Source organism: Xyrauchen texanus, chromosome 39, assembly GCF_025860055.1.
Source record: "Xyrauchen texanus isolate HMW12.3.18 chromosome 39, RBS_HiC_50CHRs, whole genome shotgun sequence".
Lineage (NCBI taxonomy): Eukaryota > Metazoa > Chordata > Actinopteri > Cypriniformes > Catostomidae > Xyrauchen > Xyrauchen texanus.
In genome coordinates this window covers 13,324,223-13,568,015 of record NC_068314.1, presented here as the reverse complement: position 1 = coordinate 13,568,015, position 243,793 = coordinate 13,324,223, and the positions used below count along the sequence as shown (strand labels likewise).

Genomic DNA, 243,793 nt, shown 5'->3' with positions numbered 1-243,793 from the left:
ATAGAGATTTAAACACTAGAGTCATAAGGATTACATTTATGCTGCCTTTATGTCCTTTTTGGAGCTTCAAAATGTTGGTACCCATTCATGTGCATTGTGAGGACCTATAAATCGTAAATATTCTTCTAAAAATCCCTGTGTTCAGGAGAAGAAAGAAAGTCTTATACATCTGGGATGGCATGATGGTGAGTAAATGGTGAAAGAATTTTCTTTTTGGGTGAACTATCCCTTTAAAATTCTGTACTCATCAATGTTGTTACTTACTGTAGTCAGGACACTTAATTGACAGAAATTCCAAATGGAAAGGTGGCACAGATACAAACACTCAATATATATATATATATATATATATATATATATATATATATATATATATATATATATATATATATATATATATATATACGTTTTTGTTGAAAGATGGTAAAACTTTTTTTTTGCCTGACACAACAGCTGGAGTAAAAAGGTAGTCTGTGCTGTACAGTTAACAGCTAATTTGGCAGAGATTTCAGTGGCTCTTCCGCATTGCTCCATGTGTTCCAAAGGTGTTCCAAGTGGGAGGAGAAATAGGGTGGTTGTGTCTTAAAACATATGAAGCTGCCTAACTAGACAGCATTTGGGGGTATTTTTAGAAACCTTAATCAACCGTTAATTTTCAATAATTTAGAGAATGTTCAGTCTTTAGTATCATCTTTGGGAATCAAAGGGGCGTGTAGCATTTGAAAATCAATTTTATGTAAGAAAGGACCGTTTCTGGCATCTTTAATATAAAATGTAGACTCGAACGAATTATCCTAAAATCTTTAGAATCTTTATTAACCATAATAAACATGTTAAACACTGGGATTCATTGACGCATTCGAGCTGACGGTGCGATTGCGACATCCAATAATTCTGTCTAGCTAGGGAGCTCACTAGGCTTTGAGCCACGGCCAAAAGGTCTACGTGCCCAGCGCATCCATGCGCTTTATAGAGCTCAAGCACTGACTCCTGCATCTGAAACCAGTCCATATCACCCCAAACCTGTTGAACACAGCTGCTGAAGAGGGATAAAGTCAGCACACGCGGACTGCTGGAAAAACTCTGCAAACCACACAGAGAAGAGCAGAATTTGTGTTGATATCAGCAGGAAACATCATCTTTGGCGTCATTTGAAACCTTCAAGAGACCTCCACAGGTCAGTGCAGTTCAAGACCACCTCTAGTGAGCAGCAGGTGAATCCTCCTTAGCTATACACAACGTTTAGTGGTAACGTATGCTATATTTATGTTGCACTGGCGGTTCAATGTTAAAAACCCATCATTTACTCCAGGTAAGTGTGACACGCAGATTTAACGTTCTTATACGAGCCTTTAAATATCACTCTACATGAATTAGTTGCGTAAAGTTTACGTCTGAGTTCAGCTTATGTGTGATTTTATGTGTGGAATGCGTTAAGCTTGTGCGTTAAATAGACGCGTGTCACAGATTTGAACAATCAGTAACAAGCAAATGTCGTGTTCTGTGGCTGAGATTTACGAGTTATGAGTTATGTCACTTCTATAGGTCAAATCTGTCAGACTATAACTATAACAGATACATATTATTATCGGGTAAATAATAAGATGTTTGGCTGTTACACTGCAGACTTCAAGCAGTTTTTACAGAGCACATGTGTATGCAAATTACAGTACATGCTAATGACTGCTGCTTGTGGAATATGGATTTGGCATTCAGTGATTTCCAATGTTAAACACAACTTTAACTTCAATGTCAGTATTGTCAGCACATAGGAGTTTAACTAATTTTTAAGTGTTCTTAAAAGGCAACTATGAATATTTGGACTTAATTGAGATAATCCATTGCTTTCAGACAAAAAATAAATAAATAAAATAACTGTGTGTGTATGTATATATATATATATATATATATATATATATATATATATATATATATATATATATATATATATATACATACTGTATATATAATCCAACTGTGACAGTGTCATCTTGCAGTTATTAAAGAGAGTTAAACACTTAATCATACTCTCTCACTTGCAATTGACATAGTGGTTGTAATCTGGGATGTAAAACAGGCTTTTTTTTATATTGATTTGATTGTTGAGATTGCACAATATGAATTTCAATTAATTTATAATCTGCCAAGATGTACGTCGTAGCATGTGACTACGTTTTATCACACTTTAAACATAAATAAAAGTTGTCACCTGTTGGCGGATGTAGCCGTTATGTCATGTATGATCATAACAACAATGGTATTAACCATAAAAAAAAGAAATGATCTTTGCCAATGTAAGCATTGTTTAATTAAGGAACTAAAGTCAGATTCTTGTGACAGTCACAAATAGCAGCTAATGCAAAATGTCTGACCTTCGGTTATTTAAGGAAATGATAGAACCTTATGACATTGGTGATGCATTACACAAATTGTGAAATTAATGTGAAGATGTCATGACATATTTAATTCTGCTTTACCAACATTTATTCAAAGGGCAGATTTGTAATTTGTTCAGCTTAGATTTATGATGCCCCGTTCTTTTGTGCTGTGAGTAATCATACAGGTACGAGGAGTGAAAAACAGAAACTAGAAATTGAAATATAATTTGCAATCAGATTGATCAAAGTTATGCTTGTAATTGTGTGTGTTGTTATGATGTATGCGCCTTCATGTTGGAGATGTATGTTGGGACCATACTTTGTGTGCACTTACGTTTGCATATTTACATGTTATACAATGGCCCCAAAATTATGGGCTCTTATGTCGTACTTAAATTGTATGCATGTCATTGCATTTCATCAGATAACAAAATATTAAACCAGGTGCCATCTACAAACATCATTAAAGCTTTTCTTAGAACTATCTTGACTTTTCTGAGCCATTTTGCAATTTAAACAAAATGGTCCCAATTTGATTAGTAGTGGATGTATAAAGTCAGTTATTTTCAAGTTCACACAGCTGTCCTTACATTATGGAAATGTTCCACTATTGTTTTACAACGAGAAATTATCCAGATACTTTTTTTTACATTTTGAACAGTATATAATTTTTTTTATTTACATATTTTTGTGAAATGTTTTTCTTAAAAAGCATGTATGTGCTGTTCCAATTGCTTAGATATTTTATTAAGTGATGCAAAGATTTTCATGCATTTTTAATGTGGCTTAAGTGTCCAAAAGTTTTGAGGCTGACGTTTTAAAACTCATAGAATATATTTAGAGTGTGGATCAAATCTAGCCATTTGGAATGAGGCTGTCTTACCTGTTATATAACTGACATACAACGTGATTGACTTTGCTCTGTTGTCATAAATGTAAGGTAAGGTGAGGAAATAGCAGCAAAACTGTGTTTGTAGTGATCTTAATGGTAAAAATCTTGTCACATTGTGCTGTGAAAGGCTGCTGACAAATTATCACACTTTGCTCAATTAGTTCTGGTGCACTGACAAATAATGATACCAAAAGTGAGTTCTGTAGCTCATGAACAGGACTGAACAAGTGTAATCAAGATTTTTCAATATATAGAATGCTGACTGAGTAACATGTGTTTTTTAGACATGTGTTTGTCTGCATTTTTTTTTTGCATGCATATTTACAGGAGTGGTTACGCCATTTGGTTTCAACACTAGGATGATGGATTGCATCTCTTTTGAAAAGGCCCAGTTGCACATAAGTGTTTTATCTTCACATGTCCATACACCGATTCCATGATTAAATAGAAGCTTTTTGTTCATTAGAGGCCATAGGCCACACCTTATCCACAGACTCCTCCTGAGTTTTGCAATTCAATGGACTGAAACTTCAGTTCCAAGAACTAGTTTTGGCACTATTGCATGTGTGGCGTGTACATCTGTGGGTTGTATACTGCGTGCACATGCGGATGCTTTACCTCAATTGTTTATTTGGGTTGATTTACAGATTTTTGTTTTCAAATCTGGTGCATATAAATTAAATTATTTATATTTAACCTAACATTATAGGAAGGTTCTGGGTTCAAAACAAGTTTAGCTCAGTGGACAGCATTTGTGGCATAATGTTTATTACCACAAAAATATGATTTGACTCGTTCCTCATTTTCTTTAAAAATAGCAAAAATCGAGGTTACAGTGTGGCACTTACAGTGTAAGTGAATGGGGACAATGAAAGGGAATGTGGCCAATTTTTGGAGGGTTTAAACTCAGAAATGTGATGCTTATAATTTTATAAAAGCTCTTGCATTAATTCTTCTGTTAAAACTCATGGATTATTGGAGCTGTAAAGTTGTTTAAAATTTCGTTTTTACAGTCGTTTTAGGGTTTGTTAACAGCACATCATTATGGTAACAAATATGTAAAATTTGCTATACCTTTACACAGAAAAGGTTATTGTAAAGCAGTTCAGTGGAAAGGAGGAGGCAAGAACCGGCTTGACGACATAAATAATATTTTAATGATTAACTTAAACCAAAGACAAACACACACACACACACACACATGACGGACATGTCCGTAAACTATCTCTCTCTCGTCGCACCACCGTCTGCCATCGGCCTTTATCCGTCTCGGAGGCTTAATTAGCCTGATAAGGGACCAGGTGTGTATAATCACAACCCAGCCCCGCCCTCCGCCCTGCCACATTCCTCCCTCGTTCTCTCAGGCTGGGGAGCCCCCGGCCTAATATACACCCCCCCCACCCCTCTTTCCCTGGGGGAGGGCGTGCTTTAAGCCCGGTCTGCCGGCAGGTCATCCCCATCTTCCTGGATGAGGGAGGGGACAAAGGAAGGGAAACAGAAATAATTAAAATGGGGGGTAGTTCCTGTAACAGTGTAGTACCCCCCCAAAATAACACTGTAAAATTTAAACGAGAGGGAAAATGCCAACGCAGAGCGGCAGTGAGAGAGAGAGAGAGAGATGAAAAGAAAAAACCTACTCGCAGGTTCTCCGATACACCGTCGCATGGTCCTCGTTCACTTCTCCACGGATGACAGCCGTTTCTCCCCGGGCGGACCGGAGTCAGACTCAGGAACCCCGGCGGTCAGAACGCACCTCCGCGTTCTCGGTGACTCGTGAGGACACTCCTCCGCCCCTGGCAGCGGCTACCGCTCCAGGCGGTCGGGGAGACACTTCCCTCCTCCCCTTGCGGACGACGGTCATCCTTCGACCCCTCCGCGTTTCTGGGGGATGGCAGGGCTCTCCTCCGGCACCTGGCAGCAGCTCCATCGCTCCAGGCGTTCAGGGAGTCCAGTCCCCACTCAGCGGCCACGGCACTCCCCTGGGTGGACGGCAGTGTCGAGGACGCACCATCGTCTGCCATCGGCCTTTATACCTCTCGGAGGCTTAATTAGCCTGATAAGGGACCGGGTGTGTATAATCACAACCCGGCCCCGCCCTCCGCCCTGCCACAGTTATTAAGTGATTTTATTACACTAAAATCATGTTTACACGCATATACTTTGTCTTGTGGCTATACTTTTGAAACAGTGAGTAACATTAAAAAATTGGCTCCCATTGTCACGGTCCTGTCACCTTGTCAGGTTGGGTTTCTGTCTGGCGGTACCGTGGCATTATCTCCCCCTATCTGTCTCGTGTTTCATTCATATTCTTTGTGTGAGCACACGGGTCAGGTTGTTAGTGACCGCCGTGCACGTGTTACCGCCGTGCACTCTCCAGTGATGTCACGGTCCTGTCACGTTGTCAGGTTGGGTTTTTGTCTGACGAGGACTGTGGCATCATCGTTCTCTGTTTGTTGTGTTCCAAGCTTGTTGATGTTTTCTCCCCCATGTGTTTCGGGTACCGCTGGCATGCGGAATCAGCGTTTCCTTGGGAACCCTTGTTGTTTGATGTTGAGTACTAACCTCACGCTCTCTTCCTAGTTGGTGCTGTCTTGTGTATCTGTTGGTTGCCCGCGTATCGGGTGTGTGGTTGCCTTCCAGTTTTGCTGCGTGTCAGCTAGTCTTCCACTGAGGATACCTCGTCTCTGCCCGCGTGTCGGGAGTTACATTGCCCTACCCTGCCGGCCGTTGTTCTGCACTTCATTAAGCTTCTACGAATCTATTCCTGACTTCCACAATGCACACGCTCATCCTATGTACACACAGCCGGTGCCGGGATCTTTGACATTCCACAACTCAGTGGCTGCTCATATTTGTTGTTAATAAATCCTTTGAAATGTTCCTCTGCTCTTGGGTCTGTTTGTCTCACTATTGCTAATTACACCCATTCACTTCCATTGTAAGTGCATCACTGTAACCCAGAATTTTGCTTCTTTTTTTTTTAAGAAAAGAAGTAACGAGTCAAAATTAATATTTGTGATAATCAACATTATGGAACAAATGCTGCTGATTGAGCTTAACTTGTAAAGGAACATTCCTTTAAGGCGTATTTAACAATGCTTGATTTTTTTTTGGTCCCACTTCATATTAGGTGTCCTTTACTACTATTGTCTAACATTTATATACATACAAAACAATCTATTAATTATGTAACTACAGTACATTTTGTTTTGCAAAATCTTTACAAGATGTACATTTGTTGCTACTGAAGTTGAGGTACAGGTGGGTTTAGGAGCAGGGGCTGGGTCAGAGTTTAGGGTACGGTTTTGGGTAGGGTTGGATATGAAGTGGGTACTTTATTTCAGCAATATCAGTATTGTTTGCATGTAGGCAGGATTATTTAGCAAGCATTTTTAACCAATCAAACATAAGCATGTTATACAAGATATGAATACTGATATATCAAGTACATGGAAAATGACACTGGAATTGTAAATGCATTTGAACATCCAAAGACAATGTACATTGCAACTAAAACATAAAGACTATATATAGACAGTAAACATACAGACAACATGTATATAGACTAAATATTGATATTATTATTCTCTGAACAAAAACGCATTAAAATCTTGCATCGGTCAAATAAAGCAAGAGTTGTTAGGTTCATATTATGTGACGTTAACATATTTGTATCTCAGCTTTACTCATAAATACATTGGACCTTATTCATGGAACATGGGCAGAACATACTTTTTTTTTTTAAAAAGATTTACATAGAAAAGTTTTTGTAAATCATTTTTGTATTAAAGTAATTTAAAAAATGGTTTTACGAATGATGCATAAATGAATAATTACATATAAAACAAAGTGACAATATGTGTAGGTACATTCGGCTTGTGTTTTAAGAGGAATGAAGCCAAATTTGAGTGTATATTCTTATCTCTTGCCATTATGGTGTATAATTATAACTGTGACATAATGTAACAACATCCATAAACAAGTGTACGAAATAAAACCGATCACTTATGGTGAAGTCCAGAAGCCCCCATGGTTTCAGAGGTGATATCAAGGGTTCTAATTCATACTTAAGTTCCAATGTCAAAAATGACACTAAACATTCTGATTTTTGGGAACCTTTCCAAATATCTTTCACATTAGCAACATTAGTGCATGGTTTTAGTCATAATGTGACCACAACTAACCTTTCCCCTCTTTCCTGTCAAGATCGAGGAATAGGGAAGACCCTTCCTCTCATTTCACGGGTTTTGTAGCTATAGTGAATTGCGGAGGCCTTGACAGAGAGCATGTTCCTTCCTTATCCGTTTAGGAAGCTCCACAAGCCCTCTGGAGAGTCATCCACTATTAACCCATTCCTATTAAAAGTAATTAGGAGAAAGTTCATGTCCTTAGATGTTGTGCAAGTTGAAAGTCTCAAGAAGCTTCACAATTCAGCATTCAGTTTGCTTAAGTCCCTCGTGAGTGTTTGGGTTGGATATCAGAACTTATTTTCCGTCCAGAGCTCAGTCAAATGTTGAAACTGTTACTAGATTTATCTCCATTTGAATTTGAGATTTTGAATCCACTGAATTGGATTGTAGTTTGTGGCTGTTGGTGTGTGTCTATCAGTGCTTAATATTACAAATTATACATATTTGAAGTCCTCTTTTTATCATAAAATTCCACTCTTGTCATGGCAAAAAAAAATGCAATGATTACAGTAATCAATCCACACTTATTTTCAGATTTGACACTTTTTTTTTAAAGGGATAGTTCACATAAAAATGAAAATTCCATTATTATACTCACCCTTGTGTCATTCCATCCAAATCCATATGCTATTATGTTTTCAGTGGAACACCAAAGTATTTTTGAAGAATGTTTATCCATCTCTTTCCATAAAGCAAAGTTTGTAGTAACCAGGGGCTCTCTCAAGCTCCAAAAAGTTCAAAATAACACAGTAAATGTTGAGCAATGACTTGTGTGCTGTGTTGAAGTATTCAGAAGCCATACAACAGGTTTGTGTGAGGAGCAGACCAAAAGTTTGTTGTTATTTAAAAAAAAAAAATCATGAATTATATGATATTATGCTTTCATTCTGGAGCCCTGGCATCAAAATTGTAATTTTTTATATTTTCCACCAGGTGGGCCATTTTTCTCATGTTTAGCCTATGGAGCAAATACATGCTTTTTTCCTATTTTCTGTTTGCTGTATTATCGAGCACTGCAGGCCATTCGAAATAAATGATGCAGCTAAAATTGTGTGGGTGTGTTGGTATGGATGTCAAGGTGTGTTTTGTACATGCAATATATCCCCATAAGGATAGTAAAACCTGACATTTTTGACATTGTGGGGAAAGTTGTCAGTCCCCATGAGGAAATCATACTAAATTATGTTTTCTGAAAATGTGAGTTTTCTGAGAGGGTTAGGTTTAGAGGTATGGTCAGGGTTAGGAGATAGAATATATAGTTTGTACAGTATAAAATCCATTATGTCTATGGAAGGTCCCTGTATATCATGTAAACCCAACGTGTATGTGTGTGTGTGTGTGTGTGTGTGTGTGTGTGTGTGTGTGTGTGTGTGTGTGTGTGTGTGTGTGCGTTTATGTGATTTATGAGGACAATTTTTTAAGTTACAAACTGGTAATTACAATGTTATTATGCTATTATTGTGGTTTATGAGGACATTTCTAGTGTCCCCATAATTTAAATCACTTAAAAATCATACTAAACAATGTTTTATTGAAAATGTAAAAATGCAGAAAGTTTTCTGTGAGGGTTAAGGTGAGAGGATAGTATCTATAGTTTGTACAGGTTAAAAGTAATTATGTCTATGGAAAGTCCTCATAATGATAGGTAGACCAACAAGATAGACCTGTGTGTGTGTGTGTGTGTGTGTGTGTGTGTGTGTGTGTGTGTGTGTGTGTGTGTGTGTGTGTGTGTGTGTGTGTGTGTTAAAATCCTGAAAATGTATGAATATTTGGTAGTTATGATCAGCACTGATGTTTGTTAAAAATCTAAATCATTGAAAGTGGAAAATAATATTAATATATAAAATATTTTTTGCCGTGGACGTTTCTATCCTCTAAGGTCCTAAGTGTGAGGTTTGTTTTGTTTTTTTTAATCTGATACCACGCACACAAAAATAATGCATCAAACTCAATGTTGTTGCTCATCATTGACATATCCCAGACTGTGATAATCCAAAAAAAATAAATAAATAAATAAATATATATATATATATATATATATATATATATATATATATATATATATATATATATATATATCCCCTTAGCATTTAGTGTATGGAAAATAATTCTTTGTGTGTGTTGGGGTTCATAAAAAACAACAGTGGCATTATATAAACAAACTGAAAGGGTTAAAATCCTGAAAATGAATGAAGTTATGATCAGCACTGATGTTGGTTAAAACAGTAATTAATTGAAAGTGGAAAATAATATTAATATATAATATTATTATGGCAGTTTTTTGACGTGGACATTTTTGTCATCACCTCTGAGTAACTTTTTTTTAGATGCACAAGAGTTAAATTTCTATCTGTTCCTCACACAAAGCTATTTGGCTTCAGAAAATACGAGTCACACGGTTATTTAAATTTTTTGACCCTTTTGGAGCTTGACAAATGTCACTGAACTGTCATGTGGCAAGAGCAGTGTAAAAGATTCTTCAAAAATGTCTACATTTGTGTTCTTTGGAAAATGAGGGGGAGTCAATAATGACCGAATTGACATATTTGGTTGAACTGTTCCTTAAGACAACTGAAAGCATATCATGTATGTTCTATTAAAAGGCTAATTTTAGTTCTGCCTCTTCATGTCCATTTACTAGAAGAACATTTCCATATCTGATGCTGTTCTATGAAGAGAAGTGGAACCAGCAAAGTTTTGAGTTAGCATGAAGCAACAGGAAGTCATCTGGCTAGCCTTACACCTCATAGCAGGACCACATGATAGTTAGCTGTCTGCACTTTTGCTGAGGCTGTGAAGTGTCAAAACTGGCCAAAAGAGAGAAAAAAAATCTTCCAGTTCCTGATAAACTTAATATAACCACAGAAATAGCCACTCACTTGCTCATTCGCTTAAGTCAAAAGTTCAGTGCATACAGTTCAGTTTATTAACCTAAATCAACAAGGATTTAACATCAAGAACAACACTGAGGGTGAGCTATAGTTTTTTTGGCAATTTTTGTTGAAAATGTTTTTTAATCTCATGGCGTAGGTGCAAAGTTTATGTTCCTTTTAATAACAGTGAATTGAAACTTGACATATGGTCAGGTCTTTACCAAAGTGTTGTGAAAGTGAAATAATATCGTAATTAAATGACATGATAATATGTCGAGTAGCCATTCTAGTTCAATGGTGAGTTATGGGAATGCGATATGAAATGTCAAGCAGTTTCAGCACTATCTTGCAGTATGACATTATATGCTCTTAACATACATTGTCTCTATACATACAATAGAGAAGGCAAAAAGTTTATCAAAATTGGTGAAAAGCTTAAAAAAAAGTTTAACCTAAAATTTTCATGTTGATTATTGAAATAATGATAAAATCTTGTGCTTAATTGTGTATTAGTCTTTAAGTCTTTGAGTGTGCATTTAAGCATCATAAATGCTAATAAGTATCCCTGTAATTTATTGCTTTCTTTTCTTATGCATGCAGTGCAAACACTCAGATCAAAAGATGTGTGAAGAATTTCCCCAATGAGCTCATTTTTGTCTTTACATTTTTTTTAAAAATAAATCAGGGTCCACTCGTGCCACGGTTGAGGGATCTGTGTAAGCCTACCTAAAAATGTGGTCAAAAAACGTGTATGCCGTTACACCTCCATCAAAGTGGCACATGCATGCATCGCAAAATCAGTACCAGCCGAGTAGGCGTCCAGACATATTTATTGTCTGGGCAAAGACTCATAATGAGAGGGCAGGGTTCAGACATCAGTATGGAGGTAATCGTAACTGAGCTGAGATATTCTGCTCACCATGACAAAGCTTTGAGGTCACAGTTGGTACTCCCCCTCCTCAGAATCAAAGCCGCCCCCACACAATCTCCTCCATCCTTATACCTGAGGAAAGTGTTGCATTAAGTGACGGTTGTAAACTTAATAAGGTGAAGCTCTGTGTATAGCTTAAAAGAATAGTTCAACCGCAAAGTAAATTCTGTTATTGTTTACTCACCCTGGTTTCATTCTAAACATATGTGCTGTTATTTTTTTCTTTTCCATGAAACATAAAATGAGAAGTTTTGAAGAACATTTATTCAGCTCATCAGCTGTCAAGCTCCTAAAATGACAAGAAAACACCATGAAGGCACCATACAAGGTACCTACAGGCATGGAAAACTATTATAATTTTTTTCATTATAATTTCCAGGTCTGGAAAGGTCATGAAAATGAAATAACGTTTTTAAAAATGTATGCAAATGAATCATGTCCCCATGTAACAAGGAGATCAGGACACCTTGCATTGAAACACAGCTGGACAGACTGCCATTCTAAATGCAGCGATATCGAGACGTGTTTTTCTAACTTGACACAGCAGCCTAAATATGCTGCGTTTATGGCTCAAATAAATGTGACACAAAGAGGCTCGAAAAGCATCCGTTTGATGCATGCGCACATTGATGTATCCTTAGATAAGCCCTTATAATAAATCTATCTGTGACAGATCGATGAATGCAATTGCAAAATGGATTGCTGTGGACGATAGGCTAGTGATACACTCATGTTTAATATGGAAATAAATGATATATTGCCTTAAGCCAGCTTTTATATATTCTTATCACTGATTTACTTGTATATCACAATAATGTAATGCATTTTAATTATCTGAATTAATGTGTTTATAATATATATTATATTATTAAAACAAGTTTTTAAATATATTACTAAATGATTTAATAATTTAATATAAAATTATTGTTATTTGAAGGCCTTTCTCAGCAAATATTTATATATGCGATTAAATGTGATTCATTTGATTAATTAATCTGCATATCATGTTATTAATTGAATTACAAGTTTTGACAGCCATAATAAATATATTTTCTAGTTATTCTCAATTTTATAGCTATAGAGATTCTTCTGAAGTCATACTGGAGCTTTGTGTGGAAAATAAGTGTTATTCAGTGAAAATCTTTCCCTTTTTCTTCTCTCATTTTTGCTGAATAACATCTTTAATTTTGGTCCTCACACAAAGCTATAGTGTGGTGCTTTTTGGAGCTTCATAATTCATTGTAACAGAGCAGCAAAAAGATTGTTAAAAAGTCTCCTTTTGTGTCCCACAAAGAAACAACACACAGGTTTGGAACATTATGAGGGTGAGAAAATAATGACAGAATGATTATTTTTGGCTGATTTCTGTGTGCCATTTTATCCATTCTAATCAAAGTTGTATAATGTTTTATTTTTGCTTAGGCTGTGCATGTGACACGTACCTAGGTTGAGTGCTGAAACTCTATAGAAAAATATCTATCAGCATGAAAGAAGAGTTAGGGTTACACCTTTTTATCAGATTTTGAAGCTTTACCATTCGCAAAATTGCCATTGGGAAGTTACAAGGAAACAGAAGTCATTTCTCGCTGTGGTTTTGTCTGTCTGTCAATCTGTGAGTAACGTGCAGATGCCAGTGAATGTTGTTAAGCAGGTTCTGCTTGTGGGCTTTCTCTGTTTTTCCATTACAGTACATGAATCCAGGGACGGATTATGACTTGCAAAGGCCCTGGGGCAATTATCTCCAAAGGCCCCCCTCCACCCAAAAGTTGTTGAGCGGGGGCGGTTGGGGTGGTAGGGTGTTCTTTGTTCATGCCCAAAAGAGTTTTCGAACAGGGGATCACCAAACTAGATCGCACAACCTTAAAGCCCAGGGGCCCCCCCTGGGCACTGGCCCCATTGGCCCGGTCGGTAATCCGTCCCCGCATGCTTCTATAATGTGTATAACTAGCATGCGTCCCCGAAGGAGAAATATAAAATATTAACAAACTGATTGGTAAACTTTCATATTTTAATGAATTTACTTCAGAAAATGGTTTATACTTGAAGAAGCCACTATTATTTGTGATCTTTAAAAAACGTTTCAACACTCCTTTCGTTTCAAAAGTTTTGTACATTTCGAAAGATTTCTTAAAGGAATATTCCGGGTTCAATACAAGTTAAGCTCAACTGACAGCATTTGTAGCATAATGTTGATTACCACAAAAATGAATTTTGACTCGTCCCTCCTCTTTAAAAAAAAGCTCAAATCTGGGTTATAGTGAGGCACTTACAATGGAAGTAATGTGGACAATTTTTAATGTTTCAGTGCTCACTGTTTCAAAAGTATTGCCACAAGACTTATAAAATCACTTATTAACCTTTTCTGTGTAAAGTTATACCCAATTTTACAACTTCTTTGTCATGACAATGTAATGTCAACAAACCCTAAAACAACTTATTTAAACAACTTTACAGCTCAAATAATACAAGAGTTTTAACAGAAGAATTAATGCAACTGCTTTTATAAAACTAAGCTTCACATTTCTGTTTAAACCCTCCACAAATTGACCACATTCACTTTAATTTGCTCCATTCACTTCCATTGTAAGTGCCTCTCTGTAAAACAGATATTAGCTTTTTTTAAAGGAGGGAATTCAAATAAAGTCAAAATTTATTTTAGTGATAATCAATATTATGCCACAAATGCTATTAATTGAGCTTAACCTTTATTGGACCCGGAACATTCCTTTATATGTTGAGATGTGGGGATTGCATTTTTAATTTTAGGTTCCAATGTTGTGAATTTTGTGTTAAAATGTGTTCCTGACATGACAAGTCTACTCATAATTACACATGCAATATGACATTATATGGATAGAATAAGCTATGTGGAATTTTGTAAATTAAAAAAGCAAAAATGTGGTTAAATAGTGAAAATAAACTATATATTGCAGAAGTTTGCATGCCCCTTTTGTTTCAGGCCTATAAGTTTTCATCCTGTTTCATCCCCTTTGCATCCAAGTTTGCATCCCCTTTGTTCTTGTGTTGCCTTCTTGAGCATCAATGAATATTTGCACCTTTTGTAATAGTTGTGTATGTGTCCATCAATTGTCATAATTGTCAAAAGCTGGATGTCTATATCATTTAGCCACTGCAAACCAAAGAATGTAAAGCGTTTTTCTTAAGAAAACTGGGGAGCTTCACACCTCAGGCCAAAGCAGGGACTCATGAACAATTATTACACAAACAGTCTTTAATCATAGAGAAAGCAGCACACCATATTAAAGGGTTTTCTCTCATGCAGTCTGTCTCATGACCGCACACAGGGGATCAACAGTCCGTGAAGAGTTTCACTTAATAATGCATCAGATTTCAGTTTGTTTCTCACCAAAACCTTGTCGTATTTCTTAAGACCAATCATAAGTCGCGTACAATAATTTGTTCGACTTCTGAATTATACTTTTGTGTTCTTTTGAAGCTTGAAGAAGTGGTCACCATAAACTGCCATTGTTTGATTGTATGCCATTGTTTCACTGAGCACAATTTATTTTCACAATTTCTACCTTTGTGCTAAGAAAAAGAAAGAAGATTACAGAATTTTCAGTTTTGGTGAACTAATCCTTTTAGAACTACGGGAATGTAAACTTTTGAACCGGATCATTTGTTTAAATTCAGTTACCATTTTGTCTTGTGGAACATATGTGAGTATCTGTTGTCAAATAGCTTCTTCAAGGTAGTACTAAATACATTTTTATGATGCATCTAATTTTTTAAAAACAATAACACGTATCAGGGTTTTAGGTGCACAAGCAGTGTGTAGAACTGCCCCACGTTTTCTGCAAATGAACAGTCATGTCTGTGTTAAATGGCCCTAATATTAGCAGTGGGCTTTACCAATGTTTTCAGATGTAGCATTGACAGTCGTCATGAGATGTAACTTCTCAGCGAGTGCTAATGTTGTACTGTGTTGACTAGTTATTTTCCCAAACCAGTCGGCAGATAGAGACAAAAAAATCTCAGTATATATTATTTCTATAGATAGGGATAGTTTAAGATAAAACTAAAATAAATGTAAAGGACAAATTGAAAATGAGGTAGAAATAAAAAACAAAATTAAAATTCGAAACAATAATAACGCAGCTTTCACTTTCTTTTGTCTATGTTTGAGTTGAGAGGAAATGCAATAAATAATTGAAATGTCAACAGAACTCTACAAGAATTGTGTTCATACACGTAAAGCATATGCTTTTATTCTGAAACCACCTTGATGTTTGTTCAGCAGAAAACTAATCATAAAATAAAGAGGTGTTTTTGTTACATTTATATTGACTATTGTTTTTTCTTAGTTGTGAAAGTTAAAATAGGCTTAAAATATTGATGTTGAGTTTAAGGTTACAATTTCAGATTCATGAAAATTCAGACTCTGTCTTGAGTCCGACTCAGCCCCATTTGGACTCGGACTTGATTGTTTGAAGACTCAGACTTGACTTGGACTTGACTAAGGTGAACTCGAACCCAACACTATTCCTTTCTTGATACATTTACCAGTCAAATGTTTGGACACGCTCGACTGAGTTATGTTTCTCATGATTTTAAAAAGCATTTTGATCTAAAGGCATATGCTTAAATGCTTGAAATTAGTTTTGTAGAGTAGACAAATATAAATTACAAAGCAAAAATGGGTTTTTAATGGATGAACAGATCAGTGTGCAGAGCTGTAATCTAGACAAATGACAGCTTCTTGAAGCAAAAATATAGAAGATAAGAGTTTTGATTTGTTTGACGTTTGTGCACTACATCATTCTCAACCTTCCAATTTTGTTGTTTTGATGACTTCACTATAATTCTAAAATCTGCATAAATAGTAATAATACAGATTGTGATGGTGTTCAAACTTTTGACTGCTAGTGTAGGTACATACATGTATTAGGTACAAGAGTTTCTGATTTATGTGAAATATTTTGGCCTCACATTTTGGTTCTGACTTGGCGTTTAAGAGACGTTCTTAAGAAATATCAGTGGAAAACATCATGGTCCTGTTGCAATAGTGTCCCTGTGGAAAGGATTTCACATAACAGACTGTGCACCTCCTTTGCTTGACTTTCTCATCAACAGTGAAGTTTTCAACAGCAGATCTGTGCAATCGTCCCTCTGTTTGTGGGCACCGCACTATAACATTTCAATCTAACACTGGTTTTGGAGTGAAATTTCCATTTAGTCACTGCTTTAATTCACCAAGGAAATTCATCACTTTGGAACCTGTTAACGCTAGACCGTTGGGGTCCATCAGTTGATATTTTTGCAAGAATCACTTGCAAGCAAACCACCAACATTCTTATCCAGTTTGAATGCATTAATAATACAATAATAATAAGTGATGCTAAAAAATACTTCTGCATACACTTAAGGGTAAGAGATTTTACCTAACCCCAACCCCTAAGTGTTGTTCAGATTTGGCACGCAACTCATACCGCACCATTTGTACTACGGACACGCATGACACCTCAAATCATGGTGCTTATTGAGTAGAAGTGTGATATTACTTTTCTATCAATCAGACTTGCTAAAACAAATCCCACAGGCTTACATTTAAGGAGGGCCATAGAGACCAGAATATCATAGAGATTTAATGGGGGTCAAATTCTGTGATATATTTTATGTGGTTTAATTCACGTACAGTATATTATTGTCACAGACTCACATGTGGTGCCCTGATGGTGTTTTGTGTTTGTTTGAGTAACACTGTCTCTACATGTTTATTCATTATTGCATCTTGCAGGGCCACTCTTGATGAACTTTAAGTCATCATGGACCCTTTTGTAGTTGCTACGGTGATTAACAATACATTTTATAGTGAAAAGCTGATTTTATAGTAGATTATGACTTGCTATCCCATAAAACCTGAAACATGGTCACTATATTTTTTGCGGTAAATTTCTGGCAACCACAAAAACGAATATTTTACCGTAAATTTAACAGACTTTTAATTTATTTATATTTTTTACAGTGTAGCAATGGCTTAGCAACCACTTACAACACAAGCATTCACCACTCGAATACATACAAATCTAGTTTAAAATACATTTTGGTAATTATTAGGACCTCAGTAATTTTGCTTTTGTTGGAAACAGATTCATGCAGGGCAAGTCAGCCTTTCAGTATCTTTGTTTGCAGTCATTGTTGTCTATCTCAAATTCCACATTCACTGCAAGCTCAGACTTGATTGGACGACGCAAATCTAAACAACTGTCCATTAAGGGCTGGTCCACGTGGTAAGTGTTGTCTTTTGTTCAGATACAGGGCATTAACTTTGACAATTTGTCATGTTTTGTAATGTTCTATTCGCACGTCAGGTTGGCGCATACAGTTTCGTCCAATGAAACATTAGATGCGTTGAGAGCACCATTGTCCCCAACAGTTTAGCAGAATTATGTAACAAAAGAATCTACAAGTGCTGGCTGGTGATAAGCTGCACATACCTTGGGCTTCAGTGGGGATTTGTCATTACAAATTATTATCAGTATAACAATTTGATTGAAAAGTCTAAAATGAACATGCATGTGGATTGGTGGTGGCGTAGTGGGCTAAAGCACTGAACTGGTAATCAGACGGTCACTGGTTCGATCCCCACAGCCACCACCATTGTGTCCTTAAGCAAGGCATTTAACTCCAGGTTGCTCCAGGGGGATTATCCCTGTAATAAGGGCCCTGTAAGTCGCTTTGGATAAAAGCGTCTGCCAAATGCATGCATGAATGTAAATGTAACAAAAATTTAGATATGTCCCCCTTTGCTTTAAAGGGACAGTTCACCAAAAATGTACAAAAAGTCCATAATTTACTCTTCTTTTTGTTTTTCCACACCTGTATGACATTCTTTCCTCCATGGGACACAAAAGGAGATGATAGGCATAATGTCAACATCCTTCAATATTTCTCCTTTTGTGTTCCACCGAAAGAAAGTAAACGAATTTGGAACAACATGAGGTGTGAAAAATTCATTTTTGAGTAAACTATTCCTTTTTTGACAGCTTGCACTCGAGCTGGAATGGATGTTTGTGCGAAAGCTGATGATGCATGTTGTCCAGCATGAATTGATAATGTATTTCAAAGTGCATCTTGTGTGCTTACATTTAATGTCATAGCATTTCTTTGTAAGTAAATGTTTCAAAATCCTAAAACTTTCAGTATATTTCAAGGTTAAAATGTAATAATTTTGAATTCAAGATGTGGACCCTATTGTACATAAACACTGCTAATCAAAATCATTCATATGTAGAAATCAATACTACGGTGTACAATACAACTCTGAAATTTGTTTATTTAGGTTTGACCTTGTATTTCGATGGGCTTGTGGTTTCAACCAAAACTTGAGTCTAGGTTTTCAACCACTTGACTCATAGGAGTAGGAGTTTTTCTCACTAAACAAAATTTCTGACAATGCTACAATATCATTCGCCAACTAGAGCAAATGTCCAAGATGTTTACCACATTTCAAAATGGGCATGTTATGAACGGAAACTTTATCTTTACTAAGAATAGACACTTCTACAAATCACTATACCTAGAAAAGCTGTTCGCCCTACTAACAAAAGACAATTGGTTGTGAGGGTAAGTGTTGTGGCGTTTGCTCTCTATTTAGATACCAATCAGAGGGGAAGAACTCAGCCAGTGACTTTAGGGATCTGGAAAACCTGTTGGTATTTTTGGAAAGTCACTGGGAACCATTCCACTATCACTAAAATACAGTGAGGTGCAAAAGAGTCTACTATAGATAATACAACCTGGGGCCAGTCCCATAAACAAAATTAAACCAATCTTAAGTTTTTTATGCAACTGACTGAAAAAGTTAAGACTATTGTTAAGACAAAATTTTAGATGACATACATGACCATTAACTTTTTAGTTTGTCTGACTAACTAAAGAAACACCAGAGAAAACCTGTTGCATAAAACAAGCTCACAGCTGTCTTTAGTAGTTTCATTAGTTGCATTGTGGCAAAATTAAGACAATGAACATCTTTAAAAAAAAAAAAAAGAATGGCTGACAGTGTGTGCTCAAAATAGTTTGAAAATATTTCCTATTAAAAAAAATACAATGCTTCAAATTCGATTCTAATGAACAAATTTATTGATTTTAAACCAAATAATAAAAAAAGAACACAAGGAATTTTGGCGAAGTCTTCTACAAAGTCTCAACTTATGCCCCTTTTAGCCAGAGATTATTTGGCATAAACAGGTTACTTCTATTAAAATGAATGGGGGAAATTGGAATGATCAATGGATGTAGAAAAGGAAGTCCTGCCTTACAGGTAAACGATGATAGATATCAGATACAGACATTGCCTGCCAACCAACTCAAGAAAAGGCATGCTGCTATACAAGCTGGAAAATTTGTGGGTTTTTGTGTGTGTAATCTGTGGCAAAGAAGCACAATTTATGATACCATTGTTGTCAGATTTTACTGTTGATTTGAAAAATGTGGTTTGATCGTAATCTTGGCGAACCATTTAGAGATTTCGGTCTTTCCCCATTCAAATAGATAGGAACTGTTCTTTTAATCCACTTGTAACCATAGAAAATAAAGTTCCAAAGATAGCCACGAGGAGAACTGACTTGTTAAAAAGACTAATCCACAGGGTCCCTATGCAGTGTTCACTGCTCCCTACTCACTGACCACGGGATATCGGGTAAAGTTCACTTCACTTGACAAAATTTGTTCATTTGGAATACCCTGAAACGTCATCGAACAGACAGCGCTTGAGTCGCGCTGATCACAGGGTTCAAGTAAAATGACTCAATATACTCGTGTAAATACATATAAATGTACAATAAATAACTTTACATCCACATATATAAATATATATAATACATCTATGTGTATACTTATAAAAATACAGAATATAAGAATATACACATTTTCATGACATTGGATGTAACAGTCGCATCTTGTGCGCTTTGCACTCGAGCACAACCGCACAGAAAGCACACCTGAGGTAAATTAAGCTTAATTAAAATGACAGCGTATTAAACTCCTTTCGTTTTAATTTTATTTTAGCGTTTATTTTAGACAAACTGCATCAGCACTCTGTTGGTTCGCATTGCCTGGTGATTAAATTTGCCTCTCCACTTCCTGTGAAGTGATCTATCGATGTACACTTATTTCCTGTGCTGTATGAAGTGCCATTTGGTTTTAAATGAGTCAAATCTATGTTTTTATGCAACCGGCCCCTGGTCTGATTTTTGCCAACTGACTTTATTGCCAACTAAGTTTTACGTGCCGCGTTCTACATTTTGTCGAAGTTTCCTGAAAAATGAGTACAATGGCTGATTTTGTCTTTATAAACACTTCACTCTACATACTACTGTATGTATTATGTCAACACACTTTTACACTAACGCATCATATGAGAAACGTCACATTTTATCACTTGTATTACAAACCAGTCTACTTTTACACACTTATTACAGCATGATTAGCCTGCTCTGTAGCTCACTTGATAGATTGTTGGTCTTTAGACTCGGAGACTGAGATTTTAAGCCCAGTCAAAGATGCTTGAAACAAAAATGCTGTAGAAGCGACATAAAATTACGTGGTTGTTTCAGAATATGTTGAATTTGCATTTTAAAACACTATCGGTTAGGTTTAGGTGTTGGTTACGGGTTAGGATGTACGTTTTATGTCTACTGTACCTCTCATTTGCTTTTAGGTCAGTAGTGGTTAGGTTTAGGCTAAAGTTTCAGGTTGGGGTTAGGTTAGGGTTTGGGTTAGGTTAGGTATACATATAGTCTACATATAATTAGGAAGGTATGTTTTACTCATTAAATCCTCCATCTTAAATTCACCTTAAAACCTTGTCTGATTACGACACCTATACACTGGGCATTGGCACCCCCTGTTGGACATTTCATTGGGAAACTGCTGCAAAACGTGTAATGCAGAATGGAATTTTGTTTCTGCAAAAATTTTGCCATGGTCACGTAATTATCACGAGATCAGACTGTGATAATGGGAAAAATGCAGTCTCTGAATTGCATTTGTCATTGATCAACACAGGATCCCGAACCTGGGTCTCCCACACTGCTGACACAACACGCTTCTGGTTGCGCCACAATAAACTATAAATATGTAGGTCGGATTTCCTTGGTTCTATTGAAGCACACAAGATGATCTTTGGAACATTCTCAAATCATGTTGGATAACACGGATCATCAGGTTTTGTTTATGCCATCTTGAGGATTTAAAGTTAGGAAAGCAAAAGGGGAACAAACCAAGTACGGAGAAAATCTCCAAACATGAGGGTGAACAAAGGATGAACCTTTAACAATGATGAATAATACTGAGAATCAAGTAGTTTTCAAAATTGTGTCTGTGTGGTTGAAATAGCAGTTTTACACAATCAGCGTCCTTGATTATATCTAGTAATCTGGGTCGATATAGTGGAGGCAGATGCAATCAGCTGTTTGTGAGGCCATCGATGGGTCAACTGAGTTTATTATCAACTACAATCTGTGGCACTGGCACTCTGGATTTGTGTTCGCTATTTAGCACATCTGCCTCTCTGAAAATGTTACTAAAGAGCATACAGGTACAAGTTCAAATAAGGCATTTGGAGATCTCTCTGGTTTTATAATAATGATTTGAATGTTTTGAAGCGTTCTCTAAACCATCGCCTCTACTAACAGGGGACTGTTCAGTTGTAATACATTTACATTTATTCATTTGGCAGAGCATGATCCATGTTATCAACATGATTTGAGAATGTTCCAAAGAGCATATTGTGTGCTTCAATAGAACCAAGGAAATCCGACCTACATATTTATCGTTTATTGTGGCGCAACCAGAAGTGTGTTGCGTCAGCGGTGTCCAATGGATTGGCCCATTTCTATACTGCATAGAAAGTCTCAAAAATGTCTCTATAGCTAACTAAATTAATAAATCCAAATATATGATGTAATATTATTATGCCTTATGAAAGGTACATGTTTGACAGTTTTACAGTTTAATTTGACAGTACAAGCCTTGTGAAACTACAAGGATCTTCTCAGAAAGAGAATTTAATGCTGATATTTCTACAAAAACCCCAGTTATCCACTGTTTTCTATTAGGGCTGCCAATCAGTTACAATTTGAATCGAAGTAATGACATGATATAACGATTATTAATCGAATTAATCACAATTAAGTAGGCCCACAAATAAAGAAGATCCAATTTGTAATAATCAACATAAATATAATAATGATAATAATTCATATAATTCAAAGACATTACATTATTGTGGCAGACAAGTAAAGCATTGATTAGATAATACAAAAAGTTGCTTCAGAAGTCAGTATATTGTTTGCTTTATATCCATATCATTGAACATTATATGGATATATATCACTATCCTACCATCCACAGAGATCATTTAAAATTGTATTCATGTTTTTGTGCATCTTTGGATGCATCGCATGTCTCTTGATTTTAGTGTCTTTAGCCATAAACGGAAAGCTTTTAGGATGCTGCGTCAACTTAAATGTTGTTCGAAACTTTCTCGAGACGAGACCCCTGCACTCTGCTCCATCCAGCTGTCTTTGATCAGCTGTCGGTTTGCTGTCTGTACAGCTGCTTAATTCTTGTACACTTGGACCTGTGCTTACTGCCCCCTACTGACTGAGCAGCAAACTGATTTTATTTCTTTAGATTCGCAAAAACATGGAAGTTGCACTTCAAACTTGAATTGCTCCATTGGTAGGAAAATTCCTTATTACGGTGGCATGATTACTTGCATTATTGTTTTAACACATTATTTTATATACAATTAATCACATTCAATTAACATGTTAAATCGACATCCTTAGGGTTGACATTTTAAGATTGTCCAATATGGACAAACATAACACAACATATGTTAAAGTGTTAAAAAAGATGCCTCATGAAATGATGATGATGTAGTTTGTTTCGATATATGGAATCGTTATTTAAAGATATTTAATATCCATATATTTAGTTTAGTTTTTACCCAAAGATATTGGAAACACAGGGGTGAGGGCAAACAAAAATACATTGTCATGAAGAGAGAAAAAAAATATATATATATAAATAATAAAAAAAAAACCATAAAATAAAGTTACCATCATTTTATAGATTTATTAGAAAAAAAAAAAGACGTCTTCATTAACACACAAAAAGTTGACATCAGCTGTTCATTGTTTTGTACACATGTACAGTAAATGCTGGATACAAATAGCACCTGTTTTGTAAAATGATCTACATATAATCATGTAGTAATATGGCAAATGTTGTATTTCTATAGACAGGAAAATGCAAGATAGGAGAAAAATAGCTCATACGGTTTTTTTTTCACACTTCACGTTTGATGGTATCAGCTTCTGATGGTAGCAATGCTCATGAGCAGTTTTTATTTCAGTCCCCTTTTTCAAATAACCAGTGTATATAGCCCAGTCTAACATGTTTATTTTGGTGTAATGCTCACACTTTGAAACACTTTAAACTCAGCACGAGTCGGAGAGTGTTATTTACATCAGTAGTAAGGCATGTCTTCTTGTTGACTTGATAAGTGAGGTGTTAATACATAAAAAACTGTAAATCTGAACCCTTTGGCCTGATTTTATTTCTTTAGACTCTCAAGAATGTCACTTTGAAATGCAGAAACTATGTGTGATTTGCTATTTGTATGTTTTCTGTTATGAAATTCTAGGGTTTACAGTTTTTGCATATAGTTGATGTATTACATGTCAATGAGGATTTCTTTATTTTTATTTATGGTTCAAGTTTACTTGATCACCTTTTAATCACCTTTTGCAAATTTTACATAAATGGTCCTGCAGTCTGACAAATGCTATTTTTAAAAGTACAAATATTCCATGTAGTGTCTAAATAAATGAGGTCTTTAGTGCATACAAATGCATAATATTTATAAAAAAAACTTTTTTGTGGACATGAGAACTTTTCAATAGTTCATATGTTCAATATGTTCATATGTTCAATATATCTCCTCGACTATCCTGGTGAACTTCTATCGCTGTGCAATAGAAAGCATCCTGACCAACTGTGCTACAGTGTGGTATGGGAGCTGTTCTGTTGCAGAACGCAAGGCACTGCAGCGGGTGGTGAAAACCGCCCAGCGCATCACTGGGACTCAACTACCTGCCATCGAGCACATCCAGAGGAAACGCTGTCTGCACCGAGCTCGCAGCATCCTTAAGGACTCCTCTCACCCAGCCCACAGACTGTTTTCTCTCCTGCCCTCTGGCAGGCGTTTCAGGTGCCTCCAGACCAGGACCAGCAGACTAAAGAACAGCTTTTTCCCCAGAGCTGTCTCTTTACTGAACTCTAACCCTCACTGATCCCACTCCCCTCATATACTGATAAACTCTCCTCTCCCTCCTCATACCTCATACACTTTGTTATTTGCACTGCTATAATGTTCATTTGCACTGCTGACTATATTATAGTAACAACTGTTTACATATGCATCTTGCACTACTTATCTGACTGGAATATCATTTGCACTGCCGACTGTTTATTTACAGTACCAATTGTTTACATATACATTTGCAAAACCGTACTTTAACTGTAATATGCAATTACTTTCCACTGCACTTTTACTCGGATAGTTTTTGTCCAATTTAATTTGTACTAATAGTATTTATTGCACTTCTGGTTAGACCCAAACTGCATTTCGTTGCCTTGTACCCGTACTTGTGTAATGACAATAAAGTTGAATCTAATCTAATCTAATCTAATCTAATCTAATCTAATATGTTGATATCCCTCACAAACATTTCTCAAAGCAACCAAGTTGAAAATTATCTCATCATTTAATCACCCTCATGCCATCCCAGATGTCTAAGACTTTCTTTCTTCTGCAGAACACAAACAAAGATTTTTAGAAGAATATCTCAGCTCTGTAGCTCCATACAGTGCAAATTAATGGTTACCAAAACATTTAGCTCCAAAAGCAGATAAAGTCATCATAAAAGTAATCCATACGACTCCTGTGTCATCAGAAGTGCTATGATACAGTATGTGTTGGAAAGAATCAGTTCAATAAAAAAAATTGTTTTTATAAGAATATCAAGATTTGCATTCTCCATGCAAATAGCCACCTACTGGGCAGGGAGGATAATTTGTAGTAAAAAATGACTTTTTTATCTGTTTCTCACCCTCAATTATGATATCACTTCAGAAGATTTAGATTTAACCACTGAAGACTTCTGAATCATTTTTATGCTGCCTTTTTATGGTATTGTTTTTTGTACCCATTCACTTGCATTGTTTGGACCTACAGAGCTGAGATATTCTTCTAAAAATCTTAGTTTGTGTTCAGCAGATGAAAGAAAGTCATACCACTTTGGGATGGCTTGAGGGTGAGCAAATGATGAGAACATTTTCATTTTTGCATGAACTATCCCTTTAAGCTGTTACTTCTTCCTGACCTGACCTAAATGACTTTTGTTGTGTGTAAACAGTTTGATTCTATCATTATGAAGGGATAGTTCATACAAAAATGCAAAATATATCCCCCATTTACTCACCTTCATGTTATTCCATACCCATATTTCTTTCTTTCATGGAGCAAAAAAGGAGGTGTTATGCAGAATGATAGCCTTAATAACATTCACATTCATTGTTTGGGGGAAGAAGAAAAAAATGAAAAGAAAGTGAATGGGGGCCGACACTGTCAGTTTAAAACATTGTTCCTAACATCTCCTTTTGTGTCCAGTAGAAGAAAGAAAGTCATACATTTGGAACATCATGAGTGAGAAATCATTTCGAGAATGATCTGGAAAATTCACTTGTTGTTGTTGTTGTTGTTGTTGTTGTTGTTGTTGTTGATGTTATCATTGGAACATAGAATTGCCTTTGGCCTTATTGTGCAGTTTTGTCCCTTCTTTTGGCAGATATGGTGGACACACAGACGTTTGCCTGGCCCGTGGGGTTTGGTCTGAGTGCTCTGGAACTGCAGGAACTTGACGATAGCTCACACTCACTGGACATGAAGCCCTTCTCCACACTGGGTTACACCAATATATCTGGGATTGAGTATGAGCCGAGCCCACCACAGAACGAGATGCCACACATGATGGATCTAACACACATGTACAGCTACAGAACACAAGAGAACTACAGGGTACAAGAGAGCATCTACAGGGCTCATGAGAGCAACTACAGAGGGCAGGAAGGCAACTACAGAGGGCAGGAAGGCAACTATAGAGGGCAGGAAGGCAACTATAGAGGGCAAGAGGGCAACTATAGAATCCATGAATGCAACTACAGAGGGCAAGATAGCAGCTACTCCGAAGAGAGCATCTACAGAGCACAAGAATCCCAAAGTATGATACAGTCTTATGTTCAGTGTTTGTGTATCAAAGTTTGAAGGACATTTTTGTTTATTTGTGTACAATATACAATTTAGTACTGTTTTGGGTCGCCACTTGATGTCTATTCTGGGTTCTGCAGTAAAGCCAGTTGAGAATCACTGATTTAAAGGAGCTTTATCAGACAAATATTCATATGGTAAAAATGTACATAATGTCTTTCCAGTAACAGAGTTTTCATGTAATTAATCAGTAGTTTTTAGTATAATATTTAGATTAAACAAATATAGTAGTTGTATTTTCTGTTGTGTTTTGATTGAATTCTTATTCTAAGCCTGCTTTATTCGGTCTGTTTTCAGATTCAATCAAACTTGAACCCGAGTCTCCTCCACAGTTTGCAGAGAACAGCCTGTCATTTTCCAAACCTAATGAAGACCCATCCACCTCCGTGTTAAATATTGAGTGTCGCGTGTGTGGGGACAAGGCCTCTGGCTTTCATTACGGTGTTCATGCCTGTGAGGGCTGCAAGGTACAGTTAGAAACTCAGTGTTTTCACACACCTGGTGCCTGAAACCCATTTCTGTTTCTGTTCATTTAGACCCTGTTTGGTATTAGAATGAAAATATGTCTCTCTCTGTAACAAATAAATAAATACATTTTGATGGATCATGCTCTTGAAACAATTAATAATATCAGCAAATTGATTTTGGAGCAACTCAGTATGTCTACTTTAACAGTGATGTGGCACAAATGCATCCAATCAGAACATGTCTGAATGAATGAAAGGATAGTTCACCCAAAAATGAAAATGCTCTCATCATTTACTCACCCTCATGCCATCCCAGGTGTGCAGGACTTTCTGTCTTTTGCTGAACACAAATGAAGATTTTTTGGACAACAATCTCAGCTCTGTTGGTCCATTCAAAACAAGTGAATGGTGACCAGAACTTTGAAGGTCCAAAAACAATAAATGCAGCATAAAAGTAATCCATACGACTCCAGTGGTTAAATCCATGTCTTCAGAAGTGATATGATAGGTGTGGGTTAGAAGCAGAGAAATATTGAAGTTCATTTTTATTGTCAATCTCCACTTTCACTTTCACAGTCTTCTTTTGTTTTTGGTGATTCGTATTGTTTGTGCATTTTGCCAGCTACTGGCCAGGGAGGAGAATGTAGAGTAAAAAAGGATATAAATATTGATCTGTGTTTTTACCCACACCTATCATATCACTTCTGAAGATATGGATTAAACCACTGGAGTCGTATGGATTACTTTTATGCTGCCCTTATGTGCTTTTTGGAGTTTTAAAGCTCTGATAACCATTCAGTTGCAGATAGAAAGAAAAACGTACACATCTGGGTTGGCACGAGGGCGTGTAAATGATAAGAATTTTTTTTTTGGGTGAACTATCCCTTTAACATGTTATGTGGAGCGGGATTATGGATAGTTCACTGTGAGTGGGGCTGCCCAGCGTGGAACAACAGAAATAGAAACCACCGAAACAATCAGAAAAATGTCCTCTCCCTTTTTCATGTCGCAGTCACGGCTGGTTGTGACCAAAAGTCAGATTTACATGAAAGAGATAACTTTTATTGTTTGTCAGTTTATTGTGCTGCACTTACGTAGGAGTGGTAGAGATGTGTAGAGTAAAAAAAATAAGTGTTGAATTAATTACAAGATGGGCTGATTCATTAATCAGAATAATTGCATATAATGTGAGCTTTGCATTTAGGTGGTACTTCAAACTGGAATAGCTACGGTGGTAGAAAAAAAAATCCTATTACAGAATTGTGTTGTTTTTAGAATTAATTGAACTAAATTAAAGCAGTAAATTGGCTGCCCTAACTGGCATTTGACATTTTTATCCAAACAAAGCAGTATTACAAAGGACACTCCTTTTGGAGCAACCTGAGATTTAGTGTCTTAATCAAGGGCAGAATGGTGATAGCTTGTGGATCACACCATGCAGGGTTCAAACTCACCCACCTTTGCTTTCCAGCTCAGATCTTTAGCCATCACGCCACACCACCCACACAGGCAACAGCGTGTTTGATACCTAAGAGCTTTGAACATTTGTATACGTTGATGCCCTGAACAACCTAAGGTCTTCCAGTCATTCTGATAAATTTAGAACATTGAACCTCTAATTCATTCTCAGACACGCAGATGAGGTCAGAAATTGCCCTACCATGCCTGAAGCGCCTAAAACTGTCTCACACTTCAACCACGAAACCCTCGGCAAGTTTCCACTGTGGCAGAAATATGTATGGGCAGAAAGATATGTCTGAATAAGAATAATCATGTGAGTGGGTGACCCAGACATCTCAGGTGCACATAACTCCCACATACTCAACAGATATGAGGTTTTGATGGTACATCTTAAAGAAACTTGAAATGAGACGTACATATTTATGAATAGAATACTCCATATCTTTCAAAACAGAGAACGATGTACGTTGATCACTCATGATAAAGCATTGATGCAAAGAATTTGTAACAGGATTATCCTTTAAAATATGCAAACTTGTGGTTTACCACATCCCTGGTCGATATGCAGCATTCTTTGAAAAAAGGACTTCACTAGAACTTTTTTATCTGTAGGCAAATTGTCTGAAAAACACAGTTCGGAACATGTTACATTTGGAAAGTTCCTTTAATACTGTACTTTAACTAAAAATGGAACAACCACATTAGGTTTTGTAAGAGTAATTGGCTAAATGCAGGTCTTGTTCCACGAGCCCTTCACTTAACAATGTGAAGAATGCTTAAAAATGGGTTCAGCCAATTTATTGTTTGATAATACAAAGCCACGCTTTTGCACCTTCTATTTATATCATTGGCTTCTGATGTTTCTAAATTTAAAATCAAGAGGTAGCGTAAAAGTATGAAAAACATCCTCTTTTTAAAGGCTTTTTCCTGTGTGCATGTTTCTCACATCTGTATGAATTTTGTACTTACTAAAAATACTGCACGTAGCTGGCCTGTGACTATGCCAGTATGTGAAAATATACCAGAAATAGATTTGGTCAATGTCTTTTTACACCTTGTATTGTTTCCACTTTAAACACTCTTTAACGGAAGCGCTTAGAATCTGCCCTGATGGATATCTTTTGGGTTATGTGTATTATTATCATTTAGAAGCATACTAGTTTATGTTTGTCAGGGTATAATCACATAAATCTTTACAATATTTACGCTGGTGAATTATTAATTAGTTATTATTAATAACTTCATGTCAAATCGAAGGAAACCAAGAATTGTTTTCTGGCCAAAGTCCAAAGCAAGCAGTGCTTCTCTGTCTTAATGATATATTATTAAGATAAAGGTTGCTTATCATGAGACCTCAGGTTATCTTTGGGTGCATAATGACTCAAGTGGCATGTTGTAAGTAATTTCTAAAAGGGACTGTGGTTTGCTTGTCGGATTAAAGCATAATCTTTTAGGCCCAGATTTACACTGAGGTAGATTAGAGAGTACCTTTTGTTTTGTTTATTACTATGTTATGCATTTTACAATATCTATATTCCTTGCAAGGCAAGCAGTTCCAAAATGTATTTGTTATTCTAAGGAGCTATTTATTCAAATGACTTTTGTCCAAACTAATGTAGATTGATTCATTATGAATACAGTATATATATATATATGCATACTGTGTATATATACATAGATTTTTTTTGGTTAAAGACATTTCTGAGTTGCTAGTGACACAAAACAATTGAAAAAAAAAAAGACTATTTTCAAACCGGTTTCCTGAACTATCCTGTTATGTATACCTTGTCTTGTCTCACTGTTGCCCTTTGTTTGTCATTTTTGTCACTTTTGGAGTTCCTTAGTTTCACTTTTGTCACCCTTGTAGCTCCATAGTCTCCTTCTTAGCTTTCATGTTCTCTGTTCACTGTTTTCACCTGCCCTCGTTAGTTTGCCATTGGTTTCTGTTTATTGCCCTGTCATCTTGTTTGAGTTCTGTTTGTTCATTGGCTCCCGTTTTCCCATGTCCATGTATTTTAACCCGGTTGTTTTCGTTCTGTTACGAATGAGGCAGCGAAGGCAGACGAGGAGAGCGGATCTACATGCAGCTTAACTTTATTTTAACAAACAAACAAATAAACACAAAGGAAAAACCCACAATGGGAAAACAGGAAACTTAAACACGATGAAACAAAACTGAGAACTCGGGCAGGGAACACATACCATGCTAACAACATTCAACGATTGACAGAGGTGAGTGAAAACAACCGGGTTAAAATACATGGACATGGGAAAACGGGAGCCAATGAACAAACAGAACTCAAACAAGATGACAGGGCAATAAACAGAAACCAATGGCAAACTAACGAGGGCAGGTGAAAACAGTGAACAGAGAACACGAAAGCTAAGAAGGAGACTATGGAGCTACAAGGGTGACAAAAGTGAAAACTAAGGAACTCCAAAAGTGACAAAAATGACAAACAAAGGGCAACAGTGAGACAAGACAAGGTATACATAACATATCCCCCCATCTGCCTTTGGGCAATCAAAAATACAGTCCCTGCCCAAACTCATGGAATTCTCAAACAAACAGCACAATGTCATCACAGAACCACAATGTTTACACTTTTGGGATAAATCAACCTTACCTACCAATTTTGTAGCCTATCCACATTGAGCTTGGATAAGAGAAAGATTTTTACCATAGAAAAAGTACACACTTCACCTTTAGGCGAATAATTCACCCAAAACTGAAAATTCTCAAATTCTCTCATCTTTTACTCCAGTATCGCCTCTCCCTATACGCATATTACTCAGTCTGCATAGGGCACCAACTCTCTAGGGGGGACACCATTTTACACTTGGTGACACCAGAAACTCCACCAGGTATCATTCCTCTCACATTATACCTTAGTGAATGACCCGATAGCAATCATGGAACACCGACAACTGTCTCGCATCTCGCACCACGTCAGATTATGGCCTCGCACTGCAAACACCTACCCCCCACCCTGTCGGCCAACAATCGTGGAAGAGCATCAATTAGGCCAGCTCTGACCCTCCTCTCATGCTATATAGAAGAATATCTCAGCTCTGTAGGTCCATACAATGCAAGTGAAGTGATATGGTAGGGACGGGTGAGAAACAGATCAATATTTAAGTCCCTTTTTACTATTAATCTTCACCTTTGACCAGCCCCGACCAGTAGGAAGTGATATGCACGAAGAATTCGAATCGCCAAAGAACAAAAGAAGAAGAATGTGTAAATGAAAGTGAAAGAGGAGATTTATAGTAAAATAATTAATTAAATATTTGTCTGTTTCTCATACACACCTAACATATCACTTCAGAAGAACATATCACTTCAGAAGAGTCTTATGGATTACTTTTATGTGCTTTTTGGAGCTTTCAAGATTTGTTTGCATTGTATGGACCTACAGAGCTGAGATATTCTTCTGAAAAATCTTCGTTTGTGTTCTGCAGAAGAAAGAAAGTAATACATATCTGGGATGGCCTGAGGGTGAGCAAATAATGAGAGAATTTTCACTTTTTGGTGAACTATCCCTTTAAGGACCCTTTTCTACCAGATTTTTGTTGGTGTAGTCAGATTGATTCAGTCTTTCAGTTTAAAAATTATATTTTTGTCTTGAGTAAAACCATATGTGGCAGTTTAGATATTAGCACACAAATATTTTATGTTAACTTACAAAGTTTAGAGGATCACCTAAAAAAAGACAGTGTTGTACTATAAGTGTTGAATTGACTGTTATAGGGGCTGTTATGAGTTCAGACAGCTGGTTTATAGAAACTTGTATTGTGATTGTTGACAATGAGCTCAATAGATCAGATACTTTTTTAAAGAATTCTTACAAGGCATCAGGAAAAAGCCTATTCCCCTTCCTTCCTAACAACATTCCTCTTTTTTTTATTTTGGCAGGGATTCTTCCGTAGAACCATTCGGTTGAAGCTCGTCTATGACCACTGCGACCTGCACTGCCGTATCCACAAGAAGAGTCGCAACAAGTGCCAGTACTGCCGTTTTCAGAAGTGCCTGATGGTTGGCATGTCGCACAATGGTGAGGTGCCACTGCACACAGAGCAGCCTGAAAATGAGCTCATGAGAAATGCCCAAGAGTTTCACAGAACTGGTTTCTGTTTGAACCACTCGAGACAAACTCTTCTAAACGCTACGCCTCCTGAGGCAAATGCGCTTAGCCTCGTATGCCTTGTTGTTTCCTTTGTGTGGTCTCTTGCTGCAACATTTGTGGCATTTCTGTCAGAAAGTGCACAGATCATTTGTATGCGTGTGTTCATGAGTGTGTGTGTTCATGAGTGTGTGTGTGTGCACGTGTGTGTGTGTGTGTGCACGTGTGTGTGTGTGTGTGTGCGCGTGTGTGCGCGCGTGTATGTGTGTCTGTGTGCGTCTGTGTGTGTGTGTGTGTGTGTGTGTGTGTGTGTGTGTGTGTGTGTGTGTGTGTGTGTGTGTGTGTGTGTGTGTGTGTGTGTGTGTGTGTGTGCTGCCTCAGGGTTTAAAGCAACTTCCCTCACCGAGTGACACCTTACTTGCAACCCTGCAACCACATAAGTCCTGGTTAAAACACCTTTGCGTGGAACACCACATTTCAATACTTTAATCTCAAGATCACAGTTACAAACTATACATGGGCAGTTAATAAATAAAAATACTTTTTGTGTGACAATAGCAGTTTAAAAGTTATCAGAAATGTTAGTCAAAAAGATTGACAAAGTAAAACAGGTTTCCCGTAAAAAACAAAAACAATCATGCATGTTTGTACTCTATATACCGTATATACATATAAAAAGTCATATGTATAAATATTATATAGACTGTATATATGTATAAAGTGTATATATATATATATATATATATATATATATATATATATATATATATATATATGAATATCATGTATATAATTATTTTATCAACAAAGATTTTAGGATAAAACAAGTATATTTATTTTAGATGCTGTGACTGGTCACCATTTCTTTTAAGTTGATTACCATTTAATCACACTTTTCCCTTACTGGTTCATTTGAAATGGTCCTGTGACATGACTTGAATTATTAAAAGTACAAATATTTCATGCAGTCTCTCAATAAGAGTTCATAAAACTGCATGTGTAATGATTAGCAAAATTCTGTTTAAAATAATTTTAGACAGAATTTAAAGGAATAGTTCACCCAGCTATAAATTCTGTCATTATTAACTCACCCATGTCACCTCATGTTGTTTCAAACCCATATGACTTTCATTCTTTTGCGGAACACAAAAGGAGATATTTCAATGAATATTGTGTTCACTGCTTTCCTGACAATCGCTGTGATAGTTGATAGTTACTCATTTTACAGCTTGAAAAAGCACCCAAATGTGTCAAAAGTAGTCCATGCGACTTGTGCGTCTTCTGAAGAAATAGGTCAGCGATCACTTTGTATGATAAACAGTCTTCAAGCCATTGTTCACTCACAAATGAAATCAAATAATGGATCAACTCCTGTATGCAGAGCATGAATCAAACATGGCGACCACATCAATAACATCAAACCTCATTGGTTCAACCATCAGAATGGGATAAAAAAATACGATCTCAGTGATTTAGACTGTGGCATTAGTGTTGGTGCCAGACAGGCTGGTTTGAGTATTTCTGTACCTGCTGATTTCCTAGGATTTTCATGCTTGTCTGGCCATTCTCATCTGTCCTTTGTCATTAACAAGTCTTTTTCACCCACAGACCTGCCACTCACTGAATGATTTTAGTTTTTTGCTCCATTCTTATCATATACTCTAGAGACTGTTGTGTGTGAAAATCCCAGGAGATCAGCAGTTACAGAAATACTCAAACCAGCCCGTCTGGCACCAACAATCATGCCAGAGTCTAAATCACTGAGATCACATTTTTTCCCCATACTGATGGTTGATTTAAACATTAACTGTAGCTCCTGACCCGTATCTGCATTATTTTATACATTGCACTGCTGCCACACAATTGGCTGATTAGATAGTCACATGATTAAGTAGGTGTACAGGTCTTCCTAATAAAGTGCTCGTATATAAAATAAAATCATTTTTTTTCCCAGTTAATTTACACAGTAAACGGACACTCTAGACACTCTAGCTGTCAAGCTCTTGGATTACTCTGTTTAAGAGAGGTTGAGACTGTTGAAGTTGCCTGCAGGTGTTTGCGTCATGCAGTGGGGTCAGTTTAGTTTATCGTTATCGGCTTGAAGGCTTCCAATTGGTTTGCTCTGTTTTTCCTCCTCCCCCTTCTCTCTCTCTTGCTCTCTCTCTCTCTCGCTCTCTCTCTGTCTTCACGCACATTGTAGTGGTTGGTTGAAATCTGGCTGGGATTTGTCTCCCTGTCTCTTTTATCAATGATTCATGAAAGCGTGGACTGACTGTCACAAACATGCTGTGTCACTCACACGGGCTTCTGGCCAAGCCGTACAGCAGGATAAAGGTGGTGAGGCATGCGCTGGTTTACCAAAGGTGTGATAGTTATGTACACGTCGTATCAATTTAAATCATTTTGAATTATGTTGGGGCACATCCATGAAAGACAATGTTTACTTCCTACCATTAAGAATATTAGATAACGTCTCACATTCTGGTTAGAAACTTTAGACATCACATTTACAAACCCTTTCCAACCCCCAAAGTCAAATAATGATATCAGACAAGGGAAAACCTTGATCAAAGGTTTCCAAAAAGACTTCATGACTACGCATAAACACGTAGAATTAAAGGGTTAGTTCACCCAAAAATTTAAATTCTGTCATTATTTACTCTCCCTCATATTGTTCCAAACCCTGCATTACTTTTTTTCTGTTCTGGGGCTGTCAAGCTCCAAAATGACAAGAAAGCACCACAGATATTCCCTGAAAATCTTCCCCTTCACTTTAGCTCTAAAATATGCTGCCATTAAATGACATTTGGTCATGAGATATGAGAACTATTGCCGTTCACGCACATCTTTTGCAATTCTGTTATAAAGCATAAGTGGAGGTGAAGATTTTCAGTGAATAATGACTTAAATTTCTGTCTGCTCCTCACACAAAACTATGGACTAAGCGAAAGGACTACTTGTATGATACTTTAAATTACTTTAATGGTTATTTTGCAGCTCTTTTCCATTCATTATATGGAAAAGAGCGGCTGGAATATTCTTTATAAAAATCACCTTTTGAATTCCAAAGAACAAGGGAAGTTTGATGCAACAAGGTGAGTACATTTTGGGTAAACTATTCCTTTAATATTGCCTTTTAAATTTTGAAATGAAATGTCTTCTGGGTGGTTTTCATATTTCCTGTCTAACTGGCCTGAAAACCTGCCCATGGTTTATCAGAAGACACACAAAACAAATACATTTCAGCAATAATTGAAATCTTTCAGAGTTCATATTCAGGGTCACATTATATCTTAATGCGTTAGAGGGTTAGATGGGTTTACAGTTGGGTATGTCCTTGTTTCTGTTGCCTTTGATCATTTCGGCCGACCTAGATTCAACTGAAATAGTTATGAGTTTCACAAAATTGAGATTACAATGCACATATTAATTAGATGGTTGTGGTAGCATTAGAAGCTGTATAAACAACACAGACATGTGAAGGCATCATCAACACATCATCCATGCTGCAAAAATACAATGAGTATATTTCATCAAGATCAACGTCAAATTTATATAATACATTTTCAAACATTTGATTGAAGTGTGTAATTTCTGTGCTACTAGCAGCACCAAATGAAATGGCAATTTTGTTTATTTAAAAATATATTTATTTATTTATTTATATGTTTGTGCATTTTTTATTTAAAAAAAATTAATACTTCATTAAATACTTACTTTAAAAATACTTTTGGGGCAATTACTGTCTTACTTATAGTTGACTCTGCATGCACATTAAACTGGAGGAAGTATTTTAACATGCAAATTACATGCTTTACCTTTAAATCTTAGGCTGTCCCATTCTTTAGGTAATGCTTACATATAGAACCAGGGAGTGTCAGTGTGTATCTGTGTAGTGACAGAGTAGTGTAAAGAAATATGTCAAGATTACTGGAGGTGCGGCTATTACAATCTGATGCAATGCAGCACTGAAAACTTCATTGTGTCATATGTATTCCAAGTAAAACTTTTAGCTTTACTATGAAAATACTGAAATTTGATTAGATTTAAAACAAAATAAAACATAACTCGCATAATACTAAAATGGATAGATCACCCTAATATCATCCCAGATGTGTATGAATTTCTTTCTTCTGCAGAACACAAATTAAGATTTTTAAAAGAATATCTCAGTTCTGTAGGTCCATACAATGCAGGTGAATGGTGACCTAAACTTCAAAGCTCCAAACGACTCCTGTGGATAAATCCATTTCTTCTGAACCAATGTAATATGTGTGGATGAGAATTTTTTTTTTACTATAAACCTCCGCTTTAACTTTCACTTCCACATTCTTCTTCTTTTTGTTTTTTAGAGATTTGCATTCGTTGTGTATTTCACCACCTACTAGTAGTGGGCTGATTAAGGTGAAGATTTATTGTAAATAAGAACTTATATAATGATCTGTTTCTTGCACACACCCATTATATTGCTTCAAAATATATGGATTTAACCACTGGAGTCATATGGATTACTTTTAAGCTGTCTATATGGGATTTTTGGAGGTTCAAAGTTCTGGCCACCCTTCACATGCATTGTATGAACCTACAGAGCTTAGATATTCTTCTAAAAATCTTCATTTGTGTTCTGCAGAAGAAAGAAAGTCATACACATCAGGGATAGCATGAGGGTGAGTAAATCATGAGAGAATTTTCATTTTTGGGTGAACTATCCCTTTGAAATGTTCCTTTTCCAAATGATCATAATGACCTGTGCTAACATACCAAAACACTAAAAACAAACTCCCTGTCTTTGACTCCCACTCATATCCCTACAGACCCAAAATGTTAGCAAAGACTGTAAACATGTTGGTTCTGGGACTTGGGATGGGTTTAACTGTCTATTTGTTTGTTTTTTTTCCCAGCCATTCGCTTTGGTCGGATGCCCCAGGCCGAGAAAGAAAAGCTCTTGGCAGAGTTCACCACTGACATAGATCACATGCACCCAGAGTCGGCCGATCTCAGGACCCTGGCCCGGCATCTGTACGAATCCTATCTGAAGTACTTCCCCCTGACTAAAGCCAAGGCCAGGGCCATACTCTCAGGAAAGACCAGTGACAATGCAGTGAGTATGCTTTTTTCATTGCTTGTGACTATAGCCACCAGTGAAATTAAACTGGTGCATTTTCTCCCTTAATTCAGATCAGTTATATATGGCATATATGAAAATGGCAACCATGCTTGTATCCACACCAAAACAATTAGATGGCCTGATTACACTTTGATACTTTTTGCTTGTGGTGAGAATTCAATCTGACCCATTGCACCAAAGAACCAAACAATATTCCTATGATAAACATGACCATACCTCATGGACCTTTGGAGATGAAATCTGTGGGTCAGCATATGCATATCACTGTAATTCATAATCAAGATGCAACTCTTCCTCTGAAAATGTTTTTAATGACTCTTTTTAGAAACAGGTGCATGGCAATATTGTTTTCCAAATTTTAACTTGAGCCCTACGGTACATAAACATTGCAAACATTCTTACCAATGAGGTGACAGTATGCAAATCGAGCCAAAGAGATCATTTAACATCGTAACAATTTTGCACCTGTTTTGAAACAAACCAAAAACAGTTCTGACATAGTGCACCCAAAAATTATAATTCTCTCATCATTTACTCACCCTTATGTTGTCTCAAACTTGTATGACTTCTTTCTTCCACATAACACAAGTGAAGATATTTTGATGGAGATATGATGTGAATATATTCATAAATTGCCAGTCACTCATGTCCAAACTTTAAAGCTTCAAAAACGCACACACAGAGCATATTTACATGCTTAAAGCACAAGGAAGTGTAATCGAGTTTCAAATCATGAATCTTTGTTTTGTTGTGTGTGTGTGAAACAAATCACAATACTTTGTGTTCCTCACACAAAGCTATCAAATGGATTAGAAGACTGTCAATGTAGTTTAGACTATGAAAAATAAATCTCTTTTTGAATCTCATGTTCTGTGAGATACATGTTCTGTACACCTTAAACACATGCAGAAATTCAAGACCAACATAGATACCACTGTAGTTGTCTAGACATAACATGAAGAACAGCACACTTGAATTCAAGCATAGCCAAGGTTGAAATTCAGGTTTGCAACGTTAACCTGTCACGTGACTAGGCACATGGATAATCTGACCCCATGCCTTCATCATATCTTGTGATTTATAGCTTTGTTACTGAGGATAAGAATCATAAAACCATAAATTACATTTTAGTTTAACATGTAGATTGTTTAAAGGAACATGCTTGTAAAGAAAGCCTTGAATATTTATTTATTGTTGTATATGCTCCTAAAAGTACTTGGACACTTCAGCAACGCTTAGAAATGTATGAAAGTCTTTATTATTTAGCTAAATGTCAAACCAATTGGATTTTTTTCAAATAATTATTTTCAAGCAAACTGATTCACAAAAAGAAGTTTGCTACAGTAGCTTTAAAATGATAAAACATGCACTTTATAAAATGAGGACTAGAGTTGTGACCGTTTGTGGTTTTCAAACATTAGGGGAACATGTGCAAGTTTATGTAAAAGTGAATCTAATGTAATGACATTGATACATTTTTAAGTGTTACTTTAAGGTGTTTTTATTCATGTTGTCTTAGACTTACACTGACAACTAGTGGTGTGGATGCAGCATCTTTCAAATGCAATAGTTTTCAGTTACTGATGTCATTGTAGAAATTCACTATTCACAGTCTGCCAGGATTCATTTCATCCTTGAGAGAAGGTGTCCAATAGCAGGGCGGTTACTGAGATTAAGCATGTAGTAGTATTTGGCTGGTCATGTGATTCAGACATGGCAGCCCCCATGAGGGAACCTTCTCCATGTCAAATAAAACAGCTTTTATAAGGTTACTGATATCACTAGAGTCCTAATCTCATGTGAGTGGTCATGAGTTTATACATATACTTAGAAGTAAAACTTTTCAAATGAGGAAAAAATTACTGAGTGAACCTTTAAGTGTCTAAAAGTGCTCAAATAATTTTTGTGTTTAATTCAACATATAGCACACAACTCAAGTCATAAAACGACTGCATCACATATCTTCAACAAGAGATATGACCAAGGCTGTTAGGTGCTTGTTTTGACTAACACAGGCGATAATATGAGTGGAGTGATACCAAACAGCTGCTCTTTCCAGAGGGGGGAAATATTTATAAAGGCACTGGCTGCAGAAAGACAATCCTATAAAAATAATATTTTTAAAAAAATCAGAGCTATAACTCCATATCTATTCCTTCCTTCCTAATTCATGTTTTATTTGTTCAATATACAAGGCATGTTCTCTCAACTCAAAGGAATCTCAGAGATCATGTTTTCTATTCTAATACAAGAGTAAACATTCAGAGGAATTAGAAAAGAATCCAAGACCTCAGTTTTAACAGCAAAATTCTTGGTTCGGTTGTTTTGTTTACATTGATAAACCCATTTTGCAGCAATGGAATTGCTCCGACTGGAGATATTTCTGAGTAAGGCAAATTTGTTAACACAGATATGAATATTAGGCCAATGATTCGCAAGTGTGTGTGTGGTCCTGTTGTACATACTTAAGGGGATAGTTCACCCAAAAATGTAAATTCTCTCATCATTAACTCACCCTCATGCCATACCAGATGTGCATGATTCATTGTTCTGCTGAACACAAATAAAGATTTTCAGAAGAATATCTCAGCTCTGTTGGCCCTCACAATTGGAAACTCTAAAATGCACATAAAGGCAACATAAAAGTAATCCATACGACTCCAGTGGATAAACCATATCTTCAGAAGCAATATGATAGGTCTCGGTGATAAACAGATCGATATTTAAGTTCTTTATTACTATAAATTGTCCTCCTCTACCATTAGGGGGAATGTGAATCGCCAGAAACAAAAGAAGAATGTGAAAGTGGAGATTTATAGCAAAAAGGGACTTAAATATTGATCTGATTCCCACCCACACCTATCATATCTTTTCTGAAGATATGGATTTAACTGGAGTCGAATGGATTACTTTTATGCTGCCTTTATGTGCTTTTGGAGCTTCAAAATTTTGGGACCCATTGTGAGAACCAACAGAGCTGTGATATTCTTCTAAAAATGTTTGTTGTGTTCAGCAGAAGAAAGTCACACATCTGGGATGGCATGAGGGTAAGTAAATGATGAGACCTTTTTCATTTTTGGATGAACTATTCCTTTAGCGTGCATTCTTGCATTCATTTCAAATATCTGTGCCAATAAACTGGATGTGTTAATATTATTATTCAGGTTGCTAGCTATGAACATGTTGACTTTAAATTGTCCAGCAAGATTATTTCCAAAAGGGTGCTCCAACATGACAATAGTTGACCTGAAACAGAATACTAACCATAGAAGAAGAGTTTATGTTAATGCCTGCTCTAGCGCCCCTTGTGGCAACACTGAGAATGCAACGTGTACTTCCGTTACACTATACATTTTAGTTAGACACATTTTGGAATGCAACGACGTATGAAACCGAGCTTGTGCAGTGAAAAGCATTTATGATCACGTTTTTGCGTTGAGTATGTTCTGGGCCTAAATCTCTGCCATGAAACCAGTTGAGAAAACCTGAGAGGACCACATTCAAACAATCCAAATAAATGTATTGATATACAGAATATTTAGAAAAGCACTACTTTTTAGGTCATTCTCATAATGTTTACAGTCATTTCTTTTCCAGTAATCTCAATCTTAGTGACAACAAGTTACGTTTTCTGATCTTATTTTGAGTTGGTGTCACTTCTTGTTTCACAGCCTTTCGTTATTCACGACATGAAGTCTCTGATGGAAGGAGAGCAGATGATTAACTGCAGACAGATGCCCGTACAGGACGACCGAAGGGCCGACATGGGCATCATGCACGAGGTGGAGCTTCGTTTCTTCCACAGCTGCCAATCGCGATCGGCCGAAGCCGTCAGTGAAGTCACTGAATTTGCAAAGAGCATCCCCGGCTTCGTGAACCTGGACTTGAACGACCAAGTGACGCTTTTGAAGTACGGTGTTATTGAAGTTCTCATCATCATGATGGCACCTCTCATGAACAAAGATGGCACGCTCATCGCATACGGCCAGATCTTCATGACTCGTGAGTTCCTCAAGAGCTTGCGCAAGCCCTTCTGTGAAATGATGGAGCCCAAGTTTGAGTTCTCTGTCAAATTCAACATATTGGAGTTGGATGACAGTGACATGGCGCTGTTCCTGGCTGTTATCATCTTGAGTGGAGGTAGGTCTTGCTTCAAGACAAGATTTCATGACATTTCTTCCGTTAAAAAGCAAAAAACTAGGACTACAATTTACAGAAATCCATTGATTTACCTGTGCATCAACCTCGGTCATATTGCTAAACATAGGCGTATGTTCAATTATATGAAATTAAAACAAACAATATATTAACTTAATTGTAATATATTTTCAATGCTTTATCTGTCAAAATAATGTAATGTCTTTAAATGACATTAATTTGGTGGCTTTTCTCAACCTTAATTTTTTTTCCCCTCACTGATATTTTCAGTCGGTGTATATGATCTTTTTCATTATCATATTGGAAGGGTAAAAAATGACAACATCAACCTAATTCATATTTTTACTGCAAATGCAACCACAATTTCAGTGACTCATACGGTATAATGGGCTCATCATGTGATTTGAGGTTTTGTCATACCTCCTCTTCTATTTAAACAAAAAAAGTGGGTTTATATTTGACTCATTCTGAGCATTGATCTGACTTTATCATTATGATTGTTTTATTCACACTTCACAGTAGGGTTTGAAAGCACAAATACAGTTATTTTAATGGTCACCAATTCATCAAGACCATTTAATAAAATCTCATACTTGAACCTTGGTGATTCAAAATCATGAAGTAATGCGAAAATTACCATTAATTAATATCAAATATTATTATATATGAAGTGGGTACCTTGGATCATTGGTAAATCATATCATATTTCACACCAAAATCAAAAGAAATTAAATATATTTTTCCCAAATTCTTAATGCAAACGTTCCATAAAAAATTGCATTTTCATTACAGAGTGAAAAAACTAAAATGAAATCAGTAATTCTATATTCTTTTAATTTTCAGTTACAATTGCAATACATATTTGTTGTATTCAATTGAAAGTGTCTATATATATATATATATATATATATATATATAGATATATGTCCATACAGGATGATTGTAATTACTGTATTAAAGTAATTTTCAGAGATTTTTTTTCAACATTACAGTTAAGACTAGTATTATTAACATCAGTATAAATTAAATCCAGCACAACAATTACAATGATGTATACTCAAAAAAAACTGAAACATATTCCAATCCTAAACCCATCTTCCCCCGGCAGATCGACCAGGACTATTGAACGTCAAGCCCATTGAAGACCTACAGGAGACTGTTCTTCATTCTCTGGAGCTCCAGCTGAAGACGAACCATCCAGACTCTCTCCAGCTGTTCGCCAAAGTTCTACAGAAGATGACTGATCTACGACAGCTGGTGACTAACCAAGTTCAGTTGATCCAGCTACTGAAAGAGACCGAGGTTGACTGGTGCTTACACCCACTTCTGCAAGAAATAATGAGAGACTTGTACTAGTTTGTGGTTTGCTGATTTTGAGTTTTGGTGTACTGCTTGTAAGTAGGGGTGATGTTTTTGCACTGTTTGAAACCTCTGCCAACAGAGAAACTGGAACAGAGTGTTACTTGTTCAGCAGTGACCGCTTTGTGATTCGTTTCTGTCTTACAAACAAAAAGTGTCATTTGGTGCTCATTGCATGGACCCTGGTTAAAGAGGGCCGAACCACTGTGAATCTGTTTTTACCAGGTGAAATAAATCTGCACTTGTTTTTTTTTTTGCAGTCCTAGTCAGTACTGATAAATCCATGGACATAAAAGTGACACTCCATTTTTAATAAAACAAATCAAACATGTTAGAAATTTTCAGCCATTATCAGCAAGTGCCACCTGCAGTATATGTCCGCAGGGTTTTTCATGTAGGACTGCAATAAAAGTTTCTTGTTTTTGTCAGAGAACTGAAAACCTTAACAAACTAAAAACATTCTGCCACTACTTTTGAATGTACCAAAGAACTGATTTTTAGACTATGCACACCTTGTATGAAAGGTAAATTCAAATTTATAGATACGCAGCGCCTTCACACTTATATATGTCACAACTAAGTATTCACGCTTTCTTTTAGATTTTTTATTTTATTTTACATTGAACAAATACATTTTTTTTTCTCTCTCAGTTTGAATATGTTGTCTTTTACATTTATGAGGTTTGGACATTTATTATGTAGATAAAGTAAGCTACTTTTTTTAATTCTTCTTTATTGTTCATAGTCAGGAATTAAAATTTATTTTCCAAATCATTCCAGAGCCTTAATTTCTGACTTTAATTCTTCAAAAATGTATGTAAATATATATATATAAAAAAAAAAAAAAATTACAAATATTTTAAAAGATCTTTTGTGCATTTTAAATGGTTTGTAAACCGTTGAATTTCAATTGTATTTGAATATGTAAATAAATATTTTCAAACAATTTTTCTTGGTTCACTAAATTAACATTGTTAATTGTACTTTTGATTGACATATTACATGCTCAAGTTATTGCATGTTTTTAATAGAAACCTGCATGCCGGCACTGTTTCTTTTAATTAATGATAAAAAAAAATTTGAGTGGGCATGGTGCGTGTCACGCAAAGCTGTTTGCAGCCATTACATCATCCTTTTCTTGCATGTCTCACAGAACACACCCTATTATGATTGCAAAATGTGAACTTAATTACACCCAGCAGTAGATGCATATCTCCTGTGACAAAATATAATTTCCAGCTGCTTAACAGGAATATTCCTTCTTTTTGATAGTTACGTTTGAGTTAATTGTGTCTCTATGTAAAAAAAAAGAAAAAAGGAAAGTACATTAATTATAAAGATAGTGTTCTATTTTATGGCTTTTTTCAGGGAGGTCATGGAAGAGGGAAGTTGAAAACTGGCAAATGCTATCCATCAGATTTTGTCTTTCTTTTTTTTTTACGTTTCCACTGCTGATAGATGTCTCCAAAATCTCTTTCGCAATCGTCTTTGGGCTTTAAAAAAAAAAAAAAAACGTCAGAACAAAAGTGAGTGACTTTAAAAAATGACTTATTAATTTCTCACCTTCACACCATTCCAAACCCAGATGACTTTTTTTTTCTTCCAAGAAACTCAAAATCAGAATTTTGGAAGAATGTTTACACAGCTCTTTTACAATACATATAATGACAGATCATTGTGACTACTGACTACCACATCTGTCATCTCATGAAAGGTGAAAAACACCATCGCCCTGACTTACTAAAGGTTTGCGTGCATAAAACAAGAGCAAACTTGAAAGCACATTAAGAAAAGCTCAAGAGTCTACCAGCGTAGTATTCTATAAGGATTGTTTCTTTAAGATAACACGTCTCTTGGCATATTTCGCGTGTTTCCCCGAAATTGAATATTCAATTTAGAGGCGGGCCTCCAAACGCGCATAATAAAGGGCGGTGTCAATGCGAATGAATCAAATTGGACCCGTGAAGTGATTTTTTAATGTGATCACGTGGCTTGTTGTAGCGCGTTGCCACGGAGACATAGCAAGTGTGGAGACTTCACGCTATCCACCGCGGCATCCACGCTCAACACGAGGAGGTTACCCCATGTGACTCTACCCTCAACCGGGCCTATTTGGTTGCTTAGGAGACCTGGCTGGAGTCACTCAGCACTCCCTGGATTCGAACTAGCAAACTCCAGGCGTGGTAGCCATCACCTTTACGACTGAGATATCCAGGGCGGAAAGTGATTTATTAAATCATTTCAGAAACTGAAACTGTGAGAACAAATTAATACGAATGACAGGCAGGTATTCGTTTGATTTACGCTGTGCGTCATGCTGTCACTGTACTAGAACACATGGATGACACATTGGTGTCAAATTAAATGATTTCTCATGAAAAATAAAATTATTATTTGGTTATTGATATCATGAGTGATTTTTTTTATTATGTGTTTTAATTTAGTCTTATGGCATTTTTGAAGGTTGACTGATGTGGTCACTATGAACTGTCATAGTATGGAAAAGAGATGCATGGCATTTCTTCAAAAATTCTTCTTTTGTGTTCCACAGGAAAATAACATCATATGGGTTTGGAATGACAGATTTCTTTCATTTTGGCTGAACTGTTCCTTCAGAATATAAACTAAACTAAAGCATCTACAGGATGCTACTTTTAAGTTTGAGTTCTCACAACACTCTTGTGCTACTTATTTTTCGATTATATAATTAAAGCATTATGGGAACGCTTTTTTGTACTTTTTCCTCAGGGGTATATCATAAACTTGTATTCTCTTGAGACAAGGATGGGAATGGACAGTTTCAAGTGGCTTGGCTGCTGCAAAACAAGTGCTACAACACGAATATATTCTGGAAAGTGGCCTGCTCTCTGTTTTGCTGATGAAGATTAAATGTGCTTTTGAGCTGTATCAGCATATCCTTACTTTGTTACTATCAATCCCCCAGAGACTTCATCCTGCCAAGACACTTCATGAACAATGCCAAATCATTTCAGAAAATACATTTTCCTGCTTTAAAAATCTTTGAAGGAATGCAGCCAACGAAATCATTTGGTGTCGGAAAGTAGTTGTGTGTGTTTGTAGAGTCACAAATGCAGCAGCTTGTGTGTTCGGTGTGTTTAAATATCGGAACAGAGGAATTCCAGTGCTGTATAAGGTTGATGCCTGAAGAAACACACCTGCTATAGAGAAAACAAAAGCAATGTACAAACAATATTGCCTGATTAGGATGTTTTCACAGACAGAATGAACAATTCATTTTGCTTTCTCATCACAAGTTACGAGATATCAAGTTTTTGAAAATTATAGACAATAAAATGAATAGTATATAACAGTCTGACACAACTCTCACAACATTTTATCTGTTCATTTTCAAAAATTCTGAGAGCAATTACATCCCAAGCAGTGTTGAGTAGATTACTTCTGAATTGCAGATTACAAATTACATGGCTAAAATTGCAAGTAATCTAATCTCTTAAATTATATTTATAAGTGATCTAATTTGATAGCTTTTGGATTACCTTTTGACCCAACTCTTGTTTATTTAATGTCACATGCGTTTGAGTAGGATAATCTATACCATTTTGAAAATGTTGCTTAAATGCATTTAAAGGGATAGTTCACCCCAAAATATTAATTCTCTCATCATTTACTCACCCTCATGCCATCTCAGATGTGTATGACTCTCTGTCATCAGCAGAACACAAATTAAGATTTTTAGAAGAGTATTTCAGCTCTGTAGATCCATACAATGCAAATTAATAGTGAATGGTGACCAGAACAGATCAAGATTGAAGGGAGTTATATTTTGGTTTGTTCTCACCAAAAACCAATTGGTTCACTTCAGAAGACGTTAATTAAATCATTGGAATCGTATGGATTTTCTTTTATGATGCCGTTATGTGATATTTGGACCTTCAAATTCTGGCCACCATTCACTTGCATTGAATGGACCTACACAGCTGAACTATTCTTCTAAATATCTTAATTTGAGTTCTGTTTAATAAAGAAAGTCATAGACACCTGGGTGAGGAAATGATTGGGTGAACTATTCCTTTAGTTTGTTTGTTACTGAGTGAATAAAAAACTATTCTACTTAAAGGTTCAAGACACACAAAAGCATATTTTATCTGTATATTTTGTCCAAGATGGAAGACATATTTTTTGTAAATTATTCTTTTTTAGAAGAGTTTTTTTTTTTTAACTATTGTCTTCCTGGTTGTATTTATTTATGTATTTTGCTAGATTTCAATGATGTCTGTATCTGTCATGAGAAGTCTAATCTTGCGAGTGGTGTTTTTGTCCACAAGCAGAGGACTGGTTTGCAAATGTATTTACTTTATGTAAACATACTACTGGAGTTGCATGTTTTTTCTTGTGATGCTTATAGGGATCTTGCCCCTCAATCAATGACAGACTTATATAGGTTTGAGATTAACAGGCATTTCTTATGGGAGAGTTTTTAGAAAAATGGACAGGTGTAGCAGGTCTTGTTAAACAAACATGGTCCGTACATTACCGTCCAAGAATTTTGCCATTACAGATTAATGTGTGGCAGCATATACCAGACCAGTTATATTGGTAAATAAAAAATATATATATTTTTAGAGAAGAGTACAAAAACAGCTTGTGTTAAATAGTAATGTTGTGTGTGTGGGGGCGGGTTTGGGTGGTTTACGAGGAAATTTTTTAGGTTACTAAAAAACTGGTAATTACAAGGGTATTATGCTTTAAATGTGGTTCATGAGGACATTTCTAGTGTCCCCTTAATTTAAATCACTTAAAAAAAAAAACATACTTTACAATGTTTTTTTGAAAATTTAAAACTACAGAAAGTTTTTTTGTGAGGGTTAGGTTTAGGGGTAAGTGAATAGAATCTATAGTTAACAATCGTTACGTCTATGAAGAGTCCTCATAAGGATAGCTGCACCAAACCATATGACTTTCTTCTGTGGAACATGGAGGAGATATGGAAGCAATTTTCAAAGCTTGACAACCTTCATCCCTATTCACTTTCATTGTATGGTAAAAAGCAGCCTGGACATTCTGCAAAATATATTTGTTTGTGTTCTAAGGAACAAAGAATGGCATACGGTTTTGGAGATATAATGAGGCTCAACAAATTTTGACTAAACTATTTATTTAAATGTAATAATTGGGAAACAATGCCATCTACTGGTTCTTCAAACAAAACACGGTGCCCATTAAACCATTTATAAGTGGGCATACACTATTATTATCTGTATTTATAAATGTCAGATTATGCTTAATAATACTATAACATTATTTTGCGTCCGATTGACGCGCATGTAATCACTTATAAATCAAGAAAAAACGGAACTAAAGATGATGGTTTCATAAGCAACACGGACTATTTATGCTGTGATACCGCAGCAAGAGTTGAGTGAAGCTGTTTTGCGCCCTTACTAGGCTGCGTAGTTGTCACTTCACTTTTAACATCCACTCGCTAACTCCCTTAAGCACTTCCCCTTGGTGGAATCCGGGCCGCCATTTTGGAAGTCCGTTACATTTCGTTCCGTGAGCGAAGGGAAGTTTCTGTTGACAGTTGACAGACCCTCAACCCCTCGATTTTGACCGAGGGAGCGAGTCTACTCTGATGTACGCGTCATGCAACTCCATATCCCACAGTTCAACTCGATTGTGACGTGACAGCAGATCGCGTTTCATCAACACCACGCCCACACAACTCTAATGTATGATTAAAGTGAAGTTAGGTCAATTAAGCAGTTATATTGAGATTTATCAGCATTATACTTAGCTACCTTAAACTATCTGTTTGTCACACAGTTCATTGTTATGTTACCATTTTCGTTTTAGTAAAGCTTGATTAAGCCTTCCTAACAATTAATTCTAATAAAAATTAAACAAATGAGAAATACACAAGCCTCTGAAATTACAACTATACTTTACCTGAATCTGTGGTTGCATCAATCTCCGAAAACTTTATTTTCTCAGGTGCAAAAATCACTAAATAATTCCACAAATTGACTTCAGTCTTCAATGTGCTCCACGTGATCAAGGGTTTAGGACAGGGGTCTTCAATCATTTTCAGGCCAAGGACCCATGGGTAGAGAGACGGAGCCGTGACCCCCGTTACATACTGTATAAAATGTATGCCTATAAAAACATAAATGGTAGGCTACAGTGATATTTACATTGCAAAGCCAATTAAATAATTATTAAATGCTGCCCTGCTGAAAAGACGAGCTAAAACCAGAATAAGCTGGTTGACTGGTTTTAGCTGGTCACCTAGCCTGGTGGTCAGGCTGGTTTTCAAGGGGTTTTGAACACTTTTTTAGTTGGTCAGGCTAGCCTTAGTCAGAGGCGGTGGCAGCCGATTTTGCCGGGGCTTCAGCCCCGAATGTTTTGAGTGTAGCCCCGAATGTATTTTGAATAGTTGACTGACAAATATGAAACCGGACAAAAGCCTATGTAAACCCCCGAAATCATAAGTTGCCTTATTTCATTGTGCTTTGGCTTTGCACATACTGCATACAGCCTGTAAAAATAGACATAGGCATAATCTAGCCTATAGAATAAGTTCCTTTGCTGTCGGTAGCCTATGGGCGACTACGTTTCTTCCTCTCTGTTGAATATGCAGCAGGTAGAGGAGGAGCTTGCACAGTCGTTGACATCAACTAACGTTACTTAGTGGCGAGTTAACGGCAGTTAGCAGGAAAGACAGCAAAAATTAAGCAAATGAGGCTTTGGGGATTTTTCCGAAAGAAGTCAGTGGGTAAGAATTCACATTTGTTTTTGTCTAACCTCCATGTTTAGATTGACGCAGCTTGGTAGCTCCGAGTTAACACAGTCGCCTCTCATGCCGGAAACCGCGGTTTGAGCCCCATTCGGTGCGTACTTTTCTTGTTTATCAGGTGTTGTTTTCGCTAAGGATAACAAATAAGCATTAACATAAAATGTATGTGTGACTTGTTTTGTGATATTAGTTTGTTGGAAATATACACTTTGATTTGATTAAATGGTTTTGTAGAGTGTAGCAAAGATGATCAACAGACTGAGGAGCAGCAGCTGTGCCAGAATCAGGCATGGAAACTGGTAACAATTAATAAGTCACTTTACTTTAGAGAAAGTTAAAAGTGAAATATTGTTCATCTCAATGATCCTAATGAAAGGATTTTGACAGATGAATTATTCTTATAGAGATGATGAGAATTATATACAGCTCGATGCCATAGTGTGTCAATGAACTTAGACTAAAGTCATTCATGTAATGCTTTAACTTAGGATCTTATACATCATTTTGACTATTTATGTCAAAAAATATAAATTATTTATATTCAATATTTTTTTTAACTCACTTTACTCACTATAATATAACTCTTTTGTGATGACTTCATGGTAATGTACATGAAAATTCAAGAATCATGATAGATTTTAGGGCAATCCCACTGATCTGCTGTTCCCAATACATTTTCTTCAATGGTATTGGTCCACAATTTGAAATATGCAGCACTTGATGAATTAGTTGTTTGAAGCTGATTTGCAATAAGTTATGTGCTGTATCTGTTCTTTTGCATCACAGATGATTCAGGGAGGAGAGAGGATGTTGAGGATAGTATTAGAGTGGAAGATTTAGGAACTGTAGAAACAGGCCCAGCCAGAGCAAAACTCAAAGAATACCCTCTTACCAGCTTTGGACTACAGAGAAGTGGTTGCTAGTGTGAAAATAAAATGGTCTGGGCTAAGCCCCGGATGTCCTTCAATGCTGGAAACGCCTCTGGTCTTAGTTGGTCATGCTGATCTTAGCTGGTCAGGTTGGTCTTGGCTGGTCTTAGCTAGTCTCCCAGCCTGGCCAAGCTGGTTTAAGCTGGGAGGCTAGCTGGTCTCCCAGCCTGATCAGCTAAAAAGTATTCAAACCCCTTCTGAAACCAGCTAACTGACCAGCCTGGCTAGGGTGGGTGACCAGCTAAAACCAGCTAACCACCTTAGGCTGGTTTTAGTTGGACATTTCAGAAGGGTGAATGGCATGGGTCTGCAACAGACATGAAGTAACATTTTTCATTTTCCTTGTTATTCCCTGTACCTAATCTCCAAAAAGAAAGAAAAAGACAGAGAGATTGTTCTGAAATCAAAAAGCAACTAATAATATAAGAAATTGTAGACTGTCATCTGCTCAACCGCACAGCGTGACCAATGCAATGCAGGCACATTTACTCACACAACTCTCCACTGCAGCAAAAGACCCTTAAAGAAGAGTAGTGGGCAATTGTGCAATGTAAACAATGACGTACATCCGAGTCCGTGAGACGGAGGGAAGGCTTTGTCTCATTTGGAAGGCTGTGTTCTCCGGTGGCCGCATTTCTCTGCCACATACGTCTAGTTTCATTAAAGCAAGTAGGACACTTTGAATGCAGCCTTCGAATGCGACCTTCTTTCACCGGAATTCAGAGGATGCATGAGGTGTATCCTTCGTGGGCACTCACAACCCATAATTCTTTGCTTCAACGGAAATGTCAAAAAACAAATAACCCCAATTTGCCCGTAAATATGATGTTCAAATGCAAGTAATGTTAAAACATTGTAATAGAGTTGAAGCACCTCAGTAGATGGGTGCAGAGTATATAATATGTATTATTATGTTAATATATAATTAAAATAAAGTATTAAATTTAAAGTACCCCTGTAAAATCTATTTTCTTTATAAATAGGAGGACGCTCGGTATACTGCAGCCTTCAAAGGACGCGTCCTACCTATCATGCAGACTTCGAAATGAGACACAGCCGAAGTTACTGAAGGAAAGGCCTAAAAATATGAAGTGGAATGCAACCTAAGCTGTCCTCCATGACTGAAGCTGTGTTTCGAGTGCCTAAACAGCAGGTGAAAATGTATTAATCATTTGAAGCTCCTCTTCCAGTCTCATTTAGCAGAGAGAATGGAGATGTAATTAACAGAGCAGAAATCGTCAGTCATCATATGATAGTGACAGACCCTGCTCATATACAGGCTCTATATGAGAGGGTGAGACATATATCTCACTACTTCTACATATTATCAGCTGGGCCATATTTTCCAATGGGCATTATGGACACGGGCCCAGGGGCCCAGGGGCCCATGCGCAAGTGAGGGGAAGAAAAAAAATATTATCTTTCTTTCTTTCTTTTTTTTTACATTGCTGTAAAATGTACATTACATTACATTTTACATTGAGGACAATGTCTGGTTGGGCCAAACAATATTAAAAAAGGATGCATGCAACATTATGTCTGTAGTGGCACAGGCAGTAGAGTGTGTGGTTCTTGAAAGTAGTTTTTGACGCGTTCGAATCTGCCTTTTGGCGAACTCGCCAAATATTTACATTTACATTTATGCATTTGGCAGATGCTTTTATCCAAAGCGACTTACAGTGCACTTATTACAGGGACAATCCCCCTGGAGCAACCTGGAGTTAAGTGTCTTGCTCAAGGACACATGGCTGTGGGTATCGAACCAGTGACCTTCTGATTAACAGTTATGTGCTGTAGCCCACTACACCATCGCTTAGGGGTAGGTGTAGGGAGGGCTTTATTGGCCATTTAATAATTTTAATAAATATAGTCATTTACACAATTAGTCAATTTATTATTGCTTATACTGCATTTATTAATTTATTACTGCATCATGCTAATGTACAACAATACTGAGAAAAATATATCACAGGGGGTTACTGGAGTAGTCAACACCTGTGGAGCACATATCCCAGTACAGGGCATATTAGTACAAGTAGTGGGTCTGGCTGCGAACTCCTCCGCCGAATTCGCGGAAGGACATCCAGGTTCCACGACTTTGTGAATTTGACTGGGGGTAAAAGCGCATGTTTTCGCCTCAGGGGAGGGGAAAGGAGCTATACGAAAGAGATACACCCAGCCAGCTGTTCCGTATTATCAAACTCTACCTGTTCGTACCTGAAAGAACACGGGATGAAACTGGCTCAACCTGGATATTGTAAAATCTCATGAAGGTATTGGGGGTTGTCCATCCCGCTGCTCTGCAGATGTCTGTTAGAGAGATGCCAATGTCCAGTGCCACAAGGATTCCACACTCCATGTAGAGTGTGCTCGAACAAGGGGCAGGCACGGCCTGTGTCTGGTATGCCAGTACGATGGCATCCACGATCCAGTGGGCAAGCCTCTGTTTGGAGACAGCGTTCCCATTCAGCTGTCCAACAAAGAAGACAAAGAGCTGCTCAGAGCGTCTGAAACTCTGCGTGCAATCCAAGTAGATGCGTAAAGCATGCACCGGACACAGCAACAATAAGGCTAGGTCTGCCTCCTCCCGGGGCAGTGCTTGCAGGCTCACCACCTGATCCCTAAAAGGGGTTGTGGGAACCTTGGGTACATAGCCCAGTCGGGGATTCAGGATTACGTGAGGGACTTCCTGACCGAACTCCAGGCATGTTTTGCTGACAGAGAACACTTTCAGGTCCCCGACCCTCTTGATGGAAGTGAGTGTGGTCAGGAGGGCAGTCTTTAATGAGATGGCATTTAACTTGACTGTCTCTAGGGGCTCGAACAGGGCTCTCCGAAGGCCCAGCAGGCCCACAGAGAGGTCCCATAAGGGAAAGAGGCGTGGCCTAGGTGGGTTCTGCCTCCTGGCACCTCTCAGGATCCCGATGATCAGGTCGTGCTTACCAAGGAACGTACCTTCAACTGCGTCGTGGTGCGCTGCTATAGCAGCTACATACACCTTCAGGGTGGAGGGAGACAGCCCCCTCCAGCTACTCCTGCATGAATGAAAGCAATGACCTTACTGCACATCTCTGGGGGTCTTTGCTATGGGAAGAACACCACTTAGTGAACAAACACCTCTTCAGGGAATACAGTTGCCTTGTAGAAGGAGCCCTGGCCTGGGTGATTGTATCTACCAATGGGGCGGTAGATCACTTGAGTCTTCCACGTCCCATCCAGGGAGGTTCCAGAGGTCTGGGCGTCGGTGCCAGATAGTGCCCCATCCCTGAGAGAGAAGGTCCTTCCTCAGGGGAAGTTTCCAGGGAGGTGCTGTCGCCAGGAGCGTGAGGTCCGAGAACCAAGTCTGGGTGGGCCAATACGGCGCCACAAGGGTGACTTGTTCCTCGTCCTCCCTGACCTTGCACAGGGTCTGTGCATGTATGCTAACTGGGGGAACGCATATTTTTTGTGTGTTTGTCTGTCTGTTTGTTTGTGTTGTTATTGTTTCCTGAAGGTTCATTTTGGTAAAGTAGTTGTAAAGCAGTCAATGGAAAGGAGCAGGCAAGAACCGGCTTGTCAATATAAATAATATTTTAATGATAAACTTAAAAGACAAAACACACACACATGACGGACATGTCCGTAAACTATCTCTCTCTCCCGCACAATCCTCCGCAGTCGGCCTTTATCCCTCTCGGAGGCTTGATTAGCCTGATAAGGGACCGGGTGTGTATGATCACGACCCAGCCCCGCCCTCCGCCCTGCCACAGTAGTGTTTTCTAGATCCAGTCCTGAACACCTGATCTCTCAGCAATGGAAATGTGGGTATAGACTTATATTTCAATTAGTTTAATGTGTTTTTTCCAAGTTAATCTGTTCTTGCCCTAAAAAGTAATGTGGTGCAACTGTAATATTTATTTTAAATAAGGTGCTACATTAACAGTAATAATATTTTAACTTTAATTTTACGTTAGTAGTAGTAAAGTAACAGTAAGTAGTAAATACAATTGTATTATTTTTTTAATCTGTAATTATTATTTTCATATTTATTTTTATGGGCAGTCTCTCAGGTGTTTGTGAAATTTACGGATCCATTTTTTATTTAAAACCCATAAAATTTATAGAAAAAGTATAGCTAAATGGGGCACTAAAACATTAGCGTATTTTATCAATGATTAATATTAAAGAATCAGAAATCATATTTTTTTATTTTGAATTTAACATATTACTGCCATAACTGGTTACACCACATGATGTATGATCGCACCAAATGATGAACAGACTGTATGAGGTTTAATATGAGGTTAAAAAAAGATCAGAGGACAATCCAAAACAAACAAAATAAAGCACTTATTGAAATCCCCATAAACAGAAAAAAATCAGAAAACAGATTAACTCTTTTTATGAAACATTTTTTAACTGTTAAATGGACATTGTGTATTTCAGTCAAGTATATCATTCAGTTTTTATTCATCTGAAGTATTTGATTTCATCAAATTTACTCATCATCTCATTGATTCTTGTGTCATTGATTTGCGCTCTATTTACATGAGATCTCCTTTTGTATTTCATAGAAGAAAGAAAGTCATATGTCTTTGGAATGACATGAGGACAAGTAAATAATTACAATTAAAATTTTTGGGTGAACTTTCCATTTAAGTTGAAGGTTGATCAGCTGTGAAAATAAGAGTGAGGCAATGGAGGCATTTCTAACCCCAGACGTTTGCCCAATCTGGCTGGTAAATTTTGAGAAGCGTAGACCTGTTGGGCCTTTTGAAGTTGTCATTATAAATGGAATCAGAGGATATGTAAATAATATTTCTAAGCCATACGGTCCAAAAGTTTGAAGTAAAAGAAAAGTGGAAATTTGAACACTATAAAGTTTGAGAACACACTCCATACTTAGTCCGAGAACATTTCAGAGCCTCCCCTATCTGTCAAATACATAAGGATAGAATAAAATGGCGCCATGACATGTACTTGACCTATATATGCAGTTAAAGACGAATGCTTAAAAACAGTTGTGTAGATTTAATTTCTGCTAGATAGCAAAAGCTCACTGGTTGGGCACGGGCTGCTTTCTTGATGCAGGGACTGGAGGAAGACACTGTCAGTATGCATTGCAGACGCTCACTAAATGAGCAGAGCTTGATGTTGGTGATGATGAACATGACAGAGAACCGATCAAATCTAAGGCCGAATACTTTGGTAGATAAGTGGTTGACAAACCAGAGGATGATATGTCTGATGAGGCAGAACTAGACAATAAAAAAGACAATCTGGTCCTAACTGATACTGAAAAGCCTCAACATCAAGGAAACCCTCTTTATGATCCATTAGCTGAACTTTATCCTAAAGAGCCTACGCAATTGTAACAGCACCCAAATCCCAGTGTAAAGTGCAGAAGACATGATGATTGGATCATTCACTGTGGCTGAAGGCCTGTTGAGAAATATTCGATGAGATCAAAGCTGAGCGTGCAAGATGTTGACCCATCTGAAGGTTATGAATGTGTTCTGGTGGTAGAATCTGGAGACAATGATAATGAGATCTCAGAGGAAAACACCTCCATTGTAAATAAAATTTTTCTGTTTTTAAATAAAAAAATTGAGCGGAAAGGCTAATTTAGGCAATTTAGAACAATTACTTCCCTTGGACTAGTTGATTATTGAAATTTGCACAGATTTACTGAACAAGTTGCTTAACAGAAGTCATAGACTTATGCCTTATTAAAAGAAAGTGTCAGATCTTGAGAGTTTTTTTATTGGTGGTTGAGCCTAAACAAAAAGTAAGTTTTGTGGCTTATATTTCTTGTCAGTTAGCTAAGCTTAGTGGGTCCCCCCTTGAGCATTTTGTTATTCGATGATTGGGTGTCCCCCTTTGTGTAGCACCCTTATGCGTTGTATTTGTTGCATGCCCCGTTATTGTGTCCCTGTCCCAATCCATATTTTAATAATTGAGTGGTTACAAAAATCCTATTTTATAATTGATACCTCTGACTAGTTTTACAGTACAGTTTGAGATTTTCAAAATCATTTGCATTTAGTCATTTAGACTTTTATCTGAAACAATGTGGTAATATTCAAATGAAGACACATACCAACAAACATATTTACAAAACAGAGACAGCTAAATTAACAGTTCCAAAATAAATAAATAGATTAAAATTCAAAACTTGAGCAGAAAAGGACATAACAATTTTTTAGCCCTGAAAACAGTCATGGATATTAATAAAATGTCAAGAAATCATGTAAATTTCCTTTCAATTTTTCTAGTAACTACTCAGCTCTAAAATATCTCTTCAGCTTCAACTTGCTTGCCATGAGTACAATCTTTATAAAATAATTTGTAAAAATTCTTAACCTGTGATCACGAACCTGTAGAAAGTCCCTTAATACAAATATATTAAATGAATGAATTATGTAAATGCTTATGGAAGAGCATTTGGAAGGCACTTTGATAAGACATCTACCAAGAAAAGTTTTCATTTCAGCCATAGTTTGAGTATAAACCTGTTAGTAATTCACTCTCTCCTCTATGTAAGGGTTGATCGGGCAGGTTGGTATGCAGAATCAACCCCTTTTCTATGACGGAGTACCTACAAGTGAGTTATGAAGAAGTAAGTGACTCAACAGCAGTCCAGAATAACCTGATAGTTCAAGTTCTCTGAAAGACAGGGGCCTTCAATAGGTGGTCCGCCATTTACAGTTTGATCTCAAACAAATTTTTGTAAAAATTTTAAATATGCGTTATACAGTATACTGTATACAATATTAAAGTTATAATTAAGTTTTTCCTGAAACTTTTCATGAAACAATTCAGCATTTTCTCAAAATTATAAACACAATCTCAAAACTACACACCAGATATTGTACAAACCTCAAACTTCCACGTCAAAATTAAATATTTCACTCAATTATCTTCTGTCAAAATGAAACATTTACTTCAAATGACACACAAACCCAGCAAACACATCAATTCAAAGCACGGATACAAAAACCTCCATCTACTTGGGAGAATTTTCCAGGTCAATCTCTGCATGTTTTGAAAGGGATTATGTACAGTCAGCTGGTTGTTATCGCAAAATAAACCTTGACAAGTTGATCAGGACTCCGATGTGATGAGAGGTCTTGTTTCACCCTCAAGGGGTTTATGTTGCAATAGCAACCGGCTGACTGTTTACTATCCCTCTTGCTACAAATACATTTGCTATGCATTGTAAGATGCTCCTCAGTTTTGCAGAAATGCAGCACATGTTACAGTAGAACAAGTTCTGTTGGGCTTAATGTAGACATCCATTTTGCAAATGATCAGAGCAAGTGTCATGAACGTAATACAGTAGATGCACTTTACAGTGCAGTACATGGCCTCTAAACTGTATTATTGTAATATTAAATAGAAGCCCTGTTGGTTATTTTCTTGTCTAGAGCAAGTTGCACTGCATTGATAACCATAGGTAAAGTTCAGCTAAATGTTTAATTTTCCCTCCCACATTCAACTGTATTTAAGGGATAGTTCACCCAAAAATTTAAATTCTCTCATTATTTATTCACTCTCATGCCATCCCAGATGTGACTGTTTTCTTCTTCTGCAGAACACAAATGAAGATTTTTAGAAGAATATCTCAGCTCTGTTGGTCCAAACAATGCAAGTAAATGGTGGCTTGAACTCTGGAGGTATAAATGTAATCCATAAGTCTCCAGTGGTTTAATCCATATCTTCAGAAGCAATATATGAAGTCCTTGTTTATTACAGATAATGATGTAGAATGATGGGAATGATGTAGGGGGCCTTCATCCAAAAAAGGTAGAGAACCACTGGAATAGACCAACAGAGCTGAGATATTCTTTTAAAAATTGGTGTTCTGTAGAAAAAAGAAAGTCATACTCATCTGGGATGGCATGAGGGTAAATGGAGAGTAAATGATGAGAAAATGTTCCTTTTTGGGTGGTCTATCCCTTTATGTAGAATTAAAATATAAAGTGCAAATATATGACTCTGTACATCAATAATTATGATTTGAATGGCTTTGCAGTTTAAGCATCAAGTATGTAAATGCATGAATATGGTACTAATGTTATTATTGGCCAAGCTTAATATACAACTCTAAAATGTAATACCACATGTAACAGGGAGTCCCTGCTTTGTCTCTGCTAAAAAAGGTTAGACCCCCCTGCTATATGATGTATCACTTAATAAATCCTTTCCTTCAACATATGGATATTAATGCAACTTTTCCCAGCCCCAAAAAGTCTTCCATCACCGTGGTGTTCTGCCTCTGGTCTTTATCTGTAATGTTTGAGGCCAATAGTGTAAAAAACATTTTAGTAGCACTTTTATTGTTACAGCTGGATACAGTTAAGATGTTTCATTGGGCTGTGCCAATTCAAACAAGAGTGCTGAAGCTGTGAATATGTTCAGGCTTATGGCCTCTTCCTCTGGATGTTAGTATCAACACAGCCTCCCTCTAGAAGAGCTTACTGAAACTGCCACTCCCTCTCATGAATAAATCCACAGCCCAGCATTCTCCACTAAACTACACCTTAGAGTCTAATTAAAGGGTCAGAAATAAACCTTGGAGAAATGTGTGTTTATAATAACTGATTATTTAGCATCCCAACTGGATGTTTTACCTTTATGTGACATCCCCTTGTGTAATTGATAGGGAAAGGTCTTAGAGAGCTATCATCAGCTTGAACCGAACGCAGTGTGAATAAGTACACATCCTAACATGAACTTGTTAGCAACCAAGCAAATCATTTGAGAATCAATGCAGTGTGGGCGACAATATAATTGTTTTTCTAAGAAGCTGCTTGTCTTTGTATTTCAGGCTCTCTTTCTGGTGTATACACTTGGATGCTTGTCGGTTTGTAACAGTGGGTTAAGTTAATTCCATTTTGCTGTAAGTGGCCAGAATTTCACTGTTGTCATTTGATCAAAATGTGTAATTTTGTTGTTTTTTGTTGGTAAAGTAGTGTTTTGTCAGATCTGTTACTCTAGGAGCCTCTGACGGTTGGGAGGTTTGGACGATTTTCCACTCAGTGCAGCCCAACTTCTTCAACACCTACACGGCCTATCACTATTTCCGGAGTACAAGCTGGGTGCCCAAGTCTGGAATTAAGTATGGAACAGATTTAAGAATATTATTAATTAAAATGTTTCTTGCAAAATCCACCATCTCAGATGAATAGCTTTTATTGCATCAAACTGAGAAGTTTATTATAAAAAAGTAAATGATAACATTTTCAAGGATGAGTGATTTTTACTATGCTGTAAATGTTGTGAGTGTAACAGGAGCAAGCTGGTACATGATCTAGATAGAATCTGTGCAGTATGTGTAAACCTCACTCCCCTAGCCTCATGAAGCGCACTAGCAACAGACGCTAGGGGCTGCAGTCTTTTGCCTTCTCGTTAGCGCGGCTGCCTCCAATGCCTGAGACCTCGGTTCAAATCCCACTCAGAGCGGGACTGGTTGCATAAGCACATTTCCTAAATTCCATATTTCATAAATAAAAATACAATATAAAATTATTACTTGATTCTTAAAACTATTACAAAAAATTGTTGCTTAACAATAATTTTAAACTAGGTCTGTTGTTCAGTAGAAAATATTAATCAAATCAATTACACGATGTGCTCGTTATGCTGATGAATTAATCACAATTTAATTGAATCTCAATCACAATTAATCATATATATACATTTTTGCAGAGAAAGGACCCAAATATAAAAACAGTAAATCCATATAAAGTGAAAGTGGCAGGGCGGAGGGCGGGGCCGGGTCGTGATTCTGCACAACCGGCCCTTAATCAGGCTAATCAAGCCTCCAAGAGGGATAAAGGCCGACCGGAGACAGCGGTGCGACAGAGAGAGAGTCACAGGCAGCTCTTCTGCTCGTTGAGCTTCGGGAAGGCCGGCCGCCGTTCCTGTTTGTGCAGAAGCTCTGTGATGCCTGAAGGAAATGTTACTGGTGGGGGGAACCCGCGGTGTCGTGAAAGTCATCAATCTGGTGGTACTGGAGCAGTTCGTCTCCCAACTTCCCCGAGGCATTTCTGAGTGGGTCCAGTGCCACGTCGTTGGAGGAAGCCGTCCAGCTGGTAGAGGACTACATGGCGGCGTTCCCAGGAGACGAGAACCGGCTTGACAATATAAATTATAATTTAATAAAGAGCTAAACCAAAAAGACAAACACACACACAGGTGTCGGACAGCTGCCCGTAACACTCCAATTGTATCAAAATCATTTTTTGCAGTCTGAGGGCATGATTATTTCCATAAATTTTTTTAATGCTTTTTTTTATATAATTAATCCCACTTAAGTAACGCGTTAACTCTGAGGGGCCGGCACATCCTGCTGGATTTTTTTCCTCATAACAGCGGAAACTATTTAAAATTCTCCATCATTTTTGGGCATACAGATAAGTGTTAGACATCATTAGAAACTATAAAGGGTGTACTTTTATTTGTGTACACTCACAATAACAACACAACTTTGTGACAAACATGAAACATATGTCTAAAGAAAGCTTAAAATGTATACTTTTCAATAAAACAATTCAAATTTAAAACAAATATTCTCCTGCAATGTAATCGGTATGAAACAAAGCTATGTACAGTTTCTCCTGGCTCAGCTAATTATCCCTAACGTGATCACACCCACGCGCAGAGGGCACTATTCAAATAGTAATGTGCTGAGGCGATCAATGCAAATGGTAAACCCCCCCGAGGCAAGTTTTATATATATGTATTAGGGCTGTCGTTTTAACGCGTTAATTCAGTGCAATTAGTTTTATAAAAAAATAACGCGTTAAAAAAATTTACGCAATTAATCGCATGCCCCCGGTCCATAATAAGATTCCTGAGAAATGCAAATTTGTTGTACCACCTGTTTACTCCAGAGGGCAGTAATTGAACTTTCAGCTGTGTGGCAATGCACAGTTTATACAGTGAAGAAAACACGTTACGTTCTTGCGTTCAAAACACTTGATGGAGCGTAAATTCGAACTAAGGTATCTCAAGATGTGTTCTAAATATTAAACTATATTTAACTTGACCTAAAAATTTTATGTTTATGACGCATGTCTGATGCAGGTGTACATTTACGGGTCCTTAAACAAGCCCTCATAATAAATCTCCAACTGATTGACAAATTCACTTGTGAAATGTATTTCTGTGAACTGTATGCCAATGATTGACTTATGATCAATAATATGGTAGTAAAAAATACATTGTATTCTAAAACCGCTTTTTGTATTGTCTTATCGATGATTAACTCTTCTGCCACAAGAATGTAATGCATTTAATTATCGAACATTTTATATATATATATATATATATATATATATATATATATATATATATATATATATATATATCCAGTTCTCAAAAGTCTTGTGAACAAATGTTTAGTATGTGTTATATGGCCTTATTTCAGATATTTTTTTTAATAAATATATTTTCTCAAAAATACAAACCTACATGTTGCTCACATATTATTGTAGCCCAGTTTGTGTTGAATACAGTGTTATCAGACTTTAGCCATTAATGTTTTAAGCAACTGAAAAAAGCACAAATGTCAAGGCATGTCAAAACTTCTCCAGGGCCCAAAAACACCCTCAGACCCAAGAGGGTTAAATCTAATGCCCTATTTCAAACTGAATTAAAACATTTAATATAAGTTTAACTTTTTGGCCAAAGTAACAGAAATACATTGAACTTATTGTTAGATATTATCTTGATCATTTATAAATAATAATATACAGGATATTTGAAAATTATTTCACATTTTGCCCGATTCATTGTCTATGTTGTTACACAGTAAATGTATTAACCCTTTTTCTAGCATATGTTTTTCATGAAAACTAGTACAATTGAGTAATTTTTACATAGAGGGTATTTGCAAAGGAAATCCCCACTCTCATGTTAAGACTAGATGAGCTCTAAAATGCATGAAAGAATAATGGTAAAATTGTTGCACCATTAAGTTGAACCGAAATCTGTTTTGATATAGTATAGAATCATCCAGCTATTCTCTAGACCTGAGCTCTGCAGTTTATGGCATGTCCCTCTAAAACATTTAGGCCAAACCCTGAATTAATCAATTCCAGTTGATGAGAGAGATTTTCCGAGTAGTGTCGGTAACACTTGAGGATGACAGGTGAATTATTCAGGTGAAATAAGCATTGCTTTCCTCGCCCTCCTGACCCGCTTCACCACAGTCTCATTGGCACTGCAGGGAAATTGACTCTTGGCTGTGAACTTCAGGAGTCATTGACTCTGAGTGTCTGCAGTGTTGACATGTGACTCTTGCTTCTAGGACACGATTGAGTTGCATCTTGTTTGTTGCTTTTTCAGTTATTAGATTCTTGTTTGTTATATCATTGATCTGATTCGATAGTGCTGTATCGAAAAGGACCACCGTTTTATCATGCAAGGTTTGTTCATAAGTTGAATGCTAAAAAAATTCAAATGTTAGCTAGATAAGCACTGCTTTGATGCTGTGTCAAGATGTGGTTGAGAACTTTTGGTAACTACAGCTCCGAAAAGTGTTGATGCTGTATTGTTAATGATCCATAACATTTACAAATAGTTGACCACAATTATGCCAGCATATAATATAGCCCTTTTATAAAATGGATAGTTTTAATGGCCCCTTAATGCTGATAGCATCGGTGCTTCTCTCAAATTCGATTTGCCTATTTCAGGCTTTTGAAATCTCCACAAAAATTTCAGCGAGCGAAAATCTGGTTTAAAATTGTGTAGTGTAAACTTGGCATAAGACATTGTTAGCTGACTTTTGAGCACTCTCAATAAGTATCTTTAACAACTGTGTTAAACATATAATGCATTTGTAGTTGTATTATATTTAAATCTGTAACTTTTACATTCTGGTTATGGTATTAAATGTGCACTCAGTAATTTCTTCCTCATTATGAAAGTTTTACTCCTAAAGAAGTGAATTGTAATTTTGAAACGTATGTATAGTATCATAAGCACACATATGAGATAAAGACTCCAGTCATATTAGCAACCTTATAAAAGCTGTTTTATTCTATGTGTAGAGGGTTAAATTCACATGACTGTGGAATACTACTACCACATGATTAATCTCAGTATTCGCCCTGTTATTGGACACTTTCACTCTTGGATGAAATGAATAATGGTTGACTGTGAATAGTGAATTTCTGTAATAGCAGCTGTAACTACACCACTAGGTGTCACTATAAGTGCAAGATGACACAAACAAAAACAAAAATTACAGTAACTGCACATTTAAAGCTGCTATAAGTAATTTCTGTGCCTCTAGTGCATCATCACTAAATGCAATTGCAAAAATAATGAAAAATGTCCAGGGTTCCAAGCTGTCTGCAAAGATTTCTGATTGACCGCGCAGGCCACAGTCTGATTCTTTTAGATGTTTACAGAGTCTAGGGCTGTCACACAGACAGGTGTGATTTCTCAGGACAACTAATTCAGTGATATCTGGGGGTTTTTATGTTTTTTTTATTCTTTTCAATGTTAAAAGACTTTCTTCTTTTCCATCTTAAAATAAGAGACAACTATAAGTAAGCCGTTCATAGGTTGATTCCCCTGAAAATTGTAAAAACTGTACAAACGCTTTTTGATGTAATCTTAAAAAAAAGTTCTGAAACAAATCATGGAAATTTCTGTAGTGAATATGAATTGTTCTAGTTATGTTCAGCTTTACAATATTTTGTTGATTAGAAATTGCTCTTTGTGCTTTTTTGCAATAAATAGGTCTGCCTCGCTGTCTCCTACCTACATAGGCAGTAGTCAGGGCTGGACTGGGAAGAGAAATCTGAATTTTACATGCCAACTGGCCCAAAAGTTGTTGAGCGGGGATTCACTGTCCTTTTCTGGACATTTTAGCTTATTGCGACCCACCGGCCCGCTCGGTTCTCCCGATGGTCAGTCCACTGACAAAATGTATTAACGCTATACATTTAAATATGTTTAAAACACATAAAAGTGACATGAGTAGAGATAAAATACAACTGTCCTTGTTGTGAAAACCTGAGCCCCTGAAACAAAACCATATAATGAATATACTGAAGTATTAGCTAATTTTTATAAATTACTATATTTGGAGTGCGTAATCCAGGTAGGGAATGAGGTTTTGCCCCAAGTGAAGGAGTTCAAGTACCTCGGGGTCTTGTTCACGAGTGAGGGGACAATGGAGCGGGAGGTTGGCCGGAGAATCGGGGCAGCGGGGGCGGTATTGCACTCGCTCTATCGCACCGTTGTCACGAAAAGAGAGCTTAGGCGAAAGGCAAAGCTCTCGATCTACCGGTCAATTTTTGTTTACCCTCACCTATGGTCATGAAGGTTGGGTCATGACCGAAAGAACTAGGTCGCGAGTACAAGCAGCCGAAATGGGCTTCCTCAGAAGGGTGGCGGGCTTCTCCCTTAGAGATAGGGTGAGGAGCTCAGTCATCCGTGAGGAGCTCGGAGTAGAGCCGCTGCTCCTTTGCATCGAAAGGAGTCAGTTGAGGTGGTTTGGGCATCTGGTAAGGATGCCCCTGGCCGCCTCCCTAGGGAGGTGTTTCAGGCACGTCCAGCTGGGAGGAGGCCTCGGGGAAGACCCAGGACTAGGTGGAGAGATTACATCTCCACACTGGCCTGGGAACGCCTCGGGGTCCCCCAGTCAGAGCTGGTTAATGTGGCTCGGGATAGGGAAGTTTGGGGCCCCCTGCTGGAGCAGCTGCACCCGCGACCCGACTTTGGATAAGCGGTTGAAGATGGATGGATGGACTATATTTTAAATTATTTTAAAATGCTTTAGAGACTTATTAATTTTAGAGAAATGTTTTTTTACAGAAAAAAATTAAATACAAGTTACATGTTATAACTAGCATGTAAACTAGCTCAAGTTCACTTATTCAGATGTAAATTGTTGTAGTATTTTTTTTCATAATATTTATCATTATATTTAACAGCAACTCCTCACATCATTCAACTAGCTCTCCTCTCGCTCTGCGCATGAGAGACTCAACTCGTAACTTATTTCAGTACAGGTGATGGGAGAAGAATATATCATCCTTTAATGAGCATGAATATCCATAGAACACACAAATTTAAGGTAAAATAGTTGGTTTTCTATTATAATCTATGATTATAATTATAATCAAAATGTCTACAATATCTTGCATTAATTTTTACACCAAGCTCAGCACAGTTCATAACTGGATCGGTGTGAGCATTTTTATTTTTCTATAGAAAAAGAGGGATGAGTCTAAATTATTTTCTGTGGTTATGAACAGTCACAAACACTCTCAACTGAGCTTAACTTGTATTAAACCCAAAACAATTCTTATAAGAGTATATATCTATGAGTTAATGTGGTCTCAAAGCAGTGCTAGTTGTGATGGTAATCTGATGCTGTTCTTGTAATGAGCGATAGAGAGGCAAACAGACCCAAGAGCAGAGGATCAGTTGAAACTATTTATTAACAGCAATAATGAGCAGTCACTTTTCCTCCATGGCCGTGAATGCTGGCCGCGACAGGGAAACGGCCTCTGCAGCCGTAATCACTGGCAACTGCATCTGGGGAGCAGCCTCCATGGCCGTGGGCACCAACAGAGGCTGGGGAACAGCCTCCATTGCCGTGAGCACAGGTAGTGAGGAGCAGCCTTCATGGCTGTGAGCACAGGCAGAGAGTGGGGAACAGCTTACTCGGCTGTGAGCACTGGCAGTGACAAGGGAACAGCCTCTGTGGCTGTGAAGACCAACATGTACAGGGGAACAGCCTCCGTGGCTGTAAGCACAGGCAGTGACTGAGGAACAGCTTCCATGGCTGTGTGCACTGGTAGTGACAGAGGAACAACCTCTGTGGTCACGTGCAGTGACAGGGAAACGACCCCTGTGGTCATGAGCACAGAGAGGGAAGGGGAAACGGCCTCCGTGGTCGTGAGCACTGGCAGGAACAGGTTGACAGCCCCCATGGTCATGGGCACTGTCTGGGGAAAGACCTTCATAACCGAGGACACTAGCACTGGGACAGCCAAGGCTTCAAGCGCTGGTTCTGGGGAGGTTGAGGCTTCTGGCGCTGGCTCTGGGATGGATTAGACTTTAGGCACTGGCTCTGGGACAGACAAGGCTTCAGGAACTGGCTCATTGACTGTGACAGGTTTGAACGCTGGCTCATTGACCGTGGCATGCGGTGGTTCTGGCAGCAGCAGGGAATGGCTTCCATGGCCATGGTCGTTGTCAGCGGCAGGGGAATGGCCCTCGTGGATGCTGGCAGCGGCAGGGGAATGGCCCTCATTGCCGTGGAAGCTATCAGTGACTGAGGAACAGATTCTGTGGCAGTGGATGCTGGCAGCAGCAGGGAAATGGCCTCCGTGGCAATTGTCAGCAGCAGTGAAATGGCCCCCATGGCCATGGGTGCTGGCAGCAGCAGGGGAACGACTTCCGTGGTCGTGGGTACTGGCAGCAGCAGGAGTAGGCTTGGCTCCTCCTCCACGGCCTCCAGGCAGTGATCGATTCACACTGCATCAGGGCCAGATCGAACTCTCAGCAGAGCTCTGTGGTGAATGCTAAGAACGATGTGCAACAAGGACGTTCATTGTCCCACATGGCAGTTCCCCAATCAGCGGCTTTTCCGGTGAGGAGCAGGATGACGTAAGCCCCCTTCATTCTCTCCGAAGGGAAGGCAGAGTGCTGTGACGTGAAGAACAAGGAACATTGAGCAAGGAATGCACTACAGTATTCAGCCTCACCTGAATACGGGGCAAACAGACCCAAGAGCAGAGGAACAGTTCAAAGGATTTATTAACAGCAATAATGAGTAGTCACTGGGATGAGGAACAGATTCGTAGAATTCTCAGCTGGAGCTCAGTGAGGTGCAGAACAACACCTGACATGCAAGCAATCAACAGATACACGAAACAGGACCAAATAGGCAGAGAACAATGATCAAAAACTCAGTCAACACTGAGCAACATTAAACATTCAACATCTAACTTTGTTTAACAATCCAGCAAAGGACATGACACATGAGGGGATTAATTTAGGTATGAACAAACAAGGAACATGTGTCGCTAGCTAGCTGAAAGTTGGCATGAAAGGCATGATGGCATTCTCATGAAAACAATCAGGGTTCCCATGGAAACGCTGATTCTGAGTGCCAGCGTCACCTGAAACACATGAGGAAGAAAATGTCAACCCACTTGGAACAGAACCAACAGGGAATGAAAATACCACGTTCCTCGTCACACAAAAACCCAACCTGACAAGGTGACAGGATCGTGACATCACCGTAGAACACACAGCAGTAACATGCGCACGGCAATAAACAACAATTGGACCCGTGCGCTCAAAGAACATACACGAAACACGAGACAGACAGGGGATGATGATGCCATGGTCTCGTCAGACAGAAGCCCAGCTTGACAAGTTGACAGGACTATGACAGTTCTCACTACATTCTCAAAAGTTTGAACAAAACACTCAAATGTTTATGCAGATTTGCAAACTGTTCTCACTCTTGACACTTTTGTCCCATGACTGATATACAGCAAAGTGATCAAAACTTGTTTTCATCTCCACTCATAATTTGATGTTCAGCCATTTCTCTAGCTGAGCTAGAGGGGTTTCATGACACTTTTAACTGACCAATGGAAGACAAGATGAGTGTCTGACAGTGGTGCTGGTAACCATTTATGTAATATCAATATGGGTGCAATGTTGGAGGATTATGGATGACTAATCACTCCCCTTTTGGGCTGATTTGGCACCCCCCACCCCCCCTTTGTGTTGCACCCATTTGCGTTGCAAATGTTGCATACCCCATTTTTCCAGCACTGGAGTTGCAAACCTGTTTGAGAACAATAATTTGTTTTGCAGTTCTGTTTGGTGGCACTAGTGATGCAGAATTTGCAAACTTTACGGTACATTTGCTAATTGAGTTAGTACACTTTGTGAAAAACATGAAAAATCAAAGGTTCTGTCTAATGGACTAATGGATGTGTTCTGTACAGGAACTGGTGCTTTGCTACATCATCACACCATCAGATATGACGGAACACTATCCTCTCCAGAATGTCTAAAGAGACTCACAGTACAGGTGGGACTAAAGACAGTGTTTTGAGTTTCTATTGTTTTCTGGATCTCTGATATTTGTGTTTTTGCCAGAAGTAATCCTGAGCAGATGGATCTCCTCCAGAGAACGAACTGAACATGAGGAAATGTAGACATTCACTCTGTTTGCAAGCCAATATTCCTTTTTCATTCCTGAACTGTATATTTTGAAGTGAATAGAGCATCAAAATAATGTAACGATTAATTATTCTTTAATAAAATTTATTTCATTCAACAATATCCAGACATTTTTAAATTACAGTATCTGATAAGGTCAAAAGTGAATTAAATATTACATATACATTAACTATACATGAAGTCATATAAAGAAGAGCATTGCAGTCTATAATGGTTTAACACACAAAAAGATATTCTATCAATATTCTCTTTTGAAAAAACAAAAAACAATTGCGGAAATAAAAGTCCATTAATTTAGTCCATTGAGACACAATTAAGATAACGTATAAACCTCTTCAAATGTTTTGGTGAAGAAAGAAATTCATACACACCTGGGATATCATAAGGGTTGAGTAGTTATAATTAATTATAGAATAAAAATTTGGGGTGAAATTTCCCTTTAAGGGATACTAGTAATTCTGTACCTTTAGTTCAACTGAAGCATCCAAACAGCATTCTCTGAAAGTGGGTCTAATAAAACATTGATTATAGTGAAGCAAACCCATATGTGACCCTATGCAGCTTTACAAAAGTGGCATAACATCATTCAGTCAAATACCACCTTGATCCAAGATGCATAAATCACTTAATTAAATAACAGGATGCATAAATCACTTTATTAAATAACAGGAAATCAGTGCTGTTTTGCTCTGATGTCCAGGGAAGTCACAATAAGCCCAAATTAACTGGATAAAACTGCTCCATTGTTCTTCCCTTCCATATCTTCCTCACTTGGTCCCTCTTGTGAGTTTCTCCGAGGACTGTTCACAATGTAGAAGTGGTTTTGGGAAATCTCACGACACAGCATCATGTACTTGGAAGCTCTTTTAATCCGAGGCAGCACAAATGTTTGTGTGAATTCATCTTTACTGAGGGCTCGTTTAGACTGTGCAGCCAGTACGCAGTTAATGAACATCAACGTGTAACTGTAGCAGTTATGAGTTTCCTCATTAAAGCTGAAAAAACACAGAACAGATTCAATTTAGACATACAGTGACCAAAAAGGTATTTGGACCCATGCAGCACAAAAAAAGGCTAAATGTTAATGCATTATAAAGCAAAATATAACTTTTAAGAGTCATCTTCTTTTCATCTTCTGGTTGAGGTGATATTTAGTGGATGTATGAAGTCAGTTCCCCTCAAAAACACACAGGTATAATTCATTACATTAGCTACATGTATGTTCTATTCACGTTTGACAACAGCAAAGTGTCACAATACTTTTGTTTTAATTTTGAACATTACATCTACTGTTTTACATTTTAAACCTAACAAACTTAAATATTTTGCTTGAAAAGTGGTGGTGGTGTAGTGGTCTAAACCACATAACTGGTAAACTGGTAATCAGAAGGTCACTGGTTCGATCCCCACAGCCACCACCATTGTGTCCTTGAGCAAGACATTTAACTCCAGGTTGCTACAGGGGGATTGTCCCTGTAATAAGGGCTCCGTAAGTCGCTTTGGATAAAAGCGTCTGCCAAATGCGTAAATGTAAAAGTCTGCTTGTGCTCTCTTCTTTAAAATAATTGCCACTTGGGGCCAATCTGTAAGCATCAAAATACACACTGTTTCAAAAGTATAGCCACAATATATAAACATTATGCAAGTTTAAATGATTTTAGTGTGCTGAAATCACTAACTAACCTTTTCTGTGGAAAGTTATATCCAATTTTACAACGTTGTTGTAATGACTACGTAACATTGCAAACCATAAAATCCTAAAAAGATCCGTAGTAATGACTTGGACAACTTTAAAGCTAATACAATATACGTTTAAACCAAATAATTAATATAAGTGCTTTTATACAATTCTAAAAATGTTCCTGTCCCAATACCCATACTTGTTGTCTTGGCTACTTGAGGGTGCATGCACGCGACAGGAAGTAAGTGTTCAAGACTGTCCCACTTCTAAAACATGTCAAAGCTCAGTGCACTTAACCTACTCTAGATCCACACTAGTGCGAATACCACTTCGGAGCATTTTTTTCAGGCTAAGTATATCCCAGGGTTCATCAAATTCAGGAGCTTGCGAGCAACCTGTGTATTTTCACCATGATGACATCAAGGAAAGATTTTAGCAGCATCATAATTACAAAATATTATGTATATTTATATACCTCTTTGTTATCCTTCTCGCCCAGTAATCACCTTATTTTGTTTGTTTTTGCCTAATACTGCTGAAACCACAGATAAGTTGTGTAAAGCAGTCTTTGCTTGTCTTAGATATATTACAAGCCAAAGCATTTCATTTAAATGTTTTGTATTTGTAGCTATTAATGGATCACACAGGTTTATAATAAAGAACAAAGTTTTTGTTTTTCAAACTAAATTGTATGTAGTTTATTGAGAAGCATAGTAGAAATTGCTTATATTTCATATTTTACAGCAATTATGGATATCATCATTTTACATCTACCAAAAACAATCAGTCTACAGCTGTCGCAAGTGGCACCAACATCATTAATTCGAGTGTCCCAACGTGCAATCAGAAGTCATACAAACACTTGCAGTCTTCACATCTACTTGCACACTAGTGTCCAAACACCGGAAATACGTAAGAAAAGAGGGTAAGTGAGGGCCTGTGCTTGCTACCACCCCTGGAGTTCTCAAGTCTGAATCCAGTGTGTGCTGAGTGAGTCCAGCCGGGTCTCCTAAGCAACCAAATTGGCCTGGTTGCTTGGGAGGGTGGAGTCACATGGGGTAACCTCCTCGTGATCGCTATCAGTGGGGCGGGTGGTGAGTTGTGCCGCGGTGGATGGCGTGGGACTCCACACACGCTATGGTTCTGTGGTAACACGCTCAACGAGCCACATGATAAGCAGCAACTCAACTGAGATTTGGCCACCGCCACCCAGATTGAGGCGAGTCACTACACCACCACGAGGATTTAGAGCAAATTGGGAATTGGACATTGGGGAAAATGGGGGACAAAAAAAAAAGAAAAAAAAGAAAAGTGGGTAAGTAGGTGAGACCAAAACTGCAAGTCGGGGTATTGGGACAGGGCCAATGACTGTTTACCAATGGCAAACAATAAACCTCACATTCTAAATGCCACTTCTGTATAAACATGCCCTTGTAAATGTGAGTTTAAAGTTGAACATTTTAGTATGATTAATTAATTTTAAAGTCTTTTTATATCATATGTGGTATTACATGTTTAGATGTTATAATGCTTATGTTTGTTCACCTTTGCCATAAAGGGTCCCACATCTGAGCAGAAGAGAACTTCTCCAGATACTGGTCCCATTGACTGACCAGACTGAACATGTCCGGCTGAACCAGTGGGATGCATAAACATCGTTCCCAGCCCTGATGATCTCTGTGAATTCCAGTCTTGGTGTAATTGTATACTATTCCTGTATTATAAAAGAAGATTACTTTAAAATAGAACAATTCAAATATATATTCACATGTTTTGCAGTTGACATAAAGAACAAATATTACATTAATGCATGAACTGTAGTTTGCATTTAATACATGATCAGGTGGAGTTTGCATTACACAGGGTTGGGAGGTTATACTTTTTAAATGTATTCCATTACAAATAAGGATTACTTAAATGTACCTTAATGAGAAATTTATGTAATCAGATTACTTTTTCAGTTACCTCAAGATTGCATTTGTGAATAAGTCAAGAGAAAAGCAGTATGTTCTCGATTACTTTTAATCATACCTTCTGAATGCAAACAAACCACGATTGAATAATGTTATGAGTGATGTAGTTATTATTATTATATAAGAAAAAACTGTATACATGTAGAACGAATGTAGAACAACTCTGCATTTTTAACCAAATCAGGGGAGTCCTCTAGCTGTTACAGAAAATAGTTTATTTTCTCATCAAGTGAATACAGTTAGAAAAGATGCACTGAATTATGTCTTGGTTAACATAATAAATCTGACAGGATATTCCTCAGATTCAAAAACACTATAAAGTTCAATTCTGCCATGTATTGCAGTTAGCATGTATTCTAATTGGCAGTGACCATTCATTAACTTCTTACTGCAATAGGTAGATCACAGGTTATCTTCGTCATCATCATCATCATCATCATTATTAATGCAGTGCCTCCAGTGGCTGTCCTCTGCTTGCTCATGATCCACAGTCAAACATCACCAGCTAACATTTATGGGTGAGTCTAAGTTTATGTTTAAGGAGGATTTTAATGACAAAACAATTCATAAGTAAAAATAAAATATGTTTTAAAAATAAATCTTGTTTTATAGAATAGATAAAAATAGATTTACACATTTTTAGTGTGTCTTGATTTACTTAATCCTACTTTCTATGAGTATTAAAATGTTAAATTGAACCTTTAATGGTTTGATCTAGTTTGACTCAAGAGATTTTTTTTATATATTGAAAACTGTAATCCTACTAGTTATCTCAATTTTTACCAAATGTAACTAATCTGAATACATTGAGTTTTTATGTAATGGATTACAGTTACATATTTTTGTATCTCGATTACAAGTATTCCATTACTCCCCAAGCCTGGCATTACATATCAAACTAAGTAACATTTATAATAAAGAGAGGTAGCACAAGCACACTTTTTAAGCTAAACATTTCACAAAAAGAAGTTTAAGTTTCAAATTATTAAACAATATTGTTAAAAATTAACATGGCAAAAAAAGTACTTTCTGGTTGACAAACTGTCTGATTCTCTGGTTGTTTAGAATACATTATACTGTACCATGTAACATTTACTTTGATATTACAAGAAAGTTAACCAATTACGTACAGTACGTACCATTTGTGTTAGTGATTCCTGTATGTAAATCAGACATGCCATCGAAATCTCTGCAAAAAGGAAAAATAATGTCATTTTAGATGTCACCTAAAAAGAACATTTATAAAACTTCATTATGGAAATGTTCTTCTGTGAGACCTAGCAGTACTTCTTTTACTTTGAATAAAACCCAGTCTTACTTGAGCACACTGTCTTCTGTTGGGGCAACGAGGAAAGCACATGGGACTTTATGTCCATTGGAGAAGGGATTTGGAACGCTGACAGGTGCTTCCTCCAGCCTCTTTCCACTGAAACTAACTCCACATTCAGGACATTGATCCGGAACAAAAAAACAAAAGATGTCCTTGTCACAATGGTTAAATCTGATTACACCCTTATCCATCGGGAGAGAGCAAAGAAGCAGCTGCTTGGACTAGACTTTGAGAGCCACAGCTCAGCACTAATGCCAGAGCCCAGCAGTTGTGTTTCAATAGGGTGATGTTGATTGGTCACTTGTTTGGAGCCTATCTGGTTGCAGCTAACCCTAAACCTGTGGAACAGTAGTATCTGTTTGCATGGCAACTTCATTCATGTTTGCCAGTGCTCACATGCGAACAATGCAGACGTGTGGCTCGTGTCTTGTTTTTCTCAAGACTGCTTTACCGTAAAATGAATAAATAAATGAAGCCTACTTAACCAAAAAAATTCTTAGTACCAATTACCCCAATTTAACCAATTTTGTTAACTCTACTTCTGTAAATTACAGTTGTACTGACTGACAGTAAGTTGTCAGCATAACAATGAATACTTAGTTGAGGTAACATAAGAATGTTAATGCTTCTGAAAGCCTCAACAATATTTATAGTGTTGCAAGCTTGAATTTGTTAGTTCACTTAACATTCACTAAATTGTTCAGCGAACTTTAACAACACAAATCTTACTTTAGTCATGACCAGTTTTGAATTACTCTTTAAATGGGAAAATATCTCTTAAAAAATGTGTCCTGTCTTAAAGTCATAACATCTTAAACTGTAAAGATGTTAACATTAACTGAACAAGAAACACAGACCCTCAACACTGAACATGTTAACCTCAATAACTGTGACAATCAACAAACACATCTGATCTGGTTAAAATAAGGCTAACAACTAAAACAACAAAAGCATAAAGTCACCAAACAGTAAAAGAAAAAATGAAAAGATAATTTACATGTTTGTTCAGACAACTCTTTTATGCTAGTTTGCAATGGTTGGTCTAAGATGTATGATATTCACATTGTAATGGTTCTGGAAATACCCCGTTTGTCATGCATATGATAACATGTTTCATATTATACTGAAAAATCAAACATATTTAAAAAATAAACTTGAAAACAGTCATGTGATTTTCTTTGAATTTCATTCCATTTTAATTCTACTTCCTTTTTGATACTGATTTGGCATTCATTTCTGAAAAGTGCACAAACTTGTCCCAAATATATGCTTTTCCTTTTATATTCATAGAAATATGAACCTAAAATCTTGATGTAAAAAATAAAAAATGTAATGTCCACGTTACATTGAATATCTTTCCCAAAACATGTTCCTATGAGAAGGTGTCAGGTGCTGTATTTTATAGACCTGTAATCCAAAACCAGATGGCTTTGCTTAAAACTGTTTCAAAGAACAAGTAGGTTTACAACCTGTCGTGAGTAACTAACCCACATCTGTCATGTGGGAAATGAATCCTGTTTACATCACACTACAGTGACTACATGGTTTGAACGCAACACTGCACTTAGAGCAGTATACCAATAAATGTATGAAGAACAGCAAAATAGACATTTGCATCATTTTTCACAAACAACAGTTAAAAAGGTGAATCAAGTTTAATTCAATGTGCCAGTAATGTAAAAGCAATGTTGTAATATTGCATGATAGATAAATGAGGACATTTTCTTCATTGTGGGTAAAACTGCCATTCTGTGAAGTCATCTCTGCTCAAAGACACTTTCCCATCCAGTGAGCACATATGGCTTATGGAAGTCTGAGAAAACCCATAACAATGCAATCCAAATCATGAAATCTGCATGTGAAAGATATTTGAAATATATAAATACTAATATTGTATCCATGTGTGCCTGACAATAACGAAGACTATGTGTACGGACCAAGTGCAGATTTATTACCAAACCGATGATGATACAAGGAACACCATCTACACCCCGTGAGCATGAACTAACACCTGGACTAAAATAGACAAACTAGGAACTAGGAACTAGGAACTAGGAACTAGGAACTAGGAGAACAGGACATGAGTTAGAACTAGTTACTAGAACACGAACTAGGAACAGTCAAGAACTAGGAGAACATGACATCACACACGCTAACATCAAAACTAGACAAAAGACAATGGCAAACATGAGGGCTTAAATACATGGACATGGGGAAACATAAGCCAATGAGTAAACAGAACTGTAAACAAGATAACAAGGCAATTAACTAAAACCAATGACAAACTAGAACTGATAACAAAGTAATCAAACAATGAACCAATGAATGCAAGACACATGAACACGGAGGGAAAACAGGACATCACATGACTGGGAAACCGGAACTTAACAAGAATTTCAATATAAAAGTACACTTAAACGAAAGACATCAGGGAATGTGACAAATATATTGTTCTTAAAAGACAACTGTTATATATTTATTTGGTTTCACAATAAGTATAACCAACATATAGTAATTTTAGTTTTTATAATACAAATTAAATATTCAAATATTTAAAAAGTTTTACTCATTAATAAATTCCATCCATCCATCCATCGTCAACCGCTTATCCTGTGTACAGGGTCGCGGGGGGGGGGCTGGAGCCTATCATTAATAAATTAATTAATTTAATTAATGTAATTAATGTAATTTTGAAGCATGTAGTATAAAATCATGAGCACTCACATGAGATGAGGACTCTATTCTTATCAGTAACCTGATAAACAAGGTTTTATTCTACATGGAGCAGGGGCACCCTCATGGGGGCTGCCATTTTAGAATCACATGACCAGCTGAATACTACTCTCTTAATCGCAGTAAGACTCTTGTTATTGGACACTTTCACTCTTAATGAAACCTGGCTGATTGTGAATAGTGAATTTCTAAAATGGCATCTGTAACTGAAAACTATTGATTTTGAATGATGCTGCATCCAATCCATTAGGTGTCACTGTAAGTCCAAGATGACACAAGCAAAAAGTTACTGAGTGCAGATTCGGAAGGAATGTGTATATGATTCCTTTTGGAATTTCTATAAAAATATGTTGTTTTGGAAGAACTTCTTACAATGGGAAATCGAATAGGGAGCTATAAGAATTGTAAAATAAGATCCAAAGAAAATCCAATATGAAAATCCTCATTAGACTCCTTTAAAAATTCATTCAAAATTATGATACAAATTCCAATCAAAGAGTAAGTAGTGTAATAATTTAATCCTTTTTTATTTAATTAATTTATACATTTTTAATAGGCTTGTAGATGCATATACTGTATGTTGATATGATTATTTTGGATTATGCAAAATAAATCATCCAAGACCTCAGAAAAAATTATTATGGACCTCCACAAGTCTGGTTTATCCTTGGGAGCAATTTCAAAATGCATGAAGGTACCACATTCATCTGTACAAACAATAGTACACAAGTATAAACACCATGGGACCACACAGTCATCATACTGCTCAGGATGGAGATGGATTCAGTCTCCTAGAGATGAACATAGTTTGGTGTGAAAAGTGCAGATCAATCTCAGAACAACAACAAATACCTTGTGAAGATGCTGGAGGAAACAGGTATACAAGAATCTATATCCACATAAAAACAAGTCCTATATTGACATAACCTGAAAAGCTGCTCAGCAAGAAATAAACCAATGCTCCAAAACCACCATAAAAAAACCAGACTACAGTTTGCAAGTCCACATGTTGACAAAGATCTTTTTGAATACATTTCCTCTGGTTTGATGAAACAAATGTCCATAATGAACATCATTACATTTGGAGGAAAAACGGTGAGGCTTGCAAGCCAAAGAACACCATCCCAGCCATAAGCATGGTGGTGGCATGTTGTGTGGGTGCATTGCTGCAGGACGGACTGGTGCACTTCACAAAAGAGATGGCATCATGAGGAAGGAAAATTATATGGATATATTGAAGCAACATCTCAAGACATCAGCTATGGCGTTAAAGCTTGGTCGCAAATTGGTCTTCCAAATAGACAATAACCCGAAGCATACCTCCAAATTTGTGGCACAATGGCTTAAGAACAACAAAGTCAAGGTATTGGAGTGGCCATCACAAAGTCCTGACCTCAATCTGATAGAAAATGTATGGGAAATGAAAAAGCGTGTGTGAGCAAGGAGGCCTACAAAACTGACTCAGGTATAGTTCTGTCTGGATGAATGGGACAAAATTCCATCAACTTATTGTGAGAAGCTTGTGGAAGGCTACCCAAAATGTTTGACCAAAGTTAAACAATTTAAAGGCAATGCTACCATATACTAACAAATTGTATGTAAACATCTCCACTGAGAATGTGATGAAAGAAATAAAAGCTGAAATAAATCATTCTCTTTACTATTATTCTGACATTTCACATTCTTAAAATAAAGTAGTGATCCTAACTGACCAAAGGCAGGGTATGTTTTCCCAGGAATTGTGGAAAAACTGAGTTTAAATGTATTTGGCTAAGGTGTATGTAAACTTCTGACTTCAACTGTAGGCCTATAATGATGGGAAATGTAGTTTTGTTGCAAATGCTTGTTGCTGCATAAACCAGCTAAATTAGTCTTATTTTCATTAACAGTACTAACAGTGTGTCATACATAATGCCTACAAACTAAACTGCACAGTCAAAATCTGCAAGTAAAACTGATTTTTTTTTTTTTTACCAATAACCATTTGCTTCTGCCATTATTCTTAAAGTGACATGCCACCAACTCAGAAAGTTGAGCCTCAAAGAAAATCCTGAGTTTCCCCACACGTTACAATTTTGCGTTGGCATTCATTTAACTCATATTGATCACTGTGTGACATGAGCGCATCATTAGTTCCTTAAATGGGTAATGACCGAAATCTCCAAAATGGTTGGTCAAGATTGTTATCAAAGAACATATTTAAAATCAACAGTAAAATCGGACAACAATGAAATCATAAATTGTGCTTCATACTAGTCTAGGTCTGGCTGAGTTGACTGACAGGCGATGTCTGTATCTAAAAGGTTATTGGCTCTTTTACCCGCAAGGTGGATCTTTCTTCATCCGCCATATTGGGCATTCCAATTTCAATTTCTCCCATTTATTTTAATTCCAGTGCTCCGCCTCGGTTTTCCGCACTCACGCTAGCCTGTGCTGCCCGCTTGCCCATTAGGGTCGGGTTATTTACAAAATAAGAAACTTTAATAGCAGTTGCATTAAAAATACACAGTGAAGGATTAAAATAAATTAGGTACAATTGATATTTAGACCCATTGATATTTAGACCCATAGTATCCTTCAAATTAAAGGACAATTTCCAACTCCCTTTATTTTTCATTCTAATTTTGTTTTATCTGTTATTTTAATTGTGCCTTTTATTTAGTTATTTTATTATGCTGTATTAATTTGGTTAATTTACATGTACATATTCACAGCACATTTTAAAATAAAACAAATAGCATCGGCTGAAAAGAACAGCATTAACAACAACATCACGCTGCGTCACAGCTGATTTCCGGTCAGCTATCTGTTTTTTCCATTCACTCATTTCACAAATTATTCTGAAGAAGTATATTTTGTGGTAAGCTGTTTGTGTTATTAGAGCGTGTCATTCTGTCAATTTTCATTATATAAAAGCGGCTTCATCGCCGAGGCGGATCCGACGAGTAACATCGCCGAGATCTAGTCGGGGGTATTTTTAGGGTGCACAAAATCGTGGAGACAGGAACATAAATGTAACATTCGTGTGCGGGATAAAACATGTCAACTAAGCAAGTGACCTGCAGGTAAAGAAAAACCACAAAAATGTAGTCATATAGCCATTTATGTGTCGCTGTATTAAAGTTATTCGGTATTGTCAAACATGCTATTGACATGAGACACAATGGTACAGCAGGACTGACGCATGTCTTACTGCAGATATTCTTATATTTACACATTTAGTATTTTCTTCATATATATATATATATATATATATATGTATTCAACATAGATATTTGAGCATGTAGGCAATCACTGGTTAAAATAAAATAGCTTTTCATCGTCTTTACATGGGCAATTCATATATTGTCTTTTGTGTATCAGCTTTGTTTCCCTTGTCATGTACCAGACATGTGGTTTGATGATATGTTCTGTATCTGTAGATATTTCCTCCATGGAGTTTGTAGGGAGGGTAGCAGATGCATGTTCTCTCATGATCTGACCACAAGCAAACCTTCAACTATCTGCAAATACTACCAGAGAGGAGTTTGTGCTTATGGAGACCGGTGCAGGTGAGTTGCAGTTTTAGGATTTTGAAAACAATGAAAAATAATAATGTCAAATGAATTTGGACGATTTTGTATTATTTCTAGTAGGGATGTGCACAAGTAATCAATCAATCAATTAATTGAGTACTCGTTGAACTTTAAACATCCCACTAGTAAAAACACTGCTCAAATATTGCAATTTGATTTTCCTTTGTTGGTTGAGTGGGAAAAAAATGAAACTTCTGACCTTAATCTGGCCATTACAACTCAAAGCATTGGTTGGCGCTGTGAGTGCATGAAGGAATAGTTCACCTGAAAAGCAAATTCTGTTGTTAAAAATTGTATTGCTTCAGAAAGCTTTGAATGTATGTTTCTGTGAGTGCAGATGTTTGTGATTTTTTTTTAATCAAGATTTAGTCACTTTTGCACGTTGCTATTTTTATTCATAAGAGAAACAGGTTCAAAGGTTGAAATTTTTCATTTCAATTATTCGGTTGCTTTTATTTATTTATATATATATATGTCTGGTGCACTTATATCTGTTTGAGTACTTGAAAAGCCCATCCCTAATTTGTAGGTCACTAATCAAATATAAGCTGATTTGTGACATCGATAGTGTTAAGTTTTCCTAATTTCCTTGCTTCCTTCCTTGCCAAAGATGTATTAAATGGAGAGGAAAAAAATACACAATACTAGGAGAAAAACTTAAATGCGATTCATTGGAACACTAACATCAGCCCAAGACTTAAGCAAATTATTTATTTTACTTACTGTTAAATGTTTTGGATCAACAGGGGATCATGTTACCTGGGGATTTGCACGTGCAAATAATTTTTCTTGCCTTTTAAGCTGTCAATGTGAATTGTCAATGAGTAAAAAAAAGTTGTTTTGAACATTAAAAAAAACAAAAATGTTTGTATCATTATTAACCCGCTTTGTTTAATCGATGTCTGTCAATAAATTTGACACAATTTTAAGAGTGGTTTTAACGGTTTCACAGGGTAACATCTGGTTTCCCATGTTAACGTGGGACATTGGTTTGAATGGGAACTGGCGATTACGCTTGTCAGGGCAGTAAATCTTAAGTGGAACTCTATCTTTTGCAACACTAAAGCATCATATGCTGAAATGTGTCAATAATAGGCATAAACACTTTAAGTACTTCCATATATTAAGAAAATAATAATAGTTTTATAAGTTCAAGAGAAAAATTGTTTGTGAATAATTGAAAATGAGTCTATCGGTAGCGTGATCGTAATTGTACAAATAGACCCAGGTTCAATTCCCCAGTAAACATCTGTCAATTTAATTAAATTGATATAACAATATATTTTACTTTTCAATGGTTCTGTGCATGACAATGTTGTATATTTATGATTACCCATGACACTGCTAAAAGATGATCTTTTCAGAAGTGCAATTTTGTTTTTGTGCCAAGACTGGAGAGCCAAAATGACCAGTGATAAATGATACTCTGAGAAAGTTCTAAAGAAACAATGATTTTCTTTTGTTTGGCAAAATCTTAAGATATTATCTTAAATTGTTTGACAATTAAAAAAACAAATAAGCCTGTAAGCTATATACAGCACAGTTCATAATATTCTTCTCAGTAATTCAACCATTCTCAGAAAATTCAGTATGTTATACTGTGATTACTAGCTGTCAGATTAGGTTGAAATTTTGATAGATTTGTTTAAAAAATATATAATGTGTTTTACAAAATAGTTTTCAATAGACCTAGTAAAAGTACATCATAACCTGCAGCAAAGATACAATTGCACTTGATGAGCCAGGATTTGAACCCGGGTCACTAAGTGATGTATCAGCATGACTGACCACTGAACGAATGATCCAGTTCTAACTAGCAGATTACTTTGTTCATTTTCAATGGAAGGAGAAAGTTACTCAAACTATCATGGTGTATTAAGCCATTATTCATTATATAGGGAGAAAAAAAAAAATCAACTGAAAGGATATTATTGACACACATCAGCCTATGATGCTTAAGTATTCGAACCAATGTCCCACGTCAACATGGGAAACCAGATGTTACCCTGTGAAACTGTTTCAAATACATTGAAATAATGAAACAAATCTGTTTAATAATAATACCAATTTTTTTTTTATAATGTACAAAATGCCTTTCTTTACTCTGACAATTCACATTGAACGAATCTGCTGAAAAGGCAATTATTTACATGCATGCGCACATCCCCAGTTAATCCATAACACTGGCAACGTTTCTCTGGATTAAATAAATGATATTACAAAACAAATTACATTAATAAATAAAACAATAAATGGGAAAAAGAAAATTAAAAAAATTATCAAATTCATCGAATTACCAAATTAAGTCATATATTTTTGTATTATTGCCTATGTAGACCTATGTATTATTGCCCTTTCAATTATTTAATTTATTAATTAGCCTTGCCCTTTAATTCTGTGAATGGATAAAAAGGTTGGTTGAATGACATTCTCATAATGTTCTTCACTTTTTTTTATCAAGACAATATAAGTATATCAAAACGTGGAAATTGCCTACCCACTCTCCTGTGGACGTTCTCCTTTGCCGTCATTCATTTTCAACATTTGTATTTTATTTTTTTTTTTATCAGAAATTAAATTTTTCTTTCATTTCAATAGTTTAAACACTGCTTAACACATGGCCCATAATGCAGCAATACTTTTCCGTTAACAGGGGAAAGCAATGACGCTAATAATATATATATGTATGTATGTATGTATGTATGTATATATGTATGTAAAAAAGAAAAAGGCTCCTTACTCCAGGAAAAATCATGCCACTTCGCTCCGCTCACATACTCTGGTCTGTGCGAGTATATGCACCTGCTCTCGTCATTTGCCTTTGATGTTTCTCATATGCTACAGAAAACTGTAGAGCACAATGAAAGAGAGTTGGCCATCTTTGCAGTTGCTCCAGTGCGACCTCTAACCAAAGTTTCTTGCACCGTTGGAGCATTTTATCACAGTCTTGAGCCCTGCCCAGATCCTTGGATATTTAATTAATGTAGATTTTTTTTTTTATTCAACTTTTCACTTAGTTTTATGCTGATTATATATTTATATATATGCATTTTTTTTTTATTATATTACAAAAATGATACATTTTGTAAAAATAGCTAATTTGTAAAAACTGCTAGTGAATTATTTTCACTTGTGGTCAAAGACTTGTGAACCGCACTGTATGACTGTATTGTTGACCAGAATTGTTGATTTAAAGCCTACCATGTGTTTATGTTAGATATGACCATATTAAACCTCCTGGCCGTGGCAGTGGTCCACCAACAGACCACCCTAACAGACCCAGCAGTGTAGAAGCACCAGTGCCAGGACCCGGACCTCCACCAATTACCACAAAACATGTAAAAAAACCACTCGTGTTGAGGGACAAAGGTAGGCTTGTGTTTCAAATCCAAATAGTTTTAGAAAATCCAAGGCTTTTTCTTTACCTAGTCATTTCATGTTTATTGGATAGACATACCTTGATATATGCAATGTTGCAATATAATGCAATACATACATGAAATATATGCAATATAACACATAATATATTATTAGTAATTAATAATAGTCTTATTATTATTATTAGAAAATTCTGTTTTATTAGAAAATGTATTAGAAGTAGTATATACTGCATGTATTATTTTATTACAATTCAAATAATTTTGCAGGTTGTTAGAAATATTGTTAATAGTTTTAATAAATTAATAATAATATTGATTGATTTTATTTGTATTATTATAAAGTTTACCAAATATAAAAATTATTATTTTTATTAATGTTGTTACTGATTGATCGTACCAATAGTTGCTTTTTAGAACTATTGTTATCAGCAAAAATATATGCCTATAATTGACAATAATTTTTTCATAGTTTTTTAATGTCCCTGGTGAGTCCCTGGTGTATTTTGGGCAGTTTATACTTAAAAGTACAGCTTTATGCACCATATCTTATGTTTTGTCTCTGGTTTAGCTCTGGGCTGTGATAGCAGAGGTCGGGTGTATAGTGGTGAAAGCGCAGAGGTTGGGGTGTGCTGGGACTACAGGGACAACAACGCTAGCAGCAAACCTCATACTTACCTGGATGCCATCCGCTCGGGGCTCGAGAGTTCAGCCACAGCCAGCCCTTACCCAGACATGGGTCAACAGTCTCAGCTGTGTCCTTACATGGCAGCAGGCCAGTGTCAATATGGCGACCGCTGCCCATATCTCCATGGTGATATGTGCGAAATATGTCGACTACAAGTTTTGCATCCTCATGACCCCGAACAAAGGGCAGCACATGAAAAGGTGATTGCACCTTTAGCTACGTTACACTGTTCATTGTAAAAATCACATAGATTTTTTCCAAGACAGATCTTACCGTAGCTCTGACGTTGTTAAATGATTATATACAGTATGCTTGTAGAAGCCTCAAGCTAGAGGTCTGCATGGGAATTTTTTTTTCCCATCTTGCTTCCGCAATTTTCTATCCTCTACCTCAAGGTCTGTGTATTTAATTCATACATTTCTAGTGAAGAACTACACCATCCACAATCCTGAAGAGAGACCCACCAATCAGAGTACTGCTGCCTTTAAGTGCACCTCAGAAGCAGCTCCATCTGAGTTGGGTGTTTGTTATTAGGACAAGTAATGCATAAAGTCTGAAACAAATTACAGAAGAAGCCAAACTAAAACAAATACACAATGAAGAAAGGCAAATCTCTTTCTGTTGTACCAGTAAATAAGCATATGTGAATACAATTGCAGCACTTTTACACAATCTTTATGATTTCTATCTTGCAAATTATAAATTAATTTGCATTTAACAATTTGTGAAGGGTGAGTCATAGCTTTACAATAGGTGACTGGAATATCTCTCATATATAACGAATGAAAGCTCTGAAGTTGAAATAATTTTGCTATATATATACACATGCATACAGTAGTGGCCAAATATGATGACCGCAAGGGATATTTGCACAATATTTGCTTTTAATGACCGTACAGGTTTGATTAAACCATCAAAATATGAGGAGTATGTAATATTGGGAAGAAGAAAACACTAAAGTTGATTAAGGTATTTAATTGACAAAATTATTTGGCAAACAAGTCAAACTGCAGCGTATCATGCAATATGCAAAAAATGCATAGAAAAACAAAGCTCACATGAAATAAAGCATGCATTGGCTACAATGTAATCAGTTATTAATATTTTGTTGGTCCTCCCTTGTTTTTGATTACAGCAGCCATGCTCCTGGGCATTGACTCAATAAGCTTTGCACATGTGTCTTGCGTAATGTTTTGCCAAGACTCCTTAAAATCTTCCCAGAGCTGAGCTTCATTGGAAGACCTGCATGACTTATCAAGATTCAGGTTTATAATTTCCCAATGGTTTCCAATGGGATTAAGGTCAGGGGACTGAGGAGGCCACTTGAGGACTTCAAAACGCTGGACAGCAAGGAATGCCTTTGTTGTGCATGCAGTGTGCTTGGGATCGTTATCTTCCTCCATACTCTTCAACATTGTGTTCTGCAAGATGTCCAAGTATTGTTCATCTTGCCAACAACTTTGTAGATCCAACACTTGCCACAGACATGCTTCCCCATATCATTATGTTTCCCCTGCCATGTTTAAAGGTGCCACACATACATTTTGTATATAAAACACTCCCCCATCTCCTACGAACAAACTTGAAACCGATGCCAGCATGTTGAATTTTTGACTCGTCGGACCACAGAACATAGCTCCAATCTTCCACACTCCAATTCTTATGTTCTTTGGCAAAGGCAAGATGTTTTTTTTTGCAGATGACAGAACTAATAAATGGTTTCTTTACTGCTACAAAACCTATCAATCCAGCCTCTTGTAGCCATCATCTTGCAGTGTGAGATGAAATTGGAGGTTCCTCACCATTGCACGTCTTTTCCAGAACTTTGAATGCTGTTTTGAAGTGGTCACACATTGAGGTGATTTTCATTCTCCTGTCAAAATGCTCTCTAGTCTTCCTTGGACGGCCACATCACTTTACATTGTGCATGGTTCTGGCCTCACTGTGCTTTGCAATAATTCTGCGGACAGTACGACCATTCAAGTCCAGCACGCAGGCAATATCCGAAGCTGATTGACCAGATGAGTGCAAACTTTGTATGACAGATTGGCCTAAAATGATGCCCGTTCAGTTTTGGCTTGTTTTATGACAAATAAAATAATTGAAACGTGGATGGCATACATTCGTTTTACCCTCCAAGCACAACTAAAACATGCATACAAAATCTTTAATACATTTTTAATAATATGTTTGAATAAAGGCCAAAGACCACTTTTTGCGCGCGCGTGTGTGTATAATATACACACACACACACCACATTGGCGGCAGATTTGGCTATTTTGGAAGGGAATTGGTACTTTAATTCACCAGGACAAATCTGTAAAAACAACTGATGTAAAAACAGCACCATCACTATTTCTGATCAAATCTAGACAGGCCCCATTTCCAGCAGCCATCAATCCAACACCTTATCCTTGAGTAATCATGCTAAGTTGGTACTAGAACATCACTTGCCATTATATCAAACACAGCTTAAAGTTCACATGTCCTCAGCTGACAGCTTCATTGAATTGTACCCGCTCAACGCCAGTTTCATTTACAACTGTAAAGAGAAGAATTGAAGGATGGAGGATGTGGAGGATTTTTTTTATGAGAACTCTGAAGTATTTTAAATTAGTTCTGAAAATTTGTTTCAAATTGTAATAGTAATTTTTCATGTTATTAATGTCCTGACTATACATTATGATCAGCTGAATGCCACTTTGGTGAATAAAGGTACCAATTTCTTTCCAGAAGTCCAAAATCTGTATATTATTCCAAACATTTGGCCACCAGTGTACATATTTTTATATTTCGTTTTATTCATGTCGACACACCTCTTCCAATGTCACAACTCTGATATCATCTAGAATTCCAAGTTCCACATTGGTAAATATGATTTTGCTTGGTCATTCATGTGCTTGGAACTTTTACGATTATGATGTTTCCAACTCCACTTGAATGTTGCATAACGGTTACCACCTTTAAATGGAATTAGTAAAAAAAATATCTCTGCAGCAACTGCCTACTCCATAAAGCATTTTGAATGACATTATCAAGTGAGCCTCTCTACACTCAAACTGCTTATGTATTTAGTATATATTTGAATATTTTGAAATAAACTTAAGATATTTTTTTATGCTCTGTGACTGACAGTCAATAGTTTTGCACCATTTTTTTTATTCAGTTACGTCATTCACAGTACTTCATGGAAAGAGCTGTTCATTCCCTCAGTCCTTACTAACTCTTATTGTGTCACATCTCACATGATGATAATAATGCTGTCTGGTCTCAGATGTGTATGATGGCGTTTGAGATGGATATGGAAAAAGCGTTTGCTGTGCAGCAGAGTCAGGATAAGGTGTGCAGTATCTGTATGGAGGTGGTTTATGAGAAAGTATCTCCATCTGAGCGACGGTTTGGCATCCTGTCCAGCTGTTGTCACACGTACTGCTTGAGCTGCATCCGTCAGTGGCGCTGTGTCGAGCAGTTCAAGAACCAGATCAGAAAGTAAGTCGCCTGATCCAAAAATATCTATTCGTTTTAGTTTCCAGAACATAGGCATACTGGAAAATGAAATAATGCGAGATCATTGTGTGCAGGTCTTGTCCTCAGTGTCGTGTGGTATCTGAGTTTGTCATACCCAGTATGTACTGGGTGGAAGACCAGGAAGAGAAGAACAGACTCATTGAGGAGTTCAAGTCTGGAGTCAGGTGTGTTTTACATGGTTTTCCAGTTTAGAAGCAACTATTAACCCTCAAGTTCTGTTCACGCTGGGCTAACACTTAAATGTAAAATTGTCTCTTTCCCCCGCAAAACATATAACAATTTTTTATTTTTTTATTTACACATTTTGTCTCATAACTCAACTAACTTCTTGCATAGTTATCACATTTCTTGTTATTATTATTTTATTTATGTCATTATTTATTTATTTATTTATTTCATTTTGGTGGACTCATTCATTCAATTATAATAAAATAAGTTGGGGGCATCTGCTGCTATCTGGTGAAAAAACTAAATTTGTTTAGCAATGACAAGCATAGCCTATAGATGGCCTCAGTTCTAGATATAATTCTAAGTTATGCATTTGGATTTATATTTAGACATTATACAAGAGTATTATTTCTCAAAGTTTAGGTATTTTTTTAATTTGTTTTTAATTGACGATTATTTAATAATTTTTTAACAAAAAGATAGTGTTTTTTCTTTTCTGGGAGGATATATGTTTACCCACATGTCTGAACCGCAGTAGATGCAGACATGTAGATCTGTAATTGTGTGTGTGTGTATTGTGAAATGTGTATTTGTTCTGTACTGTGGCTGTCACTGTCTCACCCATTCATTGCAATTCATTTGTGTGTGTGTGGGTGGGTTAGGGCTGCAAGGTTAATCAGAAGAAAATTTGCGATATGACCTTGTGCGATTATTAAACCGCAAAGGGCTGCGATTTAATTTAAAAAAAAAAATAGTCTGCTCGCTTCAAAGTTAATGTGCGCTGCTCTGTCCTGTCTGTATTATGTTAGTGCATTAATGCAGTGTTAGAGATAGAAACAACAAAATAAAGAAAATGTAAAGGACAGACTTTTTATTTCCTTGCTTCCTTGCAAATGTTGGAATCAAGACAACACTTCTTATACATATATTGTGCATGGCAAAACTTGCTATAATAATATTATGAAAAAGTAGATTTCATTCCATAAGTGTGAGCACCCATCTAGATTCACTTTCATTTAACTTTTGCATAATTCCAAATATGGTTGTCTGCAACATGTTAACATACAAATAAAACACCTCTTCGGGCAGGGAGATGTTAAAATGAGGAGCATGTTATACAGCTGTTGTGATTTTAAATTGGTCAAAAATGGCTGACAGAACTTGAGGGTTAAACATTCTATTGTTACCAGATTTACAAATACTCAGATAAGAAGCATCCAAATGTCTTCAGTTGACTTTAAAGAGTAGCTGCACAGCAACACCTAAATAAATAGAATATCGAAGGTTAAAATTCTGTTGGAGTCCTTCTCCTAGTGCTGTGTGTTAGCAGCCATTTATCTACCTTTTGACCTGCACTAAAACCAGTGGATGGGAGCATTAGATGTTATAATTTTATATATATATATATATATATTATGTATTTATCTTGTAAGTTGTAGAATAAAATGTATTAGGCAAAGTCTGTATTTAGGCACTGTTTACCAATTCTTTTTAACCATTTTTAATCGCCATTTAGCTTTTTTGTATTTTAGTTCAAATAGGCCTGTGGTGTAACAAATGCATTTTTAGAAAATACAAATATTCTGTGTAGCTGTTTAAAGGAATGAATCAATGCTCAATGGCTGCATTTGTGGCATAAAGTTTATTAGCACTTTTTTTTTGTAAACCAAACAATATTTGCTGTTACAGTAAGGCACTTAAAGTGGAAGTAAATGGGGCCAGTCCACAAATGTCAAAATACACACGGTTTCAAAAATATAGCCACGAGACGTTATTCATATTAACATGATTTTAGTTTGGTTATATTCAAAATTAACGCCAGCTCACCTTGTAATCTGGTACATGGCATTATATAAATAAATAAATTAAATGTTTTTTTGTCTTTTGGCTATACTTTTGAAAATGTGTGCATTTTAATGTTTTTGGACTGGCCCCATTCATAACACATCACATCAAAAGTAAATCTCTCTCATTATATTCAGTGATGCTGTCTATACTGGATCCATCCATCGCACAACCTTGCATCTACACCGAATACAAGGAAACCGATGCCTTGTTCTATTTCTGATGCATTGCATGCACTTGGCATTACAGCTCACAGCTGATTGATTTGCACAGAACGTTTGCATCTACGAATATAGTGAAAACAATCTCAGGCTGTTGCAGTGCGATGCAACATTGCGCCAGGTTTCTGTAACAGTCGTTTTGTTTTTTTTAATAGGATAGACTTTATACATTAAGCCACAAATGTGTTCGATTGAGCTTAACATTCCTTTTAATGAAGAAAAAACTGCATGTGTAATAATTATTATACAAGTATTAGAAAAATGTTGTCCCATATTGTATTCTAATGTCAAAAAGCCAGCTATTTTTTGGAAATATTCAAGAATGTAATGGAATATGTTTTGTAATGCAGTAATTGAAATCTGTATGTATCTTGCAGTAAGAAGCCGTGTAAATACTTTGATCAAGGCAGAGGCACATGCCCATTTGGAGGAAAGTGTTTTTACATGCATGCCTACGCTGATGGGGCGCGAGCAGAGCCCGACAAACCTCGCAAACAACTCAGCGCAGAAGGCAACGTTCGGGTAAACAAAGCATGCACGCTATATACATACTGTACACATGGATTATTACACAGCTCCCTGGAATACATGATTCTGATTGGTCAGTCATGGCATTCTGCGGTCAGATATTTTGTGTATAATGACATTTAAACTATAATAAAGTAATAAGCCACATTAGGCCTTGTGTTACAGTGGCTTTACTACAGGGTAAGGAGTGATATGCGAAGATGCTATGTAAAGCTGTATTCTGTGTTACCATAAGTATATGTCCTTTGGTTTTTCAGTTTCTTAACTCTGTGCATCTGTGGGACTTCATTAATGAGCGTGAGCATCGTGGAGTGCCGGGGTATGAAGATGAGGTCAATGAACTGGGTGAACTCTTCATGCAGCTCTCAGGGGCTGGAGATGAGAGCTCCACATCTGCATCACATTGATCACATGATACACTCATACACCTCGTTCATGTCTTAGGTACCTGGTCAAATATCTGGACAATAAAAAAATTATTAGCAGGCAAGTGTTTCATAATTACATTTGAAATGATTTCCTCAGAAGACATTTTATCAAGTGGTGAGTTTTTGTGCAAAAACATATACTACATCTGTATGAGATACTGTATAATGTATAGGCTGCTTTATTCTCCTCACCTGCATTGGGATGTTGCCAGATGAAACGAATTTTTTTTAATGTAATGCCTGAAAAGGAATTTATCATAACTGAGAAATCTCTGGCACATTTTAAATGCACTCAAAGTGTAATAAAGAAATATGGTTCAAGAAAATAATTGTTTCACTTAGTTCAGATAACACTAACTTTGTTACTTTTGGGCATCTTGCAATATTCCTGTGGTTAAAAAAAAAAAGAGAAAATAACTTTTGTAACCATTCATTACCAGGGATTGGCTATATCTATATTTTTAGGATCATTTGGATATAGATACTTCATTTTGGACTGATAGAAGACTTTCACTCATCTGGTTTACTCTTGAATTTGATCTGGTATGGGTCAATATATATTATGTTCTATGAATTGTAATGTTGAGTTACACTGGAAAAGGTGTAATAAATAGTGTGTGTATTGACTGAGAAGTGGTCTGTGCTGTCTTTGAATATGTAGTGCGTACTGTAACAGATGATTGTTTTGTTGCACATTACTGTGCTATTGGTTTTTACACAGCCACATGATGACAAGAATTGGTTCAAGAATGGATTGGAATTGAATTGCAATGAAATTAAATGTCTTTAAATGTTTTAAGACTCTTTCAGATACTCCTGAATGGTACTTTCATAGCTAGAGACAAATCTTAAATGCTAGTGGGTGCTTTCCACGAATAGGGTATGAAATCAGCAGTGCTACTCAACACGCGGCCCTCGAGCCATCTTTTGCGGCTCACGTTGTTTTCATCAACAATAAATATATTTAGCATTAGGCTATCAAATGTGTATGAATTGTGAGATGTCAATCTTCAAGAGTATTCTTGAGTGTATAGGGCAGATGTGGCCAAAGTTGGTCCGTGGTGACCTTTGGTTTGGCCCGTCTAGCCATAAAGCCATTTTGTTTGAACATTTTCTTCTTTTATATTTGCATTACAAAAACTATATCTTATTTGAAAAATAGACAGTATAAGTGATTGTTTTTTTTTTTAATGTATATGCGTGATTCAATGCCTTTTACATAAGTGCTGTCTGGAAAAATTCGCTCCATTGGCCATCCCAGATGCCACCCCAAAATCTGCACTGTGATTGGCCATCTCCAAAGCCGGAGGTGGGCATTCAATACCGCCAGATGGAGCGTGAACTGAAACGGTGTCAAGAAATGGCGGGTGATTGGGTGGGCTTGCTAAACGCAGTACAGTCATGTGAAATGAAATATGGCTTGAACGCGCCATATACGTTGTGCAGCATTTCATATCCGCGTGAACTGAAGCACACCCGTGAAGCGGGCTTGATAATGTCTGGTGAGGGAGCATTTCAATAAACAACGGTTCCATTCATTACAAACACTGCACAACATTATGACAAGCTCTAAGAGAATAGACCAGTACTCTCAAAAATCACTTTTCTGCCCTGCCAGCGAGACAAAAACGTCAATGCAGTAAATTAATTCTTCATATTTCATCATCTTATTCTGACTAAACCCGTTTTGGGGTGTATATAACACCTGCGTGCATCATACTGTAGGCCTAATCCGTTTGTCAAACGTGAGGATACCTCGTTTATGTGCAACTACCTAAAAACAGATAGCTATGCCAGTATTTTAATAAGCATAAGATACAAAGCCATATTTCGGCAGGTTCTTAATCACAATCATATTTTGGAGACAACGAAATTAATAGGCATCTCAATTTTTAATTTGCAGAAATGTGCTTCATAGCTTTTATTTCCTTTCATAATGTAATGTAGCCTTAATCCATCACCTCTTAAGAAAAGAAGCAGAAGTACAATTCAAGTTTTTGATATCACATCAGGAGAACAGTTTTAATGTCAAATAAAAATAAGTAGGCTAAATGCATTAATTACGCAAAAACATTTTACAGCAATTGTTTAATTAAATAATCCTATTTAATTTGGCTGTTCCAGTATAGGGTAATACTTGAGTGAAATCAAGGACAATGTGTAGCCTTGGTCTATGATAATAAATATATTTAATATTTTCTTTGTCACAAAACAAAATATCCTATTTGGTAGTATAACTTCATGCCATTGTATTTACTACCATGTGTTCAACGTGAGATGTGCTGTTCTTAAAGAGACAGTAACCATGTTTTAAGAGACGCTTCCAATTAGTCGTTTAGCAGACATTTTATTCAAAGTGACTCACAAATGAGTATTGAAATCAATGATGTGCATTGTGCAAGTATAGGGCACTTGATGATTTTAATTAAAGAGTTCTGTGTGTTTTGTAGTATTAATATATAATTTTAAAGGTGCAATGTGTAAAAATGTTCATGATATTTGCCTTTTTTTTTTTTTTACCAATGTGTGAATGTAAAAAATCCCTTCCCGGAGTTCCTAGGTTGCCTATTAAAGCCTGTAGACTGATTTTCATGCAAAGGGAGCAAGTCAGTTTTGCAGGGAAAATCCAAAGGATCCTATGGAAGCTTCTTTTCTCTCTCAACAGCGACAACAAACTGCAACACTAGGTAACATTATCTTAGAGATGGAATCCAGCAAACATCCGCCAGCACAACAACGACTCCTACACAAACTCTGAGTAAGCCAAAAAACAAAACAAAAAACCTTTATCTACAGAATCCCGTCTGGCTAAGCGGGAACGTGATCGAGGTTGAGCGAAATCTACAGTCATTGTTTTGCCAATACTCGCTCGCGTCCCTATGGAGTGTGTGCACGAGCATGAGCAACATGTAGCTGGCTGCAGTTCACTTAACGGCCACAGGTGTCATTAATAACAAGGGTTACTGAATCTTACATAATGCACCTTTAAAATAATACAGTTTGATATATGCAATGTTTACTTATGGCCCACTGCCCTCAATCAAGTTAGATTTTTGGCCCTTCATAGGACAAAGTCTGGGCACCTTTGGTATAGTGTATATACTGAAGAGGTTATAGTAAATTAAAAAAAAAGACTTAAATTTGATCTGTTTCTCACCCACACCCATCATATTGCTTAGAAGACATGGATTAAACCGCTGGAGTATTATGGATTACTTTTATGCTGAATTTATATGATTTTTGAAGGCCATTGTTCACTTGCACTGAATGGACCTACAGAGCTGAAATATTCTTTTAAAAATCGTAGTTTGTGTTCTGCAGAAGAAAGTTAGTCATAGTCATTCACATCTGGAATGGTGAATTTGAGTACAATAATTTTTCCTTTCCTTTTTTTTGTTTTTCTTCGTTTTTTTTCTCAAATTATCCCTTTAACAATGTGTGTACTAGTAATAATAATAATAATTGCAGTCAGATTATGAGGTAACTTGCCTTTTCGCCATGAAAGGGTTCAAGTGATGTCACTTCGTGGACATCAAAATTTTATATAATGATCCATATGTTGCAGGGTCAGGGTTGCTCCAAAGTCTCTTTAAAGGAAAATCAGTTCACTCAGTTGCCATCTTGGGAACATTTCTATCTTTGAATAGAAAATCTTACTTGAATGGGGAAAGACCGAAATCTCTAAAACGGTTTATCAAGATTATGATCATAGAACATTAGCAGTACAAATCTGACAACAGTGGTATGATAAATAGTGCTTCTTTTGCTTAGATCACACTAAAAAACTATTTTTTTAGACTCATCCAGCTAATGCGCATGTGCATTCTCAAGTTGATTAAGAGGCAGTGTCTATGTAAAAGTGATTGGCTCTTTTACCTGTAAGGCAGGACTTCCTTTTCTACATCCACCAATTCCAATTTCTCCCATTCATTTTACTTACAGTGCCCCATTTCAGGCTAAATAGTCTTTGGTTGCCAACAAAATGGGAGCTGAGAGACAGCTAATATTTAGGATTTATATTTAGCATTCAGTATAATAATATTTGGTGATAAAATAAATTAGTAATTAAATGTATTAGTTGAATTATATATTAATTTGCCAAGCATACACTACCAGTCAAAAGTTTTGAAACACTTGACTGAAATGTTTCTCATGATCTTAAAAATCTTTTGATCTGAAGGCGTATGCTTAAATGTTTGAAATTAGTTTTGTAGACAAAAAAATAATTGTGTCACCATATTAATTTAGTTCATTATAAAACAAAAATTTTATAAAAAAAAAAAAAAAAAGGTTTTTGAAATTGATGACTTGAACCAAATAATCAAGAAAAGCAGCCAATAAGTGCTCAACATACAGCCGTGGCCAAAAGTATTGGCAGTGACATACATTTTGTGTTTTGCAAAGTTTGCTGCTTCAGTAATAATAGATTCTTTTTTCACATGTTTCTATGGAATACTGGAAAACAACGATAAGTTTCATACGTTTTAAAGGCTTTTATTGCCAAAAACATTCAATTTAAGCAAATATTCAATATTTACAGTGTTGACCCTTGTTCTTCATAAACTCTGCAATTCGCTCTGACCTGCTGGATATCAGATTCTGGGCCAAATCCTGACTGATGGTGATCCATTCTTGCCTTATTAGTGCTCAGTGTTGATCACAATTTGTGGGCTTCCGTTTGTCCACTGGCCTTTTGAGGATTGACCACAGGTTCTCTATGGGATTAAGATCCGGGGAGTTGCCTGGCCACGGATACAAAATTTCAATGTAATGATCTCCGAGCCACTTCATTATCACTCTTGCCTTGTGACATGGTGCTCCATCATGCTGTAAAATGCACGGATCATCACAAAATTGCTCCTGGATCGTTGGGAGAAGTTGCTCTTGCAGGACGTTATGATACAGTTCTTTATTCATGGCAGTGTTTTTGGGCAGAATTGTGAGAGAGCCCACTCCCTTGGATGAAATGCAACCCCACACATGGATGGTCTCAGGATGCTTCACTGTTGGCCTGACAGGACTCATGGTAGCATTCACCATTTCTTCTCCGGACTATCGATTTTCCAGATGTCCCAAACAGTCGGAAGAGGCTTCATCAGAGAAAATATTTTTGCATCAGTCTTCTGCGGTCCAATCCTTGTATTTCCTGCAGAATTTCAGTCTGTCCTTGATGTTTTTCTTGTAGAGAAGGGACTTCTTTACTGCCCTTCTTGACACCAGGCCATTGCCCAAAAGTCTTCACCTCACTGTGCGTGCAGATGCACTCACACCAACCTGCTGCCAATATTGTGCAAGCTCTGCACTGATGCTGACACGATTCTGTTGCTGACTCCTCAGGAGGAGACGTCCTGGCGCTTGCTGGACACTCTGGGACATCCTGAAGCCTTCTTCACTTCAGTTGAACCTCTCACCTTGAAGTTCTTGATTATCTGGTAAATGGTTCTTTCAGGTGCAATATTCTTTGCAGCAATTTCCTTGCATGTGAGGCCATTTTGATGCAAAGTGATGATGGCTGCATTTCTTTAGAGGTAATCATTGCTAACAAGAACACAATGATTGGAAGCACTACTTCCCTCCTTTAATAGCAATCAGTCTTCTCTTATAATCCAATCAGAATGATAGTGATTTCACCTGAAAAGTACTCATTCAAACTTTCCCAGGTGCTGCTGATATGATTAGTGAAATTATGCTAACTGATTATTTTGTGCCAGGGGCAAAAAACAGTGAACTTTGGTGATAAAGTTCATTTCAATAATCTAGAAACAATGTGAATCAACACCACAATAACTGAAGCAGAAAACTGTGCGAAACACAAAATGTATGGCGCTGCCAATACATTTAGCCATGGCTGTAGATGGAAACTCCTTCAATACTGTTTCAAAAGCATCCCAGGATGATACCTCAAGAAGTTGGTTGAGAAAATGTCAAGAGTACATGTCTGCAAATTCTAGGCAAAGGGTGAATACTTTGAAGATGCTAAAATATAACACAGTTTAGATTTATTTAGGATTTTTTTTAGTCACATCATAATTCCCATAGTTCCATTTATGTTATTCCGTAGTTTTGATGACTTTACTATTATTCTAAAATGTGAAGAAAAAAATTATAATAAAGAATGAGTAAGTGTTTCAAAACTTTTGACCGGTAGTGTATATATCTACAACAGCACCTACAGTTTGCCAATTAACTATATTACGAACTACATTAATCTGCAGGATAATTGTTTATTTTGATGTAATATGTGAGAATGTGTGTAAATCAAGTTTTAGTTCAGATCCTCTACTCTATCCTCTACTCTAATTGGCCAAGCAGCTTTGCAAGAGAACTGAAATTAAGCATAACAGCATTGGAACACAGGAACATTTTGGTACCCTGGCAGCTAGCACAACGACCTCACAATTGGTGCCCCCTTCTGGCAGACCTCATCATTGATTGGTATGTAAATACTTTGATCTGGGTAGAGGCACAGCGACCATTGGACATTCTGACATAACTTTGTGTCCCACAGAAGTAGTAAAGTCAAACAGGTTTGGAACGACATGATGGTGAGTAAATTATGACAGAAATTACATTTTGGGTGAAATCTCCCTTTTAACTTTGGGATAAGACTAGACACAACTGATGAAGTCTTAGTTGTGTACAGAAAGTACTATTAGCTGTTTTCTGCACACTGAAGACCAGCAGACCAGAAGAGAAGTTAGCATAATTTGGGTTGGCCGGGCCAAATGTCAAGTAGATGAATTCAAATTCTTACATGTAATCTTGACTTAAATTAATACTTCACCCAAATATGAAAATTGGGTCATAATTTATTCACCCTCATGTTGTTCCAACCTACATAACTTACTTTCTTCTGTGGAACACAAAAGGACACATTCTGAATAATGTACAAGCTGCTCTTTTCCATTCAATGAAAGTGAATAGTGACCATGACAAAAAGCACCAAAAAGTAGTCCCTGACTTGCTCAATATTCTAAGTCTTATGACACCATACAATTACTTTGAGTAAAGAAAATACAGACATTTAAGTCACTACAAATCTTTGCAATACCACTTAAATCTGTCAACTTCGGCATGTACACAAATATGGTGTCAAAACACGTCACACCAGGTTTGATGTCGATCCCAAACGTCATTCTTTCTCATGTGCCTCATAACCAATCACAACATACCAAATGAGATTTGTGAGCTACAGTGGAGAACATCTTCAGTGAACATCGACTTCCTCAGTGCATTTGTATGGTTTCAGTAGACTTGGGAAAACGTACACAAGTCATATGGACTGTTCATATTTTTTTATATTATTATTTACATCATTTCCTTTGCTGTCATCTAATTTTTATTTTTGGGACAACTATTCCTTAATCACACAGAATATATTAGAACAAAGCACAAAAACATCCAGCATGTTAGGCTGGTGAAAAATTAAACATTTCAGAGTGGCTACCCGGATGCTAAATTAATCCACGAGAATCCATTCATAGATTGAATATGTTTGAGTTTGATGACAGGTGTTTCTAAAGAGTCTTTAGCTGAAATGAGTGTGCTGGCTTCACTTGAAGGCAGACGAGTGTGCTAGAGTGCAGACGTTGATGTCTTCCGTGTGCGAGGCTCTGTGTAGTGATGGCTCGGATGCGCTGCGGTTTATTTTAGGGAGGGAGTGCTGGAGAAGCTCTATTGAGGACAGAATCTATAAAAGACAACAACAGAAATAGCAATCAGTCATTAAAGGCCCATTGAGAAATTATTGAGAGTATGCAATCGCTAACACAGAAGAACACAAAGGTGAAAAGAAATAAAAAAAGAATACAGTATATATATATATATATATATATATATATATATATATATATATATATATCTTGCTATATATATATAGCAAGAGAGTGAGAGAATAAAAATAAATGAATCCTATTTATAGGATATTACGATTTTTGTATTGTGCCATTATTTTTGTGACAAGCATATTTTACCCTAAATTTACACAAAATTGGGGAAAATATTCTGATACTGAATTACTGCAATGAGAAGAAAAAAAAATATTTATATATATTTCAGTTTAAAAGTATTTATACATGATTGCATTATTTATTAAATTGCCTTTATTTTAACCAAAAAATCAAAGCAATATTTTTTTTTTATTACTATTATATTTCATTGTAACTATTACCGTAATGATAAACAAATGAAAATCACCTTTACAAATGGGAATGTGTACTGTATGTCAAGATGCATTACACAAATATATATATTTTTTTCCTGCAATGAGAATTGGGAGGGTGGGAGAGGAAAGGAATATTCCAGTTCAATACAAGTTTAGCTCAATTGACAGCATTTGTAACTTAATGTTTAACACAGAAATTAATTTCAACTCATTCTTCTTTTCTTTAAAAAACCCCCCACAAAATCTGGGTTAAAGTGAGTCACTTACAATGAAAGTCAATGGGGCCAATCTGTAATGTTTAAGTCTTTCTGTTACAAAACTATAGCCACAAGACATAAGCAATATGATTTAACATATTTGTTGCCATGACGATAAAACCGTTACCCATAAAACGACCGTAAAAATTATGATTATACTACTTTATAGAACACATTTCAACAGAAGAATTAATGTAATTCTTTTGTGCTTTTTTAAAATAAAAAAATTCACATTAAAAACCCTTAAAAATTGTGCCCATTCACTTTCATTGTAAGTTCCTCACTGTAACCTCAATGTTTGAGGGACGAGTCAAAATTATTTTAAATAATTTTTTGTGGTAATCAACATTATGCCACAAATCCTGTTGATTGAGCTAAACTTTTATTGAATAAGTAATATTCCTTTAATCTCATAAAAATAATAACTTTAATTTCTTTCCTTTGATTTTTAGGTGATATATATCTGTTGGGTGCTTCATCAGGAGCGGGTTTGGTTATTAGCAATAATTAATAATTATCAAAGATAATTATTCATTATTAAAATCAATAGACATTGATTAGAATCAACAATAACTTATCAATCCTTCAAATCAAAAATCATCAAAGATAACTATCAATTTTCAAAATCAATAGAATATTAATAAGGATTTATTTAGCCAGGGCACCACCCTGGAATCAGGGACAGTATAGCAGTCTCAATATAAGATTGTTCTCTTAAGAAAGTTGACATCCGGAGAACATCAGCATTCAAAAGGAAAACAATGAAGGCTTGAATCCAAGCACTGACATCGCCTGCCAGCCCTTGACACAGGTGCATGCAGAACAATACCAAAACACTTCTCTTTAAAGTATAACAAAGTTTATTGATGCAGTAATATCAATTAATAATAAATACATAATTGAAAAACTTCTGACTTCAAACTACAAACTAAACAGTAACATGACTAGATATGGTAACAAATAAGCCTATAATACATGAGAGGAATGTGTGTGTGTGTGTGTGTGTGTGTGTGTAAGGAGAGGCAGACAAAATGGCAGACGTGGCTCTCATGGAGAGTGTCACGTTAGGTTTCCGACCAGAGAATGTGGGTGGAGAGACTGGTTAATGGCGTCTGCCCGTTTAATGCGTGTCTCCGCTAGTAGGATAACTTAGGGACAAAACAGGGCTCTATCGCCAAGTTATCTGCCCAGAAAATGTTTGTGAGGGGGTCGTGTATGTGTGAGATTAGTACGAGAGAGAGAACATAGTGAGGCACCTAATCCGGTTTAGCGATTGTGGGAGAGAAGGTAACCGGTAGTTTTATCACTCAGATACACGGTGTATGGCTCGTAACCTGTCCGCTGCAGTCGTTGGTTCTTTAATGGATAAACTCCATTAAAGTGTGCCGCTCACCCATGATGGTGGAAATGCACAAACAGTCCAACATGGCAGGAAGCTGTTTCCTCGCTCTGTCTGTGGGCGGTACGGCGGCTGATTATTGGCAGGTTGGTGGAGATTTCACCAAAGTCAACTTTGTTGAAGAAGGAAGAGAAATCTTCTTTCTTCACTTCTGCAGGCAAATGGGTGAGACGCGGATTGCTCAGCAGTCACATTCGGATCTGTTAGCGTGCTCAGTGGTACACGGAGAAATCTCGGCTCATCCAGCGAGATGGAGATTGTATGGCCAAAGATCAGGTACATTACTTTCTTGGGCAACGAGGCTTCACCTGGGAGCAGCAGGGCTGCAACTAGAAGAGGCACATACTGTCGCTGGAAGTAAAGCTTAGAAAGATCTCCAAGGTTTTTATACTCTCGATGACTTCATGGTTCGAGGACACTTTCTGACGTGCGTTTCATCCAAGAGAAGTTGAGAGTTCGATCCTTTAGAATTTCAGTGAGCAAGGCTTGATGGGATTTGTAATCTGTTTTGGACTCCCTTTGTTAGATTTTGGTGCCGTTGTTGTGGCTATTAGGCTTCTAGTGTTCCTACAGGCTGCAGTCAGGCTTTATGACTGTATGTAGGCCTGCCTTTGTCTTTTAAGTACATGAGGCCCAACATAACCCTGACATGTTCTATATGAGATTTACCCTGAGCAAAACAGTAACAAATGCAATAGCAAGAGTTCTTTATTTCAGGAAATATGACTTGTAAGTGATGTTTACCTGTGGAAACAATGGCCTTTCATCTTTGGACTTCTGTATGCAGTCAGCGACGAGTCTCTTCATGGCATTAGGACAGCTCTTGTACAGTTTACTAAGATCTGGAGTGAGGTAGCCTCTGCCTACCATAAAGATGATCTACATGCAAAACAAAAGGAAGCAGTTTTTTATTACATAATTGAACCATCGGAAAAGTGACTTGGATTTTTACAGATTTACTAAAGAAAATGCAAGTGTTTGCCCATGCAAAAACCCCCACTACAATAGACCTTATTCACAGCAGCGCCATCTTTGATTTTTTTTATATTAACATTTTTATTGCTTCTTATATGAAATATGGAATAAACAGAACATATACACACAGAATCAATGTAACTCCCATTATATCCCCCTCCCCAAATCCACTCTGCCCCTCAGCAAATATCCCTGTGGTCAAAGCATAAATTACACCACACATATAAGCAAACAAACAAAAGAAAATATTTGAGAACATAAAAAATATAAAAATCAACATACAAAGAGAAAAGAAAGAATTCCACAAATATTATAATTTACAATTGCCACCACAATTCTGTTTGTCTCCACATGGTCCTCACTGAGAGCCCTCCAGAAAAGCCAAATACCTGTCCCATTTCTTAACATACATGTCTGTTTTGCCAAGCTGTTTATATGCCATCTTTTCAAATGCCACCACCCTACCCAATTAGCTTAACTGTTCTTGAAATGAGGGAGTGCCAGTTGACTTCTGTCCTCTAACAATAAGCTGTCTGCCAATCATTACACTAGTTTGGACCCAGCTTTTGTATATTTGTCACCTATTTTAATGACTGCCCCATCACCCAATATACATAGTCTGGGGCAGAATGAAATTTGAAAATCTAAAAGGTTAAATATCACAAACGTGTGTGATGGGTTACACACCAATGTTTCAGAAATAAAACTTTATGTGGCCTTAGTTTCAGCTTCAAACTTACAATAAAGAGTAAAACTCAATTTAGCAGGCTCAACAGAGCAGTGTTAGAGGCTATACTACCAGCAAATTTTGTTAAAAAATTGACTTTTAGCCATTGGGTTCCAATATTTAGCAGCATGGCTCCAGTGTGACTGCCAGCCATCTAAGGCTCACTGCCAAACACATTTCTGCAGCAGAGAACCACAGCTGACCAAAGCTTGAGTCACACTCAAGTACAAGCTCAAGACATATCACAAACTTTCAGTTTATTTACAGGAAAGAGCAGCTAGATTTGTAGCTAATGATCTATATTAACCTTACTGTTTTAAGCCTAGGCTCGCTCTCGCTCTCTCTCTCTCTCTCTCTCTCTCTCTCTCTCTCTCTCTATATATATATGTATATATATATATAAAATGGGGGTTTGTTTGAAATCTTTGCAAACGTAATTAACATTTTTTTTTAAAAATCACATGTACATAAGTATTCACAGCCTTTGCTCAATACTTTGTTGAAGGACCTTTGGCACCAATTACATTCTCAAGTCATTTTGAGTATGATGCTCAAATGCTTGGCACACCGATTTTTGGGCAATTTCTCCCATTCTTCTTTGCAGGACCTCTCAAGCTCCATGAGGTTGGATGGGGAGTGTCGGTGCACAGCCATTTTCAGATCTCTCCAGAGACGTTCAATCGGGTTCAAATCTGGGCTCTGGCTGGGCCACTCAAGGACATTCACAGAGTTGTCCCGTAGCCACTCCTTTGTTATCTTGGATGTGTGTTTAGGGTCGTTGTCCTGTTGGAAGATGAACCTTCGCCCCAGTCTGAGGTCCAGAGCGCTCTGGAGCAGGTTTTCATCAAGGATGTCTCTGTACATTGCTGCATTCATCTTTCCCTCGATCCTGACTAGTCTTCCAGTTCCTGCCGCTGAAGAACATCCCCACAGCATGATGCTGCCACCACCATGCTTCACTGTAGGGATAGTATTGGCCAGGCCATGAGCGGTGCCTGGTTTCCTCCAGACATGACGCTTGCCATTCAGGCCAAAGAGTTCAATATTTGTTTCATCAGACCAGAGAATTTTGTTTCTCATGGTCTGAGAGTCTTCAGGTGCCTTTTGGCAAACTCCAGGCGGGCTGTCATGTGCCTTTTACTGAGGAGTGGCTTCCGTCTGGCCACTCTACCATACAGGCCTGATTGGTGGAGTGCTGCAGAAATGTTTTTTCTTCTGGAAGGTTCTCCTCTCTCTACAGAGAAACACTGGAGCTCTGCCAGAGTGACCATCAGGTTCTTGGTCACCTCCCTGACTAAGGCTAGGCGGCTCAGTTTGGCTGGGCGGCCAGCTCTAGGAAGAGTCCTGTTGGTTCCAAACTTCTTCCATTTACGGATTATGGAGGCCACTGTGCTCATTGAGTCCTTCAATGCTGCAGAAATTTTTCTGTACCCTTCCCCAGATCTGTGTCTTGATAAAATCCTGTCTCAGATGTCTACAGACAATTCCTTGGACTTCATGGCTTGGTTTGTGCTCTGACATGCACTGTTAACTGTGGGACCTTATATAGACTGGCGTGTGCCTTTCCAAATCATGTCCAATCAACTGAATTTACCACAGGGGGACTCCAATCAATTTGTAGAAACATCTCAAGGATGATCAGTGGAAACTGGATGCACCTGTGCTCAATTTTGAGTATAATGCATAGGCTGTGAATACTTATGTACATGTGATTTTTATTTTTAATACATTTGCAAAGATTTCAAACAAACTTCTTTCATGTTGTCATTATGGGGTATTGTTTGTAGAATTTTGAGGAAAATAATTAATTAAATCCATTTTGGAATAAGGCTGTAACATAACAAAATGTGGAAAAAGTGAAGCGCTGTGAATCCTTTCCGGATGCAATGTAAGTATCTATACAAAGTGTTAATAACAAAACGTCTTACACATCTGGGATGGCATGAGTAAATGATGAGAGAATTTAAATTATTGGTTGACCTATTTGATTAATTAGAAGAAATTAGAATTCTATGAATGGTCTTAGTTTACAGACATGATGTCATGTAAAAAGAACTAAAATGGCTAAAGGCAGTTAATAGTTGTGTTTGATATGCTACCTCACTATGCAGTGTTAAATGCTGCGCTTTTTTGTTCTTAAACATTTTTCAAGAACATATAGAGGTGAATAAATCAATTAATATAATTATTGTATTTTATTATTTTAAAATTATATATAATTATATTATTTTATTAATATAATTATTATTTTTCTGTCATCAACAACAACAGTGGATCAGTTTTGATCGTTATGAGCATTGTCATAGAAATGTACATTTTCCAAGAGTCCCAGGATGTGAAGAGTTTTGAGTAAAATCTCCAAATTGTCATCATGTAATTACAGTAATTCTGATGATATGAAGGCAGCAAATTACATGCACTTGACAGATTGTGAGATTCAGCCAACAACTGAAAATATTATTCTCTGCATTGTAAAGAGCTAGCTGAATGTTTAAGGTTCATGATCATTTGACTTCTACAGAATCATGATCAAGTCTTACCTGATCTCTGTTTCCAATCATAGAATAAGGCAATTCTCCTGTCATCAGCTCATACAGGACGATACCGTAAGAGTATACATCCGACTGAAAACTGTACGGATTATTGTCCTGCATCCGGATGACTTCAGGAGCCTAAAGAAAATACATGTTTACTCACCTGCTACGTGTTTCATACAGCACTACACAAAACATTGTTTCTTACATGTAATTTTTTAGCATATATGTGGTCTCAATTAGTTCTGAGTAGAACAATATATCGCATGTACATAAGAGGTCTGAAATGTCCATATAGTTTTTTTTTAACGCACCATCCACAGAATTGACCCAGAGGGCTGCTCTACTCTACACGAGCCGCTCCACCTAGCTTTCACTGTGGCCAGACCAAAATCTCCAATCTTCACTGACAAACCTTCATGCAGAAAGATATCTGAGCATTGCATTAAGGGAAAATATGACTGCTTAAGCACAAGCACAAATTATAGTCAGGTACAGTGGTGATAGAAACAAACTATAAAAACAAATGACTGTATGCCACAACTGATCAGAAGCAAGTATTCCAGAGAGCTGTGTAAAATGTTTGTAGTCCAAAAACCTGGAAGATAATCTGCATTTTACAGATTAAATTTTACATCTGCATTTTACAGATTCATTGATTACCTTAGGAATTTTTAAGGTTTAATAAGAGTAAAACAGTCTGTGGTTAAAATTACTTGGGGACATTCACATTTTGTTCTACAACATAAATTACACATAGTCATACCTCAAACATGAGTTTTGAATCAGTTGTGCCTTCAAAGAATGTATGTTTAAATGCTTGATGAATTAAATGTAATTATAGGGACGACTGCTTTATTCAATAAGTTAAAAAGTTCCTTTAAGGGAAGTTAGGTCACCCGGGCAGCTATTTTCAGTCAAGTGTACAGGTCCTATCTACTTGAAAGGGTAGGGAAGTATACTGTATTAATGACAAATGTCTTTGAAACTAATGGAAAATAAAATGCATTGCATTAACAGTGCTTGCATTTTGGGGGGTTTGGAATTTCATATGGTTGTATATACCTGTGTATATGGCTGTGAATATTTCAATTGAAAACATTTCACATAAAATAATAAACTCAATAAATATTCACCTTACAAAATATTTAATAAAAAAAAATGTTGTCATTATTTGATAGGAAACATTCAGTCCATTATATTTAACTTTGCAAATTCTCCTTGTAGCAGCAAGAGAAGATTACACATCTTAATACTGCTTTTCCTGCAAGGCCAGGGTTTACAAAGTTGAATTTCCCACCAAATTTGAACCAATTAAATTTTATATGTGAATATGCAAAGCGAAACATAATGGACCAGATATCACCTGTCGAATAATTAAGAAGGCTTGAATAACCGCACTGCTAAGAAAAAAACACTCAACCCCACAGTAGTCGATAAATACAGACGGTCTCTCTCCTACCTTTCCTAGCTAATATTATTGAGAGGATTGTATTCAACCAGTTGACTGCTTTTCTTTCATAGAACAACCAACTGGACAGACATCAGTCTGGCTTTAAAAACACACTTGACGGAGACACTCTTGTTAGTGGCTGAAACCCTGTGACCGGCAAGAGCTAACTCAAAATAATTGGTCCACATCCTCTTTGACTTGTCTGCTGTGTTTGAAACAGTGAACCACCAGATTCCCCCCCCCCCCCCAAATGTTAATGCAGGGAACTTACACTCACCTAAAGGATTATTAGGAACACCATACTAATACTGTGTTTGACCCCCTTTCGCCTTCAGAACTGCCTTAATTCTACGTGGCATTGATTCAACAAGGTGCTGAAAGCATTCTTTAGAAATGTTGGCCCATATTGATAAGATAGCATCTTGCAGTTGATGGAGATTTGTGGGATGCACATCCAGGGCACGAAGCTCCTGTTCCACCACATCCCAAAGATGCTCTATTGGGTTGAGATCTGGTGACTGTGGGGGCCATTTTAGTACAGTGAACTCATTGTCATGTTCAAGAAACCAAATTGAAATGATTCGAGCTTTGTGACATGGTGCATTATCCTGCTGGAATTAGCCATCAGAGGATGGGTACATGGTGGCCATAAAGGGATGGACATGGTCAGAAACAATGCTCAGGTAGGCCGTGGCATTTAAACGATGCCCAATTGGCACAAAGGGGCACACTAAGTGTGCCAAGAAAACATCCCCCACACCATTACACCACCACCACCAGCCTGCACAGTGGTAACAAGGCATGATGGATCCATGTTTTCATTCTGTTTACGCCAAATTCTGACTCTACCATCTGAATGTCTCAACAGAAATCGAGACTCATCAGACCAGGCAACATTTTTCCAGTCTTCAACTGTCCAATTTTGGTGAGCTCTTGCAAATTGTAGCCTCTTTTTCCTATTTGTAGTGGAGATGAGTGGTACCCGGTGGGGTCTTCTGCTGTTGTAGCCCATCCGCCTCAAGGTTGTGCGTGTTGTGGCTTCACAAATGCTATGCTGCATACCTCGGTTGTAACGAGTGGTTATTTCAGGCAAAGTTGCTCTTCTATCAGCTTGAATCAGTCAGCCCATTCTCCTCTGACCTCTAGCATCAACAAGGCATTTTCGCCCACAGGACTGCCGCGATACTGGATATTTTTCCCTTTTCACACCATTCTTTGTAAACCCTAGAAATGGTTGTGCGTGAAAATCCCAGTAACTGAGCAGATTGTGAAATACTCAGACCGGCCCGTCTGGCACCAACAACCATGCCACGCTCAAAATTGCTTAAATCACCTTTCTTTCCCATTCTGACATTCAGTTTGGAGTTCAGGAGATTGTCTTGACCAGGACCACACCCCTAAATGCATTGAAGCAACTGCCATGTGATTGGTTGATTAGATAATTGCATTAATGAGAAATTGAACAGGTGTTCCTAATAACCCTTTAGGTGAGTGTATATCAACATACACACAGCACAAATTAAAGCTTAAATCACAAAACTGGTCCAGTGAATGCACCTAGGCATTCATCTTTATCCCTCTAATCGGCTGATTAGCCTGATTGGGGGCCGGGCCTGCACACTCATGCCCCGGCCCCACCCTCCTCCTCATCACACTCCCTCACAATCAACTCTGACCAGCAAAAAGGGGACTTATTAATACATAATTTTGGGTTCAGCCATATGCTCGAGGCAACATTTAAATAAATGTCCAAATTAAACATCCTGAGTGAAAATGCGAGATAACGGGGTGTAACTTAACTTCTCAGATTTTTTTGATAGAAAGACTTGGCGAAATAGGGGCAAGAACTTTCTGTTCAATACAAAACCAGGGAGAGGCTCTCTTAGGTGGAAGCGACCAATGAGCCAAATGTGTGAGACTGAATGCATAATAATTCAACAAAATTTTGGGTAGGCCTAGCCCACCTATGTCAATCAGCCTATGTAACTTATTGAAATGTAATCTGGGATGTTTACCATTCAAAATGAAGGACTTCACAATGCTATCTTATTTCTTATTACTGTAGCAGGTAGTTGAATTTCGGAATACAATTAATTTTAATAACATTAACCTTCCCAATCATAGATAAATGTAATGAAGCCCATCTGCCCACATCGTCAAAAACCTTTTTATTAAGGGGTCAAAATTAACTCAATAAAATTAACAAAATAAACAAGACAGGAACAAAGGAAACAACCACGAGGGGAAAAATGAAACCAAAACATCAAGGGAACACGAACAGGGAGAACAGGGAGAACAGGGAGAACAGGGAGAACAGGGAGAACAGGGAGAACAGGGAGAACAGGGAGAACAGGGAGAACAGGGCAAAGCATCTACATCGGACATCCACAAACAACGATCGACAGAGACTGAACAAACAACCAGGCTTAAATACAGAGGGGTAATGAAGATCAAATGACAAACAGGTGAAAACAATGATGAAAGCTGGCAGTGATGAGGGCCGGGAATTGTGGGAATTGTAGTTTATGGGAGGTGACAGGTGAAACACGTGGCAGACAACAGGGGATCGTGACAATACTGTCAGAGCCAAAGATTCTAATTTAGACCAATTGACTCTGTATCCTGAGAAATTAGAAAAGGAATTAATAATTCTGTGAAGCCAAGGCATAGATCTAGTGTGGTCAGAGATGAATAATAAAATACCATCTGTGTAATGCAAAAGCTTACCCCTGGAAAATCATCTTCCTTTCTTATCGTGAATGCTAATGGTTCCAGGGCAAGACAGAACAATAAGGGAGAAAGAGGGCAACTCTGCCGGGTGCCCCTATCCAGAGCAAAATAATCTGAAGTTATTCCATTTGTTTGAACTGCCACAACCAGGTGTCTATAAAGTAACTTAATCCTATTTGAATAATAAAGTATTCCCAAACCCATATATATCCAGAATCTTAAAAATATGTCTTGCCCTGAATAGCCAAAGCTCCACATTCTGTGACAAAATAGTATTATATCTGTATTGCAATCAGGTAAATTCTCTGAGGCCATCAGGCGACATTCGGCGCTTCAGCTCTGCCTCAGCACTTTAAATATTCCCTTCCAACTCCACAAATTCTCCTGCTTTGGATGTTTTGGTGAATGAGGCATACTGTATGACCCCTAAGAACCACCTTAAGTGCCTCCCAACCCACGCCCACTGAGGAGACTGAGGACCAGTTGGTCTCTATAAAACATAGACTTCAGACTTTAACATTCTTTGGAATTCAGGATTTTGAAAAAGGGATACATTAAAGCTATATGATTTATTTTTCTCTGTATGTGGCAATATCTCTAAACTCACCAGAGTATGATCTGAGACTAAGATGTTTCCAATTAAGCAATCAACAACAGATGAAATGAGGGATATATATATATATATCAATCTATTCTAGAATAAATCTTATGGACTGATGAAAAAAAAGATTAATAGTCCCTACCAGATGGGTTCAGAAGTCTCCAAATATCTTTAAGACCAAGATTTTTACATATCTTGTGAGGCATCAATGTTGCTCTAGGGCAGTGGTTCTGAACCGGTGGGGTGCGCCCCCCCGAGTAGGCTACAATGGAAGGGAAAAAAAACTGGAAAAGAAAATTTTTTGGGCACTTTTTTTTTATCACTAAACTACTGTCATAAAAAGTTATAGTTTTGTATATACATAACTCCTGAATAAAAATTTAAATGTGTTTGGACTGATTTAAAAAATAAGTTTTGAACAAATTTGATTGGTTTGTCCATAGTGAGCACAAATGCAGGTGATAAGCATAAGCGGTTTCATTAAGCGAGTCATTGAGTCGTTCATTCAAACGATTCGTTCAAACGGCCAATTCATCAAGAATGAGACAGATGTTTGTGAATGGGTCATTGAATCTTTGACTCAACCGATTCGTTCACAACACTGAATCACTCAAAACACGATTGAGTATTGCTGTGAGATGCGCTATGCTAAATAAATAACAATACATTGTTGTAACAGCAATATCTCCAAGTTTTGTTTTTCACTGTAAAAATGTCATGATTTGCCAATGCAAAGAGAGTGCCGCCACCTTTTCCCCCCACTTCAAGCACTGATTATAACACAAACAAATCATCCTCCTGGCGGCTTTTATTTTTTGTCAAAAGCGACAAATCCAGCGACTTTTACTGGTGTTTTTGGAGACTTTTGTGGTGTTTGGAGACTCGAAAGCACGAATCACTCTGCAGTTAGGCCTACTGTGCTCAACGAACAGCGGGTGCTGCCGTGAGCCCCTCTCCCGTCCAAAAGCACTCACAGGTGGTCAGTTTCTCAGTAGCCTCGCGCAGCAGTCAGAGCAGAGAGGAGACACACACCCCTCCTCGTCCAGGCTGCAAATGAATTGTGCATGGCCACCGCCGTTCCCGCCCTGGCTTACAGAGGTGGGTATAAATGTAAATGTTCACTCACTCTCACACAAAAATAAATCACTGCATTTAAATTGACTCACGACATAGCTTTCCATTCTCTCTAGTCTAGTCTCTTGCCAAGTTCGCTTGTGTTCGCAAGTTCTTATCAATCTCGATTTACATAGGCCTTTCCCACAAAACCCCAACATTCTTTTTAAAGAGTAAACCCACAAACATTCTTTTTTAAGATTAGATCAAATCTCAGCCCTAGCCAGTATTTTTTTTTCTAAGTCCCGACTGATTAGCCCCTGATACGTCTCTCAACATACACCACACACACAGTTACATATTGCCTAAACTTTATTGAAAACACATAAAAATGGAGAAATTTCTTGTGAGGACCAACAAGTCAACTGACGCACCACCAGCTGCAAAAAAGCTTTGGAGGTACGATGAAGCATACCTGCAATTTGGGTTTACAGTCACGGCTGATCTGAGACCTCAGTGTGTCGTGTGTGCCAAGGTGCTGGCAAACGACAGTATGAAGCCCTGCAAATTAAAAAGGCACCTCGAAACAAAGCATGCTGGCATTAAAAATAAACCAGCTGAATATTTTAAAAGAAAGCTTGATGGCCTCCATCAGCATCAGGCAACCATTTCAGTGCACAGCACTGTGTCTAAACAGTGTTTGGAGGCATCGTATGTAGTGGCCAAAAGGATCGGTAAACTGGGTAAACCGCATACAATCGCCGAGACTCTCATTTTGCCGGCAGCGCAAGACATGTGCAAAATAATGATTTTGAGCAGCAGCCAAACTCGGTGCAGTACCACTGTCCAATGACACAGTCGCTAGGAGAATTGTAGACATGTCCAATGATATCAGAGAGCAACTGATAGAGTTCATAAAAAAGAGTCCTTACTACGCGCTGCAGCTGGACGAATCCACTGATATTGCTGGGCAGGCACAGCTCCTCACCTATGTCAGGTATCTGCGGCACAAGGCGATTGAGGAGGATGTCCTGTTTTGCCGGCCTCTTCAGTTGCACACTACAGGAGAAGCCATTTTCAATGTCCTTGATATTTTTATCCGTGAAAATGGTTTGGCTTGGGACCGATGCGTTGGCCTATGCACGGATGGTGCGCAGGCAATGACGGGGCGTGAGCGTGGCCTAGATGCTCGCGTTCAGCAAGTAGCTCCACTTGTGAAATGGACACATTGCATGGTCCATCGCGAAGCACTAGCTGCTAAAAAAATGCCGGTTCTCTTTGACTCCGTGCTGAACCAATCCGTGAAAATAATAAATCTCATCAAATCACGGCCGCTAAACTCTCGCTTGTTTGGGGTCCTCTGCCAGGAGATGGGGTCAGGGCACGAACAGCTGCTTCTGCACACTGAAGTTCGCTGGCTCTCCAGGGGGCGGGTGTTACAGCATACAGGTTGTATGAGCTGCGAGAGGAGGTGAAGTGGTTTTTGACAGAAATCAAATCAGATCTGGCGAAGCATCTGGATGACACTATGTGGCTTGCGTCTCTGTCCTATTTGGTCGATATATTTGACCGCTTGAATGGCCTCAACCTGTCTTTGCAAGGCCGCGAAACTCATATTTTGCTCCTTGCAGACAAAGTGCACGCCTTCACACAAAAACTAGACCTCTGGCATGGCCGCATCATTCGAGGGAACTGCGACATGTTCCCCAGCCTTGCAGACTTTATCACTGATGCAGGCACGTCACACGATTTCTCCTTCCTATTTCAATCAGCATCTGAGCACCTGTCAGCAATGAGAAAACAATTTGCGACGTACTTTAAAGAGGATTATCGCTCTTTTGCGTGGGTTCGAGATCTGTTTGTGTGCACAGCAAACGAGCTATCAATTGATATGCAGGAACAGCTTACTGAGCTGAAGAGTGACAGTAGACTGAAGGAACTCTTTAGGTCCTGCCCTCTTTCGTCATTCTGGGCAGCATTGATGCAGGAATACACTGAACTCTGTGACGTCGCCTTGAAGATTCTCCTTCCTTTCGCGTCAACATATTTGTGTGAGGCAGGATTCTCAAAAATGACTGCACTCAAAACGAAATACCGCAATCGTGCACAAATAGAAGATGATTTGAGGCTATGTTTATCAAACATTGAGCCAAGAATTGAGGATCTTTGCAAGGCAAAGCAGGCTCAGGTCTCACATTAACATCACCTACCAGCAAGCTTCTGTAAAAAATGCAGATGATGCCTACTTTTAGGCCAAGTAATAACAATAATAAAGCATAAATTAATATCAGAGGTCTGGTGCCAATTCCCAATTATAGCAATAGCCTAGTAATGATAATAGGCCTACTGATGATGATAATAATAATAATAATAATAATAAAAACAACAACAACAAAAGCATGTAACCTCATATAATTATATAGCAATAGCCTAGTAATGATGATAGGCCTACTACTACTCATAATAATAATAATAATGCCTGCAAGCTCACATTAGAAGTCTGGTGCTACTGCCAATTATAATAATAATAATAATAATAATAACAACAACAATAAAGCGTGGGGCGTGGGGCACTGGGGCCCCAACTGCAATGAACCAGCTTTGGGGGGGCCCAGCTTGCAAAAGGTTGAGAACCCCTGCTCTAGGGGACTTACACACTTTTGATTTACTATGACCAAGGACTGAGTCCATCAATAGATTAAAGTCTCCTCCCAATATTATATCATGAGGGGTGCCAGCTGCTTGCAACATCCCTTCTATAAAAAAGCCCTGATCATCAGCGTTAGGTAATAAATATTTGTTACGATCCCTGGTTGTCTGCCCCGTGTTTTCCATGTCACCGTCACCATGTTCCATACTGTCATTGTGCGCACCTGATTCTCGTTTGTATCCTCATGTGTCTGTGTATTTAAACTCTGCCTGTTCCTCCATTACCTTGTCGTTCGTTGTCTCAACTGTTGTGATGTCGCTGATGTTTCCCGTGTTCTGATGTTTGCTCCCATGCCTGTCTTCCCGTGTTCATTCCTGCCGCGTTTTTCCAGTTCGTTTGCCCTTGAATGTTTTCATGTCTTAATTTCTGTTTGCCTATCGTGGTAGTTTCATTTGTTCCTGTCTGTTTATTTTCACTCTGTTCAATAAACCCGCACATATATCCAAAAACTCCTTGTCTGCCTCATCCTTCAATAATAACAGAACAAACTCCTTGTCTGCCTCCTCCTGCTCTTCATAACAATATTAGCCAAAATCAACATTTGCCCCTCAATTTCTGGTAAAACAATAGTGACTCTTCCTAATTTATCATTAATCTGTTTGAGACATTTGAATTGTAGATGCTTACTTATCAGTGTAATGACTCCCCTGCTCTTACTTGAGCCAGCACTAAAGAAAACATGTCTACCCCATATCTTTCCAAATTTTTCAGCTTCACTGTATACATATTTCACACTATATCATATTTCTTATATTTAAGAAGAGATATAACCTTCCTTCTTTTTATGGGGTGCCCCAACCCATTCACATTCCACATGGAGAGAGAGAGACAATCCACTCATATTAACATTTGACATTTTGACAAATGAGAAAAAATAGATTGTGTGTCAAAAATACAATTATAAAGACCACATTTCAACATTAGTGCAACAATCAAACCCCGACCTTCCCACCAGCAACTGGTGTCCATCTCTCTAAACTCAAACAGTCCATGTATGCCTACGAGAGCCCCTGTGACAACTTTGCCATCGGATTGCTCAAGTCCGGTGTTTCTATACAAATTTTGTGGACAGGAACATCAGTGCAAAAGCGACCTTCCATTGAGTTTCTTACATTCCTTGAATCGATCACATTTCTTTCGTCGAATTTGCAAAATCTGGGAAGAAAATTCTGTGGTTGTTCCAAGAAAGCCTTTCTTTACTCCTCACCTCACGTAACATGAGAACTTTATCAGATGATCTCAGAAATTTTGCCAGAATTGATCGGGCCTGTCTCTCTCAGTGGATTGCCGAGCCTGAACCCTGTGAGCTCACTCGATTTCCAGTTTACAGCCTGTTATGTTGAGCAGATTCAGGAAGAGTCTGTCCTGGAATTTCACCATATCCCAACCTTCTTTGTCCTCAGGAATTCCAATAATTCAGACATTATTCTGTTGTTCCGATTCTCCAAGTCCTCCAGCTTCTCCCAGACATGCTCCAAATCCCCCTAGGTCGCTAGCGGATTAGCAGCTAATTCCCTCTCCGATGACTCCAGATAATAGATCCGTTTCCCAGCATCCCCCACTCTTGTAACCACCTCAATGAATTTCATCTCCATGGCAGTGATCACTCAACATATTACAGCAAGATCCTCCAAGTCAGCAATGACCCCCATCAGCATTGCAGACACGTTCAACAATTCTTGCCGAATTCCAGAGCCTGAGGATTTTGAATTATTTGACATATACAACAGGGTGTATCAAATCTCACTGGATTATGACATACAAATTATCAAAACTAGAAAAGTGCGCAGAGCTCGCCGTTCACCTGTCCAAACCTTGCACAGCATCACATGACATCCCCAGTTTTTTCTTTTTAATAGCTTTGCAAAATTATAAAAATCTGGTTTTTGCGTTTTCATTATGGGGTATGGAGTGTAGATTAATGTGGAAAAAAAATATAATTTAAAATATTTTAACATTAGGCTGCAACATAAAATGTAAAAAAAATTAAAGGGTCTGAATACTTTCTGAATGCACTGTATAAACAGCTCTGGAAAAAATTAAGAGACCACTGCAAAATTATCAGTTTCTCTGGTTTTCTATTTATAGGTATGTGTTTGAGTAATATTAACATTTTTGTTTTTTCTATAATTCCAAATTCCAACTAAACATTTTGTCATTTAGAGCATTTATTTGCTAAAAATGAGAACTGGTCAAAATTAAAAAAAAAATTATACTGTGTTTTTAGACCTCAAATAATGCAATGAAAACAAGTTCATATGCATTTTTAAACACAATACTAATGTTTGACTTAGGAAGACTTCAGGAATCTATATTTTGTGGAATATCCCTGATCATCACTGATCCTCCACCAAATTTCACAGTGGGTGTTAGACACTGTGGCTTGAAGGCCTCTCCAGGTCACCGTCTAACCATTAGACGACCAGGTGGAGGATCGGTGATGATATGGGGGTGCTTCAGCAAGGCTGGAATTGGGCAGATTCATCTTTGTGAAGGACGCATGAATCAAGCCACATACAAGGTTATCCTGGAACAAAATGTGCTTCCTTCTGCTCTGACAATGTTCCCCAACTCTGAGGATTTGTTTTTCCAGCAGGACAATGGTCCATGCCACACAGCCAGGTCAATCAAGGTGTGGATAGAGGACCACCGGATCAAGACCCTGTCATGGCCAGCCCAATCTCCAGACCTGAACCCATTGAAAACCTCTGGAATGTGATCAAGAGAAAGATGGATGGCCACAAGCCATCAAACAAAGCTGAGCTGCTTGACTCTTTGAGCCAGGAGTGTAATAAGGTCAAACAACCTTAATCAGGACATTACAATAACACTATTTAAAAAAAAAACTACTTCAAGGGTTCTCATCACAAAATCCTCCCCGTACAGGGATGACAGCTTTGCAGATCCTTGGCATTTCAGCTGTCAGTTTTTCCAGATACTCAGGTGACATTTCACTCCATGCTTCCTATAGTACTTGCCATAGATGTGGCTGTCTTGTCGGGCAATTCTCACGCACCTTACAGTCTAGCTCAGGGGTGCCCAATACGTCGATCACAATCTACCAGTCGATCGCAAAGGCAATGCTGGTAGATCGCACAAAATTTAAATGCGCTTTCGTTAAATTTGAATAAATATAATGTCTTTCCTTCTTTTAGTTTCTGTCTGACTTGCACTTAACGAGTACATTTTTATCAGGTGAGATTTTTGTTTATTCGGTTGTCATGACAACTAGGTTCGCACCTTCCAAGGGCTTCTGAGAACAGAGCACAAAATTGCAAAGCTAGCAGTGTTTGAGACTAGCAATCTGCAGCTACTGCCCAGATTATGCAAAACTGTGCAAGTCATCAGAATAAGGTAAATGCCCTGGCTATTGTAATCTATTGTGCTGTAGGTGTTTTGGGATTAGTGTTAAAACTGAATGATTGTTGACATGACATTATATTTTTTTTTTTATGAATTAGAAGATGAATTCCATTTAGGGATACATGCAGTAGTCCCAACAAGCATTTTGTTTAAATGAAACTGTGTTTTTTTAGTTGGTATATCTCAAGCAAAAAAGTGAGGACACCCCTGGTCTAGCTGATCCCACAAAATCTCAATGGGGTTAAGATCCATAACACTATTTTCCAATTATCTATTGTCCAATGTCTGTGTTTCTCTGCCCACTCTAACATTTTCTTTTGGTTTTTCTTTTTTAAAAGTGGCTTTTTTTTTGCAATTCTTCCAATAAGGCCTGCACCCCTGAATCTTCTCTTTACTGTTGTACATGAAACTGGTGTTGAGTGGGTAGAATTCAATGAAGCTGTCAGCTGAAGACATGTGAGGCATCTATTTCTTAAACTAGAGACTCTGATGTACCTCTTGTTTAGTTATACATATGGGCCTTCCACATCTCTTTCTGTCCTTGTTAGAGCAAGTTGTCCTTTGTCTTTGATGACTATAGTGTACCCCTTTGTATGAAATCTTCAGTTTTTTTGTCAGTTCCAAGCATTGTATAGTCTTCATCCCTCAAAACAATGATTGGTGACGAGTTTTTAGAGAAAGATGTTTCTTTTTTGCCATTTTTGACCTAATATTGACCCTAAGACATGCCAGTCTATTGCATACCGTGGCAACTCAAAAACAAACACAAAGACAATGTTATGCTTCATTTAGGAACCAAATTAGCAATTTAGCATGATTACTCAAAGATAAGGTTTTGAGGTGATGGCTGCTGGAAATGGGGCCTGTCTAGATTTGGTCCAAAATTATTTTTCAAATAGTGATGTTGTCATGATTCCCCATTGTCTGCTCTGTGTTTCTCCCCTGTCACCTGTTCTAAACTACACTTCCCATAATCCCCTGTCCTCAGCACTGCTAGTGTCAGTGTTCACACCTGTGTTTAATTTAATCATTATTCTTCTGTGTATTTACGCCCTGTTGGTTGTTCATTCGTTGTCGGTCATTTTATGTTATGGTTGTCTTTGACTGTGTTCCTGCCGTGCCCGCCGTGGATGTTTCTAGTGTTTATATTTTTGTTATCCCCTCGTGGATGTTTTGTTTGTTCTCTGTGTTTTGATTTATTCTGTGTTTTCTTGTTGATTTAATAAAGAACTGCATTTAGATCCTCACTCCTTGTCTGCCCTCGTCTGAATCTTAACAGATGTGCTGTTTTTTCAGTACATCAGACATCAGTAATGTCCTGACTATACTTTGTGATCAGTTTAATGACATGTTGGTGAAATAAAATAACAATTTCCTTCCGAAACAGCCAAATCTGCACGTTATTCCAAACTTTTGGCTGCCAGTGTCCGTATATATATATATATATATATATATGGTTTATATACTGTATCTATAGACTATATGTGGTGTGCCGAGTCTAAAGCACACAATGGTTCCAAATTTTACATTTGAGTTAGCCCTACGAATTGGCCTACAAACTGACTTCATGACTTAACAGCTCTTTAATTATCGATTTTACTGTACTAAGAGTAAATAAAATGGGCAAGTTCTTAGTAAAAGATACTGTTTGATTTCATATCCCGGTGGATGATATTCTTTGCATGTAAATAACTAAAAGAGAGAAGACATAATGGGTCATTAGATGTCATTTTAAATCATCAGTATTATCATTTTTTTGCACATTTAGTATTATTACCATGGTGATAGTAAAAACAGACTGAACTGACAAAACCGCATTTTACATATTAACAGCCAGGGGGGTAGCAACCATTATAAAGGTGGGGTGTCACCATCTTTGTTTTGATTCAACAAATCAGTTCAGGTGAACGCAGACAATGTGATAAATATTAATGATAGCCTGCAGACATTATTAGCGTGACTATTGAGCTGTTGACAATATGCAATCTACCTGAGACAAGATGTAATCCATCTTTGACTATTATATGTCATCTTTGACTATTGTAAGTTAATGTTGTTAAATAGATGAAAACATTTTACATTTTGGTAACTTTGAGTGAGTTCTAAATCTCGGACCTCTTTATTGTCTTTTTCACTGAGACACTGAATCACCAATAATTAGTCATGCAACCAGCCTGAAAACTGAAGGGGACAGACATTCAGGATTTATTTCATAGGGTCATGTGTGTAACAACAATAATCTTGTGTCATAGTATAGCCTAACAATGATATTGTTCTTTGGCTTTTCCATGTTTTTGTTTGGCCAATATATATGATTTAGATTAATGTAATGGTCTTGTTTGTGACATATAGTACTGTGCAAAAGTCTTATATATGCAAAAACAGGATTTTTCTGTTACTTTAGTGTGTCAATAGGAAATATAAATTTTAAACTCCTAAACATTCCTTTTGCAAATAGAATAGAACAGAAGAACAAGGAGCCCTGCAACAGATGGCATGGCCCTCACAGAGCCCCCCACATTCTGGGATTACTCGAAGAGACAGAAGTATTTGAGACAGCCTAAATAGATAGAAGCTTGGAACATTGTATCTGCCAACAACTAAAAAAACTTTGTTGAAGGAAAAAGTGTGCACACCAAATATTGATTTAGCTCTTTTTCTGTTTACTGTTTTTTTTTAAGAAATCCTCTCTTTTAAAGTTTTTCACAAGTGCCTAAAACTTTTCACAGTACTATATATATTTTAGAAAGAAAAATAAAAGTCTTTGACCAAGTTGACAGTGTTGTAGACAGAGAAATGACACAAGCTTCTAAAATTGTTCAGGTAACATCATATTTGACACTGACATTAAACCTAAAAAGGGCAAGCATATGAACCTCTGAACATTTATTAATTGCTATTTTTCAAATCATTAGGGCCCACATAGTACAGTTCCATGTTTTGTTTTCCTATAATATTGCTTTTATTTTTCAATTGTATAACTTGTAGAAATCATGAAAATAGAGACGTTTGTCTCAATTGGTCAGCTGCCTTCTCAGAAATTATGCCAAACTTTATATTCAAAGTATGTCCTCAGTATTTGCAGGGACACAATTTCCAATAATTTTCATAATTTTCTCACTCATTGCTCCTCTCCCCATCCTCTTAAATGTTTATATCCCCCAGGACACAAAAACCTTCTTAGAGTTAAGGAATAAAATGCTTTGATTCTTTGGCTCTGGCTGACTGAACCAATGTTTGAAATGTTTGAAAGCATTAAAAATTTTAATTATTTAAAGTTCTATCATTAAAAATGCTTTCTTAAAAGTTCAGATGATATCTTTTCTTTCAAATGAAATCACATATTTAAAAAAAATAATTTAAACTGTCATATTGTGATGAAATTTAGAATGTGTCCCCCCAGTTTTCAGATCGTTCTTATGCCCTTGTAAACACCTCTATTTTGTACTATTTTTATACTGATCCATCTCAATAAATAGCTGATGGTATCTTGCAATCAGAATGTAAACATGTAACTGAAAATATATTATGCTGTCATGTATGCTCTGCTATGTGATCTTCAGCAAATGACACAACTACAGTAGAACAGAACTGCATAAGGCCTTAAAATAAATACAGGACTAAATACAAAATATAGCCGCAAGCAGCGATGATGTCGCATAATATCTCCCACTGCTGCTGTGTGTGCATGAATGATCAGACCTGAAATAAAATTAATTTTTTCAATGTACTGTATTATGCTTTGGATAAACTAATGTGTTAAGTAGAAGTTCCATGCAGTTTTGATGACATTCTCGATACTAAACTACTACGATCTATATACTCGATGTACGTGTGGGAGCGCATGATCTGCCCAGAGGCTCAGAGCAGCTAAAGGGCTAAAAGCTATTATACACCGGCACACCTGAGCGTTTTATTACTTTATTGCATCATCTAGTGCAGAGATGCCCAAACTAGGGCCTTTGAACTTTGATTTTGGCCCACCTTGAAGTATATGACAAGAGTGAAAAAAAATAAAATGACGCAGCTTTTCATTGCATTAATTTAGCAGATTGCAGAGTAATGTTTTTTTGTTTTGTTTTTTGTATAATGAAATGATGGAGGTGAACCAGGGCAACTTTAATATTTTAATATAAAACCGTTTGCAGAGCCAGAAATTCAACATGGGATTGTGCACAGTTTTAATAATTCCCGCTATTTCAAGTTCAAAATGTGGGAACTACCCACACACTTTTATTCACTTTACAGTGCAGCTGCAAGTTAGTCTCTATATTAGTAAACCAATAGATACAGATGAACAAATCAAATCAATAAACTTTATTTTTTATAGTTTTTGTATTAAACTGTAATTCCAGAAGCTGCGCAAATAAATCTGCTCTGTCTCTCGCGCAGGTGTCATCAGTGTCAGAAGTGTTTGCGCACAAAGTGAAAAAGTGCTTGTGTAACATCTTAAGTTCAGTATCTATGTGACAATGTATAAACCTTTCTAAACCTGTTAATTCGGCATGCAAATGGTGTTATACCACATCTACGTAACTATATCATTCCAGTTTATAATCAACAAAGCTGTTAACATTGCAAGCACATGGCGCCGAACGCCTTCCATAACTTGCCGCTCTATAATTTTTCATAATGCAGCACATTTGCAAGAAAGGCAGAAATAGCAAAAATACTTTGTGTAATGTACCAGCTGCATGATGAACAGAGACACTTAAACATCTGTTTTTGTTTAGATCCCAAACTTTTATTAGAGGTGGGCGAAATTACCAAAATCTTATATAAAATATGAATAATTTTATATAATGATAACGGGTCAAAATATAGTAACTTTTTTTCTGAAAAATCATTGCAATTGTATTAGATTAGAATATGCCTCTGGTCAATGAAAAAATGCCAATGAGAAGTTGGCAGACAGTATTTGCATACCCCGCCTCCGGACATACGGGTATAAAGGCGAGGAAATACGTCGAGTTCATTCAGGATTTTTCTGAGGAGCCGGAAATGGTCCGGCCACTACAGTGGCTCGGCTCAGCGACGTGGCCGGGAGGACACAACGTCTTGTTCCCTCCATCAGGGAATGGAGGTTACATCCGTAACCTAGACATGTCTGTCGCTCTCTCAACATTGTCCAATTTAAATCATGCCATGCGCTGAGCCGTGTACGTGTTCTGCTGACACAGGAGCGAGCAGGTATTTTACGTGCAAAGGCGACCAGCTGTGTCAGACTGCACGTAACCTACCCCAATGCCCCAAAAAAGTTGTCAGAATCCTTCTGGTTACCCTAGACAGGGGAACGGGCCGAGCCTGGCTGGGCCTCTTTTCTCTCTATGTTTCTCCGCATAGAGCAAGAAACGGCCGGGGCCCTTACACGCATCGAGGGAAGGGGGTCTTACCCAGTTTCCTATTCTTTCAGGGGGAAAAGACCCTGCGGAGACCACACCTGCCCGGCAGGGGAGGTAAGAGTGGTGAATACATCACATGGGTTTTTAGGCGACATGTGGAAAGTGGCACAGTGGTAGATCCAGCCTCAAGGAGGGTGGAGTTGCTACAACATGGCGACCGGAGGGCAGCTGGGACAGCCTAAGGGAGACCACAGGTCCACTTTTGTAAGGGGACCGTACCGCGGATAATACACACAGGGGGAGTCCACGTAGGAGTCCTGCCCTGTAGAGCACCTATTCCAGTACAGGGTAGATTAAGTATCCGCAGTGGATTGGGTCAGCGAGTTCCTCCGCTGAACTGGGGACCCACAAGGGCTAGGGAGGAATCATCCAGGGATCCGAATATGCAGAATCTCCTGGGAGAGAAAGCGCAGTTTTACCTCGGCAGAGGCATAAGAGAGCTATTTTAAAGTCTGTTAAAAGTGCCATACGTCCTGCTGCCAGTTGGTGTGCTATTGTTACGATTCCCTGTTGTCTGCCCCGCGTTTCACATATCACTGTCATGCACTACATTTCCCATAGTTCCCTGCCTTCCTCACTGCCAGCACTCACTCATTGTTTTCTCTGTTATGATGCAGACGAGGGCAGACAAGGAGTGGGATCTAAATGCGGGTTCTTTATTTTAAATCAAAGTGAAAACAAACAAGCAGGAACAAAAGAAACATCCACAGGGGAAAACTGAAACTAAAACACGAACACGGAACTGGGAAAACACGGCAGGATGAACACAGCTGGAAGGGAAATGGAGTAAACATGGGAACATCAAAAACAGCGAAACATTAAACATGAGAGAAACATTCATCAACATACAACGATCGACAAGGGAATGGAAAACAAACAGGGTTTAAATACACAAGGTAATGGAACTAAACGACAAACAGGTGAAAACAAAGAGTGAGTGCTGGCAGTGATGAGGGCAGGGAACTATGGGAAATGTAGTGCATGACAGTGACATGTGAAACGCGGAGCAGACAACAGGGAATCGTAACAGCTATGACCGTGACCTACAATGTCTTGGCATGATGTTGCACAAATTTGGTGCCAATCACATGAATCCACTAGGAGGTGTATTTAAATGTTCAGAGACTGCAATATTAAAAAAAATGCAAAATTCTTCTTGTTGGGTGGACCTAATGACTATAATTATGAAAGTTGTTTGGCTTAATAAAATCTATATATGAACCAATTTTGGTGAAAAGTAGGTGAAAATAGGGGTGCTACTGAGACCCCCTCATGTGCCCATTTTGAAGAGCCCCTCCTGCGTGCCCCCCACGAAACTTCGCCCAGCCTTAATGGCCGACGACTCTGATGTGTGTGCAAAATTTTTCACGCATGGTAAGTACCTCCCAAAATACAGAAAACCTTGAAAAATACAACAATCCTTAGAAGAATAATACTGTTTCCACACTTTCAGTTCTTGGGAACTAATAATAATCTTTAGAAGAACAATAGGGTCTCCGCACTTTCAGTGCTTGGGCCCTAATAATAAAACGCAACCAACCATTTATTTGTGCATAGTTCGTATAGCAAAAACAGACTTATTAGCTTTAAAAATTGTGGAGAAAACACTATGCAATCAAACTCTACAGCATTTTGGTGTAAATTTGGTCACTTGTTAATATCGCTAAAAGTAAAAATATATTTGGCCCAGTGTTTGTTCCATGTACTGGGCTGCTAAATCACCCTGCTGTTGTTGTTTATGCATTTACAATATTGTTACTTTTTATATTCAGCCTGTGATGTTTATAATTTAATTAGTGGGTCTATGCTCTATGACAGTATTGGTACTGTTTTGGGTCACTACTTGTGTTGGCTTGTCTAATGTAAAATCTGGGTCCTGATGCAAAACCAGTTGAGAAGCATTGGTTTATGCCGAGTACCCTTTCATACAATTCACGATATATGTGAAAACTACAGTTAATTTTCTTGTGAAAGACTCACTCCATGCCCTGAGCTGTCTGTCTTGAGATGTCGATCAGCTGAAACATCTGGAAGTTTGTCTCTTGTACGTGTAGATGTTTGTAGAGACTACTGCCTTCACACCACTGTGTCACAATGGCCAACTTTGCCTTGGTCATGTATCCCATAAACAAAACAATATTGACATGTCTGGTCTTCCTGTGATGAAGAAGACGAAACATATTTACTAGCATCTACTAATGAAGATGAGATATCTTGCACATGTTGAGAACAGTGCTACATGAGAGTTGAAGAATGACATTTTTCTAGTGTTTTAGTAATACTGTTACTAATGTAAAGTCTTAAAATCTAATTTCGCTTTGGTTTTCCTGATGTTTTACCTGAGAACAGCCACTTCATTGCGAAAGGCCTGAAACTGCTCTGGTGTCGGAGCTGTGACCTTTAAAATCTTCACAGCAACGTCACCTGAAAGGAGCAAACTCATTTATACTCACTTGGTAAAGAAAGTTATATCAATCGTGTGTTTTAATAACATTTGACACATTATACTCAAGTATAGATAATAGGCAGCTACTTTCTAAGGCAGCATCCAAACTGAAATGCAACCACACTCTTCAAAAGCAGCAAGAGTCATTTTCACATTTGCTGGTAAACTTGTATAGTAGTGAATGGGATACCACAGAAAATATTATTTTTGCATTCCCATTTGCTCCATCATGAAAAGGAAAAAAAAAATTTTTCAAAAGATTTTTATTTTAAAAATTTTTTAAAGATGGATTATGTCAATCGATAAAAAAAAATTGAAATACATGATGTGCCGATTAATTAATCAAATTAATCCCATATCAATATTTAATGAAAAAGGCCCCAAATAAAGATAATTTAGTATATAATACTTTAAAAAATTATCAATATAAATAAATAAGTAAAAAAAAAAAAAATTACGTCATATACATATATTGTGGCAGCAGATAATAAAGCATTTAAACAGTACAAAAGTATCTTTAAAAGTCAAAATAATTTTGGTTTTTCATCTGTGCTATTTTTAACTGTTGGTCAATGTCTCGCTAGTTTTTATCGTCTCTTGAGCATGTAATCTCTGATGGACTGTGCTGCCTGCTCTTGTTGGTTTGATGAGGCGCATTGTCTGTACAGCTATAGTTGCGCTGACTGCCCCCTGCTGCCTCTGATTTGCAAAACATCAAGGTGGTACATCATGCTTGAATTGCTCCAATGATAGAAACATTCAATATTTTGTAATTTACGTACGGGTTAGGGTCATTATTCATTGCATACATGTTTTTTTACATGTCCATTTATAAATAAACTTGATTGGAAAATGTATCATCAATATTTTTATATATTGAATGAATTAGCATTTCTCTCGCTTATTTGTCTCAAGTATATATATATATATATATATATATATATATATAGTTTAGATACACCTTAGCCAAATATATTTAAACTCAGTTTTTCACAATTCCTCACATTTAATCAGAGAAAACATTCCCTGTCTTAGGTCAATTAGGATCACTACTTTATTTTAAGAATGTGAAATGTCAGATTAATAATAGAGAGAATTATTTATTTAAGCTTTTATTTCTTTCATCACATTCCCAGTGGGTCAGAAGTTTACAAATGCTTTGTTAGTATTTGGTAACATTGCCTTTAAATTGTTTAACTTGGGTGAAATATTTTGGGTAGTCTTCCACATGCTTCTCACAATAAATTGCTGGAATTTTGGCCCATTCCTCCAGACAGAACTGATGTAACTGAGTCAGGTTTATAGGCCTCCTTGCTCGCACACACTTTTTTTAGTTCTGCCCTTACATTTTCTATCGGATTGAGGTCAGGGCTTTGTGATGGCCACTGCAATACCTTGATTTTGTTGTCCTTAAGCCATTTTGCCACAACTTTGGGGGTATGCTTGGGGTCATTGTCCATTTGGAAGACCCATTTGCAACCAAGCTTTAACTTCCTGGATGATGTCTTGAGATGTTGCTTCAATGTTTACACATCATTTTCCTTCCTCATGGTGCCATCTATTTTGTGAAACAAATCACTCCCACAACATGATGCGGCCACCCCCATGCTTCACAGCTGGGATGGTGTTCTTAGGTTTGCAAGCCTCACCCTTTTTCCTCCAAACATAACGATGGTCATTATGGCCAAACAGTAAAATTTTTGTTTCATTAGACCAGAGAAAAGCGATGCTCTGAACCGGGACGAGCTTGCTCTTTTCCCAGTTGACCTGAAGCCCTAGACGGCTGAGGTGCCTGAGCACCTAGTCCCTGTGAACGCACGGTAACTCTCGAGAGTGAGCCAGGATGAGCCAGTCGTCAAGGTAGTCCGGTATGCGGATGCCCACTTCCCTTAGCGGGGCAAGAGCTGCCTCTGCGATCTTCGTGAAGATGCGAGGGGACAGGGACAGGCCGAAGGGGAGGACCTTGTACTGATACGCCTGGCCGTCGAACGCAAACCTTAAGAAGGGTCACATAGGGGTCGGAACTACCCAGGAGCAGATCTTTGAGTGCCTTGGCTTGGTGAACTTGCAAGAAGAGCCATGGCATGCAGGATGGAGGCGGCCTGTCCGGTGGCACTGTAGACTTTCGAGGTCAGTGATGACGTCATTCTACAGTCTCTGGAGGGGAGTACAGGGCGGTCCCGCCAGGTGGCGGCATTCTCTGGACATAAGTGGACCGCAACTGCTCTGTCCATCTGGGGGACCTCCGTGTACCCGTGAGAGCGGACGAGCGGAGAGGTCGGTTCCACGACTGCGTCAGCTCGTCATGCACTTCCGGGAAGAACGGAACTGGGGGGTGTGGGAGGGGGGCATGGCTATGACCGGCGCCCTGACCCGAGGAACCAATCGAGGAGCCGTGAGGGGGGCGGAGTTTTCCAGTCCAGCCTCGCGCTCACGGCGGCCCGGGAAAGCATAGCGGACATCTGCACATCAGCCTCAGACTGGGCGAGCAGACCCAAAGGTGGCAGCCCAGACGAGTCATCAGCATCAGACACCGCTGTGACGCTCTCCGATGCAGTGGCAATGTCATCATCCAATTCCGGGGCTCAAGGGAGAATGCCGGCTGGCCACGAGGCGAGCCGCACTCATTCAGAGCTTGGACGGATGCAAGCAAGCGTGCCGGGGGGTGGATGGTTCGTGGGGATTGACCCAGCGAAACTGAGCCCGTCGTCATCCCCAAATCGCCTTCATCGCAAGCCGGGTCGTCCTCAATCCCGTGGGAAGAAGGAACATTCTCTCTTGGCTTTCTCTCGTGACTAAAGAAAGCCACGACCGCAATGTTGCCATGGCTATGTTCTCGCACTGAGAACATGAACCATTCATAAAACGCTGCCTGTGTGTGATCGCAGCCCAGGCACGCGAGGCAGCTTTTATGACCGTGAGAATTGGAGAGAAATCAATCGCATCCAGAAACTACACAGAGGCGGAAAGACATCTTTAAAAAGACGCGTCCTGAAAAAGACATTCAACGCCTGCTGTGTATTGCTCTTTTATGAGTGGGAACTCAAACTCTGACTGGCACTTTATACCCATATGTCCGGGGTGGGGCATGCAAATTCTGTCTGCCAACTTGACATTGGCCTTTTCTCGGGATCAGAGGAACATTTGGCATCCCAGGAAGACCCCTTGTGTCACTTCATTCGACACGTCGAGTGAGTGACTGAAGGGGAAACTGTGTTGTCTTAATGGCATAAATCTTACTGAAGGCCTAGACTTAGCAGCAGTCTTGCAGATTGAGATCATTGCGACCACTATTGATAAACTTGTGCATAACAGCATGTCATTTCTATTTCAAATTCACACAAACTGGCCATCAAACAACTTGGTCCTGACAAGCCAGACATAACAAAATGGTTTGAAAATCAAAAGAAAAAGGCAGGTGATAAGACATTGTAATAATTGTGTGATGAAAAATTGCATGTCAAAAAGCCTTAGCTCTCTGTTTTTCCCATATGTAGCCTACTTTTTTGTTCTTATTTTGACAGGAGACAGGGGGATGTATACAGTAGCGTGTATACAGTTAATTAATTTTGAAACATTTCTACTGCATACCTATTTACAACTGGAAACTTACTGTGATTTAAAACATTGTTATTAATATTATTAAAAGCATATTTTTTATTTATTGTTAACTCTGTGAAAGAGTTCTGTTTATGTATGTAAATAGATATTTATATTCATAGCTTTCTCTTCCTCTTCTCCCTGGGGTTGTTTAATAACACTTAACATTATAAAACAATTTTTTATTTAGATTTTGATCTTCAACAAACCAACATTCCATGGTAAAGTATTCTTTAATTCTGCTCTTTGAGTGCCGCCTTTTGGTGGAATAATGCAAGGATACCACATATTATGTTATCCATTTGTGTTTGAAGAATGAGTTGAACGAGTTGAATAATGTGAAAAAAGAGAAAGAAAGAAAACTAGCGCTCAGAGCATGATCTGCCCCACCTATGTCTGTGATCACGAGCCAAATTACATCAAACATGACATTATTGTGTTACTGCAGGATTAATGTGTTGCTTAAAGTGCAAGCAAAAACAGTATTATAAGTATACTGTTAAGTCGCACAGTAAAAAATATTTTAAATTTTCTGTTTTGATAAATAGTTGTGCTTGATGGAAAATCCAATCGCTCAAATAAATAATAGTTATAGATTTGCATATCACATGTTAATATTTATTGCATCAATAATTAAATTAAATGATACGTGCAGGCAAATAAGATCCATGTTTAAATCGAGCTGGGTCATACAATGAAAAGCATACTAGTAGCATGTAAAGGTGGTTATACACTGGATGCTAGTGTAGCCATACTCATTCATGGTAAATTTATTGCATCCATTGCATGTTTTGAAATTACTTTGGTCATATGCATGCAAACAGTTTTGAATAATGATGCAGAGAGCCCAACTCTGAATCTTACATAGGTTTGTGGACTGAACTCAGCAGCATAAAGCATGTTTTGTTAACCAACATAAATGGAAAGTGCTGATTTACAGGCTTTTAATATCACCAAGGCCTATTATTACAGAGCGTTTTATAGTAGATAAAACACAATGTATTTTTTTTACCAGTGCAGGAATGGATACACAGTAAAAAAGTATGAATAAAATTATTGACATGAAAAGGAATTAAAATTACTGAATCTCTGGTCATTATTAAATTCCCCCACATCCACATATAAAACTAATCCTGTCCAAATAGGGTTTACATCTATCCCTCAGCCTTTGTTTTCATTCCCAACAAAAATTAAGAGGATCTATCGCTTATGTATGCTTATTACCTTTCTTCATTAAGCAGATGCTTTTATCCAAAGCAACTGACAAACAGAAGAAGAAAAATGCTGTTAATTCAATAATTTATTTATCTGATTTACAAGTTGTTTTAAGTTTTGTTCAGTTTTAATTTTTCACTCACAAGATACAGGCCAATTAGTAATTACAGGCCACACCCAAAAACGTATTATATCTTTGGAACAATTTGACATATAAAAATTATTTTGATAAAGTTTTGACAGGAGGGTCTGCAGATAATGTATACCAAGTTGTGTGCGAATAGGACAGATGGCCTAGTGAAACTAAAAAGTGTTTATTATAGCACCCCCCAGGGTCAGATGGGCGCCTGAGTAGTGAGGGGGATTTGGGATCATCCTGCCTAGTTTGGTGTCTCCACAACTTACAGTCTCTGATGTCCAGACACTTTTAGGGCAGAAAAAAGAAGAATAAGAAAATGAAAATCAGTACAATTACTATAGGGTTCCAGCTAGTGTTGGGTTCGAGTCCACCTTAGTCGAGTCTGAGTCAAGTCCAAGTCTTTAAAGAATTGAGTCGTGTCGAGTCCGAATTAATCTGTTCAAGAATCTGAATTAAAATTTTACGTAAACTCAACATCAATATTTTAAGCTTATTTTTTGTCAATCGAATTGCAAAAATCAAAGGATTAGTATCCTGCTGAACAAATTTCAAGGTGGTTTCAGAATGAAAGCATATGCTTTACGTGTATGAAGACAAAACTGTCCTTCAACACAATTCTTATTGAGTTCTGTTGACAATTCAATTATTTGTTACTTTTTCCCTCCACTCAAATCTAGACAAAAGAAAGTAAAAGCTGAGTTAGTCATTACAAGAGTTGTAATTTTAATTAAGTTTTTACTTAATTTTCAATTTGTCCTTTCAATTTGGTTGAGTTTAATACATTTAATAAATGGTAATATTAAAACATTTAATAATGACCATAACATTTAATTCAACAACGTGAAATAAAAAAAGAAAAGTTCAGATACCATATATATATATCAAAAAAAAAATTAAAAAAAATAAATAAATATATATATATATATATATATATATATATATATATATATATATATATACTACAGTACAACACTTTTCAGTCCTCCTGCTGTGTCCAGGTGTAGTCTACTTCCCTAAAGTCAAGATCAAATTATTGACAAATTCACCTTGGGCTGGTGTTTCTTTTCACATTACAGGTCCGTCTCAAAAAATTAGCATATTGTGATAAAGTTCATTATTTTCCATAATGTAATGATAAAAATTAAACTTTCATATATTTTAGATTCATTGCACACCAACTGAAATATTTCAGGTCTTTTATTGTTTTAATACTGATGATTTTGGCATACAGCTCATGAAAACCCAAAATTCCTATCTCAAAAAATTTGCATATCATGAAAAGGGTCTCTAAACGAGCTATTAACCTAATCATCTGAATCAACTAATTAACTCTAAACACCTGCAAAAGATTCCTGAGGCTTTTAAAAACTCCCAGCCTGTTTCATTACTCAAAACCGCAATCATGGGTAAGACTGCCGACCTGACTGCTGTCCAGAAGGCCATCATTGACACCCTCAAGCAAGAGGGTAAGACACAGAAAGAAATTTCTGAACAAATAGGCTGTTCCCAGAGTGCTGTATCAAGGCACCTCAGTGGGAAGTCTGTGGGAACGAAAAAGTGTGGCAAAAAACGCTGCACAACGAGAAGAGGTGACCGGACCCTGAGGAAGATTGTGGAGAAGGACCGATTCCAGACCTTGGGGGACCTGCGGAAGCAGTGGACTGAGTCTGGAGTAGAAACATCCCTGCATTCCCCAGGTCAAGCCACTTTTGAACCAGAAACAGCGGCAGAAGCGCCTGACCTGGGCTACAGAGAAGCAGCACTTGACTGTTGCTCAGTGGTCCAAAGTACTTTTTTCAGATGAAAGCAAATTTTGCATGTCATTCGGAAATCAAGGTGCCAGAGTCTGGAGGAAGACTGGGGAGAAGGAAATGCCAAAATGCCTGAAGTCCAGTGTCAAGTACCCACAGTCAGTGATGGTCTGGGGTGCCATGTCAGCTGCTGGTGTTGGTCCACTGTGTTTTATCAAGGGCAGGGTCAATGCAGCTAGCTATCAGGAGATTTTGGAGCACTTCATGCTTCCATCTGCTGAAAAGCACGACCTGGCACCTGCTCACAGTGCCAAAACCACTGGTAAATGGTTTACTGACCATGGTATTACTGTGCTCAATTGGCCTGCCAACTGTCCTGACCTGAACCCCATAGAGAATCTGTGGGATATTGTGAAGAGAAAGTTGAGAGACGCAAGACCCAACACTCTGGATGAGCTTAAGGCCGCTATCGAAGCATCCTGGGCCTCCATAACACCTCAGCAGTGCCACAGGCTGATTGCCTCCATGCCACGCCACATTGAAGCAGTCATTTCTGCAAAAGGATTCCCGACCAAGTATTGAGTGCATAACTGAACATAATTATTTTAAGGTTGACTTTTTTGGGGTATTAAAAACACTTATTTTATTGGTCGGATGAAATATGCTAATTTTTTGAGATAGGAATTTTGGGTTTTCATGAGCTGTATGCCAAAATCATCAGTATTAAAACAATAAATGACCTGAAATATTTCAGTTGGTGTGCAATGAATCTAAAATATATGAAAGTTTAATTTTTATCATTACATTATGGAAAATAATGAACTTTATCACAATATGCTAATTTTTTGAGAAGGACCTGTATATTTAGTATGGATAATAGGTGAATAGAGACTTCTCCCCTCACTTCTGTTCTTCATTGTATTTTCTGACTTTTTTGCCATTGAAACGCAAGTGTCAGCTTTACAGGTAACACACAGAGGTTGCGCTACAAATGTATGATGGACTGAGTTGTACAATTTACATCATGTTCTATTTCATCCATCATATTAGTTTAAATGTTCCTGATATGTAGTAAATTTGATTTTGTCTCGATATAGTCAACATTTTCAGTTATAAATTACTTCGCGTAAGCGTGAGTCAGATAAAACATGATCTATTTAATCATTTGCAGAGTTTGGGGAACATACTTTTTGAAGTGTATTTCCATTACTGATATTTATGGATTAGAACGGCAGAGCACGTCTGACGAATGGCGATCTCTTACCCACATACACATACAGCGTGGGTGTGCGTGCAAGAGAGTTAAAAAGTACTCTGAAAGACTGCACACTATTGCTCTCAGCCAGAATAATCACACGTAAGGACATATACATTTCAGGTCTGAAAAAGAGGACATGTCTGGGGAAAAGAGGACGTATGGTCACCATATGTTACGTTATTTTTTGTTCGTTTTTCATTGCATCACAAATGCCATGGACTTGACAGGAGTCCGAAAGGCTAACTAAAAATACATCAGAGTCTGTGACAAGTCCAAGTCCATTAAAATTGGACTCGTGACTCAGACTCAAGGCGCCCAAATAAGAAAATCCTACAAAAACAGTAGTGTTCCAGCACTACCCCTAAAAGAAGAATATCAGTACAATTACTAATTATAAGTAAATAACCCTTATTATGAGGATCTTACCATGCCACTTCCCTTTGTAAACTGTGCCAAAAGACCCTGAGCCAATCTTGGAGTAGAGAACCACCTCTTTGTCCTCAATCTCCCAGTAATAACTGGAATCTCTCTTTTCACGAGGACACTGGTAAACATAACAAAAAACACGTTAACCTCACAACATTACCAATTATTCATAGTGAAGAGATCATTTGACAAATGCTTTCTGATGTAATAAAATGTTTAAATTACTATGTTTATTTAAAATTAGGGATACACTGATGTTGAAATTTAAATTGAAAAGTACTGATAACTGATATGCTGACAGATAAATCTATATCTTTTTGACTGATGTTTAAAAAGTGTTCACAATGACATCTCCCATACAGAACAGAATAAATATCTTCTTTGAGTTTCATTCAAATCAGAGCAATGCTGATATAAAAATAAATGCTAACATTGGCCGATATTATATTTAAACAGATCCATTGTGCATTCATTTTCAAATTCTTTTAAGACTTTCACCTGTATCCAGAAACTAATCTGGTGATGATGTTTATTTCATGCTTGAATGATTCAAGTAAAAATTACAGTAATACTTTAAAATGTCTGTCGCTTACAATTTTGTTTTTTTCCTGAGTTTTAGTTGACGATGCTCTCTCTCTTTGAGCTGGAACTGGGGTTTTCGACTGCTCTGTTGGACTTCCTGTGAATTAATATGAAAGGAAGAGAGAAGAATGAGCTAATATCCCCCTTAGGTTTACTGGGAAATCTGAGGGGAAAGTCAGAACAAACCTGATTACCTAATTCATCACTTCCCAATGCTTCCTATTAATGAAGAGAGGAGTACTATTTTAACATGGAAAATTTGACAGAAAACAAAAAAATTGCTTATCCCAATTTAGCCATAAGGGTCAATACAAATCTTAGGATAGAAAATAGCTCTATAATTAATACAGTTATAATCAAGGAGTAATTTTTAACTGAGTGCTGAAGTCTTACCTGATAAGCAGCTTCGTCAACTGGTTGGGTGGTGCTGACCATGTGGACATTGGGGGTGGATGTGGACAGCACCTTATTATGACTGAGAGAAACACCAGAAGACGGCAAGTGGGTGACGTAGTTGAAAGAATTTGGCGTGGAGTATCTGTAAGAAGGACTGTAAAAGTGTTTCTGCGTCAGTCAGTGAAGTCTTTGAACTTTGTCATTGCATGAGTGTTACTTTTCTGAAAGGTCTTGTGACAAGTTTGTGTTTGGAACAAGATCTTTTCACTTGTGCATATTTATTTATTTATTTCACGGTATAAAAATTATGTTAAAGGAATAGTTCACCCAAAAATGAAAATTCTCTCTTCATTTACTCACTATCATGCCATCCCAGCAGTGTTACACTTTATTTCTTCTGCTGAACACAAAGTTTTTTAGCCAAATATCTCAACATTGCAAGTTGTTGCCAAACAACTGCATTGAATTGTGGCCAGAACTTTGAAGCTCCAAAAAGCAAATAAAGGCAGCAGAAAAGTAATCCATATAACTCCAGTGGTTAAATTAGATACAGATCAATATTTAAGTAATTTTTTACTGTAAATTCTTCTCCTTGTCCAGTAGGGGTCATATGCAAGAAGAATGTGAATCGCCAAAACTTAAAAAAAGAAGCATGTGGAACTGAAAGTGAAAGTGGACATTTATAGTAAACAAAGACTTGTACATAGATCTATTTCTCTTCCACACCTATCATATCGCTTCTGAATGCATGGGTTTAACCACTTAAGTATTATGGATTACCTTTATGCTGCATTTATGTGCTACTTGGAGCTTCAAAGTTCTAGCCACTAGTCACTAACATTGCATGGACCAACAAAACTGAGATACTTTTCTAAAAATCTTTGTTTGCATTCAGCAGAAGAAGAAAGTGAAACACTTCTGGGATGGCGTGTGTCACGATTCCCTTGTTGTCTGCCCCGTGTGTCTTTGTCTAAAAACTACACTTCCCACAATTCCCGGATCTCATCACTGCCATCATTGTGTCATTGTTCGCACCTGTTTGTCGTTTGTGATCCTCCTGTGTCTGTGTATATAAACCCTGTTTGTTCTCCACTCCTTGTCGTTCGTTGAATGTTGATGTTCTGTCTGTTTTGATGTTTCCCTGTCCTGATGCTCACTCTGCTGCCCGTCTTGTCATATTTATCCTGCCATGTTTATCCGTTCCGTGTTCCTTTGATGTCTCTCTGTTTTAGTTTCAGTTTCCCCTCGTGGATGTTTCATTTGTTCCAGTTTTGTCTTATTTTCACTTTTGTTCAATAAACCGCGTTTAGATCCTACTTCTTGTCTGCCCTCAGTTAAAAAATATTATCCAATCTAGATTGACTATTAACATACACTCTTATACCCTGACTAGCTATTCCAGTTTGGCAGAAGATTATCTGGTCAAAAAAGTGGTAATTAAGTTTTCTATACCTTCTAAAAGGAACTACAACAAATATCAAATACATTTACAAGGAACAAAATTATTTAGGAACAAAACAATGGAAGATCCTGGCATTCAACTATTATCCTAGGTATATTTGCACTGTATTTTAAGGTTGTTGGAAAATAAGTTGTTCCAAGCATCTTGGAGAACTTGCCACATTTCTGTGTATTTGGACTGTCTCAATTGCTTCTGTCTCTTCATGTAATCTCAGACTGATTCCATGATGTTGAGATCCAGGCTCTGTGGGGGCCATACCAACTGTTGCAGGACTCCTTGTACTACTATTCTATTCTATATATAAAATAAATTTTTGTAAATGAAGCAAAGATATGATACAAGATAACCATATTAAGACAAATGTATTTTTGTGAAACATCGAATGTGACTTTTGCACAGTACTTTATGTTAACAATAGAGCCATTTTACAGCAACAAATTCACTAGTATGTTCTCTCAGAAAAGGAGATATTTCACGAGTTATTTACCTTCATGTTGTTCCAAACACGTATGACTTTCTTTCTTCGGTGGAACACAAAAGGAGATGTTTGGCAGAACATTCTTCCTCAGTCACCATTCACTTTTATTGCATCTTTTTTCCATTCAATGAGAGTAAAAGGAAACTGCGGCTGTCATTCTGCCTAACATCTAGTGCATTCCACGGAAGAAAGTCATACAGGTTTGGAACAACATGATAGTGAGTAAATGACAGCATTTTCTTTACTGGGTGAGCCATTCCTTTAATAAAGGAGGGCTTTGTGAGACATGCAGGGTGAAGTCACTAGCATTAGACAAATGGACCATTGTACCATGCATTGCCTGATTTTCTTCTTTCCTAGCATTTTTGTCCTGCGTGGGTGCAGGGTCCGCTTCACATATATATTTGAACATATATATTTGATTTGGCACAGTTTTTACGCTGGATGCCCTTCCTGACGCAACCCCCAATGGCTGGGGGACTCTCACTCTCACATACGGGGCAATTTAGAGTCTCCAATTCACTTAACATGCATGTTTTTGGACTTGTGGGGGAAACCAGAGCACCCAGATGAAAACCACACAAACACAGGGAGAACATGCAAACTCCACACAAAAAGGTCCTGACATCTATAAAGCTCAAAGTATAACAGGCTACTATACAAAACACTTTCTGTGCACTTTGGATCTGTGGCATCAAGAAACTTCTCTTGAAGGGGTCCTGGGTAGCTCAGCGAGTAAAGACGCTGACTACCACAACTGGAGTCACAAGTTCAAATCTAGGGTGTGCTGAGTGAGTCCAGTCAGGCTTCCTAAGCAACCAATTGGCCCGCTTGCAAGGGTGGGTAGAGTCACATTGGGTTAACCTCCTCGCTCTCGGTGGGGCATGTGGTGAGTTGTGCGTGGATGCCGCAGAGAATAGCATGAGTCTCCACATGCACTAGGTATCCACGGTAACACACTCAACAAGCCATAAGATGTGCGGATTGACTGTCTCAGATGTGGAGGCAATTGAGATTCATCCTCGGCCACCCGGATTGAGGTGAGTCACTATGCCACCACAAGGACTTGGAGTGCATTGGGAATTGGGCATGCCAAATTGTGGAGAAAAGGGGAGGAAATTCCCAAAATAAAGTATAAAAAAAAATAAACAAAAAGAAACTTCTCTTAAACTAAATCTACATATCTATCGTAACCTGAATACTGTATGTAAACACTGTATAGTATCCTTTTGAGTATCTAAATGCCAAATAAACCCACGTTGCACAAAATCATCACATAAATGCATGGTAACATTTATAATGGAAAGTGGACAGACTGGGTTCCCATATCTTTTTGAGTCTTTCCCAATGAATTTCTGTGACTTTTATTGTCATTTCAGATTTATGTATACAGATTATTTTTTTTTTTTATGATTTTTTTTCTAGACTAATATTTTAGAGAGAAGCATAACAAAGTAGAACATTTTACATTCATTTTAACTCACAATTTTTTTTAAATAATAATACATTAATTAATAGTTAAACAAGTGTTTGATTTTGTTAACTGACTTGTGTAGGGAGACCAGTATTTCAAAGTATTGCCATATTTTATGTCACAATACTGTGTTGTGTTGTGACAACAAATTGAGGAAGTAAAGCTCATACAGTATATTTTATCCTGCAATTTCTTTGAAAACAAGTTAAAGCTGGTTTCTGTAAGTGGTCTTTAAAACTCACAAGAGCTGTTGAATGTTGCTCCAGTACACGCACATGGTGGGCACTTTGGTGCTGCATTGCTCATGAAACTTGTAGCCACATGTCTGACATCGAAAGCCGTGTAGAAGAAACTTCTGACATATGTCACAAAAGGCCAACTTTAAAAATGTTTTTCGTACCTGTGAAAATTCAATGAACAAACGGTTAGACAGATCAGTTATAAACAAGATGAGCACTGTTCAAAAAACCTAAAGAGCTGACTACCAAGACAACATTTAAAACAGATTTCACCCAACAATGAAAACAATTACAGTTTATATAAGCAGTTACTCGCAGAATTGTCATTTGTGGGTGAACAATCCCTTTAAGCGAGTTCCCAATGTGCAGGTTGGTCCAAAATGTAGGCAACAAAAATATCCTGCCTTCTTAGATACCTTGTTTTGGCCAAATTCTAAGAAAGCACTAATATATTTCAATAAAATACATTCAATATCCAAAAGCACCGTTAAAAAAAAGGAAGAAAAACAATTTATCAGTTCTCTAATAAAAGCACTTGTTATTTCTTAGCAGGGTTGCCAACTTTGGTTAAATGGTTGGTTACATGTTACAGGCTGACATTACACATTTAACACATATTAACTTTAATACATTTACATTCAGCTATAGAATAATATACAATACCATAAAATCACATACTATCAGTTGCCTAAAATAAATCAATTAATTAATCAGTATTACACTATTACACTAGACACTTTTCAGTTCTCCTGCTGTTCTGACAGTTGGTGCTTTGCAGAGCTAATGTTGTATAATAGTTATTATGTTTAGTATGTGAATTGAGACCCAGGGCTTTCACTGCTCACATGGCTTGATGTTTGTTCTTGACTTCTTTTGCCACTGGCACATTCAGTTATTACAAAATAACCCTAACCCAACCCTAACCCTAACTTACAAGCCGATGGAAAAAAATCCAATGAGCAGTTTTGTAGCTGTTTTTCTTTTTTTATTATTATTATTATTACATTAAGGGGATAAATTGGTCTGGAATAATGTTCTGGCACATTTGATTCAAGTTTTTTGATCCATTTCACACATTTTCTCTTTATTTATACATGCGTGCTTCATTTCTCCATTGCTATCCATCCCTGATTTTGTCATTTTCAAAATCCAGGACCACTCACATCAAAAGCAAAGATCATATCACTGTAAACTCTGTTATTATATTATCATACTGTCAGCTTAGCAACATTGTAATTTTTAACTGTATTAGAATCAATTGCAATATTGTTCTGCTTGAGATTGAGCATTCAAGATCAGTCACTTATTGGGTTCCATTTCAGTTACGATGCTGCATTAGATGCTAGCTGACACAGGAAGAGAGAAAAAAATTAATTCAAGCATATTAAATAAACCCACAAAATTATGTGTGGTCAGAGGTACGTGATCTAAGACTTCCACCAGCAGCTCCTCTCCAACGAGTGAGGTAGAATCAGTGTTCCAATCCATCCTGCACTTTTGGCTAAATAAATAAAACAAAGTCAGTCTTTGCATTAATTAAGCATAGAATGAAATATGCTATAAAAAATTACATTTTAAAATGTTTTAATTAAAGCAAAGCAATTAAAGTACAGCAGCTTCACTGAAGTTCCAAGTTGTAAGACGATTATCCATTAATAAAACTGTGATTTTCCAAATGTCTATATTCTCTTAGAGAATTTAAATCTCATATTAATTTTATTCTAAACCCATATATCTTGTTTCATATGTGGAACACAAAAGGAGACATTTTCAAGAATGTACTGGCTCTTTTCCATCCAATAACTAAGGAAAACTGGAGCTTTGAAGCTTCAAAAAGGACATAAATGAACCATGGAAATATCATAAAAGTGGCACTTACGACTTGTGTGCTGTATTCAAAGTCTTTTGAAGTCATATGATAGCTTTGTGTGGGAACAGACCAAAATGTAAACATTTCATGGCATTTCTGGCCTGTAACTTACTGTTTGGTGTGTTCTGGGTGCAGTTTGAAAACAGCACAGCATTCTGGCTGAAGTCCCCGAACTTTCAGGGCTTTGATGAGGCAGTTGTGCAGCGTCATGCCTGGTCGTACATTCACCTATTAGAACACCATTTGAAGACTTTCTCATTTCAATGGAAAAAAGCAAGAAACAATCTAAGAGTATATGCAGACATTAAATGCAGACATTAAAATTATTATGAGATATTTACTTAATTAAAATAGCTTAAAAAGCACTTCCATCAGTAAAAGAAAGTAAACTATTAAAGCCCATTTGTTAGAGGCATCCACCAAATAAACATTAGCTTTATAGTCACTACTATGTTTTTCCATGCTCATTATATTGGCTCAAACATTCAAAGACGTTACTAAAATAACATTGATTATTTCCAAGTTACCACAGTGCGTTGTTTGTTGGGCAAGTAGACGCGGATTGTGCTGCTAGTTTTCGAGTCTGGGATTCTCCCATCATCTGATAATCTGTGATAAGGGTAGTTCTTGAGAATGGTGGGAGACATACAGGAGTCTTCAAACACAGAGTCTTTGCATCCAAATCCATGACTGATGCTTTTCCAGGCCCCTTGAAAATGCTCCATCATGGCAGGCAGCAATGAACTTCAGTAATCTGACATAAGAACAGAACAAATACAAATTAAATTTACAAATGTACTGATGATACATTTTACATCAGTCAAACACAAATGACAAAAATCATAATTTGTGGATGATTTACATAGTAATGTCCTCTCTGTGAACATATACTGTACAATGGGGATTCTTGAATAAGGAGTCGCCTAGGATAAGTTTCCTTAATTTAGAATTTAGATTTTATATGTGCTTATAAAATAAAATATCTGATTTTATAAACTTTTTATACTGACTCTATAATTAGTTTTATTTATTATAATTTTTTGTCAAAATGTTGCATTTGCCAAGAATCTCTCTATTGTATTTCTTTATTTCCTTTCTAAAATAAATATACGTTAATTGTTAAAATCAGGAAAATTCTATTTTGCTTTTTTCCTAAGAACTTAAAAATGATTCATGTCATTGGGTATTTATATAATCAATAGCCTCCCAATAATACAGACATTAAATCACACCAAGCATTTTAGAGATCTATGGAAAAATTGTAATTGCTAAAAATTATTTTAATTTGTCATTGGAAACGAGAAATCAAAGAGAGCAGATATAATGTATGTCAAAGCATCAGAGTGACTGAAGTGTGTCTCCGAAGTAGTGGTCGACCAATATAGGTTTTTTAATGGCTGATGCCGATATCTGGAGAGCAGTGTGGCCGATTGGCTGATACAATGCAGGTATATAACACAATTTTATATAGTAAATAACATAAACATAAAATTGCTAAAATAAAATATAATAATGAACTCTAATATAGCACTATATTTACTCAATTTCACACAAAATTTTTACATTGTAAAAAAAAAGATCTGAATCTAAAAAATGATATTGTATTTTAATTGGTTGATGGCAGTTTATTCTCATTTCTGTTTAGTCATCAAATTGTAATAATTTATTTGCACATGAAGAAATTGTTAATATATTAGGAAGAAGGAAGTTACAGTACAGACATTAGTCCAGCAACCATGGATGACATGTCCACATTAGCAATTGCATTTACTCATAAAACACAGAATCAAACAAATTATACATACAGTGCATAGTTAGTGAATAAGACATTTACTTATAGCACAAGTGAAGCGCTTTTACCTTGAAGTTGCACAAGAGACTATTTAGCAGAGATGGGCCATTTCTATTAAAATGAATGGGAGAAATTAGAACACCCTACTGCAGCCAACGGTCAGCGGATGTAGATAGGAAGTCCCGCCTTGCAGGTGAAAGTCTGTATCACTTTTTAGATACAGACATCGTCTGTCAATCAAAATTGAAAATACGCATGCGCATTAGCTATAAAAGATTGGAAAATTCAGTTTTTTAGCGTAATCTGAGGTAAAGAATCACCATTTATTATACCAGTGTTGTCAGATTTTACTGCTGATTTGAAATATGTTCTTTGATTGTAATCTTGACAGTTTAAACTGGATTACCTTCTTGGATTGTGACCACTGACCGTCATGATTTGTGAATCAGAGGAACTCTTGATCCGGATCCTGAAGTTTTGATTCTGGCTGATGGAATGCGCGATACAGAGGAAGATATTAGATGAGCGCTCGATGGGAAGAAAATACTGGATTTTAGTGAGGTTCGTAAATTACATCTGTTTAAATTAGATATCTGCATATTTGCAAACGTATACAAAATAAGTTTTATTGATATTTGACTTTTATCATTAGAAAAGAATATTAAAAGGGACAGGGAACTGCTGAGGAGAGGATGATAGAATACTTGCTTTAGAGGTAAATAAATGAGCACTCCACAGGATGCTGGATCTTATAACCCGCACACACAAACACAAGACGAGACAGTCACAATGTCGGAGAAAACTGCTTTATTCCAACAAAGCAGGCAACAGTACAAAAACAGGGCAAATCCAGTGAAGAATGGTCAGGGTGAGCGTTAAATCGAAGCCGGGGAATCAAGATAGGGTAAAGGGGCAAATCCAGGAGAGAGTGGTCAACGAGAGCGTAGGGGGTCAAAGCCGGGGTAATCAGAATCAGCGAGACGGGACTAGAGGGAGCAAAAGACAGGGGAACAAGGGGCGCTCGAAAGCCGGGGAATCAAGAGGAAAATGACGAGACTAGTGGGAGCAAAAGACAGGGGAACAAGGGGAGCTGGCAAGCTAAGAGGTGAACGAGAGGAGGTCAAAACTAGACGAGACTAGTGGGGGCAAAGACACGGAAACTAAATACAATAACCAACAACCGTGAGACGAAAGGGTAGTGATATATATAGGGGCAAGTGCAGGTGTAAACCATGACAGGTGATGAGACGAGTGCAGGTGAAACTAATGTGCAGGAGTGCAGATGACGCGAGTTCAGGTGGTCATAATGTTCTGGGGGATTGGAAACGCGTGAGAAACTCGAGGAAGGGAGATTGCCTACGAGCATGTGAGCGAGTAGGAGCAAAGTGGGCGTGAGGGCTCGAGCGAGCAAAAAGAGCGTGCAAGCTCGAGGGGGCGGAACGAGTGTGAGAGCTCGAGGGGGCGGAACGAGCATGGAAGCTCGAGGGGGCGGAGCGAGGGAGCGGGGTTCGTGACAGATCTGCTCAAGTTGTGTGAGGTTGGTTTATTACATCTGTTTAAATGAGATATGTGCATGTTAGCGGACAATATGTGATCTTAGTTTTATTGATATTTGCTTTTTTATCATTAGACAAGACAGTTAAAAGTTACTGGGAACTGTTTAGGAGAGTGAGGGAGAATGAAGCAGGCATGCACTTTAACATTATGAGCTCAAACATGTCTGCTGCAGCTCTGATATGCAGACTGTTTAAATGACACAGTGTTGCACACTGTGTCATTTCTCACAATTAGCATCAACGAGCGAGTTTTCAAACAGCCTCATGAATACTACCCTGACTTTCGTTGATCAAACAAACAGGTAGTTCTGCCTCCAACTCATGACATTTGTTGAGTCTACAGTATATGTTGTTTCATCTGGCTGGTTTTGAAAATTAAACTACAAATGGTTTACTTATTGTAGTTTTGCATATCAATCTGGGATAGGAGATAGTATTTTAACACTGAAAAAGGAACACACTTCAGCTTTAAAGGTTAACATCCAAAATTACAACAAATGTATGAATCTTTGCAGCCACTATTTCTAAAGTGTAAACCTTATGAATGAAAATGTGCACATTGTGATTTCAGATCAGATCATCCATTTGCAATCTGTGTTAATTGTGCATGCTGGAGCTTGTCAAGTGTAACATTAACTAAGATACAACATCATATACACTTCTTGAAATGTCTATGTTAATGTATCACACGATTCACATATGATTCTCATGTATTTCTTTATAGCCTAAACCTGAGCGTGATTTTAAACTTCTGATCTGAATTGATGATATCATGTCGGAGCTCGTCTTTCCATCTCATAAAGTTGACCACATTTATATGCACATCAGCTATTAAGGTAATTAGGTTTTTTTATTCCAAATGCTTCATAAAGGTTTAAATGCTCCATATAATATTCATCTATTCAGAATATACCTACTTATGTTAACAAAGAAACTGAAACATGCTCAGTCTTTTTCTTCTTCTTTTTTAAACTGTGCTAATTTGGAAAATGTTGTGTTCTTGAACTCTGGTAAGGTGCTATATAAATGTAACATTATTTATTATTAGTATTATTATTTAAATAAATAATGGTTTAATTTATTTTAATGTTTGAATTTTTATTTATTATTCACTGCAAAATGTGTGCTTGACGTTTCACATTTTGCTTGACACCTCTTGCCTCCAGAATAATGTTGTTATACATGAACAAACAAATGAAAATTCTGTTTCATGCATATATTAATATCTAAAATACCAGGAGAACCCACAACATATTCCACAGTTAATGTAGCCAACAAATTCAGCTTCATCTGGTAAGAAAACAAAAAGAAGAAAATATTTTATTTTAATAATTGTATAATAATAATAATTAGTATTATTATTAGGCTATTATTACGAAAAGGCATATACAAGGCATATTTTATTAATAGAAGCTATAGAAGCAAGCAAAATGTGCTTCAAAACATACAGATGACAGGAAAAGGCTCATTAATATTCATGAGGAAAGCGCTAAATAATTTTTTGTGAAACATTGCAATCCCCTGCCATCCTACATCCCACAAGTCACGGGCAACTTGAAACGAAGCAAGTTTGACGTGTGTTATGCTGTGACGTCACTGTGAGTTTGTACATGTATTTGTGTGTGTGTGGTCTCTTTCACTTTGTAGAAAATACACAGCTGTCTGGGGCTGGCAAGCACTAATTTACGACAATAATATTAAATGAACCATGTGAAATCACAACAGTGGCACTCATAATTCACCACTGCCAAATGCATATAGGGGAATCACTGAATCCATTTTTACTACTTCTCGGATTACTGTGCAATTTCTACAAGTAAGCTAATAAAATAATTTTAACTTAAATCATTGGGTCTTTTCCAAAACTTAGTGAGCTGCCTTGCTGTATCCTGCAAACATTGGTAGCTGTCTTCTATGACACATGATGCCACATAAGAGACCAATTTGGAATGCTCTAAATAGGCAGCAGCGCCCTGAGTTTGAAATAGTGCTCCTCACGCACAGCGCATGGGAGACATGAATCTCAACTGATTTCAATACAGGTGAGGCAAGAAAAAGACGCAATCCTCTAATGAGCATAAATAGGCACAACACACACACAATTTGGGTAAAAACAATTGTCAGCTTTGAGTTATATTTAAATGCTATTTGTCAATACTTTTCAGTAGTGAATGGATTACAAGTATATTTATAATAAAACATTATATCACTTCGTCCACCATCTTGGATTTATTTTTCTGCCGAGATCATCACGATGCATTCTGGGATCACCTACCCAGGGATACATATGATGCTACCTTAAAATCTGTCCAAAACAAGATATCTTAAGAGATATTGTAAAAAGGGGTAAAACCAAACTATTGGTTCGAAGTTGGATTCCAATAGAAAGGCCCCTGAAGTTTTCTACAATGTTCTGTCTTTTCTGAGCATTGAAGCAGTTTTTGCTTATTATTAATTTACACTTATTCATTTTATCTGACTCCAATTTTACAGTATATTAATCTGACTCTCAGTTGAACCTCTAATATAGATTTAAGGTCTTATTGATTTCTGATCATTCTTTTAGTGTAATCTTTTTAAGTTATTAACTTTCATTATCCTTTCATTCGTGTCCCGATTTTCATTTGTTGGCCGATTAATTGCACAGATCTCAGACACAAATTTGCCAGTCCCGTTCATAGTCAGCGGTTGCAGGGTTTTACTAATCTAGTTCGGCCGCCTACTGCTTTATTTAGTCACGGTGATAAGCAGTTACTGGTAGTCTTACCTGGTGTTCTCCTATTCATAAGCTCCAGTAATGATCATTATCCTGGACATAAGTTTGTGGTAACAAAATGCGTCCCTCGAATCTATGATTTCGGAGGAATACAGAATACATTTCTAATGATTTTGGAGGAATACAGAATAAATCAAAAAGTAACAATTTATTTGCCAGGTAGGATTTAAAACGTAATTTACAAAATCAATCAAAGCCAATTTCACACATGATCAGAATAAACAAGCATTCCTAAAAATAAAACACAAGTCAAAGAAACATACCTGGCAATTGAAAACTAAGCAGTGGTGTGGGATATCTGAATACAGAAAACTACACACAGTAATTTTGTGGGATATCTGAATATAGACTTCTCGAGCTCATGGCCAGCCTTCCTTAAATATTCAGACAGAGATCATAGTGTACCAAATGGTATTATCCTTTGAACAATAAGAATATTGGGGTCAATGGGTTCTTGACTTCCTTGTTTTTAACCTTATTAACATACAGGAGATCATTTCAATTGTAGGTCAAGGAGGGGGACAGACCTCAAGAATTATACTGTATTTGGCAAAGAACTTATAAGTTTGTCAACATTCGTTTTACCAACATGGGAAGTAGCGATTCTTGCATGTTTGGCGACCTGGGCGAAACCCGCTTGAACACGGCCCCAAAGTTGGGGGGTATGTGATTCTAAATGAGAATGCCCCCAAAGTTGTTGACCAGGGAGCAAGATGCCGCTCTGGGTGACTGCCCATGTCGTCCATGCCTAAATCCGACACTGTGGGAAAGAGACCATTATGCCAGTCGCACAGAGACCTCTTAAATGATATCAAACTCATACTGTTGCATTCTTTGTTTTCATGGTTTTCTTTGTTACATTTTCACATATGCATCTTGTTTGTGTGTGTGTGTGTGTGTGTGTGTGTGTGTGTGTGTGTCGTGTGTGTGTGTACATTGTGGGGGAGACAAGGGGGAGAGAGATCAGTTGAAGTTTGTGGGGGTAGAATGAAGATGGCAGGATGTCTCAAGTGGACAAATGTTTGTTAAAAAGGAAGCTGGGTTTCTCATGGGTTTTTGATGTCATTTCTTCACACTCAGTCCTTTAATTCACTGCTGCTACAGCAATCAAAGTGCAGCTCAAATCCTCTGATGTGAGTAGTGGTAATCATGTTCGTATAATCAGAGACATGATTCAGAGGTTACATTTCTTTCCTCTAACAATAAATGTTTACTCCACGGATGGTTAGTTTTAGGTTTGTGTTGGGTACAGTTTATAAGATATGTATTCCTCATTGTTTAATAGCCTGTACAACTGAATAAACTCAACTTTGGCACATCTCCGTGGACACTTCACCCTGAAAATGGAGCTCACAGGTGCCTATATGCCCAAGAACACTTACCGCTTTGGCAACTGGGGGCAGTGTTTCATATTTAAGTTTGCACAGAAGATTTTGGAGCTGAATGACCACTTCTGCCAAGTGTGCACATTTTCTTAAGCTATAAATATGCTTTCATCTGAAATGCGCTTCTGAGTGTTTAACCATCACAAAACCACTCATGCAAGTGACTTGATCTGTGCTATCCAATCTCTGGAGCATACAGGAGCATGTGCATCAACCTGGTTCCAGAGACAGGATAGTCAGAGTGGATCACTTTCGCAAGTCATCTAGGCTCCACTCGATTTTGTGGCACAGACCGGAAAATGTATGCAACCCATTTCAGTTCTACTGACTGGGGGCTGGGGCCCTTACACGCAAGGGTGGGAAGGGGGTCTTACCCAGTTTCCTATACTTTCAGGGGGAAAAGACCCTGTGGAGACCACACCCGCCCAGAGAGGGGGAGGTAAAAGTGGCGAAATACACCACATGGGCTTTTAGGTCACATTGTGGTGCGGTGGTAGATCCCACCTCTTCAGAGGGAGGAGTTGCTACAGACAAGGTGGGCAGCGGGAACTGCCCAAGGGAGACGCGGGTCCACTCGTAAGGAGACAGTACTGCGGAAAATACACACAGGCGGAACGTCCACGTAGGAGTCCTAACCTGTGGATCACCTATTCCAGTACAGGGTAGATTTAAGTACCCGCAGTGGATTGGGTCGGCGAATTCCTCCGCCGAAGTGGGCTCTCCTGGGGGAAAAAGCGCATGGTATTACCTCAGCCAAGGGAAAAGGCGCTAGGTGCAAGCGATTCACCCGGTCAATCCGTCAGCGTGTTACCGAGTTCTACCGGCTCGGACCTGAGAAAACACGGGACGAGACTGACTCTACCCTGAGATTGTAGAATCTCGCAAAGGTATTAGGTGTTGCCCAACCCCCTGCTCTGCATATGTCTGCCAGGGAGATGCCTCTGGCCAGTGCCCATGAGGACTCAACACTCCTTGTTGAGTGTGCTCGGACCCGCAAGGCGAGGGCACGGCCTGGGTGTGATAGGCCAATGAAATGGCATCCACCACCCAATGGGAGAGCCTCTGTTTGGAGACAGCGTTCCCTTTCCTTCTTGATGGATGCAAGCGCGATCAGCAGGGCCGTTTTTAAAGAGAGGGCCCTGAGTCCAACTGATTCTAGTGGCTCGAAGGGGGGTCTCTGAAGGCCCGAGAGGACCACTTAGAGATCCCAGGAGGGGAACAGGCTTGGCCGGGAGGGATTTAACCTCTGGGCGCCTCTTAGGAACCTGATAATCAAGTCGTGCTTACCTAAAGACTTGCCGTCTACTGCGTCGTGGTGGGCTGCGATAGAAGCTACATACACCTTCAAGGTGGACGGGGACAGCCTCCCCTCCAACCTCTCCTGCAGAAGTGAGAGCACTGACCTGACCACGCTCCTTTGTGGGTCTTCGCCCCGAGATGAACACCAATTCGCGAACAAGCGCCACTTTAGGGCATAAAGTTGCCTAGTAGAAAGGGCTCTGGCTTGGTTGATCGTGTCTACGACAGCAGGTGGTAGATCCTCCCTGACCTTGCATAGCACCTGTGCAAGAAGTCTCACTGAGGGAAAATGCGTACTTGCGCAGCCCCGTGGGCCAGCTGTGTGCCAGTGCGTCTGACCCGAGGGTAGCCTCTGTTCGGGCATACCAGAGCAGGCAGTGGGAGGTCTCTCGGGAGGAGAACAGGTCTACCTGAGCCTTGCCGAACCATTCCCAAATCAGCAGGACTGACTGGGAGCCTCCACTCTCCATTGGGCAAGCGTTGTCGTGAGTGCATGTTAGCTACCACATTGAGGTTGCTGGGGATGTGAGTGGCATGCAGCGACGTGAGCTCCAGGAGCTTCTGTAAAAGTTTTAAAGGGACCGTTTTGACTGGCCTGAAGGTGGCGAGGCATTTCAGCCCTGACTGTGTGCGCTCGTTGGTGAGGCGCGCTGACATTGAGACTGAGTCTAACTCCATGCCGAGAAAAGAGATGCTCTGAACCGGGGCGAGCTGGCTCTTTGTACAGATATGCCTGGCCGTCGAACGAGAAACATAGAAAGGGTCGATGTCAAGGCATTATTGAGACGTGGAAGTACGCGTCCTTCAGGTCTACCGCTGCGAACCAATATAGATGCCAGTCGCAAGTTAAAATGTGTTTTTCCGTGAGCATTTTGAAAGGGAGTTTGTGTAAGGCCCGGTTGAAAAATCTCAAGTCCAAGATCAGTTGTATGCCACCGCCTTTCTAGGGTACGATTAAATAAGGGCTGTAGAGACACTTCTTCATCTCGGTTGGAGGGACAGGCTCTATCGCGTCTTTGAGCAAAAGGGTCACGATTTACGCGTGCAGGGACTTGACATGTTCACCGTGTACTGCGGAAAAGCGGACGCCCGCGAAGGGGTGCGGGGGCCTGGCAAACTGAATTGCGTATCGAGTCGGATGGTCCTGGCCAGCCAGCGAGATGGGTTGGGAAGTGAAAGCCACTCATCCAAGCGCCATGCTAGGGGCACTAAAGGGACGATTATTTTTGACATACCCGGTGAGGCTTCGCAGCGGGGCGGAGCAGGTAGTATGGCGTCGGGAGGCGAAAGCACTAACCTTGCTCCGCACACATGGCAGGGGGCTTTGCATCAGTCTTCTGCTGTCCGATTCTTGTACTTCCTGCAGAATTTCAGTCTGTCCTTGATGTTTTTCTTGGAGAGAAGTGGCTGGACATTGACACCAGGCCAATGTCCAAAAGTCTTTACCTCACTGTGCGTGCAGATGCACTCACACCAACCTGCTGCCAATATTGAGCAAGCTCTGCACAGGTGGTGACATGATTCCGTAGCTGCCTCCTCAGGAGGAGATGGTCCTGGTGCTTGCTGGACACTCTGGGACATCCTGAAGCCTTCTTCACTGCAGTTGAACCTCTCACCTTGAAGTTCTTGATGATCCGGTAAATGATTCTTTCAGGTGCAATATTCTTTGCAGCAATTTCCTTGCATGTGAGGCCATTTTGATGCAAAATGATGATGGCTGCACATCTTTCTTTAGAGGTAACCATTGCTAACAAGAGCACAATGATTGGAAGTATTTCTTCCCTCCTTTTATAGCAATCAGTCTGCTCTTATAATCCAATCAGAATGATAGTGATTTCACCTGACTAGTACTCGTTCACACTTTCCCAGGTGTTGCTGATATGATTAATGAAATTATGTTAGCTGATCATTTTGTGCACGGGCCAAAACAGTGAAATTTGGGTTTTGTGATAAAGTAAATTTTTTAGGCCAATTATTTAAAATGCATCTGATCACACTGCACAATAATCTAGAAACAATGTGAATCAACACCACAACAATTGAAGCAGAAAACTTTGCAAATAATAAAATGTATGTCACTGCCAGTATTACTTATATATATATATATATATATATATATATATATATATATATATATATATATATATATAAATTATAATAATCACACACATTTAAACTATAGATCTCTCTCCACTGTGGTCTTACATTTCTGGAATCACAAGTTTTATGGAAAAAGCTTATAATAGATGTATCTTATATTTTAAGTATCTATTAGCCAACATGGAGGGCCTTTGAATGTTTTCTCATCCAATGGGGGGCATAGATAGCCTAAGGGTTCTCCCAAACGCAAATTCGCCTTGGCACACTATAGTCTTAAATTGGTTCTATAAACTTGGAATTTTTTTCACTTTTAGAAACTTCATTTTGTAACTCTTAACCTACACATAAGGTGAAGTTTCCCTAACATTAAGAAATATTTAGGAAAATGTCAGTTAAGGGGCACTTAACAGTTAAAAATAAATACTTAAGGAAATCATAATGGATTGTGACATTTTACCAAAGATTTTAATTCTCTCATTATTTACCCTCATGCCATCCCAGGTGTGTATGACTTTCTTTCTTCTGCTGAACATATTTGAAGAAAAATATCTTAGCTCAGTAGGTCCTTAAAATGCATGTGGATGGTGATTTCGACATTTAAAGCTCCAAAAAGAGCAGACAGTCAGCATAAACAACATCCAAATTACTCCAGTGATTAAATTAATGTCCTATGAATAGAAATTATTGCTTTTTGTGTGAAAAAGATTAAAGTGCTTTTTAACTATAAAGCACCACTTCCGGGACAGCAGTGGTGTGCGCATGCGACGTAATCGTGTTGGCATGTTCACGCAAGAACTGACGCACAAATTCGTCACACAAAAGACCGATTACGTCACATGCATATACTGCTGCTGACCAATTTATATTTAAAAGCAGATTGCACCAAAAGCAATCGTTTCTCTTTATAAGACATTAATTTAACTGCTGGAGGCATATAGATGAGGTTTATATGACTGTCTCTTCTTTTTGGACCTTTTAAAGTCGAAATCACAATCCACTTGCATTTTAAGGACCTACTGAGCTGAGATATTCTTCTATTTTTCAAATGTGTTCAGCAGAAGAAATTCATACATACCTGGGATATCATGTGGGTGTATAAATGATCACTTTTGGTGTGGAAAAGATCAATATTTAAGTACTTTTTAACTATAACGCATCAGTTCTGGTTAGCAACGGAATGCGGTGTGACGTAATCATGTTGGCATGTTCACATGAGAACTGATGCACGTGCGTCACTGCCAGAAGTGCAGCGCTATTTACAACAGAGTAGGAGGAATACTGTACTGAAGCTTGGGTGGTTTTGATTTAGATCTGCATTTGTATCTGTTTCTTTACTCTCAATTGTGCATTTGTGTGCTTATCCTGAATGTCTCCATCGAGAGAAGAATGTGAGATTGCGTCCTTAACATGCCAATTCAAATTCATCACATGAGAGGCCGCGTGAACTCGGCGTTCTCACGATTATGTCACACGCATATACTGCTGCTGAATGATTTATATTTAATAAGTACTTACTGTATATATTGATCTTTTTTGCACCAAAAGCAATTGTATCACTTTAGAAGACATTAATTTAACCACTGTAGTCTTTTGGATGATGTTTATGCAGACTGTCTGTTCTTTTTGGAGCTTCAAAGGACTAATCACCATCTGCCTGAGCCAATATAATTTTCTATTTTTCTTCAAATGTGTTCTGCTGAAGAAAGAAAGTCATACACACCTATTGAGGGTCAGAAGGGTGAGTAAACGATGAGGGTGAACTATCCCTTTAAGTAACACTGATGCAGATGCATGCTTCTTGGTTCACTTTAGAAGTGTTTGGCTTGCCATACAGTTCATCACTAAAAACAGGCTACGTGAATGTGAGGTAAAATACTGTAATAGGTCATTTGACATGCAAATGTGAGAGACTAGACAGCTTAAAAGCTAAATAAATACTTACTACATTAATCACTCTGACTCGCTTTACCAAAGGTTGCACGCTTGCCTTCACTCCCTCCAAGTGACTTACTTGTAGAAATTCACATACATTCAGAAACTTTACCTGAACATAAATGAAAATGAAATGAATGAAATATCCCAAATTAAAGGAATATTCTGGACTCAATACAAGTTGAGCTCAGTCGACAGCATTTGAGGTATAATATTGATTACAACAGATATGTATTTTGACTTCCCCCTCCTTTTCTTTAAAAAAGCAAAAATATGGGTTACAGTGGGTTACTGGGTTCCAAGCAACAAATAAATCCCAAGTAATTCATTATATTATAGCAGATGTTTTACAGTCCAAGAAATTCACTTTGGTTATACTGCACATGTTGTTGTTCTGCGAGATGTGCATATCCACAAAAAGAGAAAAGTGGTAGTGAATAAATAATTACTGGAACAGGGATGAAAAATTATTGATTAAAAAAAATCTCAATGTCCTAATGGCTTTTTCATTATTCTTATAAAGCAGCGCCAACATTAAAGTGGGTATTGTATTTGTAATGTGACTACATGACTTGCAGCAATAGTCCTCCAGAACAGCAAGCTTATGGTTTATGAACATGGTCATCTACTATGCTTAATCTAATTCAATTCAGGCTTTCTATTACAGTTAACATAATTCAAACAGAGCTCTTGATAAGTCAAGGACAAATAATTCTGGTAGTGTCTTTCTAACAAAATCAGCCAAATAATCATTAAAAAGAACACCCAAATATCTTTCAGGGGATGATAATAATGTTTTGCATGCTCCTATGACTGCTTTTCACTTCATCAAAGAATTATAGATGATCAGACTTTTTGTAAAATTATAATTTATTTTGTGAAACTTTTTGGAATGCTTTTTATATTTTGTTATGAAAAATATTATTAATAAAATATTTATTTACAAAAGGACAATTCTTGTTTTTCAGATACACAACAGATTAATCCACAAACAGAAACTTTTAACCAGAGCAATTTAGAAGTAATGTGACGCTATGCGAAGTTTGGTCACTTAAAGGAGAGCCCCACATACACTTTGCAAGAATTATCCTTTTAAGCAATATTAACCATTGAGAACTATAATACTTTTGTTTGTTAAACTGTGTTAGAGGGCAGGATGTCAGAAAATTGTATGATCCATTGTGATGCAAAAGTGTGTAGACTCTTCAGAACAACGTTGACACTTCAGAGGATGTGTAAAAATCTTGGTCTTACATAGGACTCTAGAATAGGTTTCTTTTAAATATCTAAGTCACTAATTCCATCTAACACTGACTGCTCAATAGGGAACATTTTAGTTTCAGATCATGCTTTGGTGTGTTTAGAGATGTTGCCGCATATATAGAAAATCATATAGATTGCACTTTAAACGTCCTTTCTACAAGACCCTGAATTTCAACAAATGGTAAAGACAAAAGTTTATGTAGAAACCAACTGGTCCTCAGTGTCCTCTGTGGGTGTGGTATGGGAGGTGCTTAAGGCAGTTATTAGGGGGCGGATAATACAATATGCCTTGTTCATTAAAAATATCAACACAAAAGAATTCATAGAATTGGAAAAGAGTATTAAAAGTGCTGAAATAGAGCTGAAGTTCTGAATGTCATCCAATGGTCTTCGATAGTTGACAGTTAAAATACTTTTACTATACTATTACAAAACGTTTCTGTCACGGAAGGATGAGTTATGGTTATTCAGGCCAAGTCAGACATATTTTGAATTGGGGGACAAAGCAGGGAAACAGCTAGCCAGAAACATAAAACAGAGAGTGTTTTTTCCACCATTCCTTCAGGGAAGTCTTCTGGAGGTTATATATTTAATTTTGCTACAGATATTATTAATAAGTAAGCCTTTCAAGAATTCTATTTTGATCTTTATAGTTCCACATCGTCGTCTACTGATAAGGATATAGGCAACTTCGTAGAGCCATCAGAACATCCTAAATTGATGAGTGATAAAAAAAAACTATCTCGACTCAGATATTACTTTGAAAGAGCTTGTTGAGATAATTAAAGCCTTACTAACAGGTAAGGCACCGGGGCCAGATGTTTTTTTAGATCTTATGACAGAACTGGCTTTTCGTTGGTTTATTGTCTTGTTATCAGTTCTGTTATGTAATTGGTTCATGTTTCATTGTCTTATTAGTTCAGACTTGTGATTGGTTAACTTGTTATTGTTTTACCCAATGTCTGTGTATTTAAGCCCTCATGTTTGCCGTTGTCTCTTATCTAGAATTGTTTATGTAACATTGTTGTTTTTGTTCAAGCCAAGTCTAGTTTTATGTCAAGTTTTTTGTTAACGTTTAGATTTATGGTTTTTGGATATCACTTTGATTAATAAACTGCACCTGGGTTCCCAATTCGTCACCGTCTCGTCGTCTGCCTGTTGCCAGCCTTGTTACAGTATGTTTCATGCAAATATTATTAGGTAATAGTTTAAAATAATTTTAAGATTTTCAAAATAATTTCTTTATGTCTTTTAAAATACTTTAAAAAGAGCCACCAGTTAAAAGAGTTGTTCACCTAAAAATAATTTTTACTTTTACTCTCTCATTTACTCAGCCTTATGTTTTTCGAGACCCATATGCTGTTCCTTTTCCTTGGAACCTAAAAATAAATATTTTAAGCGGCTCATACCATAGAATAACAGTTTATAGCGAGCAGGGGCTGTCAAGCTTCAAAAGGATTAATAATATAAAGCACTAGTAAGGATTCAGTATAAAGACATCATAACAGTGGTCCAAATGACTTGTGCACCATATTCCAAGCTTTCTGGGGCCATACAATAGCTTTGTGTTTTATGGACTACTTTTATTATATTTGAATTGTTTTTTTTTTTCTCTTTGGGCCTTGGCAACAGTGGTCTTGAAGAAAAGATTGTATTAAGATTCCATTGGAGGGAAAACTCAAATGAGGGACAATTTGAGGACAGTAAATAATTTTTGTGTATTTTCTATTCGCTAGCCGGCGACAAAAATCACATTTTGGGCCTTTATCTCATTAAAAGCCTTTTTTTTTTTTAAAGAAAATTATTGCATTTAATACCTTTACTATTTTAAAGGACCAAAGAGGACCAATGTTCAAGACATGATCACGGCCTTGGTTGCAACACTCCTTCCCAATGTACTTCTACTGGACCAGCAATGATTGTATAAAATTGGAACAATGAATCAGGCTATATTTGCCACAGCTAGAGATTCATTTACTGTATACACACTGTCTATTATGCTTTTAAAATCGTTAGCCAATGTTTTATTATTTCTATATTTGTTTGTTTGATTTGTTTTTAATTAAAATGTTAACTTTTTTACACATTTGAATTAAGAATTTTAAGAGGAAATGCAAGTGGGTTGGGTTAGGGGCGGTGATGGGTGATGAGATTAATTAAGTTTGATTTCCACAATAAATTCATGCACAAAATTTGTAATTGTTTTCAATAGTCTTACAGCCCATGTGGTAGGTTGTAACAAGAGCTAAATGTAGATTTATAAACTACTTTAATTTGTTGCAGATAAATATGTGAACATCATATAAAAGTTTAAGACACAAACACTGCGTTACAGAATGAGCTAAACACTCCCTGATCTCCCCATATATCTCTTATGCCAGTTAAAATTATACTCACCTGAATCAAGAAGGAACAGTGGAATCCATCCATGTCAGATTATCTTGACAACCATGGGACCATAACATTTTGAATATGATCACTCCTTTTCACCCCCATATTCTCAATTAACTCAAAATAGGGGAAAGCATTTAAATGTATTTAGGATTTTCCCCTTACTTTTATAAATGCTCTTGCCTGAAAAGATTGGGCCAAGGTCATGTGTCCAAAAGCTGCGGCTCTGTGGCATATGCAAGCCTTCTCTTTATGAATCCCAGGGCATATCAAATGCATTCAACTCCTCTTAGAGACAGAGGTGGGGAGAACAGGGAGCAGGACCTTGTGGTACACATTTAAGGTATTCCCTCAAGCTTGCATCATCTGGCAACAACACCAGGCTGTACAGAAAACAAAGCAGCTATAATACCTGCTATACACAAGGTTCACTGTGTGGCAGAAAGTTTGTGGTGTGCAACATTTCTACATTTGTTAATTCATATTAATCAAGTCATCAATATTTTACATATTTTTTATTTTTTAAATTATGCTTATTAACTAAATTAAATCTGTTTTCTGGCATCCTAACATTTGGATTGCACATACAGACAACGCAGAAAAGCACCAAACCACCTTAACAGTAAGAGATGACCACAGCTCTAAATGTATTGATTTTGGGAGAGAGATGCTGGAATATTCTGTCCCATCAGTAAATCGACTCCTCTATAAAAGCCTCTGGCACAGCAGTATCTCTCTGTAATAACGAGGAGGAGGCTGGGCTGTGAGCATCATGGCCGGTGCTGAATCAGCTGATCAGCGGGAGAGCTAGATAAAGGTGTGGCCAGAGACGCCGGTTCGAGAGAAAGAGATGCGCTTGGCTGCATGTGTGTCTGTTCGTTAATGTTTTATGTTGTTTTAAAGGAGACCTATTATGCCCCTTTTTACAAGATGTAATATAAGTCTCAGGTGTCCCCAAAATGTGTCAGTGAAGTTCCAGCTCAAAATACCCCACGGATCATTTATTATATTATATATCATATTTATTATTATATATATTATAAATGCCTCTTTTTTTGGGTGGAATCAAAAACACGCTGATTTCGTGAGTGTCTCTTTACATGCAAATTAGCTGCTGCTCTCCACCCCCTTTCTGGATGAGGGCTGTGCCTTTACAGCTTGTGCTTCAGATACTACAGCAACAATAAATCAGAACCAATATGACTGACATCGTAAATACTGGAGTTCAGCCATATATGTATAAATATATATGTATATCTGGTCTCCGTGAATACACTCAGAGACAACGGTAACTTTAGCTGCATTCGCCGTGGAATCAGCTAACAAGCACATTCGGAAAGGCGATTTGCAAACATTCACAAAATATAAAGTGCGATACTTACATATTCAGGAAATAAAGCTGTAACACGAACAGTTGGTACTGATCCATGCTTGAGAATAACATTTTTGGAAAATCCTGCTTTATATTGACACTCTTTCACAAAGCAGTCTGGTGTAAAATGATTTTGTGACAACCGCCAAAGGAAGGGATGGAAACAGGCGTCAGCTTAAGGGGTAAGCTTTTTTTATTTTACTAAATATACACATATATTTCTTTCTTGGACGGGTTGTCGGGTTCCCCATGCCCCGTCGCTGCTGCACTTTTATGCCGCTCATGTTACTGAAATCAGACACAGGTGTTAGTCATCATTTAGCTCAGGTGTGAGCGCCCTTACCGCTTTTCTCTCCCGGACGGGCGCTTGACCACGCCCCCGCTGCCACATACCCCTACCGCCCGACTCAGGCCGGGGCGTCATCCGGCCTGCCTACCACTCCCCCCCCATTTCTGGAGAGGAAGTCAGCGGCAGCCATCTGCTCCCCCGGTCTGTGGACCACCTTGAACTTAAAAGGCTGGAGGGCCAGATACCAACGGGTGATGCGGGCGTTAGTATCTTTCATGCGGTGGAGCCACTGCAGTGGGGCATGATCCGAGCAGAGGGTGAAGGCCCGCCCCAGCAGGTAGTATCGGAGGGTGAGGACCGCCCACTTGATGGCCAGACACTCCTTCTCTACGGTGCTGTACTTAGTCTCCTTCAAGGAGAGCTTCCGGCTAATGTACAGCACCGGGCGCTCCTCTCCCTCCACCACCTGTGAGAGTACGGCCCCCAGCCCTCTGTCTGAAGCATCCGTCTGCAAAACAAAAGGGAGAGAGAAGTCAGGTGCATGCAAAAGCGGCCCCCCACAAAGTGCAGCTTTAATCTGTGTAAACGCCTGTTGGCACTGCTCTGACCACTGGACCGGATCTGGAGCCCCCTTTTTAGTAAGGTCAGTCAGCGGGCTGGTGACATCCGAATAATTAGGTACAAACCGTCTGTAATAGCCAGCCAGCCCCAGGAACTGCCTCACCCCCTTTTTGGTCTTGGGTCTAGGGCAAGTCGCAATCGCCGCGGTCTTGTCAATTTGGGGACACACCTGGCCATGACCCAAGTGGAACCCCAGATACCGTACCTCCACACGCCCAACTGTGCACTTTTTCGGGTTTGCCGTGAGCCCCGCCCGCCGCAGCGATCTCAGGACGGCCCTCAGATGTTGCAAGTGCCGCTGCCAATCATTGCTATAAATGATGATATCATCTAGATAGGCAGCGGCGTAAGCAGTATGCGGTCTGAGGATCCTATCCATGAGGCGCTGAAACGTGGCTGGTGCCACGAACAAACCGAAAGGAAGCGTCACGAATTGGTGTAATCCGAACGGCGTGGTGAAGGCCGTTTTTTCACGGGATATTGGTGTCAAGGGGATCTGCCAATAACCCTTCGTTAGATCCAAGGTCGAATAAAACCGAGCAGTACCTAACCGATCAAGCAGTTCATCAACACGGGGCATTGGGTACGCGTCAAATTTAGACACCGCGTTGACTTTTCTATAATCCACACAGAAACGTACAGTCCCGTCGCTTTTGGGAACAAGGACGACCGGGCTGGACCAATCGCTGTGAGAGTCTTCTATTACTCCCATGTCAAGCATCGCGTCCAATTCTTCCCGAACTATTTTCTTTTTATGTTCGGGCAAGCGATAAGGGTGGCAACGTACCACTACGCCCGGCTTGGTCTCGATGTGGTGTTGTATGATGTCTGTGCGGCCCGGTAGAGGAGAGAACACGTCTGCAAACTCCTTTTGTAGTTCGGAAACCTCTGCGAGTTGGCGTGGTGAGAGGTGGTCTCCACAAGGAACCGGGGTGTTAGGATTGCAGGACCCTGCGTGGGCGTCGTCCGTACAGCAGCTCAAATGGGGAAAATCCCGTGGAGGCTTGCGGAACCTCTCGTACTGCGAATAACAGGGGGTCCAGCCACTTATCCCAATTCCTAGCGTCTTCGTGCATGAATTTACGAATCATATTTTTGAGTGTTTTATTAAATCGTTCCACCAGTCCATCTGTCTGAGGATGGTACACGCTATTGCGAATCGACTTAATGCCCAATAGTTCGTAAAGTTCGCGAAGTGTTCGTGACAAAAGTAGTGCCTTGGTCGGTGAGGATTTCTTTCGGAACCCCCACCCAGGAGATTATCTTGAAGAGTGCCCCGGCAACACTACGTGCTGAGATGTTGCTCAGAGGCACTGTTTCCGGATACCGCGTTGCATAATCCACCAGGACTAACACAAAGCGATGTCCGCGTGACGTCCGTTCTAATGGACGGACGAGGTCCATTCCAATTCTCTCGAAGGGAACCTCGATCAACGGAAGGGGGCGCAAAGGCACTTTTGGGGTGGCCGGTGGGTTTACCAGCTGACATCCGCGGCACGCCGCACACCACCTGCGGACGTCGCCGCCAATGCCCGGCCAATAGAAACGGGCTATTTTTCCGTTCCCCTAGGTGACCGGCCATAGGATTATAGTGAGCCGCCTGGAAAACCATTTCCCGGCAGCTCCGTGGAATCAACAATTGTGTCACCTCCTCCTTTGTTTGAGCGTCCTGCGTCACTCTGTACAACCGATCTTTAATAACTGAAAAATACGGATATGAAATGGCGATACCCTGCCGGAGTTGTTGACCATCGATTACTCTCATTTGGTCAAAAGCGTGCTTAAGGGTTTCATCCCGCGACTGCTCCAAGGGGAAGTCCCCCTCAGGGAACTCCCTGAGAGGAGGGGTGACCCCTCGCCCCTTCCCTCATCACTCGAGCAGCCGAGGATCGGCCCCGGCTCCGCCTCCCCTGCCAAAGCATCGCACATCACACACCTCTTCACTTTCATGCAGGACCCATCCGCACAAACTCCCTCTAATACATTTCTAAAATTCGGCCAATCAGTACCCAAGATTAGCGGATGGGTGAGGCGGAACTAACCGCTGCCTCCACACTATGTTTTTCTCCCCGAATTTGATCGCTAAAGTCACCATGGGGTACTTGTGAATATCCCCATGCACACACCTCACCCTCACCCGCTTAGCTGTGCCCAAAGCCCGGGTTGAACCAAGCGTTGGTGGATGGTGGTCTGATTACAGCCGGTATCCATCAATGCTTGGTATGTACCCCTGGATCCTTACCGGGACCCGGCACGCTCCAGCCCAACCGGGGCAGCCTGCGGGACATCGGAGACCCGCACCACCGCCCCCACCTCCATCAGCGGACACTGATCCCGGAAGTGGTCCGGGTCTCCGCACCTCCAGCAGACCGGCCCAGGCGCCACGGCTGCACCCGTGCTGGCGGACGCCACCACCTGAGGAGGAGAGCGGCTGAAGGACGGGGAAGGGTTAGGCGGGTTCTCCCACGGCCGGGAAGTTGGCCTGGTGTATCCTCCACGCCTGCGGGGGGCAGGAACGGGCCCTGGGGAGAGAGCAGAGCGAGAGGGAACAGGGGGGGAGAAGCAGGGGAAGACACAGGGGAAGGGGAGAGAGAGAGAGAGAGAGGGGGAGTGCTCATCCGCCCTCGGTATCGCCGCCAAGTGGTCCTCCGCGAGCTGAACAGCTGCCTCCAGCGACGCCGGGCGGTGGCACTGGACCCATTCCGCCGTTCTCCTGGGCAGTCGTTGCGCAAATTGCTCCAGTACCACCTGATCGATGGCTCCCTCGACGTCGCGGTCCCCCGCGAGCAGCCACCGCCGACAGGTCAGAGTAAGCCAGGAGGTTCGTCGCCGGCAGTTGTTGTGCCACGAGCTGTGCTTCCCCGGACAGGAGAGGAATTAGACGGGCTGCCCACTGTTCGGGCGGCCAGCCCCAGATTTCAGCCGTCTTCTCGAACAAGTCGAGGAAGGCCTCAGGATCATCTGCTACCCCCATCTTCTGTAACGTGGGCGGGGGCAGTGTAGCGTGGATGTCCGGGGTCGCGGCTGGGGCCGACGCAGCCTCCTGGCTGAGGAGGCTCCGGATAGCGAGTCGGTCCTCTGCCTGAGTCCGCATGATCTCGAAGAACCGCCGATCTTGATCCTGCCGGAGCTCAAGAAGGGATTGTTGGTGGCCTTGATGGAGAGTAGCGAGGGACTGGAGGATTTCCGCCAGCTGGGAGGACTCTATGGGGCGATCTTGTTCCATAACAAAAAAAAATAAAAAAATGTTCCCGGGTTTCTGCACCAATGTGACAACCGCCAAAGGAAGGGACGGAAACAGGCGTCAGCTTAAGGGGTAAGCTTTTTTTATTTTACTAAATATACACATATATTTTGAGTCAGAGTCTTTCTTGGACGGGTTGTCGGGTTCCCCATGCCCCGTCGCTGCTGCACTTTTATGCCGCTCTCCTCATGTTACTGAAATCAGACACAGGTGTTAGTCATCATTTAGCGCAGGTGTGAGCGCCCTTACCGCTTTTCTCTCCCGGACGGGCGCTTGACCACGCCCCCGCTGCCACAGATTTGCACAAACTTACACACATTTTTGTATGTTTTGGGGGCACGTTTCCATAAAAAACAAAACTTGTCCACTGCGTCTTTAGTGGCTCTGATGCCAGGAGTACATGAAGACTCTTATGTTCACTTTTACAGCCAAGAACAGAACACTTATGATGCTTAAGAAGCTGAGACATTATTCTTCTCACTGTATCTGCTCCAGTGCTTAATGTGAAATTAAATATGTACACAAGGAAATAAATTTAGAGTAACATGACACCATGCGAGGGTCGGATGTGTGAACAGCGAGCTCTGTACACTTTGCTAGCTTTTCATTCTTTTTGTGTCATAAACCAGTGAGATTCGATACACCCTGTTCATTTATTGTACTGTGAGATCAATATGTCAAAGAATTAAAAATCCTCAGGCTCTGGAGACATTAAAAGACACTTACATGCTCAAGCTGACACCCCTGACAGGGCCGCAGTCCAGGGACTCAATTTGGATGGTGTGTTGGGAGAGATCTAACGTCAAATATCCAGCATGTCTGTAATGCTGGCGAAGGTCGTAGCTAACTTGGAAGATCTTGCTGTAATACATCGATTGACCTCCATGGAGACGAAATTCTCTGAGTTGGATACAAGAATCGGGGACGTCGAGAAACGGATCGATTATCTGGAGTCATCGGAGAGGGAATTAGCTGCTAATCCGTTAGCGACAAAAAAAGATTTTTACAGTGCATCTGGGAAAGACTGGAAGGCCTTGAGAAATGTAATTGGCAAAACAACGTCCAAATTGTTGTAATTCCTGAGAATGAAAAAGGCTGAGATATGGTGAAATTCCTAGATGAGCTCTTCCCGAGTCTGCTCGACATAGGCTATAAACAGGGGAGACAGGCCCCGATAAATTCTGGACAAATTTCTGAGATCATCCGATAAAGATCTTACGTGAGGCGAGGATTAGGCTTTCTTGGAAGAAGAACCACAAAATGTTCTTGTTCCCAGACTTTGCAAATTCGACAAGAGAGAAACGTGATCAATTCAAGGAATGCAAGAAACTCTTACATAAACAAAGATTGCTTTTGCACTGTTGTTCCTGGCCAAATTGAGAATAGATACTAAGGATGGCCACAAAATATTTACATGCCCACAACAAGCGATGTCTTTCATAAAATCAATGGACTGAGAATGTCATGGTGTGATTGTCACATTGCAGCCAAGTGGACTGGACTCACTGAACATTCAGAGTTTGTTTTGTGGAGTATTTTTTGCAGGACATTGGAAGGATTAGGTAATCTGCTGCACTCATGAACAGCCGGCTCACTGAGCATTCGTTTGACTGTCTGAGGAAACTAAACTGCTTATTTTTAGTTTTTTGTGCTGGTTCTGCAAGAGGCTGGAGTTTGTTTTGTGGAGGAACAAAGCATTCCATAAAAAGAAGGAAGGTTATTTCTTTTCTTAAATGAAAGAAATTTGATATAGTGTTTCTTCAAGAAATGCATCTTTCTATACCCATATGGGGTGGACATGTTTTCTTTAGTGCTGGCTCAAGTAAGAGCAGGAGAGTCATTAAAATGATAAGTAAACATCTACAATTCAAATGTTTTGAACAGAGTAAAGATAAATTAGGAAGAATCATTATTGTTTAAGCAGAAATTCAGGGGCAATAGTTGATTTTGGCTATTATTTATGCACCTAACACTGATGATCAGGGCTTTTTATAGTTCTTGAAGAGATGTTGCCGGTGACAGAATTGGCTCCATTTTTATTAGAAGTTTATATGGAATCATTAAAGAATGGAAAGCTTCTGCCAACCATGGCCCGGATCAGTCTGATTCTTAAAAAGAACAAAGATCCAAGCGAGTGTACGAGTTACCATCCAATTTCCCTGATCAAGCTAGATGTAAAAATACTGTTAACATTATGATTGTTATGACATCTCTTATACTTATAGATCTGGTGGGGCTTATTTGGGGCCACAGCTCTTCTGATAACATCAGGTGTTTCATCAATATCATGTGGTCAGTGGTGAATGATCAGACTTCGGTCGCTGCCATCTCACTTGACACTGAAAAGGCATTTGATATGGTGGAATGGGATTATCTTTTTAAGATTTTGGAAATATGTGGGTTCGGGAACACTTTTATTGGATGGATTAAGTTATTTATATGCACCCGGTAGTGGCAGTACAAACAAATTGATTAATTTCAGATTATTTTACTCTGGACAGGGGCACCTGGCAAAGTTGCCCTCTTTCCCCATTATTGATCTGTCTTGCCTTGGAACCATTAGCAACCACGATAAGAAAGGTGGATGATATTTCAGGGGTGGTGGCAGGAGGTATGGTGCATAAGCTTTTGCTTTACTCAGATGATATTTTATTATTTGTCTCCGACCCCACTAGATCGATGCCTTGCCTCCTAAATTTCAAAATTCTCGGGATACAGGGTCAATTGGTCTAAATCCGAAGCTTTGGCTCTGACAACGTACTGCCCAGGAACAGCTTTTCAGCCGAGCGCCTTCCAGTGGCCTAAACAGAGCATTAAGTATTAATGTCAAACCTACATCTAGAGATGCAATGGTGATGCAATTTAAGATTTTACATTGATTCTATTGGACCCCCTCTAGATTGTATAGACTTGGTCTCAAAGACACACCCACCTGTTGGGGGTGCCAATCAGAAAACGGGGACACAACCCATGTTATTTGGTTGTGTGCTAAGGTTCAAGAATTTTGGGTAGGGTTAAAAATTGTATGTGTGATGTGTTGGGTGCTTGGATTTTGTTTTGCCCCAGGCTCTGTGTTCTAGGCAATGGGACGGTTATTGGGAATGGGTTCATGAATATTTGGGTCCTGGCTGGTGTCATGATCGGAAGACAGGTCATCCTTAGGGGATGGAAATCAACTGGAGCACCCTCATTTCTGGGGTTGTGCACAGAGTTGGGCAGGGTGGCGGCTTTTGAAGGGATGATATACTGAAGGCTGGGCAACATGGGTTTATTTAATAAAAAATTGGGTAGATATTTAGATTTTTTGGAGGGCTCTCATGGGGAGGCAGTGGAGGGAGATGTTAAATGTGTGTGTACATTCTTGTTGTGTTTTTCTTTCTAAATACTTTGTTGATTTATTGTATATTTATGTGTCATTATTCATTTACTATAAGACCACTGAGGTGTTTTTTTGTGTCAGGTGCGGGGGCCTGGGGGGGTTGGAGGGAAGGTTTTAAGTTCATATAATTTCGTATTTCCTGTCATGTTTATTTAATCTATCATTGAAATCAATAAAAAATTGTTTAAAAAATAAAAATAAATACATTTATACAGGACAGCATTATCATGATTGAAAATGTATTTTCAAAAATGTATCACATGCCTTATTAATTCCCAAATACTATCCAGAGATACCAGTAGATGCACCGGCATGCATGAATAATTTAATAATCAACTCAAACGTTTTTTGCCTTTAATGATGCTGTATTTTGCCATCTGTCTACAGGCACATTTCACCATGTTTTATTAATGAGAGAAAATACCTATATAATAGGCCTACATTTCCCCTCAAGTGTACTGATTTATTTTCTACAAAACATAATGATTATACTGTGTCTGTCCAATCCAGTAGTTAGTAAAGTATAGAAGACCAGGGCTAGTTGTCACAAGGGCTATAACTTTAAAGATTGTGAGTAAAAATGTATATGTGTATATATATATATATATATATATATATATATATATATATATATATATATATATATATATATATATATATACATACAGGGTTGGGAGGTTTCTTTTGAAATGTATTCCACTATAAATTACAGAATACAAGTAAAATGTAATTTGTAACGTATTCCGTTAAATTACTCAAGGTCAGTCTAAGCACTTTTGATTACTTCTTCAGCACTGGTAGATTTTATTCACATGTTTTGACTATAAAAACTTGCGAGAGGGAGAGAGACGCACATGGCCGCTGTGTGTGTCTCTTATGTTTTATGTTGTTTTAAGTTGAGTTTTTGTCATAAAATATTTATGTTGGTTGTTCTGCTGGTTCCTGCCTCTTCCTTACCCATCCCATACCCATTACATTGGCGCCGAAACCCGGGAAGGAGGAGGGATGTGCTGTCGTGGAGTCCTCGCTTCTGCCGTCAACCAGGGGAGGAGCCATGGCTGTCTGCCGGAGAATGAAGTAGTCGCTGCTGGCTGCCAGGATTCGGAGGAACTGCTGCCATCCGCTAGGGGTCGGAGGACTCACTGCTGTCTGCCCGGGGAGGACCAGGCGACGGAAGGACCACCGAGAGGACCACCGGCTGGCCGAATGGCCGGAAGGGCCACGTCTTCCCTCCAAAGATGTGTGGGGGTTGGGGGGCTAGGTCAGCCTGGCCTGAATCGGGTGGGGGAGGAGTATGACGAGGAGGAGGGTGTGGCCGGGCCGTGAGTTTTGACTTGTTTTGACTATAAAAACTCTGCCAGTACAGTAAGACAAAATACCCATGTTAAAAATACATTCTCTGAAAAACCTAAATATCTTATGCAGTGTTGTTTCTAAAACAAGATAAATCAAACAGATCTTGTTTTAAGGATTTTTTTATATTTTTACAGGAAAACAATAAAAAAATGTATCAACAATCTAGACACAGTGCAATTAATGAAACAACGAAATTTTTTAAACCTGAAGCTCTTATTAACTTGACACAGTGTCTAAAAATGTGCCAGTCCTCCGTGAGACACTGAAGAAACAGCGAGACGCGGTGCAGCATATGGATGTTCGTCCAGGAAAACAGTGGAAAAACAGAGCAGACGCAGGCAAAAATATGATCCATGTGAACAGCCCCAAACTCATCCATTTGTGCGTATCTGTGAGTGAGAGCACATGCACGAAAAAGTTTCAGACGGCCTATATATTTTTCATAAATTACTAACCCTTACTTCTAACACGAACCGCTCTAAGAGCGCTGACAACAGCATATTCGCTTGTGTACCCAGAACAACATGTCACACCTCAAGCATTTTTTGCGGAGCTTTCCTACCAGGCGGGATCCCCCATGAAGCCTGGGGCCCCACGCAATTGCGTGATTTACGTGGGGGTTAAAACCGCTACTGCTCCGCACACCACTTCGTAAATGAGGGCGCTCCATCTGACTTCAATCCCCTTAAAATAATTTGCCTGCCAATCATAATATTGGTCAGAACCCAATTCTTTATGTGTAATCCCCCAAATTTATGACTCCCCCATTGCCCAAAATACAGAGTCTGGGGCAGAATGAAATTCAAGTCCCCAAAACGTCACTTATAAAACTCTGAACCTTCAACCAAAATTCTTGGATCTTAACACACCCCCAAAACACATGGGTTGTGTCTCATTCTTCTGATTGGCATCGCCAGCAGGTGGGTGTGTCTTTAAGACCAAGCCTATGCAATCTAGTGGGGGTCCAGCAGAATCTACAAAGTTTCTTTTAATACATTTCAGGTTGGGGCAGGATGTCATATGTATTTATATACATTATGTTTTAATTTTATACAATTTATTAACTACAATTTCCGTTTGCCAAAACAACTAATAATTTGACATTTATAGGCTATCTATCTATCTATCTATCTATCTATCTATCTATCTATCTATCTATCTATCTATCTATCTATCTATCTATCTATCTATCTATCTATCTATCTATCTATCTATCTATCTATCATCTCCCTGCCTGCCTGTCTGTGTATCATCAATGAGGAAATTAAATGCATGTTTTTATTGACAAACAGTTATGATCATTTACATAACAATGGTATGTCACAACTCACTATGCAAAGTATGCCAATTTCCTAAAAGTATAAGAGAGAGAGAAAGAAAAAAGCAAAAACAGGTATGAGATGATCACATAAATAACTTAAAAGCTTCACCTAGTGTGTTTTGCTATTTTTTCTAACCATGAAATAACTCAAGAAAATGTTTATTTTCTATCTTAAAGATATTGTGTTTTCCTTTAACCCTTTTTACTCATGCATATGGTAATTTCCCCATAATTATTTTATATTAGGTATTGCAGACATACCAAACAGCATCAAAGATGCCTTCGGAGGGCACTTCGAAGGGAGAACAATCAGGATAGCCTGTTGTATGGTCATTCCAATAGAATTTTCTATATAAATTACTTAAAAAGTGAATTCTAAATGACCGTTATTTTTGAGCTCCTCAAAGCATTCACAGTGGATGGTAAAGTCCTGTAAGGGAATAGGACACAGGGACGATCACTTCCGAATGGAACGCACACACGTTGGCTGTATCTCGTTTGGAAGGCTGCATCCTCCGGAGGTCGCACTTGTCGGCCACATAAGTCATCGAGGCTGTCTCGTTTCAGAAGAAAAAAAAAAGAGTATTATTCATTTATTGTTATTTTCTTCTTTGTATTAGATGACACTGTACATATTGTTGTTATATTTGTACAGTCTTATTTACAATTTTGTTACAGAAGTGTATATTATGATTGTTATCTTTGTATTGTTTGTATGCATAAATAAAAAAAAAATTAAAAAAAGAGTAGGACACTTCGAATGCGACCTTCTTTCACAGGATTTCGGAGGATGCATGAGGTGTATCCTTCGTGGGCACTCATAACCCACAATTATTTCCTGGAAAAGTCAAAGAAATTATGCCAATTTGCCTGTAAACATATATAAATGTTCATACGCAAGGAATGTTAATTCCCAAGTTGAAGTACCTCAGGAGACGGGTGCAGATATATAATATGTATAATTATATTAATTAAAAGTACACCTGTAAAATCTATTTTATTTTATCTTTACATCATTATAACTCTCTAAAAATGTTCCTCATGCATTCCCTTCCAGAGGGACATTGTTCCCTTCTCAATCAAAGCACTATCGCTTTTTAAACATCGTTGCTGTCATAGCAACCATGTTACGTTCTGGTTCCGTATGAACTCTCGTTTAAACGAGGCTTGTTTAAAGGAGGACACTCGGTACACTGCAGCCTTCTAAGGACGCGTCCTACCTAGCACGCAGCCTTCGAAACGAGACACAGCCAGTGTTTGCAGAATGTGCAGGCCGTGCGCACAGCGTGGTGGGTGGGGCAGGAGGTGTCGTCCATGAGCGTGCCGTGCGCAAACCGCGTGTGGCGCAGCGCTGTGAGGAGGAACCGAAAATAAACAGCAACGAGTCACGTCGTCGAGGTGAGTTCCCTTAAAGGAAGAAAATACGACATTTACACGATGCTTATAGTGTGGTGACATCGTCATGTTGGCGGAGAGTGTCTCCGCTATCTTGAAATGCCAGAGATGTGATTTGTGACGGTAATCGTTGAGGTTGAATGTGTTCAGAAAGGTACAGAAGTGAAATTTTCTGACGGCGCACTTTGGCCTACTGCGACAGGCTGCGAGCGGGAAAATCACGCAATTCCATCAAACTATCGCTCTATTTCAATGATTTTTGAATTTAGCGAATGCAATTTATCTCCGACCACATGCACGTAGCTGAAGGATAGATATAATGTCGTCGTGGGACTGGATGCGCTCCCTAAGTGTGAGAGATGGTCTGTGGAAACCAGCGTGATGGATGGACCGGGTGAGTGGACAGGCCAAACAGTGCTGAAGACTACTGCTGATCTGTATCAGGTTTTCATGTTACAATTTATATCGCTACGTGTATGTACAGATTATTGATCTACCCTATCAGAGTTGTTTAATAGTTCGATCAAATTGAAAGACACATACAACATGTAATGAATGTGGATGATCAGGCCAGAGTTTCGTGAGTTGATGCATAATGGCTGTCACAAAACTTTGTGAGTTGCCTACCTAGACTGCATTTTTGGCATCATATAATCTTTTTTCCTCGAACGCGTTTATGAAGCCACTACACATTCCAGTTGAATTTTTGTACGCTCCTATGATGCCTCAAAATATTTATATTGCACGCATTAACGCGCCTGATCAATGCCCCAAAGCATTTCAATTAAACATTCGAATGCGCCTGATGTCCGAAAACATCAGTCTTTACCGTTCACTCCGCGACCATTTTTGGAACGCTCCCGGGGAGCTATTTTTCTATGTAAACAAGCGGCATGTCAGTGCAGCTCCTATCTACTTGAATGGGGAAAGACCGAAATCTCCAAAACGGTGGGTTACGATTACGATCAAATAACATATGTCAAACCAGCAGTAAAATCTGTTTTAACTGGGATCACAAATTGTGCTGCTTTACCTCAGATTACGCTAAAAAAGAAAATGTCCCGTCTTGTGTAGCTAATGCGCATACACGTTCTCGAGTTGCTTGACTGGCCATCTTTTGTGTTTAAAATGTGATTGGCTCTTTTACTTGAAGGCGGAACTTCCTTTCAACATCTGTTGTCGTTGAGCGTGCCAATTTCTCCCATTCTTATTAATAGAAGTGTCCCATCTCTGCTGAATAGTCTCTGGAAAACATTCAAATTAAACAGCTAAATGCGCCAATGATGCTAATCATTCAATTCAAATGCATCCAGTGAGCCAAAACAGTTGATGAACGTGCTTATGATGATCAAAAACATTTGAATCATCAGCAGGCTGATGATGCCTAAATCAGGTTAAAGGGAAGATTGTATTGCGTGTGCCAAAAATGTGTCCTGTATTGGCAATTCACTAGGTTCTGAGACATTTTCACTGCATTTGTCTTACTACGATTTTTTTATGGGTAAACGTCCTTTTTTATATGAACTGTAACAAGTGATAGGTAGTTGGGAATGTGGTTCACCAACTCAAGGCCTAGTTTGTGCTATAGCTCTTTAGTAAAATTCACTTATGACTTTGTTGTTAATGTATTGTATTACAACCTATTTCTGCATACTGGATTTGTTTAATGACATTATTAGCTTTTTAAGATTAGTTTAGTTTGACACTTAGATCTTAACAATCAGCCAACTTGTTTTTAAAGCCCCCTTTTCATTGAGGACCACCTTCTGGGTGTCTGTTGATTGATTGAATATCTAATATTGTTTGACAACTGTGTGCTACATTCAGTACTCTTTGTATGTCGGTTATTCCCACACATTCCATGCCAGCTTTTTTCTATAGCTTACATGTATTTTTCTTCTGCTTCAGTCGTTGGGTGCAGTCAGAGGCTATGAGCAGCAACGAGTGTTTTGGGTGCGGCCGAACAGGCCACTGGATCAAGAACTGTCCAAATGCAGGGCGTGGACGTGGCAAGGGCCGCGGCAGGGGAAAAGGTGAGAGCCGAGTTGAATTAGTACATTTTATTTATTCATTGTATGAATTGTATATATGAATAACATTTCTCTCATCTCCCTTCAGATCTTTTCTGCTATCGTTGTGGAGAACCAGGCCACGTTGCGAGGGATTGTGAGAGGACTGAGGATGGTAAGGACAACTATAACATACACATTTATTAGAGGCTGCTGAATGCTCTTTGAATGTTAACATGTTTCAAAAATAAATATACAATTGTATACAAAAACATTGGCCCATCTCCAACTGTGGTTTTTGTTCCCAGCTCAGAAAACTGGATGGGATGGTTATGTTTTAGGTTAGTTGTATTGCCACTTTTCGTTGCCACTGTTTTTAAACAAAGTCGACATACCGGCTCGTTCACGTTAATGGGATCTCCTCTCTCATTCGTCTTAAAGCCTAAATGTTCCCACACCGGAGCTGTGGAATGCGGCTTTGAAACCAAGTCCATTTAGACTTATTCTTCCAAACTTTCTGGCTGGAATTATGCAGTTGTCGGGAAAAACACCTATTAAAACATCTATTGGCCACGAGTAATATGTAATCTTCACCTGTCGCTGTCCTGTGTTTGTGGAGCTGCCTAAGCCGCACCCGACACAGAAAAGACGAGAGGACAGAAGCAGCGTGACTGGCTAAAATGTTGGAGACATTTATTCTTATGTACACAAGCATGAATGTAAATACAATGGGCAATATTGACGCCAGCAAAAATTATCGCGGTCATGTCTCTATATCGTACGATAAGTTGATAGCATAATTATCGTCTCAGGCCTATGCAAAACCATTAGTTTTATGCTGTAAAACAGATCAAACTTTATTTATTTTTTGTTCACTCATTTTTTTAATTGTAAGTGACACGAAATACCACATTTTCAGATGTGTCCTGAGGCATTACGTGGTATAATGCATCTATGTTTTAAATATTATTCTGTAATTATTACACATGGATTTTTATTACCTTATTAATTGAGTGAATACATGAAATACTCACATTTTTACCTGTAAATTTGTCACACAACGGGACCATTTACAATGAACTAGTGAATGCTCAAAGGGGATAACATTTTCTTTGAAAAACGTAGAATAAATGGCAAACAGGTACAAGACTTTAAACATACCCTTTCTCTTATGTGCATGCAAGTTTTTTTTGTTACCTAAAATCTTGTTATAAAAAGTTAACTGACTTGTCTTACATCATCTTAAAAGATGTTCTGTTCATGTGTTTCAGCTTGCTACAACTGTGGCAGGGGTGGCCACATTTCCAGGGATTGCAAGGAACCCAAGAAGGAGAGGGAGCAGGTCTGCTACAACTGTGGCAAAGCCGGCCACATGGCCCGTGACTGTGACCATGCCAACGAGCAGAAGTGCTACTCCTGTGGTGGCTTTGGACACATTCAGAAAGGCTGTGAGAAAGTCAAGTGCTACAGGTAAACAAGAGAAAGAGTTGGAGAGTTTTCCTGGAAACAGTTGTATCACCTAGTCTCATTAGATAAAGAGTGATGTTGAAAATCGCTGTGCCTGATTGTTCGTCTTGTTCCTCTCAGGTGCGGCGAGATCGGCCATGTTGCTGTACAGTGCAGCAAGGCGAGCGAGGTCAACTGCTACAACTGCGGAAAATCTGGCCATGTGGCGAAAGAATGCACCATCGAGGCCACCGCTTAATCCTGTTTCCTTGCTCGCCCCTCCTTTTTCTGATTGATGGTTGTATTATTTTCTCTGAATCCTCTTCACTGGCCAATGGTTGGCAGATAGAGGCTATTCCCAGGCCAGTGAGCTCTTGACATGAAAAAGGAGGAAAGGGGTGGAAAAAAGGCTTTCCACTTACTGCATTTAATACAAAAAAATGTTTGTTTAGTTTGGTAGAGGTGTTATGTATAATGCTTTGTTAAAGAACCCCCTTTCCATGCCACTGGTGAACAGGGATGTGTGAGTTGAGTGGAAGAACGTGTGTCGGGTAGGCCTCTAGAGGCATGTGGAAAGTTGCCTCGGAGAGATCGGAAAACATACAAATCAAGGAAGTGTTAGCTTCTGAATGATTTGCATTTTTTTGTTTCATCAATGAGACTGAGTTAGCTTACGAGTGATTGACCTGGAAAAGCAGACAGGACATAAACCGTCAGTCAGGTCTATCCAGGCCAAACCAGCAGTACGCAGCTATGTGGAGAAAAAAAAATACCGTTATCTGTAAAATAACACAAACAACTTTATAGCACATTCTGGAAACATCATGTAATAACAGGTTCTGAAAATGATAGCCTTTGTAAAACATTGGTTGTTTGATCATTTAGAGCAGCTATTATGTTTAAAACCTAGTTTATTATCCCAAGATGGAGTTTTGGTCGTTCTACCCAAGGTAAAAAACTTAAATAAAATAACAGTAAAACATGGGGAAAAAAGCTCATAAATCAGATTTGGAGTTAGAAGAAAGGTGAATATTTTCACAGAAATCAAAATGTTATTTTTGTACATCACTTAGACTACTCTAAAAGAAAACTATCATTTGCTTGTACTCAGTTTAAGTCAGAAGGTAAATGCAATTGAAGTTCTAGGACATAGAAATGTAATTTTAAACTGTCAATAAAACTGGAGGAGGAAGGGTTGTTAAGACTGAAGTTTCTTTTCTGTGCCGTCTCGTTTTCTTCTTTCAAAATTGTTATCTTAATGGTTTTCCCTGGGAATAAACACAATTATCATTATTTTGTTTTATGTTTTCATGTTCCGCATACAGTGTTTCAAATAGATTTGAATGCTCCATATTTTTTGTCTCAGTGTAGGATTAGAAAGGTTCATTAAGAGGTGTGTATACTTTTTGGGGGGGTCTGGCTCCTTCCACTAAGCAAAAAGTAATGTGCCAAATTGGCATCTGATGGTACTATTCTTGGCAAGCTGGGATCAGTTTCAGTTCTGAGCATTCTCAGTAATATTCCGATGTAAATATAGCCAACCTATAAAAAGCCTGATCTGTCATTCTTGTGTGCTGGTCACAGCTGTCATTACATTATTTTTCTTTTCAAATATATCAGTTTTTCCAAAGAATTAATCAACCAAAAATTTTAATTCTCATAATTTACTCACCCTCACGCCATCCTTGATGTGTATGACTTTCTTCTGCTGAACAAAAAAGATTGTTTTAGAACTTTAGCGCTCTAATGGGTGCCAAAAGAATTTACCACTATCCCTTTAACACAATTTGACTTCGTGAAATGTATATTTTTACAGTAATGCATAAAGTTTTACACTGAACGAAATGAGTTAAATTATATATTTTTAGTTTAATCATTTTTATAATAACTAAGTCTTTGCCATAGAAATCTTCTCTGGTGTTAAGCTAAAAATGACCCGAGTCATTTTGATTGTTGAGATGACATTTGAACAAACATGACTACTTTGCTGATGACACTTTAAGCAACATTTAAAAAAAAAAGAAAGCCAAAAGAGCTCTTTGAAAACTAAAACCTGCTAGTCTACTGAATGCCCAATTTAGTTTCCTAATGTAGACCCACCTATTCTTAGAGCATGCTCCTTCCACCCGTAGTGCTAGTGTCTTCTAGGGTTAGAGATATCAACCCTTAATCCGCCCTTGCTAGGGTTACAGTTATTAATACTTTCTTTTTTACATTCCTATTCTAATATGTAAACTAAACACTATCTTTTCATCTCTCTGTAAGGAGAAATAGGTCCTTATCTCAATACTGTTGCGAGAAGCGACAAAAGGGATGACTCGTTTGCTGTGAATTGTGACCAGTGTAGATGGAGGAAGAGATCATGGGTCCCTGAGGAATGTGGTTTGCTGTGGCTGCCTTTAGTTCACAGGGTACTTTGTCTCCTACTTTACTTAGATGGGAGGTTGGAATGGCTCTATCCAATTAATTAGCTGGTCAATATATGCCATGTGAAAATGCAGTGAAAACTCAACATCTGATATCTTGTAAGACTCCACAGTAGGCGTTGGCTAAGGGTCAGTCATGTGAATTGAGCAATTGTTCCTCTTTTTGCTAGAGTATATCGTCCATATATCCCTGATGCATAATCTGCTAGAAATCTGCATTGCTGTGCATTCCTCTTTTTGGGGGTTCCAAGGTAGGTGCGGACTTTAAACATGCCTACAAAACACACCTTAAAAAAAAAAATACAAAAAAAAACTTTTTGGAACCGGATATAGATTGTAGCTCAGAAAGTAGATGTGTTCCAATGTCAAGTAGTGATGATTGGCCACAATGTGTTTTCAATGAAGCTGTATCACCAGATTTCAAATAAGATTGCACTTATTTGTACCCAACTTATTGCAATGTTTTAACTGTCAAAAGTATGGACATCTAATCTAATGGCTGTAAAAACATACACATCTGCAACTGTGGTAAGGAAGACCATTATAAGGAGAGTTGTCAAAAACAATCCAAGTGCTGTAATTGTAGAGGATGTCATTCAGCTGCATCAAAAGAATGCCCCACGTGAGTCAAGGAGAATGACATACAGAGGATCAGATGTACTAAGAAGAACAAAAAATGGTGACTGTCCCTACTTGTACACTGAATAAAGTATTTACCTCTGTTGTCAAAAAAGCTATGAGAACAGTGGATTGCCAGCCAGATCTCACCTGGATGCATACAGACATACCCCAAACAATTAACAATAATAAACTAAAATATTGTATAGATAACATGCCTTATGTCTTCTAAATGATGGATTACATATTTATTTACACCCAGGGCATGGAACATACTCAGCCTAAGTTATTTTTAGACCTCTCGTGGAAAGTTTGGCATGAACTCCGTGTAAGTGACAACTTTCCACTCATTTTAACCATCAAAGGAAGAGAAGAAACAAGTGTACAATTCTGAGAACATCTTGAAACTGCTTGTAGATGGCTTTCATGGTTTGATAAGTGCACAAAAACTGTAAAAGAGAGAAAAAAGCTGAAAGACTCTTTTCCAGTCATCCAATTACTTAAAATCATATTCAACTCAAAAGAGGTTGAGCACAAACAAAAAGAACAATAAATGAAGCAAAAAAGGAAAGCTGGAGAAGATTCGTGTCCAGCTTTCAGCAAGCACTCCATCATATAAACTCTGGAATCTGATATGCTGGATGAGGGGCAAGAACATTGGTCCACAAATTCAACATATCAAACATCAAGATTCACCCTTAACTTCAAAACAAGAAATTGCAAACATTTGAAAAGAATTAATCAATTGAAAACTGCCTTCCAAATAATCCAAGCTCAACAAGAGAAGAGAAAGTGTTCTATATATAACACTGATTCGCTCAAAGCTGGACTATGGACGTATAGTCTATGGCTCAGCCAGAAAATCATACATTTGACTTTTGGATACCATACACCACCAAGGTACTATACGACTGGCTTTGGAGGGTTTCGGAACATCACCGATCAAAAGTCTATATGAAGAGGCTAATGAGCTTTCTTTGGAAAATAGATGCCTGAAGCTGGCTTAACAATACACAATCAAACTTAACACAAATAAAGAAAATCCGGCCTATCCAGCAGTTCTTTCACAACTTAATGTATTAAAAAAATATATATATATTACATTCGCCCACTTGGTCTACACATTAAACCTCATCTGGGGAATTTAAAGGTGGATTTAAACATTTTGAAACAGAAGCACTTCTGCTAAATTTCTCTGTGGGATCTCAGAAAACCAAACATCCTTCTGGATTTAACAAGAAACAAAAAGTCAAAAACTCATTCAAATGATTATCACCAACTACTTCTGGATGGTAGGCAAATATTCCCATTACATATTCCACTTTATACAGATGGATCTACATGTATATCTGAAAATCATGTGTCTGCAGCTTTTGCGACAAATCATTTACGTCAGAGTGTACACATTCCTGACCATAGCTAAATTTTCACTGCAGCGGCCAATGCTCTACTGTTGGCAATGAAGTTCATTGAGACTGCACAACAACAGGATATTTAAATTATTTCTGGATCAAAATCCTGTCTTGAAGCACTAGAATCTATTAAAACTGATCACTCAACAATTGTGAAGATTTTAATAAAATTTTCATCCATTGAAATTCAAAATATTAACATTATCTTCTGCTGGGTACCTCTGTGCCACTGTGGAATCTCTGAAAATGAGCAAGCAGATAATGCTATCGAAGTAATCATCGAAGCTGGCATGGCTTTAAGAAACAAACAAAGTCAAAGATTGGGGCTGAGTAAATGTATAGCTTAATGCAAAAGCTTGCCTGCGAGTGATCTGTAACTTGCCAAAGGATTAATTTAATCTGTAAATTATTCAATGACAAATCTTAAAACAGCAAATTTTACTTGGAAAAGATATGTCCACAAGAATACTAATGTTAAGTATCAAAAAATAATATGCAAAAAACACAAGTAGCTCTGAGGTTTGCTTGCCTATAACATTGATGTTGATTTGATGTAACTTACATATAGAAAGTCTTGTTACCATAGATCAATAAGAACAAGCCTTTTGGAACTAAGCAATTCGGTTGGTCAGTTTTTTTCAGTGCTGATGTCATCGTTTCCTGGAGAGTTAATTGTTTCATGAACTGACCATCAGAGCGATTCAAAACTTCAGCAAAGGATTAATAAGATTCATTGCACCATCTCTGAAGTCCAAGCAAGCTTATGATGAGAGATCTTTCTACTATGTTAGAGCTGATGAATATCTTCTATCATTTTCTATACAACAGTGATATAAGTGGAGTCTTATGTATGAGGATACAACCTTAGATTAGATTAGCCTTGTCACCCTTACACCTTACACAGACCCTAAACATAACCATGATAGTAATTTAAAAAGCCTTGTTGTGTACGACAGAAGAAAGCAAAACTTCAGGGTTCAGAATGCATGTTCATTATATATTTGGTCATTGGACCAAATTAATTTTTAAAATTAATTTTCCAGGTTCAATAAAAGTAAAGCCCAATCAGCCGCATTTGTGGCATAATAATGATTACCACAAAAATTAACTTAGACTCATTCCTCCTTTTCTTTCAAAAAAAGCCAAAATGGAGGTTACATACATTAAACTGGGAATTATGGACATAGGTAGGCCTACACTAATGTTTGACAGCCCAAAAAGTGTCTAAATACGTGTTGTCTTTATTTGAACACTTCTATATCTGATGTTTTATCATTTAACATAGTATGAACACAAAAAGTGTTCTATCTTTCTTTACTTGGTTTGATATTTTGTTATGTGATGCAACAACGTTCCTACATTTTAAAGTGGCACAATACATTTTGTCTTAATTTTGAAGATGCTTTTGCTATCTTTCCTTTAAATAAACGGCACTTGTTTTGTTATATCGTTATTAAATTGAATGGCATTTTATATGGCGGATGTGTCCAAATCTTTTCATGTTGTTGAAGTACATCATACTTCACCACTAGATGGCATTACAACACCATTTTTTCACGTGTTTTTTGTTGTTGTTTTTTTGCATTTAATTAGCTCATTAAATCAAGGCTTCTTTAAAAAAGGTTGATCTCACTAGTTAGCATGACAAGTATAATCAAAGAAATTAGTTCGACTGCATATATTCCTCGATATCAAACGTTTGTTCGGTCTGCTCTGTTCACACTTGTTATGTTTGTTCCAGCAGGGATCCGGTAGGACGCGCCGGAAGTTGCCTGTACTCACACGTTATATTCATGCGTCGTGCGCGCTCATGGTTGTGCTCACGCAGGATTCGCCAGCTGAACTACAAACATGGTATATTATACTCTATAAACTGGTGGCTTTTAATTATCATACCCGTGTGAGTTTAGAAGTGAAGTAGGGTTAGTAGTAGGGTTGATGTACAGTAATTCCAGCGCTTTCTTAATGTAATTAAACATCGTATATAATAAGAATCTCAACTCTAGAACATAGTAACTTTATCATTGACACAACAGGAGTTAAACAAGATTTTTTTTTACCAGAGACTTGCACTGAGTGTTACGCAGATCCGAAACATGGTCATGCTTGTTGAGTTTAAAGTGTTCGTGCGGCTCAATGCGACTACCTGACAGAGTTGCATATTTATGTACACTGGCGATCAAAAGTTTGGAATTATAAAGATTTTGCTCTTTATGGAAAGAAATGTGTACTTTTGTTAACGAAAGTAGAATTCGACTGATCACAATGTATAGTAGTGACATTTATAGCTTGAAAAATTACTATTACAATTTGAAAAAAAAAAATTCTGAACTTCAGTGTTCTCATCAAAAAATCCTCCTCGTGCAGCAATGACAGCTTTGCAGATTCTTGGCAATTTAGCTGTCAGTATTTCCAGATACTCAGGTGACATTTCACCCCACGCTTCCTGTAGTCTTTTTGGTCACTTCTCACGCACCTTACACCTTGCAGCCCAAAAGACCTGCACCCCTGAATCTTCTCTTTGCTGTTGTGCATGAAACTGGTGTTGAGCGGGAAGAATGAAGCTGTCAGCTGAGGACAAGTGAGGCATCTATTTCTCAAACTAGAGACTGATGTACTTATTCTCTTGTTTATTTGTACATCTGTCTTTGTTAGAGCCAGTTGTCATTTGCCTTTGAAGAATGTAGTTTACAGCTTTGTATGAAATCTTTCTTTCAGTTTTTTGCCAATTTCAAGCATTGTATAGCCTTCATTCCTCAAATCAATGATTGACTGATGAGTTTCTAGAGAAAGCGGTTTCTTTTTTGCTGTTTTATACTAATAGTGACCTTAATACATGCCAGTCTATTGCATACTGTGGTAACTCAAAAACAAACACAAAGACAATGTTAAGCTTCATTTAATGAACCAAATAGCTTTCAGATGTGTTTAATTTAATGGCAAGTGATTTTCTAGTACCAAATAATAAATGTAGCATGATTACTCAAGGATAAGGTGTTGGAGTGATGGCTGCTGGAAATGAGGCCTGTTTAGATTTGATAAAAAATGACACTTTTCAAATAGTGATTGTGCATTTTTGTACATCAGTAATGTCCTGACTATACATTGTGATTAGTTGAATGCCACTTTGGTGAATTAAAGTTCCAATTTACTTCTGGTACTACAAAATCTGTCCATTATTCCAAACTTTTGGCTGCCAGTGTATGTAATAAATTATTTTGGAGTATATGTCAGAAATTCACAATTTTAAATGTTTTATTTTTTATTAAATTGTTATTCTTTTTTTAGGCTCGAAATGCAGAGAAGGCCATGTAAGTGTCATCTTTCATTGTTAAAACTCCTTTTGATTGATTTTAGGCCTGCACGGTTATGACAAAAATCATAATTGTCAATTATTTCCCTTGATATTGTAATTTTGATTAACCCTCCGATTGTGTTTGGGTAATTTTTGATGAAGGTGAGGTAGATAATAATTTTCAGATATTACATAGTTTTTGTATGGGAACCAGACTTCCTCAAGTCTATCAAAAAACACATAGTATTTTTTCCTATTCAAATTTTCTAATAAAATTGTTTAAGAGATATAACCATTTAAAAAAAAAATTGTTACATCTATTGTGTTTGTGGGTCAATTTTGAGCCAGGCATCAACTAGGGATTCACACATGACATTAAATCGATTTTTTTGTACATTATGAATTAGATTTCATTTCTGATAAACACTACTTATGTTTAGCCTCTTTCCCATACTTCCCAAACACTTTTGTCACTTTTTTTTTTTTTACTGTATCTGGTTTACAAACATGTACACAGACATCACATACACATTCCTATACAAAACATATGTAAAAAGATAACAAATAAATGAAATCAAAGGAACTACTGCCTACAAAGGGTTGTGGCTAGAGCAAATGTTCATGCACACATCAGTCTAAGTGGGGCTTAAAAGATACATTTTCCAAATTTGATGATGAACCAGCTTGCATGCATTACTCACACATCAACATTCTGCAGTTCATGCAAGTAAACGGAACAGATTTAGCTTTAAAACATAGTATAGAAGTATTCATGTTGTACACTTGAGTAAAGTTGTTTTGATGTTGTTTATTTGAATCCTCTAAGGGCTGGGGAAGCCAAACTTCCCCCTCCCTTACGTCATCCTGACGCAGAGCTGACATAGAAGGCCATGGCTCCGCTTCCCCAGCCAGTGAATCGCAAACTCACACCGAGACACTTCGTTACAGGACCCATCTGCACGTATTATATCAAATAACAACTGAAATGCCAGACAATTCATACCCAAAATCAGCGGATGGTGATGCGAGGATTTATTGCCACCTTAATTCTATGTTTTTGCCCCTGAAATTGAATAGTAATGGGCACTAAAGTATATTTGTGAATGTCCCCATGCACACACCTCACCTTCACCCTACGTGCTGTACCCAAAGCCTCACCTTGAACCAAGCATTGGTGAATCAAGATCTGATTACAAACCGAATCCACCAAGCTTTGGTATTTACCCCCTTGAGTACTCTGGTATTTGGTACGTCCCTGCTCGGTCGGGATGGTATGTGACATTTTGGGAGACCAGGACCGACATCCCCACATCCATCATCAGGCATTGGTCCTGGAAGTGGCCTGGCTCACCGCAGTGCCAGCACACCTGCCCAGACTTTCACACCGTAGGATGAGGTAGAGAGGGGGAAGAGACAGTGGGAGGGAGAGATAGAGAGAAAAACTTGGCCGTCTCCCAGATATGCCATCAATATGACGTCCTCAGCCAGCCCAGCTGTATCCTCCAGCGATGTCAGGCAGTGGCACCGGACCCACTCCGCAGTCCTTTTGGGCAGCTGGTTGATGAACTGTTCCAGCACCACTAAGTGGACAATCCCCCCGGCTGCCGCTGACTATGCTACGCTGGCTTCCGGCCTACCCGCTGTAGAATGGCTTGCTTCAGGTCTGGGTACTCCAGCAGGGTAACCACAGGCAGTTGTGGAGCCACGAGCTGGGCCTCACCAACAAGAGCGTCAGCAAGTGGACCTCCTAATGCGTCTGGGGCCAGCCCAACCCCTCAGCAGCCCACTCAAACAACTCGATGAATGCTTCGTCATCGTCCAAATATCACCGTTAAAACTATAAAAATAAATAATAATAAATTAAAAAAGGCAAATGTAAAATATATATTGACAATATAACTTATTAGTTTCTGTCTTCGCATTTTCATTTTATAAGCCCCAGATATAGCCCTCCATCTGCTTGAATTCACAAAATGCAAGGTTTGGTCTCACATTCATGAAGCGTGAGCCTGATGAATTTATCAACAAATCTTTAAAATTATGCAATGCATCGAAGTTGCATTGAGCAAATAGCACAAATATTTAGTTTTTTTTTTTTTTTTTTGGTTCAATCCCCTGTTGGGGGGGTCTGTGGTAAGGGAATGGATTAGGGAGGTGTTTGTCAAAAAAAACACTGACTTATTATTTTATTTTCTATTAATTATGCAGCCCTAATTTATATGAGATTTACAAACCATTTGTGAAATATGCAGACATTTTAATGATTGTTCTTATTTCTGCAGGACCGCCTTGGCCAGGTTTCGTCAAGCCCAGCTTGAGGAAGGAAAGGTTAAGGTGAGGTCCATGCATTGCAGTGTACAAGGCAAATACTGACACTCTGAAATTGTCCATATCAATGCAATATCTGTTGATGTGGTCGTATGATAATTTCACAGGAAAGAAGACCATTTCTCGCTTCTGAATGTAATGAGTTACCCAAAGCTGAGAAGTGGAGAAGACAGGTAAGGCAATGGATAATTCTAAGAACTTTTTGAAGTTGTTCTTCTAAAATATATTGGCAGGATACTATGCACATCTGTATTAACTTTTTTATAGATTGAACTGTAGTATGTACTAAATACAGCCATGGCCAAAAGTATTGGCAGTAATATAAATTTTGTGTTTTGCTAAGTTTGCTGCTTTAATTGTTGTGGTTTTGAATACACATTGTTTCTAGATTATTGTGCAGTGTGATCAGATGGCACAAAATGACTAGTTAACATAATTTCACTAATCATATCAGCAGCACCTGGGAAAGTGTGAACGAGTACTAGTCAGGTGAAATCATTATCATTCTGATTGGATTATAAGAGCAGACTGATTGCTATAAAAGGAGGGAAGAAGTGCTTCCAATCATTGTGTTCTTGTTGGCGTTGTTTACCTCCAAAGAAAGCTGTGCAGCCATCATCGCTTTGCATCGAAATGGCCTCACATGCAAGGAAATTGCTGCATAGAATATTGCACCTGAAAGAACCATTTACCGGATCATCAAGAACTTCAAGGTGAGAGGTTCAACTGTAGCGAAGAAGGCTTCAGGACATCCCAGAGTGTCCAGCAAGCGCCAGGACCGTCTCCTCCTGTGGACTCCGCTACGGAATCGTGTCGTCACCAGTGTAGAGCTTGCACAATATTGGCAGCAGGTGGGCGTGAGTATATCTGCACGCACAGTTTTGGACAATGGCCTGGTGTCAAGAAGGGCAGCAAAGAACCCAATTCTCTCCAAGAAAAACATCAAGGACACACTGAAATTCTGCAGGAAATACAAGGATTGGACCGCAGAAGACTGATGCAAAGTTATTTACTCTGATGAAACCCCCTTACGACTGTTTGGGACATCTGGAAAATCAATTGTCTAGAGAAGGTGAATGCTACCATAAGTCCTGTGTCATGCCAAAAATTGAAGCATCCTGAGACCATCCATGTGTGGGGTTGCTTTTCATCCAAGGGAGTGGGCTCTTTCACAATTCTGCCCAAAAACACTGCCATGAATAAAGAATGGTATCAAAACATCCTGCAAGAGCAACTTCTCTTAATGACCCAGTAGCAATCTGGTGATGATTCATGCATTTTCCAGCATGATGGAGCACCATGGCACAAGGCAAGAGTGATCATGAAGTGGCTCGGAGATCATTACATTGAAATTTTGGATCAGTGGCCAGGCAACTCCTCGGATCTTAATCCCATAGAGAACCTGTGGCCAAAAAAGGGACAAGCAGAGGCCCACAAATTGTGATCAACACTGAGCACTAATAAGGCAAGAATGGATTGCCATCAGTCAGGATTTGGACCAGGAGCTGATATCCAGCATGCCAGAGTGAATTGCAGAGGTTATGAAGAACAAGGGTCAACACTGTAAATATTGGCTCTTTGCATATATTGAATGTTTTTGCCAATAAAAGTCTTTAAAACTTATCAATGTTTTCCAGTATTCCATAGAAATAAAAATAATCTACAAATACTGAAGCAGCAAACTTTGCAAACATCAAAATATATGTCACTGCCAATACTTTTGGCCATGGCTGTAGATGTTAATAGCCATATAGCTTGAATTTTTGGTTTAATCAATATTTTTCTTTTAGATCATCAGTGAGATTTCAAAGAAGGTAGCTCAGATTCAAAACGGTGAGAACGGTGTCAAGAATATTGATTTTAAATGAAAAAAAATAATGTCTCCCCTTTTCTCCCCAATTTGGAATGCCCAATTCCCAATGCGCTCTAAGTCCTTGTGGTGGCGTAGTGACTAGCCTCAATCAGGGTGGCGGAGGACGAATCTCAGTTGCCTTCGCGTCTTTGACCGTCAATCCTCGCATCTTATCACATGGCTTGTTGAGAGCTTTACCGTGGAGACGCAGTGCGTGTGGAGGCCCACGCCAATCTCCGCCGCATCCACGCACAACTCCCCACGTGTCCCACCGAGAGCAAGAACCACACATTATAGCGACCACCAGGAGGTTACAACTTGTGACTCTACTCTCACTAGCAACTGGGCCAATTTGGTTGCTTAGGAGACCTGGCTGGAGTCACCAGTACTCTCTGAACTACTCAGGCCCCCCTTGAATTAATTTTAAGGAATTAAGATGTACAGACCTCACGAGTCATTTAAACACTTGAACTCTTGCATATCTTTCTTCAGCTGGTTTAGGTGAATTTAAGATCCGCGATTTGAATGATGAAATCAACAAGCTGCTTCGAGAGAAAGGACACTGGGAAGTCCGAATTAAGGAACTTGGAGGGCCTGACTATAGGGTAAGAAAATAAGTTCTATGTAATAATGTTTCAAGTTTTATAAAAAAAATGTGTCCATTACAAATCATGAAAGTGTTATTGGAAACAGCTGAAATCCTGTATTTAATTCTGTTGCTTTAAAAGTAAACTCAGCAAATTTTAAAGGTGCACTCAATAAGGGTTTAATGCAATTTATTTTGTGAATATTCGATTGTAAAGGGATTAATGGGAAGGAGGCGGCAATAACTGGCTTGACGATATAAATAATATTTTAATGATAAACAAAAAGACAAACACGCAAAGGTGTCGGACAGCTGCCCATAAATCTCTCTCTCTGTTCCACTGCAGTCTCCAGTTGGCCTTTATCCCTCTCTGAGGGTTGATTAGCCTGATTGAGGCCAGGTGTGTAGCATCACGACCCGGTCCTGCCCTCCGCCCGGTCACATCGATATTGTCCTACCCTTTTGTCAAATAAAATGTTATTTTCGGTGAACAAAATGATATGCCATTATAGTCAGTCAAACTGTCTAAAATGAATGAATATGACATGATGAAATATTGACTAACTTTAAAATAATTTTTGGTCAAAAGACAAAAATTATAAAAAACAATTTGCACTGAACAACACAAGAAAGAAAGCCCAATCTAGCTATTCCTCTTAAAGTCTGTTGTAATTTAGTGTATCAGTCGATGAATTTTACATTATTTCCATACTATATCTCTTTATATTTTAGCCATGTTTTATACTTGTGAAAATTGTTTGATTTATTTATTTTTTAACAGCGAGTGGGGCCAAAGATGCTGGACCATGAGGGTAAAGAGGTACCGGGTAATCGAGGATACAAGTATTTTGGTGCAGCAAAAGACTTACCTGGAGTCAGAGAGCTGTTTGAAAAAGAGCGTAAGTTCAGTTAAATAATATCTGAATCGCTGGTTTCTATGCCATTCTTTACTTTTTGGGTTTATTTTGTAATGTGTTGTAGCAAAGATATTTAATTTTATCTTTTTATTTCAATTATCATTTTTGCAATGCTGCTGATTTATCAGTATGGACCTTGTGGAAATTTCTTTGCTGCATATTACCCACAAAACTCAGATTTTCTTTTTATTGATATTTTAGATTTGAAGCTGTATAATAAAAGTAGTATTTGCCATCCTGTTTGGCTGTAGCATAACAGGTCACATTCACCAACGATGCTTACACATGCATTTTTTAGTGCAAGCTTGCGTTTTCACTCAGAAATTGCAATTCATCAATCATTTCACGTTTATTTATTTTTTTCCACATTTAGGAAGGATCAAATTTTAAACCAAACCACACACACACACAAATCACTAACTCTGGGTAGTACCTCATTTAGAATAATGTGGATTCATCTATATTAAAACAAAGGTTTGAACGAATCTGGTGGGAAATTTGTGTGAGAATCTTTTCTATGAGTAGTCTGAGACTTGAGCTGTGTCCGAAATGGCTCACTTGTTCACTCATTCACTATTTCCTATAGTGGATGTCTGTGAGTGCCCTATATTAGGCAAGGAGTGAATGAAATGGGTGAGTGAATTCGGATGCTGATGTATACACGGAGCGTCAGAGAGAGCACTGGAGATGACGCAGAAACAACTTTGTCAGTTATGAACTTTTATCTTACATGTAGGATAATAATAATCATAACAATAATTTATATAATAATAATAACTTTTCATTCTTATAAAATGGTATATACAATTAATCTTAATTCTGTTTGTAATGTTTAACCTGTTATTTCCATAATGGTTAAAATATTAATACTGCTAAACACTACCAACAAGAATAAAAACATTTGTACAAGTGTACGTTATTGTATTTATTTGTATTATTTTACCATCTTGACACTCCAATTCAAACTCGGCAGCATTTCTGAGTGTAGAGAGAGATGACTGGAATACAGTACTAAAGTTATTCATAACAACATCCATTATTAGATGAATTCATACATGTGATAAATGAATATTTGAATAATTTCCACTGTGCGCAGTCTTCTAATTTATCAGTAATATCACTTCAGTGAATTAGTGAAGAAAAATCGCTTGGTATTTTAATAACAAAATAAAAAAATATTTTATCTATATAAATAATAATATCAAATTATCTGTATGATTTTGGGTCGCTATATTGTATCATGCAATTTTTTTTATTAAGTTTTGATATGTCAAAATGTAAAACACTATAGCCAGTGTGAAATATTTGCATTGTGGGTAAAAATTAGTGAACAAATGTATGAAATGAGATGTAGGGAACAAATTCGGACACTACTACAAAATGGCCGACATCCAAAATAGTGCACTATATAGTGGATGTGGGCAATTTCGGACACAGCTTTAATGTGAGTGTGTGCCCAGTACACTATATGGCCAAGTTTGTGGACACCATATGTGCTTGATGAACATTTGATTTCAAAGCCTTTGGCATCAATTTCCCCTTTTTCCACTCCTTTTGGGAAGGGTTTCCACTATACTGTATGTAGTAACATGGCTGCAGGGATTTGCTCTCATTCAGACACAAGGCTATCAGTGAGGTCAGGAACTGATGTTGGTCGATGGGGCCTGACTTACAGTTGCTGTTCCAGTTCACCGCAAAAGTGATCAGTGGGGTCTGGGCTTTGTGCAGGCCAGTCCATTTCTTCCACGCCAGACCCAGTAAACCATTTCTGTATGGACCTCACTTGGTTCACAGGGGCATTGTCATGCTGGAATAGAAAAAGGCTATCCCCAAACAGTTGCCACAAATTTGGAAGCGCACAAAGCCCAAGCCATTACATAAAAAAAAAACATTTTTCTTTACTGGATTTAATGGAGTAATGAAATTTGTTAATTAGAAGGGGGTGTCCACATACTTTTGGTATCTACTTAAATTTCAGCTCTTGATTTTTTTTTTTTCTTTGCAGCCGTACCAACCCCCAGGAGAACACGTGCTGAGCTGATGAAAGACATAGACGCGGAGTATTACGGCTATAGAGATGAGGATGATGGAGCTTTAGTACCTTTAGAACAGGAATATGAGAAACAAGGTGGGGAAAATTCCAACTGAACACTATAGTTGCACAATATATAGTTGATCATATTGGTTTTGGGCAATATTGCTGTTTATATTATTCACCAATATTGAAATCTGGTAATTGGGCTAATGTTTTCTATCTCAAGGTTGTTACATATACACATTTTGCTCAACCTTTTAATTGCATGATGATGAGATCAGGTAAATTTTTTTAATAAAATTAAGGGGAGGTTTTACATGTATTAGCCTGTTTTCAAACAGGTTTCCAATTCACTCCCCCATCTGCCATTGGTCAAAAAACTAAAAAACAGATAGTCCAGCCCTAAACTTATGCAAATGGATCCAATGTAATTTATTTAGTCTGGAGGGCTGATATACACCGATTAGCCACAACATTAAAACCACCTGCCATCTGTTGATGAGAGGGGTCAACAGAGAATGGCCAGACTGGTTCGAACTGACAAAGACTTTGGTAACTCGGATAACAACTCTGTACAATTGTTGTGAGAAGAATAGCATGTTGTTATACTATTCTGAAATGCAGTGTTGCGCTGTTTTGGCAGCACGTGGGGGGACCTACACAATATTAGGCAGGTAGTTTTAATGTTGTGGCTGATCAGTGTAATTCTTAATATTCTATTGTAGTCCTAGCCATAAATATGATGGCATAAAATTATGTTGATGTTGAGTTTAATTCTTAGGGTAAGAGGTAGTAGATTCTGTCTTGAGTTGACAGAAGAAATATAGTCATCTCGGGGTCACCACTTTGAAAGGGGATAAGGTAAAGGAGGAATAGGGAAGTATATGAACGAGTATATTGTACTCGTTCATTCGGGTTCCTGTCGCTTGGAGAGTCTTGCGCTGGCCGTTTATGCAGATCTCACGGTCACAAATACTCCAGTATTGGTCATTAAAACAGTAATTGACTAAATACTAATTAGATGGCTGTTCCTGCTTGCGAAGTATTTAGTTTAGTCCCCTTAGATAGTGAACACTTAATTGGAGTAACATTTCTACCCAGAGGTCATGACCACTAAATTTACAAAGATACCAACATGCCCAAGTTAAAATAGTTTTATATGATCGCGCCATAGTTTCCTATGTACACTTAGCTAGAACAAATTACAATAACCAGAGTTTAGACTTCACCCCATTTAGGCTTGGTCGACACTAAACGGAAATTCCCTATCGAGCCTTTACACACTAGGTACACTAGAAATAATGGCAATTAGTTAGTGGGAGCTCTAAAGTCTCAGTCGGTGTGCCCCATGCTCCACTCAAAAAAACGTAATCTACTAAAGACAATAGTGTAAGAGTAAATCAGAATAAACTCAAATTTAACAATTTACCAGGTAAAATATTAGACAATTAGACAATAATGAGCCAAATTTAGAAATTTTATCAAAACATAAGAAAATCAAATTGCAATTACCTTATAACTACACACAGTAAACTGTGTGGGAGATCTGGCTTACAGATTCCCATTATTAAAATTACACACTTTACGTGTCGGATCGTCTGACTTCAGAGAACCATGAACAATGTGTCACATTTCCTTAAATACCCTAACCATGAACAAAGGGAATTTTGGGAGTGGTTAGTTTTGGAAGTCCAGGGGACACACCTCATTAACATATAGGCCTCCAGAATTATACAGCATTTGGCAAAGACCTTTTAACTTTGTTACCAATAGATTTATCAACATGGGAAAGAGACCATATACCAGTCACACTGAGACATTTTAAATGATACCAAACATTATGCCTTGTCACATTATTTGTATACATCAGACATTATATTTTGATGCATGTGGATCTTAGGTGAGTTTGAAGTGATTTTGAGCTGAAGGAGGAGTAGAGGGGGGGCAGATGTTTGTGAGGTTTTTGAGAATAGGCCTAAATTGGCCTGAGGTGAGGTAGAGGTCAGGTGTGAGATTTGTTTTATTGTCCTTGCTCAGTAGGATGTGTTGACTCAGGTGAAAATGTTCTTCTGTGTGAGTTTTCATCACTTGGTTCACACAGAGTTCTTTGACTTTTACGTCATCTTGATGTCAGCCTTACACCCACATAAAATTAAAAGAATTTCCCTGATGAAATCAAATAATATTCCCCTTGAAATCAAATTCAGGGGGCAAATATTGCCCCTTATTGTAAAAGTTCATTTCTGACACTGGTGCTATCTGATTAGCCAGTGAAACGTTTTGTATGGCTGTACTACCATTTTAGAAACCCATGAGCAAGTAGGCCGGTCAGTGTTTGTTTCACTTCCCATTTTGATGTACACATTTCGATAAATACAAGTATACATAAGGACAGACACACCAAAAAGTGAAAACATCCAGGGTTTATACATATTGATATTAGGCTTGCTATATACATATAAATGTATGCATTCATTGGTTTTGTGGGTACTAAAGGAGAGAATCAAAGTAAATGAGAATTCATTGTATAATTTTGCTTATACAGTTGTACATCTATTAAAGAAAAGAGTAGTCCTAAATGCCTCAGTTATTTTACTTATTTGGTGCTTAAGACCATTAGCAGCAGCAAAGACCAGATTTGTTTTGAGCTCAACGTGTCTTTGACTGAGACTTGCAACCACGAGCTAAACTCCTTTAAAACAATGCCTTAGAGTTGTAGACTAACACACACTCTCTCTCTGTCTCTTTCTCCTGACTGTCCTCACATCATCTGGATGATGTCCTGCATTATGTGCACTCTTTGGTACAGTTGTGGCATTGTGGGCTGATAGTATTTGCTTCCATGTGTTTCCTATTAGTTTCTATTGAACCGAATGCTGAACATGCTGCAAGAGGTTTGATGCGACTCATATGAAGCGTAACCATGCACCTGACTGTCCAGTGACTATGCTTAAGTCACATGACACCTACATTCCACATCTAATTGATTAACTTACTCTCGTGTAACTCGTGCAGCCACTGAAAACTTTGTGGGTGAATCTCTTGAGCCCATTTGCTCACAGCTTAAAAGCCAAATTAATTTAAACACCAATAACAAACATACTCTACATTGTAAAATATAGTGTTTTTTTTTTTTTTATTCATAATTTTTTTTTGTGTTAAACTTGACACTACTTTAAATTATTGAGGTTTATTTTCCACTGATCCCTATTGTTCCTAATATGCCCATTGAGCAAATAACCCATTGAACACTAATTATGTAGAGTTGACAATGAATTCAGTTTAATATGATCTATTTTCATTGCAGGGAGAAAATGAATAAAGAAAATTATTTATAGATATATTTTCAGATATAAAATATGTCATTTACTGGTTATGATGTTTGAGGTCTAAATCTCAATATCTAAATCAAAATTTGAGGTGCTTATGTAGTAAAATGCAAAGCATTAACACTTTTAAAAGCATAGTGGGCTTATTAAAAACACATGCAGGCTTAAATGGTACACATGTTCCATATAAGAGTTTTCACTTTTCCAGTAATTTGATGTAACTTAATTTTCAGTTTGATTTACAATAAAAAATGGAAAGAAAATAAATTATTTTTACTTTTCCTTTTCTTTAAAACAAAAAGCACAAATCTGGGCCCGTATTCACAAAACAATCTTTAGGCTAAAAGTAGCTCATAATGTGGAAATTTATGAGAAACTCTTAAAAAATTAGGGGTATGTCACTCCTAGTGATGTCATTTTAGGACTCATAAAACTTTCATCTAAGAGTCATGAAGCATTTTAACGCTAAAAGTAGCTCCTAAACCCCCGACAACTTAGAAATGCTCCTGAGGACTTCTAAATCCCAAAGAGTGACTCAAATTATCCAAAGCATGCCTGCTGTTGTCAATCCACATTAAATACAATGTTTTAGAATATTATGACATAAACCTTTTTAAAAGGTATCACCTCGATCGCAATTGAGTGGATGTACAGTATTTTAATCATATAAAATTCTAATATTATAAACAATATAATATTGACTTTGACCTTTAAAAAAATCATCTAAATCACAGTGTTTTCATTATTGCTATGTTAGTTAGAGATGCAGTTAACTCTCAAAGAACCGAAACAACCCAATTACACCGGAGATACATTTTGACAACTCTTTGCTCTCTGGCAACAGGCAAAGTGAAACTGTGTAGTGTGGATGAATTGGGAAATTTGGTCATCCATCAAACTATATGCCCTTTCCCGATCGCACATCATCTGACAATTCATAGTGCATGTTTTCTTGTTGATGTGTGCTGACTTCAGAGAAATAAGGCCAAGGAAATGTACGGCCATCGTGGGCTTATTGGTGTAGCTGATACAGTATTTGGGATGCCTGTTTGTTTCATTGCAACACAGAATGTAGAATGTATATTCCATCAGTCCGCCCAACTTTAAACCCTCCAAAAATTCCTTTCATAGGAAATGCGTCATTGTAACTACATTTTTGCTTTTTTTTTTTTTTTTTACTTTTTTATTTCTTTTAAGAAAAGTAGGGACGAGTCAAAATAAAATGTAATAAAATTAGTCAAAATTATGACACATGCTGTTGATTGACCTTAACCCAGACTATACCTTTAAAGTTGTATACTGTCTAATTGCCTATTGTTTATTCTATACCGGTGAATTTTTAAATGTGATGTATGTAATGACTAAATATACATTTTATTTCCTGCTCCATCAGTAATAGCAGAGGCAGTTGAGAAATGGAGAGCAGAGAAAGAGGCTCGATTAGCTGGTGGAGGAGGCATGAAAGATACTGAAGAAGAGGAGGAATATATTTATGCTGTCATTGATGATGAGGTAAACATCAATGCTGCTAATTGACTCTGAAGATATTTTTAGTGATTCAGTTTGTACCCCTTGTATCGGTTTCATTTGCCTCATATTTTGATTCAGCAATCTGATGAGGAAACAAGAGAAAAGATGGAGGGAGAAGATGGTGCACAAACATTTATTGCTCATGTTCCTGTCCCCTCACAGAAAGAGGTGTGTTCAGTACTTGTAATATTTCAAATCATAAACAAAATAATTTCCATTTGACTATTAGAACGTAGAAAATTTAAACAATGCAATAGAGTGATGCACACTTAAAACTCAATCACAAACTTTAAGTTAAGTGTTAAAACAATCCTAGAAATCAGCTTTTAAAATGGATAATTGTGGTCCTGGATGCTGATAGTTTGATACAGCATTGCTAAAGCCGTGCTAAAATAGATTATATAGTAACAGCTGTGATGTGAAACACCTGATCACCTAGCTATTGTGTACATCAATGTACCCAGGATATATTATTGCTTAATCAAACCATACTTTTGTCAATCACAGATTGAAGAAGCCCTGGTGAGACGGAAGAAGATGGAACTGCTGCAGAAGTACGCCAGTGAGAGTTTGATGGCGCAAAGTGAAGAGGCCAAAACATTACTTGGTTTATAATGGGCTCAATAGTGCGAAATATATTGAGCAGTCATATATCTGTGTTTCAGTTGAGAGTCCAGAACTATGTAATTTCAGATCGGTTCACCGAACATGCTAATATGTTAATTTGTTCACTTACATCTTGTCGCTGATGCTTATGGGAGAAACTCCTTTGATTTGAAACTCCTCTCTGATTTCTGAACTCCTATTTGATCACGCCAGTTCAGATGGAACTGAATTGAGTCAATGGTGTTCGCGCCCACTCAGCCAATGACATTGAGTGTGCAGCGCTCAGCTCTCTATATAAGCTGACGGCATAATGCCATCAGTCAGAATTTATCTCCTTCACTCTGGATTTCACCATCGAATCTCACTTTCCTGCAGTGGATGGTGCTTCCCTTCCTGAAGACGACCGCTCCCATGCCGTGCTCCGGTGATCTAAAAGAGTTAAATAATTTCCACACTTGCGTTGACTGGACTGTCTTTTTCAAGATGCCATCATGTAAGTGCAGATGTGAAAAACCTGTTCCCATGTCTGACAGCCACAAGAGCTTTGTGTTCTGTCTGTGCCGTGCCCACGCAGAAGCAGCTCTGGTCGAGGCTGAATGCCCACACTGCGAGGCAATGTGCATCAAACCGCTCCGCGCTTGGATAGCGCTGTTGAAGCGCTTTGACCCTCTCGCTCCGTTGCCTCCCTATCCCTCGAGGACCTGGGGAACAACGATGTTCAAGGCGAGGGTATGGAGCAAACGGATTGTGAGGCTGTACCACCGGCTCACGTCCCGTATGCACCCACACCCCCATGCTCTTATTTCCTCGTCCTGTTCACTAAGAGTCTTTCCCCACCTGATGGTGCTTCCTCTCTTGTGCAGTTTGGTAGCGGTGATTATGGAGAAGAATAGGAGGCTAGCGTTCCCCCGTTGAACAGGCGATAGAAGCCCACTAATGTCCCTCGACTCAAACTGGCCTGAGATCCTGCCCAATGCTCCCATCTAAGCCATGCCGGCTTACTTTGACACTAGTGCCAAATAATACAGCTGGGCAAGCTGGTGCTGCCTTGCACACGATGGCAGTGCTCCAGGTCTACCAGGAAAAATAAATTGAATAAAAATAGATCCGAACCTGACCCGACCTTATCGAGACCGATTTGACGCTAATAACAACAAAGGCCACCGCCGGAGTGATTGGGCTCTCCATGGGAAATCTTGTCATCCTAAACAGTCACCTAAACGAGGCAGTACCACTGCTCAGCCCAGTCGCTCATGCTCCACTTCAGCACAGTGCCTCCCAAATTGGCACCACTCTACTCCACACTCGCAAAAAGAGCTATGTTCCTCTTCACGCACCCACTCACATCCCACAAACCGTCAGCTCCACCCTTGATCTGGGCGCTATGTTAAGCTCTTTGGTGATCTCGCTATCCCCGCTGTCCGAGCGAATAAAATCTTGGTAACCCCTTCCCGGCATATCATATTGGGTGTTAACAACTCTAAAGCACGGTTGCACGTTTCAGTTTACGAGACGGCCGCCGCACTTCAATCACCGTTATTTTCTTGTCCTGAAGAAAGACAGATTGTTGCGTCCAATTCTGGCCTAAGGCTTCTTAATCATCCACTGTCAACGCACCCGTTCAAAATGTTGACACAAAGCAGATCATAGCACACATCTGTCAGAACAACTGGTTTGTCTCAATAGATCTGAAAGATGCCTATTTTCATATCCTGATCATTCCTCATCACGGACGCTTCTTGAGATTCGCATATCAATTTACAGTCCTGCTGTTCAGCACTTGGCCTAGGGGTCAATGTAAAGAAGTGCTCATTAATTCCCAGTCAGGAAATATCCTTCCTGTGGTTGCGTTTGAACTCTGTAACAATGCGTGCTTCGCTCTCGGCCAAGATAATACACTCGATTTTCACATATTCACATTGGATTTTCGACGCTATAACACTGCCGTACAAATCTCAGGGAACCCAATGCACTATTGGCATTAAGGTCCACTCAATGAGAGGCCTCTTGTGCATGGGGAAAATGGTGTGTCCATACAAGAAATCTGCCTGGTGGCAGGTTGGGCTTCGCCAGCACTTTTGCATGATTTTTCAACCTTGACGTGCATTTGGTGGCTTCACAGATATTGTCTGTGCAGCAGCATTAATTCATTGTGTTCTGTGGTCCACTTCAAGAACTCAATGAATTCATTTCGCTCCCGGACCTCTCCTATGTCCACTTACTGTTTTCTATTCAACAATACAATACTCGGCCCTTCATGTTAAGCGTCGCCATACTTCGTTTATACTCCCTAATTACACTACATGCAATATCTCTTATGTCTCAGCTGTGCTTTAGACATTTGAATGTAAAGCGGTGCCACACTTGGTCCATACCGCTTGAATATATATGTACACAAATGCTTAAATATACTTGTGTCTCGGTCATGCCTTAGACACTCATTCTCTGGTTAAAATATAGTTATGCACTGTGTTTTCCTTAGTGGAACTCTGCCTTTGGCATAGTCCAGTAGTGAAAAAGTTAGCAATGTCCAGACTCAGCTCAGACTGTACTGGACTGAGCGATGTGGATGTGCTTGTTACCTCGCCGCCTCAGAACTGTCAGGGTGAGGTTGATTTCTTATACACTTCCTATAAGTTAAGTGTTGTATCTGTACAACTCAATTTCATGTCCTGCCCCTTCTATACACTCTGGGTCGTTACAACAAGATTCATTCTTGAGTGTTATGTGTTATGTTATGTGTCCTTTGTCCAGTAACGTGGCATGGACGTACTCATTCCCATAAGCGTCAGTAACGCAATTTAAGTGACCGAAATCAAAAGGGAATGTCTCCGTTTACGTATGTAATCACAGTTCTGACTGGAGTTTTGCCACCCACTTATATAGAGAGCTGAGCGCTGCATGCTCAATGTCATTGGCTGAAGCGGGCGCGAATGCCATTGGCTCAATTCAGTTGCATCTGAATTGCCGTGATCCTATAGGAGTTTAGATGTCTCATTCCCTAAATCTCAGGGAACCACGGTTACATATGTAACCAGAGACGTTTTTGATGTGGTTGAAGATGCTCAAATATTTTATTTTATAAACTTCTGGTGAAGTGATAATGTGGAGCTCAAGCACAAAATAGCTGAAAATATTGGAAGTGCTTAATTTTACAAGGCCACTGTGATTCATATTAGCTGCATGGATAACATTATATTATTGTAACTTAAAGATGTTAAAGTTCACACATCAGCTTATGTTAATGCACATCTGTTATGATATTACAAACCAAAACAATGTTGTTATTTCTGGATTTAATAACTGTCTTATGCTGATCATGTAAAATTATGTAGTGCAGTAAACGAACATTCCAGGCTCAATGAATGGCATTTGTGGCATGATGTTGATTACCACAAAAATTTATTTAGAAAAAGTCCCACCTTCTCTTTAAAAAAAAGCTCAAATCTGGGTTACAGGAAGGCACTTACAATGGAAGTGGATTGGGCCAATCCATTAACGTTAAAATCCGTAAAAAAATAATATGATAATAAAAAACAACTACATTACAGCTTTAAACAACATTACAGCTCAAATAAAACACGTGTTTTAACCAAATTAAAGTGCTTTTATAAAGCTTTAAATTTCTGACTTTAAACCCTCTAAAATTGGTCCCATTCACTTCCATTGAAATGTAAATGGAAGAATGGGTTTCAGTGTTTATTCATATGAGCAGTACACAAAACTCTGTATATACTATGTTTACCTTCCCTTGTAAAAAAAAAAAACAACAATGTTTACTCCAAGTATACTTGCATATTTAATTAAAACTCTTGAGTAAACGTGTTAGAAAAAACATGTTTGATATTTTTTTTTTGTTAAATAACAAAAAGGATGCAGTAAAAATGTGTGTTATTCCACCAAATATTGATTTGTGAACTCTTCGTAATTTAAAACATTAGGAGAGAGAGTGAGAGAGAGAGAGTGTAGCAGTTAGCGCGCTACGAACCTGGCGACCTGAGTTTGTGTACCGTTCCGGCCTTCATAGGTGCTCGCTAACAGCACTTGCCCCTACAATCTGTTAAGGCTATAACCATGACAGAACAAGAAAAAATTAACATAATACTTGGAGAGGGACACACAGCAGCACTGGCTGCAAGATACGTTTTAACGTGTCACAGCCTGAGAGACAGTGGGTGAATCTGTGTTATGTGTTCTCTTACGAGAGGTTCTCTCGTATTGCGTAAGCTAGCTTACGCTACGGGAAAGATTCATCTTTTCTGAGATATTGAAGCCAAAAAATTATCCTTAATTTTTGTATCCATTGTCAACGCAGTGCGGCAGCTGCAGACCTTGAGCGGGCTAGCTAGCGAGCTCATAGGTTGCTCTGTGGCAACTGCTGCAGCCTATAGACGAGCTTGGGCGAACTTGCATCCAATGAGAGGCGTCCGCGCGCTCACTGCATCAAAGCCCGCCAAAATGGGCGTGACTAGAGTGCATATAAGCGTAGTTCGTAGGCTGGAACCCTGATTTTCATCTCTTCAGCGAAGCTCTCCGCATCGCTGACCTGGAAGCCGCGTCGCCGTTCGAGGGGCATCTAGCAAGCGTGGACAGCGCTAGAAGAAGCCGGCCGTCTCAGCCACCTTCAGCCATCCTGCGAGCTACACCATCCGACGACGTATCCTTTTATTCAGCAAGCTAGTTCTCACGAACTATTCACAAAAGAGTACGAGCGTCTTTTTCAAGATGCCTCGCTCCACTTGCGCCTCATGTCGCGCCCTTCTCAGCACAGGAGACCGCCACATCTCTGTGCTCTCTGCCTGGGACTGGGGCACGCAGAGCTCGCCCTCACTGAGGGCGGATGCGATTTCTGCGAGGAGCTACCGATGTCGACCCTGCGGGCTCGACTCGAAGCGGTCAAAGCAGAAACCGCCGCGCCGCCTTACCCTCAGCCGCGCAGGAAGAAGCGCCGCTCACAAAGGCTGCCGGAAACTGTGGTTGAAGCGACTGCCTCGCCGGAGCCTCTCCCTCGAGCATCGCTTTCACCCTCCCGCCCCCGGGACGCGCAGTTGCCGCCGAGCGGCAGCACTGCTGCCATCTCGGATGACGAAGCGGAGGATAAGGGCCGCTGTTCCATCATGGCTTCGGACAGCGAGGAGTGGACAGGCTCCCAAGCCTCCTCCTCGGCCCAGGAATCCAGCAGGACCCGCGCCGAGTCGAAGGGAGTTAACACGCCTCCTCACACAGGCCGTCGACCGCCTCGGGCTCGAGTGGTCACCGCCCCTGAGCAGGCACCCAACAGACTCGACGGCTGCTTTCTTCAAAGCCATCGCCGCTCTACACCCGCGGCCGGGCCGCTCCCTTCCTGCCGGAATTACATACGGAGCTTGCAAAGTCGTGGAACGCTCCTTTTTCAGCCAGGACCCGTTCACACGTCTCCACCTCTCTCGCGTCGGTGGACGGCGCCACTGAGAGAGGCTACTCCTCCATCCCCCCGGTCGAGGACTCGGTAGCAGCACACCTTTGTCCGCCCTCCGCGAGATGGCGTTCCAAGCCTGTGCTCCCGTCTAAGGCCTGCAGAGCGACTTCCGCCTATATTGGCCGCGCCTATTCCGCCGCCGGCCAAGCCGCATCTGCTCTGCACTCAATGGCCGTTTACAGATCCTACAAGCAGACCTTCTTCGGGAGTGGGATGAGAAAGGCAGGCACCCAGAGGCTGTTACTGATCTACTGGCGCGACAGACCTCGCCCTTCAGCTACCAAAGCTGCAGCCCAAGCTCTAGGGAAGTGCATGGCCTCGCTGACTGTGACCGAGAGACACTTATGGCTAACACTAGCCGTCATGGGAGAAGCAGAGCGCTCCACGTTCCTCAGCGCACCGCTCTCTCCGACCGGTCTCTTCGGCTCCGCGGTGAGTGGCATTGTTGACCGCTTCTCAGAAGTCCAGAAAGCCACCCAAGCCATGAACCTCTTCCTGCCGCGTCGCGCTAGCTCCTCTGCAGGCCGCTCACGTGATCAGCCTCCTGCACGAGCCTCTTCACAGCGCCCAGTTCAACAATCTCAGACTTCTCAGCGTCGACAGGGCGGCCGCCCTCGATCGCGCTCAGACAGCCGCCCCCCCGCGGGCCTCGATCTAAGGTAACGCTGAAACCCGAGCAGCCGAAGTCTTCCTAACTGTGTTGAACAAACGACGGCTCAGTCCCGCCGCGGCCGGACCACCGTCAAAGCTTTGCCCCCTGTCAGTCCCCTTCTCTCAGGCTACTACAGTGGTGAATTTAGCAGCCAACAAGCCAGTGACACTGCCCGCTTGCCTGCACTCAAACGCCGTTTTCACGGCGACCCAAATAAATCTTGTAAAGAGCAAACATGTCTTATGTGTAGAAAAAGTGCCCACAACCCAGTGTTCGCCCCTACACACAAGCATAACACATCCCGTGCCCCTATCAGAGCACGCTCTCATAAAGCAGTTACGAACCGCTCGAGCGTCAGAGTCAATGAAGGCGCCCACAAATGCGTGCGCGCGCCCATTCTCTGCCCGCTCTGTCACACGACCAGCCCTATGTGTAGAAAATGTGCCCACAATCCAGTGTTCACTTCTGCACACAAGCACTGCATGTCTCGTGTCCCCACCAGAGCACGCTCACATAAAGCGGTTACGAACCGCTCGGGCGCTAGAGTCAATTAGTGCGCCCACAAATGCGTGCGCGCGCCCATTCTCTGCCCGCTCTGTTACACGGCCAGCAACCATTCCTCTGTGTGTAAGTCCCGTGCTTGCGCATCATGTAACAGATGTGACTCTTTCCCCATTCATTCCAATCGGGAAGTCACTCACAAAACAGCTTGTTCATGCTGTCTGCGAGCAATCATGCATGAACACACTAAACGCGCTCACACATTTTGTTCAGCGCTCTGTGTGCGGCAATCAGAGCGAATTGGCCATTCACCCTCTAGCGTTACGCTTCAAAGCGTGGGAAGCTATTCCAGGGATATCCAAGTGGGTGTTAAGCACAATACAACAGGGCTATTTGCTACAGTTCGATCGCCGCCCCCTCGCTTCAGAGCGCGGCTCGAAACCACTGTGAACACGGAAGCAGCGTGCATGCTTCGTTCAGAAATAGCAAGCCTTCTGTGCAAAAGGGCCATAGAAAAGTGCCACCCTCTCTGAGCTGAGTCGGGGCTTTACAGCCGTTATTTTCTTGTTCCCAAGAAAGACGGCGGCCTCAGACCCATATTAGATCTCAGGGTTTTGAACAAGGTGCTTGCAAAAGACCGTTCAAAATGCTTACAATCAGGAAACTCCTCGCGCATATGCGCCAGGGGACTGGTTTATTTCTCTCGATCTGAAAGATGCATACTTTCAGATTCAGATAAATCCCGTCACAGGCCATTCTTGAGATTCGCCTTCGACGGCCAGGTTTATCAATACACCGTCCTTCCGTTCGGCCTGTCCTTAGCACCCCGTACTTTCACGAAGTGCATGGATGCGGCGCTCGCACCCCTGCGGAGTCAGGGTTTGCGAATTCTGAACTATTTGGACGACTGGCTGATTATGGCTCAGTCACATATGGAGCTTCTGTCTCACAGAGCAGTTCTCCTCAGCCATCTGAACAGTTTGGGTCTTGCAGTCAATTGGACCAAGAGCTCACTACAGCCCAGTCAGACCATTTCCTTCCTGGGAATAGAACTAGACTCCGTGGCAATGACGGCTCGCTTATCTACACAGCGCGCACGCCGTGTTCAGCGACTAGCCGCATCTTTTCAGATGAACAGCCTCACGCCTCTGAAGAAATTCCAGAGAGTGCTAGGTTACATGGCCTCAGCCGCAGCAGTACTTCAGCTGGGTTTACTGCACATGCGCCCGCTTCAGCATTGGCTAAACACCCGCGCGTCTCGCCGGGCTTGGGCCACAGGCCGCCAGCCCATCAAGGTGACTCAGACCTGCATATCAGCTCTGCAGCCCTGGACAGTGGCCGAATGGTATCAGCGGGGAGTGACAATGGGAGCTGTATCTCGCCGAAAAGTCATCTCGACAGACGCGTCCAACACGGGTTGGGGCGCGGTCTGCGAGGGCTCTCCGGTTTTCAGCCTATGGTCAGTTCAGGAAAAGCTCCTTCACATAAATTGTCTGGAAATGATAGCGGTCGAGTACGCGCTCGTGCGCTTTCTCCCGGTCATTCAGGGTCACCACGTCCTGGTCCGTTCGGACAACAGATCTGTGGTATCCTACCTACACCGTCAGGGCGGTGTCAGATCCAGGAACCTCTTCCATCTGACAAAACGCATACTGAGTTGGTCCCAGTGCCACCTGCGCTCGCTGAGTGCTACGCACGTGCCAGGCCACCTGAACGACGGCCCGGACAGACTGTCCAGAGACAATATTCCCCCAGGGGAATGGTCCCTGCATGCTCAAACAGTCCAGACGTTATGGCACCTATTCGGCAGAGCAGAGATAGACCTCTTTGCGTCCAAAGAGAACTCTCACTGCCCAATATTTTTCTCGAAAAGCGAGGACGCGCTGGCCCAGGACTGGCCCAGACGCCCGCTTTACGCCTTCCCTCCCGTCTCGCTATTGCCACAGGTAATGCAGAGGATCAGGGAAACGCGTCACTCGGTGCTCCTCATAGCCCCGCGTTGGGAGAATCAGACATGGTTCCCGGAGCTTACGCAGCTGTCACTGACAGCGCCGTGGCCCATCCCAGTGAGAGCAGATCTCCTCTCTCAAGCTCGCGGCACAATCTGGCATCCCCACCCAGAGCGCTGGGCGCTGCATGCGTGGGTGATCAACGACTACCCGTCGCTCTGCCAGAAGGAGTAATAAACACCATCATACACGCTAGAGCCCCTTCCACGAGAAGACTCTATGCGTCAAAATGGTCTGTGTTCTCAAAATGGTGCACCGACAGAGACCTGGACCCGCGGACATGTGGGGTGTCGTCGCTGCTCGTATTTCTACAAGAGCTGCTGGATAAGGGCAGATCCCCATCCACGCTCAAAGTGTATGTGGCGGCCGTTGCGGTGTTCGCTGAACCCCTGCACGGCCAGTCATGGGGTAAAACGAGCTGGTCATCCGCTTCCTCAGGGGAGCTAGAAGGATGAACCCCCGCGCCCCCATCGGTTCCTATCTGGGATCTTTCTATAGTTCTCGAAACTATGAAAGCCCCCCCTTTCGAACCACTTCAATCCGTGGATTTGAAATACCTTTCACTCAAAACCGTTTTTCTGACTGCCCTGTCATCAGTCAAACGTGTGGGAGACCTTCACGCGCTGTCTGTCAGCACTGCGTGTCTTGAGTTTGGACCAAGTGACTCCAAGGTCATTTTAAAGCCTAGACACGGCTGTGTTCCCAAGGTGATCGGTACTCCTTTCAGAGCACAGGTCATTTCCCTATCGGCGCTGCCAGCACCGGATAGCGAACGCGACGCCAATCTCCTTTGCCCGGTCAGAGCACTGAGATTGTATACTGCGCGCTCCGCTGCTTTCAGACGCTCCGAGCAGCTTTTCGTTTCGTTCGGAGGGCGCACCAAAGGTCTCGCCACCTCGAAACAGACACTTATCTAGATGGATAGTGGACGCTATTGCTGCTGCATACGCGTCAAAAGACCTGCCATGCCCGTTGGGCATTAGGGCTCACTCCACTAGAGGCATGGCATCCTCGTGGGCATGGTCCAGCGGAATTTCCATTCACGACATATGTGTGGCAGCGGGATGGACTTCCCCCTCCACCTTTGTCAGATTTTACAATATGGAAGTGCCCGCTCTGCAGGCAAAATTACTAGCGGTTTAATACGCTACAGCTCCCCTGGTGAGCTGCACTGATGGGACACATTCCACACAGACCGGCACCGCCGCTCTGTCGTTCCCATCCTACTATGTGCTTATGTATTACACAATCAATGACCCGCATTCTTGCCAGCCAAATATTATTTCCCCACTCATAAGGGCTCCCCCGGGTCCCCCCTTAATTCCCTGGGGCTCATACAGTGGATGCTTGGCGCGCACGGCGTTGACAATGGGTTCCCGTAGCGTAAGCTAGCTTACGCAATACGAGAGAACCTCTCGTAAGAGAACGTATCGGTTACCTAACGTAACCTCGGTTCTCTCTAGATGAGGGAACGAGTATTGCGTAGCCGGCCGTGCTCGCGCCACGCAGCGACTTTTCGCTTCAGTCAATGAAAACCAGGGTTCCAGCCTACGAACTACGCTTATATGCACTCTAGTCACGCCCATTTTGGCAGGCTTTGATGCAGTGAGCGCGCGGACGCCTCTCATTGGATGCGAGTTCGCCCAAGCTCGTCTATAGGCTGCAGCAGTTGCCACAGAGCAACCTATGAGCTCGCTAGCTAGCCCGCTCAAGGTCTGCAGCTGTCGCACTGCGTTGACAATGGATACAAAAATTAAGGATAATTTTTTGGCTTCAATATCTCAGAAAAGATGAATCTTTCCCGTAGCGTAAGCTAGCTTACGCAATACTCGTTCCCTCATCTAGAGAGAACCGAGGTTACGTTAGGTAACCGATACGTTTTACCACAGTGACCCTCAGTGTGTTTTTCATTGATGTGTAAGTATATGTCAGTTCTCTTCAGTTATTTAAACACTGTGGTCTTCAGCAGTTCTGAACCTGTTTTGTATTTATTTTTTATATTTGTTAAACTAAATGTAATTATAGATTAAGATGTAGTTCTGCTTTGGCAATATTGTATTGTTTACATTCATGCCAATAAAGCCCCATTGAATTGAATATATATATACACTCACACACATATATATATACATGTGTATGCATGTATGAGTTCATACATATATATACACATACATATATACACATACGTGTGTGTGTTTTAATCCATATTTTCAGAAGTTATATGATAGGTGTACCAGTAGGGGAGTGCCAGTCAAGGGGTGGCTGTGGCTTAGGTGGTAGAGTGGGTTGTCCACTGATCACAATGTTGTCTGTGGTTTGTGGTTCGATTCCTGGCCCACACGACACCACATGCCGAAATGCAAGACACTGAACCCCAAGTTGCTCCCAATGGCAGGCTAGTGCCTTGGCAGCTCTGCTGTCATTGGTGTGTGTGTGAATGAGACTCAGTGTGAAGTGCTTTGAATACTTCAAAGGTTAAAAATGCGCTATAAGTGCAGACCATTTACCATTTAGGGGACGATATGCATGAAGAATGTGAATCATGTTTCAAACACAAGAAGAATGTGAAAGTTATCTGTTTCTCATCCACACATATCACTTGTACGGACACTCTAAAATGAGTGACATTGGGTGACTTGTGTGATGTTTGGAACTTCAAATTTCATTTGCATTGTATGGAACAAAAGAACTGCAAAATTCTTCTGAAAAGTTATTTTGTGTTCTCTTCATTTGTGTTCAGAAGATGAAAAAGTCATACACATCTGGGTTGACATGAGTGAGTGTAAATGAGAGAATTTTAATTATGGGGTGAATTTAAGGCCTTAAAGGTCACTGATTAGAGGCAATATGATGCATGTGACATCCCCACCTGAAGTCCCAACCATAGTCACATTTGCACCACCAAAACTAAATCTAAAATCCTTGTTTAGCTGCTTCAAATGACTTTTTTGTTTTCACTTCACTGTGTTCAGATGTAATACTGACATTGTATCTTTTTACTCCAGCACCTTTTGTTAAACAATCAATTTGTATAACATTATAATATATAGGGCACTTTGTCAAAAAATCAGTGGTCAATGTGTGTGACTTTGAATCATTTTTTTTCAAGGCCATTAAAGTTAGCCATGTTCAATAGTCAAGACTTTAAGAAATGTACTTTCAAAAAATAAGTCTTCCCTGATAAATGAAATATAGCCCCGGTCTTCCTAATTCACAACGTAGGATCCATAACATTCTTCTTTCTTTTTTTCTTTCTTCTTTTTTTATAAATTGGTCTTATGTACTAGCTAGTGGAAATTAAAGCAGTGATGTAGCGAATCCTGACTCGGTAGATTTTGGCCCAAATGTGCGGTACATCGCATCTAGTCTACTTTCTGCAGTTGCCTTCGTTTCGAATCAAACACCCTCCCCCACCATATTCACCGTATTACTCTAGTGAATAAGACATTAAGTGCCTTTATGTAAATAACAGACCTTCATAACGTGGATGCCAAGGTAACACTAGATAAAATACACAGCGACAAATTCGAACGCTGCAGTTATAATCAACTGTCGCGAGCGCGTCAATCGCGAGTTTGCTAATGACGTCACAGCTTCGTTCTGGTTGCGTCGCGTCGCTCGCGTTCAGTGTAGACTTGGGGTAAAAAGATTCCTCCTCCATTCGCCGGCGAGGGAGGACGTTAATTTCCTGGCTCAAGTCTTTCGATAGATTTGGACCACCTCCTCTCTTTGTCGTCACATCACACCGCTACAAAAGCTACATGGAGAAATTGGACGCGGTCGAAACCGGCCAGCAAAGCGGATTTGAAAGCGTCGTAGTATCAGCAGATGCGAAATGAAGACTTTAAACGCGCTCATACGGTCGGCGAGCTGCGTGTGTTCCCGGCAAGTCCAGCGCGTTGCGGCGCCGGGGCAATGCGGTCTGTGCAGTAAGGTACTTGACGTGTTTACATCGCTACATCAGCATCATGTGATGTTTGCTCAAGCCATGGATCCCCTTTTAATGCAGATTTTAAAATATGTGCATTTTAAATTTAAATTCATCAGAGAAATGTAAATAAGACTAATTATTAATTTCCTTCTTGTAATGTTTACCAGTTGTTCTTTCACAAAGGGAATCCTGCTTAATAATGATTCTTCATAGGCTATGTGCTGACACTAACTTCCGTTTTGTTTTTTATTGTTTATGTAAATGGATGAAATACACCATTACATACCTTAACCCTTCCAGTTGATGCTGCATCATTGTTGGCATTATTACTGAAAATTAATTGTGTTTATAGAGGCTGCGTTTGTGTTCATTCCTGTAATATCCAGATATACCGGATTCTTTTGGATATAGTTACACAGTACATCAGCGTACAGCTGTAGTCTTATTGATCCATGCTTATGGCATCTGGATGGATAATCCATCCATGATTCTTAGATGCTGACTCAGTCTGCAGTGTTTTTGATTCTGAAAGGAATCTGTATCTTGACATTTTCAAATGTAGTCCATTACCATTCTATTTTGAGAGGGAAATCTAATTTTGCTCTTGACTGCAGTTCGATGATGCCATTATAATGTAACAACAAGGTTTGGGCACTCCTTGTTTTTGCAGTAGCAATATTTGTTAGTTTTATCAGTTCATGTATCAAGCACAGTGTGTTTCTGATAGTTACCCACACAATTAATGCACACACCGTGAAACTGAACCTCTTCCCCATACAGTACATCCTGAAGATTCAATATTTTTTTTAGAAAAAACTGTCAAGCACTTGTGAACCCATTTAGTTTTATTAATAAACGTCAGGCAGTTGCTATGGTCTCTCGTTCCAGAGAGCTTTATATTATACGTGAGATCTGGAATGGAACTGTTGTCATCAATGTCTTTTTTTGCAGAGAAAAAACATGAAGTCCCTAAGGGGGAAGTGCAGCTGTTTTATTTGAGCAGACTGTCCGAACCAGCCGTAATCCTCAAGTGTATGAGCACAGAAAGCATGTTACGGAAAATGCTAACAAAACAAGGGACAAATGTCCAGTGAGGGTCAGGTCTTACGCACATCATTGCTTTTCTTGCGTAATCGAGTAGTGTAAGAAGCATACATCTAATCCTTTTTGGGACAGAACTTGGATTAAGGTTTTTTTATTATGCATTACTATTTAAAATGACAAAATAGTGTGCAAATAATTTGATCTTTATTCTATATCTTTATTACATGTCACCAAAACATTTCTCAATTTGCCATTATTTTTTGATTAACTTTCAATTGTAAAAGCTTTAGTCCTCAGCATCCTAGATGTAACTTTATTAGTGTATCTCACAAAACCTGTCAAGAACACCATGTTCCACCCCAAAATCAACAGAAATAAGAGATTATAATTTTGCATCATGTCATTATTTTCATGGAAACTAGGCATTTTCCATGCCAATTCTACAATAAATGTAATCTTTATAAATGCAAAAACAATCCATTCTTGTTACTTAAATGTAAAACAACAATAATATACAGTATTATTGTAATTGTACATTATATGTCATGGTTATATTTGTTGTATGCTGATTTAAATAATAATAACCTATTATTAAATAAAAAACCTAATGAGAAATGTGAATCACCATTGAGAATAATAGGAATTACAAAAAAACTCAAAATAAATGTCTGGACGCATTACATTAATATATATATATATATATTCATGAAAACATTTTTTTTAACTGTGTTCTGTATTCTCTTCAACACTTCCAGCCAAGCTTCGGGTTGTTGTTTGATATTGATGGGGTATTAGTCCGGGGGAAAACCCCCATCCCAGCAGCAACAAGAGCTTTCCAGAAGCTGGTGGACTCAAAGGGGCAGTTTGTGGTTCCGGTCGTCTTTGTCACAAATGCTGGCAACTGCTTGCGGCAGAAGAAGGCAGATCAGCTGTCTCACATACTGGGTGTTGCTGTGAGTTTCATCCTCTCATATTCTTGATGAAAAACACAACCATTTAGGCTGCTTGACACACAAATTGGAGCTTTTGAATTGTATTTACACACAGTTCCGTACTCCTCAATGCCTTTCAGTGTTGTATGACAGTGTTTGTTGAACCATCACTGCCTTTATGTACCATCCATCTTTTTGTTGTTTAAATGTGAAGTGTGCCATTTCTGCACCACTAGCGTCACCAAAAAGAATAGCAAAAATTATGATTAACAAAGTTTTCCCAAACCTCATGCTACTGGTTGAGTCAATGTTGCTATGTCGGGATGCTCAAACAAGAAATGGTTTGATAGTGCTACAGAGTAACAGTATTTACACTTTTCTGGGGAATCCACCTACAAATGGCCTACAGAGTTCTCTCTGCAATTAATCTGGGATTTTGGAATTTGGAATTACGATAATATTGGATAAAACTGTCTGCCAAATGGCTAAATGTAAATCTATTAGAGAAAGTATTTTAACATTTTAAACATTATACTCTTGACCTTTTAACAGCAAATCCAAATCTGAATGATCTTTTACATGCTTATACCATAAAATTTGTATGTATGCATCTGTTTGTTTCCTTCATAGATATCTCCAGACCAAGTCATGATGTCTCACAGCCCTTTGAGAATGTTCAAGAAATACCATGACAAGTGTGTGCTGGTGTCTGGACAGGGTCCTGTGCTTGACATTGCCAAAAAGTATCCTTCCACCAATTACTCAATTTTCTTCCTCCAGTTATCATAATAATTTTTTTTTTATAGAGCAGTTAGTTCCTGTTCTCTAATCTGATTGGACAAGTAGTGTTCCAACTTCCCAAGAGTGCTAATATTTAGCAAAACAGCATTGGAGATACTGTTTGTATCACTCCATCCACCATTTGAACCAATGTATCCTTGTTCGAGCAATATCGCTTAATTGAAATAGAGACAGTTTTGGGTAGTAACGGATTATCTATAATCTGAATTTGCGGAATCAGATTTCAAAAATCAAGTACTTGTAATTAGAGTACATTACAATTTTAAAATAAAAAATACATTAATTTATATTGTGTTCCTTCTTTACTGTCAGAAAGTGCAAAAATTGTACCTTTAGGGGTATAATGGCTTGTCACTGGGGCATTACCCTCAAAGGTACATTTGTGTACCCTTACAGCTTGTACCTTTTAAGAGGTCTTGGACGATTAAGAGGTGTTAGACATAATTTAGCTCATGTGCAAACGCCCTTACCGCTTTCTCTCTCTCTCCGGACGGTCGCTCGACCACGACCCCTACACCACAGTGACTAACTTGGACCTCAGTGATATTACCATTGGAAATGGTGCAAAATTGGCCTTTAAAGGGCACTGCCCCAGTGACAAGCACTTTGAACCTTAAGAATTGCAAATTTGTACTCAATAAAGCATATTAAAAATGCCAACTTGATGTTTAATCACGTTTATTTAATAACATGAAACATTTCGCTGACTACCACCCCTGGAGTCACGAATTTGAATCCAGGGCGTGGTGAGTGACTTCAGCCAGGTCTCCTAAGCAACCAAATTGGCCTAGTTGCTAGGGAGAGTAGCCTAGTCTAGAGACGCGTCGCCGATCTGAAAACGCTACGACTTATATGACAAGACAAACAGTTGTGTAATATGAGTAGTACCACGATCCGACGTCTTTGAAAGTTGTGTAGGAGGCATTAAGCTATATTCCAAGTTTGTTCACAGGATGCAATGAGAACCTTTAATTTGATAGTAAATAACAACTTAAATTTTCCCACCACTCAAAGCTACTCTATAACTCTTCATCAATGATTAAAAGCTATATGTATTGTGAAAAGCACTACACAAATAAATATGAGGACTTAAAATGTATGTCCTGTAAAACGTTATTGTGCACTTGGCTATACTACTGTATGTGTTATACTATAGCAATCCACTCACCCCGACACATACCTGTGGCAGGCTCTTTGCAGTTTTTCAGACTATATGACTGTGCCCAAATTTCTCCTTACTCCTCTCCTCCTCAAGAATCAGAGGTACATGCTCCAAAAGATTGATGCCAAGTATGCTAACAAAAACAAAGAAACCTATATATATATATAAGGATTATCAAGGATTAAAGGCAATACATTTCATAATACTTGGATTTATTGTGACAATACTGTGGCTGGGGAAGCAAAAGTGTAAAAAATCAACAATGTTTTTTAATACTTTGGGCATTCAGAATTAACGCTGGCATCTTTCCAACTGTAATCGCGCTTATTAAAAATTATATTATTGCATGTGGACTGAGAACAATCTTTGCCGATACACACTTGCTGTACACCGGCCTAAAGCTCCAGCTCTCTGGCGGGGTGAGTGGTGTTCTTCCTGCCAGTGGACACGCACCGTTACATGCTAAATAAGTGGTGCAAGAAATCAGTTTGACAGACCAAAGTGTTTAAATGAGGAAAACATGACAAAAAAGTATTGAGGTGTAGTAGCTTTGGTGTAAGCAGAATGATTGTCTCAAATGTCTAATTATTGAAAATTAATGCAAACCTGAGGCGTAACGGCCGCAACATTATTACCAATACAGCTGTTCAATAATTGTCAATAATTTGACGGTCCCTCGTCAATTATTCCATACTAAACTGAAGTCTATCCATACTGACTGAAGTCAGTTTATTGTGACCCTTTAAGAACCTTGTTTTTACGCAGCTTCGACAAATAGCAAGTTGCTGTTTGATTTCATGTTTTAACAAAGCCACATGGTAGAGCGTGGCAAGACATCAGTTGCTGGCTAGTTGTGTAACAGTACTCCGATTAAACAAAATGCTTTTGGCATTCATTCAGGGAGAATCACTGCTCATAATTAAGAAGTTGTGAGAATGACAAATATAACAACTATAACTGTGATACTTTGTATAGAAAGCCAACACATGACAATATCAAAGATTTAAACTCTGATTAAATGATTTTTCAGAGTAATTGATTATGTAATTCCTAAAACCGAATGTGTTTGCTCTTTGATGCCTGTTGATGCCATTTAGATGTGATAGTATAATGTTATAGTATTTAGAAGCTTACGACATGGAACAGGATTATCATATTCCCTCAAATCTCTTGTTTTTGTTTCTGTATCCAAATTGACTTTAATCATTGTCCCCATTTACACCTGGCATTTAGATCTGTTTCTGGTGATCCGATCACATGTGGTCTGTGTCAGATACAGGTCTAAAAGGGTCTAAAACGTTTTGGCGTCTGAATGTCCGATCGGATAATTTGAAAAAGTGGATATATACAGAAGCACAAAAAGAAGCGTGAAAACTTCACAGATATTGTCTTTATAATTATATTATATTAATTATATGATTATATTTATAATCATGCAGAAGTATTAATTGATGTATGTTGTCATTAAACGGAGACCCTCCCCTTGAAACACAAGTTGTCACAGGAGATGCATTTAGGTGTAAACAGCGATGTGTCTCGTCTGACCGCATGTGATGGGATCACCCGAGACGCATCTTAATACCAGGTGTAAATGGGGTCATTAAAACATTGGTAATGACCTTTGGACTAACCCATGAGATATATTATTTCTTAACACTGTATCAGTGTGGGCTTCACAAATGTGGTAAGTGTTGACATGCTGCGAGAGTCTTTCCCCCTGCTGGACATGGTGGATCACAACAGACGGCCCAAACTACCAGTGAGTGTCCAGACTGATCACTGCACTTTCACCTTGATGTTTGCATTGTTTAAAATGCCCCCTGCATAAACATATTTGATTTAAAAAAAAAAAAAATTTTAAATTAGGTGTATACATTTTTGATGGATATTTATTCTCCTTGTTTAAAAAAAATATTTTCGTACTATTCCTAATGATTAAAAAAAAAATTGGTGACACAAATGTAAATGGAGTGACTATTAACTCCATAGAGGAATATTGACCAAAACCTTTAACTTTATTTTTTTTATCTTTTTTTAAAACTAATGTATAGGTCAAAAATATAATTTTGTTTAAGAAATATTGGAGATTGGAGTATTTTCATTGTCAAATGGATGCATTTATACACCCCAAATGGGTGTTCTCAGTATAATTTGCCATGTACTGAATTAATGATTTATACTTTTTATATACTCTTTATACAAATTCTTTTGCAATTAACATTTTTGTTATTTTTAATTTGACACTGATAAAATTAGTAAATCTACTGATTGTCCTTAAAGGAATATTCCAGGTTCAATACAAGTTAATCACAATTGATGAGATTTGTGGCATAACGTTGATTATCACAAAAATATATTTTGGCTCATCCCTCCTTTTCTTTTAAAAAGCAAACATCGAGGTTACAGTGAGGCAGGTACATTTTTAAACTTTAAAATACTTCAAAAGTATAGCCACAAGACATAAACAATATGCATGCATGTTAACATGATTTTATTGTGAAAAATCCCTTTTCTGTGTAAAATTATAGCCAATTTGACAACTTTGTTGCCATGACTTAGTCAACAAACCCTTCAACCATATGACGACTGTAAAAAGGACAATTTGAACAACTTAGCAGCTCAAAAAATACACCAGTTTTAACAGAAGACTTAATGTAAGTGCTTTTATAAAAAATTATATTCAATATAATATAAAAAACAAAAACAAATTGGCCACATTCAATTCCATTGCAATTGCCTCTTTGTAACCTTGATTTTAGTTTTAGTTTTGCTTTCATGTTTGTGGCAATCAATATCATTCCACAAATGCTGCCGATTGAGCTTAACTTGTATTGAACCCGGAACATTCCTTTAAGATACTAGCTAAAATACATTTGCCAGACAGAGATATCTGTTCTGTAGTATGTGTACTTCATCATTAACAATGGAAACAATAGGAACTGCACTTTAAAGAGAGAGCATTTGACCCTCTTTTGGTCAGATTAGATAAAACAAATGTTATCTGAAGAGAACAGCCATTGGCAGTGACAACAACTTTGCACAATACATGCCTTTTTTTAGAAACAAAACACAAAGCCCTGCTCTTTCTAACTAGAGAGAAGACTGTTAATTTACAAATGTCCTTACCTGTAGCTGGAATGTGTAAATACATCTGTGAAAATTTGTCACATACCTGTATATTGCTCTAAATCCTGAAATTGGCTGTGTTGTGAATGAATCAGTTGCTATATGGTTACATGCTCAGTCAGATGAAATAGCAAGTAAATAATGGCATACTGTATATGAAAGAAACCAGATCCTTTCCCTGTTGTTTCAGTCTTCCCCTGTGGTGAACCTCCCCAGAGTTGAAGGTAAGATGTTTCTGCAAATAACTGGACAGTTGTGGGATTTGCTGCATGACTGCAATATTTTACAACTTTTATCCACATGTAACTCTTCAACAAAATATAATTGTGTTGAAATTGCATATTATTTTCTTATGTCTATGTACTAGGTCCTCCTTTCCATATAACGAAAGTGGATGGTAATCTGCAGTTAGCTCTCAATTCTCTTAAACTCATACAAATATTCAGAATGGTTCTTGCATGCCAGACTGCAAATGAGATTTGATAGCAGATGATTTAAATTTTAGTCTGTTCCTCACAAAAAGCTGTCATTTGGCTTCAGAAGACTTGGAATATTACACATTGGCAGTCATTTGGACTACTTTTATGGTGCTTTATGTCAGTAAAAATAACCATCCACTTCTGCTGCAACATTCTGCCTCTGATCTCCTTTTGTGAATAAAAAAGCAATAATGGTTTGGAATGTCACAAGCCAAATGAAATATTTCTTATTTTGTAATTACCATTTTTTTATTGATTCCTGCTAAACTTATATATACAAGAGCAAAACAAAAATGTATTGACACTACCAGTCAAACGTTTTGAAACACTACACTGAAATGTTTCTCATGATCTTAAAAATCTTTTGATCTGAAGGCGTGTGCTTAAATGTTTTACATTTGTTTTGTAGACAAAAATATAATTGTGCCAACATATTAGTATATTTAATTATAAAACTAAAATGTAATAAAAACTGTTTTTTTTAATTGATGACTGGGACCAAATAATAAAGAAAAGCAGCCAATAAGTGCCCAACATAGATAGGAACTCCTTCAATACTGTTTAAAAAGCATCCCAGGATGATACCTCAAGAAGTTGGTTGAGAAAATGTCAAGAGTATATGTCTGCAAATTCAAGGCAAAGGGTGAATACTTTGAAGATGCTAAAATATAACACAGTTTAGATTTATTTAGGATTTTATTTAGTCACAACTTAATTCCCATAGTTCCATTTATGTTATTCCGTAGTTTTGATGACTTTACTATTATTCTAAAATGTGAAATATTTATATATAAAGAATAAGTGTTTCAAAACTTTTGACTGGTAGTGTGTATATATATATATGTGTGTGTGTATGTATGTGTGGAATTATTCAAACATTTAACTGCAAAACCACCTCTCCCAATCCCCAACCCCACCCTGACCCCCAACAAACATGCCTGTGGTCACATAAAGGTATATACACATGATTGCAGATGCACAAAAATATTTGTTATTAACAAGATGTTATTTACTATCAATTTCTCTATAAACAAATTAAATTTTCTTAGCCTTCTATATGACCCTTCTTCAAAGGCCGCCACCCTCCCCATTTCTGAGCAACACTCATGAAATGAGGGCGCTCCAGCCGACCTCCAACCCCTTAAAAGTAGCTGTCTAGCGATCATGATGCTAGTTAGGACTCATCACCCAAAATACAGAGTCTGGGGCAAAATGAAAGCTGAGTGCCCAAAACATCACATACAAGATTCTGAACCTTCAACCAAAACTCCTGGATCTTAACACGCCCCCAAAAGTCATGGGATATGTATCTATCCTCTGATTGGCATCGCCAGCAGGAGGGTGTGTCTTTAAGACCAATTCTATACAATCTAGGGGGGGCCAATAACATTTATGTAAAATCTTGACTTGCATAAGGTGCACCCTTGCATCTCTAGAGGCAGATGTTGTTTTTTAGAATCCTAGCCCACTCTCCCTCCTCCAATACCAAGTTTAAATCTTTCTCGCATAATCTCTTGAGAGAGGTTGAAGCTCCGTCCCCCAGACTCTGAATTAGCAGGGAGAAATACACTGATGCCTCATGACCTTATCCAAAAGCAGTAATCACCACTGCCAGAGTATCTTCCACTTTAGGGGGTGTATGCTACTCTCAAAAATAGTACAGAGCAGGTGTCGCAGCTATAAATATCTAAAGAACTGAGATCTGGGAATCCCAAAATGTTGAACCAGATTTTCAAAGAATCTCAACACTCAACTCTCATATAGGTCACCGAGTGTAGTAATCCCCCTCACAATCCACTCTGACAAGCAAAAAGAGAACTTATTAATACATCATTTTGGGTTAAACCATAAGCTCGAGGCAACATTTAAATAAATGTCCGAATTAAGCACTATGCAAGATAAAGGAGTGTAACTTAACTTCTCCGATTAGTTTGATAGACTTTGTAGTGGTGAAATGGGGGCAAGAACTTCCTGTTTAATACAAAACCAGGGAGGGGCTCTCTCAGGTGGAAGCGACAAATGAGCCAATAGTCTTGAGACCAAACATATAATAATAAAACAAAATCTTGGGTAGGCCTATCCCACCTTTATCAATCGGGCTATGCAATTTACTGAAATGTAATCTGGGATGTTTCCCACTCCAAATGAAGGACTTCGCTATGCTATCAAATTGCTTGAAATAAGAGAGAGGGACATCTATATGTGTGACTGTAGCAGGTAGTTGAATTTTGAAATGCAATTCATTTTAATAACATTAATCTTCCCAATCAATGATAAATGTAATGAGGCCCACCTGCCCACATTGCTAGAAAACTTTTTTTATTAAAGGGTCAAAATTAACTCTCACTAAATCACACACATTTGTTGGAAATAAATTACCCAAATATTGAATGCCCTGTTTGGGCCACTTGAAGGCGCCCGGCTGAAAAGCTGTTATTGGGCAGTACGCTGTCAGAGCCAAAGCTTTGGATTTAGACCAATTAAATCTGTATCCTGAGAACTTAGAAAAGGAATGAATAATTCTGTGGAGGCAAGGCATAGATCAAGTAGGGTCATCCTATTTCCACCCCTGGAAAATCATCGTCCTTGCTAATGGTCCCAGGGCAAGACAGAACAATAATGGGGAAAGAGGGCAACCCTGCCGGGTGCCCCTATCCAGAGTAAAATAATCTGAAATTAATCAATTTATTTGTACCACCGCTACCAGGTGTCTATAAATAACTTAATCCATCCAATAAATGTGCCCCCAAACCTGTCCATTTCCTAAATCGTAAAAATGTAATCCCATTCTACCATATCAAACGCCTTTTTGGCATCAAGTGAGATGGCCACGACCGGAGTCTGATCATTCGCCACTGACCACATGATATTGATGAAATGTCTAATGTTATCAGAAGAGCTGCAGCCCGAATAAACCCCACCTGATCTGTATGTATAAGAGATGTCATAACTTTACTTAATTGGTTAGCCAGAATTTTTGACAATATTTTTACATCTAGCTGGATCAGGGAAATTGGACGGTAACTACGATCGCTTGGATCTTTGTTCTTTGTAAGAATCAGACTAATCCGGGCTTGGGTCATGGTTTGTGGAAGTTTTCCATTCTTTAAAGATTCCTATAAACTTCTAACAAAAGTGGAGCCAGTTAAAACTCAGCGGTAAAACCATCTGGCCCCGGAGCCTTGCATGTTAGACATTTTATAATTTAAGTGATTACCTTATTAACGTTTGTAAACAATGTTTTTATATCACTGTAGTTTTACTTGCCCCTGTAAATGTGTGATGATAAGGGAACCTTAATAATTTTTTAATAGAAGCCACCTAATTTGTGCATAATGTATCTGCACAGCTCTTTTCTCTAATATCCGTATTGTCCAAATTCAACTCATTCATTGGTGCAAAATAAGCCCCTCCCCCACACAAATACAGACACATTGACTAGAGTGTTTTTGTTTTTAAGACTTTGAGAGATAATGGCTCATATTTTCCTGGCTTCTCTTGTCATTATAGCTGTGGTTCTGTTTGGGGAGCCCATTCGATGGGAAACAAACTTACAACTGATCATTGATATCCTTTTGACCAAGGGGAATCTGAGCAATGCGTACAAGAGCGCTCACGCCTCTCATCTGCCACTCTTAGCATGTAACATGGATCTGATGTGGATGGCAGAGGCACATTCACCAAGGTGATAATTTCGGTTCTGTTCAAAGTTTAGGATGCAGATTTATTATGCCTTTTAGTAATATGACAGAACAGAACATAAAGGTTGCAATAAACAAAAGATGGTATGACACATTGTAATAACTACACATATGTATAGTTGAGTTCACTAAACAGTTGTCACTTTTGTGCACATTAATTCAGCATATCAGTCTGATTTACTAATCAGTTTATCCAGCTGCTAAATGAGCTGAAATAGTGCTGTGCTGTATTTAAATCAGTGACAGTTATAAGTTATTGTCATTCTTTTGAGTGCAAACATGCCTCATTCTGTATAAATTAGGCTTACTGTGATATAGACTGTGCCTTAGTCACAAAATATTTTCTATTAATCGTGGCAGTAGTAATTCATCAAATGATGGAGAAGAGTGCCATAACCGGCATTTCTCCAGTAGTAAAGCTGATTTTCAGGCATTTTTAAAAGCAGATTCAGGTGTCTGATCACATTAGTGAAAAGATGCTGTATAGTCCCAGTAAAGCATGCCAGGTCTGCTGCATCCTCCACAATTTTGCACTAGGAATCATAAGATGACGAATTGCGCTTTTGCAAATTGTGTTCAGTACTACATTTCTGGCCTTTTAGCATGTAACCTTATTTACACAGTTATTTTAGGGAATCGGGCACTAAAGCAACACAGACACAATCATACATTCTTAGTGAATTCATCAGTGAATGTAATGTGTTGAGTAAAACCACATCAAAAGATTTCAAACCAGCTAATTAATCAGTGTGTAATGACAATTCAAACTTAATTGATTTACATTTTTCTCAGTTTGAGGGATCTGACCTTTTTCAAACTCAACAGATTCGGTCATGGCACTTTCATGGTGTGTTTGGAGAGCATATATAAGAAGATCACTGGCAAAGATCTCAAGTATGAGGCCCTGATGGGGAAACCCAGTGAACTGACGTACCATTTTGCTGAGTACCTCATTAGACAGCAAGCAGAAGAGAGAGGCTGGAGTGCGCCAATCAGAGCTCTTTATGCTATTGGGTGAGACACTTTCACAGTTTAAAGGTTTCTTGCTGCCAGCATTTTTCCCTGTGTGTATGTAAGTGGATTTCAAATCTGACAGAGAGCAATTGAGTTTGTCTGTTCATATACTGTAGCAGTGCTTTCTTAGTGTTTACAAAAGTGTTGCCTCACATTTCCCTATATTCTCCTAGTTTTTTGTTTTTAGATCTAAAAATCTCATTCCACCCCCTGTACCTCCACCCATTTAGAGTTATGCCCCCACTTCTTTTAGTATTCCTCAACATTTCTCTTAGGAATTGTCTAACAAAAAAAATTCAAAATTGCAAAAAATTAAATAAATAATAATGGTAATAATACAAAATATATATTTTCTAATTTTTTAATTACCAAAAGTGCATGGGGTCTTTAGTAACCTGATATATGCAATAGTGTCACAATATAAAGTTTCACTTATATAAATCATATTTTTATGATTATTTCATATCTATTTAAGTTTACAATAACAGAATATCTATTTTTTTGTTTATTAATAGACAAAAGAGAGCCATATTCATACAAATTGCTACTATATAATGTCGATTTTCTGCGTTATGGTGGTGATTTCTCAGTACCCCATATGTGTGTACTGTATCCATACAGTATTATACATGTTATTTGTTACTCAAGGTGGTGCTGTTGTTTCAGTGATTGACTTTAGATTTACATTTGATATTGAAGAAGCAACATAGAAGTAAAATCTAGTAAGTACACCACATGAGCATTTGGGTGCACTACTGAACTTTAAGTTGTATTTCTATTTAGATTTAAGAAGTACCTGAGAAAATGCATGTAAGTGACAGCCAGTTTGACAGCCAATTAAGTCTCGTTCAATTTCATTGGAAGTATTGAATCCCGTTCTCTAATTTTTGCATCATCTCTTTGATGTATGAAAAATAAAACACCAAAATATATCAGAATATTTATATTCTATTATTTTCTGATTGTCTAAAAAAAATGCTTTGACATTTTTTACACTATCTGGGCATTTTGTATCCATTTGTGGCAGATACAGTATAAGTGCAGGTCGATAAAGACCCGGAGTAATGTTTGTAAAAATTATCTAAGCATTTAAGGTTTAAACCTAGATTTCATTTAATCACCACTTGGGGTGCTATGACCATACCAATCTATGCAAGCTTGGGCCCATAATTGCTGCTTTCATCTATATTTTTAATAATTGTTTGTTTCTGTCTCAATTTCTTTTCTTTAAGTCAGTGGATGAAGTTTTATAAAGCAATTAAATCTTTGTTAATCCTCTGAATGCAAATAGGGACAACCTGATGACTGATATTTATGGTGCCAACCTCTACAATCGCTACCTCAAGGAAAGAATAGCCAGGAAGACCACCAAAGCAGTGGCAAAGGTGGTGACTGGCACTGGGGTGCCCACATCTGTCTCGCAGGAGGTGGACATGGACAATGGTTGGGAAAGTGAGCTCGCGTCGCCATCTGCCATATCCTGCAAGTCTATTCTGGTGTGCACAGGAGTCTTTAATCCACACATGGAGTTGCCTAAAGATGCTAACCAGTGTATCAAAGAGACAGTCTTCCACGGGCACCGTGACTTCCGTTTTGACCCTGCGCTGGTTGAGCCGGAGAGAATCGTACAGGATGTGGATGCTGCTGTTGAACTCATATTTGAGATGGAAAAGTTTGGGACAGAAGTTTAGTTAAATTAAAGGAATAGTTTACCCAAGAATCATTTACATAGCCCCATGTCATTCTAAACCCATGGCTGTTCATCTTCTATGAAACACAGAAGGAGACATTTTGAAGAGTGAACTGTTCATTTCTTTCCATGCAATTATTAAGAATGGGGTTTGGAGCTTTCAAGCTTCAAAAAGAACGCAAAAGCACCATAAAAGTATTATTTAAGGATCTTAAAAGTAGTCCATATGACTCATGTATTACCGATCTTGATATCTGGCTTCGATCTCCTTGACGATCATGAAAGAAATAACTTGTTTGATGAACAAATTATTTTTTTGAGTTAAATCTTCAAATTGATTGATTGATCTTGTTCACAAAACCATACAGATCTCAATGATATATTCATAGTAGTTAACAGCTATCTAGAAAAGAAGATTATCAGTGACTAATGGCAATCCGGGTGGCAGAGGATGAATCTCAGTTACCTCCGCATCTGAGACCATCAATCTGCACATCACATGGCTTGTTGAGCGCGTTAACATGGAGACATTGCACGCGTGGAGGCTTCACGCTATTCTCCACGGCATCCATGCACAACTCCCCACTGAGAGAGAGAACCACATTTTAGAGACCACGAGAAGGTTACCCCATGTGACTCTACCCTCCCTAGCAACCGGGCCAATTTGGTTGCTTAGGAGACCAGGCTGGAGTCACTCTGCACGCCCTCGATTCGAACTGGCGACTCCAGGCCTGGTAGTCACTGAGCTACCCAGTTCCCCCCATTTTTGCTTTTTTAAAGAAAAGGAGGTGGCGAGTCGAAATTCCTTTTTGTGGTAATCAACATTATGCCACAAGTGCTGTCGATTGAGCTTAACTTGTAATGAAACATGAGTAACCCTTTAAATTTCTCAAACAAAGCTGTCATAAGTTACTTTTGTTGCCTTTCTGAGGCTTGAAAGCTCCAGTCCCCATTTTATGTAATTGCATAGAAACAAACGACCAGTACATTCTTCTAAATGTATCTGAGAGTTATTAAATAATGACTGAATTTGTATTCTAAGGTGCATTATTAACATACTGATATTACTTATTGTGTCGCAATGTTTAGTACTATGCTATGCTGTCTACTGTCTTATATTACAGAGTATTTTCATTTTAGTATGTTGTTTTTGGAGAAAACCTCAACAAATAAGCACAACCCATAACTGACAAACCAGGAGCAATCTTTAAAGATGTTGTGTCATTTTAGCTTAGTTAACATGATTTCATTTTAACACTATGAAATGTTTGTGTCCGCAGTATTTTTTCATAATCTATTAAATTCATTATCTTAGTATGCCCCTAAGCAGACTGAGCAGATTTGTTTCTGTTTTGGATATCCTACTATCTAGTGTGATTCGATATACATAGTATACCTGCAGTACACTGTATGGGGGAAGGGGGGTTGTTAGTGGTTGGGTCTGAATCTAGATTTTAAGGGCTATCAGTCTGCCTGAGGATTTTCTTTAATAAACAGTGCTGTATAAGTCCATACACCTATTAATACTGTTATTGTCACAATAGTTTGACATTGTTAAAGCCTATCTCAAATTACAGTATTTTAAGTCTAAGCTTTTTTAGTATTCCCAGTTGTGTGACAAATAATAAGAATGCAGTACTTATGCAATACTGCATCAGCCATGTCATCTTCATTGTGCCATAAGACAAATGTTCAGAAGTGTTCAGAGTATTGTTTAATCACGGTTACATCAGTAATTGTTACATCCTACACAACTTCTTCTAAGACTATGTTTTATTTGTTTTTTGTTACATTGATATTAAGGTTTTATTTTTATTTTGTATTCAGTACAGTACATATTTGTACTGGGGAAAAAAACAACAATCTTATGGATATTCTTTGAAGATAAAGCAGGTTTAGTAAAGTCAAGCACCAATACTGTTATTCAGCAAATGTGCAAAAGTATTATACAAAATTAATAAAGGATGGACATAATATCCTTTTCATCCCTTGAAACAAAAGATAAATTATGGATATGGAAGATTATATTTCTTGTTAAAGATCATTTAGATGGATTCTTCATAAAAAGGAAGAATGAGAATTTCTCTTACACATAATTTATGCTGTGACAATTGTATTGATAAAATAACAATTTAACATCAAATACAAATGGATTACGTCTTTCAAGCAAAGCATTTCAATTAATTGACAAAATGACATAAAATGCATAGTATTAAAACATGATGACATTAAAAACAAACTATAATGTTATATTGCCACCAATACCAAAAAGTTTTAAAGGCACAATATATAATCTTAGGAATCCTCTTCCAATGTAATTTACCATTGTAAAGTACATTTGGCATAACTGTATTTCAAATACGGTCTTCTTTCACTCATATGCTTAAGCAAACATTCTGTATAATTTTTTCAAAACAATGAAAGATATAAAATTAAACTCTTTACATTCTTCAAAGTTAACCACCATATAGTATACTGAATATACAGTACATATTGATTCATTATAAAACACAGAAACATCAATCAGCTATATATATATATATATATATATATATATATATAGCTGATTGATATATATATATATAGCTGATTGATATATATATATATGTATATTATATATAAAGTACCAAATTGAGCTTTTAACCATAAGAAAATATTGCAAATCTAAATAGAAGATAAGATATTGCATTTAAAATGGCTCTGGTTACTGCTCATTTGAGATGAAACCGCTACTGACACTATTTTATAATTATTCAGTGCAACCTTGTTGCAAATAATAATTGTGGTAGAATATTATCAGAAAAACATTAGATTAAACAGTAAAACTAACTTTTGCTTTTAAAAAGCTGGTATAATAAACTATTTTAATTTAACAAGATTTTGTGGCATGTTCACATGAATGCAGAATGAATATAAAATAACAATGCCCATTTGTCAGTTCAAAAAGGTTGCCAGAAAAGTCAAGCTTTTTTTAAATCGTAAATGGTCTGCACTTATATAGCGCTATTTTTAACCTTAGAGGTTACCAAACCGCTTTACACTGTGTCCCAATCACACACACACTCATACACCAATGGCCGCAGAGCTGCCATGCAAGGTGCTAGCCTGCCATTGGGAGCAACTTGAGGTTCAGTGTCTTGCCCAAGGACACTTCGGCACGTGGAGTCATGTGGGCCGGGAATTAAACCATCAACCCTGCGATTGGCAGCCGACCCGCTCTACTGTCTGAGCCACAGCCGCCCCAATAAATGGGCTCTTCTGGTATTATGTCACGTTTATATATACACACATTACATTATACATTATTCAAATCAAATAAGTAGACCAACAATGGCAACTGATAGGGGGGTACAGTAAACCTAGTTTGCAAACCAATTTCCCCAAGAGTATGGCAGATATCCATGTACGGAAAACAGCCCAACACAAGCCCATCTTAAAATGCAAACATTTCATTAAAACATTGGTGAAATTGGTCCATGGCTGATGATACTATGTTTAGTGCACTCTGAAATTAAAATCTGTCATAATTTTCTTACCTTCAGTTCAAAATGGTCCCAAACCATATAATTTTTTTTTCAGGGGGACACAAAATAAGTTATGGAGTGGTTTATCACAGAATGTCCAAGCTGCTCTATTCTATGAAAGTGAAAGGAGACCACAGTGGTCAAACAAGACTTTCAGTCATGCTCTAATCGAGCTAGAGCGGGCTTTTGATTAGTCGAGCTACAGTGTTTTTATATCTGTCCAAGTATACATGACACAACGCTTAATCAAATAATTGAGGTCCCCCCAAGTTTAGATCAGAAAATAAACTTGTGTTACGGAAGTGATAAAAATGGACGTGGAAATAGATATATATATATATATAAAAAAGCTTTGTTAGATGGTTCGACCTCTGCAACATGACCTCTGGTATGACGCCTATTCAGGTTGCACGACTGATTGAAATACGACTGAAATCACAATCATTGCATTTTCAAATATAGTCCACATTCATTGCTACTGAATGAAGGAGTGGCTCTCTCTAGCAGGTGTCTGTGGCACACACTGAGCAGCGGATTTATTCGATGACAATATGTATAGACATGTGACAGGTCATAAACATGTGACAGGTCAAAGCAATAGTCTGCAATGTAAAGTATCTGAATCATCATAGTGAAAGAACGAGCCATGGAGTTTGTGATTTCTCCCATTGATATCCATATGATTTGATATAAAGCGTCTGTAACTGTCACATCCGTAACACAATATTAAATTAGGGAGACCATTTGTTCATAATCCTTATCATGTGCACGAAAGACACCAGTTCTGATCTGAATAACGTATACATGCTAGACATTTTTTAGGTGAACTGTCCCTTTAATGGCCAGTTTTCAAAAGTATAATTTATAGAGCAAGTAAGTATTTTGTTCAGTATTGGTGAAAACCTAAAGACATTTTCTTCCATGGAAGACACAATGCAGTGATTAGTCTTGTCAGTCTCGTTTATACTCAAACCGTGCTTTGTGCAAACGTCCACTCCAATAATTTCACAGATTCAGTGCTTGGAACACTTCTTGAAATCTTGAGTTGCTCTAAAATTTGGAAGTATAGATAATAGGAAATATAGTGAGTTACTGTTCCAAGGTCTTGCAACAGTTAAGAAACCATTAGCAAAATAAATAAATCAATGGATCTGTCAGGGAAGTCACCATATTTAATTTGATGACGTAAATGAACATGAGGCTGTGAGGGATAGATTGTACTGAATAACTTGGTGTAGAACGGTCATTTGGCGAACACTGTAAATATGTCTTTATAAAAAAAAACATTTTGACAAAAAAACTCTTGGAAACACAGTTTACAATGATTTGATGCAACCTTACAATGTTAGTTCACCCAAAAATGAAAATATTTGTAGATGGGCAGAATGTTAGGAACTGAAAGCATTACCATTCACTTTCAATGTAAGTAAAGAAGAAAAAAAAAGGTTGGGGCAATATGAGGGTGATTAAAAATGTCCACATTAATTGTTTTGGGGAACTACAATGGTGGCCAAAAGTTTGGAATAATGTACAGATTTTGCTCTTATGGAAATAAATTGGTACTTTTATTCACCAAAGTGGCATTCAACTGATCACAATGTATAGTCAGGACATTAATAAAGTGAAAAATGACTATTACAATTTAATTTTTTTTAAATTTCTTAAACTACTTCAAAGAGTTCTCATCTCATCATTCTAGCTGTCAGTTTGTCCAGATACTCAGGTGACATTTCACCCCACACTTCCTGTAGCACTTGCCATAGATGTGGCTGTCTTGTCAGGCACTTCTCACGCACCTTACAGTCAAGCTGATCCCACAAAAGCTCAATGGGATTAAGATCCATAACACTGTTTTCCAATTATCTGTTGCAAATGTCTGTTTTTTTTGCCCACTCTAACCTTTTCTTTTTGTTTTTCTGTTTTAAAAGTGGCTTTTTCTTTACAATTCTTCCCATAAGGTCTGCACCCCTGAGTCTTCTCTTTTCTGTTGTACATGAAACTGGTGTTGAGTGGGTAGAATTCAATGAAGCTGCCAGCTGAGGAAATATGATGCGTCTACTTCTCAAACTAGAGACTCTGATGTGCTTATCCTCTTGTTTAGTTGTACATTTGGCCTTCCACATCTCTTTTTGTCCTTGTTAGAGACAGTTGTCCTTTGTCTTTGAAGAATGTAGTGTACAACTTTGTATGAAATCTTTTTTGTGCAATTTCAAGCATTGTAGTCTTCATTCCTCAAAACAATGATTGACTGATGAGTTTCTAGAGAAAGCGGTTTCTTTTGGGCCATTTTGACCTAATATTGATCTTAATACATGCCAGTCTATTGCATACTGTGGCAACTCAGAAACAAACACAAAGACAATGTTAAGCTTCAGTTAATGAACCAAATAGCTTTCAGCTGTGTTTAATATAATAGCAAGTGATTTTCTAGTACCAAATGATCAATTTAGCATGATTACTCAAGGATAAGGTGTTGGAGTGATGGCTGCTGGAAATGGGGTCTGTCTAGATTTGATAAAAAAATTCATTTTTTCAAATAGTGATTGTGCTGTTTTTTACATCAGTAATGTCCTGACTGTACTTTGTTATCAGTTGAATGCCACTTTGGTGAATTAAAGTACTGATTTCCTTTTGAAACAGCAAAATCTGTACATTATTCCAAACTTTTGGCCATTAGTGTATTTGAACAGACTGTACTGTAAATCTATCCCTCAAAACATTGTTTTCATTTTTTCAAATTAAAATAGTCTACCCTGACTAAGGTCCATGGGCAATCACTACAGTACAAAACTACTTTATCACTGATGTTTCAGCACACTGAAACCTTAACAAGTTTAAAATAAACAACAGAATGTATTAATATAATTTTATATATATTATTTAGAGTGGTTATGATAAAAAAGAAAAACACATGGAAAAAATGTGCAACAAGCTTTGTGACACCATGAGAATTTGCCCTTGGTAATCAGAATTAATCACAGTTATCAGGGATAGGAAATTCAGATGGTGCTGTTCTGTGGGTCCATCATAATCTGGTTCCTTGTCCTGTGCATACTCTGAATCACTCCAGTGCATCCTTACAATGCAGCATCTCTCTGCTTAAAACAAACACAAACCGATAGTACCTGATTTAAATATTTATAACTGAGTAGTAATAAAACTTTTATTGTCATCAGCACCCACATCCCCAGCCCTCACTGGTCACATCCTTGCTGTTAAGTTTAAAGCTGTCCGTCACATTTTCATTGAACATGGGCCCGCCATGTCTGAGGATGAGCTCAGTTGCCATTTTGTTAAAAGCCTCTTCCACATTACTAGAGTCCTTGGCTGAAGTCTCAATGGTATTAACACAATCCAATTGCTCAGCCATGGTCTGCGCATCCTCAAAGGTAACTTCACGCAAGTCGGTCAAGTCTGATTTATTACCTGTGCAAAATAAAGTTTTCACAATAAATTAAATGTGTATGTATGTAATAGAAAATTAAAGTGGTGTTAATAAATTCTGGTAATGAAAAAGCCAGGATTGCCAAAACAGATTGTATAGTCACTCATATAACATCAAGAATACTTTGTGAGGTTTCTAGCTAAAATTTTGAATATAAGAATTAGTAGAGTTGGAATGGACACTTTTCACACTTCCTGGTTTTGGAACATGGAAGTAAACAATTACAGGGTAAACTTCGATAGCAGTGAAAGGGAGACCATCGCAAATATAATTTTTTCTTCACCATTTGCTTCAAAATAAAAAATAAAATGCCACAATTACAATTCCCAAACTTTCCAAATAACGAAAAAAAAAATAGAGAGGGTGGATTACAACAGTCAGAAGAGAGAAGATTGAGAATGTATTAGAAACCTCACCACATCTGGGGTAACTTGTTTATTAAAACTAATTCCAGGGTAATATAACACAAAGCATAATGTTACAAATTTACGCTAAATAGTTAAAATTGCAAATAAAATAAAGCTTGCTAGATTTATGCTGCTAAATAAGGTGGAAATGCAACATCACAGTCTGTGGAAAGGGTCCATTTGTATTGAATTGACCACATCCCCACAGGATACAACACAGACAAACAACAGATGAATTTCATTAGTTTTGCGACACAACATTATTACATTACAGAAGAATTTCATTAGTCCAGTACAAGTTTTGCGACACAACATGGATAATTGCATTATTAATTTTGACTAATTACGATGGCCATTTATTCCCTGAAATGTCAAATTCATCTTTTGTAACTGATTAGAAATATTGTATTTCTCTAAAGCTCAATAATCTCAAAACAATTAACACTGCCATTAAAACAAATATAAATTTTGTCATAGGGCACCATGCACATAGAATAGAATTTTGCAACAGCTCTCTTTACTTGTCTAACTCACTCAAAATGCGCAAGTTGTTGTTATCATTTTCCTTTGTTTTTTTTAGCGGATAGTTTTTAAACATGTCCACACTTCATTAAAAACGCTATCTGCTCATAGGGCAATGGAAATTGCAATGGAAATTAAACAACTTGTGCATTTCCTCGACTAGGGTAAAAGAAAAAAGAAAACAGTGGCACATACACACACACACACACACTTAGGGACACACACACTTAGGGAACCTCGAAACTGCAGCAATATCATCTCAAGTTGTTTATAATACCGATTTCATAATTTTAGGGTGTAACCATCTGTATATTATACATTTACTTCCAAAGAAAAGATTAAAGGAATAGTTCACCCAAAAATGAAAATTCTCTCATCATATACTCAACCGCATGCCATTCCAGATGTGTATGACTTTTTTTCTTATGCAGAACACAAATGTGTAGGTCCATACAGTGCAAGTGAATGGTGGCCAGAACTTTGAATATGCAAAAATCACAAAGTCATAATAAAAGTAATCCATACTAATCCAGTGGTTAAATTCATATCTTCGGAAGTGGTATAATAGGTGTGGGTGAGAAACAGATAAATATTTATGTCCTTTTTCACTATAAAATCTCCAACTTTGACCAGCAGGTTGCAATAAGAGTGCGAGTCGTCAAAAACAAAAGAAGAATGTGGAAATGAAAGTGGAGATTTTTTGTAACAAATGACTTAAATATTGATTTGTTTCTCACCCACATCTATCATATCACATCTGAAGACATGGATTTAACCCTTGAAGTCTTATGGATTATTTTATGCTGACTTTATAGCTGCTCATCTATGAAGTCCTGGCCACCATTCACTTGCAATGAATGGACCTACAGAGCTGAGATATTCTTCTTAAAATCTTAATTTGTGTTCCGCAAAAGAAAGATAGTCATACACATTAGTTCCTTGTAAGGAAAACAGTTTATTATTTTAATTATTATATTGCATATTTCTGCATTTTTCATGTTTAAAAAATTATATTTCATGCCCATCATAATTTAATAATTTTTTATGTCTTTAGTTTACAGTTTTATTGTGGGCAGTGCATAGGCTTACTAATATATTATTATGTTTTTCTTGCATCATCCACTGAGGCTGTAGCTTGTAATATAAAAATAATGAAAGGTCTTCCATTTAACATATCAGCCATATCACAAGTTTTACTTCTTCATATAATATGTGTACAAACACAATACAAACATTAATGTTTAGTTAAATAATCATATTAAAATATGTAAATTAGAGTGTTGTTTATCTCCCTCAAAGTAAGTAATAGGCCTACCTCATTAATACAACCCCAATTCTGAACACATTTTGTTTTTATTAACATTTTTTATAAGGTCCCAACTTATTCGGAATTGGGGTTGTACAGTAAATGTCTTAAATTAATAACAAAATGTCAATGTGAAAATAGCACATTATGACTCTTTATGTTGTGTGTCTTTAATTTATAAAGATGATCAATGTATTATTAACAGTTAACTGAGAACCAGTTAATATCAATTAACTGTTGCATCCTGTTTGCTACCTTAATTTGAATTCAAATTCTTAAACTGACTTGGTCTACTTAGTCACAATTTATTACTGAATGGCACACAGCTCTGGAGGTATAAGCTTTTATATGTAGACAGGTGTAAGTGGGCTTTCCTAATGCATTTTATCAAGCAATGCCAGTTTCTAGAGAACACAGTATAAAATCATCAGATACACTCATACTTTCTCTTTACACTTACCAATTAAAAGAGGAACAATGTTGGAACCACCGTATTTCTTTACATCCTCCATCCACTTTGGTGCAGAAAGAAAAGAGGCTCTCTTTGTGATGTCATAAGTGATAATGGCACCATTGGCACTACGGTAATAACTCTGTGTGATGGTGCGAAACCGCTCCTGTCCGGCTGTATCCCAAATCTGTAACTGTACCACAACATTGCAGCAATTATTCCCACTTTTCTAGCTACTACTGTACTTGAACACTCAATGGACACTTTATTAGGTACACCTGTACATCTGCCTAGTCATGCGATTATCTAATCAGCCAATCGTATGGCAGCAGTGTAATGTCTAAACTCATTCAGATATGGGTCAGGAGCTTCAGTTAATGTTCAAATCAACCATCAGAATGGGGGAAAAAAATGGGATCTCAGTGATTCAGACCATGGCATGTTTGATGTTGCCAGATGGGTTGGTTTGAGTACAGAGTATATACTGCTGAACTCCTTGAATTTTCATGCACAACAGTCTCTATAGTGTAAAGAGATTAGTGCAAAAAACATCCCAGTGTGCAGCAGTTCTGAGGGCAAAAAAGGTTTGTTAATGACAGAGGTCAGAGGAGAATGGCCAGACTGGTCCAAACTGACAGAAACGATATGGTTACTCAAATAACCACACGTTACAACAGTTTTATTCAGAAAAGTATTTCTGAACATACAACACGTACAACATTGAGGAGAATGGGCTACTGCAGCAGAAGACCCCACCAGGTACCACTACTGTCAGCTTAGAACAGCAAACTGAGGGTGCAGTGGGCACAGGCTCACCAAAAATGGACAGTAGATGATTGGAAAAACCAAAAAACCTGGTCTTACAAATCTGGATTTCTGCTGAGGTACACAAAAGGTAGGTCCACATCAGCCTCAGTTTTATGTTCTTGGCTGTCAGAAGTGGAACCCAACGTGGTCTGCTGTTGTAGCCCATCCGCCTTAAGGTTCGACATGTTATGCATTCTGAGATGCTATTCTGCTCACTACAGCGTGGTTATCTGGGCTATCGCCTTTCTGTCAGCTCGAACCAGTCTGGCCATTCTATGTTGTCCCCTCCCATCAACAAGGCGTTTTCATCCACAGAACTACCACTCACTGGTTGTTTTTTTGCACCATTCTCTTTACACTCTAGAGACTGTTGCATGTGAAAAACCCAAGAGATCAGCAGTTACAGAAATACTCAAACCAGCCCATCTGGCACCAACTATCATGCCACAGTCTAAATCACTGAGATAAAATGTCTCCCCCATTCTGATGGTTAATGTTGTAACAAGTTCGATATCTGGGCAATGGAGAAGTCAGGAGGCAGCGAACAGTCCAAGTGAGTATTTTATTACTCTTCAGCATCACTCACAAAAACTTAAACAAAAAGGGCCCTTAGTGGCCAAGTATATATACAAACAAGTCTTAATTCTGTCACACATGCAGGAACAGTCAGTCTCTCTGCATACTGATGCATCCGTTGGCCTTTTCAGGTCTCCCTCCTCCATCACTATAACAAGACACAGATGTTAGAGATAATGACAGCCCAGGTGACGAGCCTTAGAGGGAGAGCGGCCTCTCCTGCAGACAGATACACAAACACGCCCCTATCACCACAGATGTGAACATGAACTGAAGCTTCTGACCCATATCCACATGATTTTATACATTACACTGCTGCCACACGACTGGCTGATTAGATAATTGCATGAATAAGTAGATGTACAGGTGTACCCAATGAAGTGGCCGGTGAGTGTATATCTTACTTGAGGTCATTTATCCAACAAATTATGAGAGGAAGGAGATATCTTGGGCTCTCTAGACATGTTTTTAGAGATATTTTGCCACTCAGAGATTATCCGCATCAGCTGAAAACAGAGCTCATTTGGACAATTTACAGGCCAGCAAAATAACGGGCCAATTATAATTTTATTTCAACAGTTTTTGTTTTAAAATGTTTTAGTGAATTGTAAGAACATTTTGTGAAATTATTTATACATTTCTGAAATTTTGTGTAAACTTATTTGATATCCTTAAAATGTTTTATGTTCATTCATCAGCCTCCCTACACTCTAGATATCGCCATTTGCAACAGAAAAAACCCATTCCAGTTAAACAACAAATGTTTTTGTATTTACATTATTCATGCATCCATTACATCCTTCCAACAAATAGATTATTTTCTAAATGCATAACACATATATTGAAAGAGAGAAAATAACACTCAGCTCTGCACTGACTGAACTGTGTAGCCTAACTAATCATGCCCTGGTCAAAGACAACAGTGTAACATTGACAAGAACAAGGCCTCAACCCTGACAATAAAAAAGTGCTGATCAGTCAGCCAATGAAACAAGATTTCACAATGGAGCCCCATACCGTCTGAGTTAGCAGCCAAAGGCCTGCTGAAAGCTGGACATTGTCATTTCTGCTGTAATGTTACAGTACTTTTTTTTTCTTTAAAAAAAAGACCTCTTATATTGATTGTTTCATTTACACATGACTGCAACATACTTACAGTAGCTATAAATGGTTTGATGTAATCACAAACTGAATTTGAATCAATCATGGACAGTGCCTCCACATGTTTGAAATGAGTTTTCTTACATTACAATGACCATGTAATCGTAAATACCAAGTAGATGGAACCTAAATGAATAAAGAAACCCAACAAAATGTAACATGACAGAATTACTCAAATGAAACTCTTTTAGTGAAATGCTAGCTATTGACAGTAAATTTTAGCAGGCAAAATATATGGCGCTACGAAACACTACAAGGTGCAGCTTGGTATCGGTCCTCAACATAGGCTCAAGCTCCACTCTTCACAATGAATGTGACCCCCAAAACTACAGAATAACAGAAATTCTTCTAAATCTCAACATAACAAAACATTGCATGTCTTGCACAAGGACACATAAGATAATCCTTAATTTCAACATTTTCTCTTTCTGTCGAGTCCCATGCTGGGAACTAGAAATCCTCTGTTTCAGTTAACTAAACAAAAGAATCCTCATGTTGTCCCAATGCAAATGGATTAAGTAAAGCTGACAAGACACTTGTCTTGGTTGAAACAACTAGTTTATTTACAAGTTCATTTAAGTTTCCTTGGTTACATGAATTGTGTAAAATGAACATGGGAGGACTGAGTATATTGATGATAGTGAACTTTCTTTTCTTCTTTTTTTGAGTGCACAATAATCATTACATTCCACAATGCACCTTGCTCTGTCTGGCCTATAGTAATCGTGTTAGCAATACAAAACAGATGTATGGTGAAAGGATCCTTTTAAGACTCTGATTTTCATATTAATAAATACACAGTCTTGCCATAATCCACGTTTTGTTCAACCAATGAAACACAATCCTAATGTCTTAGATCAATCACACTCCTACATACTGTAACCTGACAGCCCAGGTAGATCTAAGGAAGGACATTGTCGAAATTGTAAAAGTCTATAAGTCTAAATGGACACTATAGATGGTTTCATTTATCATACATTGTTTACATCTTAACTCAGTCAATTTGACGTGGCTGTTAAATAACGGTCCAATGAAACTGCGTGCCTACTTTGAGCCCAACAATCAACAACGATCTTTACAAGTAGTTTCACTTGTATTTTCTCCACGCCATGAATGCCAACGTTCAAAGGAAGTAGAGCAAAGTCAGCAGACTCCTTCCTAACAAAAATATTTACCATGGTTACCATGATATCTTCCAAATTACCATTGTTATTAAATGTGTTATAACAGCTGTTATATGCCAAAACTATCATCAACAAAATAAATTATATATAATGTTACATTTATTATGATTTTACTATAGTAATAATACTAACTGTAGGAAAGATATTTAGGTACAAACTATGGCCACCAAAGGAAATTGTTGTAAGAGCTTTGGGTAAATTTCGAAACACCTGGATAATGGTTTCATTTAATAAAAATATATAACTGTCTTAAAATTTTAACTATAATATACATGGCTGTAATGAGCGTAGCTTGACATGGCCTACATGACTACAAACCTTAACCCTTTTCCCCTGTATTTCCAACGTCTTCATGGTAAAATCCACTCCGATAGTGTTTCCTTGTTTTTCGATGAATATACCGGTCTTGAAACGTTGAACCACACAAGTTTTGCCAACACCGACATCTCCGACAAGAACTATTTTAAAGACGAAATCGTAGCTGTCATCAGAATCCAGTGATGACATAGCTGTGCTGTGAGTGTTCATCTATGAACTGAAGTTGATGTGAGTAACAGGGATTATTAAACACTCTGGTGAGAGAATGACGTGGAGAAACACACAAAGCACCTGCAATCTTGCCAACGCGGAAGAGATAGCTGTAAACAGCGTTTCTTAGGTGTCCCAGGGCAGTGCCTGAATCATTAACCTCTGTAAATTTACTGAACTCTACTCTGTTCTGGACATGTTTAGAGTATCTGACCCCTTAAACTTTTTAACTGCCAGCGACGCGACAAAACTAGAACGCTCGCATTGTGATCAGCGAAACTGTCTGCACTGACGTGAATCCGGGCGTCGACAAACAGTCGACCAATCATAGACTAGAACGCAACGCTAAAACGCGACGCGACAAAATTAGAACTCTCACAAACGAAGCTCAAGATGTCTACGCTGTCTTTACATTTTTTTGGTTCTTTCTGATCTAAACCATATCTTACAGAACCGAACTAGTTTATGAGTTTACAGCCAAAATATATGCGCATGCCACATAAAATCAAACGTATTCACTACATTTATCATCGATCGAGCACTTTTTGCTGTTTACATTTACATAAAATTGCCTAAATACTCTCATTACATACGACAACCTACTGAATACGTTTAATTTCATCAAGCCACGTACTCAATGTCAAAGTAATGTTCAGCAGTCAAGATGAAACTACTATAATGTCAACAGCAGTAATATCATATTTCATTGCAGAATTATCTACTTAAAATAATACATAGGGTCTACTTTTTTTGGGAGATTTCGGCCTTTCCCCATTCAAGTAGACAGCATGCAATTTGTGTGCCTCTTGTTTACATAGAAAAGTAGCTGCCCAGCCTGTCCGGGAGCGTTCCAAAGTTCGCCGCCGAGTGGACTGACTTGCCTTCTAAATGCATTGCGATGATACGTGACGTTGTAGAAGACGTCAGGCGGAAGTGACGACCAGGCGCCTAAATTTTAAATTTGCTTCAGTTGACGGCGGGTGGACGAAATCTGGTTAGTAAAATAGTTTGGTGTTTGTTTGTTTTTATAAGAAATGTCGGACCAACACTGTGAACAAGAGGGTAATGAAATTATGTATATTTGAATTTCATGCATCCTGGCTTTACATTTCACTCTTTTGTTAGTTGTTGGTCCTGGCAGCTCAGATGTCGCTTTTCCTGTAGACCAAGCTTAACCTTATTTTTTTTATTTGCTTTTGGGGTTATCTTTCATTTAGTTCACCTGACTACGAACAAGTATTCCTCGATTATTACTGAAGTTTGCTTATAGATATTAACAAAAGGGTTTGTTGTGTGCAAATGCCTTAAAGAGCGCGTTTTTTAAGTTAAAAAACAGCGTATGTAAACTGTATAAAAGCTATTATAATAGCAACACCGTCAGAAACGCGAGGCACATGGCGCGAGACTTGACGCAGCTTTCTAAATGTTGTCTGACTTATGTGGACCAGCAATTAAAAATAAAAAACCCGCCAATGTGAACGCCCCCTTATGTGTAATTGTTGTATTCTGATATATAATCTCTCTTGCAGCAGGGATGACTGAAAACACTTTCCCGGTGTACAAGGTAGATGTCATTGTGCAGTTCTACCGAACCGAAGTTTTGACTGGACAAGAGGCCAAACATTTTACAAAGAATGATATTACTCCCAACCCAAAGGTACAGTATACTAGTGATAGGCAGATTTTTGTTTTTGTGCCAGGCTGATTAATCAGCCAATTTTTTGCAACTGAGATTATCTGTGGATCACATATGTACACACACAGTTGAGTATTATTATTATTTTAGAGAATTTAGTTAATATCATCAAAAGTGTTCATGCAATTTTAGCAAAATTGTTGCACATCATATTTGCTCATCTTAATGTTTTTTTGTGAACCATTGTTTTCCTTTATTTAGAAAAAACTGGTGTGTATTATGTATGGCAAGCTACTACTGTACATGCATTCAGGGTACATAATTTTTCATTTGGTAATATAAATACATAAAAAAACAATTATAATAATAATATAAAATAAATAATTAAATAGATGGCTATATAAATGAATAAACTGCAAATTTCAAGGCTGGGAACCAAGTGAACTAAAGGTTAAAATAAAGTTGTGTATCTTTAATGTAAATATTGGCATTATCACTGTCATTGGCCACCCTGTTCTTTAGATACCTGCATCACGCATGAAAAAAAGTCAATTGACCACTAAATATATGGTACTCAGCCAGCAGTATCTGAATGTCTTGATAATTTATTGTAAGTGTAAATATAAAATTATATGTTGTGTTTATTGCATTATTCAATCAACCAACAATATTTTTGACAGCAAAAACTAGGCAACAACTATGGTTTACCAACAGGGAAATTTAGTGTAATAATTTATTGTTAGTGCAACAGTGAGACATTTGTTTAGAGAAGTCTGTTTTCATTTGCAGGCAGAATCTATTCAAAGACTCTACATGAGAATTTTGCAGCTTCTTTTTCGTTTCAGGCCTGAGTGCCATTACACGGTGAGTGTTAAGTCTGTTTGCTGATTTGCTTTGTTTCACGGTGTAATTTTGAAGTTTATATGTAGCCATGTTTATGAAATATGTGGGTTAAAACTTTTGACTTTTCAATGTTAAAATGCTCCCAGTTAAAGGAATGGTTCACCCAAAAATGAAAGTTCTCTCATTATTTACTCCCAGATCCCAGATGTGTATTACTTTCCTCTGCAGAACACAAAGATTTGTGAAGGTCCAAAAAGCACATGAAGGTAGCAGAAAAGTAATCCATATGACTCCAGTGGTTAAATCCATGTCATCAGAAGCTATATGTGATAGGTGTGGGTGAGAAACAGATCCATTTTTTTTTACTGTTAATCTTCTTTTACATTCTTAAATTTTAGTTTTTGGCATTTCATATTCTTCATACAATGCGCATCTACTGGTCAGGGAGGATACTTTATAGTAAAAAGGGATTTGCATAATGATCTGTTTTAGGGCTGCACAATTAATCGAAATAAAATCGAAACCGCGATGTGACCTTGTGCGATTATTAAACTGGAAAGGCTGCAATTTAAATGAATAACTATTCTTCTCCCTTTAAAATGTATTTGCGCTGCTCTGTCCAGTCTATATTAAGTTGGAGCATTGTTGGTGTTTTCAGAGCGGCTCTGCACTCCACAACTCCCTCTTATGCTTAGAGTAACATAAGTGCTTTGAGTTTGCTTACGTGCACAAACCATTTTTTTTTTACACTAAACTGGCACATCCTGCGTGAAGCATTTTTTGTATTATCTGCGGTAGTCTCTGCAAGGCACAGGTATCATAATAACGCGGAATACAAGATGGGATATAATTCAAACATCTTTACTAAATTATTGCTGAGCAAACAGCATTAACAGTAACACATGTAGAGTCCAGAAACTTCTCTTCCTCCATTCTTCTGTCATTTGCTTACCTCACGAGAGGGAGCGTGTCGACCTTATTACGCTCCCGACGGAAACAAGTGAAAGCGGAAGAAATATTATCAACATCCAATAATATGAAAAGGAAGGAATTTACATCTAATAAATCTATATCAAATATTTATTTACTATACTATAGTGCATTACTCAATTAAATATAATAAAATAATGAATACAAATAATTAAATGAAATGGTGACAAACTATGCAAAATTTTCACTTTAAATGTAATTACACCAATGGGTTATCAGTTCAACTTCAGTTTGACATTAAGCCTCATTCTTTAGGACTATCTTAAATACAGTAAATAATAATTTGTATAAGCCAACTAGTTTTTAAAGCCTAGAATAAAGAGTAACGTTTTATATTTTAAAATTATATTTTGTGTTTATTGCATTATTCAATCAACCAACAATGTTTTTGACAGCAAAAACTAGGCAACAACTATGGTTTTACCAACAGGGAAAACAGTTCAATGTCTACTTTGCTCAGTAAATGTCCCTGTTTTTTTTTTTTGTGCTTAGCCGATAACATGCCTGTTACTTTTATGATGCCTTTATGTCCTTTTTGGAGATTCAAAGTTCTGCCTACCATTCACTTGCATTGAACAGAGTGGAGATATTCTTCTAAAAATCTTTGTGTTCAGCAGAAAAAAATATAATTCACATCTGGGATGGCATGAGGGTGAGTAAACGATGAGAGGAATTTTTTTTTTGGATCAACCTTCCTTTTAAAATGCAGAGACAACCAAGTAAGACACTTGTAGGTTGATTGCCCTGGAAAGTGTAAACACAAAAAAAACAACCTTGCTTTGTTTGAGCGTCCGACCTGATACAGCAAAACTGACTCGTTGACGTGAGACTGGGGCAGGACTATCTTAAGTGTTTGACTAATTGCAGGCGTTGGTTTGTTTGACCAATGGCATCTTTATTTTTGCAATTCTGTTTGGTTGATATGATAGTGGTGCAGAAATGACACACTGCAGCTTTAATTGGTAATTCGTTTTTTCATACTTTTCACAGGTGCCTTTGTCTGAAAACGTTCAGTACCCAATGCTGTATGAATGGGTTACTCCAATCATGAGTGTTTACATGCGCATGTGAGTGTTTTTACCCTATAAATAGAGAAACACTTATTTTGAGTTTGAGTTGATTTTTTTTAAACACTGAAATTTTTAAACACAAGTATTTTTTGTGCTTTAATTGTTTATTTTAAATGTAAATGTAGTGAGTTTTGTGTATTCCTCAGCTAATACCATTGCTTCCATTGTTTTGTTTTAGGTGCCAGTTTTTACCAGTGTGTCATGTGTATGACTTTTCCTTGAATGACTTGCTCAACCCCAGTAAGTAGGTTTTATTTTCTTTGTCACACAGTTTCAAAGTAGCATTAAACAGCTATGTTTAGAAATCTTTTAAAGTTTATTATAATTGGTTAATGTAAAACAATTTATTTGTATTATCATGACAGAGGGAAAACGCACAATCATAATACTGAGTGCAATCCAGAATTTCCTTCACTTCAGAAAGCAGAGGTTGGAAATTACTGCTGCCCACCAACAAAGTTTTGTAAGAGAAGTTTTTCTTTAAAATATTTTTTAAATATATTTCTATTATGCAGTATTTAATACACTCTCAGGTAATTTTTTCTTGGACTTACACTGACACCTAGTTGTGTGAATTCAGCATCATTCAAACACAATAGTTTTCAGTTAAAGATGTCATTGTAGAAATTCACTATTTACAGGAAGCCATGATTAATCCAAGAGTGAAAGTGTCCAACGACAGGGCATTAAGCGAGTAGTATTCAGCTGCTCATTTAATCCTAACATGGCTGCCCCCATGAGGGGACCCTCTCCATGTAGAATACAATAGCTTTTATAATATAACTGATATGACTGGGGTTTTCATATCGTCCAGGTGCTCATGATTTAATACATATGTTTCAAAATTAAAAAATTTTGTAGGAGTAAAACTATTTATTGAGGAAAATAATTACTGAGTTCACCTTTTAAGGTTCTATTAAATGTTTCATTAGAATTAAAGCTGTGCTTCCACATTGGTCTCCACTTGAAATGGAAGAAAAAGATACTGATCTTTTTTTTATAGCGCTCCGATATGGATAGACTTCAGGCATACACAAGGGAAATAAAGGATGCTGAAAAGAAGATTGAGAAACTGACGTAAGTGATTTTTGTTTGTATTTTTCCCAAGTACACTTTTTTTTTTTTTCATTTGAATCTTCTGAATGTATTCAATACTTCCTGTGCAGTACCATACCACCAGAGCAGCAGGCAGAAGCTAAAGAGCTGGCGGCCGCACTAGCAGAGCTGACGACCAACACACAGCATGAATATCAGGATGTGGTGAGCTGTCAATCATTAAAAACTGTAGCATTTAGAAATATGATGATTCAGGTATATTGACAAAATAAATACCAGTAGTCATTAACATCACTTGTTTATAGGGTGACCAACGGTCCCGCCTTTGCTTGACCGTTCTGAAATTGGAAGCTTTGTCCCACAAGTCATGAACAGTGTCCCGTATTTAATTGTCCCCGGAATTACAATCCCACCTTTACTGTATAAATAAATAAAAATAAAAAAACGGAAACTGATTGGTGTTTAAAAAAATCTATTTGTGTAGTCGTCACCTTAGCATTCATTAATAGGGTGTTCTGATCACTGATGCCGTTTGCATGGATAGAGCAAAGAAACGGAGCCAGCGTGGTTCTTATCAAAAAATTAACTCTTGGTGAAGGTTACATAATTCCCTGTTCGAATCTGTCAGATCAAAAATACAAGTTGAAGATGGATTTAATCCGCATGGATTTAATCTTTGTATAGTCTAATAAAGGAGCATAACCTACTCGCTATTTAAGGAAATAATTTTTTTTCGTAAAATGTGTTTATTTAATTTTTTTATGCCGGTTATATTCAGCTTATTATAGATTGAATAGGTGCTGTTAAAATTATATTATATTACTAGAGCCTGGACAAACTGAGTTCTGGTCAGGGCACTGCCTTAAAATTAGCGTTTCATAAAGCCTATCGGTGATTTAAAGCATGTTATCATCTAACAATACTGCAAATAGTAATTCCGTCTAATATAAAATACATATTTAAATAGTCTTATTATTAGGGTTGCAATGGTATGAGATTTTCACGGTATGATAACGGTCTCAGAAAATATCACGGTATACGGTATTACAAAATTACTATTATCGGTGAAAACAGAAGGGTTATTTTATTTATTTATTTTTGAGCAAACACTATGATAATTGAAACGTGAAACCATTTATTTTAAGTATGTGTAAAAAAAGTCTCCCTTTTGAAAATAAAATAAGAAAGCTAACAGAATTATAATAAACAGAATTATAAACATGATAAAAAATTGCATGTGACTATAACATGTTATATAACTAAAGCATGTTAGCATAGCATGTTAAATTAATAATAACATCAGCTGTGTGAGCTTTTGAAGTAATGTCCTATGATTATTAACAGTTAACATATACTGCATGTGCACAACAGCTAGGCCAGACTGCTCCTGTCTGTATCTTTAACTCAGTGCTTCTCAACTGGTTTTGCTTCAGGACAGATTTTACATTGGAAATCAAGTGGCGACCACCATAGATTAAACATAACCTTTATTTAATGTATCCTGGGTTGCATTTCCTTTTATGTTGAATAGTTTTTTTTCATAGTTTTCCAGTACAAAGACATCGATCAAGTGACATTATTTTTGTTGATGTCAAAAACAAAATCTACAGGAAGTTTTCTCTCACCCTTTTAAAAATGTAAGAGCATATTTACTTATATGAGCCCATTATTATCCCGTTTGTTACCTAATATTACGTATTTATACACATATTACGCAGAAGGAAAGGCTCCTCATTATCATGGCCAGTGTGCTAGTCTTAAATAATAGTAATATAATAATAAATTAATGTATTTATGAAAAATATATTCCAGCTCAAACACATCTTGAAACTTTAACTACAACTGCCACTGTTGATATAAAATGAGGTCTAATAGATTCTATCTTTAGATTATTTCATATAAAACTATACCATTTTGCCAAAATATAACTTTTACTCATGTAAAATCCTGAAACAAATTGGTAAAGGTGATTGTGTGTAATTTATTAATATTTTTTAACTATTTTGTTAAAGGGGCCACATCGGGCTTTAAGTAGTGCATGGGGGCCACATTGTATTACTTTTTAGATACAATGTTCTGCATTGATTTGTTTTTTGTAACTTTTAAGCCCAGAAATAGTTGTGTACTCAATTTCCTGAAGTGTATCTGTGACTAATGGGACTATTCTGCAATTTCATAAAGTATTGTATTGCTCTACAAAGGTAGATACTTTCCTATCAGGCATTAAAAAAACAGAATAACACGGGCTGCATGACTATGATAAATGATTACTGCAAGAGAATATTTCCAATTTGCTTAAGTATAAATCTCAAACTGGGGGTGTTGCATCTCTTATCTGGCAACCCTGAGCATGGTAAACGCTTGTGGAGACGCGTGACATCCAAGTTAACCAAAGTTAATACAATGCAAGTTAACTGAAATGTCCAATGGGGGAAAAAACCTTTTACAATAAATGAGCCGCGGATCACATTAAACCATGTGGAGGGCCTGATCCATGGCTCACACACACACAAGTCAGACCCCCTTGCCTCGCTTCTTTCTGACATTTTCTCCGCTGCGCGCGTGTGTGTTGCAAGTTGACGAGTCAGGCAGGCAAGCAATAAAGGAGATGCGCACGCGCATGTGAGATTCTCCGTCCGGTTGCATTTTTTTTTTCAATATTGTAGATAAGAAAATGTACATGGTATGATAACCGTCAATTTTCAAACCGTGGTATACCGTGAAACTGGTATACTGCTGCAACCCTACTTATAATATTATGTTCCCTCTCTCCCATGTGTCCTGCAAAATCACGTCATCAGAGCAATAACCAGGTGGTCACCCTACTTGTAGACCATTTTGTAGTGTTGTACAAATGACCAAAAAAAAAAAACAGTATCACATGAGCCAGTGTTTCTCACAGCTGACCCGGCATGCTATTTGTTCCTGTTATTTTGTTGTCTGATTCTTTTGAATTTGAATGTTCTCTCTTAGAGTGCAATGAATGAAAAGGTTGCACAGTGCAAGACAGAGATTGCTGAAATATCACAGAAACTGGTATGTATCAGTTCAAATATTTTTTTCTTCATTCAAAGCCTTTGCATTTCATATTTTGCCATGCATGTGGGTTCTGTACTTGGTTAAAGCATATGCACACAAATGAAAGCAATGAATCTGAATTGTATACGAGCCATGTTTACCTAATGCTTGGTTGATAGTGCCTGTAGTTAATGGACTGGGCTCAAACAACCCTTTGTGCGTACTGCATAGTTGCTATGGTTTCACTGCTCTGTGTGGGTGCTTGTTTGTGCACTCTGTTTGAATATTTTGCACTGAATTTTTCCCTCATGGGTCAATGTAATATGTCTGTCTATCTATGATAAAAAAAATTAATTAAAAAAAAATAAAATGAATTAAAGGCTAATGTAAGTATAGGATGAATGGCTTTTTGTCTGACCCCAAAGTTTATGCCGATCAAAAAAATAATAATTTTGTGTGTGTGTTTGGAAATTAATGGAGCAACACAATTTGTGTTAAAAGAAATTAAGTTTTTTTTTTATTGAAAATTATGTACTTTAAAAGCTGGTGAGTTTTTGCCCCTCTCTGAGTTAAAGAACCTCTTGCGGAGCTGTAGTGTTGAGAGGGGGCAGTACAGAACAAAGTTTTTCCTTCAGCACCATTGCACCCTTCTTGTGAATCTCTATTTTTAGTAATTCTAAGACACTGAACCATATTATATCTGAGCTAATAGGACTAATGTCTGCAGACAGACTGAATCTTTTTTTCAAAATTTTTTCTTCCATTTGGTTTTCCCCTTCAGAGTCAAAGGAGAGTAGATGTGGCAACACTGAAGGATGAGCTATCCAAGCTCAAGTCTCAGATTGTGGAGTCCCCAGAGGAGCTCAAAAGTGAAATGGAAAAGAT

The 243,793-nt window shown here is 38.3% G+C and overlaps 10 protein-coding genes across 14 annotated transcripts in view; 7 read left to right on the top strand and 3 right to left on the bottom strand.

Annotated features, from left to right (window-relative positions):
• The first annotated feature begins 951 nt into the window (after nt 1-951).
• On the top strand, nt 952-44,115 carry pparg (peroxisome proliferator-activated receptor gamma). 2 transcript variants are annotated; one of them, XM_052111121.1, is made up of 7 exons: nt 952-1,214; nt 26,150-26,581; nt 26,926-27,095; nt 32,473-32,611; nt 37,582-37,781; nt 41,480-41,948; nt 43,075-44,115. In XM_052111121.1, exons 2-7 carry the CDS (start codon nt 26,152-26,154, stop codon nt 43,320-43,322), a joined length of 1,656 nt encoding a protein of 551 aa, XP_051967081.1. In that variant the 5' UTR covers nt 952-1,214; nt 26,150-26,151; the 3' UTR covers nt 43,323-44,115. The 2 variants fall into 2 exon arrangements, with proteins under 2 accessions (XP_051967081.1, XP_051967080.1); XM_052111120.1 differs by having other exon boundaries at nt 953-1,177.
• Nucleotides 44,116-52,125: 8,010 nt separating this feature from the next.
• Nucleotides 52,126-59,721, top strand: tsen2 (TSEN2 tRNA splicing endonuclease subunit). The gene is given in 4 exon segments (XM_052111432.1): nt 52,126-52,182; nt 56,058-56,121; nt 56,124-56,581; nt 59,674-59,721. Coding segments are annotated over 4 exon segments (627 nt in total).
• A 9,901-nt stretch (nt 59,722-69,622) lies between these two features.
• On the bottom strand, nt 69,623-74,420 carry mkrn2os.2 (MKRN2 opposite strand, tandem duplicate 2). Its single transcript, XM_052111928.1, has 4 exons — nt 74,218-74,420; nt 74,039-74,088; nt 72,472-72,640; nt 69,623-70,240 (listed from the first exon to the last, which is right to left on the bottom strand). The coding sequence occupies exons 1-4, from the start codon at nt 74,418-74,420 to the stop codon at nt 69,967-69,969; spliced, it is 696 nt and encodes a 231-aa protein (XP_051967888.1). The 3' UTR covers nt 69,623-69,966.
• Nucleotides 74,421-79,847: 5,427 nt separating this feature from the next.
• Nucleotides 79,848-92,048, top strand: mkrn2 (makorin, ring finger protein, 2). The gene is made up of 8 exons (XM_052111477.1): nt 79,848-80,027; nt 80,385-80,513; nt 83,755-83,906; nt 84,486-84,802; nt 87,877-88,091; nt 88,184-88,294; nt 90,742-90,886; nt 91,150-92,048. Exons 1-8 carry the CDS (start codon nt 80,002-80,004, stop codon nt 91,297-91,299), a joined length of 1,245 nt encoding a protein of 414 aa, XP_051967437.1. The 5' UTR covers nt 79,848-80,001; the 3' UTR covers nt 91,300-92,048.
• Nucleotides 92,049-98,872: 6,824 nt separating this feature from the next.
• raf1b (Raf-1 proto-oncogene, serine/threonine kinase b) lies at nt 98,873-140,749 on the bottom strand. The gene is given in 15 exon segments (XM_052111469.1): nt 98,873-99,010; nt 101,885-102,019; nt 105,383-105,514; nt 105,691-105,809; nt 118,932-118,978; nt 124,669-124,845; nt 125,028-125,112; nt 133,524-133,641; nt 134,117-134,202; nt 134,288-134,324; nt 134,499-134,655; nt 138,158-138,315; nt 139,553-139,655; nt 140,137-140,252; nt 140,552-140,749. Coding segments are annotated over 15 exon segments (1,806 nt in total).
• Nucleotides 140,750-169,555: 28,806 nt separating this feature from the next.
• Nucleotides 169,556-173,345, top strand: cnbpb (CCHC-type zinc finger, nucleic acid binding protein b). Its single transcript, XM_052111933.1, has 5 exons — nt 169,556-169,889; nt 171,404-171,528; nt 171,614-171,679; nt 172,776-172,974; nt 173,092-173,345. Exons 1-5 carry the CDS (start codon nt 169,855-169,857, stop codon nt 173,207-173,209), a joined length of 543 nt encoding a protein of 180 aa, XP_051967893.1. The 5' UTR covers nt 169,556-169,854; the 3' UTR covers nt 173,210-173,345.
• Nucleotides 173,346-179,206: 5,861 nt separating this feature from the next.
• Nucleotides 179,207-198,049, top strand: isy1 (ISY1 splicing factor homolog). Of its 2 annotated transcripts, none has more exons than XM_052111772.1 (11): nt 179,207-179,260; nt 180,695-180,717; nt 182,984-183,035; nt 183,137-183,202; nt 184,820-184,862; nt 185,374-185,486; nt 186,249-186,366; nt 188,390-188,512; nt 193,142-193,260; nt 193,357-193,446; nt 193,786-198,049. In XM_052111772.1, exons 1-11 carry the CDS (start codon nt 179,258-179,260, stop codon nt 193,891-193,893), a joined length of 858 nt encoding a protein of 285 aa, XP_051967732.1. In that variant the 5' UTR covers nt 179,207-179,257; the 3' UTR covers nt 193,894-198,049. The 2 variants fall into 2 exon arrangements, with proteins under 2 accessions (XP_051967732.1, XP_051967733.1); XM_052111773.1 differs by lacking the exon at nt 179,207-179,260 and adding an exon at nt 179,959-179,987.
• An 8,133-nt stretch (nt 198,050-206,182) lies between these two features.
• On the top strand, nt 206,183-222,940 carry zgc:77375 (uncharacterized protein LOC402927 homolog). The gene is made up of 8 exons (XM_052110988.1): nt 206,183-206,438; nt 208,235-208,432; nt 209,042-209,154; nt 212,040-212,133; nt 213,691-213,724; nt 217,490-217,664; nt 218,506-218,694; nt 219,986-222,940. Exons 1-8 carry the CDS (start codon nt 206,340-206,342, stop codon nt 220,383-220,385), a joined length of 1,302 nt encoding a protein of 433 aa, XP_051966948.1. The 5' UTR covers nt 206,183-206,339; the 3' UTR covers nt 220,386-222,940.
• A 12-nt stretch (nt 222,941-222,952) lies between these two features.
• On the bottom strand, nt 222,953-234,568 carry rab43 (RAB43, member RAS oncogene family). 2 transcript variants are annotated; one of them, XM_052110990.1, is made up of 4 exons: nt 234,086-234,568; nt 230,049-230,232; nt 227,107-227,334; nt 222,953-227,003 (listed from the first exon to the last, which is right to left on the bottom strand). In XM_052110990.1, exons 1-4 carry the CDS (start codon nt 234,293-234,295, stop codon nt 226,798-226,800), a joined length of 828 nt encoding a protein of 275 aa, XP_051966950.1. In that variant the 5' UTR covers nt 234,296-234,568; the 3' UTR covers nt 222,953-226,797. The 2 variants fall into 2 exon arrangements, with proteins under 2 accessions (XP_051966950.1, XP_051966951.1); XM_052110991.1 differs by having other exon boundaries at nt 226,869-227,334.
• A 666-nt stretch (nt 234,569-235,234) lies between these two features.
• The window catches only part of nuf2 (UF2 component of NDC80 kinetochore complex), a 39,908-nt gene continuing 31,349 nt past the window's right edge, over nt 235,235-243,793 (top strand). Inside the window, exons 1-10 of one of the 2 annotated variants that reach the window (XM_052110986.1) lie at nt 235,235-235,289; nt 235,825-235,952; nt 236,721-236,795; nt 238,755-238,831; nt 239,013-239,074; nt 239,200-239,297; nt 239,838-239,911; nt 240,001-240,094; nt 242,864-242,926; nt 243,690-243,793. The exon at nt 243,690-243,793 is cut by the window's right edge and continues 34 nt beyond it. In XM_052110986.1, the coding sequence (XP_051966946.1) occupies nt 235,830-235,952; nt 236,721-236,795; nt 238,755-238,831; nt 239,013-239,074; nt 239,200-239,297; nt 239,838-239,911; nt 240,001-240,094; nt 242,864-242,926; nt 243,690-243,793 (770 nt within the window). In that variant the 5' untranslated portion in view covers nt 235,235-235,289; nt 235,825-235,829. The remainder of the gene's footprint in view (nt 235,290-235,824; nt 235,953-236,720; nt 236,796-238,754; nt 238,832-239,012; nt 239,075-239,199; nt 239,298-239,837; nt 239,912-240,000; nt 240,095-242,863; nt 242,927-243,689) is intronic. The other variant, XM_052110987.1, reaches the window with a different exon arrangement.

Coding starts and splice junctions, on each gene's coding strand:
- pparg (XM_052111121.1), top strand. CDS start 26,152: ATGGTGGACACACAGACGTTTGCCTGGCCCGTGGGGTTTGGTCTGAGT. Junction 37,782..41,479: donor GAAAGACCAGTGACAATGCA/GTGAGTATGCTT, acceptor CTTGTTTCACAG/CCTTTCGTTATTCACGACAT. Junction 41,949..43,074: donor TGTTATCATCTTGAGTGGAG/GTAGGTCTTGCT, acceptor TTCCCCCGGCAG/ATCGACCAGGACTATTGAAC.
- mkrn2os.2 (XM_052111928.1), bottom strand. CDS start 74,420: ATGGATAAGGGTGTAATCAGATTTAACCATTGTGACAAGGACATCTTT. Junction 74,089..74,217: donor ACAGAAGACAGTGTGCTCAA/GTAAGACTGGGT, acceptor TCCTTTTTGCAG/AGATTTCGATGGCATGTCTG. Junction 70,241..72,471: donor TGGGACCCTTTATGGCAAAG/GTGAACAAACAT, acceptor GTGTTTTTTCAG/CTTTAATGAGGAAACTCATA.
- mkrn2 (XM_052111477.1), top strand. CDS start 80,002: ATGTCAACTAAGCAAGTGACCTGCAG. Junction 80,514..83,754: donor GCTTATGGAGACCGGTGCAG/GTGAGTTGCAGT, acceptor TGTTTATGTTAG/ATATGACCATATTAAACCTC. Junction 84,803..87,876: donor AAAGGGCAGCACATGAAAAG/GTGATTGCACCT, acceptor GTCTGGTCTCAG/ATGTGTATGATGGCGTTTGA.
- cnbpb (XM_052111933.1), top strand. CDS start 169,855: ATGGTCTGTGGAAACCAGCGTGATGGATGGACCGG. Junction 171,529..171,613: donor GGGCCGCGGCAGGGGAAAAG/GTGAGAGCCGAG, acceptor ATCTCCCTTCAG/ATCTTTTCTGCTATCGTTGT. Junction 172,975..173,091: donor GAGAAAGTCAAGTGCTACAG/GTAAACAAGAGA, acceptor TGTTCCTCTCAG/GTGCGGCGAGATCGGCCATG.
- isy1 (XM_052111772.1), top strand. Junction 185,487..186,248: donor TTGGAGGGCCTGACTATAGG/GTAAGAAAATAA, acceptor ATTTTTTAACAG/CGAGTGGGGCCAAAGATGCT. Junction 193,447..193,785: donor CTGTCCCCTCACAGAAAGAG/GTGTGTTCAGTA, acceptor TGTCAATCACAG/ATTGAAGAAGCCCTGGTGAG.
- zgc:77375 (XM_052110988.1), top strand. CDS start 206,340: ATGAAGACTTTAAACGCGCTCATACGGTCGGCGAGCTGCGTGTGTTCC. Junction 213,725..217,489: donor GAACCTCCCCAGAGTTGAAG/GTAAGATGTTTC, acceptor TTGTCATTATAG/CTGTGGTTCTGTTTGGGGAG. Junction 218,695..219,985: donor AGAGCTCTTTATGCTATTGG/GTGAGACACTTT, acceptor GAATGCAAATAG/GGACAACCTGATGACTGATA.
- rab43 (XM_052110990.1), bottom strand. CDS start 234,295: ATGAACACTCACAGCACAGCTATGTCATCACTGGATTCTGATGACAGC. Junction 230,233..234,085: donor TACAGGGGAAAAGGGTTAAG/GTTTGTAGTCAT, acceptor GTTGTGGTACAG/TTACAGATTTGGGATACAGC. Junction 227,335..230,048: donor CATTGTTCCTCTTTTAATTG/GTAAGTGTAAAG, acceptor TATTTTGCACAG/GTAATAAATCAGACTTGACC.